General features: G+C 44.5%; 1 protein-coding gene across 3 annotated transcripts; it reads right to left on the bottom strand.

The window, feature by feature from the left end:
• Positions 1 to 65,837: 65,837 nt before the first annotated feature.
• NCK2 (NCK adaptor protein 2) lies at positions 65,838 to 203,126 on the bottom strand. 3 transcript variants are annotated; one of them, XM_087426315.1, is made up of 6 exons: positions 202,957 to 203,126; positions 134,735 to 134,915; positions 107,419 to 107,548; positions 105,515 to 105,756; positions 85,449 to 86,170; positions 65,838 to 67,207 (listed from the first exon to the last, which is right to left on the bottom strand). In XM_087426315.1, the coding sequence occupies exons 4-6, from the start codon at positions 105,738 to 105,740 to the stop codon at positions 67,013 to 67,015; spliced, it is 1,143 nt and encodes a 380-aa protein (XP_087282441.1). In that variant the 5' UTR covers positions 105,741 to 105,756; positions 107,419 to 107,548; positions 134,735 to 134,915; positions 202,957 to 203,126; the 3' UTR covers positions 65,838 to 67,012. The 3 variants fall into 3 exon arrangements, with proteins under 3 accessions (XP_087282441.1, XP_087282440.1, XP_087282439.1); XM_087426314.1 differs by lacking the exon at positions 107,419 to 107,548 and having other exon boundaries at positions 105,515 to 105,753; positions 202,957 to 203,125; XM_087426313.1 differs by lacking the exon at positions 107,419 to 107,548 and having other exon boundaries at positions 202,957 to 203,124.
• Positions 203,127 to 288,358: the final 85,232 nt, after the last annotated feature.

Below are 288,358 nucleotides of genomic sequence, written 5' to 3'. Positions count from 1 at the left end.
AGAGGGCCTGCTGTGCCCCGTCCTCAGTAGACCCATCAGACTCACTCAGCATTTCCATGTCTGGAGCTGTGGTTTCCAAGCAAGGGGGTGCACTCTGGGGAAAGTGCCAGACTGTGCACTGGGGCATGGGAAAGAACACCAGAACATTGAGTGATATTTATTTTTATCTCACTTTTTCATTTCTGTTTTTGTAGGGTATCCCAGTGTGCATAAGACATTTGTGTGTAAGTAAATGTATATACTTTCCAAATTAATATACATATAATATGGGGCTACATGCTCAGACATTCTTAATGATAAAAACTGTATTCAAATGAAAACGGAGACCACTATTTTAGAGATAGAGGAGGTAACAACATCTCTACTGGCAAAAATATGACATTTGGTTCCTTCTAATATACTGTAATGTATTCTCCTCTCGTTTATTTTTTGTGAGGAGGATCAGCCCTGAGCTAACATCCATGCCAATCCTCTTTTTGCTGAGGAAGACCGGCCCTGAGCCAACATCTATTGCCAATCCTCCTCCTTCCCCCCCCCCCCCAAAGCCCCAGTAGATAGCTGTATGTCATAGTTGCACATCCTTCTAGTTGCTGTATGTGGGATGCCGCCTCAGCATGGCCTGACAAGTGGTGCATCGGTGCGTGCCCAGGATCCGAACCCGGGCCGCCAGTAGTGGAGTGCGTGCACTTAACCGCTAAGCCACGGGGCCAGCCTCTGCATTCTCCTCTCTTGATAGAGATTTACCCAAATATACATTTTTGTTTTGTTTTGTTTTAATGAGGCCCTCAGATCTTTGGAATAGCATTACACTTTGCACTGATCTCTTAGTGTTTAATGATCATTTCTTAAATTAAAAAAAATATATATATATATCTATATATATATTTTTTTTCTCTCTCCACTCCACTGTAAAAGTTTCCACACTGGCAAATGCAAAACATTTAGTGTTGCCAGGAGGGAGGACCAAGATTGCTGATCTCTAGACCAGGGAGCTGCCTTCCTTTTTCTTGTCTTTCTCTTTTACTGGGAGCAGTGGGGGGTGGGAGGACAGTGGTCTGGGCCCCTGAGTGAGTCACACAGCTGTCTCAGGAAGCCAACAGGTGGTGCTGCAGTCCTGTACTCTACGGTGGGCTCCGTCCACGCAGACACAGAGTTGTTCCCAAAGGGAGGACAAAGAGTCGCCTCTTCTACCTGAACGTTTCAGATACAGATGCTCTGGCATCGCTGCACAATTGTGAAAATAGCGGCAATTTGCAATGACCGGCCTTGAAAGCTGGCGAAGGTTGAGAAAACACTTCCATTTTCCTCTCAAACACAATTTGACACTGGCTTTCATTTGGCTGGAATTCAGGGTCTGAAGTTAGCAACGTGACCAAGGATACAGGACACAGGCTGCCGTGGTGGGTGGTCCTGGCCCTGGCGGCAGTTTCACGGAACGGGCACCTGCTGTGACGTGTGGCAGGCACTAACCTTGTAAATGGGGTAATGAGGATACTGTGACCACTTCAGGGTTGTTGCGAAGTCAAGCGAGATCAAGAACAGATGAGGAAGAATTTGGAAACCCTTGGAACCTGCACACATGGGAGGGCCCATGGTGGTCCAGATGGCCACTAGGGTCCATATCCATCAGCAGCTTCCCTTCCCAGGCCATCCAGATGCGCCCACATGCCCAGAGACACTCTCTATGTGTGCTACCACCAGTAGAGTCTCTCCTTCCTCTATTCACGAGCCAAACTGTGCCTTTGCAGGCCCGTGTGTCTCTGGTAACTGCCACATTTGAGAAGCATTCCTGGTGAGGTCTAGGGAAGGCCAGGTGGAGATATTCAAGGGTAGAGAGTCACTTGGGTGCCCTTTAAACCATTGGTTTTCAACTCTGGCTGTACATTAGGATCACTTGAGAAGTTTTCAAAACTCCTGGTGTCACATGGGCACCCCTGTCCAGGACCACATTATGACGTTTGTGGGCCCCTTCCTCCGTAAAATTATATTGAAATTATATTTTATGACTGTGTAAGTATAAAAACAAATATGTTAATATAACATATTAAAACCTTTTCTTGGACCTAAAACTTCATTTTCTTCTGATTTTAAATGAAATTAAAACACTTTGTGGGCCCCTAGAAGTAGGGTGGGCCCCTAGGTCCTAGTGGGTGAGTCAGCCTTGCCGGGAAGGACTAAATCAGGCTTTCTCGGGTGGAACCCAGGCCGCAGCATTTTCTCAGGGTCCCAGTTCATTCCAGTGTAAAGCCAAGGCAGACTCCCACTTCCATCCATTCAGGAAGGAATGCCTACTTGGCTGGACTGGTGAAAAATAGACCAGAAAGACCACCTTGCTCCAGTCCTAATGGACCATGGCCAGCCAAGGTCAGCCTGAGCAGATGCAGCCCAGCCTGTCTCCAGACCCTGAAATTCTGGCTGGACAAAGCATCCCTAACTCCTTCATCATCACACCTCTGGGATTCTGACATCTACCTGCCTATAAGACACCCCTGATTCTTAGGGCTGAAGAAACGGAAAGACCTGTACACCCATCTCATTTCTAGATGCAGAAACAGCCCTGTCATTGAAGTGCTTGGCCCGGGGTCATGGAGATGGCTGAAGCCACTACGTGCCCTGAGTCCTGTCTCCACATCTCACTGTATGCTGCAACCCCTCAAGAGTGAACTCAAGGGCCTCAACGAGCAGAGCCAGGATGCTCTTCTGAGGGTATAATTTGCTAGGTCCTTCCCTCTGCCCATGAGCAGGCCCAATCTTGGCACCATGAGGGGCCATATCCTCTCTAGGATGGCATTACCCATAGCTTAGCTGAGAGTGAGGTCACCAGATGCTGTGCCAGCAGCCTCCTTGTTCCGGGGGCAGGCCCACTGTGTTGACACAGGGCTCAGAGGGAAAAGGATGCAAAGGTAAGTAACATCCACAAGGGAGCTGTAGGCATTCTGAAAGACAGGACATTGGATTAAGCTGCTTTCACACTCAATGACATCCCTGGGGCCATTTTCCTTCTCTCCCTCCCTCCTTCCTTCCTCCATCCCTCCCTCCCTCCCTTCCTTCCTTCTTTCCTTCCTTCCATCAACAAACACTTGATGAGAATCTACACCTAAATGTGTGGGATACTGCAAAACGTGTCTAACAAAGAACGGTCCCATACCCAACATCAAAGATTCACAGCCTGTGAGGGAGAAAAGCATGCCCACAGGTAAATTACAGAACATAATCAGCAGGTCAGACATACAGAAGTACGGAGCAGAGGGCGCGTCTGGAGGCTGGAGCCCTCCAGCCTGGAGGCTCACTGAAGCCAGTGTCTCAAAAAAGGTGCTGTTTGAGCTGAGTTTTAAAGACGGTTCTTTGGTTGTCATGGAGATGATGTCGGCAGGTGAGAGTGCACAAAGCATGGAATTGAAGGGGAGTCAAGTGTTCTCCAGTGTTATTTACTTAAGTGTTTCCCATTAGGAATCAGGGCATTAATTAACTGCAACCACCTTAGCCATTTTCTTGGTGTCCTTTCTGCAAATGCAGCCAAGAGCCAGAGCCGAGCACTTAGCTAGAGAAATTCTTTTTCCCTCATGTGTACAACCCTTGAAAGCAAATTACAATTATTGTCCAAAAAACCTGCGTTTTCACAGGTTCCTCATATCAAATTAAGAAATGGAAGCAAAGCTTAAAAGTTGATGAACAATCTATGTTTTCTTTAGGGTGGTCCTTCTCACCACTGCCATCGGCACAACTTACACGACCTTGCAGAACCCCGTACTGTTTGCTGGTTATTATGGTATCTCATCAAAGCTATGCCTCATGATGTACAGCATAGACCAAGGGCTTTTAACACAGATTTTTATTTTGCGTTACTCTTTTTAACCAAGCATAAAAGAAGATTGAAAAGAAATATACCAAACTTTAGCAGCGTTTGTGCTTCAGTGATGGGAATTTTTGTGGTTTCTTTTTCTTCTCTCTCTCATATTTTTTTAATTTTTAATTAACTACAGACTCACAGCAAGTTGGAAAAATAGTACAGAGAGATCCTTTGTATCCTTCATCCAGCTTCCCCCAGTGTTACATCTTACGTAACTATAGTACAATGATCAAAATCAGAAAGTGACATTGGTAAAATACTATGAGCTTCACCACAGACCTTATTCAGATGTCACCAGTTTTTACATGCACTCGTGTGTGTGTGTGCTATATATGCAAATTTATCACATATATAGATTTGTTCTCATATTTTTATTGTATAACAAGAATGTATTTGTCTTATCATAAAGAGGAAAGCTTTACTTGTAAATTCTTTTCTGGGACTTTCTCCCTGAAAAAAAAAATCTAAATATGTAAATTGCTAGGCACAAAAATATTTATTGTTAAATTACTTATAAAACAATTGAAATCACTCAAGCGTCCAACTAGAAGTAATTGAATTGAATTAACCAGAGTACATTTGCTTGGCGGACTACTGTGCAACTATATGAACTGTTTATGAAAAGGGAGGTGATAACATAGAAAGGTGCTTATGATGAGGTTAAGTGAAAACCAAGCTAGTAAACTGACTGATGTGGGCCGATGACTGTGTGTAAAAAAGGTTAGTGCATGGAAAACACAGGAGGCAAACATACCCAAACCATTCTTCTCTTTATTTTTCAAAATTTCCTTACTGAGAAGGACTTCTCCAATTTAACATGCATCACCTGGAGATCTAATTAAACTATAAATTCTGATTCAGTAGGTAGGGGCCCAAGAAGCAAGTAGGGGCCTAAGATTTCATATTTCTAACAAGCTTCCAGGTGATATTGATGCTGCTGTTCTGTAAGCCACACTATTTAAACAATGGATTATTAGAAAATGTGCCTTTAGAAATAAAAAAGGGCTTCTTAGGTTTAAAACCGGCCTCAAATGCCAAAGCACACCAAAAAAAAAAATAAATAAAAATAAAGTCCAATAAGATCCCCTTTCCTCACAGATGCCACTTGGATTTTTGAGGAACAGTGGAGACTTGGTCTTGTCCCGCCGTGGATGGTGAGATGACACCTTTGTTCCGAGTTATCTTGTTTACCAAGGGTGGGAGCATCCTTGTCGATGGATTGTTAGTATATTGGCCTTCAGTCTGAGGCTGTGTCTTGCTGACTCATTGCTTTCCTTGGGAGACCTCATTTTGTTCCCTAAAAACAGGCTTCGACCTGGACCACACAAAAGGCGGAAAAAGCACGGCTCATGGGTGCCCCTCAGACACACAGCCCTTGTGCTTAACACCTACCTGCTTGCTTAAGAGACGGAGCACGAGAACCTGGCCTCCCCTAACCTCCAAAACTGCCGGGCACTTTGTTTTCCTTTTAATCCTTCAGCAGGGCTGTTTCTGTGCCAACATCGCCAAATGAGACGACAGCACAAAACTGTCTATTCTTAAAACACCAAGAAATCTTTCCTGTGAGTCAGAGAAGCAATATGTAATACCGTTTATTTATTTTGTCATTTATAGATTTCAGTGCTCTTCTATAAATATTACTTGACCTTTATAACATATTTCTTATTAAAACTCATACATGTTCTGTGTAGGATATATAGACTTTTTAAAATGTCAAAATAAGAAAATAAACTCCAGAAGCTCACTACCCAAAATGGTGTTTTTTGTTGTTTGGTTTTGTTTTGTTTTTGCTTAGATATAATCCGCGTGTCTCTTTTATGGAGTTGTCATACTGTGTTAACAGTTTTGTAACATCTGCTTTATCCTACTTAATCCTCAGAGTAGCCCTGAGAGGAGGCAGGGCGGTATTATTGATTCCACGTCACTGGAACTGGCTCGCCCACGATAACAGTCCTGATGGTTCTCGTCAGCGCTGCAACTCTTTCTAGGTTGGCCCAGCACCTCTACAGGGACACTCCATGTGAAAGCAAATCACAGCCTAAACTGCACTGCAAATACATCTGGATGAAACAGACTGATGGAAGAGGAGAGACAAATTACTCCTAAACATTAGTTGGATGAACTAGAATTTATGGAGAGCCCCTATCTCTGAAGAGGTGGCTGCTGTTTCCACCCAGCCTAGAAAATGACACTTATAGACGTGTGTTAAAACCAAATCTCTAGTAAACAGACTGTGCTGTGTGAATACAGTGGAATCCTACAGTCTGATGAGAACAAACGCTCTATAAGTACTCGCAACAATATGAATGAATGCATTCATAAACATAGTGTTGAGTGAAAGAAGCTAGGCACAAAAGAATGCACATCACATGGTTACATTCACATAAAGGGCAAAAATAGGCAAAACAGGTCCATGGTGTCAGAGGTCAGGTTACCACTGGTGGGGGGGAGCTTGTTGACTGGAGGGCCCGAGGCAGGTCTCTGGAGGCACTGGTAACATTTGTGTTTTGATCTGGGTAAACACTGCTGTGTTTTGGAAACCCTCTGAACTGTACACTTACCATAAATGCACATTCCTGTATATTCTATGTCACCAAAGAGTTGCTAAAAGCCTATTGCTAGCAGAGAATTGACGGGATGGTGGAGTTGCCTCTGCCCTTGAGGCTCTCACCCACCCCAGCAGAGTGAAGCCCTATGACCTCCCAGAAACAGAGCCGCCGGATTACTCCCCAGGGACACAACAGAGACTTATGAACCCAGAGGAGCCCCATTCTTGAATCTCCAGGAAACCACTGGTCCTTAGGCTGCTCGGTCCTTGCTACCGCTTGGGGCTGAGAGTTGTACCTCCTCTCACCCTTGTCCTGAGTGACGGAGGACACTGCTTGGCCTGGTCTCAGAAGGGACAATGCCCGGTCATCTGCTGAGGTCCCACCTGTCATCATCTCAAGTCTGTCTGTACACAGAGGACAGAGAATCTGCCCGTTTGCTCAGTTCTGCTCAGTTTGTAGGGGCAGGGACCATTCTCCTTCCGTGTTTATTCTTTCAGGCCTTGGACATGTAGCCCAACAGGGCAGGGCTGGGCGTGCAGGCCTGGCTGCACAGCGGGAGAGCTCGTGTCCACAGCCCCCGTGCCCTCGTCTGGCCAGCATGAGGCCCGGGTGAGCTTGACTGCTCCCCTCTGATTGGAAGGAGCACTGTGGTGCTGGCTTCCGAGTTTTATCCAGAATCACACACGCTCCACCCGTCCTCATCAACATTTGCTCCTCGGAGAGGGTAACAGGCTGCGAGAAAAAGATTTGTTCTTATAGTTTTTGAGGACTGCCCCAGGATTTGGAACCAGTTGAGATAATGTGAAACTACCTCTCTGGGGGAGAGGCAATTAAAGAGCTTCTCTAAGTGAGGGCCTTGTCTTAAAGCTTCAGCTGTTTTTGAACAGTGAGGAAGTCTAAAACAATTGCAGTATTTCCACCAAAATTCTCTGTTCTCACTGGTGACAGTGGGTGTAGCAACCAGACAGACCCGGGACCAAACCCTGGCTCTGCCCCAAAACAGCTGGGTGACCAGAAACAAGTCACTTACCTCTGAGCCTCAGTTTTCACAACTCTAAAATGGGTCTAGGAAACCTTACTTTTTGGTGATTCAAGGAGCTAATTAATGTATATAAAAAGGGCCAGTATAGAGGTTGGCAAATAGTGAACAATTTATTAATTATCCTTAGAAGTAATGTTCCCCTGGGCTTTCATTCATTCAGCAAATACATATGAGCCAGGCAGTCTGCTGGCACTGGGGACGCAGGTGATGCCGTGATGAACCAGACAGGCCTTGTCCTGCCTCCTGGAGTTGACATTCTAGGGAGTGAGGGGGCGAGGGGTAGGCAGAAAACAAGCACATGAATACATCCACAACACACTACCAGAAGGCGGTGAGTGGCTGTGAAGGAAATAAATGAGGTGATGACATAGAGAAGATCGTGGTGCTCAGTCCATTTTAAGTAGTGGTGGGTCGGGGAGGCATCTCGGAGAAGTCGATATGGTGGAGACCCTAAGGATAAGGGTAGCTAGTCACATGAAGGACGGGGAATAGGGGAGGCAGAGGGAATGCAGGGCCACATCCAGAAATAGAAAAGCTTGGCATTTCAGAGGGGCGGAAAGGAGGTGAGTGTGGCTGGAGATTGGTGGGGGGAGCCGTGGGGTCAGGCAGGAGCCGAGACCTGGGATGGGCGGCCTTTGGAGGCTGTCATAAGGAGTTTGATTTTTATGCTAAGAGCAAAGGGATGCTACTGACGGCTTTCGGCTGAGCAGAATATGATTTGACTTACACTTTAGAAAGAGTACCTTGGCTACTGCATGGAGAATAGATTGAAGGACAAATGGGAGGGAAATTCACGAGGCGACTGTAACGGCCCAGGTAGAAGTGATGGCGACTTGGTCTAAGGGGGATAGTGGTAAAGGAGATTAAGAGAAGAGAGATTTGGATGTTGAAACCAACAGGAGGTGAGGAAAGGAGAAAGGAAAGATGGCTCCTAGTTATGGGGCCAACCAGGGGGATGGGAGGGTCATTGTCTGAAATATGAAAGATCAGCAGGTTTGGGATGATGGTGGAGGGGACAAGTGAGACGTCCAGCAGGAAGCTGGAAATCCAAGCCTGGAGCTCAGAGGAGAGAGGTCTGGAGTGGAGACATAAATTTGGGAATGATGAACATAGACGGGATGTAAAGCCTAGGATGTTGGATAAACTCGTGTAGGGAGAGCTGATAGAGGAAACCACAGGCCCGGAGGCTCTCCAACGTCTAGAGCTAAGCCAAGGAGAAGCCAGCAAAGGAGACTAAGACAGAATGCCCGATGCAGGAGAAAAACCAGGCCGTGAGCTCTCTTGAGAGCCCAAGGGGAGAGTTTACAGTGAGGGAGTGGTCAGTGCACTGAATGCAGCTGGGAGTCAGAGGAGAAGAGAGCAGTCCTGATGTCGTAGTGGGGAGTGGGCTGAACTTGACATGAGTGTTTCATGGATGGAGGGCATGGAATCCCAACTGAGGCTGATGAAGAATGAATTGGGGATGAGTCAGGATGCTAGAGTTATACTGCTGAATTAAAGTTATTTCAATTTTCAAATTAAGACAGTAAAGCTATAATATGGCCTGTTTGAAGCTGAGTTTTGCTATTGCTAAAGCATCTGGAACTTTCAGTTTTGCTTAGGGAAGATTGTGGCTGCTGTGGGGACCCCTTAATCCCTCCAGCAGGTGGGAGGCGCTCCCTGCTGCTTCCCTCCGTCTTCCCACCTTCCTCCCACTAGCCACCCAGCAGCTCAAGGGCACGGTCACATATGTGTGGGTTCTCGCAGGGGATGCTCTGAACTGCTGAGGCCTTGTAGCCAACTGCTCAAGCCAAATGTTCAGAAAACATTTCCCTTGCTGGGGAGTGGTGGTAGCAAAGACATTGATTCACACAAAACCGTAAATACAGGATGTGGGATGGTACCGCATGCTAGCTTTTCTCTGTTTTATTGCCAAAGGAAAAGTTTTCTGGAAGCCATCAACACTTTGGGTGGATCTGAAAGAAGGGAGGATGTGACTTAAGTCGTTCGGAGCAAATTTTTCCAGGTGATGTGAAAGTATATATTGGGGTTGGAAAGAAAAAGAGGGGAGAAGGGACAGAGCGACGGTGTGACAGGAAATGTCTGTAAACAGAGGTGGAGAGTGAAGTCAGTGGACTCGAAGGTGTCCTCCAACTCTAACAGCCCGTGTGTGTAGACTCTATTTCTAAATAAGGGGAAATACGATCAAAAGTTCCAAAGGACAATCGCTCGTTCACTTGTCTTTACTGAGGACCTTCAGTGTAGAGGGAAAATTAAAAGCGAATAAAGGAAGCCAAAATGTTTAAAGATATAGTTGAGAAATCTAAAACCTAATACGTTGCTGTAGAAGATGAGTTTAAACTAAGTAGGAGATGAGCGGCAGAGAAGCTGTACCTAGAGGATGCCTTTGAGCTGTGTGTAAGGAAGAGCCCTGAGTAAGTGCGGTCTGGGTACACCAGACACTGATCCTCTTACACCTAAAAGGGGTTGGGTGGAGGGGGTAGCCCCTCCAGGGCTGTTTTGGCGGCTCCCTGAATTTGTCCTGCCCAGGCCTGTCCCCATCCTCCTGGTCCAGGATGAAGCTTGATCTTGAGCCACTTTGGCTGAGGTCTAGGAAGAGAGGACTACGTGTTGGCTCCACTGTAAAGCCATTTCCTGGAAGTCCCACAGGCACTGTGATTGCATCTTATTAGCTAGAACATCTGTACATGGCCTCGTGTAGCTGCAAGGGGGTCTGGGAATGTCTGTTGGTTGGGCAATAATGGGGGCTTTGTTATTTGGAGAGAAGGGAAGAATGGCTATTTTCATCTGCCAGAGAGGATATTGTATAAACGCTGGAATATACAAAACAGCTAAGAGAAGCGATGATTCACTTTACAAATGATATTGTTTTACCTCCATAGCAAAAGCCATGCTCTTTGGCTCTGCATTTAAGGCCTTCCACGATAGTGCCTCAATCTACCTCTCCAAAATTATCTCCCTCATCACAGCCCAAACAGCCCTATACTTCTGCTAAACTAGCAGTCCCTTAGTTCTGAGTCTCTGCTGACTTTGTCCAAGTTTGAATTTCAATTCACACACCAGGGACTGTGTGAAAACACTGTGATAAACTGAGTGGGCAAAGAAAGAGCAATCCCCGGGGGGCAGGCACAGACACATGCACACTTGGGCGCACACACGTGTAAATGACTCTGCCAGAAAGGACAGTCCACTGCACACAGATTAGAGACGGGACAAAGAGCCAGTGGACTGGAGACACAGCAGGTGGACAAACGGGGCATTGTCCCAAAGGAGCTGTTGCCATAGCTCCTCCCAAGAGGTTCTCAAGGGCTTGCCCCAAGCTGGGGAAGAAGTGGCTCCAGAGAGAGCCTCACATACCAGCAGGGTAAGTCGTCTTCTAATTATCCCCAAAGAACATTTCCAATCTCACATCTTTATGTTTATCCAAAATGTTTCAAAGAAGATACATTTCTTTGACCATGGAAGGCTTGGCTGTTTGCAAGCACTTAAGAGGAACAACTGTCACTCTTTGTGTGGGGTGGGGGTGGTGGTGGGGCGCTCTTACTGGGTGACTTTCGGAAAGACCCTAGGTCACCGAAGGATGAAGGCTGGTTGCCAGCGGAGCCAGCCACGTGATTAGAAGGTTGGAACTTTCAGTCCCACCCCCTGAGCTCCTGGTAGGGGAGAGGGGCTGGAGATGGAGTTCAATTGCCAATGATTTAATCAATCATGCTTACGTAATGAAGCCTCCATAAAAATCCCAAAGGATGGGGTTTGGAGAGCTTCTGGGTTGGTGACCACGTGGAGATTCGGAGAGAGTGGTGTGCCTGGAGAGGGCATGGAAGCTCCTTTACCTTGCCCTATGCATCTCTTCCATCTGGCTTTTCCTGAGTTATATCCTTTTATAATAAACCAGTAATCTAGTAAGTAAAATGTTTCTCTGAGTTCTGTGAGCCGCTCTAGCAACTTAAAGAAACTCGAGGAGGGGGTTGTGGAAACCTTTGATCTATAGACGGTTGGTCAAAAGCACAGGTGACAACCTGGACTTGCGATTGGTGTCTAAATTTGGGAGGGCGGCAGCTTTGTGGGACTGAGCCCTTAACCTGTTGGATCTGACGCTATCTCCAGGTAGGTGGTGTCTGAATTGAGTTGAATTGTAAGACCCCCTGCCGGTGTCGCAGAGAATAGCTTGGTGTGGGAGAAAACCCACAGGTGGGAATTGGGTGCAGAATCATTAACTCTCAAAAGACTAAGAAGCATTACTTAGTTCATTTATCAGTGGTAGCAGAACCCTCCAGCTTGACGGTGATCCTAGGGAACTGAAGATTCATGTCTGCAAAAAGAAAGCTGGAAAAAGAGACCTGGCAGCAGCAGGTGCCAACAGGCTTGCTCAGAGTGTCCCCCATGGAACACAACCATCAGGGCTAGACTCTGGATATAGTGCAATGAGCCAGGGGCAGAGCCATGCCACCAGCCCGGCTCACAGTGTCAACAAGGAGACAGATGCACAGAATTCTGCACAGATAAGCGAGGGCGGTTTTTGAGGGTTTCCATTCTGCCCTTAGCTAAGCTCTGGCCTCTTAGCACAGAGCTGGTGGAGGAGGAGTAAAATAAGAACTTAACAAAACCTTTTGAACAGTCATCATTTAAAAACTCTCTTAATTTGTTTCCATTAAACTGGACCTTAGTATTTATGTGAGACCTGGATTTAAGTATATTGCTTTTTGTAAGCCTTTAACCATGTAAAATGATTCAAAGTCAGTTTAGAGTTGAATAAAAGCTAATATTCCAACCACCATTTAAGATTTTTGTTACATAAAAAATTTCAATAAAATCTGGTGGGAAGGAAAGCCTGGGACTGCATGCGATGACATTAAATACACTTTGACATTTACTGACACAGTATTCACATAAGCAGGGTGGCGTCATTGAACGCTATATGTTTTCAGACTGCACATGTGATCCAGGACTTTATTAAAATATGTTATGTTTAACTACATGATATAAAAAACCATTCTCATGTCAATGGGTCTGCTTCTTTCAAATTTCCACAGTCCAGTAAAGTGTCCAAGAGTTACACTGAATAGATCATAGGAATTAGAAATAAAAGCGATTTGTTTTCTTATAGGACATGAGTCATTCACTAAATATTTAGTGAACACCTTTCTCAAGAAAAATGATCTAAAACTTGGAAATAGGAGTAGGGGACAGCATATCCTTTCAAGTCACACTGTGGCATTAACAGGCCTGCCCAAGAGATTTTTACATCTCTAGGGGAAGAAACCTGTGTTTGACGTTGCTACTTACTGATTAGAGCCCAGACACTGTGAAGTTACTCGTAGATTTCTGTACACTAGACAAGCTATGGTTTCATAGCCCTGTAGAACATTAACCAACGTTCTTTCTAAACTAACAATCTTATCCTGGCCTTCTGTTTTTCAAAAGTCCTATAAATACCAATTCTTTCAATTGCTTTCTGAACGAGCATCATTATTATATGTGTTCTCTTATTAATGACTTAACAGATCTTTGACACGTATTTATTCCAGACTGGGATGGCATCATGTTTTTGACTTTTTGAAAGTTATACTCTGTGCTGTGAGAGGTACACGGAATATAAATGACAGCGCCTGCCCTCCGAGTCCATGAGAGGGCAGAGGAAGAACAGCAGGAAGTCAAAAGGGAATGACGACGTACAGCCGAGAACTTAGGGAAATCTTTAAGAAAGCAACGGGATGCTTTTGAAGAGCCTGGACAGTGAGGAGAGGCTGTGATATTCCTGTCCTCGTTCGGGGAAATTCAATTTCATCCCTCTCACTTTTATCTCTTCATCTTTCTTTACCTTCGTCTTTTTCAAATCCCAGATCCTCTTCTTCTCCTTACTCATCCCCTCCTTCCTCTTCTGCTGGCATTTATCTCCCCACTCCTTCCTTCTTGTCACCTCCTTTAGAAGAGAAGGACTTAGAGGCTTCAGGCAGAGGGGCCTCCCCACAGACAAGGAGCTGGGCAGAGAGCTCATGTCACTTTTCAGGGCAAATTGCCTCTTGTGCTGTGGGTTGGAGCTGATTTTAAAGGAAAAAGCTCTGAGGTATCAGAGAATGAGAAAAGAGGCCAGGGAGTCGGGCAATCTACATTTATTTAACATGGTTTCATGGAGTTGACTGTTTCCTTTAATAGGCAATTTAAAACAATATCAATATTTATGTGGCATTTATACATCTGGTACTAACACAGCCCACACCTTCATTCTGGGCAGCCAAGGGTCATAAAGATACTGGTCTGATCCTTCGGAGGAGGAGAGCAAATTTCTCCCTGGAGCTGAAATCACTCTTCCAGGGCACAGGGGACCATGTGGAGCCAAGACAGAGGAGCAGTACTCGATGGCCCTGACAGCCCTGCTAGGCTAATGCAGCTCCCCCGAGCAAGCTCGTCTTTCCGTCCTGCCAGTACATTTGGGCTCCTTCCCTCTCTAATCCAGCCAGATCTCTGACTGCGGCAGGGACCACGGGTCATTCTCCTCAGCCTAAAGATGGGCAAGTGAAGCTCGGGCTGTGGTAGGGCAGAACAAAGCCCCTGACTCTCGGTCTAAACGGAGGTTCAGCTGTGGTGCTCAGTACGCACTCAGTCACAGGAAGAGACGAGCTTGGTCTGCGCCCTCCAAGTGACACTTGGGACGCACCGTTTCATTCCTAGGCCATGTTTCAGAGAGAGTTCTGCTCAGGAAGTTAAGTGCTCTCTGGTCAGTAGCCCCAAAACAAAATTTCCTTTGATTTGCATCCTAGCCATGAACAGCAAGAGGTTTATTAAAGGCAGCAGAAGAGCGCTCATCCCTGTGGAAAGCTCTTCCCCAGCCTGGTCTCTGAAGACGTTTTCCTGATGGAAGGTGTCTCTTGCATTGCTCTCCTCTTCTCTTCCTTCCCCTGGATGTACAAATCAGACTTCCCAGGCAGTGTCAGGAAACACAAAAGCAGCAAATCACACGGCAGCTCTGTCCTCGAGGAGCGTCACCACCCGTCCATCACCATCACCACGTCAGTACCCCCTGGGCCAGCCCCTGCTTCCCTTTGTCTGAGAAGGTGGAGGCAGGAAGTGAGAGCAGTCCTCAACCAATGAGTGCTGGGGGCGCTCCGTAAGTACCCCAGCATCCCCCCCCCACAGTAGGAGATTCGCCCAGAATTCCCAGAGGGATTAAGTTCCAAGTCCACACTGCAGTAACTGGCTTCACAATCCTTTCCTGGCAGCCTTCTCCTCCCTCTCTCCCTTTGCCACCCCGTCACATACAAAATAAACTTGCACTCCAATTCTTGTCTCAGGGCCTGCTGGTGGGACAGCACGAAATGAATACATCCCAGGCCCTGAGGGAAACCCCTCCCCCAGGTCCAGGCAAAGCCACGCTCCCTTCTGCAGGCAGGCAGGCAGGAGGAAAAGGAAGGCAGAGAATATTCATATCTTCATTACTTTGATCCTCTCACATATCCTGTAGCATTAATCAAAGCCTGGGATTCCCTAAGACCACCTACTAGGGGAGGTGGATTGTGAGTTGAATTTTGACAAATAGTAGTAATAGTTAATATCTGGTAAGGACTTCCTAAGACGCCTGGCCGGGCTCACACTGGCAGCAACAGGAACCCCAGCTGCCTGAATCTCGAGCTGGCACTCTGCGCTGCCTCTCCCGGAGGAGAGGAGAGGTGTCGCCCGGCGAGGGAGAGGGGTGAGTGAGGGTGGGCGGGATGGTGCTGGGCCCGGGGGCTGTGGGGGCTGCGGACACAGCGGTTGATGGGCTGCCACTCTTGTGAATGAGGAAGAGCCTCAGCTTCTGCTCAAGAAGGAGTCCTGGAATTTTCTAGTCTCTGTTCCCTCAGAGGAAGTGAAATTCAGCATGTGCTTGTACAAAAGCATCCCCACCACCCTCCCTTTTATCACTGAAAACGAAGACAAAGTCTCAGAGCTCTGGCTGGATTCCTCATTCCCCACAGAGCTTTGCTGTGGAAATAGCCAGGAGGAGAATTCTTTCATGGTCTCTTAGCTTCTCCATTTGTCTGTCTGTCTATCGTCCGTCTCTCTCTTCCCCATCCCCACTGTTTCTGTCTCGTTCCCTTCCTCCTTTCCTTTTCTTTGTCTCTTCCAGTCATTCTCTTTTTTCTTTTCTTTTTTTCCTTCTTATTTCTTTTTTTTTACCTTTTAGAAATATTTCCTAGCTGCCCACTCCTCTTCGGGTACTCTGCTCCAATAAATGCACAGGCATCCAGCGAGCGGCTGTGGGCAATTCTGAGGGAAATGTGGTGAGTCCTCAGGGCCAAGGCCCGCTCCTCAGCCTATCACAAGTTCTGTCTCAGCTGACAAGGTTCTGGGGGAGCCAACTCCTGCAGTGGAAGCTTGCCTGAGCCCGGCTGATAAATCAGAGTTCCACCTTAATTCTTCATTTCTGTGAGTGATGTACCTGGCAGGATAATGGTATCCATCATTGGACTTGGAGGTCCCCTCTGGGAGGGAGGAGACCAAGGCAAAAGGCAGAAGGCTGCTTGGCACACAGTTAACCAGGGTAAAGGAATTCAGATATTCCTAAAATGATATCAACTATCTTAAAGAATCCAGATATTCCTTTTCAACCAGATTGCTCTTAATTCTAAGGCTTGTTTTGTTTAGAAAACCAGTAACAAATGTTAAGAATTGGGACAAGCCCCAGGCAGACCTGTTGAGCTCCCTGGAGCTGAGTGCCCCTCCCCCTGAAAGTCACACGGTCTTCAAGGCCCCATCATCACTCCCACCTTGGCCTTGTCACCACATTTACTACGTGTAGGCCAATATCTGAAACACTTGACCTCCACAGTGCAGCGGCCTAACACGATCAAGTTTTATTTCTCACTCGGGTCACAGTCCAATGCAGGCTGGTGGCAATGGGGACTGGGGCAGGGGGTCTTCCACTCCATGCAGTCATGCAGAAACCCAGGCTCCTACCGTCTGTGGCTCCTCCTCTTCCAGGGCCACGGAATCCTCCACTGGGTCCCCACATGTGGTCAGCAGACCGGAAGGGGACGTGTGGTGCTCCTCACTCCACCCTCATTTCCTGACCAGAATCCAGGCAGGGGCGTAAGAAACTGCCAGCAGGCAAGGAACACCAAGGAAGATGGGTGGGACTGGGCAAGCGCTGGGCTGGGTGACGATGACACCTCGGGCTTCCATAAATCCTGAGCTCTAAGGCCTGTAGAAGCTCATCCGTCCTTGCCTGGCCTGAGCTAGAAGGAGGGAAGAGAGACTACTCTTTTTGTTTCATAGAAACAAGTTGTCTTGCCTGTCTTAAGTATATCCAGAAATCACTGATGGCAAGGAGAACCAGAACGCCGGTCTCAACCCCAGCTCCCTGCTCTGCACACACGCGAACTCCTGGGATGACACTGCCCCCTCACACCAGGGACTGTGACACGGACTGTCAGACTCCACTGGCTAACTCACATATTGATCTGGCCAAAAGGCTTTCTCCAGACAAACCCCACTTTCCCAGGGAAGAAATGGCTGCACTTTCCCACCTGGAAACTCATTTTGTTAAACTTCCTTTTTACAGAGAGACGTAAAAGCCCTACTGCACCCAAAAATGGCTCAGCAGAGGCGGCTTGCGATATAAATGACATCTTCCTCTCAAACTGACAGAGGCTCATTATCTCGAAATTGCTTCAAGCGCCACCAAGATTAGCATTCTTTGGGAGCCTGAGTTGATTCAGAAAAACTTTGCCTCTGAAGTTACAGGGCACCCCATTGCTCCGAATCTGGAGGGTCTCTAGGAGCCTCTAACCAGCTGAACATCCGCTGCCTGACCTACTTGGAACTTGGACCAGTGAAAGCTGTGTGTAGTCTTGTAGAAATCGGGGCTGGATTATAGGATTGACAGCGCTGCTGGGGGGACTTTCACTGTAATTGACACCAGGGCAAGAGTTTCAGGATTTTGTCCAAGAACAATACTGCCAGGGAACGGAGGGTCAGGTCAAAGAGGAGTTTTGATGTTTGAAGACTCAAAATGAGGCTAATTGTAGAGAAAAAGCAGGGAAATAGAAAAGAGAGGGAGAGACTTCAGGACAGGAGGTCAGAGAGAAGAAAGGTGGGTCGAAAGCAGATCAGACATCAGAAGAGGGACCGACAGAGGCAAAGGCAGTGTTTCTCTGACAATTGAAAACCAGCTGCGTATCTGGCCTGAGATCATTTCTTCCTCGATAAAACTGAGACTATCGGAAGGATCAGTATCACAATGGTATCGTGGTTCTGTGCTCTCCCTTCAGAGCAGGATTATGCTCGCCCTCATCTCCCTGTTACAACCATCCCTGTGTTTCTAATGACAGCTGCTCACTGCTTTCTATACTTTCTAAAACCTGAGCAGCAGGGAATACATTCTCAATGCTTTGTCTAGCCTGGCTTTGGGTTCATCTAGGGGAACTGGCATACCGAGATGTGCATTAGTCAGGGTTCTCCAAAGAAACAGAACCAATAGGATATATACTATTGGATACATACACTAATAAATTATCTATCTATCTATCTGTAAACACAGATTCTCAGGCTCCACCCCAGACCTGCTGGAGACAGCCGGAAATCTGTGTTTTAATCATTCCTCAGGTGGCTGTGGTGCTCAAGACAGCTTGACAACGATTCGCCTGGAGACTAAGAGTCTGACTAGTTTCAGAGGGGCTTCTTGACTCTCGGAGTGTTATCTAATAGTACCACATACGTATTTGTATAGTTCTGTGCAGTTTATTTAGGGCTTCCATATAGATTTGATCCTCATAATGGTTCTGCAAAATAAAGTTGATCTTTGCAAATGAAGAAGTTGAAACTCAGAAAAATTAAAATGACCTGGCTATTCCCACCATTGTAATACCTCAGAGTCCAGCCATCCCCCTCCTTCCTTCTTTCCTCCCACCCCTGCTTCCCTCTTCCTTTCCTCCCTTCCCCTTTCTCTCTCCCTTCCTCCTTCCCTCCCTTCTCTTGGGGAGAAGCAGTGGTGTGAAGCCCAGATTCCCCTTCAGAAATGAAGGCCTTATTCTCCCAGCTGCCAGAAGACTGCCTTGAGCTGTCAGCCGTCTTTGAGGACTGCCTTGCCTGAAGACAGCCTCCTTGCCCAAGGTTACACCTCCTTCCCAAAGGTGGTCCAGTGACTGAGGACGTGAGGGTGTAACAGTCTCACCCGCCCCATCCTCCCAGTGAAGGGCCGTCCTGCTCAGAGCTCCCGGTGGCAGCTCGGCTTCCGTCCCCTCCCTGCCACAGGTGTTGACTCTCGTGTACTCCCCACAAGCGTCCTGCAGGATGGTCACCACCTCAGAGTGGGCCTCCCAGGGACCCCACGCTGGGACACTTCTTGTTGTGAGCTTGGGCACTGCTGACACTGATCGCTATTTGTAGTGAAAGACATTCGCGTTGTTACTGTCAGTGTGACACCCCCACTCGCAAACACGCATCACACACACACTCAAGATTCTCTAGAAATTCTGGCACTGCTCAGTAGAGATCGAGGCAACGCCGACTGAGCAGTATCTCTGAAGGCTCACTCCAAAACAAAAGTGGATTGCGCAAAGTCTCTCTCAGGCAGAGACACTTGACGTATCTGTCTTAAGATAGATCTATCTTGAAGCTGTTTTCAGGTTGCCCCTTGTGAATCCTCTGGCATTCAAAGCTTTGGTTTTCTCTTGAGAATCTTCCTTTGACCCTCTGAAGTGTTCTGTTTCTGGAGTGCCAGGAGCTTGCATCATTTCAGCATTTCACACAGAAGGCCTCGGGCACGACACAGCACGAACCTTTCTAGCTACCTGTTGTTCAGCTGTCCGTCTGGAAACTGAGGCTCTCCCTCCACCCCCTTGATAGCCCTTCCGTGGAGCACAGACCGTCCTAACAGAGCCACACAGAGGCTGCTGCCTGTGGCACAGAGAAGTCCGTTGTGTCTTCTCGTTCAGTATCAAATGTTCATGTCTTCTTTTCTCCCCGACAGGAAAGAAAGCCCAGAGATGCTTTCAGGCATGACACCCTTGGCGCCAAATCCAACAGGTATTTTTTCTTTCTTTTTTTCAAGAAAGTGATTTCTATACGAGCTATTGCCTCCATGAAGCAAGTGCTAATTACCATGGCTTTAGTGTTGACCTTCCTTTTCCAAAAACTTATCATTTATTGATAGAGGGGCAGGCATGTTGAGTCGAGGGGAAAGCAAGGAACAGCAGGCTAATTGTGAAGCCCAGAGCGGCGGCAGGAGAACAGAAGGAAACGGGTCTTGCTGTTCTTCATCCGCAAAGTGACTTCTTGCTGCAGGAAGGGAGCCCTGCTGCCTACGGGAGCCAGGCCTGGCGTTGACGTCGGCAGTAAAGCTTGGCTTTACCAGTGTTGGCAAAGGAAGGACCACAGCCAACCTAATTCATTGCCCAAAGAGGAGCAAAGTCCTTATTCTTGGGGCTGACCCCTCTCTTTACAGATGACGCCACCAAGGACCAGAGAGGTTAAGTGTCCCACCTAATATCACACAGAGCCTTTGTAACCCAGATTTCCATTTTTGTTATTTCCCTTCCTCCACAATTATTTTTAGCCAATTATGTCTATATTGCTTATTTGGCAATGTTTTCATGAATTTTAAATTTTTCGTCTCAGAGCTAACTGAATTGTTTGAAAGAAAATTGATTGAACATCAAGGTTTTCACCTATTACACAGGAAACTTTTAATTTCATTAATGGGTTATTTAAAAATATTTACAATTCATTTTAAAGTGTTTTTCTTATTTCTTAGTTATTTACCTTTAAAACTTTAGATATATTTTTAAAATTGCAGTAAGATATACATAACATGAAATTTACCATTTTAGCTATTTTATGTGTGCAGTCTGGGGTATTAAGTACATTGTTGTGCAACTATCACTACCACCCATCTCCAGAACTTTCTCATCTTCCCAAAATGAAATTCTGGACCATTCAATGACTTCCCATTCCTCCTCCTCCCATCCCCTGGCAACCACCATTCTACTTTCTATCTCTATAAATTTGACTACTCTAGGTTTCTCATATAAATGAAATCATATGATATTTTTCTTTCTATGTCTAGCTTATTTCACTTAGCGTAATGTGCTCAAGGTTCATCTATGTTGCAGCATGTGTCAGAATTCCCTTCCTTTTTAAGGTTGAATATTATTCCATTGCATGTTTACACCACATTTTGTTTATCCATTCGTCCATTGATGGACACTTGGGTTGCTTCCACCTCTTGGCTATTGAGAAGAATGCTTCTGTGAACATGGATGTGTAAATATATCTAAGATTTTAAATATAATTTTTAAAATGTAAATTTATTTTTAGAAAAAATAAAGTCATTTTCTACTGGTGAATCTTACTTCATACTTGAGCCAGGCTTCCCCCATTTTGTGGTCTGTTCCTATTGTATTTAGGTTGCTTGAGTGCCTTTACAAACGTAGGCTGCGGCTCTTCCTTTCATCTGATTAACCAATGTGCATAAAGATAAAGTGGACATCATGGGCTGAAAAGTGGTGAAACTCTTCTAGAACGTCCTCACCAGAATAGGGCTTGCTTTTGTTCCCCACTGCACTTCCAGTGCCTAACAGTGTGTGACAGAGGAGGCTCTCAAGTCATACTTGTTAGATGGATAAATGAAGGAACTATGTATTTTTCAACAACTTGTCATATTGATTTCCAGGCATATCTTCTTTTATTGTGCTTCACTTCATTGTGCCTCACAGATATTGGGTTTTTTTACAGTTGAAAGTTTGTGGCAACCCTGCATCTGGCAAGTCTGTTGGCGCCATTTTTCCAACAGCATTTTGCTCACTTCATGTCTCTGTGTCACATTTTGGTAATTCTTGCAATATTTCAAAACTTTTATTATTATAAGTGTTATGGTGGTCTGTAATTAGTTATTTTTGATGTTGCTACTCTAATTGTTTTTTTGTGTGTGTGAGGAAGATCAGCCCTGAGCTAACATCCATGCCAATCCTCCTCTTTTTGCTGAGGAAGACCGGCTCTGAGCTAACATCTACTGCCAATCCTCCTCCTTTTTTTTCCCCCCAAAGCCCCAGTAGATAGTTGTATGTCATAGTTGCACATCCTTCTAGCTGCTGTATGTGGGATGCCGCCTCAGCGTGGCTGGACAAACGGTGTGTCGGTGCACACCCAGGATCCGAACCCGGGCCACCAGTAGCAGAGCACACGCACCTAACTGCTAAGCCACGGGGCCAGCCCCTTTAATTGTTTTGGAGTGCCACAAACCACACTTATATAAGACAGTGAACTTAATCAACAATGTTGTGTGTCTTTTGACTGACACCGGCCATTTTTCCATCTTTATCCCTCTCCTCAGGCCTCCCTACTCCCTGAGACACAACAATATTGAAATTAGGCCAATTAATAACCCTACAATGGCCTCTAAGTGTTCAAGTGAAAGAAAGAGGGGCATGTCTCTCACTTTAAGTCAAAAGCTAGAAATGATTAAGCTTAGTGAGGAACGCATGTTGAAAGCTGAGACAGGGCAAAAGCAAGGCCTCTTGTGCCAAACAGTTAGCCAAGTTGTGAATGCAAAGGAAAGTTCTTGAGGGGGATTAAAAGTGCTACTCTAGTGAACAAATGAATGATAAGAAAGTGAAACAGCCTTATTGCTGATATGGAGAAAGTTTTGGTGGTCTGGATAGAAGATCAAACCAGCCACAACATTTCCTTAAGCCAAAGCCTAATCCAGAGCAAGGCCCTAACTCTCTTCAATTCTGTGAAGGCTGAGAGAGGTGAGGAAGCTGCAGAAGAGATGCTTGAAGTTAGCAGAGGTTGATTCGTGAGGTTTAAGGAAAGAAGCCATCTCCATAACATAAAAGTGCAAAGTGAAGCAGCAAGTGCTGATGGAGAAGCTGCAGCAAGTTCTCCAGAAGATCTGGCTAAAATAATTAATGAAGTTGACTACACTAAACAATAGATTTTTAATGTAGACAAAATGGCCTAATATTGGAAGAAGATGCCGTCTAGGACTTTCATAGCTAGACAGGAGAAGTCAATCCCTGGCTTCAAAGTTTCAAAGAACAGGCTGACTCTCTTGTTAGGGGCTAATGCAGCTGGTGACTTTAAGTTGAAGCCAGTGCTCATTTACCATTCCAAAAATCCTAGGGCCCTTAAGAATTATGCAAATCTACTGCCTGTGCTCTATAAATGGAACTACAAAGCCTGGATGACAGCATATCTGTTTCCAACATGGTTTGCTGAATAATTTAAGCCTATTATTGAGACCTACTGCTCAGAAAAAAGATTCCTTTCAAAATATTACTGCTCATTGACAGTAATGCTCATTGATACCTGGTCACCCAAGAGCTCTGATGGAGATGTACAGTGAGATTAATGTTGTTTTCATGCCTGCTAACATAATATCCAGTCTGCAGCCTGTGGATCAAGGAGTAATTTTGACTTTCAAGTCTTATTATTTAAGAAATGCATTTTGTAAAGCTATAGCTGTGATTGATAGTGATTCCTCTGATGGAGCTGGGCAAAGTAAATCGAAAACCTTCTGGAAAGAATTCACCATCTAGATGCCATTAAGAACATTCATGATTCACGGGAAGAGGTTAAAATATCAACATTAACAGAAGTTTGGAAGAAGTTGATTCCAACTCTATGGATGACTTTGAGGGGTTCAAGTCTTCAGTGGAGGAAGTAACTGCAGATGTGGTGGAAACAGCAAGAGAACTAGAATTAGAAGTGGAGCCTGAAGATGTGACTGAATTGCCGCCATCTGGTGATAAAACTTTAACAGATGATGAGTTGTTTCTTATGGATGAGCAAAGAAAGTGGTTTCTTGAGATGGAAACTATTCCTGGTGAAGATGCTGTGAAGATTGTAGAAATGACAACAAAGAATTTAGAATATTACATAAACTTAGTTGATAAAGCAGTGGCAGGTTTGAAAGTTCTACTGTGGGTAAAATGCTATCAAACAGCATCACATGCTACAGAGAAATCGTTCATGAAAGGAAGAGTCAATCAATGCAGCAAACTTTATTGTTGTCTTATTTTAAGAAATTGCCACAGTCACCCCAAGCTCCAGCAACCACCACCCTGATCAGTCAGCAGCCATCAACACGGAAGCAAGACTCTCCACCAGCAAAAAGATTACAACTCGCTGAAGGCTCAGATGATGGTTAGCAGTTTTTAGCAATAGAGTATTTTTCTAATTATGTATGTATTTTTTTTAGACATAGTGCTATTGCACACTCAATAGACTACAGTATAGGGTAAACATAACTTTTATATGCACTGGGAAACCAAAAAATGTATGTATCGCACTTTATTGCCATATTTGCTTTATTGTGGTGGTCTGGAACCAAACTCGCAAGATCTCCATGGGATGCTTGTATTCATTTCTTAACACATTTATTTTTAACCAAACTTTCCTTCAGTGTGCACCCAGCTACAGAGACTATTTTCTGTCATAACCATCACTGGATGGGATTGAGAAGAAATCCATCCAGAGCTGTGAGTTTGTGACTAAATAGATAAAAGCACTCCTTGAAAATAGAGAGAGAAGTCTCCTCCTCAGCAATGGTCTTTGGTTCTCTGAGGAACCTTTTTTTGCCCCAATAACTTAGATACCTTGTTGCTGTACTAGAGTTGTTTAAAAATGTAAACTCTTTCCTCTTAACCTCAACTCAAGTTTGCAATCCTCCAAAAGATTGTCAATCACATTGCCCTATGTATCAGATGACTATGACTGTGATAAGGTTGCGTAACAAACACAGGCAAATCTTGCAGCATATAATAGTAAGCACTTACTTAGCTCATGAATCTCGAGGTTAGCTGGGGCTTGGCTGATCTAGGCTGGGTTTGGCTGGGCCAGTTTGCCTCCAGCCCTGTGTCTAGCTGGTCAGGCCTTCTCAGTGAGGTTTGGGCTCTGATCTGCTCAATGTGTGCTGTTCTGAGATCCCAGCAAAGGGGGCAGCAGCTGTCTAAGGGAAGCTCTTCACGTGGCCAGGCAGAGCTGTAAGAGAGCAGGTAGAAACATCAAGGCCTCCTAAAGCCTGGGTTCAGAATCAGCACACCATCACTTCTGTTTCAATTTATTGGCCACAGCAAGTGACATGGGCAAAGTTAAGGGAGGGAATATGTTCTACCTCTTAGGGGAAAATCTGCAAAGTCACATGGCAAATATCTGGGTACAGAGAGGGCTGAAGAATTGGGGCCAAAAAAAGCAACCTTCCAAATCCAGCAGTGGAAAAATAGCCAAGAACAACTCAGCCTCTCCACAAGAAGCAATGGCACACGGGTGACCTAGCACCTCAGCATTTGCACGTACTCACAAAGCACGTGGAGTGAAGACTCCAGTGGGACCTGCTTGAACCTGGTGGTAGAATATACAAGTAAGAACTCTAACACCTGCTCCTCCAAACGTGCTCCTCTGAGTCATTAACAAGCCATACCTCACGGCCGCCATGGAGAGAATGAGGCTCCTCACGTCCCTACTCAGGGAGAAATTGTCACTTTGCCTCAGATTCTTTCTACAGAATCTAATCCTCAGAACGTTCATCCAATAGCAGAAACAGTGTTCTGACTACTGCTAATGTAAATCTTGCTCTTTCCTACAAGAGGAAAAAAGGCATACTTCCCACCGGCGTGTGCGACCCCTCCATGCAGGGGTAATCCGTGTCAGGTGCTCTTGTGACTTCATCCTCGCCCAGCAGCTGGAGGTGAGCACATGTGATTAGCTCAAAAGCAAACAGCAAGGTTCCCTCCGGCCACTGGCCCTGGAGAGCATGTATGGTGCCAGGTAATTAGAGCAACAGTCCTGTAGGCTCATCTAACCGTGGCAAGGCAGTTTCCATCAACAAGTGAGACACTGGAACAAAGTCTGAGGGAGGCTGCACTCCCTTCAGATGCCCCACGTTCTCAGGAGCATTCCTGACCACACTGTGGTCCGTGACAGGGGGCCCCGCAATGCGTGGACTGGGTGGCCCCAGTTCTACCTACTGTCCGGTTCTGGTCATAACAGGAAGTGTTAGAGACAGAGGAGGGAGGAGAAACTAGGGGCTCCCCGCAGAGCTGGTCTGTTTCTGAATGAGTCAGACGTGGGTATTTTTCCTTCATGAAAGCCCTCCCTAGAGTTCTTTCTCTTTCATAATGATCCAAGGAATCTCTTTTACCGAGAAGATGACTTAGGGAAGCTGGGCTCTGGGAAGCAGAGTTTATGTAAAAAAGATGATCAAGGTTGGTAGTGACATGACGAAAACGGACATCAGAAGAAGCAGGCAGAGAGACCTATCTGTGGATTGGTTTAGATATGGTTAGAGAGAAAATAAAATGTATTTAATGTACTCACATTGCTAGTCCAATGTGGAGGAGACTATAAACTTTTCCATTCTACAAAAATGCAGTATTGAAGACTGATAAATGTTGGCAAATCTGCTCACAAAAATTCTTAAAATACAAAACAGTAAGCTAGACTTGCAGCATTTCTGTTTGTACATGAATGTTCCTCCAAAGACTGGTACTCTTCTCTTTAATCACAATTGTCTTTTCTCTCTGAATCGACTCCAGATTTTCTGTCTTTCTTAACCAGCTAGTCTACGAGCGCAGGTATCTTCCTCGCCTCCTCTCTCACTGCATCACTCAGGCTCCTGAAACAAGCTGGGCACGTGGAGGGTGTCCAGTCAGTGTCTCGGAGTGAATGCGACATGGTGACACAACGGAGGAGAGAATGCCATGGACAGGGATTGCAGTTCCCATTGAGGGAGAGACTAAGATATCTCACCAGCCTCTCCCAGGTTTAGGGATGGAGGTGGCAGCAACAACAGGCCACCTTGACATAGGTGTCCTTTGTTTAGTGAAGAAGCTCTTGAATGACTCATCTTAGTTACACAAAATTTCCTGTGTTCAGGGTCCTGCTGACTGCAGCCTCCTGGTATCTTTTAACACGTTCCACTTTATTCTATGTTTCCAGTAACTGGTAGTTAGAGCTTAGGCTTCAGTAGGTTCAGACTCAATTCTTCTGGCAAGAATTCTTCATGGGTGGTGCTGTGTATTTCATGTTGCATCTCTTGAAGAGGTCACCCACTTCTGGTGATGTTAGTGTTGATCAATGGGCTCAGGTGTTGTCAGCCTGCTCCACCTAATATGAAGTTACGCGTTAATCCTTCACCTACGTGTTTTAGCATCTATTGGGGATTGTTACCTAGATGCATTATTTCACGAAAGATTATGCCTCTCTTCTAAACTGGCCTCAATCTGGGGCCATGAGCCCTGATTCCATCAAATTCTCCCCAGTGTATGGCTGCCTGTGGGTGGGGCTGGGGAGGGGAGAGAAACAACAGAGGACAACAGAACAGCAGGAGGCCTTGATGACTGAAGACACTCCTTTCCAGTTATCAATCACTCTGTCGCACAGAGGACTTTCTCACAGTCCAGGGGCTTTCATGACCAGCAAGTCCCAGTGTCCCTGCTGCCACTGCCAACGCATGAAGACACTTCAGTGTCTTCCTTGTATCCTCTATCCCACCTGGCTGCAGGTGCAGCTTCCAAAGTAGCCATCTCACATGGGACTTGGACTTGGCTTTATTAAACCATCACTGAGGCCAGTGCAATGGGAGGACGACAGAAGCGTAGCTGGTTTATTGCTGATTATTCGTGACCTGGACTCAGACAGCCAGTGTACACACCTCCTTAGGCTGGTCTGCTGTGTAATCTTCCCTGATGACTTTACTTGAGTCCCTGCTCCACGCCCCTAAGCTGGATATTCTCAGGAGAAAGGCAGTTCTGGACACATCATGCTGTAAAATGCAGAGTTTATTGTCCTGGCTGGAGCAGGTGGTCCCGGGTGAAAATGGTGAACTTTATCATTTGTTGCTCTTTTCACCTATCTTACCGATGTGTATTAGTCAGGTTGGGTTAGGTGATAATCTGGTGAAATGTGAGCCCCCACATCTGAGTGGCTTAACACAAGAAAAGTCTGCTTTTCACTTGCAGGTCATATCTGCAGTGGGTTTGTGGTGAGCCTTGGCCCATATGGTCACTCGGGGACCTAGGCTGACAGAGCCTGCACCATCTTAATCTGGCATCACTTGGAAGCTTGGTCTCCATGGCAAAGAGAATTCTGGAGGTGCTTGAACCAGAAACAAAATCTTTGGCCAGAAGCAACTTAAGTCACCTCTGCCCTCAGCCCTTTGGCGAAAACTCGTCACTGGTCCCACCTAACCATTTAATCCTGCTAGATGCCTGGAATGGGAAGAGAACCAGACATGAGTGGGTACTAGAAATCTCCACTACTAAACCTTAGAAATTTGTAGAATAAGGCCTGTAGTCATTTGAAATTTGTACGTCAAAGTTTGTCAGATGTAACAGCTTCTGGCGTTTAGCACACTGTTTTATTTATTTGTTTGAAAAAGTTTTGCTGAACTTTACTGCTTACCCTCACGTGGTCCAGGCACTGGTGACAGAGGAAGAAACAAATAAAACACGTCCCTGCCCTCCTGGTGCTCACGTTCTACAGGAGGAGAAAGACAATAGGTGACTACACAAATGGAGACCCTGCACAATCCCAGGCAGTGATAAGTGCGATGATAAAAGTAAAGCAGGAGACACACTGCAAAGGGAAGAAGGGGAGACTATTTCACAGGTTGTCGGAAGAGGCTTCTCTCGGGAGCGGATCTTTAAAAAGGGAGCAGTGTGGAGGCCGGTTGTGGCAGAAGAGACTGGGTATGGAGAGAGGCAAGCCCGCGGCCAGCTGTGGGAGTGAGTGAATGGGTTCAAGAACAGCAAGCCAGACGCTGTGGGCTGTGGTGGGAACGCAACGGAGGAGGGAGGAGTCACAGGCATGAGGTCAGAGGAAGTGGAGTCAAAGGGGACCTTTTGAGCCCAGTAAGAATTTTGGATTATATTTAAAGTGTGACAAGAAGCCATGGGAGGATTTTAAGCAGGGGAGTGATCTTATTTAATTTTTACTTCTGAAAGCTCCCTCTGCCTTTCTGGGAGAAAACACATTGTAAGGGGAGGGGGGAGTAGGCAGCAGGCTCTGGTGTGAGTCCAGGAGAAAGATGGCTATGGGGGCCTAGACCATGGGCGAAGTGGCTGGATCAGGACATGTTTTGAAGGTAGGGTTTGACGGGTCACGTGTCCCCGGAGGTCAATGGTAACTCTGGATTCAGTCTTTCTGCGGCAGTGTATTCAGGTGCTGGAGAGGCCGTGATATGAGAGAAAGTGCAGGAGCCCTAGAGCCAGGCTGGACCATGCATGCACTTCAGCTCCATCAACTGCCAGCTCCATTGTCTTTGGAGAAGTTGCTTAAACTCAAGAGCCTGCAAAATGGAGGTAAAGATGCCCACCTCACAGCGTCATCGTGAGGGTTAGAAGTGGAATATGAAAGTGCTTCCATGCTACTTATCATTTACTTCTAAATATTCCACTATGCTAGTTTTCACCTACTCCCAATAAGTATTTAAATAGCATTCTCGAAAGACCCTAATTAAAAGCCCACGCTCCAACAGGGGCTATAACCAGTGCTTCCATTTTCGCTATCCAAAGTGTGTACACTAGAGCTTATTTGAAAAACTAGCTTGAGAGATGTTAGAAATAATATTTCACTGTGAAATTAGTGGTGGCTAGAAATAGCAGAAGAACACGGTGAGCCCAGCAGCCTGGCACTCTTCGGAATGGTGCCCTAGACTCCTGTTGTTCCGGCTTCTGCCATTTAACGGAGGATTCTGTTGCCTGGTCTGATTTGAAGGTGAGATGGTCTTGCCCTGAAAGATCACCACCTCTGCCTTTAGGAAACCCCTCATGCAAGGGGCTGTCAGAGGGCCCAAAGGCCAGGAGCCTGGATTTCCTGAACTTGCACGAAGTGCACACGTGACTCCCCTGGGCCTGCTTACTAACGAAGACCATTTCAGAAGTCAGCCTGGTATTTGCTGTCGCTGCTGCCTTCCACCCAGCGGAAAGGATAGGATATATCCCTACTATAAGCTCCCACCTACCTCTGATCACCAGAGGCTGCCCATATCAACTAAAAACACTGGCAACAACAAAAAACACCCTCTGACCTTGTGAATAGCCAAACTGGTTCGGTCAGTTCTTACAAGAACGTAGCCCCATGCCTGGCCTACAGGAGGCACTCCACTCAATAACAGTGGTTGCTTTTATTTTATAGATGAGAAACCTGAGGCTCAGAGAGGCAAATAACTTGCCAAACTTACCAACCACTGAGTGGCAGAAGTGGGAAGAAGACTCAGCTCTGCTTGATCCAGAAAGTTCAGACTTACTTCACCCTACCACACTGCCTCAGTAGAGACATGTGCTGTTTTGTGGTGGCCTTGGAATGCCAGGCTAACCCAGAACGTTACTCTTATACTGCAGGTAACTGGGAGCCACTGATAGTTGGGTGAGAAGTAACAGGAGATGTGATGACTTAGGAAAGCTCTTCTGGCAGCACAGTGCAGGATAGAGTTCAGTGAACAGAAGCTGGAGGCATGGAGACCAGCTAAGATTCTGTTTACATAGGAAACTGGACTTGGATTAGGGTGATAGCAAAGGAAAAACTGGATGACCATGAGAGAGCTGGCAAAGGAAGAAGTAACAGAACATGGTGACCGGCCACGGCATAAGGGGAAGTGCAAGATGATGATGAGTTTCTATGCGGTCACTGGAAGATAACAGCAATACTGAGGAAGGGGACACTTGCTCCCAGAGTCTGAAATTCAGAACGCTGGGAGTCTACTTCTTCTCAGCTAAGCAACTCCTTTGTTGAGTCACCCAAGCTTGAAGACTTCCAGGCAGGTCTTATTCATAAGGATAACCCAACAAGAGGAAGAAGAGGATGAGATACTGGGAAGATGAGAGGTGGGGGCTGTAAGTAGAAAAGTGTGTGTGTGAGTGTGTGTACGAATATGGGTAACAGTAGATGAGTGTGTGTAAGTGTGTATGAGCGTGTATAAATGTGTGTTGGGTAGAGGTGTGTGAGTGTGTGCATGTGTGAGCATGTATTTTAGGTAGGGTGTCTGAACAGAAGACTTATTTAAGCAGCAGGTGCAGGATTGCACCCAGAAGCGAATATCACACGCCACCCCTTTCAGCCCTTTGGTAGGTGAACTTCCAAAGGTATCCAGTAGTTGGGCCCCTCTACTCCGAATATTCAACCTGCCTATCTACACAAAAAATAAAATCCTGGCATCTACTTGCTGTTGTAGGGATTTACCTTGCAAGTAGCCACAGCCGTTGCCCCAGTCAATTAATGATTTGAGGCGAGCAAGGATAATGGGGTTCGGTTCCTCCACCTTGACTTCCTGGTCTCCTCTTGGCCATGCAGTGAGGTGGGCTGATGCGGTTCATTTCAGACCAGAAACTGGCTGTCAAATTATCCACGAGGGTCCTCGATGGAGACAAGAAAAGTCTGGATGTCATTTTGAAAGGTTTGACAAATGCAAATTACTATATCTTCAAGAGCTTGGCTTTATGGTGGCGAAGGGAGAAATCTTTTCTTTTTTTTCAAATACGAGGAACTCTTTGGTTGAGAGGAGCAGATGCGTCACTAAGAGTTAACCCATTTAATTGTCATTTCCCGAAAACTTGTAAAACTTTGCTTTTTGGTTAGAGAGATGCAGCATATTGATCTCAGGAGGAAAATCTGATTCAGGCCAGATTCAATCTCAATTTATTCTAATAACTTATTGGGGCATTTTAAATGCCCATTTCAAATGATCCAGAGGCATTTTAAAATATCACATTGGCATCACTAACTACTTCCACAACTTTCTAACTGCTCTCTTATTTCTGAGCAGCCTTTCTAGCTTTTCACATTTTTAACCCAGCCTTATTCTAAGTAAAATATTGTTTTTAAGGTATTCTGTCCTTTCTCATCATCTTAAGAAGATCTTTATTCTCTCCAATGGAGTTTGGTGGGAAGATTTTTTTCCTCCCTGCTGATTTCATCTCTCTAAGGTCACCAAAGAAAACCCTCCTCTTTCTGAAAGCATGCCTTCCAATGCCGGCCCCGTGGCTGACGGTTCAGTCACAAGATGGACGACTGGCACTTGCTCTGCCTGCAGCAGTGTCTTGCCAGCTTGGCAAAGCACAGGCCTGGGTATCTGGAGAGCCAGACTTCAGTCACAGTTTCTCCACTAATGATCCCTGTGCCTGGGGAAGGTCTCCCTCCCTCGGGGTGTCTCTGCGCTCCTGTCTGTGTAAGGCAGATGACGGGCCTTCCACCATGTCCAGTTAACACCAACTCGGGTTCTTAGACCTGATGACACCACCCTCCCACCGCAACACCTTTGGTCTTCTTAATGGTGGACATCACCTTCCAGCAGAGGGTGCCGGGGAGGTGAGAGGCCTGACGGAGAGTCCTCTGTGGGGACATCGATTACTTTGCGTGATCAGCTGAAAATTTTTGAAATTTATCCTGGAGTCCCTAATTTTCCCTGAACTCCTCGTTACGGATGGATCATTCCTGAATTTATCCAGAATTCTTAAAGCAGGTGGGATCCATGAGCACATCCACCGGACCATTTCACTTTATAGATGAGGACCCCGTGGGTGTGGTGACCTAGAGGCAAAGGTACTGGCCCTTTGTCCTTTTCCTGCCCCCTGCTAGTCTCAGCATCTGGGCCAAAACCCAGGTGACCAGCCACAGACCGTGTCCTTTTCACAACTCGACGCTGTAATCCCTTTACGTCCTGTCGCTTCCACCTCTTGGAGTGAAGACTCGAATTCTCCTACTGGCTTCATGAAGTGCTGTTAAGCTCCTGTCCCCAGGCTGCCTCACTCGGGGCTCAGGAGCTGCACCCTTTACAGTTCCCAGGCTGGGGGGCAGACGTGTGTCCTGACCACTTCCCATCCTGGAACGTAAGCTTCAGAAGGAGAGGCTGGGGTCTGGGTGCTCCCAACACTGTATCCTGAGTCTCCACCACTTGGTCTGGCACGTGGTGGTCATTCAATAAATATTCCAGAATAATGAATGAATGAATGAATGAATGAATGAAGTGCGATCACTCCCCCATTACTTCCTCTTCTCAGGCATCTTTCCTCGTCTCCTTAGCTCATCTCCACGTGCAAGGAACGGCTTTTGTATTTTTGTTGCCACCAAGTAAACTTGTCTGTCCTTTCTGCTCCTTGTCTGTGCCACCTCCATCTTCAAAGTGAGGACAGGGCACCGCTGGCAGCTCTAGGACGTGAAGGCATCAGAGCCCCTCAAGCTGAGTGCAGTCAGAGCTGATGCCTCAAGGCTCCCGAATTTCCCTTTGAACAAATCAGTGTGGAAGAATCCTTCCTGGTTCTTCTGCAGCTTGCTGGGCCTGGCCCACTGGATCCCGGCCCAGGGGAGCTGGTCATCGGGAGCTGTCTTGTGCTGACTGCCCTGTGTATTTGCATTATCAGTCTTCCAAAATCCACAGCCTTGTTCCCGCAGCTCTCTTTTTAAGGGTGTGTGACCTTAGCATTTCTTTTCAGTGACATTCCCAGGAACTTGAGAGATCAGAAGCTTTTTAAAGCGCACACTCCCTTTGGTGACATCAGTGATGGCCTTGGTCTGTGGGAAGGTCAGTCACCACAGGCGGGCCCAGCGCCGGCCCAAGCGCAGCAGGAAGCAGGGCACGCGACCCGATGCAGCCACCGTGGGCACGCCGGCTTCGTTCTTTCTCCTCTTTTGGAGGGGGATAACCAAGACCCGCTTATTCCGGCCACATGCTCTTCAAGAATATAAATCGTGGGACAGAAGGGAGCTGTTCTGGGGTGAAGTCTAACAATGGACGCATCGTCCAGCCCTGTCATTTGGGGAAGTCACAAGGCTTTTCCCCTCCTTGCTCTTTGTCCAACGGCAAGGTCTCTGGGTCAGCGGCCCCCCTTCACCCAGCAAGTCTCTCCCCTGAGAGTCGAGGACCCGTGTCGGTCCTGGAGGTGAGACCACATCCGGGGGCCTGGGGAACTCTCTGCACCCCAGGTTCTGTCCCGGCTCCCCGTGGACTCAGGCCTGGATCTGGGGCAGCAGAAAGTCAGCGCCCGCTCCAGGGAAGCCAGCATTCCCAAACCCCACGGTTTCAGAAGAAAGGAAATCACAAAGTGCTGGATATTGTGTTTTTAAAAACTGGTTTTTCCACAGAAATAACTACCCTTCATATTGAAAGTACAAGTGTTTGATGAGAAGATAAAGCTCAACGGTTGAGGGCTGAGGGGCGGTGCCTCAGCTCCCACCTCCCCCTCGCCTGCCCCTCACACCAGTCACCAGCCCAGCTCCCCTCAAAGGTCGTGGTAGTTGCTCGTGCCCACATGAGCCCGAGTGCCCCCTTCCCGAGGTCCAGTCACGGTTTGCTTCATCTAAGACACTTCTGCTGAAGCGAATGTTTTCAGACATTAATTTTAGACTTCACTCAACAAACGTTTTAAGCCTGTTAGACTGTAGCAGCCTCACTGGGTTTCCCTGTCTCTCCCTTGCCCTGTCTTCCTTTTGGAAGTCTTGCTAAAAAACAAGACAACTAAGAGAGAGGTAGTAAAATGACCCCGAGGCAGGGGTTTGGACAGAGGAGGCAGGCCGAGGCTGGGCAGTCCCAGGGGCAGAGTCGGACCCAGGCTATTGAGGGTGGCGTGGGGGGCCATCGTGTGAGCTGTGAACATTCTCAGTGCTTTAAAGCCCCTGTACTGCTGTGGGCAGATCCCGCCTCCTCAACGGGGAAACCGAGATCGCACAGCAAGTCCACGCTAGGCCTACACGAGAGCTCAGAACTGTTGGCTCCTGGTGGGGCCTCTTCTGGCTGCTTGGTTGGCTTGCTTTGCCAAGGGAAAGCCTTTAAGTCTGTCTCATTGTACTTTTTTTCTAGAATCAGACAGCAGGAAGGGCTTGTTCGAGGTCTTCGGGCCAGGTCCTCCCCTTTCCGAGTCACACCCAAATACTCTCCCATCCCTACACTGCCAGGGAATCACTTCTTCCTGCGGTTAGCGTGTTTCTCTCCAAACCACCCTGGAAAGCTGGGGCAGGCATTCTCTGTCATGTTTCAAAAGAAAAACCAGAGTATAAATTGATCAGCAACTTGGTCGTGTAGGATTTGGCGGGGAGGGGCGTCTCAATAAAAATGGCAGGAAGTGTTGGGTGGGAAATGGGGAGCATGGCGGGGTGACCCCCGTGCCCTGAAGGCAGTGAGTGTCTGCCTCAAGCCCAGGGGACCAGACACACTTGGCCTTCTGCGGGCTAGTACTCCACTCCACACAGCCCAGAATGAGGGCAGAAACCCAGGACAGGAGGAAGGCCGGGCAAGGGGGTGAACCAGCTCTGCTCGGGTTGGCTGGGAGCCCATGCCTGGATCTGCTCTGAGCTGAGCCCACAAGCGGCTCCCGTGGGTCCTGTCTCCGACAGGGGGCAGTGATCGTGCGGAGTTCCAGGTGCTTCCACAGAGGGTGTGCGGGAAGGGCTGGGTCCCAGAGAGAATCGTGCTCCCCCTCACCAGGCCCCGTGAGGACACCACCACGGGCCGCTCTCCTCAGCCCTGAGTCGGGGCTCGGGACACGGAGGCCACTGAACAAATATCCGAGGCGTGAATGAGAGGAGCTTGTCGCGTTCAGACACACGCCTAACAGGACTTAAACCGGCCTGTCCACTTTCAGGGCGTGTTCTGTTTCCTCTGTCACACTGAAAAGAATTCAATTCCATTGCTTCAACAGAAAGTGATTCTCCTACTCCACGGAAGACAGATCCGGATTCACAGATCAAGGAGCCAAAGGGAATGGGGAGAGCAGCTCGGGCAGACAAATGACACCTGCAGTCAGAAGAGAGCGTGCTAACGGTGTACGTGCCACGAGGAAGCAGCGAGCGGGGCGGGGCGGTTGAGGAGGCGGATCACAAGACACTCCCTGAAGAGGAAAGAACAAACAAATGTATGGTGAACCGCATATTGATTGAATGCTGAGGCCCAGAGGATTCCATGATGAGTAAGAGTTCTCGCCCTTGAAATTTCCTGTTCCAGGGTCCTCCAGAGAAGCAGAAGCAGTAGCATGTATAGAGATCTACACAATGAGATTTATTATAAGAAGCGGTTCACGTGATTATGGAGGTTGGGAAGTCCCAACGATTTGCTGTCTGCAAGCTGCAGACCCAGGAAAGCCAGGGTTGTAATTCAGTCCAAGTCTGAAAGCCTGAGAACCAGGGGACCAGATGTCATAAGTGCTGGACCGAGTCAGAAGGCCTGAGAAGCGGGAGCGACAGGATCTGAGGGCAGGAGAAGATGGATGTCCCAGCTCAAGGAGAGAGCAAACTCGCCCTTCCTCTGCCTTTCTGTTCCTTCAGGCTGTCGGCAGAGTGGAGAGGCCCACCTGCATGTACTCAGTCCACTAACTCAAATGCTAGTCTCTGCCGGAAACACCCAGAAATAATAATAGTAAACTTACTAGCCAGCTACGCTTCCTTAGTGCAGTCAAGATGACACCAAATTAACCATCATGGAGGGGAAAATGGAATTGAACCCAGACATTTCCATACAGCAGGGTAAGCCTGAACCTCGCCTTCCTTTCTCGGGATGAGGCTGCAGTTTGCCAATCCAGAGCTGGGCTGTCCCACGTGGTAGCCACTGCCCCATGTGGCTACTGAGCACTTGACATGTGGCTGGTCTGAGCTGAGATGTGTTGTAACTATCAAACACATACTGAATTTCAAAGACCTACTTAAGGAAAAATATCTCATTAATAATGTTTTATATTGAGTACATGTTGAAATAAAAATATTTTGGTATATGGAGTTATAAAATACATTATTAAAATTAATTTCAATTATATGTGCTATTAAGAAATTTAAAATTACATTTGTGCCTTGCATTATTTTCTGTTGAAGCAACACTGATCTAGAAGGAGACTAAGATCCCCTTTCACACTTTTTCTTAATCTTAGACCCTAAGAAGGGCCCTGAGTAGCTTCCAGAATTGTCTTTTTTGGACTCGCACTCTGAACCTTCAGGCCTTCTTGGTTCTCCAGAGTCAGCGATCACCCAAACAGGCGCTACTATAGTCAAAATATGTCTCCTATTGTGACCCCTCCACAAAGGGCCTTGGAAATGGACTCCTAAAACGGCCTGGAGAGATTCTGCATCAGAGAGCTCCCCACCCCCAGATACCCTGAAGCCTGTCTCCCAGTTGGCTGTTTGTCAGTATGTTCTGTGGTGTAACATGCAAAACAGTGTCAGTAAGCTTGGTGCATGCTGGACTAATCCAGTTAGGTCTTCTTGTTGCAGGAATTCTCAGAGCCTTTATATATTAATAGGTTCTGTGACTCCCTGAGAGCCAAACATTTTATGTGATGTCTCCTAAATTTGTTGAGGACAGATCCCTCATGCCTCTTTTGAGCATCCACTGAGCATACATCAAGAAAGGCTGTGTGGGCTCTATAATGTCTGCACTTCTGCTAAAGGTCCTCCCCTTCCCTGCCCCACCTCCTCCAGGTCCTTTCCCTCCTCGGCCCCCTCCCACCCCGAGAGCCTCCCCTCCCCCACCCCCTCCACATCCACAGGTCCTCCCCCTCCCCCGCCTCATCCTCCCCGTCCCATCTCGTCCCATCTCCGGCTCCCCAGGTCCTCCCCCTTCCTGCCTCCACCTCCTCCAGGTCCTCTCCCTCCCAAGAAGAAACGACCAAACTTTTAAGGCACAGCACTGCTGGATCGGAGAGAAGACTTGGAGCTGCTTCTAGTTTCCAGTGTATTTTGTTCACTGGTGTTTGGCAAAATGGCACTTGATTTAGTAACAGAAGGAATTTGCTGATATTCAACCAGGTGAGAACATTTTTCTTTGCCTAGTTTTGACATTCTCTCCTCCAGACCTTGGAAGAACTTAATTGCCCTCTGATTTATGTGATCATAGGAGATCTCAAAAAATATATATAATTTATGTACCGGAAGTAAGAGAGAGCGCCTTGTATCAATGCCTAATTCATTTAACGTGGAGGAAAGAGTCAATTTCCAACAGACAGCTTTAAGATTTGCCGAGTGTTGGATTGAGGACCTTACTCAATAACCATTTATAACCTTTCATATCTGAGCTCTAACCCTTCCAGTGGGTGGGGGTAGCAGAGGAGAAAGCCTGTCTTTGGCCTGGTTGCAGGAAGCTGCCGGCAGGCTGGGCTGAGGTATGGCTGGAAGGGGGCCAAGAAGCTCATTTTCTTTAATCCATCTTGCTAACATTGGCTGCTATTACTTTCCATCGCAGGCCCTCTGCCCCTCCTCATCCCCTACAACTCTGAGATCCCTCCCAAATATTCAATTCAGATGACAGCTAGGCTTCCAGCGTCTATCATCACTTCCCACACCTGGCCCACTTTTTTAAGAAACAAATTTCCCCTATAGGTGAGTGTTGCCATCCCAGGCATTTTCTTACTCTTAGCTCAGTCTCCTCAGTTTCATCATCACTTAACAATCATTTATGAAACAGAACAGCCACACTGTGCCAGGCATGTGCACAGTGTGTGGGCCAGAAAGGCAAGCTCCTACCGGGTCTGCACATACAAACGAAATCAGTTGATTTGGGTTGGGAAAAAAAGAGCTGTGGGCTCAATTGGTTGAATTCATTATTCCTTTTTATTTTTTTATCTTCATGACAACTAGATTAAGTTTGATCCTGATTTGTGGTGGCCCACATCTGCCAGCTGCCTTGAGAAGCCCACTCTGTTCCTTCCGAATCGCCCTCATTGTCTGACACTGGCAGCACCTCTGCCCTTTGGAGGCCCTGCCTTGCGTTCTCTTCCAGACACTCTGGAACTCCCCGGTGTCCAGTCCAAGGGCGGGGCCGTTGCAGCCTGGGATCCTTCTCGGCCCGTGCACAGGGCTGTCGCCGTGCTAACGCAGCAAAGACCCAGTTTCAGCTGACAAGCTCATATCGCAGGTTAGGAAACAAAAGAGCAATTTGGTTCTTGTGAAAACTCGCCAGATTTCCATACGACGATTTTCCTTCTTGAAATCACTTTTTCGTGTTTTCATCATAGAAATGAATTCAGAGGAAAATGAGTAATTGCTGGTCTACTCAGAATCATTGGTCCCCCACAAGTAAGTGCATTCCTGCATGAATCTATTAATTTTCATTTCCAGGGTCTTCAGATGTAAAACAAATGTTTGAAGTAATATGCACCACTACTCTGTTATAATTAAACGACCTCTTACTGCCTAAATTGGTGGAGCACTTCATCGATCAGTATAAATTTGGACCTTAGGAGATTGCCTTTATGTTTGTTTGACACTTGGGAAAACGGCCACAAGCCTTTTGTAGGATTTCCTGGCTGCCGCTCCGCCGGCTTACAATAGTAGGAACTGCTGCTTCTTGGAGGCCCGCTGTAATTCTCACGCCCAGGGACGGCTCAACGCACATGTGCCTGACGGGGAGGAGTGGAGGAGAGTCTCCAATTATGAAAAAAACACATTCCATTCAGGGACCATTTCCTGAGTTCCTCTACCACACCATTTGCTAAGTACCCTGTATGCACTAGGAGCTAGTGCCCCAGAATTCTGAGTATGTCTTGTATCATCAGCTTTCCTCTTCTGCAAAGTGGGGAGTTTGGATTCTTGCCAGGCCTGATAAACTAGAATGTGCTATTCACACACAGCCAGTAGGAGGCCCTGCTTAATTCCTAGCCATAGCGTCCCTCCTTGCCCAATTGTTAGGACTACCGGGCTGCCACATCCAGGCCAGGCCTTGCCCAGACCCTAGGACTAAGCCAGACTCCGGGCAGGGCGGCTCCTCAGCTGTCATCTTCCATCCCCCCCGTGGTTAGGCCTCACTGCTCTCCTGCAGTTTGGATGCCTGAGAGATGGTCCCCACACTGCACCTGTATTCGTCAGGGTTCAGCTGCAGAGAACAGAATCTGCTCGAGCTAGTTGAAGCAGAAAGGGATTTATCTCAGGCTACTAAATGGCATACAGAGTGCTTGGGGAAGGTGAAGAACAGACCTAGAAGGAGCTCTCTGGAGCGAGCCTCAAGGCTATCTAGCAGAACCAGGCTGCCGTCTGGACAACCAGGAGGAGGCTGCAGAATGAGCGGGCAGCGCCCACACCTGCTGGCTTCAGAACCGCTCATCTCACACCAAGGAAGTGGACGTCTCAGTAGACGACTGCCTTTCTAGCCACTTGACTGGCTCCAAATGAAATCTCCCCCATTTGCAACAGGAGACGGACTCTAAGTGATGTCCAGAGTCCTAGTTGCCAGGACTCGGGGCAATGAGGCTTTCACCTGCCCACCTCTGCAGTACAGGAAGGCACAGCACACACCAGAAGTGGGTTGGAAGACGCTGAGCGAGCTGGCCCTCAGCTTTGTCAGTTTCCCAAGCAGTAACTTGACTCCCGTCTGTGTCCGTTTTTATCTCCGTTGTCTGCTTACTCCCCAGGGCTCAAGAAACCGCTTTCTATTGGCTGAGCACCAGCTGGGAGCCAGCTACCTGCTGACCAGTTCCCATGCCAGGACTTTTTTATATTGAACACTGCACAGTTCCTTATTTTCCGTGAAGTGCCTCTTTTCATGCCTCAACACGGTTACCATTTTATAACACGAATCTCCATCCCCTGTGGCCACCGTTTATTGTTCCAGGAATAAACACGCCCCAATCTCAGCCAATCAGCGATCTCCTCTTGAATCTATGGCTGGAAACCAAGAGGGGTGAGTAAAAGTCTCTCTTAGTGGCTGAACTTCTAAACAAAACTCTAGGGAGCTCTCAGAGGTCATGATTTCTGCCGAGAGGACAGAGCTAACCAAATGAGACCTCTCAGCAGCGTTTGACAACATGGATCATCTCCACCTCCCTGGAGCTTGCTTATTTGCGTTCAGGACCCCGAGTGAACTTGGCTTCCCTCTCCCTCACCGGTTGCCCCTGCCCGGTCTCCCCCGTTGGTTCTCCCTCACATCCCTGACGTCTTGGTATTTGTGCTGTTTCTTGGCCTCTGTGCTCTCATCTCCCTGCTTTACTTCTTATCTGCTCTTCTTTTGAGCGCAGGAGACCTGGCTCTGCTGGCTGTTTTCCTGGAAGCCCTACCAGCTGGCTTCTGCGGGACACAGCCAACCGGAGGCGCTGAGGGGAGATTGGGGGGGAGCCTTGGGCAGGGTCTCCAGAAGCAGCTGCCTTTCCTCGTGTCTCCACCTCCTGGAAGCCAGCTGAGTCCAGCTTCTGTCGGGTGAGCCCAGTCCCGGGTTCTGGTAACACCATCTCCTCTCTATTTCAGATGACAGGACTGTCTATGGAGAAAATCTGATGGAATCTAAAAAAAGCTATTAGGATTGCTGAGTTTAGCAAGGTTGCAGCATACAAAAATCAAGATACAAAAATCCATTATTTATCTATATACTAGCAACAATCAGAAGTTGAAATTAAAATCAGTATCACATCAAAAGTATTTAATACTTAGGGATAAATCTGACAAAAGATGTGAAAGACCTGTACGCCAAAAACTGCAAAACCTTGCTGAGAGAAATTAAAGGGGGTTTAAATTAATGGAGCTATATACCTTATTCATAATCTGGAAGACTCAGTCCTCCCACATGGATCTACAGATTCAAGACAGTCCCAATCAAAATCCAAGCAGATCTTTCTTTGTAGAAAGTAACAAACTGATGCTAAAATCTACATGGAAATGCAAAGGACTGAAAATAGCTGAGACAACTCTGAACAAAGTCAGAGGATTAACCCTACCTGATTTCAGTAATTATTATAAAGCTGCAGTACTCAGGACAGTGTGTTCCTGGCGTAAACACTGACAGAACAGAGTCCAGAAATAGAGCCACACATGCAGACCACTGAGTTCTGACAAAGATGCAAAGACAATCCAGTGGAGGAAGGACAGTCACTTAAACCACTGGTGCCAGAGCTATTAGATATTCACATATAAAAAACTAAATTTTGATTCACAACTTGTATTATATACAAAAATCAATCCAAAGTGGATCATAATCTTAAATGTACGGCAATAAAACTTCTAGAAGAAAGAAAAAAAGAAAATCCTTGTGACTTTGGGTTAGGCCAAGATTTCTCAGTTACAACACCAAAAAGAATGATCCATAAAAGAAAAAATTAATCTTTGCTCTTTAAATGACGCTGTTAATAGAATAAAAAGACAAGCCACAGTCTGGGAGAAAATATTTGCCAATGATATCAGAATAAAGGGCTTTATTAGAATAAAGGATTTGATAATTCAATAATAAGAAAACAACCCAGTTTTTTAAATGGGCAAAAGATTTGAACAGATTCTTTACCAAAGAAGATACTTGGATGGCAAATGAGCACATGAAAAGATGTTCATCTTTAGCTGAAGATTAGTCATTAGAGAAATGCAAATTAAAGCCACAGTGAGCTAACACTACACAAGTATTATGACGTCTACAGTTTAAAAGACTGGCCTTACCAAGTGCTCATGAGGGTGTCGGACAACTGGAACTCTCATGCCCTGATGGTGGGGTTGTAACATAGTACAACAACTTTGGAAAACAGTTTGGCTGATTCTTAAAAAGTTAAACATACAACTTACCATCTGACCCAGCCTTCCCATTCTAGGCAGAGAGCCACACAAAGACTTGTAAACACAGGTTTACAGTCACTTAATCTGTAATAGTCAACGACTGGAAGCAGCTCAAATGTCCACCAACAGGCAAGTGGATAAATGTTGGTATATCCACACAATGGAACACTACTCTGCAATGAAAAGGAATGAACTGTGGATACATGCAACAACGTGGATGGATTTCAAAATAAATATGGGCTGAAATAAGCCAGACGAAAAGCAGTACATACTGTATGATTTTAGAAACTGCAAATTCAAAGATGAGTGGTTTGGAGGAGGGGTTGGGGAGAAGGAGTACAAGAGGGCACTGTGGACCTGTTCATTATGCGGATTTGGTGATGGTTTCAAAATATGTCAAAATTTATCAAATGTACATTTAAATATGTGCAGTTTATGGTATATCAATTATACCTCAATAAAGCTGTTTAAAAAAGAAAAAGACTAGGTCAGACTATGTCTGCTATCTGCCCTGAACCCTACATTTCCATCAGAGTGAGAACCGAGATCCTCCACTGGCCCCCGGGCCCTGTCCTCGTCCTCGGGCGTGCTCCACCCTTGTCAGCTCTAGTGTCTGCTTTGCTCACTCAGCTCCAGATACATGGGTGTGTGTTCTTCATACAGTTGTTCAAAGGTATCAGGCATGTTTCCACCTGAGGGACGTTTTATTAGCTGTTCCATCCGTCTAGAACATTTGTTACCCAAATATCGACGTGGCAAGGCCCTTCCTTGAAGCCTTTGCTAAATAGCCACCTTCTCAATGAGACCCACCCTGACCACATTATTCGAAATTACACATCCAGTGGCACAACCACTCCCCACAATCCCCTTTCCCTATTCTGTTTTTTTCATAGCACTTACCACTTTCTAATAAAATAGGTAATTTACTAATTTGTGATATTTATGATGTATCGTTTGTCTGTTCCCCACCCTGCCCCCCAACACACACACTATAATATAAGCTCCATGAAGGCAGAGGATTTTCCTGTTTTCCTTTTGATGTATCCCAACACCCAGCACAGTGCCTAGCACACGGTGCACTCTCAATAAATATTTGTTCAATGAACGAACGAATGAATGAATGAATGAATCACTAATACACGGAAAGTACTCACCAAGAACAGAGATAACCTACATGAACACAGTTATCAAATCTAGCTCAGACTCTGACTGTCATGTCCAGAAACTGTTTCATAATTTTTCATGATTGTGTTTTGAGCAGTAGTATTTTCAACCAGTAATAATGCCAAAAACATTCAAATGCTCATTTAATATGGATGATTGCAAATACATCTTGCTAAACTCTCCTAAGCCAAATTTATAAATAAGGATTCCCCCTTAATGGCTTTTCCTATAATACACTGAGTTAGAAAAACAGCAATGACTGCTATGGCAAGAATGAATGAACTCATGTTTTGCCATGTGTTACCTTTGAGACAATGTGGTCAGCTTGAGAAATTGAGTGCAACAGGCCCTCTGGCTGCCTCAGTCGAATGTGGTTTAGCTCAGCTGAAATTTCATTTTCACACAGACGAGAGCACTGTTCCAGGCCCAACTAGATTTTAGGTAAGGAGTCTTTAAAGTAATTTTGTGACACAAAAATGTGTATGCTGTTCTTTTTGATTCGATGTTTCAAGTTCAGAACGCCTGCCAGTTTCTGCGCAAGAATTGTCTGCAGCTGTAGTTCTCAAAGTTTGATCCCTGTTAGAAATGCAATTTCCCGGACCCCACCCAGACCTACGAATCAGAAACTCTAGGGTGGGACCCAGGAGTCTTTATTTAACAAGTCTTCTAGGGGATTCTGATGCATGCTACAGCAGGACCAGGACCACTGTCTAAGAATCATGGGGTTTGGAAACAAATTCACTCATGGCATCACTCTTATTGTCTAAACTGAAATTAGTATCCTGAAATAAAATTGGCAAAATGTTGCCTACTTTTCACAATTTTGTTCTTTCTTCAGTTTTCTTTATTTTATTTTTGTAACCAGACAACTTTTTCAGTAGGCACATTAAAATTCAGATAATAAAAAAACACTATTCATTTCCAGTAATCAGCAAAGACTCATCAAGAATAGAGTGAATAAATGCATTTTTATATGTTAACACAATAGATTTACTATCCAGGAATAAAAATGAAGTAGACACACACACAAAGCATTTTTATTAATGTAATGTGGAGGGAAAGAAGTCAGATGCAAAGTAACACAGCATGATTTCATTCATATAATGTTTAAAAACATGCTAAACCAAATTATAGTGTTCAAGGATGCACACACAGGTGGTAAAACTCTCAAGAAAATCCAGAATAGGATGACTTTAAAGTCAGAAGAGTGGTGGCCTCTGGAGGGAGGGTGTTTGGACAGGAAGAGAGTTCTGGGACCAGCAATGCTCTATTTGCTGACCAGGGGAAGCAGCTATGTGGGCGTTTGCTCAATAAACATGTTCAACTGTGTATGTAAGTTTTTATGCATTTTGTATGGATATATTATATATCACAATTTGAAACTGTCCTAAAAAGAAAGAAAAGTAAAATAGAGTTGACACCGTTGCACCCACCTCAGCTTAAGAAAGGACAGGTTAAGGGCCTGTGAGCCCCTCCTTGATCACATCTTCTCCACTCACCCAAGGTGGTTGTTCTGAATGTGTTTTTTTTTTTAACCCCCCAAACATTTACCCCTCATTCCTTGTGCCTCAGCAAAGAGGTTTTTCTTTTTCTTTCTTTTTTTTTTTTGAGGAAGATTGGCCCTGAGCTAGCATCTGTTGCCAATCTTCCTCTTTTCCTTTTTTTCTCCCCAAGGTCCCAGTAGATAGTCATAGTTGTACATCCTTCCAGTTGCTCTGTGTGGGACGCCGCCTCAGAATGGCTTGATGAGCATTGTGTAGGTCCGAACCCAGGATCCGAACTGGCGAACCCCAGGCTGCTGAAGCAGAGCACACGATCTTAACCACTATGTCACCAGGCTGGCCCCCTAAATGTGTTTAAACATTCTGATTCATTCTATTTTTATTACATATGTATGTATGTATATATAATTTTAACTAATATATGTCACTGTTTTGCAAGTTTTTAACCTCTATATAAATAACCTTGTACTGCATATATTTTGCAATTTTCCACTCAAATTGCAAACTCACGTGGATTCTTATGACTTTAGTCATTCATTATTACAGCTGTATCGTGTTCTTTTGTATAACTGCACTACAATTTATTTGGCTAGTGTATGTCAGCGGACATTTGGTTGTTTACAGTTTTTGTTATTTATTATAAACAGTGCTGCTATGAACATTATTGTGTATCTTCTTGTGTGTGCAAACATATATATATATGCTATGCATATACCTGAAAATTCCATCTTTATGTATGGAAGGCAATATTTTTATGGAATTATATAAATTATGGAAATATGTGGGTATATATATCTCTATATGTATATCTCTCTCTCTGTATATGGGATTTCCTGGCATGTGTCCAGCAGTGGAGTTCCTCGGCCGTACAACTTGCTTACTTTCAATTTATTAGCTACTGCTGATCTGTTCCTGAGGAGGCCGTGTCAGTCTACACCCCCACGCAGCACACTGACAGCACACAGGCAGATTGTGACTGTCTGATGGATGTGAAACGAAACCGAAATTTGGTTCTAATCTGCATTTCCCTGTTCCCTGACCGGATGGCCACCCTTCGTATGGCTGTTTATGTTTCCTCCTCTGTGTATTGTCTGGACATACCTTTTTCCCTTTTTTATATTGACTATTTCTCCTTCTTTTTTTTAAGTTCTTATTGTCAAGGCTACGTTAAAATTTTTTCTCCCAATTCTTGATATGTTTTTATAGTCTCTATATTGTGTCTTTTGAGAAATGGAAATTCTCATTTATAATAGATTGCATTTGTCTATTTCCTTCAGGATTTATACTTTTTGTCTTATTTATAAATTATTTCCCATCTCAAATTCATAAAAATATTGTTTTATGACATCCTTTAAAAGCTTTGCTTTCCACGTTTGTGCCTTTAATTCAGCTGGGATGATTTTCCCTGTATGAACAGAGTGAGGGAGGCAGGATGGTGGGCTGAGGGGTCTGTCTCTTCCTTGCTGATTCGCAGTACCACTACTGTCTCTTTCTCTACAGACCATCACTTGGTATCTACTTCTGGACCAAACATCTAAGCAGTGCGTTATACTGCTCTGTCTCGCTTGTTCAGCTTTAGACATCGTCTGTCAACTTCCTTCCATGACGGACGAGGACTAGCTCCAGCCCTGCCCTTGCACCCCCTCCTCTATCTCCCCGTACTTCTGATAACGTTCTTCCTGCCATTTTCTCCCCTTTTCTAGGGGTAGAAATGCCTAATCGTTGATTGTTATTTCTTCTTGTATATTCTATAATTTTCTTTTCTTCCCTCCATTTTAGAAGATTTTCTTAAAATTATTGTCCAACCCCTCTAAGAAATCTATTAATAAGGCCATCTGATTTTTAATTTCCAAGAACTCTTTTCTGTTTTCTCACTGTTTCTGTTTTATATCATCCTACTCTTGTTACATGTACATTGTACTCTGAGAACAGGATACTGGGGCAATTAGAGGTACAGGTTGGAAAGAGACAAGGGGACTCAGCTGGGGGGATCTGAGGAGTCAGGCAAGTAAACAGCCCAGAGCAGAGCTGTCCCATAAAATGCAATGCGACCCAGTTATGTCATTTAAAATTTTCTAACAGACACATTTTAAAACGTGAAAAGAAAGAGGTTAAAATTAATTTTAATAACGTATTTTATTTAACCCAAGATATCCAATATGTTATCATTTCAACATGTTATTGACCTAAAAACCTATTAATGAGATAGTTCACATTTTTTTGGTATGTCTTCACAATTTAATATGTATTTTATACTTAAACATATCTTCATTTGGACTTGCCACATTTCAAGTGCTCCATAGCAACATGCAGCTAGTGGTGACAGTGTTGGATAGCCTGGGCCCACAGTGAGGTGGACCGAGCCTGCAGGCTCATTTCAAAGCTGTCCTGACTCCCTCAAGAACTCCCTCTCCAGCCCTCCACCCACTCCCCCCACCCCCAGGCCTCTCCAGCACCTGCCCTCTTCTGAAGTATTTCCCCTCTTGGGCATCATTTGTGTTACTGCATTTGCTCCTAGTTTCAACCCTTTGAAAGTGCTGGTTTGCCCAGGTCTCGCCCCCTGTCCTCGCCACCAGGTCTGCTTCTGTGACTGTCATCTTTGGGCTCCACTTAAAACCCTCAGCTTTGCTGCACCAGCCTTGATATCCTGGGCTGCTGCAGAGCCGACTGGCCTCTTAATCTGGCTAGAAACGCTGCGGCCTGAAGGTGTCACAGAAGGCTGGAAGGATCTCATCCTGACCTGGTGAGTACTGGATCTGGCAGGCAACCGGCTTACCTCCAACCTCAAACTCTGGGTGGGGCGTGGGCTCCCAGATATACAGCCTGTTCTGGTCACGACTGGCTCAAGAACTGGAGTGGGCTTGGGGCTGTGGTGCCTAGGGCCTGGGCTCTGGACCTTTGCATTGGTAGAGAAAAGGTGAATACAGGAGAAACACAGCAGGCGCCAGCAGGAGGCAGAAGAAATGCCCCAGTGCTCAGGAACAGAGGCCTGGAATGAGGCCCAGGGCATCCACCCTGAGGGATGGCCGGCAGGTGTGCCCGGTGACTCAGCCCTGGGCCCCTGCTATCCTCCGGATGACTTACAGCTCACACAATAGCCCCATTGTGTCACCGAGTTTAGCTGTGGCTTGGGTTGCAACCCAAGGACTCAGCCCAGGGCCCTCTAGGGACAGAGAGAAACAGCTCTGAGAGAGGTCTTTGTGTAAATTGGTCCTGCAGGAGGGAGGCCTGGGGTCACAGAGAGCGTGGCCGCGGCTGAGGAAAGACGACACCAGACTGGAGGCCTGATGGCCCGTGCATGTGGGAAAGTGACGAGAGGAAGCTTATCAAATCTGTGTGGAACTGCTGTGCATTTTAAGCAGGTTTTCAGACAAAGGACCTTGAAAGTCTGAAGTCCAAGAGAGGTTAGCGAGGTCTCAAGGTACTGCAACGATTTTTAACCAAGTGAATAATTTGAATGTATTTACCTTTTTCCTATTGTCATCACATGCAAAGATCTATTTGAGACTATTTGTAAACAAAAATTAAGGGTCGCTTAGGGCAGCCAAGAGTCTTGGCTTTCTTGGGGCCCACAGCTCAGTCTCTCCTGGAGACAAGTTTAAACCCATCTTTGCAGAAGGTGAAATTTCTGAACAGTTATTCCTTATACTACTCAATTATGAGTGTGCTGCCGCTGTTTACACACAGACACAAGGAGGCACCAGCTACTCCAGTGAAACGGGGAGTTAAAGTCACCCCCAGGCAGAGATGTGGGTGCGGAGACGAGTGGAGCCCCTGTGTTGTCTGAGGCACCAGACAGCCATGTCTCTTCCCAGGCACCAGCTTGCAAGGAGTGCTTTCTGGGCCTCAGGCTCTTGTCTTCCAGAGGAAGTGGGGAGGGGCAGGACTTGTAAACCCAGCACCGTGTGAAAACACTGACAGTATGGCATCTGTGGTCCCACTTTTCACCAACCTGTAGGCGGTACGTTGGGATTGTCCTGAGCATAACTCTGATACCTCTAACTTCACCCCGTTCATTAACTCATAACAGAGTCTCCCCCAATTCTCTCTGGAGACACTGGGTGAGTCTCCCCTGGCCCCTGAGCAGACTTCTCAGCTCCTGTGTGGACCCCTCACACTCTTCCAGTGAGGTCTTTCTTGTGGGTGTCCACTACCCCCGTCACTGCACCTATAGGGCCGCCTTTTCCTCAGCTCGCGTGGCCTCCAGTGGGCTTAGATGGAAGTCCCTGGTGTGCGAGTGGGGACACTCTCCTTTTCCTTGTCTCCCCCTCTCCCCCGCCCACACTGCTGCACATCCCCCATTCTCATTCTGTCAGGACCCCTCGTGCAAATTCATTTCTACCTCCCCTCCTGTCATATGTTCACAGAAAAGTCTGAACCTAGATGGTAACTTAAATACAGGTAACTCCTCTACTACTAGGGAGAACTAAACTCGGTGGAAAACCCTGTAACGTGCAAGAGGATGCAAAATGTAGACTCCTTGTATCTTCAAGTTCTGGCAGGTGTCCCAAAGGCTGAGAACAACACGTAGGTGCCCTCCTAAGACGGTACAATGGTGCCATATCCTAAGGCTCAGTGCACGGAGTCTGTGGAACCAGTTCTGCTAGAGTCACCCATCAACCCCTGGCAGCAGGTTTTGGTGGAAGAGGTTGAGGTGAGAAATATTTAGGGGAGGGCGTCCCCTCACCCCATGGGGGAGGAAGTGCTCCCCGCTCACCCCAAGCAATGTGACTTGAAGTTCAGGAGGACCACTTGGAGAGCTGGACTTCATGACCCTGGAGCTTGGGAAGAAGAGGGACTTTTGATTCCCACCTGTTAAGCTCTGTCCTGGGAGCAGAATGAGGAGAAGGCTGCACAGGGAGCATCTGCTCTTGCCTGGAAGACAACGCAGGTAGGTTCTGGAGAACAGCTGGGGACGCTGCAGAAAGGAGCCAGCCTGTGGTCATCTTAAGGGGGAGCCCCCTAAGAGGACTGCCTAGGAGGTGCAGAAGCCTCCACAGAGGAAGCTCAGAGACCTCAGGTAGAGTTGGAGGGAGCTGGTGGAGGGCAGACGTGGCCCATGTGTCTCAGCAGGGGGATTGCGAGCATTCACCAGGGCGCCCTGTGGGACTAAGAGTCAGCAGTCGTTCAGCCATCAACACCCTGATCACAACAGGACTTCCTGGTCCTACAGCTCCTTTCTGCCTCTCTCCGGCCCACTGCCTTTGGAAGGAGGTGGGGGAGGTGGAGTGAGGAACAGGGAGGAAGCCCCCGCACTGTCTTCCATTCCACAGGCTTCCCGCCAGCAGTGCGCCCAAGCTGCGGCAGCTCTCAGTTGGACAAAATTTCAGAATCCCATTGGATGGGAATTTTCAATTATTGAAATAAGACTGGTTTTGTGGACTGAAAGGGCCACAGTTGTTATGAGACCTGCTCAAGATTTCACGCACAGACAGGAAAGAAGGAGTCAGTTTAAGTAATGGGAGAATAGATAAAGTCATTTTCTGCTTACCCCAGTGGATCCAGCTACAGATGGCACAGTTACACACAGCTATTAACAGTGAATCTACATAGAGCAATTAAAAATAACAGTCTACGGAGCTTCTGCTAGTAGAGGCCAATTCAAGCTCTTTGAGAACTCCACTCACTCCCTCCTTCGCTCAACACACACACATTGAGGGCTGTGGGTGCTGCTTCATGTTTAGGACATCAGGTTTTATTAAAACCCTTATCTCTAAGCATCAGGGTCACACTCGGTGCGGTAAACCACGCGGGGTCTGGGACCAGGTACAAGAGCAGGCTTCCATTTCCCGTCTCGCACTTGCTTCCCGGCAAACTCTGTGCTCACCCCCGCAGGCTACATTGCCCGACTTGAAGCGTGGTTTCTCTCTCCTTCTCCTTCCTTCCCTACCTCTCTGTCTGCGTGCTTGAATTTATGTGGGTGGTAACATGTATGTATAATGCAACTCTTTAATTTCATATATTTTTATTTGTTCCTCTTACACAGATAATCCATCTTTTATTGTGAGAAGCATTAGAAAATGCAAATAAATACATAGGGAGCAAGCTCTCACAACCCCTACCTCCCATACTCCCACCCTTGGCTGATAGGTGCTCACTTATCTTTAATTGGCCTATACCACAATGTCTAGATATATCCGTTTTAGACATTACGAGATTCCTGCTAGATAGATGAGAATTCAGTTTGCTTACACCACATCGCGCCTCTTCCCATCCTTTCAGTACCTCACGTCACTCTTTGTTTCTCTGTAGGGTAACTTTGTGGCTTGAAGTAACTTGCACTTCTAACCATCGTCTGTCTACTGTTGGCAGAATCTCTTGTGTTTTCCTCTGCTCTCTTCCTCTTTTCACCTCACAACTTTGTCATCTGTACATTGTCAGGTTGACAACATTCCTGTGATGTCGATAGTCACTACATTTTCCAGGCTTTTTCGTTTTCATGACTGTAGCATTCTCTCAAATCTAAGAATATTAATTTTGCTCACTTTACTTGTTGAATTAGCTGTTTCTTCAGTTGTTAGTTCTATTTCTGGACTTCAGCCTTACTCTCCATGTTTCTTTTAGGTATTGCTAAGTACTGGTTGTTTGGTCACCTGCCTGTTGAATGCTAGTTTTGTTTACTGGAGCCTACTTCAGCCGATAGGTAGGATACCAGTACCTTATCATTCCAGAGTTGTGGATGCATCCACCAGGTACCCTGCATACACTCATGCATAAGCCACCACCCTATACTCTACACACGGTACTTTGGGCACCAATGGATAATCTACACAAAGCAGTGGACGCCTCTTGGCTGGGTCCTCTAGAATCAGGAACGTGCTGAGAATATGGCCTGGCTTGGACTAATCGTGAATGCAGGAGCTAGCAACCAAGACAGGCAGTTGGTGACACCCAGGAAAGAACTTGACTGTGTAAAAGTAGGCACAGATCGCCAGAGAGGAAGCGACCCATCTCAGAAAATATCACATCCTCTTCCAGCTCTGGTAGGACTCCATGCCATCAGACCACATGTCTGGAATTAGTCATTCATTAAATATCTACTGAGCATGTACTTTATGACAGACATTGTCTTAGCCCACTCAGGCTGTTATACTAAAATACCACGGACCGGGGGGCTTATAAACAACAGAAGTTCATTTCTCACAGTTCTGGAGGCTGGGAAGCTCCATGATCCAGATGCTGGCAGATTCGGTGTCTGGTGAGAGCCCACTTCCTGGTTCATAGACCACTGTCCTCTTGCTGTGTCCTCATGTGGTAGAAGGGGGGGAGGGAGCTCTCTGGGGTCTCCTTTATAAGGGCACTAATCTCATTCATGAGGACTCCATCTTCACGACCTGATCACCTCCCACAGGCCCCCCTCCTAATACATCACCTTGGGGGTTAGGTTTCAACATATGGATTTGGGGGAGACACAAACATTCAGTCCATAGCAGAAACTGTGCTAATCTCTGGGGTTACAAAGACAAATAAGACACACTCTTCGCACAAGAAGTTCACCATCTCCCGGGAGAGCAGGACAGGGACGGAGCACAGTGCAGTGTGGTAAGTGCTACAACAAAGATGAGCACAGGTCCCCGTGAGGTCACGCATGGGGCCGAAGGAGGACCAAGCCTCCTGAGTCGGTGATTCCAAAACTGAGCCTGGAAGACAATCCGGAGTTTGGTAAGAGAGGGTGGCACCTGGGGATGGAAAGATGAGTATTCCAGGCAGAGGGAAGAACAGGGACAAAGGCAAGGAGGCAAGAGAGAGCAAGGCAAGACCAGGTGTCCGAAAATAGTGCGTTATGACTGGAGGACTGGCTGCCGAGGAGGAGGGAGCTGAGTGTGAAGGGTCTTGAAACTGGGGACATGAAGCTGGGAAGCGATACGTTCCCAGTGCTCGGGTTATCCGTTGCTGCATAACAAACTACCCCAAACGGTGGCTTAAAACCATCACCAGCATTTCTTTTGCTCACAAATCTGCAGTGTGAGCAGAGCTCATCAGGGAAGGCTCGTCTCTGCTCCATGTGGGATCAGCTAGTTGGCTCAACTGAGGGCAGAAGGATCTGCTGCCAAGCACACAGGACGCACGTGGCTGCCAGTCAGGGCCAGGGGGCAGCTGGGAGGCTGGACAGCGCTGGAGGCCAGTGCTTGGCTCCTTTCCACAGGGGCCTCTCCATGGGCCCGGTCCCCCTCACAGTGCAGTGGTTGCATGCCCAGGGTGAGCACCCAAGATAAAAAGCCAGGTGGGAGCCGTACCGCCTGCTACGACCTTGCCTCCAGAATCATGTAGCATCATTTCTGCCTCACCCTATTGGTCGAGACGGTCACAAAGGCCACCCAGTTTCAAGGGGAGGGGACCTAGGCCCCATCTCTTGATGATTGAACAGGAAGGTTGCAAAAGAGCATGCGGGACTAGCTATGTTTAGAAATATAATCTGCCATGTGCAGCGACCGTGTAGAAGAGAGTGCAGGGGGTGGAGACTTCAGGAGACTTATTCAAGTGAGAAAAGAGCAGAGTGAGGAGACAAAGAGGTATTCCAGAGTCTCCTGGGCTCTGGGAGTCAGAAAGGGAGGCTCGGTAACTAGGGAGCCACAGTCGGCCACGATCCGCCTCACTGGTGGCTGGAGGCTCAGGCTGTGTGCTGGCACAGTGCCATGGCCTCAGTGCTGGGCTCTGCTGTGCAGAGTCGCCTGGCCTGGGGCTGGGAGTTGTTTGTGTGTGCTGTCTCCACATCAGTGGGGCCCGTGGTTTCTGTGGTCCTGAGGAAGCCTGGGGGTGCCACTTATGAAGGCCCACTGTTGGCACTGATTGACGGCGACACCAAGGTGGCTGCCAACACCGTGCTGCCCGCAGAAACAAGTCCTCCCCAGAGCCTGCTGCTGAGGGAAGATTTTGCCTGAGAGAATGAGAAGGTCTGGTCCACTTTCAAAACATGGCAACTCCTGATGCTGGCCTGTGGAGGAGGTAGAGGACCCTGACCTCTGAATGCCTGGCCACCCACTCAGTTGAGGACAAAGAACATTCGAGATCACATTCAAGAATGTTCAAGAATATTCAAGATGCTTCCTGAGAATGGGCTTGTTTTCAAATCCACAGACTTTCAATAGTCAGAAACTGAAGGGTGGAAAATAAGACTGCTAAGCTTGAGTGTGAAAAATGGGAATAATCATTGGGATGTGTACTGTCTCCTCCTTCCCCACAACGATCACATATCTGTCTCTTGCTCTTAAAGCGGGGCACACCTTCCTCTCCACCAACCTCAGAATACGCCTGTGAGCCTCCACCTACAGGGGGTACCTTCACCTCTCACTCCCACCAGCAGTGGGTGGGGAGCCCACTCCAGGCTCAGACGCGTGGCCTTGGCTTTGACCCCATTATCTTGGTGCTGAAACCAAGCTGGCCAGCCAGCAGAATTCCACCATCTCTGAGACCTTTGGAAGTGCATGAGGACCACTGGGACATGTTCACAAAAGGACATTCTCCCTGGCTCTGGTACTGAAGTTGGCAGACAAGGCTGCCACATGCCTTTTCCTGATGCCAGTAAGACTGAGACTTCAAAAAATCAAGATCCCTTGCCATGGCACATCGGCAAGACGGTCCAACCCAGGGATCTGTTTGAAGAGGACAATGGCTCTTTGACACTCTTTGCTGTTCGAACGCTCTTCCTATGTTGCTCCCACAATCTCTTAAAGCCTCGGTTTCATTGCTTGTAAAATAAGCATGTGGGCTCAGGTGATACCTAAGGTCCTTCGTAGCTCAGACATTCCATGAATGTGCTGCCACACTTTTCCAGGGAAAAGAAGCAGTGGGCTTGACCATCGGTGTGAGTGCAAATCTTTGAAACACATTTTTTTTGTTTTGTTTTGTGAAATCAGCCCTGAGCTAACAGCTGTTGCCAATCTTCCTCTTTTTGCTGAGGAAGATTGGCCCTGGGCTAACATCCGTGCCCATCTTCCTCTACTTTATATGGGATGCCTGCCACAGCATGGCTTGATAAGTGGTGCATAGGTCCGTGCCCGGGATTCAAACCTGTGAACCCTGGGCCACTGAAGTGGAGCATGAGAACTCAACCACTATGCCACCAGGCCAGCCCCTGAAACACATTTTTTTTAAAGAGCAAGAACTGGCCAAGATCGTCCAGATGAATCCAGTTTCTTGACTTTCTTGTCTTCAACTACATTTTTCTCCTCTTATTGATCACTGACTGCACCACCTCCAAATTTGCAACTCACAAGTCCTATTTTCCAGCCAAAATCAATTATCCTTCCAATCCATTTACTGCATCTGTCAATATCACCTAGACTCCCAATTCATTGATCCTCTTTTTTTCATCAATTCCTCTTTACTTTTCCCTTTGTCTAATGTAGATCCTATGGTTTATCTTTACAACTATAGTAGAGGGTATTTTATCCAATGTGATTTGGTCTGGTGATTGGTAATTTAAGTAAAAAACGTTTTTAAAAAGTTAAAAAATTAGGTTAAAGTTGAGAGTTCTAAAAAATGATACATATACCTTTGAACACGTTATTTCAGCTTTCAACACCTAAACAGGTATTAATTCACCCATCTTTTGAGTCAGGCCCGTGCTTTTCCTTTGAGAATGGGTCTGCTAGTTGGAATTCTGCACTCTTGTTCTTGCATAAGTCACTATTAAGCCTCCTCTACAATTTCCAGTTTGGTTTTCTTTAAAACGGCGTGAACACTGAATGACTCTTGAGAAGCCATCTGAGTGCAATCACAGTCTTACGACATGTAAGCCTGGAATAAACAGGTGTTAGAAAACCTGTGGGCCCCAAACAAACAACCCTGCCTCCTGTCACGTAGACGAGAAGAGTGGAGAGCTGAGCGCACGTGCCCATCACTAGTGCTCACCATCGGGTGGGTGTCCCAGCCCGTAAGGTCAACAGAACCCTGGTGCTCCTCGAAGGCTACTTCACTGCTTCCTCCCTCCTCAAACCCCCGACCCTGAGGCCTTCTCAGGCCATCCCTTTCAGCTGATGGCCTTGCCTTTGTCACTGGAATGACCTGAAAACTAGACGACGTCATGAGAGATTCAACTGGATGCTAGATATGTATTTAAGAGTTGTAGCCCCAGCCAGAGGACAATGTGAAAAAGGATCCCCAATAGAGTGGGCCAGGAGACAGATGAGGTGCATCTAGTACATGGGAAGTGATTGCAGACCCCCATGAGTAGTGAAACAGCAACAGGGTCCCTGGAATGCAAGGGCGTGGGCCGGGGGCACCTGCTGGATGGGACGACACACCAGAGAAGCAGCTCAGACTCCCAGGGAGCCACAGCGAGAACGGTCAGTGCGGGGCCCGGGCCTCTCCGACCATCAGAAATCCCCGGAGGAGAAGGCAAATCCAGAAACCGCTTAGGAAAGCTCTGTCAACATTTCAGGGGATGACAATGATTTTTTTTTTTAAATGTTATTAAATGTTTTTTTTTTTGTTTTAATGTTAGCCCTGGGCTAACATCCATGCCCATCTTTCTCCACTTTATATGGGTCCCACCACAGCATGGCTTGACAAGTGGTGCCTCGGTGCAGCCGGGATCTGAACCTGCGAACCCCCAGCCCCCAAAGCAGAGCGTGCGCACTTAACTGCTATGCCACCGGGCCAGCCCCAACCATCGTTTCTTTTGTAGATAAATATTTCTTAATCCCAAGAAGATTTCAAATTAAATATAGAAATGTTTAAGAGAATTAAAATATAGCATTAATATTTTTGAGGTAAGAAAATCTGTGTATATTGGTAGTTTATGTATTTGTCAAATTTAAGAGAATTTGGCCTGTTAATTTAAAATGTGTAATTGAATTTAAACTTGAATTTAGGTGGAAATCTTACTAAATGTATAAATAGCATTGGCGCATTGAAGAGACTTTAAGACTCACCATATTTTTAAGTTTAATTTATTAGATTTCCAACGATTACTTAAGTACTTGGAAAGGTTTGTTTGTTAATGAGATAACTTAAGTACTTAAAAAAGGAAATTGAATTAATAGACATATAAATACAATTTAAAATACTTAAAGGAGTTATTTAATTCCCTTTTAAAATGAAAATAGACATTAATCAAAGCAAGTAAAAGGAATTGCTCAATGCTGGGTTTATCAATAGAAGAAAAAGAGTGGTAAGCTAAATTGAAAAACTTAAGGGAAAACCAGGGTTTCATAACCGTATTTTTTTTGTAACTCAAGCAACTTCCTTTTGGATAATCTTCTATAGTCAAAAGCCATCCTTGAGGACACAAAAATCTCCCACTGACAGCCTCCTACTTCTTGGGGAGCCAGAAGCCATCAGACAGGCATCCCATCACCGTCTGGTTAGCAGATTGGCAAGCCAATTGTATCCACCGTTCCTTCCTCCTTCCTGGCAACGGCAGAGGCTTGCTCCTTCCATCCTTGTCCAGTCCTCCCCTCTCCCTCCGTCCCTCCCTCCTCTGGATGGCCCCTTACCCACACCATCAGCTTCACACCGGCATGTAAACCAGCAGCACAGGGACCAGCATGTAAACACGGGTTGAATGAAGAGTACATATACGCAGGAAGGAGCAGGGGGCCAGAGACAGATAAAACCCTTTGGAGTCAAACTCTCCCGGGTGGCTTGCATTGCCTGTCTCCATCTTAGGGGATCAAAGCCGTTAAAGTCACAGGCAGAAGGGAAGTGGTGACTGTTGGGACAAGATTACATTCTTTATTGCCTACCTTGGCTGGTTTTAAATGTTTATTATTTTCTAGAATCAATTTCCTTCTAAGATTAATCTCCAGTCTCATGATCAGTTGCTTTCAGATTTCATCGTTTTAAAATTAGGGTAAACTGTACTCTGTGCATTACATCTATGGATTAAGATACATAAAAAGTAACCTTTTGAGAGAGTATAATATAAGTTGAATATACTTGTTAATGCCAAGATGTGTGTGGGTTTGAGGATGTGCAGACACTTTAGTTCCCACATGCAGTTATGGACATGAGACTGAGTTCTAATCGTGTGGCATTTTCTCTAAGCTTTATAAAAATGTCACAATAGTCACACCCCTTAGGTTAGTTACTATAAAAACAGAAAATAACAAGTGTTGGCGAGGAGGTAGAGAAATAGGCAACTTGTGTACTGTTGACAGGAATATAAAACGGTGCAGCCCTTGTGGTAAACATTATGGTGGTTTCCCCACAAATTACCCTATAATCTAGCAGTTCCACTTATCAGTATATGCCCAAAAGAATTAAAAGCAGGGGCTTGAAGAGATATTGTACACCCACGTTCAGAGCGCCAGCCCTGGTGGTCTAGTGGTTAAGATTCAGCATTCTCACCTCTGTGGCCCAGGTTCGTTTCCGGTCAGGGAACCACACCACCCATCTGTCAGTTGTCACACTGTGGTGGCTGTGTGTTGCTGTGATGCTGAAAGTTCTGCCACCAGTATTTCAAATATCAGCAGGGTCACCCATGGTGGACAGGTTTCAGGGGAGCTTCTAGACTAAGACAGACTAGGAAGAAGGACCTGGCCACCTACTTCTGAAAAAACTGGCCATGAAAACCCTGTGACTAGCAGCAGAGCACTGTCTGATTGATATAGTGCTGGAAGGCGAGAGGATGGCACAGAAAGACTGGGCAGGGTTCTGCTCTGCTGTCCACAGGGTCACTAGGAGTCGGAATCCAGTCCATGGCACTAACAACAAATGTTTGTAGCAGCATTATTCACAATAGCCAAAAGGTGGAAGCCACCCAAATGTCCATTGACCAATAAGTGGATAAATAAAATATAGCATATACATACAATGGACTATTATTCAGTCTTAAAAAGGAAAGAAATTCTGACATATGCTACAACATGGATGGCACTTGAGGACATTACGCTAAGTAAGCCAGTTGCAAAAAGACAAATACAGTATGATTCCACTTATGCGAGGTACTAGAGTAGCAAAATTCATAGAAACAGAAAGTAGAATGGTGTTGCCAGAGGCTGGGGGAGGGGGGAATGGGGAGTTGTTGTTTAATGGGTACAGAGTTTCAGTTTTGTAAGATGACAAGAGTTCTGGAGATGGATGGTGGTGATAGTTGCACAACAATGTGAAGGTACTTAATGCCACTGAACTGTACAGTTAAAAATGATGAAGATGGCAAATTTTATGTGTATTTTACTACAATTTTTTTAAAAGTCACAATAGGTCACAGGCCACGTTTGTGTCCAATTTAAGGGATTTTCCAGAAATTCTGTGTAGATTAGACAGATAAGAAATAACAGCTCTACTGAATGAGACCCTGGCTCATTTTAAGATGACACACAATTTTAATCAGAGATGGAGACACAAGAGCCTGATGGTCTGTCCCTTCCATGGCTTGTGTGCAAACTCAGGGTACATCCAAGTACCACTGGGACCTAGAATGTACTCTTTATAGTCAACGTTTGATTATGTCAAGTCTTCCTTTCTAGTGTTTTAAAGTGGGTTTGGTTTAACTCTAAGCTAGAAAGAAGGCTGTTATCTTCTTATTTTACAGGTTCTTTTTCTGCTGTTAATCAATAAATATTTGTTAAATACCTACTACATACAGGGAGCACAGTATTAAGAAAATTGAGAAAAGTTTTTAGGTTAAACCATATGAAATTGCCAATATTTAACCATTTTTGTGCTGAAGGAAAAAAAGGCAACTTCATATTGTTCAGCCTAAACTAGAATTGTTGATAGTCTGATGGGAGAGAAAAGACACAGACAGACACCAGAGAGACTGGCCAGCAACAACCATGTACAGCCCTGCTGCCAGATAACTGTCCTAGGTCTTCCAGAGAGAGAAGGGGCAGCACAATGGAGGAGATGGGGAGGGAGCTGGGACGGCTTGATGGGCACAGGAAGTGCCTCCTATTACAAAAATGGCTGCAGAAGGGAGTGAGGAATGCCGGGAGCCGCCTGAATTGTGAGAAGACAGTTTGGATAAGGAGACGATGAGGAACTGAGGTTGGAAGGGGAGCTGGAGCACGTCAGCAGTCTAGACTTGGGATCTTTCGTCCCTGTTGGATAGGAGGGAGCTGATGAGCCTTCCTAGCAGTTAAGTGATGAGATAGAGGCAGAGGTTCAGGAAGGATGGATGGTTGAGGGAAGAAATCATGTGCAGGCAGCATGGTTAAAAGTTACTTTCCAGTATAGCAGAGTGCAGTAACAAAATACAGGAAATTCCTGGTGGTTGAGGATAGGAAATTACGGTCTGCAGATGGATAAGAACCTCATGAAGGAAGAAGGTGGTGCTGGGGTTGGAGAGAGGTGTGGGCAGTGCTAAATGAGAAAGGCAGGAACAAACGATGCAGGGGAAGAGGAGAGGCATGGTATTACGGAGAGAAGCAGAACTGGTTAGACTGAATGCCAAAAAGGTGATAGAGCTTCAGCTAGAATTTTTTTTTTTTTTTTTGTGAGGAAGATTGTCGCTGAGCTAACATCTGTGCCAATCTTCCTCTATTTTTTATATGTGGGACGCTGTGACAGCATGGCTCCATGAGTGGTGTGTAGGTCCATGCCTGGGATCCAAACCTGCAAACCCTGGGCCGCTGAAGTGGAGCACACAAACTTAACCACTATGCCATGGGGCTGGCCCCTCAGCTAGAATTTTGAAAGAAAAAAATGTGATGCATGAACCATATCCAGCCAAGCAAGCATTCTTTTTCAAAGGCAACATAAAGGTATTTTCAGATATGAAAGGACTCAAGGTACACTGTTCTTGCTCTCAGGTTGATTCATTCAGTGCTATTAGACAAACTTACTGGGTGTCTACTATATGCCCAACACGGTTCTATTTTGGTTACACCAGTTAACAAAACAGATATCTCTGCCCTTGTGGAACTTAATTCTACCTTAGTGAGGTATGTGTGTGTACAGATAGTAGAAAATAACCATAGTAAATAAGTGAATTATTCAGTATGTTCAAAATGGATAAATACTATGGGAAAAAAGATAAGAGCAGAATAAGAGGTCAGGAAGGCTTCATTGAGAAGGTTCTCAAGAAATTTTTCTAGATGACCTAGATTACAAATTCAGTATTCTGCAACATCCATTACGTTGTTAATTGACTTCATTACATTTTTATATTTGGCAACCATGTTTTTAACAGGCAGGTTTTTTTTTTTTTTTTTGTGAGGAAGATCCGCCCTGAGCTAACATCCATGCTAATCCTCCTCTTTTTGCTGAGGAAGACTGGCTCTGAGCTAACATCTATTGCCAATCCTCCTCTTTTTTTCCCCCAAAGCCCCAGTAGATAGTTGTACATCATAGTTGCACATCCTTCCAGTTGCTGTATGTGGGACGCGGCCTCAGCATGGCCGGAGAAGCGGTGCGTCGGTGCGCGCCCGGGATCCGAACCCGGGCCGCCAGTAGCGGAGCGCGCACACTTAACAGCTAAGCCACCGGGCCGGCCCTTAACAGGCAGTTTTGATGAAAATATTGACTAAAGATAAAATTATTTTCTAAGAGCACCAGGACAGTGAGCAAAGTCCACAGCAGAAATATTTCTCCTAAATATTTTTCTACAACCAGTACAACCAATTGAGCATTGATTTTAACCCAGCCAGTTTTGGTCCATACAGCTTAAAACACCGAGGAATTTTTTAAAATGTATTTTTCATTCAGATAATTCATATCCACCATAGAAAATCTGGGAAACATTAAAAAGTGTGAAGAAAATAAAACATCTCCAATTCCTCAAAATGATTTCTAGATAGTTTTGTAACCAATATCACCAATATCCCACTCCCCTTAAAAAAAGCAACCCTAGAGATCTACCACCAAGAATCAAAGGCTACACCATAGTGTGGGTGCACCTTTCTTGAAAAAGAGCTCCGAAAGCATTTTAGCAAAGACAGCACCCCTAAGCTAACACCTAACGCATCCACTGTGATGAACTAAGGCGACCAGGACGCTCTTCGGACACCTACATTCTGTTGGGCTAATATTTTAATTGGCTTCATTACTTCAAGGCCATGCCTTCCTTATTCTCTACTATTGACAACATTGGAAGAGAGCTCCTTGTCTCTGCAGAAATGAATACTTCCAGCATCTAATTCTGTCTGTGACTAGATAGAGTTCTAGGTTGAAATCATCAGAATACAGTGCCTGTGCTTCTATAAGCAGATGTGGTCTGGAGACTCAGATTACTACTGGCTTCATTTAGATAATTTAGCATATTAATCTATTTTTCCCTGTTCATTAAAATCATCTAACAAGCTGTACAAAGGTTCTGAGTATTTTACATTATGCAAAACAGTTCACCTTATCTACATGTACAATATGCCTAACAACTGTAACATCATCCTTAAATGGCTACGCAAAAAGAACAGCTCTGTGCCAGTGTCTCTGAGGCCATGAGGCCACAGAGGTTTCAGAACCCGGTGGAGGTCACGCCGCTGGAGAGGGGCAGCTCCCAGGCTTAGACCCCCATGGATGCCAAAGTCAAGGGGTTCAATGACCTTGAAGGCAGGACCGCTGCCTCTTCGGATTTGGGGTTTCCCAAGGCCATGACCTATTTTTGGAAGGCCACATGCCCTCACCCATCAGCGGGAGCTTGAGTATGAGGCTCTGGTCCCCCGGTTCCTGACTTTGGCTGCAGATCCTGGTCCCGGAGCTGAGGAGTTGGCCAAATGCCCACCCCCGGGGAGGAAGCCATGTGTTTTAAAAAGCTGTCAAAGTGAGCTTTTATATCAGCTGTCGGGCTCATCCATCTTCAGTAATAACTTATTGTCAAGTAACAGGATCCTCCAAGTTGGAACATAATGAGTCTTTCCAGTTAGCTTGTATGGCTAGGAGCTGTGATATGAGAAATCCAAATGGAGGTTAAGGCAAATAAGGACTGTTTAAAAAAAAAAAACAAAAAAAAAACCATTCTAGTCATTCAAGATCAGACATTTTTCTCTATATGATCCAAAGGACATGCTGCAGAAGGTGTCTATTGTCAGTAATGTGAGAGCATGCACAAGGGGTGGGAGCAGGGGATCCCCCAAAGGTTTCAAGTAGACTAGAATAGCACCCCAAGTGCAGGGGTACCCAAACTGCCTCCATCAAAATCTCCAGAGAGCACGTTACAAACTCAGATGCCTGCTCCTTGCCCCCTCCAAATCGGCTGAGAAACCACAAGATGGAGCATTTTCTAATGGCTGGAACTACAGCCTCTCTAGGTCTGAGGGAGCTGTATTTGGAACAGCAATGGCCAGCTTCCTCAGAGCAGTGCAAGTACCAGTTGTTGAGAAGAGGGCATTGTGGACTGAAGGTTGGCATCCCCCCAACATTTATATGGTGAAATCTAATCTCCAGGGTGATGGTATTTGGAGGTGCCTTTGGGGGTAGTTAGGTCACGAGGGTGGAGCCCTCCTGAATGGGATTAGTGCCCTTATAGGAAAAGGCCAGCAAGCTAGCTGGCCCTCTTCTTGCCATCTGAGGATACAACAAGCAGTGAGACGTCTACAACCTGCAACATGGCTCTCACCAGAAGCAGGCTGTGCTGGCACCCTGATCTCAGACTTCCAGCCTCCAGAACCGTGAAAAATCAACCTCTGTTGTTTGTAAACCACCAGTTTATGGTATTTTGTTACAGCAGCCAGAGCTAAGATGGGGGCAAAGGTTTTCTGGACATTGGTTGTTTTATTCAACTTTTGCCCAACGCTCAATGGCTATTGTGTTGTCAGCTCACGTTGAGAAATATAAGGACTTCCCCACATGAAAACTGGAGGGTGTTCCACCCCACCTCCCCTGCCAAGGAAAAAACAAAGATGTCTCCTCTCAAGAGAGGATTATTTTTAGGGATGTGAATTTGTCAACTAGCTGAGGTAAGAATGTAAGGAGAGAGCTGAGTATGGCCAAGTAGGGCTTTTGGGCCTGGGCTTCTAAGGAAACATGGGCCACATATTTAGAATGAGGAGTCTGTTGAAGCAACACCTCTTCAAATACTTGAAGAGTCTAAGTTTTCAAAAGCAGCAGTGGGCTGGCTCTAAGAACGCCAGGTAAGAACCACACTGAGGGTCCCAAGGGCCCAGAGTCCGGCAATGGGGTCTTTTGAGGAAGCCCACGGCTAATGAGGCACCAACGAGTTCCAACAAATGAGGAAAACGTCAAGCGGATTACATGACACACAGGGGCCTGACTGGCATCGATTATTGTTGGGTAGCGTGTCATAAAAAGCTCGTCAAGTGCTCTACCCCGCTAATCCTCACACCCCTCTGTGAGTTCCACAGATGGAGGGCAGTGCCATTTACTCGTGAGCAAACACATTCAGAGAAGCTGGATAATTTGCCTGAGGTCACGGGGCTAACAGGACAGCCTGGCACTCCCACCACACCGGGCTTCCAGCAGGGGCTCCAACATCCGGATGAGGGATGCTGCGTCACGGGATGGCAGACGGCACCCCAGCAAGGTGTTAGGACTGAAATGACTGTATTAATTAATCATACACTAACAACAAGTGAATAATACTGGCTTCTACTGAGAAAACAGCCAAAACTAGACCTATATCTAGTGAAAACTAGTATTTTAAAAGAATACGTTCAAGCTTTTCTATCCTTTCAGTTCTGAACTTTGGTCTGAAGAAATTATTTTAGCATTCTGGCATTAGGAAGTAGAAATGGTAGAAAAGTAAACTATAAACCAGTTAGCACAGAGAAACCAAGACAAAATTGTATTGGCACCAAAAATGCTTTGTTTGGAAATGTCTGAGTTTCAGTAGATATAAAGATTCTAATTATAATTTAAGACGTTAATTTGTGATGTACTTTGCGAGAAAAGATGCAGTCTTAGCTCCCCAGAAACAGGATTTAATGGCATTTGATGTGAGCCACACGCGAAGGGCTTGGTAGTTCTTTACGTAATTCAGCAAGGCTGTTGACGAACAATGAAGGCACATTTAATGCAAACACATGAGCAGAGTCACACAACTGAAAAACGACTGACCTTTATTGTCCTCTGCTGTCTGCGCAAAGTGGCAAGGGAGCAGTCAACAGGATCCGTCTAGGACATCTCTGGATACGCAGGAAGGTGGTGGCGGAAGTGCCACCTGGACAAAGCGTCACAGTCCACACTCCAAACCACACGGGGACCCTTGCCTTGACGTTCCCAGTCCACCACCAGGCTCATCCGGGGACTCTCAATCGCCCCCTACTGGTCCACCTGGTGCCAGGCTGCCCCAGTGCCGGGTCCTTCGTTATACTGACCCTGGTCTATCCCAGGCCACTGAGGATTCTCCCGCAGTGGCTTGGGACAAGACTGAAAATAACTGTCAATTATAACTATAAGCCTTAAAGAAGTTCCTGAGCCAAAATGTGATCTGTCTCGTATCCTTTCACTGTTTCTTCCTGAACTGCTATGTGTAAATCTGTCTTTCAGCTGTCCAGGCACTCACTCTATAGAGGGACTTGAGCATAATGTCAAGATGGAAGACACAACAGCGAGACCTGAAGGAGTGAGGCGGAACTGTTATATCCGTGAGGAGGGTAAGGAACAGATGTGTTTTGTCTAAGGTCATGATCTCCCTCACTCACCTGGATGTCTTTTCTTATATAACTGATGCCCCAACCTCAGGTACCAGACACCAAACTTCTAATTCTTCATCAATCTTCTAATTTATATCAAAGGCCACAAAAGGATACAATTAATTCACAGGAAACAGAAATGGTAAATTAAGTACAAACTCTCATGAAACATATTATTTCTCCTGGAAGCCTCCACAGGAAGGCCAGCGTTGGAAGAGCGTGGCCCTGAAGCCAGATCTCTGGGTTTGCAACGCTGCCCTACCATGTACCCTTGTGCATTTATTTTGTGCCTCATTTTCTCCATCTGTATAATGGGGATGATAGCAGGATCCACCTCACAGGGTCGTGATGAGGAATAAACCAGGACACCGTGTCTGGTATGGAGGGAGTGCTGAATATCCATTAGCTGGAATTAGCCCACGAGGAGACAAACCCTGTGTTGTGTGACTCTGTGTTCCTAGTTCTGCACACTGTGATGATTCAATAAACACTTACTGATTGAGTGAGGGAAAGGCAGCACGAGTGAAGGCAGGTGAGCTCGAGGTGAGACGTCCAGCTGACCAGTCTGGTAAATATTTTTTAACAAATAATGTCCAAAGAGTCAAGTTAAGACCAAGCTTGAGATTCTGGTTACCCTTGGAGTTTCACTAATTAAAATTTATTATTGCAATATACAAAAATGTGGTGGTAGAAAAAGAAAACACGCCAGTAATAAATTTGTTAACCTCCTCTCTAAAAATGTTTCCCTCTAGGCACTGAGTATTCCGTGAATGCTGTAGTAATTACTCTCCCATAATTAAGTCCGAGTTTCCCCAAAGATAAATACACACAGAGTCTTGTCATAATACTTTTTTTTATTACAATATCCAAAAAACTGAGTATGCAAGTTGAGGAGGTCTCAAGACCCCTTCTTCAGTTGTAGGAATGTGCCATCTCAAGACTGTATATTTAAACTATAAAGAAGTTCAAATGTAAAGAAAAAAGAAAATGCAATTTCTCCATAAACATTCTGTGTCTCTTACTACCAATCACATATTCTTTTGTAAACCCTGAAAAATTTCCCTGCAAAGCAAATAATATATATATATATATATATATATATATATATATATATATAGTGTGTGTGTGTGTTTGTGTGTGTGTAAAGTGTTGGTAGCTCCCCTTCCCCAAAGATCAGTTGTTTTCCTTAATCATCTGTATTAGTGTCAACAAATGGCTACAGATACATATTACTTTGAGAATTAAATATATAATTGTGAAATTTGAACAAGCCAAAGGGCAAGAGGAAAAAGCACTAGGCAGATGGCACATTTGGGGGTAAATTACTGAAACATCTGTCTTTCCAAGTCGCCGGTCCCTCTTTTGTAGACTGACTTTCACGGAAATTCTTTCTTTATTGCAAGCACAGCCCAAAGGCACTGGACAGACCCTCACGACCAGCTCCTGCTGGCTCCAGGATCGCTACCAGCAAACACGTTTACTCCGCGGAGAGTCCGGGAGCCACGAAAGGGCAAAGGACACGGGACAAGGGCTGCTACGACCGGGGACCTTCCCATGTGCTGCCCGGGGCGCAAGAGGGCCCACTTTTTGAGTGTGCTGGAGTTCACTTAATAACGGCAGCTTCGGTGCATTCAGACTGCGCCCAACGTCCTTTTGAGGAGGGTTCTCTTGGCATGAACAACTGGAACAGACTGAGGCTGTTTCCAGTGGAGAAGGAATAAAGTGAACAAACCCGCCCTCTTCCACCTCCCATTCTCTAACTGGCAGGGACAGGGGGGGCGTGACCGAGGGGGTGAGGACCTGGGATGGCCCAGGGGAGGCAGATGGAAACAAACCGACCTGGACAGAAGGATAAACCAGGCAAAGAAGCCAGGGAAGGATGACCCACCGACGGAGCGGGCCCCTCTGCAGGAGAGCCCGTGCCAGACGACTCCCGGGGTGGATCCGCTGGCTCTGGGGAGGTGAGGGTGGCACCGGAGGCCCGGAGGCGCAGGGCGCGGGGAGGGCCGTCACTGAAGCGCTCGGACAAGGTAGAGCTTCTCCCCGTGCTCGCTGGTGAAGATGGGCGCCTTTTTGTAGTGTTCCACCAGCTCGTCCATGGTGTGAAAGCGCCGCTGCCCGATGCAGTAGACATTGTCCACGAGCTGCACCTTGAAATGTTTGTTCTTCCCTGACGCTTTGAGAGACACGGAGAAGTCACTGGGCTGGGGACGAAACAGAACAGGAGTTACGACTGGGCGAGACAGGAGACTTGGGGAGACTCTGCCATCCAGGTCTGAGAAGACAAATACGGTCTCTGAATATCTAGAACGGCACCTGCTGTTCAGAATGCCTTAGAGGCAGCCCAAAATTCTGTTGTTCTGAATCAAAGAAACAGTAAATGTTGCTGAGTACAGTCTCAGTGCTAAACGTATTTCAGTTATCTGAAAATTGGAGACTCATTACAGAACGTACGACACACCGCCAGTGTTAACCTGGATGCTGAAGAAACTTGACTTTTTCATTTTCCAAGCCATTCTGGATAAACTGGCAATTTATAAAAAGTAGTTTGCATATAGGCAGAGGCTAGAAATTTCATTTCCTCTGACTTCTACCACTATTAGAAGTTAAGCCATCAAAAATTTTCTAATTCTAAGCTATTAAAAAATAAATACTTTAAGACCAGTGGAAAATTCTGGTTGCATTTTTAAGGGGGTATATACTATGGTTCAAGCACAGATTTTATTGAGAAATGTTTAAATTCTGTGCCTTACTTATATTTGAATATATTTTAGAAAGATATTATTTTTATTAAAATTGGTCTTCTATCTCATTTATTGGAAATTATGCATGGAAGATATTGAATGAGGAATGTCCTTTGGGGAAAAAAGTATTGATTAATTCAATAAACAACTATTATTTACTGACCACAGAGTACACGCCAGGCAGGCATGCCCTGGATACGTGTCCATGTGTATATGCATAGTACATATGCTGTATATTGGTTTCTGCTCTCACAGAAGCTACAATCCAGTGGGAGAAACAGATAAACAAGGAGGTGGATGTATAGTTGCAAAGCATGGTAAGTTCTATGGAGAAAGGAGAGTGTCCTGAGGAGGGTAGGCTAATTTAAGGGCGAGTGTGTGGTGGGGGCAGGAAGGGCCTCTGAAGAAACTGGCGCTGAGCCACCTGTGTGAGTGGTGGGGCTGGTGGGAGAGAGCTGGGAGCTGGGACATCTGTGAAGAAAGGGAGGGAATGTTCTGCCTCTTCTGAGGCACTAAGTGGCTGGAGGGGCGATGGGGGGATGCTAGCTTGCCTCAGAATAAAAGCCAGCTGCCCACCACGGCCCAGCAGGGCTGTGTCACCCAACCCCTGCCTACAGACCCAATCAACAAGACGAAAGTATGTCCTACCTCCAGAACCATTTTCACTCCCGTGTCCATCCTTTGTCCCCCATCCTGGTCAATCGTTCCTGCAAGGCTCAGCTCAAAGGTTCCCCGCCCTGAGGAAGCCTCTTCCATCCCCACAGGAGAAGCTCCTCCCCTGCACTGCCACTCTACAGCATCAAGTTAACAACCTTCGAGGGGCAGAACCACCGTATTCCAGGAACTGCTCTGTAATAACTTATTTACACATACGTCCTATCCCCCTCGCTGTGCATGAGGCCAGGCAGGGCCAGGTCTGATCTACCGTGACATTCCGCAGAGTGCCCCACAGACAGTGGGAGCTAATACAGTTAACTGGATTCCTGCACCAGGTTTCAGCCTTGCCCAAGATCCAGGAACTTACTGCTGCCGAGGATCCATCAGCCAGCCCCCGCTCTGCGTTCCTCCCACCAGGATAACCGTGCCCAGGCCATTGTCTTTCACACCGAGTTTACAAACATTTGAAAAAACGTGTGCAAAGCTTGCAAAACAAGAGATGACTCCGTATAAACCAATGACAACTCAGGGACATGGGTGTCTGAGAAAACTCAACTCAGGGAAGGGCTCCTGACTCACCCACCAGTCACAGCTGTGAGCATAAAAGAAGCAGAGAGACAAGTGTGTATTTATAGCTTGTATTAATGTATCCCTCTGCCCCAAACAGACCGAATGAAAGCAAACCTTTGAGGAAAAAACCCCATCTTATCTCCATGCTAAAACCTAGGGCATGATGCCTTGGAGGGGACCCAGGAAATGCTGGTGGGAGGACACTTAAGGAAGAGACAGGAAGGTTTATCTCAGATGAGGCCTCAGGAGATGTATTATTTTCAGGATCATGGCCACTAGAGGGGGGCGGGAGCAGCAGGGGGTGCGGAGCGAGACACAGAACTTGAAAATCTTGTCCCCAGCTAGATCTCTTAGAAATGAATCATCACGAATCCTGATGTCACAGATGATCCTGTCAACCAGCAGTAGCAATGCAATATTCTAAAACCACAAAACGGCATTCTAAGTAATCATGTGCACAGTTCTCAAATCAGAACTATTTTCACAGGACTGAACAACGAGATGGATGCGAGCTGGCCTCTGTATTCTCGGTCTTACCACCCAAGGTGGTCGCTGTGTATGGTTCTGAAAACAGACCTAAAACAGGTGCTCCTGACAGGCACTCCACACACAAGCAGGCCTGCAGCATCAGCACCACAGTCACTATCACTCTAGTTCTCAGTCCCAGCAGATAGGAGAACCTCACACCGCATTCGTGTACAGCAGTGTCTATCAGCTGTGAACTGCCTGACCCTCGCTGAAGGGCTTCAGGTTTTCCTTAAAGCCACTTTTAGTTTCAAGCTTCTATTAATTTTTATAAGTATATATATTGTGTGTCAAAAGTTTGTGCCTTTAAGTAAAGATAGAGGGCGACCTCCCCTTTACGGTTTAGCAAAGCCAGGCACTGTGCTATTTCTATAGGTAATCAATCAGCGATACAGTGGCGTCGCAGTGGAGTTAGTACGTGAGTGAGTCTCAGTACATATACCATATACCCAATTTTAATTAAGCCAAATGATCAACAGATGACTTTCTGAACAGGGAAATTTGCTTTTAAGCTCTTGAATGTAACATCGTGGTGCGTGCGTACACGTGTATATGTGTGCTACAGGAGTAAAACTGATGCAGCAGAGAAGATAATTTTTAATTTCATGGGCTCCTGAGCAGAAACCTTCAAGTCAAGGACAAAGAACGAACTAAGTTTATGTCAAGCAGCAGTGCTGAACATATGGGGGAATTCTCAATGCAACCTAAGATTTTCCAATCTGTGTACCAAAATGCACTGTTCCACGTTACCACTGCACAGCTCCAAATGAAGCCTGAAGATGAACTAGACCAGTGGTTCTGAGAGTGTGCTCCCCAGACCAGCAGTATTAGCATCACCTGGGAATTTGTCAGAAAAAGCAAATTCTCAGGCCCCACTCCAGACCTCCAGAATCAGAAAGGATGGGGTGGCGCCCAGCCATCTGTGTTTTAACCCCCAGCCATCTGTGTTATTTAATGAGCCCTCCAGGGGATCCTCACACAGTTTGAGAACAGAAATGAGGTTTGGGCCAACCACCAGCAGTGTTTTCAAATGTTCAGAGCCACGAGAAAAAGACGTGAATGTGATTTATAGGCTAAGTAGCCCCTCCAAGGAGGGAGCTCCATGGCCAACCTCACCCCAAGGCTGCAGATGCCTTCTGATTCTGTCCTAAGGAGTCTGGCCCTGTTGCAGACATTCCTCATGGGGAATTTCCTCAGTGGGATGGCTGGGACACTGCTGGGGAGAATGCTCTAAGATCTCTTCCCTTCAGATTGAGCCAGTCTGCTGGATCTGATGGAGATGGAGCTCCAGACTCAAAATAACTCTGCCCCCAGAGAGAGAGCTCAAGGCAAGGGATAACCCCCAAGAAGGCAGTGCCACCAGTCCTGTTCACATCTGCTGCGGTCCCTCCAGGCTTGGCTTTCTGAAACAGACTTAGGGAAGTCGGGTGAAAAAGGATCATGCCATACTCCCCTCACCAAGTAGTAATATATTGATATTATGGCTCAGTACTCTAAATTTAAGCTTGTCAAAGCACCTTAACACTTTTCTGTTTGAATATCTACACTGAGAAAGAGGACCAAAACACACACCAGCCCAGCATTCTCTTTCCACACAGGTTTTTGTTTTGGTGTGTTACTGATCTGAAGACACAGCCCATACGAGGTAGTTAACACGAGCTTTCTAAGCTGGGGCACACAGCTGAAGCCTGTTGAGTGTCACTTATGGGAGGGCCAACGTGCCCTAGTTGATTTCTGAGGTGGAAAGAGTGCTGGACTTGGTAACTCTTCACATTTGGTGGGAGTATAAGCCAGTGCTACTGCTTTGTTAAAGAATTTCTGCATGATTGAGAAGTTGAAGACAGGCATTCTCAAGAACTCAGCAATTTCACCCCAGGAATGTGCTCTCGAGAAGCGCATGCATGTGTGTACCAGGGTACGTGTTCAAGAATGTCTGAGCAGGACTCCTCACAGTGATCCCCAGGTGCAAACACTCCTCATGTCCACCAACAGAAGAATGGACAAATAGACGGGGAGTCTACTTCATCAGACAATGAAATGGATGCATCAACATGGACTGAAAAATCTCACAAAGAGTGTGGACCAAAAGAAGAAAACAAGACAACAAAAGCTGCAGTATGATGCACCTATAGAATTCAAAAGCAGGCAAAACTAAAACGTGCTATTTAGGGATACATACATAGGTTTAAAACAGTAAAGAAAACAATTACCCTATAATTAAAGGTAGCAGTTGTCTCTAGTGCGAGGTGTGGTGCAATCAGCAAGCAAATGTGGGTGTGGGGAGTTGCTTCTAGAGTGCCAGCAATGTCCTATTTCTTGATCTTGACCTGGGTTAAACAAGTACTTTTTAGATGAAATTTTCTGGGTGTTATAGGTCACAATAAAAACTGTTTTAAAGGTGCTAACCCTGAAACTAGAAGACCTGGCTCCGCTATTTACTAGTCATGCGACACTGACAGTTATCTCTTCCAATATTGCTTCCACCTTCCTGTCTACCTCAGCCTGCCACCCCATCTACTCTTTTGGGACACGAATTACAAGTATGTTAAACCTTTCACTTAGTCTTATAAATCTTACTTCAGGCTCCTATAACAGAATACCATAAACTGGGGGGTTTAAAAACAACAGAAATTTCTTTCTTTCCGTTCTGGAGGCTGGGAAGCCCAAGATCAAGTGTCTGCTGAGGACCTGCTTCCACACACAGCCATCTTCTCGCTATGTCCTCAAATGGCAGAAGGGGCAAGAGAGCTCGCCCGAGTCTCTTTTATGATGGCACTAATCCCATTCATGAGGGCTCCCTCCACCTAATACCACCACATTGGGGATTAGGCTTCAGCATATGAATTTTGGAGGTGGAGGGACACAAACATTCAGTCCATAGCAAACTCTCTCATGCTCTTTTCTGTATTTTCTATCCTTTTACTTTTTTGTGTATCCTAAAATCTCTTTTCCTCTATTTTCCCATTTACTAATCCTTTCTTCAGCTGTATTTAATCTGCTATAAATCCACTGAGTTCTTCATTTCAGTTACTGAATTTTTTTATCCTCTAATTCTCATTTAATTCTTTTTTATTACTTCTAATTCTCTGCTCAAATTCAACCTGCTTAATTTCTTGAGCTATCAATCCACATACCTTCAAGATGGCATTTAAAAACTTAAAATCTAGACTTCTGTAGGTCTGTTTGTATTTTTTCCCCTTTTGTTTTTGGTCATTTAGTCTTGTCTCCTGGTCACTTTTCTTTGAACACTACATATTGTGTATGAAAAATCAAAGAGATACTTTGAGGTTCTCAACAGCGTTACTGTCCTCCAGAGAGGGTTTGCTTTTGCTTCTGTACTCAGGGTGGGGCAGGGCACCTTAATCCAGTGAAGAATAGAACTGATCACAGCCTGGCTTATTTCTAGTTTGCCTTTGCTCCTAGTATATAGACTTTTGGGGGTCCCTACTAAAGGCCTGGATTTTTTTCCGGGGCCTCACCTCCGTGGTGGCCCTGACCTCCAATTTTTGCCCCCGCCCGCCCCCCCCCACTGCAGGCTGCTGAAGACCACTTCTTTGCTACTTTTTGTTTGTTTCAGTGTTTTGTGCAGCTTCTCTAGCTGTTTTCAGCAGAAGTGTTAAGTCTGTAAGAAATTAGTCCACCATCACCAGAAGTGGAGACTGGTCATGTGACGTCAGGCAAGTCATAACTTGCCCAGACCCCAGTTCTCTATCAGTTACACTGTGGAAAAGCAGGACAGTCTGGTGCGCTGGCCTCTGGAACCAGGCTGCCTGAGTTCATATTCTGGCTCCTTTCCTTACCAGCTTTGTGACTTTGGGCAAATTCCCCAATAGCTCTCTGCCTCCATTTTCACAACTGCAGAATACAGATAACTCCTGAAAGTGGGAAGAGACTAGGACAGTTTAATAAACTACAGTAATGTCAGAAGTGCAACATCTTTGGGGAGATAGTAAGCAAACTGTCATTCAGTGGCTCTTAAGTTCCTTTTATGAAACTTTATAAAGACAGCAATCAGCATCTTGTCAAGTTTTTAAAAGATTTCTTTCAATTAAAATCTCTAGAGAATAATTCCAAACTAACTAGAAGAGGTCTACATCCTATTGCAGAAGCACCACATTCTACTTCACTCATGATCCTGCTGTCATGGTTGCTTGTTTACGTTTGTCTCTTCTACTAGACCGCAACCTTCTTGAGGGAGAGGCTCATTTCTCTTTCATTTTTATATATTCAGGAGAGAAAAACTGGGCCTGATAGACAATAAGCACTCAACAGATGGTTGCTGAACTAACTGGCAAAGGAATGACTGAGAGGCTGTACATATTCTTTATGTCTGCCACCCCTATCTTTGAGGTCTCCTCCGGATTTTCTGCAGAGGGAAATGAACATTACCAACATGATGGCTACTTGCTCGCGTTCTCTTTAAGCAACAAATGATAAAGCAGGGTCTTTTGAACTTTAATTTTCACTTCCCATTGTCGTCTCTCTTATTTATTATTGTCCTGTTTTCTATTTGGGGTATTGTACTATTTGTCTATTGCTGTGTAACAAATTACCCCAAAACTCAGTGGTTTAAACGCAAACATGTATAACTGCAGTTTCTGTGGCTTGGGAATTTGGCAGTGCCTTTAAACCTTCAGCTAGCACCACCCAACTCCTACTGGCTTGCAGTCAAGACATTGGCTGAGGCCGTAGTCATCTGAAGGCTCCACTGGGGATGCAGGCTCGGCTTCCAAGGTGGTTGGCTCACATGAACCACTCAGGAGGCCTCTGTTCCTAGTCTATGGGCCTGTCCGTAGGATTGCTTACGTGTCTTCACAACATGGTAGCTGGCTCCCCGAGGTCAAGTGATCTGAGAGAGCAAAGCCATAACACCTTTTACAGTCCAGTCTTGGAAGCGGCCTATCAGCACTTCCACCACGTCCTCTTCACTAGAAGCGAGTCATTAAGCACAGCCCCTGCTGACGGGGAGGTGATCAGGCACCACTCTTTGAAGGGAGGGTATCAAAGAATTTGTGGACATCTTTTTAAGCCATCACAGGTACCACACTTGTTAAAACTTTCTCCGGCTGGACTGAAATCTAACTAGCCTCAGTCCTGTACCTTCTTTTCAACTTTGAAACATGTGCCTTCTCTTTCCCCCTTCAATTTCTACCTCTGTGCTTCCTCCCACTGTCTACCTTTTCCTGTCTTTCCCTCCTCCAAACACTATACGTATTCAGTATAATTTCTCTTTGCTGAATACTGTGCTAACTTTTCAAATTTTCTAACATCAGACTACTTCTTGTTATCTCCTTCTGACTATTCCTCAAAGGAATGATTTTCCTGTTCTCATAGTTTTTGAACCAGAGGTTCTACAGAATTATCAGTTAGCGTAAGCCATTCATTGCACCCTTCTCTTTAGGAAGTCACTTTCCAAGTGGAATGTGAGGACAATTAATAGATTGGTAGAAAACCAGCCTCTCCCAGGACTTTTATTATTACAGCATCATTACGTTTGTTTAGGTTTTAGGCCCCTTATTTGAATATAACCCCTCTAAGTACACAGCCCTGACGGAACTCCACATCTGCACACTGGGATCAGAGGAGGCGCTCAACAAAGGCACTGACTCACGAAATTTCCGATTGTGAGCACCTCTTCCACTATTCCTTCCTTTGCAATTTCTGCTCAGAAGTGAGTGCTTTCAGAAAAGAAAACCAAAGAATACTCTCTTTGATACTATTCCCACAGGTTCACCAACTTGATCCCTTATTTCAAATACTTGCTCAAAATCACCTTTGCATTTGTATAAAGCAGATGTCTGGTCAAATATTTCTCTCCTTTACTCAAGATTTAATCACTATTTTCTCAATGATGTGAAAAAACAGCTGCCGAGAACAATCTGTAATATCCTCTATTTCTTCCTCCATCCCTGATAGCTTAAGTATTAATATGATTTTCTTCTAAGCACAAGGCTGTGAAGAAATAACAGGGGAGGGAGAGACCATGCTCCCAGGCACTCCTGATTCTTTAATAACCTTAGGACTTCTACTCATCTTCGCGTGTTTCATGAAGCCTCCCAGGTGGACTCAGACTGATTTCTGGCCGAGCTGGTCTTCAGGGAATTGATGCACATACTTGACACTCTCTCTGCCCCCAAAGGGAGGTCATCTTGTTGGTTTCTTATCAAAAGGTGTATTTCCTTTTAGTTTGGTAAATGGATATTTTTCTCCCTTTTTTTTACTTTTTAGGAAGGTACTCTTTTGTCCAGAGAAGTAGTTCCTTTACCAAAAAGAATTTGAGAACCAATGGGTTAGAAGCAAATCAAAGTCCACTGATAACATTCTCTCTGTTCTTATCTCAGAGAAGCTGCCTTTCAGTTTTATCATTCTATTAGATCACCCTCCCTACTCGTCCAAGATAGCCTTCTTTTAATCAAAATTGACTTACTGTCTATATTTATGTCACCAGCTGTCAATTGATACTACTCTGTTCTTACATCAGATTATCTTTCCCTGGCATTTTCCATTCTCCTATAAATGTGTCTCTGAAATATTACCCCACGGGCCTAAAGCCGATCCATGTGTGACACGATCAAATATTATCGTTCTCATTAGCTCCTGATATAAACTTACTTACATAAATGAAGAAAAAGCGATCATCAACCACAGAACAGCCCTCACAGGCTCATTCACCTAATCTTTAAACGAAAGAGTGTTCGCTGTCCATTTTCAAGTTGGTATGTGTATACTTGTTCATCCCGCCCTCCTCTCAAATGTATTTCCTAAAGTTAAATGTAGACACCTCAGAGGATAGACTTTTAGAATATTGTCCTCGTCATTCTTTGTCTTTTCGCCATGTTATGCCTGGTGTGACTGGTCAATAATAAATGATATTCAGTAATTCAATTCAGAATTTTATCATATAACACAACGCTGTTCACAACGGCCTGAACCAATTTCATGTGCCACAATTCAGTGGTTCTCAAATCTGAGCATCAGAACCACTCGGAGGGCTTGTTCACACTGAGGGTGCAGGGTTCCACCCCAGAGATTCAGACTTAGCAGGTCTGGAGTGGGGCCTGATAAGCTACATTTCTAGCAAGTTCTCTGGTGATTCTGAGCCTGCTGGTCCAGGAACCACACTTTGAGAATTACTGCTATGGAGGCTGAAAGAAAATTTTACATGGTTGTTCTCCCATTTGTTTGCGGAACTACCTATGCTTGGTTCTGTTCTATTTCCAATGCCTACAATACAGTGGGAACTTTCAAAAAGGTGATCTAGAATGCAGGAAGGAAGAAGAGGTAAGCAGGCCAGTTAGCATACAATTCCACTATTAGCTACCACCCCCCGACCTAATTTATAATGAATGAACTGCTTTCTGTGTTATAAACACCATGGGGGTAACTGTTTTATTACTCGACACTGATCTTGCCATGCTAGTGAGGCTATGTTAAGGAACTGCTTAGTAATAGGGCCATGAGAAACACCCCCAAACAAGCAAAAAGTGAAGCAGAGATTAGAAGGTTATGAGCTGATGCAAAGCAAAACCACAATGAGATATCACTGTGCATCCATTAGGATGCTTTTTATGAGAAAAGAACAAAAAAATAGAAAACAACAACTGTTGGCATGGATGTGGAGAACCTGGAACCCTTGTGCACTGCTTGTGGGAATATAATACGGTGTAGCTCCTGTGGAAAACAGATGGTGGTTCCTCAAAAAATAAAACAAAAATTACCATTTGATCCAGCAATTCCAGTTCTGGGTATATACCTAAAAGAACTAAAGGCAGGGACTCAAAAGAGATATTTGTTCATAGTAGCATTATCAAAAATAGCCAAAAGGTGAAAGCAACCCAAGTGTCCATCAACAGACAAATGGATAAACAAAATGTGGTCTATACACACAATGGAATATCATTCAGACTTAAAAGGGAAGGACGTTCTCTGACACTTGCTACAACATGGATGAATCTTGAGGATGTTATGCTATGTAAAAGAAGCCAATCACAAAAAGACAAATACTGTACGATTTCACCCATATGAGGTACTTAGAATAGTCAAATTCACAGAGACAGAAAGTGGCAAGTTGCTAGGGGCTGGGAGAAGGGAGAATGGGGAGTTAGCGTTTAATGGGTACAGAGTTCCAATTACGGAAAATGAAAAAGTTCTGGAGATGGATGGTGGTGACGGTTGCATAACAATGTGAATGTATTTAATGCAACTGAACTTACACTTAAAAATGGTTAAAATGGTAAATTCTATGTTACATATATTTTGCCACAATAAAAAACATTTCTAAAAAAAGATTACATGTTAGCCTAAAAAGATTTGTGAAATTCCGGTGGAAACATAAGAATCTTGATAGAGGAAACCAAAGCATCAGGACGGGTGAGGACCTGCCCTGGAAGCTAACTTGCAGGAGCCAGGGCACTGCGGAGAGGCGGGGAGGCCACAAAGCTCCAACACAGCGCCTCCTAGTGAGGGCAGAGCGGTGATACAAAAGAACTCATCATTTCTTCAGATCACTGGCAATACCTCCTGACTCCAGTTAAGGGCTTTTCCTGGGGGGGTATGTGGCAGTTGGAGACACAGCAAAGACATAGCTCCTGAGTCAAAAAAGTGTGCTCCCCTCTGGCCTGGGGTCAGGCAACAATGATCCCTGAACTTTACATTCTTCTATGAACCACTTTTTTCTCGACCTTCCAGAAAGGCTACAACGATACTGACTGGCTCTGGCTGGCACACCCACTGGGCCTCTTAGAATATTTGAATATTGGTAGTATTAGTAAGATATCTTAGAAACTATCTCTGTTGGGCGATACTTTCCTTGCACACATCTTGAGACCAAAATGTAAACATTTCTTGGGGAATTCCTTCTATAAGTTGCAAAGGAATTGTTTTCAACAGGTAAAGATCCCTGGCGGGGGTACAGGGTCATCTGAGAAGGGATGTGAGCTAGCCTTCCAGGCGCCTGCCTGCATACAAGAAAGAAACATTTACCAAGTGTCAGCTGAGCCGAAATGAAACGTTCCTCCACCCGCCCAGGTTTCTCAACAATCTTGAAGGCTAGAGATGGCAACGGTGCTTCCCCTTCCCCAGCTGAGAAACCACATCCCCAGCAGAGAACGCCCTGCCGGACTGTCCAGGGTGAGCCCGCTGGGACTCACCCCCACTCTGGATCTGCCAGTGTGTGCACCTCTGCGTTGTTAAAAACAAAACAAGAGGTACTGTTTGAAGAACCCCTAACAATTGCCATCATTTTCCGTCACTGCTAATTTAGTGGAGTGATCATCAGATTACCGGGAGCTCTTCTGCAAACCAAAGGGAGGTCTCAATCAAAAGACAAACATTCAGTTATTTCTGCAGTCACAGCTAAAAAGAAACAGAGCAAAAAACCAGAAGACTTACACTGGTGCTACACGTATTAGCCACACAAGCCTTTCTAACACACTAAGTGCTAAAAACTTTTTGACCCAGTTTTTTAAAAATTTCCATTACAGCTTTAAATATTTGAGAGGAAAAAATATTTCTAACAGGTACCAGCAATTTACATGAGAGCAATATAAATATTTAGATAACGGGGGCTAATGATCTAAGGGATTTTTAGAAGATATTTCTGAATACTGCTATGGATGAATTATCTACTTTGACACGTTTTTCTTTTTTAGTTTGGAAAAGTTGTTCCTCAGTTGCCAGTGGTTACTGGATGACCATTTCTCTCCTCGCTATGCTTGCAGGCCTGAAGAGAGGGTGTCTGGACCCCCCTGTGGCAGCGATAATAAGCCAGGGGCCACCGACACGTGATCCAAGCTAACTGGCGCATTAGCACCACCCCGGAGAGAGGACCTGGGCACCCCCAGCACCCTGCTGTGGTCGGCTGCTGTCTCCCGCACGGAATCTCTGTGCACGTTCTGGATAATTAATTCATCAGGTAATGTGAAGAATATTTCTTGGAGTCCTACCGTGGTGCTAGGGATTCGATAGCCAACCAGATGACACAATATGCACTCTCCGTGCTGATGCGGCCTTTGATGGGGGAAACGCAGCCATGCTCAGAGGCGATTACACCCTAGCAGAAGGCCGCTGTGCGACCTAGGAGCACGGGGGAGCAAGCGGCCCAGGACTGCGGGTCAGGGAAGGCTTCCCAGAAGCAAGGGGGCCAGAATGAGACTTGAAAGATGTGTGTACATTACACTGGAGGGGGTGGGGTGGAGTGGGGGAGGGGAGCTGTAGTCTAGAGTCTTCCAGATGTGTGCGAAGGTGTGGAGGAAGAGAGAGCAGAGTCCAAGAGCCCGATGGAAGCGCGGTGCGCCAGGAACACAGGTGGAAGGAGGGAGAGGGCGGTGGAGCACTGGGCCCTGGAGAGACGCAAGGTGCAAACAACAGAGAAGCCACTGAGCTACCATCAGCGACGTGACTGGGACAGCTGGCCACCATCATCCGGTGACCGAGCGCGCTCCGCTAACTCGCACCTGCCTCCTTTATATGCTACAAGTTAAGTAAGTTTTAGGCAATAGACTGCTCTCTGTTCTACTTTCTACATTACCTCCTCCCCCAAAAAACCAAAAACCAAAAAATGGATTTAGTAGTATTTACTTTCTTTAACAGACAATACAGCAGAAATAAAACTCCACCCAAAGCCCTTCATAATGATGGTTTTGAGGCTGAAATTCCAAGATTCTCAAGTGCCTTCTGTATTACTGAAGGGGCAGTAACTCTTCGCCTGCTAGTTACAGGCAATGTTAACGACACTGTGCTAACTCGGGAGCTCCAAGGCAGAGCACTCGCTTAACCGGTACACCCCCGCCTTCTGGGAAGAACCGGGGCCACGCCTTTACGTGAGGCCCACGGCAGTTCAGAGGTCCTCGTTGGGTCTCAAAAGAAATTACTAATGACACACTGGGCAGGTTTGCTATCGATTATATTTTAAGAACTGGCTTTAAATAAGACTCTTATCTTCCTCACAGACTCCCAGGAAATGGTGTGGGTTTTTCTGTTTGTTCTAAGGGCAAGTATTGAAGAGCCAGCCGGGACCAGCGAGGCTGGGGTCTCTAAGGCTCGGCCCCTCTAAGAATCAGGTGGCTGAACCAGGTGATGAGGAGTGAACTCTTAGAAAAGGGCCCATACTAAATGAGCTTTTGGGCCCTTTCCGTTTTAAGAATTAAATATGTTTCGAGTTAGAAATATTGTAAAAATTTACGCTTAAAACTTTCATTAGGTACCGGGCAAAGAGCCTGACAATTAAAAATAACATTATTTTTACAATTGGAAAGATGTATACAGGCAGTGTTCACAGTAACCTATGCTTTTTCTTAACATTAACCCATTTATGAGGAAACATCTAGAGATCATGGTGCCAAACCATGGATTTAGAAAGCCTATAAACCAGTCTTTGCAGAGGAGCTCACACCATTGCTATTCACCCTCTGAGTGCCTAGCAAGCAGCTTCCACTCTGCTCTGACACCTGAGCTTTTCCCAGTCTATCAGAAACGTGAAGCAAACACAGCTAGTTGGTTACCAAACTCTAAACAGCTAAAAACAAACAGAAAAACACTTTGGGACATGAATCTCACTCAACAAAAGCTAACAGTTCTACATAAAATTAAACTTCATAGAGTTATAATTTTCACCTTTAAGCATGTTTATAATTCTTGGAAATGTAGTATTAAGCAGACGTGGGTGGAGTTTAAAGAACTGCTCTAAACAAGTATAAAACCATTAAGATGGCATACAAGGAACCAGGGTTTTCAGAAGGTAGTCCCTAGATCAGCAGCATCAACATCACCGAGGAATGTGCTAGCGATGCATGTTCACGGGCCCCAGACCTCCTGCGTCAGGAACTTTTCGGGTGGGACCCAGCAGACTCCACTTACCAAGCCCTCAAGGAGACTGTGATACACACTACAGCTTGAGCATCAGTGATCTAGAGAGATGCAGTCATGAAACTGCCTGAAAATGGAGTTTTTTGGGTAAAAATTATGATTTCCATAACAACTCTAATTTGAAAAATACAGCAAGGAACTAGGCTAATTTTTTTATTCTGCTCCTTCCTGGCCAAATAATTTTAAGAGATTTTAAAGAAAGAGCAAGGGGGGCCGGCCCGGTGGCACAGCGGTTAAGTTTGCATGCTCTGCTTCAGCGGCCTGGGGTTCGCAGGTTCGGATCCCGGGTGCGGATTGACGCACCGCTTGTCAAGCCATGCTGTGGCAGTGTCCCATGTAAAGTGGAGGAAGATGGGCATGGATGTTAGCCCAGGGCCAGTCTTTCTCAGCAGAAAGAGGAGGATTGGCATTGGATGTTAGCTCAGGGCTAATCTTCCTTGGCAAAAAAAAGAGCAAGGGAAGAAACACACATAGGCTACTAGTGTGGCCAATATGTGCATTAAACTATCTTTATCAAGTTTTTTCTGTCAGAAACAAAAGTCTTGGCGGACAAAAAATTAGTATCTAAATACTACTGTGGGGCATCGTAAATATGAGGAAACAGGCGATGTCTTTGGGATCCTTAAAGTCTTACACAGGAAAATGGCTTCCTAAACCAAAGGCTGATGCTTTACAGATCTCATCCTAGGCGTAACCTGTCACTTCCTGAATAACTTTTCAAGGATGTGGGGATGTAGCAATGGAAAAAGCAACATACTGAACATACTGACAACTTACACAGCTTAACAGAAATCCAGTTACTGGTTATTCTTAATTACAAGTACAACTTCTTAACCATGTAAGTGTGACAAATATATAAGAATTTATGATGAACAAACAGAGAGCAAGTAGGAATTTTGAATTTTCTAGATTTAATGAGCTATGGATTAACAGGTGGAGGTATGATAATTAAATATCAAGAATAAAGAATGATACTGTTTCATCTTTAGCTGCTAAGGATAAATGACAATTATAGATGAGAGAGGAGAGCAAGGGAGGAAGAGAGAGAAGATGTAAGAAAGAACTAACAGCAGGTACTGAGATTCAGAACAGGCAAGAGAGCCAAAACAGGATCATCTGGTTTATTCATTCATTCATTGATAAAACATAAGTCTAACAGACACCTCTGAAATTCCCAGCACTTCACTGACACTGGATATCACAGGATGTGGCAATGTTTTTCTGAAATATGCACATATCCCCACAAAAAGCACAGATTTCCTGGACTCAGAGTTGGGTATATTTTTACTTCTCAAAATAGAAAAATAGTAAAAATTTTTAAATGTAAAATATCATCAAGCAAGAGTCTAGCTTATTTATAGTGGAATCACTCAGGATATTTAAAAATGATACACATCTTGAAGACGCACTTTAAAAAAGTCGCTGTTCTTATTTAGAAATTAGGTGTCCTGTGGTAACCTCAAAGGAAAGTGCTGGGCCCAAGGACTGCAAGAAAAGAAAAGGAAATTAAATGAAGAAGGCTCTGAGTCCTGCAGGAATGCTGACCTATCAGAAACCTTTCCATCCTCTGCACGCTGCGACACACTAGGTCAGATGACGAACCTAAGGACCCATGTTGGCCTGGTTGTGAAAGCCAGGCTCTCATCTTAGAAATGCCAAAATGGACAGGAAAAAAAAAGACAAAGGAGGAGAGGCAAGGAGATGGGGAGACACTGGCAAGAGGCAGAGGCAGTGGCTAGCAGAAAAGGAATAAGCAACAGATTTGTCTATTTGTCCATCCAGACAGTTCCTCAACAGTTGCAGATGACAGCTGAGAACAGACCTGTTACGACCAAGAAAAGCAGCCAACCTGGCCTAGTTCTGCTGTCAGGAGAAAAGCAGCAACATGCCTTAAATTTCCTTGCAGCATCCCTTTGGCACAAGGCAGGCACATTAACAGCAGAAAACGCCACATGTCATGGCAAGATTCATCAGGACAAGCAGTCTTGCACACCATCAGGCCCCACGGCAGTCTTCAGACCAAGAGGGTGCCACTGCGGGTGCAGAGCTGACACAAGTCTCAGAGAACCCCTCCCCACCCCAAATCCCTAGAATCAATGGCCCCAGCAGGCTATTAGTGTGTTGTAGCTCGGTTTTCTATGTTAAGACAGAATGTAAAAAATCTAGAAAGGCTCCCAATAAAATGTAAACAATTACTGTTTCAATTATTCTGAAAAAGCTTATTCTCTAATAATGCCAGAGAAACAAGACACTGGCACTTATTCAAATTCTGAGATGGAACCCAGATAATGCGAGTATCCCTCCCTACCCAAAAGGATCTGGTCCTCAAGATCAGACAGTGACAACCATCTGTGTGTGTCTGTCCCAGAGAAAAGCAATAGGTCCTCCATAAGGCCAACAACCTGGAGGATGCTCTTCTCATCTACCCTCTTTCCAAGGACTTGCTTCCTCTCCCCAGGTCCTAGACAGAGGCACAATGAACAGGGCTAATGTGGCCACTCTGTAGCGTTGCTTTGGCTCCTCTCTCTCTTCTAAGCAGTCTTTTCAAATTCAGAATCTCTAAATCAAGATTATACTTGTGACTCTGAATTATACTTACCCCTTAAGCACTCTGGACCCATCACTTCATATTATAATTGGGTTTCCAGGGCTTCCTCTAAGTTTCTGCTCAGAAGAGTTAAAAGTGCTGCTGTACTTAATTCTCTTAAGCCTCAAACATGATCTAAAGGAAGTTACACACAGAGCTTATGTCACGTGAGAACAATTCAATGTGATGTCTTGCCAGAAATGATAAACTCTCGAGGCTGGATAAGAGAATCTCAGAGTTCAGATTTCAGATGTAGTTAATGTTCCAGCCGGGCGTGCTTGCTCAAGCACATCTAAGGCAGCCCCCCACTCCCCGAGCTGCTGACACCATAAAGGGGTCCGGTTTCCAACACCATGATGCTCCTCCTGTCTCAAAGAATAGATCACAGCTGCCTCTCTCTCTGAAGAGGAAAAACATTTTCTGTGGCCCTTGAATTCCTCTCACATCAGTCAACAGGAGTCCTGAACAAGTCCTTTTTCCAGAGGACAACAATTACAGTATATGGTACATACTTACTAGAAATATAGGTTACATCTAAAAAATTAAACCAAACCCTGCTAGAACCAATACAATGTAATCACATTGGACTCTAAGTTCAAAACTCTTGCTTGGGGAGGGGAGAGGGTGTCTCACTATATGGAAGGTCTATTTGCAAAGAGATCTATAAACCTGGTGTAGTATTTCTATAAGGACACACAAAAAGGCCTACCTTTTGTGATGCTGGCCCAGTTCTTCCAGACAGGCTCAGCCACATACCCGAAACACAAACCCCAAATTTGTCTACTGCTGGAAACGGATCTGCTGCAAGTCTAGGGGCCTCACACCTCCGATTCAGTTCACAAGCACAAAGTCATCTCTCTCAAGAATCATCTTTTTCTTTTCAATTCTGTTCATAAGTGCTTTAAAAGCTTTTCAGAGATGAACTCTGGTGCTGACTACAGCAGGGATGACTTTAGGATTACATGGTTTAGAAAGAAAAACAAATCAACCAACAAAGGGCCATGTCACAAACCAGGTGTCCATCTCGCTGAGAACAGTTGACCCACTTCATTCAGACCCAGAGAGGAAACAGAGTCAACCACCAGGGCCTAAGCAGGTCATTAACAGCCCAGGAGAGAATGATGATTAGGTCTGTAGAACAGAAAAGGGGTAACCTCAGTCAAGAGGGAAAACCACCTTCATGAATTAAAACCATTTAACTTACCCTCCCATCTGCAGAAATACCTCTCCAGGAGGATGAGTGGCAAGTGTGGACAGAGCAGATTCAAGTACAGAGCACGCAGCAACCTCACATAGGTCATACAGACGAATCATATCCATCTATCATAATATGAGCCCTGAATGTTCTTCTGCTATTTCAGGCGCATTCATGCAATCTGAACAGGGAATGTCCCACCAGAGCCATACTGTGCAACAGACGTGCACATACACACGTTTACGGTTTTCTCCTGGAACCTCCCGAGCGCCGGCAGACCGCAGAGACCCAAGGGCACTTACCGAGGACTCGCTGTCCCTAATGAGGAAGTCGCCCTCGACGCCCCGCTCGTTGAGCGCGCACTCGGCCTGGTGGCGCGTCACGTTCCCGTAGTACCACTCCCGGCCGGCGAAGCGCCCGGAGCACGCGGGCCCCGCGTAGCTGATCTGCGGGGCGTGCGCGGGGTGCAGGGCCGGCCCGTCGCTTAGGACCACCACGTAGTTTTTGGGGACAAGACCGACCTGCCCCCGGGCGTTTTTGCATTTCCACCACTCCGGGTCGTTTTCGGGCTTCTCGATCACCTCCATGGTCTCTCCCTTCTCGAAGTTGAGCTCCTCCTCGGTGACCGAGCTGAAGGGGTACAGCGTCTGCACCACGTGCAGCACCCGGGCGCCCTGGCCGTTGCTCATGGAGGCGCCCTTGCGCAGGCTCAGGAAGCTGGGGGACTCGGCGGCCGCCTCCTCCACCTCCTCCAGCACGTAGTTGGAGGGAAACCAGCCGATCTGCCCGTTGTAGCTGCCGCGCCACCAGCCGTCGCTGCACTTCTCCATGACGGTGACGCGCGACCCCTTCACCAGGGACAGCTCGTCCTCCCTCTCGGCCACGTAGGCGAACTTGACGAAGGCCGGGATGTTGAGGTCGTAGATGCGGTCGGCCCCGCTCCCGTTGGCCGGGTACTCGGCGTCCGTGCTGGGCGTCGGGGACGCGTCCCGCGCGCTCGTCTTCCTCTTGGTCTTGCCGAGGCCTGTGGAGACACAGCAAGGCTCAGTGCGCACCGGGCACGCGGCGAGACGCCACCGATCACTGGGCGACTTCCCAAGGGACAGATCCACCGTGATGACAAACCACAGTCACCATCAGAAAAGAAAATGCTGACAGCTGTGTTGTGCAGTCGTGAAGTGGCTAAAAGCTGGGAATTACTAAAACTGCTCTCTCTCCTTTACTCCTAAAAAAAGGCCAGAGTACCAGGAGCACAAAAGACAACAAACAGTGCAAAGTTAGTTTCCTTCTGAAAGGACCATACGTTGTTAGAGAATTCCTGTGCCTTTCAGAAAGAAAAATAAGGTATGAAGGCATAAACAAAACGTCTTCCGCATTCTTGTGTTGGGCCGGGAGTTGGACTAAATGAACTCCAAGACCCCTTCCAACTCTAAGATGGTTCAGGGCTAAGCAAGCAGGGCTGGCGCCCCCCTGCTGGCTCCCACCCGCCTCCCCTCCAGCCAGCACACTCCCCGGTTCCACTCCTGGGACACTCAGTGCCCTCCCAGGGCTGCATCGCAGCGGAGTGGCCCCACTGGGCAGAAACCAACACCCTCTCCTTTCTTCTCTTCCTGCAATCCTTCTTTTCTTTCAAAACAGCAGACTCATTTCCCACAACAGGTTGTGATGAGTGAATTAGAAAAAAATTCCCTGATATGTTAAATCTAACACAAAACTTTTCATACTGTGATTCAAAACCCCCCAGTGGATCATTAAATCAATAATGGGTTGTGACCTGCCTGTATGCATGTGCTGGAGGGTTTTCTTTAAGGGAATAAAACAGAAAATCTCCGAGTGACTCAAACATAGTTAGGATAAGTATTATTGCTTTAGTTATATATATATGTGCTGAGCTGTCAAGTTAAACCAATTTCCTTCTGTGCATGAGGAAAAAAGTTTGAAAAGCCCTAAAATAAAGTGCTTTCACCTGGTTAATATGAACGGAATTCTGGAACCTTCTCGAGAAGTGAGCCTAGGGGAGGAAGGCATGTCGGCCCAGAGAGCTGGGGCATGCCACTGGACTGGTGGGGCTGCCATGCTCCTCAGCCTTTCCTGATAGATGGCCGCTGGCCCACCCACCCTGCACAACCTCCTTATGTGGAGATTTTGATGGTACAGAAAAACTGTGGCCATTTGCAGATTTTAATTTTTTTCCAAAATGACACCAAAGCACTTTTATGAGTGGCTTGTACCTCTCTCTCCTTTTATTCCTTAAACTGGAGGAAAGACAGATTGGTCCTAAGAATTACCTTTGCTGTTTCTCCCTTGCCGAGGCAGGGGTCAGGAAGAATAACACGCTGCCTCATGATCATTCACTGCTATGGAGAGCGGCCTTCTAGAGCAGTCCACCCCAAACCAGTGGAGGAAGGACGCATGTGAGGTGACAGCAGGCTGATATGAAGGGGTCACTCACACAGGTTTTCAAGTGAACAAACCAATTCCTTAAGCTGATGGTTTCTGCTATTCCTTTTCATACCACAGCATTTTACGCAAGTGCATGGGAAATAGAAGAGTAAGCCAAGACATTAGACCAAGTTAACAATTTAAATTTCTATTAAGAGTTAACTTACTGTACATGAAAACATGATCCTCTAAGTCCTAGAACTAATCCTTTCACGTGATTTCAAACACAGGAGAGTTTAACTATGCAATCCGGGAGCGCTGTGATGATTCAGTAGCTTCATAAGCCAGAAGGCAGACAGTTCGGAAGTAAACTTCTGCCCAGTGTTACAGACCTCATGAAGCAGCTGACACGCCGAGGCAGCAATAACCAGGCAGAGTACAGTTTTTATTGGTAACAAAGATTTCCAGAATTAATGTTTAAAAATAACTTTTTAATAGACCTTTTCAAATGTGTGAGCAACGAAAGCTTGAGAAAATACTATGAAATACTTGAGAAAATACCTATGAAAGAGCAGGTTTTAGAATATTCATCAGGACATGAAGGCGTCACGATCAGCAGAAAAGACAACATTAGACCTTAGATCTCATAATACCTTGTTGAAGACACTTTATGGCTGATTTATGAATAGCTGCTTTGTTTGCTTTTTTCAAACACAAAATAGTTTAAATCAATGACTTCAGCCAGTGAGCTCCTCCCAGGCACCACCCAAGACTTTGGGGAGAGCAAGATAAACTCCCTGCCCTCATGGGGCTTATATTTCTCTATCAAGACTGGAACATTCTACATGGCAACCACCCCATGGAAAATCAATCTGTTTTGCTCTAACGTGATCTAAACAGTCTTTGAGGCAACTCTGGGCAAGATGGGATGGGGGTAGGTGGGTGCCACAATACAGCAGAGCGATTGAGAGCACAGCCTGGAGGGAATTAGCTGTGTGCTCTTGGTCTTACTTACTTAGTCTCAGTGTTTTAGTCTTCTTACCCATAAAACGTGGACAACAATGGTAGCTCAGGCTGCCATAACCAAGTACCATAGGCTAGGGGGCTTAAACAACAGAAATTTATTTTCTCATAGCTCTAGGGGCTAGAAGTCCAAGATCAAAGTGTCGGCAGGGGTGGTTCCTTCTGAGGCCTCTCGCCTTGACTTGCAGATGGCTGCCTTCTTGCTGTGTCTTCACATGGCCTTCCCTCTGTGTCCTCATCTCCCCCTCTTACAAGGACACCAGTCATACTGGATTAGAGCTCACCCTAAGAACCTCATTTTAACTTAATTACCTCATTAAACTAAGTCACACTCTGAGATACTAGGGGTTAGGATGTCAATATACAAATTTTGAGGGGACAGAATTCAGTCCATAACAGGTAACTAAATTCAGATTACATGGGTAAAGCATAGGAAGTGCTCTATGAATGATAAAAATTATTACTCTTATCAACTGAGTTGGGGCTTTGAATTTCTTTTTTCTCAGAATAATATTTTACCAGTAAAGTGACAAAGTCCTCTTTGAACACTCTTGGCCATGACCCTTCCTGTGCCAGGGCCACCAAAATAGAAAGCTTGCCTCTCAGACTGTTGGCACCTCCGAAACATTATTCCATGGGAGCAACGTAATACACAGCTGCTGGTGCAGTGAAATTCAAGAGGCAAGTGTCTAGGGATAGGGAAGAACCTGACCTCACAGACATCTACGTTATCTGACCCCTCACAACAGTCCTGTGACAAAGTGGGCATCCCCCCATTTCTGCACATGGGGAACTCGAGGCAGAAAGAGCTCAGGGAACAGGCCCAACACACACAGTCAGTGAAGTGGCACAGACAGACCTGGGCACCCAACAGAAGCCTATTTAATCCATAACAATGAAGCAGCACACTTCCGTCAGGGCTGGTGTGTAGCATGATTTCTCTGGCAAATGCATCATCATTTGTAGGATGATTTCAATGGGAAATGCATCCAGGACTCTGAATGGGGGTGTCGAGAATCTGTCCCCCCACTGGCCCTCCCAACAGTGATGAACTCTTCCTCTGCTTCTAGGGAATGAAGATGGCCCCTGGGTCTCCAGGTGGAAGTGGAGCTGAGGTTTAGGGAGTGAAGATTTGGGATGAGAAATGTATCATGAGTGACAGGCCCTGAGACAAGAGGGATTCAAGAGGCTGGGACAGTCCGGAGGGGGCACAGGGTGGGTGGGTGGGAAATGTGTCGCCAATGGGTCAAAGTCACTTGGGTTGCTGAGAGAGGGGTCTCCATTTCCCCTTCTTTCCCCCATTCTTCCCCTTACCCTGATTCTGCCCAATGGCCAGAGCCAGGGGCGAGTAGGACAGAAGGGCTGGCAGATCCTCAGGTGTTGGCAAAGCAAGGTTTCATCTGCCCCACCCTCCCCACTGCTGAGAGTAGGGGGGAGAACGGAAAAGCTGTGGGTAGGAGGGGAGCAGCAAGGTGGTTGGGCCTGGTGTCTGGGCGAGGACAGAGAGAGAGAGAAGGGGGAAACCCACTGACAGCAGAGGGGACCTTCCTGTGTGAGGACAGAAACCACAGCCCGAGAGTTGGGCAGCCTCAAATACAAGGACTTACGACAGAGCGGGCTCGGGGGGTCTTCGTGCCCCTCTCATTCTCCCCAAGCCTGGACATCACTCCAAGCCATGTGACCAGCGCCACGTGACAGCTATGAGATGCCAAAAGGAGGGCTCTGAGTGCAGAACAGGCAGCGTGGTTTGCGGGACCCTCACGGAGGAGGGCAGCGCTGCTGCGCACTGACCCACCCCAGCTGGAGAGGACAGAGACGCGCGTGCGAGCCCAGCCCCGACGGCCCGCCAGGTCCAGGCTGCAAGCCATGTCTCTAATTCAAAGGCAAATTCGTTACCTTGTGGGGAAAGGGCAGCATGGGACTCCACTGTTTCCCCACTTTCTTTGTGTGTCTGTTTTTTCTGTACTTCCTCTGCTGCGTTAGTTCTTTTTTCATTAAAGTCACGCCACTGACTTCTCCCAGTTGTAACAAAAACAACCTGAACTCCAACGGGTGTTTTGATTTTAACAAGGATAATGTGATTTTTTTCCTCTTACAATTTTACATATTCTCCCATCAGCGAAGACAAATCCTCACTCACACCTGTTTGGCAAAGTCTCAGGCCATCTTCACCTACCATAAGTAAACAGTAACTAATAAAACCCGGCGGACCAGAAGATCTCATTAACCAGTGATTCTCCTCACCCCCTCTCTGTGCCACATTTTGGGAGAACCCACTTTCTAGCACCTTCCCTTGAGCCTGCCTACCTTGGGCCCAATCACTAATCCCTTGTGCAGCCGGGGACAGGCAGAACCTCCCAAGAGCAGGCCCGTAGCCCGGCCTCCTCCCTCACCTGCACCCTCTCTCAGGTATGGGAGGCTGCACCGTGCAGGACACCAGGCAGCTCCAATCCCTGCCATGACTTACTTGTTTTCTGAGGTGTGTGTTTTATCAAGATTTGTGATGAGTTCAAATGACGTGCTTTTCTTTAGTTCTCAAGGTAATCATAAAATCTGACTGTACAGAATTTATTTGGTGTTTGAACATTTTGGTTGGAGGTTTGCTGCAGCACGCTTTGGTTAAACCATATTATGGATGAGAATAACCAGAATGTGACCATTAGAAAATCTTTCCAATGGCTGGCATACTGTATTAGGTGATGTTAAGTAACATTTTTTTTGGCAAAGTAATGACTTCCTCTGCAGCTTGTTCAATAAAGTACAAAGTGCAGCACCTTTGCAAGAAGAAAGAAGCACAAAGAAGGAATGGAAATCACTGTTAAAAAAAAAGCAAGATGCTGTTGCACGTGCTCAGGAGTGATCAGGATTTTAACTTCTACCATGAAGATTAGGCTCTGAGAACATCTGTTTCCTTAATTCTAGGTTCATAAAGTTGTGGTATTTAAAAGCTAGAAGAAATCTCAGAGATCGGCTTGCTCAGTTGTGTTCAGCCTGTTGCTGTGGGGAGTGGGCCCTATGCTGCCTAGGAGACCGGGTGGGGCAGAAGACCCCACACTCCCTTACCCCCTTCATGCCCCCCCTTTCCCACCCCCAGCAGCTCCAATGCTCTCATTCCTCTACCAGGGGTCCTGGGCAGGAGGCTGCTCGACAGTATGCTCCACAGACAAGACGGCCACAGTCTCGGATAGGTGGAGCCCTCACCCCAGGTGTCCAGGCCAGTCAGCAGCCAGGCTGGACAGCAAGGCTACAGACCCCTGAGCACAGAGCAGCCTGGGAGGGACTGGGTTTGCGGCCAAGGGAGGATGGGAACAAGCTCCGTGACAGAGCCACTTCCACAGCTGTCACATTAAAGAGCAGCCACAATATATGCAATGAGTTTTATCTCCATTTAATAATAATAATAAAAAATAACATGAGTACAATCAGGAATGGTATTTCTTACTCTATGGGCAGACAGCATAATTTTAAGTGGCTAAGAGCTGAGTCGGACTTAAAAGTAAGCTACACTTTTCAGCTTTTGTGACGATTTCCTAGTATCGAGCTATTGGATCTCTGATCCTGAGTTACATTTTCATTGACAATAATAAGCACATTTTAACTTTCTTGAATAAAATTACATACATTAGAGATTGAGTTCTAATAAAAGCTTGAATATGTCATACATTATTAATGTTAGTGATTTTAAAGTCAAAATCTTTTATATACTCCTTTTAAGATAAAGGGATGTTATAACAGATGACTTTAAAATATGCTCCACTGTCATGTTCCAGCTGGAGTTCTGGAGATTTAAGATAAAATGTCAAACAAATTTGGTAGTTCAGAAATATATTCAAGCCAATTCATTTAGACATAGCACACCCAAGTTTTAGGGGCTCTGTGGCAAAGCCATTTTATTTTTGTTACTAATCAGATCTATTACATAAACCATATTTAACTAGAAAGCTTCCTTATACTTAAAATGCCATTTATACTAAGTTAAGAATAGAGGTTATTAATTTGTGGAGATTTCCTGCATTAGGGCCTATTATTAAAGTTAACTAAAAATTATGAAAGGCTTTTATTATTAAACATTAAGGAGATCTGACAAGATTTGATTAGGTATAAAGTGGCCACATAACTTTTCATATAAGAGTTAGGACATATTTAGTGTTTGGCTTCTAACAGCTTTTCATGTTATTATACATGCATTTAATTTCTATCTAGTTTTTCAGATATCCTGGTAAGATTAGCTTCCACTATTCAGAGACTATTCAGTGCCAAAATTTATGATCAAAATATCTGAATATATAAAGGGAAAAAACTCAGATTTATTGAACTTAAGATTTTTTGAAAGGTGACCATTTAAGATTAATGCAGTGGTTTTCTGTTGTCGTTTTAATCTGCTCAGCACCCTTTACCCCTTCTCTTATTCAACAAAACTCTGCTCTGGTGGCTTCAGCAGGGCCCATCCCCACCTCCACTGGGCCATGGGGACGTCAGCCGTGTGCGTCAGAGCACCCCCCGGGCCCAGGGCTGCTGTCGTGGGGAGACCATCTCATCTGTAGGCGTCTATGTGAAGAATGAGGCGGCCGAGGTGAGCAGGAATGAGGCTCAGAGGGAGTCAGAACCCGATGACAGGAGTTGAGCCCCTGGATCCAACCAGGCTTCCCAATGACGTGAGCCCGCCAATTCCCTCTTTACATTTTCCTCTTCTTTTTTTTTTTTTTGCTTTATCTACTTTTGAGTTAACTTTGTGTCACTTCAGTTAAGAGCTCTGAAAAAAGTGAAACTACGCTTCCCCCACTCACACTCCTCTTCTCCCATCCCACCTCCTTAAATATGCCAAACTGTTGACTCCCACTTAAAAAAGTGGTTTTTTGGGTAGGTGGAAAAGAATATAGTAATCGTTTGGGAGCACCTAGGTTTGGGTGTGGGAGTGAGGGTGGGGTGATGAAGCGATGACGCCGCCGCCATGTCACGATTAACTGCGGGGCTGGTGCACGTGTTTCCTAACACCAGAGGATCTTGGGATCAAAATGTTTACTTGGAGAGCCATCATGAGAAATCTGTGATGCTGGGTCGCCACAGACATTAGGCCTAACCAACCAATGCAATCTAAGCGCGATTTTCCGGGGACTATCAGATTTGACTTAGAATGGGCACAGATGAACTCTCTGTGGCCAGTATCTTAGGTACGGGTTGTCAGAGAAACCCCAAGGGCAGCTTGAGAGAGTGGGACAGGCTCTTCAGCACAAACTGATTTCAGACAAGGCCAAATCTAAGTCAAAATAGACTCAGGCATGAATGCTCTCACTGAGCTGCTTCCATTAGCGTCCATTCCTTGTGTTATGCAGCGGCTGAAACATGTTACTAACTGGACACGACGAGCTCAGGAGAGGAAAAGTGTGTGTGGCAAAGACAGGCTGCACGGGGCTGTGGAGAGCAAGGGGGAGAGGAGAACGTGGGATGGGGCTGGACACAGGGCCACACTGGAGCAGAGACGTGTCCAGTTGAGGCTGGCACAGCTGTGTCAGACAAAGCAAAAAGTTTGTCAACCTAACTCTCTTCCCAGTGTCCCACTGGTAGAAAACACTCTTTACCTGGCACCATGGACTCACCAACAGGAACTGGATATGCTTAAAGAAGAACGACTAAATTGCTAACCACTCTGAGACAAGGGACTAAATGTAGCCCTTGACAGCCTTCTGGGTCTTCCATGTCTCTCTCTAGGCACCGATTTCATTTGCATAAAATCCCAGCCTTGCCGTTACTGCTGTCAGCACACAACAGCTCCACCCACGCTCTGCAGGGTCCTGGTAACAAGAGGGGAGAATGCAGTCTTTGGATAGCCAGGACGCGCTAGAAACAAAAGAGGTTGAGCATAAAGTTGGGCCTGGAACCTTCCTTCCTCTAGTAGTTTAAGTCAAGCTTTTAAAAATGAAAGCCAGTGTTTTTTCCAAAAGCGTAGTCCATCTGCATCCCCCTGACCAGCCCGCAGGCACTACGGCCCATGGGACAACATCACAGGCAGGACTAACTTGCTGAGGGCCTTCCCCGCAGTAAAACAAGGCCTGATCCCAAAGATCTGCTCAGCACTTAGATCTGTAAACAGCACTAAAATAATGCGATGTCACTCCCCACGAGAGACTCAGTGTTTCTCCCAACTACCCAGCACTATTTCAGCACCTGCCTCAGCGCACTGTGTTTATCTCCCAGGGAAAGCTCATGTTTAGTCATCTTGTAGCCTCAGGGCCTGGCACGGGGCAGGCATTCAATAAACGTTTGCTCAGTTAATAAACTCCACTTCCTATCTCACCACCATTATCTCACATGCACTCATCAGTCCTTCCAGACTGATCTCTCCAATGACACGCACCTGTGGTCCCAGGAGCGTTAACAGATTAGGTAGGAGCAGGCTGCTGTCACAATGAGCATACCTCCTGAGTACAGGCCATGCCAACCTTGCCCCACAACTATTCCTCCCTTCCACCCTCCAACAAAACTCTCAGACCTGACTATGTGCTGGGCACTCACACACCTGGAAGTCAGTGACCCAGTGGCCAGGGTGGGAAGGCCCTCCTCTAGCTGCCCTGTGTCTGAGGATCCGAGGTACACTAGTCCTGATTCACCCTCCTGTCTGCCCTCCCCCAAACTGGAATGAATCCAGATTTTACTTTTATTTTATTTTTCCTAGGCATATGCGCCTTAGGTGCCGACCCATCACCCTATAATGAAACGCTCTACTGCGTGTCATACAAAGCCCCCGAGTTCTGGGAGAGAGGTGGTCCAGGACTAGAGGGAGGAAGGAGACTCGTAAGATGGAAAGGAGCTGCCATCCCTGAGGCAAACCCGCACTGACCAGGTAGGGCTGCGGGTTGAGGGAGGGACAAAGACCTATTCATCACCTTTGTGCCCAGAAGGTACCTTTTCCAGTGGGCAGATTACCAGGAGCCAGCTCTGAGGGAGAGGTGCCAGGAGCAGAGGGCCTACCATCACACGGGTCCATGTGCCCAGAGCTCCGAACAGGAATTTCCGTCCCTGGCCATAAGGGAGCCTGTTCATTTGTGAGCAGACAGGCAAATAACACAACCAAATGTTTCAGCCTGAAAAAATATGGTTTAGAAGTATAGGATTTTCTATCAAATGTGAAAGTCAAATGGTAACACAGATGCCAAAGAAAAGAACTTTAAAAAATTATAATTTTTAATTCAAAATACATATTTAGTACCTCTCAACACATATACCCAAGCCATTAGCACAAGCATTTTTGAATATGCAAAAGGGCCTACGAGACGTGGCAAGGACGAGATAACAACATTCTGAAGCACTAAAGTGTCAACCCACTGGCAAAAGTTCAGCACGCATGCAACTTTTTAAGACCACACCTGCTAAGTAAAATGAACTATGATAAATAAATGAAAACGAGTCAAGGGACAGCACATTCACGGGGGACGTGCAGGTGGCAACTGGTTGGCAGAGACACCTGAACACACTGCAGACCAAGCTCCTGGCCCAGCGTCCACACCCACTAGCTTCTGGCCTTGGCAGTTCGGTAACATCCCTGCTCCTCGGTGTCCTCACCTGGGATATAAGGACATCAGCGGCACTCGTGGGCTCTTATGAGGGTCCAATGACTGAGGAACGACAGCGCAGGGTCTAGCTCACGGCGAGCGCACAAACGATGTCCATTATTGTGTTTACTGCTATTATTACATCATCTCCTTGCTTTCCCTTCTGGTTGAGGACAAGGGCAGGATCAAGTGGAGAAAGGGACAGGTGGTGCTTTCTCACTAGAGGTGTGCATGTATTGTTTCTTCCCTGAAACGCTCCCGGGGGGCAGGCCTCAGCTTGCTCCTGCTGTGTGTGTCAGGAACAGCTACGACAGGTGGGCCCCTATGAACAGTCACAAAGAGAACGCTCCATCAATGCAACGTGGGCCTTCACGCAGGAAGTGGAACAGAGCCCCACCTTCCAAGCGACGATGGACAGAAAGGCTCACGGGGTCACACGCAGCTTTGGAGAAGGCAAATTCTGGTCACGAAGACGCCAGGTCCCATGGAGGTCACAGGTTTGTTCTACCTGCCCCCGGTACAGAGGGCAGTGGTGAGCTGGGCAGGGGGCTCAGCGGGAGAAGAGGCACCTCTGCCAGCCTTACCGCCACCCAAGGGGCTTGGCAGTGTGCACCACAGCACGTGCTGGCAAATCAGTGCCCCTCTGCACACCGTGCCGGCCCCAGGGGACAGACACGAAGATGTAACAGAGAAAGAAACTCTGGGGACACATGGATAGGGTCTAAAAAAGAGAGCACGCCATATGGGGAAACGCAGTCAGAGACATGGTAAGAAGATTTTAGTTTAGTTCCGAAGCCTTTTTAGCTCATGGCTCCCTATTCTAAAACTGAAGGCTCCCACCTGAGTAACTCTTGAGTCAGGAAAGGGTGTTTTCTCCATGCTCTTGAGAAAACTGAAGAAAATACAATAATTTTAATAAGAAGCAACCAACACGCCAGTTTCTGGGAAATAAACTGGGAAACACTTTCCCTGACGTTCTTGTCATTCCTCAGGAAGCGAGGGGGCACCACTCAGCCCAGGGGACAGAGAGTGGTCTCACATACCCACCTGTACACCGTGTGGATAATGCACACCCGCTTCTCCTCGGCTTTCAAGGGCACAGACACCTTCTCGCTTCCCATCGTCTCTCCTGGCTTTCCTCCCATTAGCATCCTTTTTAACAAACTGTCTCTATTTTCTCTCTAATTATCCTCCCACTAATCTGTTGCGAGTTGTTTTACATTTTTGGTTCTCAATACTTGGAAGCTTATGGTATATAAAAATGAATCCAAGTTTACTTTGGGTGGCCGGCACGACAATCACTGTAGAAGTTTCCTTACCATGTGGGCAACACATTTGGAAGGTCATTTCTATCCCGAACAATCTCGTAAGACCGAATTCTAAAGAATTCTACATTATGATACACTGTATTTGATTCACGGTCAAGCAATGGTAGATTACACAACAGAGACTGAGATAAACTTGAAGAGCCCAATGCAGCTCTGAGAGCCCACAGAGGCCCTGTTTTAACACGGTGAAGAAGTGATAATGTTTTGGCGAAGTTGAAGGCTTAAAATTAAAGTGAGATATCTTAACCTTCTTTTCTGTGTTACATACAGACTTTCATGGTATGGTGTGGCTTGTACTTCTGTGAACTGAAGAACTGGTTGCTTAGAGAGTGACTCAGGTTAGGAAGCATGTATCAGTGACACGTAGAAAGATTAACAGTAATATTCTTATTCTTGAACAACATTCAACCCAGAAAAACAAACTGTTGCTAAGACAAACGCACCATAAAGAACCAGCTTCTCCTCTTACATGTTTGATAGAATATACAAAACACAGTGAGCCTCCCGACCACTGCCGACCAGGAAGTGTCCGCCAAACTCAGCTGGTCAATCTCCTCCCCAGCACGTGCTGGGATCAGCCCCCCTTGCAAAGAGCCTGATACGCGCCGGCCTACCTGCGCGGTGACAGCCAGTACCGATAACATCAAGGGCCGTCTATGTGCTGATTTTGATTATGTGTGTGTACAAATACTGAGAAAATACACACAAATGGTGTGTATTTAATAATAACAATAATAATTAAATAATAAAATTTAATAAAATTAAATAATCACAGACAGTGATTATTTCTAGGTGATGAGATCACAGGTGATTTACGTTTTTTTGTATTTTCCAAATATTTTTATAGTATGCCTGTCTTACATGAATAGTTTTATAAAACACAGGCATTCCAGAGATTACAATTCTGAGGAATACCTGTGTGCAGAAATCTGTGTCATACAAAGACACTGACTGGCCCAGATGGCTGAGATAGCATGCGTGCAGCAGCACAGGGCGTGCTCGCTGCTGACAAAACTGCTGCCAACGTAAAAATCAATTTACAAAAAAGGAGATCTGTTCCTGTGACAGTCGGCTTCTGAATCTCTGTAACAAACGGCTCCTGCTCCCTGCAATGTTAAGGAACCAGCAGAGTTATCAATAAGCAAATCCCTCGGGGTCGGGGAGAAAACAGTGCTCACTGAAGGAGCTGGCCCCTTGGCCCTTTAGGAGCAAGAGTGGTGGAAACCGAGACAGCTGTGAGGGTGGGGCCTGGAGTGACCGGATTCACCAACACCAATGCCAAGCAGGTCTCATCCTCCCACCCTCCAGTCCGAATCCCCAATTCTTGAGGCTGATCAACAACAACAGAGGTGGAAGTCGGGCAGACCTGGTTTGAATTTCAATCCCATCGCTCACTCTGTGTCCTTGGGCTTATCACTTATCTTCCAAGTCTCAATTTTTCTCACGTGAAAAATGAAGATATGATTACGTCCCTCTTAGGCTTATTGTGAAGATTAAACAAAGATGTATGCAGGCACCTGGCACAGTAGCTGGCACAAATCAGGCACTCAAAGAGAAACTACTACCGTCCACTCACTGGAGAAACGTATACAAAATCAGCCTTGGGGTCTTGGTTTGAAATTTTCTGCTTCATCAACTTGTTTGGCTTTGGGGTGTGGGGAGACACGTTTTTCTGCAGGGAATGGCGGTCGAGAGCACAGAGAATGCTGGCGGTGGAGCCTGCGGGCCCCTGGGCACCAGCTGTCACGGGGCCGCCTGTGGGTCTTCCTGCCAGGGGAGGGCTGTGGTGGCAAGAGGCCTGGGACCCAACCTCAAGACAACACAAAGACTGAAAGCTTGGCTGAGGTATGTGATGAGCTGCTTCAGAAATGTCAGGTCTCCACTGCAGACCCTAGATGGAACTATTTATATACAAGTCCAAAAACTAAAACTCACTTAAAAATAGGAAGGACGTTATACCAAAATCTGAATCTTGTGTCTCCTGAAGCATCCTACTGAACATTTCCGCTGCGTGTCCTGCCGTCATTAAAACTCCAACAGGTATCACCCTCACGGCCCAGTTTCTCCTCCTACTCCCCTAACTCCCTGAGTCGTTCTGCAGGTCACTCACTCAGGCTCAAAACTCGTGAGTCATCGTGTGACTAATTCTTCTTCCAGCAGCTCCACATCCAGCCAACACCGAGTCCTGGGGTGTTCCTTCAACACCCCTCTCCTGTCGCCCTCCATTCCCCCTGCTGAGCTCAGGACTGACAACGTCAGGGTCACCTGAGGCCCCACCCCACCTGCTGCTGACAGACTGGCCCTCTCCCTTCAGTCCCTCCCTGAAGACCAGGATCAGGACACCTCTGGACACCCAGATGGTCACCTCCTCTGTCCACTGTGTGGAAATCTTAGGGGTTCCCTTCTCAAATGGCATCAGGCCTAGTGATCAGGGCCTTCAGAATGAGGCACACCCCGGTCACTCAGGACTCCCCAGCGCTCTCCCTCACTCCAGTCCAGCTGACTCATTTAATGTCCTTCAAATCTTCACGTGTGCTCTCCCTCCCTCAGCTCAAGCCCCACCTCCTCCCATAAGTCTCAGCTGAGCCCGAAGCAGTCTTGACATGAACGACTTCACTGGATTCTCAACTATTTTACGAGACAAGTAATCACTCGCCCATTTTACAGAGGATGCAGCTGAGGCTTAGGGAGTTCAACAGCTTGCCTGAAGCCACTCAATGAGCTTGTGGCAAAGCCTGGATTTGAACGTGGTGGTCTAGGACTCAAGTCTCCCTCCTAACCACCAGGCTACACTGCCTCCTGAAGGATAGGACAGAGGCCTGAACTGCACAATCCAGGCCCAGTTTCCAAGGGGCCAGGCAGGGACCATGCCACTGTTCGAATGCAGACTGCTGGTTTGTGCCAGTGTTATTTCCCAGTTAGATCACAAGCTTCACAAGCTTTAGCTTCAGGGACTAAACCTTACCCTTTCTTCACGTCCCACCAGATGAAATAACGTCTGGCCAGGCTCCCACTTCCTATCTGAACATAACCCTGTCACCGTGCTGATCCCTGCAGAATGTGGGCATCCCTGTCTCAAAGCCTTTGGCTATTGTTCTCAAATGTCACTCAGCAGGGAAGGAAGGGGCTCAGAAGGGATTTCCAAGGGACAGAGCGAGGAAGGGACAACTCAAACTCAGACTCGGCTCCCACAGTCAGAGCCTGCGGCATTCATGACCCACGTTTCATTTATAGGGAACCACCTGCCCTGATTCAGACCTGCTGAGAACATTTATAATCACAGCAAACCTCCACAATCCGGCGGTGTCTAAACGCAAATTCCCTCCCGTCCCGCACAATCACAGAGGTGTGAGCCCAGGAGACCATTTCTGACCGTCACTCTCCCTATCTGTTATAACAAAAAAGCGTATACTGAACTGGCTCAAAACAGTCTGGGCTGATCCGGCAAGAAGCAGGATTTCCTCACTCTCACGCTGGAGATATGCAGAGAACCCGCTGGAACATTACAGAAAGTTCTGAATCAAGGACTGGGGGAAACCATTCTGAAGGATAATCAGTAGGACTCGTTCACACATGGCCTTACTCTCATGTTCTGGGTCCAATCTCAGCAGGTACGCGGTGACACCCTCTGATCTCTGAAAGGCTTATGCCAAATTTAAGACACTGTAACACCGTAAATGCCCAGACAACGCAGGTTACATCTCCTCTGCTCCGGCCCACTTTATAGCCTGGGGTGGTCTCTAAACCACTCTTATGTCTGTCCGTCGGTTTTAATGTACAGAAAAGTAACGAGAATAGCACAAAGAACATTATTTTCCCTGAGCCATTTGAGAGGAAGCTGCCAACGTGATGTTCCATTACCTGAATACGCTGTATTTCCACAAACAAGGACATTCCCCTCTGAAACCACATTACAACCATCAAAATCAGGAAATTAACATCTATAGAGTATTACCATCTAACTCTCAGACTCCACTCAGGTTTTGCCAGTAAGTTTTTCATCTCTAAAATAAAGACCCTGGTGTCACTGAACTCTCCTCTGATATTCTAACTGCTGTCTCTGTGACGAAGTCCTATCAAATGCCCACCTACCAAACTCTGATATTCAACACAGTGTAGTAAAAAAAGACCTCAAGTGTGAGCTGAAGTCCCGTCTCTTCCCATACCTGTGACTAGTAGTATGTTCTTGGGGACGTCAGCCATGCCCAAGTCAATCCTAGCAGGGGTATGCCTCTAAGAACCTCGTGAATGTCAGGAAGGAGCCACCCCACCCCGTCCAAAAGCCTGGACTCCAAGGAGGACAAGGCGGTTTTAGTGAGCATTCGGGAGGCCCTTTCAGGCCCTCTCCGCTCCAGTTCTGGCTTGGTGTCACAGAGCCGGGAGTCCTGGTGCTAGCCACTGTAGGTTTCTAACTGGCCTCACATATGGTCATGTATGGTCACATGGGACAAGTGCGAAAGCAGCAACCCTGGGGGACAGGTCACTCTGGCTCCAGACGACAGAGAGGCCATTAGCAACGGACATGTGGGCCTTGGAACAAACCCTCCGAGGAGGTTACTAATAGGCTAGAAATGGAACCGTATGGTTTTGGGTAACCCAAGTCAGCACCTACACCTAAGTTAACCACTGAGCAGAGGGTTACCCTGGGGGTTTTGGTGGTTTCCAGCTGCTATCGGGAAGTGGTAACAAAAACTGTTCTTCAGTAGCCTGAAGGAAAATCTCTGAAAAATACCTCCCCGGGCGCAGCTTCCCCATCTCAAAAGATCTAGCCCAGTGCTTGAAAACACCTAACCCGCATGACTTTATAAGTCAGGCTGCAATATCAAGATGAGACTGCAGCCCAGGAACGCTCCTCCCGCTGGGCGGGGAGCTGGGCAGTGCGAGCCCTTCAAACATCAGCTGGGCTCTGCCAGCAGAAACGGTTCTTCACAACTGCTCCTTGTCCTCTCTGGGGAAGTTCTCTTTCACTGTTCCTGATCATAAATTGAATATGACAGGAGATTCAGTTTTGCCCATGTGCAAATAAGAGCTCATATTGTTTTAATTCAATTATAAATTATTAAACAAAAAAATAGAACATCAATCCTTTTTAACAGAGAGACCTTTGTGTCAAAGGTACTGCTTTCTAGAAGTCCCTCTAACAAAGGATTACATATGAGTAAATTCAATTCACTACCAACCTCGACACAGCAAATGAGCATAAGAAAGCAGGAGAAGACTCTAGAGAGTTCCAGTTACCTGCAGTTAGAGATGTGAACACACGTTTATGACACTGGCTTTGCTGGGGACTCTGGCGCTATTTTATTTCAAACCAGGCATCTGCCAGGGAAATCTTACCACAGATTTAGAAACAAGGTGGGTTTCCACAGCAGTAAAAATTACAACTGTGGATGATGCCACGAGTGGCTCTCAGAAGGTCCACCGACGCAGAGTAGTTTTCCATGCTGTTTTCACTCCTTCCTATAGGCAGTAGAGATCATTTAAAGGTTGACCTACAATCCTGCTGTAACTCCGGCAGCACGCTGGTGACGGTAATCTAACAGGAAGCCATGTGCGCTTTGGCTCCAGTCTCCTCAGCAAGGGAGGGAGATGGGGTTGGGGGAAGCAGGCTGGGCTGCGACTGTCCTCTCACCTTCCTGCCTGGCAGTGCGGCCACGTCAAGTCTGGCTGTGGAGAAGCAAGAAGCCACTGCCCCGTGGTGATTTCTTGTCGGGGGGCCTCCCTGCCCTTTGATACTGCTCACGAGGGCAACGGAAACCCATGCCAAGATAATGAGCTCTCTCCTTGTCCAACAAAAGCAAGGCTTTGGGTAAACATGATAAACACATCAAAACAAAAAACAGACAAAAAGTGGGGGCATCTCTCCCTGGTGATAGCAATACGGACCTCCGAGAGACTGTGCACTACGAACACGAACTGCTACTGACAGATACGATGTTCAAAACACCACTGTATTTGTAGTTTTATAATATACAATGCTTAGTGCAGACGTTTCCAAGGACATGTGTGCCCGAGCTGAGACTGAAGCCTGGAGGACAGCGTCATTCCACAGGAGAGGAGACGCTTTAGCAGAGCAGCTCTCGAGGGCACGATGGGAGCCAAGGGGAGAAAGTTCAAGAAAAGCAAACTTGGATTCTATTTAAGGAAGAGCTTTCTAACAATCTGTGTTCTCCAAAAATGGAATTGGCTGGCTCTAGAGGGAGAAGAGTTCCAGCAGGCTGGTGGCCGTCTGTCAGGGGCGGGGGGAGGCCCGGCACCCAGCCCAGGGACGGCTGTTGAGTCTTCTCGCAGAGAGCCCAGGGTACACGGGCACGCTGAGCTGATCACAGCTCGTGAAAAACCAGTCACTGGGTGAGACGTGGTGAATAGTCTCAACAGGAGGCTTTGTCTTTTCTCCTTCTAAAAACTGAAGGAAAACAATGACAAGCTATTCAAGGGAATTTCTAGATAATTCAGAGTGCTCGTTTTGCCTTGTTTTACCTCCCAGCATTTCATTCAACTTCTGGGTATTTTATTCTTTACTAGAATCTTGAGAATGTATTTTTAAAAAACGGATAAGACGACAAAACAAGTCAAAATGTTTAGCATCTCCAAAAAAAAAAGGTACTTGGGTGGGTAAGAGGCTGAAATTGGAAAAAATAAATAAAATTAAGCTCAGGACACTCTTAAAATATTTATCTATTTCTGCTACCCACATTTCCTCACCACAGTTAATTACGAGTTATAAGCATAGGACAACAGTGTTTCCTTCAAGGGACTTGCTTGGAAAAAAAGATAAAGTGGTGTCAGTTTAGCGGAAAAAGAATCAGATTGGTCACGAAAAATGGAATTTCTACATCAGGCTCAGAATCTATGCTAGCTGGTGAGCTGGTGTGATTCCTACGTAGGCCTGAGTCCCCTTTCTCTCCCCAAATCATGGAAATAACCTAATCCATAACACAGAAATACTACTCAATCAATGAAGGCTTTAAATGGGTTTGAAGAGAGAGTCAGTAGGCTTTTCAAGAGTGCATAAAATGAAAGACAAATATTTTGCAACACCCATTACACTCAGTCTAGAATTTTCTCTTTCGGTTTCCCACCTCTTCCCCTCCCTCCAAAAATGAAAGAACTCCTCTTGTTAGAAATAAAAAGGAAAAACTCAAGTAAATGTAACATGGGTGATGATAACATTGACTTATTTCAATAGCAAATTCTTCAGTGATAACCAGCAGTCTCAGGTCCACCCACATTATCTTATAGAAGGAGGCAACAATAGCTTTTGTCAACGGCAGCTCAGTTCCGTCATTCTTCAGAGAAGAGAATTCCTGACCTTATTTTCTCACATAATCTGAAGCAGTAACTACTACAAGTGAGTCTGATATGCATACAACGGCAAGATTGGACACTCTTCATTTCAGGTGATTCAAGGTGGCCTTTCTCATGTCTGGATATCGGAGAAGAGAAAGGCATGTGGGAGGAAAGCCAGACGAGAAGCCGACTGAGCTGAGCTCCCAGCTGTCCCCACCCCAGCGACCCTAGACAGTCTCTGACGTCACACTAGTGCTCACCCAGTTGCCACCTTAGCTAACACTGTCCGGGACTGTGGTATGAAACGTCATCAATTTAAGGGAGGGAAGAAATTTACCTGGCTTCAAAGTGCTTTGTGCTGTCTTCTTCTCTATGCATAAAAGTCAGTGGACAGGATTTTGCAAGAGAGAAGAGATTTGATGGAATGACATAGGCAGAGCTGTTGACATTTTTGGAGGTGGTAATTCCATCTCAGGATCCTCTAGAATGTTGATGTCAGGAGACAGAAACACGTGCCGGGGTGCGACACACACAGAAGTGTCAACTTACATAAGACTCCAAACTCGAAAATCTCCCAGAAATGACAAACATGATATTTCTCCATCTTGATCTCTTAATTTTGAGATTTTAAAAAAAGACAACTAGAAAGATGTCAACATTTAAAACAGACTTTTTTTTTTTGACACAAACTAAAAAGATGAACACTCTCCTCTCAAAAAAGCACGAGGCTCCCTCGCCCTCCATTATGGGGAGCAGTGCAGCTATAACCTGGGTCCTGATGTTCCAAACACTCACCTAGCGTGTCCTTCAGGTTCTTCACAAGGGAGCCCTTCTTCAGGCTGTTCTTCCTCTCCACGTAGTTGGACGGCACGTAGCCCGTCCTGTTGGCCGCGTTCCTCACCCGCCACCACGTCTTGGAGTCGTCCAGCAGCCACAAGCGTTCGTTCTTCTTGATGTCCAGCTCCTGGTCCTGCTGGGCAGTGTAGTCCCACTTTGCTATAACAATAACTTCTTCTGTCATCTTTCATGGAGTCCTTCTGCCAGCAAAACATTTGGAGATGCTCATTAGAGAACCAACCAAACCCTTCATCCCTTGCAGCAACTTGAAAAATTATGCATTGAGAGCTTTTATTACAACTTAGCAACCGGTTTTCTCCTGGGTCTTGAAATACTCAACCTTAAAATCACGTTCTTTCAACAAGCTTTAGCGTTTTGTTGAGAAACGGCAATCTTATAAAACAAATCTCAATTTCATACATTGGGAATTCTGCATGCTCTGCCAAAAACAAACTTTCAAAAAATTCTAAATAACATTATCATAACTAAATGTGTTCATTTGATTAAGCAACACCAGCTCCTTATAGCTGATATGTTTATATTCATATTTTCAGGATATACTGAATTTTATGAACATATTTAATGAACACAACACACCCAAACTGTTCCCATAAATTAAAAATACAATAAATGTAGTACTAATGTAATGTGGTATCCTGGATTGGATCCTGAAATAGAAAAAGGAAATAAACGAAAACACTGGTGAAATCCGAATAAAGTCTAGTTAATAGTAATGTACCAATGTTAACCTTAGTTTTCACAAATGTAACATGGTTATGTAAGGTGTTAACATTGAGGAAACTGAGTAGAGAGTATATGGGAATGTTTTGTACTATCTCTGCAACTTTTCTGTAAACATAAAATTATCCTTGAAATCTGCACATGGATGTTTATAGCAGCTTCCTTCATAATTGGCAAAATTTGGAAGCAATCAAGATGTCTTTCAGCAGATGAATGGATAAACAAACTGTGGTACATCTAGACAATGGAATATTACTCAGCGATAAAAAGAAATGAGTTATAAAGCCATGAAAGACATGAAGAAACTTTAAATGCATATACCTAAGTGAAAAAAGCCAATCTAAAAAGGTTACACACTGTCTGATTTTCACAGACTCTCTCCTTGACCAAACTTTAGTCAGGCTCCTCTGAATCTTCTTCCCAAACTAGCCCTTGACTTTTGTACTTCCACGCCCATTGTTTCCATTGCCCAATTTTAGCAAGAATCCTGCCAAGCTGGTTTAGCCTGAGTCCTCCACCCTCATCAAGGAGATGCTTGATCACCTAGGCCTGCCTTCAGGAAGAATCCTGTTAGGTCAGTTTGGCCAGAATCCTCCCCGTACCTCTGATGCTTCCTCTTAGTAATTTTCCATTCATCTACCCCCTACCCTGCTCCGTGGTTGTCAGTTCCCACTTTTCCTTCTTGTATGTTGCAGTTGAGCCCAATCTCTCTCGCTCACTGCAAAACTCCCTTGTAGTAGTCCCCTGAATAAAGTCTGCCTTACTGTTCTTTAACACGTGTCATGAATAATTTTTTCTCTTACAATTCCACTATATGACATTCTGGAAAAGGGAAAACTATGGAGACAGTAAAAAGACCAATAGTTGCCAGGGGCGAGGGGGGAGGGAGGGATGAATAAGCAGAGCACAAAGGTTTTCAGGGCAGTGCAGCTATTTTGTATGACCCTGTAACAGTGGATACATGTCATTGTACCTCTGTCAAGACCCATAAAATGTGCAACACCAAGAGTGAACTGTAATGTAAAATTACTCCGAAATAAAGTTTATTAAAACAACAACCAATAGATGTATTATATAACTAGTTAAGTCAATTCTGGAAGTAATAAACAGCAAAGGTATACCTGAACGACCAAAATGAATACAGTTATCAACTATTTCAGCAGCTCCGTACTTCTTAGGTAGAAGATGGTCATTTTTTCAGCAGAAAAATTCAATACTCAGTCCTTCAGCTGACTAGAAGTTTCCTCAAAACTAGGAAGAAAGGAATAATGGAAAGACTCTTGACTAAAACTCCCTTCCTCTCCGACAGTGAAGAGTTCTCATTACTTTATAAGGTATGACTTCAGGATTACAAAGGGGACCTATGCACATTGACTCCACAGAAGCATGAATACTATTTTTAAATAACATGATTCTTTCTATGAGATGCTAAAGAAATTTATAAATAATACATGCTCCCTCCTTTCATGAATTAATTTCAAAATTTAGAGATAAAAAACCTTTTGGGAAGGAGGAAGTATTTAATAAAACTTATGCATAATGTATACAACATCGAAGACGATAGCATTTACACAAAGCTCATTTCCAAACCACAGACAATTCTGTTATCTACTTTCAGAAAATCTCAGGTCCGTACCATGTCTCTCTCTCTCTCTCCTGACCTTTCTGTCAGGTTAGACTTTTGAAAGTCATAAAGGCAGTTTTTCTTTTTGTAATAATAACGAGAGCAGTAATAGGAATGGGGATCAGAGAATATTCTATTTGAATATTGGGCTTGTTTCTTAATTACACAATTTTCAAGAGTTTTTAATAAGAACAGCCCATCACTTAAGACCAATCAAAGCAACTTATGAATTTTCTGCATGACTTGACTGCATGAAGAGCAGTTAAGTAAGGAGCTGGCTGGGCATGGTATGTTTCAATGCACATGGAACATCATGTGGGAGCTTAAAAAAATGCCAGTGCCTGGGCTCTGCCACAGATCAATGATATCAGAATCTCCAGGACTTCACAGCTCGCCCAGTGACTCTGACAGGCCTCAGCGAGGAACACCCATGAACGGGAAGCGAGTCACACACGCCTCCTCACAGATGCTCTCCCTGGAGCCCTAGACCTGTGCACCAGTGAAGATGTAAACGGTCAGCTGAGGAAGTAAACTCAGCGTAGGATGGGTACCTGACGTACATCAGTTCATTTCATCTCCAGAACACCCACCTTTCAGGGAAGTGTTATCCTTTAGGAGAATGAGGGTCCCAGAGATGAAGTGACTTGTTAAACGATGGTCAGGAGCCCGGGTCCGTCAGCTCCCAAATCTGTGCTCACTTGCTCACTTCCGGGGGTGGGTGGGTGAGGGCATAGTGTGTGGTCTGTATTTTGACAGGCTTATTCCAACCCAGGAAGTCTATGATTCCAGGGCAGGTGAAAATAAAAAGTTCCTATGCACCCAGGAAGCCAGCACTGGTGGTCTAGTGGTCAAGATTTGGCACTCTCACTACCGCGGCCTGGGTTTGTTTCCAGGAAACCATATCACACGTCTGTTGGTTGTCACACTGTGGTGGCTGCGTGTTGCTGTGATGCTGAAAGCTATGCCACTGATATTTCAAATACTAGCCAGGTCACCCATGGTGGACAGGTTAGAGTGGAGCTGACAGACTAGGAAGAAGGCCCTGGCTACCCACTTCCGAAAAAATTGGCCATGAAAACCCTGTGAATAGCAGCAGAGCACTGTCTGATACAGTGGCGGGAGGTGAGAGGATGGTGGGTAAAGACTGGGCAGGGTTCCGCTCTGCTGGACACAGGGCCGCCAGGAGTCGGAATCCACTCCACGGCACTAACGACAAGCAGCGCACCTAGGAAACAATAGGAAATGCACCTAGGAAACTTACTGTAATTGACTTATGACAGCTTGCCATCAATACGAAAGCTTCAAAAGGCCAGCCAATCAACAATCGCCTCAGTGAAGTCCGAGACCCGCCGTGGCGGGGAGCTGAGAGGACAGGTAACCGGGAGGTGGGGAAGGGGAAAAGGAGACTGAGCTCCTTGCAAGACTGAGTCTTGAAAGATGGGTAGGAAGGATCTGGAGGGGCGACGCAGTCAAGGAGGGCACTCCAGGCCAGACAGCTGTGAGCGAGAGCCACGCGGTGGGCAGAAGAACGAAGAATAAGTGACTCCAGAGAGTCATTTAAAATGAAAAGTCAACAGGATAGTATTTCAGTGTGAAGTAAGGTCCCCTTCCCCAACCCCACCCCATCACCCTGTATTCCTGCAGACGTCTGATCTGTCTTCTCTTTGCCAACACAGTTGGACAGGCCACCTGGAGGCCCATTCTGCAGGGATCTGTATGCTGGCCAAGAGTCCAGATTCCAGCCCTGATGCTTTGGGAAACCGTTTCTCAGGGGCCCAACAGCAGCACATGTTATTTTCAGTTAGAAGGAATCTGCTCTGGTGTGACTGGCATAGGACTGGAGTCCATGGGATGGACTGGAATAGGAAGAAACTGGCGATGCATCAAGATTATTCCACAATAAAATTACAAACAGACTCAAATTTCTTATACGGAAAAGCCCTAAAAGAAGAAAGTCTGAAAAAGTGCATTCTAACTGACTACTAAATTTTAAGTCAGAGATGGTATTCTGATTTAGTCTGAGATAGAATTATAGAGGTCAGGTACCAAGAACAACACACGTTTGTCACTCCAGCCTAGGCAGTTCAAGGAAATCTAATTTTTGCCTTCATAATTACAGCTAGTTATCACCCAGATCTAGCCAGCAGAAAGAAAAGCCACAGATCTGATATTATAGAGCAGATGATATCTTAGGTGTCATGTGACCACTCTAGACAGAGCTTAGCAAGAACCCCAAGTTATACTGAATAAGAGAACCTAACGAGCTAAGCTGCCTTTTCAAGTCTTAGGTGGGAGAAAATTAAAAAAAAAAACAAAAAACCAAACATACTAAAACAGCTATAAAAACTTTCTTGGCTGAACAGTTTTCACTAACTCCTAAAATAACACCAATCCTATTCTAGGACCCTATTTTCTTTCTAAAAAGGATCCTGTTAACTACATCTTGCTGGGTTACATACTCCTCATGATAGCCAGTGTTCCTACAACCCCCAAAATGGTCACAGATATTTCCAGAGGGGTGTCAGGGACCAAGCTGAACCAGTTGGTCAAGAGTCTGGGATTCTAAGCTTAACTGGACCATCTGCATGTCCACCGTGGACTTCAGCGTATTCTGTAAGATGGGAATAGCAGCACTCGCCAGCCTCACAGGACACTTCTGATGCTCAGGAGCACGACAACGCAGTGTTGAAGGGAGTGGGCTTCAGTGTCACACAGACCTGGGCTGGAGTACTGCTACACCACCTTGGCCCAGCTGCCTCTTCTGTAACATGGGTCATAACAGCACCTCACCTAGGAGCTTGTGAAGAAAGCCCAGAGCACACTGCCCGGCACAGAAGACACTCAAGAACGGAACTTGGGTCATAATTCAAACCCTGTGTACACTGCAGCACACTTTATAAGTGTATGGTGGGGCAGTGTTCCAGTGACCCCTTCCTTCCTTCAATCAAGATTTACTAAGCACTTACTACGCAGCATTCTTTCAAGGCACCAGGTTCTTTGGCGAGCAAGACAGACCAGGGTCTGCTCACTCGTGATTCAAGCCCCAGGCACAAAGAACACCTCCTCAGAGAGCACCCCTGACGTCCCCATCTAAGAGCACCGCCACGGCCTCTCCCCGCAGAGGTCGTTTAGTGTACAGCCTACTACTTTATTTCCTGAGTGGCACTTAGCACCAGCTGAGATTACCTGGTCACCTCTCTACTGTCTGGGAGGCCCTACTGTGTGCTGACAGGGGCTGTTTAGGCTTCAGCCACCTGGTTTAATGGGAAGCTCAAGGATGAGGCAGACTGAGAACTCAAGGATAATACACGTCTACCGCATTCACCCTTCTACTGACTAACCAATGTAGCCCACCACAGACTAGAGCACGCCATACAGCTTTAAAAAACTGCCAATCCTGCTTTGCAATATAAACCTTCTGTGGATGGAATATGATTTCTTGAAGTCAATTCAAAATATATAGACAGAAAGATAGGGAAACAGACAAAACAGGTGTAACACTTTACCTCTAGGATATTAACTTGGAATTTCAGAAAAATTCATATGTGCATATGTGGATATAGACATATCAAAATATATATGTCTATGAGCAAATAATTGGTTTAGAGAGTAACCAGGTAGGAAAAGAAATGAAGACTACAGACATAAAAAAAACTGCCATTCTTACCTTTATTTTCAACATATAGTCTGAATTACTCAAATAATGTAATCTACTTCACCATGGGTCTTAAGGACTTTTTTTCTTTGTAATATCTCATGCCTTCAATGCAGTTGACCAATTATTACGGAAACTCACTCAAATATAGGCTTTTAGTAGATGTGGTAGGAAGAATAACAGCCCTCCCAAGATGTCCACATCCTAGTACCTAGAACCTGTGAATATGTTCAATTACACGGCAAAGGGGAATTAACGTTGCCAATCAGCTCATTTTGAGAGGAAGAGATTACCCTGGATTATCTAGGTGGGCCCAGTGTATCACACAGGTCCTTCCTTATACACAAGAGAGGGAGGCAGAAGAGTCAGAGAGTGATCTGGAGATGCTATACTGCTGCATTTGAAGATGGAGGAAGAGGCTACAAGCCAAGGAAAGTAGGCAGCCTCTAGAAGTTGGAAAAGGCAAGGAACAGATTCTCCCCTAGAGCCTCCAGAAGGAATGCAGCCAACACCTTGATTTTCGTCCTGTGAGACCTGTGTGGGACTTCTGACCACCAGAACTCGAAGAGAATAAACCTGTGCCGTTTTAAACCCCAATCCTTGCGGTAAGTTGCTACAGCGGCCACAGGAGACTAAGACAGTGAGTAACTGTGCTAAGTCGCTCAAAAAAAAGAAATACTTTCTAGGTTTTCCCTCATTTAGTGCAATGTTTCCCTCCCTTGATGTATAATTGTAAACATTTTAAAATAGTACATTTGCATTAAGGAGACCTACTCAGAGAAACAGTCTCAGAAGCAACTAAAACACCTCGTAAGTTCTTTATTCAAGTTTCAAGTTGTGTTGTAGATTACACTTAGCAGATGCCAACTAATTTGACAAGAATTGGCAGGAACCTGTGGTCTCCTGTGGGGGAATAGAAAGGCCAGTTGGTGGCTTTTTACAAGCAGTATCACTAATTACAGCTAATACACTTCAACTTTAAGTAGGACACAATATGGAATCTAGTGGCTGTTCCAACTCTCAGTAAGCTAATTAAGCTGTGACAAAAGTCAAGGTCTTACTACTTCCCTGAGGCACAAAAATACATCCCACGTAAGAGAGAAAATAAACAACAGAGCGAGGCTCAACACACCTTCTTCCATAGAGAGAGAGAGGTGGCAGGACAGGCTGCCATCCACAAGGTGAGGGTGCACGGTTACAGTATGAGCAACCAACATTCCCCTCGTCCCCGCACCAGACTGTCTCCTGCGTGTGGGCTCATCCGATGCTTACAGCGGGCCTCTGAAGGAGAGAGGACCTACAGACCTATTTAATGAAGGATGAGACTGGGGCTTAGAGCTATTAAATAACGCGTCCAAATCCACAATGCTGCACGTGCCTGAGCTCAGCTTCAAACCCACCAGAACTATTATTACAAAGCCCGGGCTTTATCTCATATCCTCTACTACCTGGTAGTGCTCCCTGGTAGCAGAATTTTGCAGCATGGCTAAAAAAAGAAATCCCAAGGGTAAGGTAGATGCTGATAAACAAGAACTGAATTTCAATTTCATTTTGATAAATTGGTAAGTGAAAATACTAAGGAAGAAACAGGAGTAGCTCCAAAATTCCAAGTATGATCTGGGAAGGGCCTTGTTGGTTTTTTAGTATTTTATTCGAGGAGGGTAAAGGAAGGCTAGATTAGTTGGAGAGTGAAAGTCTCCCGATTCCAAAACACAGCGTTGAAGAGCTCGGTTCCTCTGGCCCCTCCGTCCAGGCTGTGTGGGGCAGGCTGTCTGTACTGCGCTCCTCCGGAGCACGGCCACCTCCTGCAGCCGCTCTGCTAGGCGGGGCTCAACAGTGCAAGGCAGAGGCTTCCGAGTCACTAAGACCGGCAACCTGTGCCCCATGGGTAATTCTGGACAGGGTCTTTTTATGACTTGTTTTCTAATATTATCAGATAATAGCCAAAGCCTGTGGCCTGTAAAGTCATCGTCTCGGAATTTGCGAAGGTTTCCTCTGTGGCCACCGATGTGACCCATTTCCATGAATGTCCCTCTCCAGTCGAGGAAAAGGCTGGGGTTTGAAATCCAGTCTCAGCACCAACCAGGCAGATGACTTGGGGGAAAATTACTTCAGCTCTCTGACCTCCATTTCTGTGTTTGTAAATGAGGTCAGAGCTTCCGTGAGGATGAAATGAGACAATCCACAAGATGTAGGCAATATCTGGTCCATGCTAGATAAATGTTAGACATTCTTGCTCTCCCTACATCCACGTAATGCCAAATCACAAGACTCACTGGACTTGAATGAAGGTAGCTTTTACTGGGATTCAAAAATGTATTTGCATTAGATTATGACAGTGTCATTTAAAAAGAGAGAGGAACCTTAAAATAACAAGATAACTAATGCTCAAAGGTAGTGCCATAAAACTGGGATCCCACGTACCGTGAATCCTATTTAGGAAGTTTTACAAACAGACCCCAGTGGGTCTTGGGTACATCCCAGCTCCCACTGTGGCCAATACTAATGATATCTGCTTGTATTCAGCCTAGAGAGGATATACTTTATAACAAATCCGGGGTCTCTGCTCAACCTCCACCCCATCTTTTTTTTTAAGTGAGTATCTACTATTAATTTATCCTTACTGCCAGGATCAGGCAGCCCCCAATATTAAACTACCTGAAAATGTGAGTTTATCAACCAGTTTTCAAGAGTTAATCACCAAGCAACTCATTTTACTATGTGAGATGCCTGTACACAACTAATATTCCATTAACTAGAGTTCATATTTTATTCAGATGTCCTTCACTTCTACCTCACATCCTTTTTCTATCCCAGGATCTCACCCAGAGACCACATTACATTTAGTTGTCATTCTCCCTAGGCTCCTCTTAGCTGTGACAGTTTCTCAGACTTCACTTGTTTTGATGACCTTTACAGCTTTGAGGAATACTTGTCAGGTATTTTGTACAACATTCCTCAGCTGGGACTTGTCTGATGGTTTTCTCCTCATTAGACTGGGGTTATGGGTTTTGGGGTGGAAGACCACAGAGGTAAAGGTTCACTGTCACTGCATCCTATCAAGGGTACAGAGCATCGACATGACTTAGCACTGCCGGTATTAACTTCCATCACCTGGCTGAGGCAGTGTCGGTCTGTTTCTCCACTGTAAAGTCATTCTTTTTCTCATTTTCCACACTGTGCCCTTTGGATGGAAGTCTCTAAGCACAGCCCACACTTAAAGAGTGAGGAGGTATGCTCCACCCCCTCAAAGAGGAATATCTACATAAATTATTTGGAATTTTGCATGGGAGATCTGTCTCTCCTCCCCCGTTTTTAAATTTATTCAACCACTTATTTACATCAGTATGAACTTCTGGACATTTATTTTACACTTTGAGCTACAATCCAACACTACTGGTTTATTTTGTTGCTCATAATTGTTCTAACTTCAGCTGTGGGAGCCCTGTCAGTTGGCTCCTGCGTCCCTTTGACATACACCGTCATGGTGAGTGTGTGTTTGTTGCAAGCACAACCTTACTTTCTGGCACCACAGGATACTCCAGGCTCATCTTGTCTATCCTCTGCCCCAGTCTTAAAATCAATTTGGCTAATTTTACAGTAACAAGCAATGTCTACATCCCACTTTCTGTACATTTTACGCTGAGAGTTCTCCTGTGCTGACCAGTCCAGCTCCTGGGTCATGGTGTTGTTGAAGAAAACAAAGAAGCCGTTTTGTGAGACTGATGGTATTTGATTTCAACAAGCCTTCTCTCCTGCTAAGCAATGCTTTTAAGTAACGCCTTTCGCTGGTTACCTAACATACTGCTCAGTGTCCGCCCTGCCGACTCCCTCCATAACCAAGTCACCATCTCCCACCACCTATTTCTCCTGCAGCCTATTTCTCGAGGCTCAGTCCCATCCTCTCCCCTCACTAACCGCCCCCCACCCAGCCAGGCCTCCCTGATTCCATCTACAGTCTTTGTGGTGCGTACCTCAGGCTCTCCAAGCATAATTATTTTTATCCTTGACTTAGGTGAGCCAAAACTTAGTAACACATGTCAGGAACGCTTGAAGAGATCTCAGTCGCTATAAATCAGGAGTCTGACATGGCACCAAAAGTACCAGGGGCGCACATAGCAAACTCTGGTAGCACCTACTCCACACCTGCCCTGGGACAGCCGACTGTGCAACAGCAGCACCCACAACCCGCGGGCCAGCCCCATTTTATATTTCTGATCGCCAGCTCACGCGAGCCCTTGGTGCTGCCTGGCAGCCCACTTCTGTGTCCTAAATGAACTTGCTCTCCTTCGGTGAGGGGGCTACTTCAGATCTCCTCCCCTTCCCACCGTCTCCGCTGATGAATGACCTTGCTTCTTATTTCACTCAGGAAAACAGAAGCGATCAGAAGGACATGTCTACCCGTGCCTGTGAACACGCGGCTGTCCCTTTTGCTCCTGGGGCGGGCGTCTGGGTGCCCCTTCTGAGGCGTGTCCTCCTCTGTGCACTGGATCTGCCCGTCCTGGCTCCTGTGGGACGCTGCTCCCACAGTTATTCCCCGCTCCACTGTGTCATGAACATCGCTCTCTCCTGTATCACCCTGCCTGCACATCGACAGCTGACACCGTCCACCAGCCATTTCTTGGACACAGCCTCCACTCGGCTCCCAGGCAGTCACACAGCCCCGCTTCCCACCCTTGCTCCCTGACTATTCCCCCTGGGTCTCCTTGCTGGCTCCTACTGGGGCTTCTGACCTAGAGATGCTGGAGTAGCAGGCTGTATGGGGCCTGGACTGCATTCGTCTACTTGCTCCCTGGATGAGTCAATCTACCCTCTTGGCTCTGTGTGCCATCCTATATGCACATTGCTCCCCAAAGCAGTCTCCACCCTTGCTCTCTCCTGAATGTCAGACTTCCACACTCAGCCGCCTATTGAACACCTCCATCTGGATGTCTCATGTGGCCTTCAGACTTCACAGGTCCACACAGCACTCTTCATTCTCTCCACCAAAAGAAAACCTCAAATCAACAACAAAAACCTCTGTGTCTCCCATAGTGCTCTCTTCTGCGTGAATGACATATAAGACTACCATTCACCCAGCTGCTCATTGGGCCAAAAATCTTAGAGTCATCCCACAGACTCCTGTCTCTCACTCCCCAACCATTCCATCAGCAAACCCTGTGGGCTCACCTTCAAAATACATCTGCTTCCAACCACTCCTCCCTGGCCCCCCACCCTGCCACCACCCTGCTCCAAGCCAGCAGCGCCTCTTGCCTGGACTATGCAACTTTCTCCTAACTGGGCATCTGCCTCCACCCCTCCACGCAACTCCTGGTCGGTTTCCCTAACGGCAGCCTTGTGATCCTTGTAAAGCAGACGGCGGTTTGTTTCACTCCTCTGTCCAAACCTCGCTACAGCTTCCCATCACACTAGAATAAAACCCAAGGCCTTTAACCAAAGCCTGAAATAACTTGACCCTGGGCTCCCTCTCCAAACTCATATCCTGCTCCTCACGCCTTGCCCTTCCTCAGAAAAACAAGGTGAGCTCCTGCCTTGAGGCCTCTGCACCTGCCGATGCTGCCTGAGACACTCTTCCTCCAGATATCTCTCTGCACAACCCGGCTCCCTCTCCCTCTGAACTTGGTTCAGGCCTGTATCCAATGTCACCTCCCTTGCTTCTCTCTCCCTCTCTCATAGCCCGACCCTGATGAAACCCAGCTCTCTGCCAAGCCCCAGCTGCCCCACCTTTTCTAGAAGAGCCGCTGTGTCCCTGCCATCCCCTGCCACCCGCTGTTCTGCTTCCTTCTTTTCGTGGCACTTCACCAGAACTTCACACATATTTTCACTATTGTCTATTTTCTCTCACTGAATGTAATTCTTGAGGACAAGGACTTTGTCTCCTCATAAACAGAGCACTTAGAAGGCCTGAGCCCGCGTATCACCCAGCGAGTACTGGAAGGAGTGAATGGGCGAAGGTCCTGTAGGTGGATGCTCTAATTTATCGGGAGCTGCTGGGGGCTCACGGCCGCCACAAGAATTCACTCGTGGATACAGGATGCTGACAGGCTACTGTGTCCCACACTGAAGTCCTGAATTGTAGCTGGATTCAAATTTAAGATGCCTCATCTAAAACAATCTCACCTTTTGATATAGTCATTGTTAGTCTACATAATAAGGGCTCTTAACTCATGATGGAAGCCATAGAAGAATTCCAATTAAAAATTTAAATTTTATACTATTCAGCTACTTTGAGCAAAAGGGTGAAAGTACACGGAACGTACATAAATATTCATGAAATGCAGATCAATAATGAAGAGTGAATCTTCCAACTCTTTCTAGCAACTGATTAGCACAGCAACAGATAATGGAAGATACAAGTTTAGCAAAGCTCATTAAACTACTGAGAAGGCACAGTCTAAGACTAGATCATATACTTGGCAAAAATAATTTGGGTATGGTAATAAAATTCCAGTATGTAACAACTTTGTATTTATCTTTTTCAACCTCAAAATTTAAAAACAGTCGTTGAACACCAAAACAACACAAAATGGATATGTCTCTCTCAGCAGAGCTGTAAGAATACCAGATTCCCTTTTACATGAAAGCATTAAAGTTTATAAATAGTGGTATACATTGTTGGCACAGTAGAAGACTCTGTTCCAGTTAAAAGAAAGTTCAGATTCTCAAGTACGAATTATCGATTTTCACAGATCAAAAAATGATGAAATATACTTGTAAAGAAACCGTTGTAAGCAGTACATATAATGACAAGGGACTGGTATCTAGAATATATAAAAACTCCTACAATTCAAGAAGAAAAAGACCAACACTCATTTGAAAAGTAAGTAAAAGACATGGTCATCGCACAGAAGGGCAGCACAAATGGCGAATAAACATAAAAAAAGCTCAACTGTGGGGCCGACCCCGTGGCTTAGCGGTTAAGTGCGCGCGCTCCGCTACTGGCAGCCCGGGTTCGGATCCCGGGCGCGCACCGACGCACCGCTTCTCCAGCCATGCTGAGGCCGCGTCCCACATACAGCAACTAGAGGGATGTGCAACTATGACATACAACCATCTACTGGGGCTTTGGGGAGACAAAGGAGGAGGATTGGCGATGGATGTTAGCTCAGAGCCAGTCTTCCTCAGCAAAAAAAAAGAGGAGGATTAGCACGGATGTTAGCTCAGGGCTGATCTTCCTCACAAAAAAAAAAACAAAAAAGCTCAACTGCATTCCTAATTTGAGATCACAGTAAGACACCATTCTACACGAGATGGAGAAAATGAAACAGGTTGATAATATAAGTGTTAGGAAGGCTACAAAGCAATGGGAACCCTCATATTCTGCTGGAGAGAGTAAAATGGAATAGTCACTTTGGAAGACAATTTGGAATTATCTCGTAAAGCTGAACACAGACACGCTGTCCCAGGCAGCAATTCCTCGCCCAGTCATAGGCATAGAGAAACTCGGGCACTTGTGTGTCAGGGGACCTGCACAGCAGTGCTCACAGCAGCAATGCTTACGACAGTTGAAGAGAAATCACCCACCAATCAACAGGAGAAGGGAGACGTGGGTGACATCACACAGCGCAGCATCACTCAGCAGCCTCCCCAAACCACGCAGACGCCTCTCAGAAACCATGCCGAGCAGAAAAAAGTCAAAGGACTACATCCTCCATGGTTCCATCTTCACAAAGCCCTAGGACAAGCAAACTGAACATGCTGTTTAGGCTTACATATGTATGCGGTGAAACCAATTTTAAAAAGCAAAGGAATGAATGAGGAAATAAATAAATAGTGGAGAAGAGACAAATTTCCCCAGAAGAACTATAAACAAGTCAAGGAGGCAGCGCATAACTCCCCACCCCTAAGTGCGGGCTGTGCCTGGACTTCCTTCCAGACAGGACGGCATGAGAAGGGACGAAACCTGATGACAGGGCCCCGAGCCAGGCAATCGAGGGCAGCACCACGCTGGTAAGTCAGGTGGACGGTCAGTACCCTGCGTACGACAATGATGAAAACGGCATTCTCCCTCCACGGTCTGCCTCCCCAAAGCCACGGCCCCAGTCTAACGACGAGAAAAACATCAGATAAATCCTAACGAGGGGCACCTGACAAGGCCTCCTCAAACTGTCAAGGCCATCACAAACAGGGAAAGTCTGAGGAACTGTCACAGCCTAAGTTCCCATGACGACCAAATGCAACGTGGGATCCCGGGTGGGATCCTCTGTCCCTGGGAATTTTCTTTACTCTGAAGTGGACTTTATCTGATATTAATATAGATACTCCTGCCTTCTTCTGATGATTCATGGTTGCATGGTATATCTTTTCCATCCTTTCAGTGTCAACACACATGCATACATATACACACACACACACAGATAAAGTGTCTCTAAGGGGGCCAGGACATGACAGGGGAAACAGAGAAGCTCGTCAGAGGAGAGGGTGGAGTTCTGTGTTGAAAAATTACTGTGGAGAGGGGTCAGAAACGGCCCAAACCCAGGGGCCCAGGACTGCACAAAGGAGTTCAGAACCCTTTAGGTAATTGAATCTGGCTCTAATTTGGGAATAAGAAATTTCCCGTTTATGAGTTAAATTTTTGCAGAAAAACTCCAAATGATCAGATCTTCTCTACACTAGCCTGATAAGCTTTCCATTCCCGAGACAGTCAACATGACAGGCCTCCCCACAAATGTCACCCACACAGCAGGCAGAATGCCTGAGGGGACAGAATTGGGCCTCCCGGGGTCAGCCTCCAAGGGACACGAAATATCTTAGCACCCAGCTCTAGAGTCGTAAGGGACACAACGCAATCACTGGTTAATCGGAAGATCTGTCAGGATCCCGCAGTGCTGGGAGCTCCAATCCTGATCATCAGGACGCCAAGATATAGGGACTTCGACCCTGAGGACCAGAGGGTCTGGTTGTGGAACAGAACACGTCGCAAACGTCTTCAGGATGTGACGTTAAGTGACAGAGCACGGCTGACTTTGTATATGCTGTCTTTTGTAAAGTAATAACTATTTCACGGCCCTTCTGTGCTCTGCAGGCGGCCCAGATATTGGCCCCACTGGGCAAAAGTAAGGGGTCTATAAAAACCCCTAAAAGAAGAGAAATTAGTTCCCTTCCACACAAAACAATATGGACTGCTATGTGATTTCTGCCCGACCCTGAGCCAAGCTTTCCAGGAACCCGCCATGCCCCCAGCTGGAATCTCCAAAGCAGAGAACACAAGGCACGGAGAGAAAGTATTAGTGCTCCTTTTCTGGTATGTTCTAAATCACCACGGTGCCCTGTGCTGCCTCCTGTTTCTTCATTATATTTTGTTAGATCTATGCCCAGTCTCCCTTAAGGGTTGGCTCACTGTAAGGAACAAAAATCAGTATTGCCAATAAATACTGTAATTAGTCATGGAATGGAACTTTTTCAAGTCTCACAAATTACCTAAAGTGTGAATATATGAAAATCCTCAAACGGAGGACCTCAGAGGAGGAGGGCCCTTTAAGGAAGATCGATGTAAACATACAGATGCCCAGGCCCCTTGAGCCCAATCCAGGTTAGTCTGGAGTGGGGCCTGAGCATCCTGGTGTCTCCTGAAGGAAAATGCACAGTTCAAAGTGGCCCAGAGCACAGAGGGGTGACCTTGCACCAATGCGAGCATGCATGTCTAGGAGACTGGAACACGCATGCTGACACTCACCTTCCCCTGTCTTCCTAGCTTTCCTATGCCCTCCATCCCAAACTAGCCTTTCTCTCTCCAGCTGGCAGGGAATATAAAATCCAGGGTCCATGTTCGCAGTTTCCAAATTGGCTGATTGGAATGAGTTGAGAAGCCTTAAAATAAAGCAAAAAGGTCCAGGCTTCCCAAAAATCTAATTCCTGGGGTTAGGATCTGGGCCTGGGGTCTGTGTTTTCAAAAGCCCCTCCACGATTCTGAAGAGCAACCAGTTTTGGGAACAGTTCTGACGAAAACATTGACACCCATGGTTCTCACTTGCGTCAGCACATGTGAACCCTGGGGCGCATTCAGCTCTAGAGGCCCAGGCCCATCCCCCACCCCAGGGCAGTAGCTCCCCCGGGAGCCAGCAGCACTGACTGACAGCTGCCTGGGACCTATGTGCTCGCTCTGGAAACAGAGGAGTGAAGCAGAGGCCCTAGTGCGTCTATCTCCACTCCATCCCAAGCACCTCATCAAGTTTCCAGCTCCCTCTATGCCTGGCCCCACTCAGGCAACAAAAAGCCAGCAGCATCAGCAGAAGGCAGCTCGGGGAAATCCCTGGTCCCCTTTCCTGGAGCTGAGACTCAGGTGGTAGATGAGCCCCTGAGTTCACTGCAACTGGGGGAGGAGGGGGTGACACTGGTGTCTCACACACCTTGAACACTGTTTTCCACAGAGCTCTGGTGGGTGTAGCAGCCAGGTTTGTGGTACAAAACTGTCCAGGCAGTACTGTCCCTAGAATTCCAAGGTCACAGACCCAGCACTCATCTCATCCCTCCATGTCACTGTCACAGACACTAAGGCCTAGAGGTCAACACACAGCCGTGAAAAGAACAAACAGATGTGCACACATCCTGCACCACACACTTGACACTTTCCCCAGAGACCTCTGCTCCAAGCACAAGTTGAAGAGGTCTGGGATCGAATCAATGGAAAAATATGACCAACATTTTACAAAACTGTCCTAAATATGAGTTTTTGGATTATAAGATGTAGCCATCTGAAGATGGCCTGTATTTAGCTTTGCCCACAAAAGACGCGTCTGTCAGATCCAGGCTACCGACAGGGAAGACTTTCCTGCCTCAGGCTCCTGGATCAACGGCTCTCTCCAGCTCTTCTGATCTCAGCGTGGAACGTCTCTCAGTCTTGGTAAGCACTGCAGAATCGACAACAAATCCTCTGGGTAAGATCAGAAGCTGCCAAGTCCACATACCCTCCAAACAAAGCAAGTCTGACTGGTGAGGGGTCTCAGGTCTGTTGCGTTTCCTACTCAATCCCCATGATGCTGTGGGGGGGCCCAAGCAGAAGCAGCATCTACGGAAACATCCCACTGGCAGACTGAGCACTCTGCTCCCCCTGTGGGCTCGGGTCTGGCCTGGAGTCCACATGGCCCGGGGCAGCTCCTGACCGCGGCCTGCCCATGCTGTGGCCTGGGTAGTCTGCATATGGGAAGGTCAGAGATTTAAAAATTAGGATCCCCTTTACTTCTTTCAGGGAGCAGCCAAGCTCAAATCCAACTAATTAACTTGTCAATGTTACTGTTGGTCAAGTTCGACTCTCTGAGAGGCTGAGAAGGCAAATAAATGTCATTTCACGGTGAGATGCAGGGTGGGCCCCCCAGTCGCAGACCTGGCACGTGGACACAGTTACCCCCACCTCGACAAGCAATGAGGAATACTGGTCTACGTTCAAAACTTGCTGTTGTTAATATCTTGCTTGTTAACATAGTACCAAAAATTGTTCCCCTTAAACTGTGATCTTTCATGGTCTAATTTATTCATAATGTTTTTATAACCATTTAACATCTTGAAGCTAATACTGTTTCCAAAGAAAACATTTACCACGTTATAATAAAAGTCAACAGGAAATTTGATTCTGATAGGGAGAAATCTAAAACTCAAGGTACTTTTTTGCCCTCTACACCGAGGCACAGCAGTGACACGAGAAGGTGGAGGCAAGGGGTCCCTGGGACCACCACCAACCCTCCCCGCAGTGTTCCAGGACCACCAGACATGTTCACTGCAGAAGACAGCTCTGCAGTTCTCCACATACATCCTTTGGATCTGCACACGCTGGTGGTAGGTCCATAAAGTAATTCTCATACTACCATAGCAATTTCTTTTTCAACTTTATTGAGGTATACTTAACATATAAAAAGTTACATATATTTTATGTGTACTTTTTTTTTATTTTTTTTGGCGAGGAGCACTAGCCCTGAGCTAACATCCGACGCCAATCCTCCCCTTTTATCTTGAGGAAGACTGGCTCTGAGCTGACATCTGTACCCATCTTCTTCTACTTTATATGGGACGCCGCCACAGCATGGCTTAACAAGCGTTGCGTTGGTGTGCGCCTGGGATCTGAACCTGCGAACCCCAGACCACCGCAGCGGAGCGCGCGCACTTAATCGCTGTGCCACCGGGCTGGCCCCTATGTGTACATTTTGATGAGTTTGGACATACAAACACCCTTGATATCATCATCACTAACAAGGTAATAAACATATCCATCACCTCCAAAAGATTTACCTGTTCAAGGTCTAGTTTGCTAAAAGCCTACATCTCCCTACCCTACAGGAATATACTTTTTGTTTTTCTGGAGAAGAGAGGCCAAGAAAAAACACTTTACCTTTCCTAATTTTGGACCCCCAAACACAGTAATGCTCTCATTTAAAGCTCTGTGTGGCCTGTTTCTTAGCATATTGTTCTGTCTCATCTATATCACCTACATGTCTGGTCCAGAGACTCTGGAAGTAAGACAGGGCACTACTAGGTCAGTGTATCCTTAATCTAGCCCACAGACGGGAGGCACAGGTCACTGGCCAATCTGTGCCATATCTGGCAAGTCAAGTAACCTCTCCCAGGTCATTTCCTTCTTTTATAAAATGGGGGTTGGGGGGTGGAGAATATCCACATCACCTGATTTTAAAGAGAATTTATGAAAATTCCTTTGTAAACTGTCAAGCATAATTCAGAGAACAGTGGAGAAATAACGGGAATGTTATGAATTCAGCTTCTACAATCTGTCAAAGAGAAAAGAAGGTGGGGGGGCAGGGACTTGCTTTTTTATATTTTCAATTTGTTTCTCCAGCTTTCTAGAAGCCACACTGCTAGGGCATGTTAGCTAAGGTAGAAAAGAAAAATGCTTGGCTGAACTTTGATCACCACCTCAAGTATCAGAAAATGACGATTTCATTGACTACATAAAGAAACATTAAATCACAATTTTATGAAGCTTCACTCTGCACAAAGGTGTTACAGGAAGGGTAACAGACCACAGGGATGACCCCACCATAAAGGAAGTGTATAAGGTCTCCTTGCCTCTACAAATAACTTTTCCTTCAGAAGTCTGTTTCAGAAGTTGGGAATCACCAACAAATACAAGGCAACTTTGAACACCATCCAGAAACAGCACAAGTAGAAGTTCAAGCCTATGACCTGGCATCAACTCGGCCCTGAGCTGCTGAGCTGACCCTGGGAACTTCAGGAGGTACTGAGAACCTCCGTGGGACTCAGGTTCCTGTCTCTTGCCCCTCTAACCCTTCCCAAAGCCTTCCTTCATGCTCCCTTCCCGAAGTTTCCAAAAGGGACGCACATCCAAACTGTACTCAGTTGCTGGAGACTTTGCTAGGGGAAAAAAATAAATAAATAAAATTCACGGTACAGTAAGAATAAAAGGCTTTGGGTCAGGAAGATGTGGGCTCACAGCCTGCTCTGCCCTTATGAGCCCTGGGCTTTGGCCAAGCTGTTTAATCTCTCAGAGCGTTGAGTGGTTCCTGCTTCAAGGTAAGCACTCAGATAACAAGTAGTTACTATGTCATTGCCATGGTATGTCAGAGACATGGGGAGCAGAAAGAACACACGCTTGTAAGCAGCAGACCTTGGTCAAAATTCTGTTGTGCAAGTTCAACATTACGACTAGGCAATCTCTCAACCTCTCCTGAGGCTTAGGTCTCTGTCTATGAAATGGGGGAGTCAGATCTGCATTTCAGATTAGAGATAATACTAGAGGTGGCAAATCCTGCGCCAGGTACCTGGCAAGTGCCTGGTAGGTTATAGCTGCTTCCACTGACTGCAGCACCAGGTTAACTGTGGTAGAATCAACACTGAAAAATTTTTTAGCAATTGTCAATACTTACTGGGTAATTATTTAATCAATTATCACAGATCTAGCCACTATAAAAACTAGAACATCAAAGAGTATGGCCATCCCTAGACACTCAGTATTCCTTAAGGAAGACCCAATTGGTCCAGCTGCAGAGGCTCTACCCCGCATTCCCCACGGGTCCTGGTGAAGAGGGGAGTGGTGAAAAAGGGGCTGGGATGGCTCCTTCTATCTTGGAAGAAACTCAACAAGTTACATCCAGGTATCTACACCTCCCAACAACAGCTATAGCCCTAAAAACTTAATGACTGAGAAATGCGTCTTGTACACAGAAGGTCTTTCTAAATAATCCCTGTGGGGGCAAAATGAGTTACCAGCAGTCTCTACAATATGAAAAAGCTGGGATATGGTAAAAGTGAGGAAAATTTAAGGCAACTTTACTAAGTATATAAACTCTGAGAAAATTATTATTATACAAATTAAGGCTAATATGAAGCCAAGTAATAAAAATTTCCTTTATTAAAAGAAATTATTGGATTGGATTGGATCCAAAAGAAAATATTGGATTCATGACATTTTTATGAATGTTAAGTGACAGACATGCTTAACTTTTCACTTTCTCCTTCTCAATGCACAATTAAACAACCCATTGCTGCTTCTACAGTAGAATGAAAAAATGATATGTACAGACTTAAGCTGTTATCAGCTTAAAATAGACCATTATAAGATGTTTTATGAAAGCCTCACAGAAACCACAAAGCAAAAACCTCCAATAGATACACTAAAGAGAAAGAGAAAGGAATCTAAGCATACCACTGCAGAAAATCATCAAATCACAAAGGAAGAGACAAAGAGAAGAAGAAAGGAATAAAAGAATTACAAAACAGCAAGAAAACAATTAACAAAATGACAATAGTAAGTCTGTACCTCTCAATAATTACTTTAAATGTAAATGAACTAAATTCTCAAATCAAAAGACAGAGTGGCTGAATGAACAAAAAAACAAGGCTCAACCCATATGCTTCCCACAAGAGACTCACTTTAAATGTAAGGACACACACAGACTAAAAGTGAAGGGATGGAAAGATATTCCATGCAAACGGAAATCAAAAGAAAGCAGGGGAAGCTATACTTATATCGGATAAAATAGATCTTAAGCCAAAGACTATAATAAGAGACAAAGAAGGTGATTACATAATGATAAAGGGGGTCAATCCAACAAGAAGACATAACATTTGTAAATATTTATGCACCCAACACAGGAGCATCTAAATATATAAAGCAAATATTAACAGACTTAACAGCAATACGATACAATTAACACCAATACAATAACAGTAGTAAACTTCAATACCCCACTTACAACAACCGATAGATCATCAAGACAAAAAAAAAAAAAAAAATCAATGAAGAAATCTGTATGTAAACTATAAGCTAGACCAGATGGACTTAACAGATATTTACAAAACATTCCATCCAACAGCAGCAGGATACATATTTTTCTCAAGCATACATAGAACATTCCCCAGGATCATATATTAGGCAACAAAAAAGTCTGAATAAATTTAATTAGACTGAAAACATATCAAGCATCTTTTCCGACCACAACAGTATGAAACTAGAAACCAATTAAAGAAAACTGAAAAATCCACAAACATGTGGAGATTAAACAACATGCTACTGAACAACCAATGGGTCAAAGAAGAAATCAAAAAATATCTTGAGACAAATGAAAATGGAAATACAATACACCAAAACTTATGGGATGCAGCAAAAACAGTTCTAAGAGGAAAGTTCAAACATTAAGGAAAAAACAAAGATTCCAAATAAATAACCTAACTTGACACCTCAAGGAACTAGAAAAAGAAGAAAAAACGAGCCCAAACTTAGTACAAGGAAGGAAATAACAAAGACCAAAATGGAAATAAATGAAATAGAGACTAAAAAGACAATAAAAAAGATCAATGAAACTAAGAGCTGATTTTTTGAAAAGATAGAGAAAATAAAAAGACTCATCCAGGCCGGCCCCGTGGCTTGGTGGTTAAGTGCGCGCGCTCCGATGCTGGTGGCCCGGGTTCGGATCCCGGGCGCGCACCGAGGCACCACTTCTCCATCCATCCTGAGGCCGAGTCCCACATGCAGCAACTAGAAGGATGTGCAGCTATGACATGCAACTGTCTACTGGGGCTTTGGGGGGAAAAAATAAATAAATAAAATCTTTAAAAAAAAAAAAGACTCATCCAGAAAAAAAGAGAGGACTCAAATAAAATTATAAATGAAAAAAGAGACACTACAGTTGATACCACAGAAATACAAAGGATAAGAGACTACCATGAACAATTACACACCAACAAATTGAATAACCTAGAAGAAAAAGGTAAATTCCTAGAAACATACAACCTACCAAGACTGATTCATGAAGAAATAGAAAATCTGAACAGATCCATTAGCAATAAGGACATTGAATCAACAACCCAAAACCTCCCAACAAACAAAGGTCCAGGATCAGATGGCTTAACTGGTGAATTGTATCATTTAAAGAATTTATACCAATCCTTCTCAAACTCTTCCAAAAAAGAGAAAAGGAGAGAGCACCTCTAAACACATTTTACAAGGCCAGCATCACCCTGATACCAAAACCAGAGAAAAATAGTACCAGAAAATAATAGCTCAATATTGCTGATGAACATATATGCAAAAACTCTCAACAAAATATGAGCAAACCAAACTCAACAATTCATTAGAAGAATCATACACCATGTGATCAAGTGGGATTTATTCCAGGGATGCAAGGACAGTTCAACATCCACAAATCAATCAACATGATACACCACATTAACAAAATCAAAGATAAAAATCATATGATCATCTCAATAGACGCAGAAAAAGCATTTGAAAAAATTCAACATCCATTTATGATAAAAACTCCCAAAAAAGCAGGTACAGAGGGAATTTTTCTCAACACAATAAAGGCCATATATGACAAGCCCACAACTAATATCATATTCCATGGTGAAAAGCTGACAGATTTTTCTCAAAGATCAGAAACAAGACAAGGATGCCCACTTTTGCTATTTTTATTCAACACAATATTGGAGGTCCTAGCCAGAGCAATTAGGCAAGAAAAAGAAATAAAAAGCATACAAATCAGAGAGGAAGAAGTAAAACTGTCACTATTTGCAGATGACATCATATTATATATAGAAAACCATAAATACTCCATCAAAAAACTGTTAGAACTAATAAATGAATTCAATAAAGTTACAGGATACAAAATCAACATATAAAAAGAAGTTTCTATACACTAACAACAACCTATGAGGAAGAGAAATTAAGAAAAGAATCCCATTTACAATCCCATCAAAAAGAATAAATATCTAGGAATAAATTTAACCAAGGAGGTGAAAGATCTGTACACTGAAAATTATAAGACACTGATGAGGGAAACTGAATAATTTCAAATATATGGAAAGAATGTCTGTGCTCATGCATTGGAAGAATTAATATTTTTAAAATGTCCTTACTACCCCAAACCATCAACATATTCAATGCAATCCCTACCAAAATTCCAAAAATGGCATTTTTATCAGAAATAGAACAAATAATCCTAAAATTTGTACGGAACCACAACAGACTCCGAATAGCCAAAGCAATCTTGAGAAAGAAGAACAAAGCTAGAGGCATCACATTTCCTGATTTCAAACTATATTAGAAAGCTATAGTAATTAAAACAGTTTGGTATTGGCATCAAAACAGACACACAGATCAATGGAACAGAATAGAGAGCCCAGAATTAAGCCCACACATATACGGCCAATTAATTTATGACAAAGGAGCCAAAAATATACAATGGGGAAAGGGTAGTCTCTTCGATAAATGGTGTTGTGAAACTGGACAGCAACACACAAAAGAATAAAACTGGACCACTATCTTACACTATACACAAAAATCAACTCAAAGTGGATTAAAGATTTGAATGTAAAACCTAAAACCATAACCTAGAAGAAAACATGGGGGTAAGCTCTTGGACGTCTGTCTTGGCAATGATTTTTTGGTTTTGACATCAAAAACAAAAATGAACAAGTGGGACTACATCAAACCAAAAAGCTTCTGCACAGCAAAGGAAACCATCAACGGAGTGAAAAGGTAACCTATGGAACGGGAGAAAATATTTGAAAATCATATATCTGATAAGGGGTTAATATCCAAAATACATAAAGAAATCATACAACTCAATTGCAAAAACACAATCTGATTAAGAAATGGGTAGAGGATCCGAATACATATTTTTCCAAAGACATACAGATGGCCAACAGGTTCATGAACAGGTGCTCAACATCATGAATCATAAGAGAAATGTAAATCAAATCACCATGAGATATCACCTCACACCTGTTAGAACGGCTATCGTCAAAAAGACGACATAACGAGTGTTGGCGAGGATGTGGAGAAAAAGGAACCTTTGTGCACTGTTGGTGGGAATGTAAATTGGTGCAGCCACTATGGAAAACAGTATGGAGGTTCCTCAAATAATTAAAAATAGAACTACCATATAATCCAGCTATCCTACTTCTGGGTATATATCCAAAGGAAATGAAAACAGGATATGGAAGAGATATCTGCACTCCCATGTTCATTGCAGCGTTCTTCACAATAGCCAAGACATGGAAACAACCTAAGTGTCCGTCAAGGGATGAATGGATTAAGAAGATGTGGTGTATATATATGTATACATATATATACACACATATATACACAATGGAATATTATTCAGCCATGAGAAAGAAGGAAATACTCACATTTGCTACAACATGGATGTACCTTGAGGGCATTATGCTAAGTGAAACAACGCAGACGGAGAAAGACAAATAATGCATGGTAGCACTTATATGTTGACTCTTAGGAAAAAAAAAAAGTCAAACTCATAGAAACAGAGTAGTAGTAAAGCAGGTGCCAGGGGCTGGGTGGTGGGAGACACGGGTCGAGGTTGGTAAAAAGGTACAAACTTTCAGCTATCAGATGAATAAGGTCTGAGGATCTAATGTATAACATGATGACTACAGTCAATAATACTGTATTATATAATTGAAATTTGCTGGGAGAATTTAAATGTTTTCACACACACACACACACAAAAAGAAATATGTGAGGTGACAGACGTGTTAATTAACTAGATGGTCGGAACTCTTTCACAATGTATATGGTATATCAAGTGACCTCGAAGTACACTTTAAACATATTACAATTTTATTTGTCAACTATATCTCAATAAAGCAGAAAAAGACAAAAAAGAAAAAAGGATCATTGCTAACTTTTACACTCTGGTAATTCACATCAGCATCTGACACAGTTGTGAAATCACGGTCTCCTTTACTTAGCCCATGAGTGTTGTCACCTAAACCGCTGTCTTTCCTCCCCTGTAACACCAACATCCTTCTGCCCATTAGGCTTTTCTCTTGAAAAAGTCTCCAAATAGCTTTTCAAAAGATAAAAAATCTTCAGCACAGCATACAAAGCCCCTTACATCGTCCAGCCCCAGTAAATATAAGCCAGCCTCCAATGACAGTGAATCACAATCAATTTTCAACTATATATGGGAAGAATTAAGTGCAGATTACACATCAGTTTTTTTTTTTTTTTGCAGTAACATTGGTTTATAACATTGTATAAATTTCAGGTGTACATCATTATACTTCTATTTCTGCATAGATTACATCATGTTCACCATCCAAATAGTAATTACAATCCATCACCACAAACATGTGCCTAATCACCCCTTTTGCTCTCTACAATCTGTTAAGTTAACAATTCCGGTGTTAATGGAAGGGTTTGCAAACATGCTCTCACCATGGTCTCCACTCCCCAAAGTAGGCAGGGTCAGGGCCAGGGAGTTCCAAGGCCTTGGCTCCTTAACTTCAAAGTGGGGGGAGGCTCCAGGGGAGACAAGAAGATGGGTCAGGGAAGTGCACCACCTGGAAACAGAGGCTCGGCGACCTCGCTCAGGCCCCTCTGAAATGCAGCTCAGACACCCTCCCCTCCTCAAACTGCTCCCCAGGTGTAGGCCTAAGCTGGGACAGTGCGAACTCTGAGCGCCCAATAACTGGGAAATGCATCGGAGGCTGACAGGCCACTCACCACTTTACCAGGCTAGCATTGCTTTCATTTCTTTCCAAGATACACCAAATGATCAAGCTGACCAAGCTATCACTTTCTCTGCTGGCACTTCAAAGACCACTGGCCAAAGAGCATGCGCCTGGTCCCCACCCATTATTGCTTCAACGGCTTGGAGACTCTGGGACCCAATACCTAGCCAATCCACTGAGCATGCCCTGTGCCAAGGCAACCCATTATGACTCTGCCCAGACATCCCTTCATTCTTTAAAACTCACTCCAAACATAGTATTCTCTGGCTTTTCCAGACTCCTCTCCGAAGGTCAGTTCACCAGGTAGTCGCTATAAGAACCTTGCTACAGGAGTTATCACAGCCCCAGAGCTGTCAGGGTCCTGCCCCATCCCACAAGGGTATGAGAAAGGGTGTCTGTAACTATTTTATCTATTTTTATAGCTGCTAAAACACAGTGCTAAAACAGTCACTGCAAGACAAATAGCCTAGAATCCAGTTGGTACTCACAATAAATATTTTTTTTTAAGAAGATGATCAGCCCTGAGCTAACATCTGCCAATCCTCCTCTTTTTGCTGAGGAAGACTGGCCCTGGGCTAACATCCATGCCCATCTTCCTCCACTTTATATGGGACGCCGCCACAGCATGGCTTGACAAGCGGTGCGGTGGTGCGCGCCCAGGATCCGAACCGGCGAACCCCGGGCCACCGCAGTGGAGCCCGCACACTTAACCGGTGGGCCACCAGGGCGGCCCCCACCATAAATATTTATTATATGAATGGATACATATAATGATTTTCCCACTGACCATTTACCTAAACCACAAAAGTCATTTGTAATAAGTAAACCAGGGTTTTGGCATGGATCTCATGAACTTATAAAAACAAAGGTAATTCTTTAAAATTATATGGGTATAAATATTTTTGTAAGTAGATTTTCATGATAATCTATGAATGGTTCTCTACCTAATCGTACCCAGGAATCAACTCATTTGCCTAACAGTAACAGACCCTTTCCAGGCGTTCATGCAGAATATGTTGCCGTGTGTGAGCATGTTACTTCCCCTGCCTCACGGCTTTCTGAAAGAGAAAGTTCAGAACAACTTAAACAATAACTTAAAGTCTGTTAATGTCATTCATGATTAAGAACATTCTAAAGAAATAGTGTCAGATTCTGTTACTGATGAATTACTAATGAATTCTGATGACTGGATTTGAGGATTTGCACTAATTTCTAGCTTATATTGCTATGAAGTATGTGACTGCATTTATAAATGACTAAGTCTTAAAAGGTTCCACTTCAACGACTATTTAAAAAATTGAGGGGGCTGGACCGGTGGCATAGTAGTTAAGTTCTCGTGCTCTGCTTCAGTGGCCCGGGGTTCGTAGGTTCGGATCCAGGGCACGGAACGATGCACTGCTTGTCAAGCCATGCTGTGGCAGGGTCCCATATAAAGTAGAGGAAGATGGCCATGGATGTTAGCCCAGGGCCAATCTTCCTCAGCAAAAAGAGGAGGATTGGCATTGGATGTTAGCTCAGGGCTAATCTTCCTCACACACACACACACACAAAATTGAGTCACCCTGGGTAAAAGTGTTTTTTAACGCAATGGAAATCTCCTAGGATTGAACCTGAAACACCCCAGTAGTGTTTTTTTCCCATAAGGTCTGGACTGCAACCCTGGGAGTGCCTTATCAATGCAGGAGGGGATGTAAAGCCAGCAGGAGCCAACACCGTCCTGGGGCAGGCAGGTCAAGATAAGGTAAAGTACAGGGGGAGGGAGAAAGGAGGAGGGTTGAGAATCAGGCTGCACAGCATGAGCTCCAAGCTCTCAATTCCAAACCAGGACCAAGACTTGCAAATCATAATGAACACCCTAAATGAATGGGACAATGTGTCAATTTCTCCAAAAGAAATCATAAAGGCTAATAAGGCAAAGACACTCAGACACTTACTCCTACCCTCATCGATTACTACATATTAATTCTACACCTTTCCAGTTACCACACATCAAAGGTGAACATAATTAAAATTAAGAAGGCTCCAAAAAAAACAAAGCGGTCAAGGAGAAAAAACTCATTTACAAAATTTTTAAGTATAGTTTTAGATCAGATGAAAGAAAATCCTAATTTATATTAAACTAATAAATTTACAGAAATCATACCAAAAGATTTTATAATTCAAAGTTATAGATTCAAGAATAGTTTAGGGCCGGCCCCGTGGCTTAGCGGTTAAGTGCGAGTGCTCCGCTGCTGGCGGCCCGGGTTCGGATCCCGGGCGGGCACCACTTCTCTGGCCATGCTGAGGCCGCGTCCCACATACAGCAACTGGAAGGATGTGCAGCTATGACATACAACTATCTACTGGGGCTTTGAGGGGAAAAAATAAATAAATAAAATCTTTAAAAAAAAAAAAAAAAGAATAGTTTAAAACAATTTGTGAATAATAGAAGCAAAATAAGGTTTTGAAGGAAAGCTGATGAATTGGGTACCATCCCTACAATTAGGAGACGACGCTCTGGAGATGAAACTGTACCTTCTCATAGACACTCCTTACCGCCCTGCTAGAGATGGAACAGCAGATTAACCAGACTACAAACAGCAACTCTTACATTCTAAACCAAATGTCCAAACCATCTGCTAGGGCTAAGTAATATTTCTGTTATACAGAGTCATGCTTTTGTCCAGCACCTGTCAGTATGGGACCGCTGGATCACAGAATCCACATGCTGGATTACAGCTACAATTTCAACACACACGAGCAGATTTCTCACACAAACAGTAAAACTTTCCTAGGAATCCTGTATCTATTTGCATGTTTTGATTAGACTTAACTTCCCAGCATCAGAGTTGGAAGGAACCTTTTCTAGACTGAAAGCACCCTGGAGGCAGTTCTCATTTACCGGAGTTCTCCCAACGCAGCAGACAGAAGCCCTGACTCCTACTCACTCAAGACCCCTGTTGGGCTGGAGAGGCAGGGCACGAGGGCTTTTCACAGGCTGGAGATGCCCACCATTCTGCCTCCTAGCCACCCAATGCCATCACATGCTGAAGCAGGAACTGCAATCTAGTTTTTGAACCAGGTCCCTTGAAAACCTAAATTTTTTGTGGCTCAACAAATCAGGGCTACATTTATTGTCATTTTACTGACGTAAAACCCGCTGTGCAAATCGAGCATTTATTTGAAGCAAAAGCAGCAACTTCTCCCACCTGTTTTAAGCAGAAAACTGCAGACTCACCTTTGGCACTCAGTTACGAGATGACTGGCAAAATGCAGAACTCCTCCAAAGGTGAATTCGCCAGCTGATTACTCCTCTGATTACAAAGCTGCAGGAATTCTCCAACTTCTCAAATTCAACTCAGATCTCAACAGAGAATTATGATCTGGGAAATCACTTGTATGAAAGGAACATATGAAATCTGAAAAGAAACAGAAAGAACCATATATCAGAATTGCTTGCTTGTCTGATTTTAAGTACCTGCTTGAGAACTGATTATTTGCCTGAAACCAATATTTTTTAATATACCCCAGAAAAAAGGTACTTTGTATCCACTGACCTCTACCCGAACAATACTGCTCTCATTCTTCCGCACCTTCCGCTCCCGAATCAGCTCTGAGGCAGAGGTCAGGGAGGCCAACCACATACTTTGTGGAGGGAAGAGACCGGGAGGGTGGGGACAGCCGGCTGCACCCAAGGGACCTAAGTTCACAGGTCTCTTCCAGCCCTCCTCCCCACAATACTTCTACCCACACCCTTCAAAGTCTGCCAAAAACAAAACGGAGGATGCCAGGTGGAAAGAAAGCAAGTCTGGGAGCCTCATTAGGGAGAAAGGTTGCAGAGAACAAGGATGTTATTTAGATCCTCATTTTTCTCTTCGAGGTCTCTGCACTGGCCATTTATTGAGAGAGGCCACCTACTGGACCCAGAGCCTTGTGCTAAAAACATCCCTGCAGGAAATCTGAGAATAACATCCCAACACTGCAAGGAAGTTGAGACAAGAGAAGCCCGACAGATGTGACCTGAGCCCTCTCCCCCCTGCTGGTGCCTTATGCCCACTACACTTGGGTAACTATTTTCAGTCCTTGCCCAACATTTTCGAGAGGGCCCTGCAGCTCTGAGGACCTCCAAGTGAGTTCACTGACATTTTTAATTACATTTCAAACCCAGAGGGGATCTGTCCTGATAGTTCACTCAGAGAAGATCTATTAATTCATCCCTAACATGATTATGACCCAAAATGTTAAATATGCCATAGAAAAATCGAATTCTATTTTAATCAAAAAGATAATTCAAGTAGGGCTATCATAAAAATGTTATAAGGCAAGTTCATACATTTTGATTAAAAAATTAATTCCTCTTTATTCATTCTCTAGCATTACTTTAAAGGCTGTATGATTTTTTTTTTAAATATAGGATTTAACACAAGGAAAAGGTAATGACCAAACACAATGGGAATGCTAGATTTGGGCAGAATGTTCAACGTGTAGCAGGACTGCCCTTCTCTCTGCTAAGTGTTCACAATGAAATGACAGGTTCTCTAGAAATGGAAGTCTCGGTATCTGGACTCAGGTCTTGACCAAGGATTCTCATTTCTCACTGCTGGCCTTATACATACTGCGTGCCACCAACTAACTGCAGTCATGCCCACAAATGCCACCTCCATATTAGTATTTTCAGGGGTTCTTCTAGATAAAAGCTGTATTTTTAAAATTTTAATTGAAAAGTGAATTTGCCTGGAGTAAGATCACCTCAGACTGCTAGCGGTGTTTGTGTGGCTATTTGGGTTGTCTGAACATGGGCCTCCCTCTGCATGCACCAGGCTCTCACCTGTGACGTTATTTAATCCTCGCAATAACCTTCCGGGAGAGATACCAGTACCCACTTTTACACATGAGCTAACTTTCTCAGGAAGGTTAAAGGTTCTCCTTAATAGGCTTTAGAATCAGGAAGGCTGGGCTTCAAACCTCTAAATCCACCACACCAACAGCAAAGCTAAAGCCAGAGCAACTCATTTACTAGTCCAAAGTAGAAGGACAATGGAGTGGCTCTGGAAGTCCAGTCCTTTGATACTCAGTGGGCTGGGCATGGCGGAAAAGCCAGAGAGAACAGAGCAGGATCTGAACGAATGGAGGAGCTTCAAAGCGACACCATGTTAAGTTAATTTAAAGGTGCCAGTGGCCATCCGGGATTCCACTGTGAAAAACGAAGGCTGCAGCGTTTTCCCTGAGAAAAGCATTTCACTGACAAACTGTCAGTGCACTAAGCATACACCTTACAGAGAAATAAACATCGACCAAAACCTCTCTCTGGGTTTAAATGAAGTCTGCCCACTGCCTATGTTTAACATGGGGTTATTAGCTTATTCAAAACCTCTGTTAAGGATGAGTATTTCAAATCAGGTCTTAATTACAACCTGTGATCTAAACCCATCAGGAAAGCATACACTTTTGTGCAAAAAAACCACTTCAGACTGCAAACACTATCAGGCCCAAGGTCACCTGGACGTAGAAGCCCCACCCAAGAACTCATTCAAGGATATTCTACGTAGCCCGCTTGGGCAGACGGGAATGTATGAAACAGGTGTGTGTGACCCTTTAGCAATAAAAGCGGATGAGGAAGGAGCAGAAAGGAATTAACACTAATACCAAACGTTATCTCTTTCTCCACATTAAATTGGACCCCTAATAATACAAAATTTTATCACTGCAAAATCCAACACATTATCTGAATTCTCTGTAACACTGAGGTTTTCTTTTTCTCAACTACGTTTTGAAACACCCAAGCCGCAACTGGGGCTTTCCCCAGCCTTTTGGGGGCGTTTAGCTGCAGCACCTACTTCAACCGTGGGGCACCTGGGTCTGCAAACCCAGCAGCGCCCGTCTGGGGGCCTGGCATCGAGACGCCCCGTGTGAGCTGTCCCGGTCCAGTCTAAGCCCCCAGAGCCCGCTGTGGCGCCAAGCACGGCATCTTCCGGGTGGTCCTGGGCAGTTCCCTTCGAACCTTAGTCCGAAGTGGAGGTCCAGAGTTGATGTCCATCACTAAGGTGCCTTACTCCAGTGGAGCCATTAAGGATTAATAAGAGGGTACATGCCCCATTCCGATGGCCCAAAGCCGCGTGACTTTCAGGCCCGATACTTACTGCTGGACACTACTGCTTTCCTGCTGTCGAGTCGGCTGATTTACCCAGATGACCTGAATCCCCAAAAGGCTCATTTCAGAGTGCTCAGTGAGACCACCTCTCCTTCTTCCCAGTTCACGGAAACAAAGTAACAGGCAGTGGGGAGAAAAGCTTGTACTGGTCCCAGGGGGACACCGCACTGTGGGCCACCTCCACTGTAGCCTCACCAACCTTCACAGCAACCCCGGGAGATAAATTTTCTCGTTCAGTTCAGGAACCAAACCGCAGGATGTCCCGCAGCCAGAATTTGACCCCACGCTTGTCTCATTTCAACGCCCAGCCATGCTCCTTCTCCTCGCCAAGATCACCACTAAAGGGCTAGAACCTTGAGACTCAGGCAAATGCTGTGTGTCGCTGCCACGTCAATGGAGCATCTGCTACGCTGGGAGGCGGCTTTGGCCTCTCAAATCAGGCAGGACAGTCTTATGCTGCGTCACAGCAGCAAGCCCACGAATGCACACACCACCTTAATTTTCAAAGGTCCTGTTTCTCTTAGATGTTAATGCAGCAAAAACAGAATTACTGAATAATACTATCTGACTGGGTTAAGCACTGCACACAATCTAAAGACTCGCAGCTTACATCAGGTTGCATGGTAACCAAATCTTATACATGCAAACACCAAGAGAACCGCCAGACCCCTAATCTGAGGACAGCTAAGGGCAACAGTGTTTTTCTTTTGTTTAAAAAGAAAAAAAACCGCACATGATTATTATAGGCCTCTGGGCTCACAAATGCTAAAAACCTCATCCTGTCCTTTCTTCTCCCCCCGCCCCCCACCCACCCCATGTGATCTTCAGACCAGGCAGGCACCACAGTGGCCCAAGTGGATGTCCAGTTCAGGATGAATATGGAGGGTCACTGCCTGGCCGGAACAGCGTGGGGCCAGGGCTGTCTTGCTGACTTCTGGCAGAACTAGCTACATTTCATTCCTGCTGAACTAATTGGTGGAAAACTTTATTCAAGTGGGAAAATGCTGGTTTCAGACACTGAACAAAGCTACACAAAAGTCTCCTTGAACGCTTTGGCTCAAGTTCAAGCCTGGTTTCTTCCCCTACGTGGACTGATACTGGGCAACTTAGAAATGCTTATCGACCTGACACTCAAAGGCTTCCAAGGAGATGAGGGCAGCCATCTTTCTCATCCTTTGCATCCCAGTCAGGGCTCAGGGTACTCACAGCCATAAGCTAGTTGCTAGATTTCAGCAAGTCCCACCGAAATTAGAATTTTTACTCAAGATAAAGCTGTCCAGCACAGGAAAAATAGCAAGTTTTTCTCCATTGGGCTGGAATTACATCAGTTCTAAATGATAACACTGGTTATCCGTTGATTGCATCTGTTGACTAGAAGTTGATTAATGAAAATGGAAAAAAGAAGTACTAATTTCTAACTCCAAACAGCCTCAAAGAGGCATCACATGTGGCTGAGGCAGGTGTTGGGGAAGGAGGGTAACTGGTCAAGTTTTAAGCTCTGAGGGATCTATGTTCTGAAATAATGAAGATTTCTGCCTTCAAATATTCCGGGACTGAGAAAAGAGCAAAACTGCAAGCAGTGGGTCAACCACACACAGTGAGACTGGAAACAGTGGCACGAGGCCGTGAGTCAGGAGAACAGGGTTCCAGGCCTGACTCAGCCACCAGACGCCCTGTATGGTTCTGTGCCTCAGTTTCCTCATTCATGATGAGGGCCCCTCAGCTCCAATTCTGTAGCTTTGAGGTACATGGGAATGGACTTGAGAATTATCAACAATTGATGATGTGGTACTGAAAATTTATTAAAGCTTATTTAAAATAACATGACAAAAAAGTCATAATGCAAATCTTATGAATTCAAATTTTATCATCTGCTGCCTAAAAATTCTAACAGATAGGAATTTGATTAGTAACACCATTTCCAATGGTGTGTCAAGACTTTTGTTTATATATTTAATGCTAGCTAGCCTCTTAAACACAACAGTGTCCATTCTCCAAAAGCTCTGATAAGGTGCTACTCTTAAGATCTTTTCACTAGTCCAAATGGTAGTTTGGGGAACCAGCATCAAAGCCTTGCTATACATCTCAATGCCATAACTAGACACTCCAATTACATATCACACTTTAAAAAGCTGCACCAGCATTCTTTACCAGGCATCTACAGGACTCAGTTGTTGTCCAGGTAATTACACCACCAATAAAAAGCATGCTGACAAAAATAAACCTTAAACACTAAATGCACTATTGAATAAAACAAACCCCTTTTTTTGAAAAAGAAAGAAAAGACAGAAAAAAGGAAAGAAAGGAAGAGACGTGCGCGCACATGCGCACACACAGATAGACAATGATTTCTTTTATCCAAGGTAATTCAGGCATACTAGGTGATCCAAGAGGTCTCCTCTAACTAGGAATATGTGGAAGCAGTATTTTGAGTATTTTGCTGAAGTTCATGTCCCTTACCTTTTGGGGATGAAGGACTGAAAGAATGAGAGAAACAGCAAGAAAGGCCGAGGTCAACAAATGGGGTAACAGGGTGAGCGAGTCCTGTCTTTCTGTCTCTTCTCTCTTACCTACCTCTCTTTCTCCCCCTCCACACCTCTTGCTCTCTCCCCACCCTCTCCCCCTCTCCCTCTCTCTATATCTATCACTCAGGTGCGCACACACACACACCTCTCTCTCCCCCTCCACACCTCTCTCCCCTCACCTTCTCCCCCCAATATATATATCACTCAAGTGCACACACACACATGCACCTCTCTCCCCTCCACACCTCTCTCCCTCACCTTCTCCCCAAATATATATATATATATATATCACTCAAGTGCACACACACACACACCTCTCTCGCCCCACCTTCTCCCCTAATATATATATATCACTCAAGTGCACACACATGCACCTCTCTCTCCCCTCCACACCTCTCTCCCTCACCTTCTCCCCAATATATATATATATATCACTCAGGTACACACACACACGCACCTCTCTCCCCCTCCACACCTCTCCCTCACCTTCTCCCCGATATATATATATATATCACTCAAGTGCGCACACACACACACCTCTCTCCCCTCACCTTCTCCCCCCTATATATATATATATATATATATATATCACTCAAGTGCACACACACACACACACACACCTCTCTCTCCCCCTCCACACCTCTCTCGCCCCACCTTCTCCCCCCAATATATATATATATCACTCAAGTGCACACACACACATTTTTTTAACAGAATCTTGAAAAGAAGGCCAGACACAGGCTGTTGTTAACAGTGGTTACCACTAATAAACTTGTGGGGTGGAATCAGGGGTGATAAGTATTACTTTACTTTTAACTGTTCTTTTCTGTAACGTTTTTACAACTATGCTTTACGTTGGTAATTAAGACAGAAAGCTGTTAGGTAAAACTCCATCCTCTTTTCCCCACTTTTGTTCCCTGCACCATCCTCTGACTGGGAAGCTGGGGCCTGGACACAGGGACGTGCTCTCGCTCCCTCCCTCTCACGCACGCCCCCCACCATCGCCACGCAAATCCTCAGCATCAGCCTTCCTCTCCACTCCCGCTGTCATCAGCTCAGATCTCCACTACTGCAACAGCTGCTCCCCGCCTGTCTGCAACGCCCTCTCTGTCTCCGCCTCATCTTTGGGGACGGCCTTCAAACACTCTCTCTACTCCCTGGCCCCCTCCCCCCCTCCTCCCCTGCCCCCCTCACTCCAGTGCTCAGTGGGTGGGGTGAAATCCTACCCTCTTTCAAGAGGCTGTTCAAGGCCCCTCTTCTGGGATGAGTTCCTGAATGCCTCCAGGGCAGTTAAACACCTTTCCTTCTAGGTTCCTTTAGCAACTTACCTCACTTATGACACCATGCAGTTTTGTGTATCCCATCTGAATTGTGTCCCCCAAAATTCACATGGCGAAGTCCAACCCTAGGTACTCCAGAATGTAACATGTCTAGAGACAGAATCTTTAAAGAGGTGATTAAGTGAAAAATGAGGCTGTTAGGGTGGGCCCTAATCCAGTATGACTGGTGTCCTTGTAAGAAGAGGAAGAGATACTAGGGCTGTTCAAGCATAGAGGGAAGACCATGTGAAGAGGCAGCAAGAGGCAAGCCAAGGAGAGAAGCCTCAGGAGAAACCAAACCTGCCTACCCTTGATCTTGGACTTCCAGCCTCCAGAACTGTGAGAAAAGAAACTTCTGTTGTTTAAGTCCCCGGTCTGTGGTATGTTATCACGGCAGACCTAGCAGACTAATACACGATCTCCTTCACCAGACTGTCAACCCATGAATTCTCACCACATACAACACATATTATAAGAACTTGAGAAACATTTCCTAAATGAATGCAAGAATGAATGAATGGAAGGAACCAGAAACAAACCCAGAAAACCCACATTGCATCTCCCAGCTTCCTTTCTCTTGGCACAAAAGGAACAGATGCTCCAGTTTTCGCAAACCTATTCTTTCTTCAAAACCCAGTTTAAATATTGCCATCTCTAGGAACAAACTCCTGATTCTCCTACACAGAAAGTCTTGCCTTCCCTCCTCTGTGCAAAGCCCTACTGTAGGGCTTCACATAATCACCATATTTTGCATTTCAATGCAGGTGTTAAACCATATACAAAAGTAGAGAGGACATATCTCCCCAGGTACCCTGACACTCAACCTCAACAATTATGGACCTACAGCCAACCCCAGACCCCCCACCCTCATTAGTTGACTTTAAAGCAAATCCCATACAATTATTTTATCCATAAACACTTCAGTATGTATCACCAACAGATAAGCACAACTCCATTATTCCACCAAAATAATTAATTTCTTAACATAAATCTCATATCTAGTTAGTGTTCCAATTTTCCTGATTATCTCATAAACGTCTTTTTATAGCTGATTTATTTGAATCAGGATCTAAATAATGTCCAAAAATTATAATTTCTTGTATGTCTCAAGTTACTTTCAACCTATTTTATTTTAATGACAACTTGTTGAAGAAACTGGGTCATTTGTACTACAGAATACCCAGCATTCTGTACAGTGTGGACTGCGTCTCCCTGATGTTGTTTACATGTCCCCCCAACCCTGGCATTTCCAATCGAAGGGCACTTAGCACTAGGGACTCGTTAGGTGGGAGATTCACTTTCTCAAGGACAGGGACCCAGCACTGACGACGTGCTTGATACTGCGAAGCAACCCAATTAATCCATGATTTAGTAAGCAACCAACACACTGGCGGTACTGACGTACTGGTGAGCCCAGCCCTCCTCACCCCTTTCCACTGCTCCCATTTTCAAGCAGAAGCCTCCCTGGGGTCGAGGGCACAGTGGTTGCCCTCCACTCCTGGGGCCCTGCCAAAAGAACAAGCCTCACTCTACTTTTCCAACTGCGAAAAGATATATCAAATTTAAGGCTAAAAGTTCTAAAATGACCTAAGGATTGAATGATGTCATGTTCTTCCACTTTTAAAACATTGGTTTAAACAAATAAGCATCTCAGGGGGCAGATGATGCTAAGCAGGGGACTCAGGGTGGCGTGGTTTCACAGATGGATGTTCTCACACACCACAGGGAGGTAGCATTTTATGTCCCCAAACTACCCTATTGAGAAACACAATGCCATTGGACACTCAAGTCAAATTATATACAGATATTAGTTGTATGGTTTTTTTTCTCAACAATTTTTTCCCTATATTTCTCCATACAAGAAAAGTTGTATTATTTTTTTCTACAAAGAACACTTCTATTGTTTTATATAAATCTAAGGCTTTTCCCATAGCCCAGAATTAATCAAATCAGAAACCTCAAAACCTTTACTTCCTCTGCCCTTCAAGTATGACACCTTGGGGTTGTTTCAGAGCCACACACTAATTTTAGAGAGAACACTAAGTCTGCTAAGCCTGTAGTTGACACACACATGCATCATAGGACGGAACCACCCAGAGGGAGCTGCTTGGGTCAGGGCCTGGGTTCTAGTTAAATCAGGATTAAGCTGCAGCATCCCCGAGTGAGCAGGCTGCACAGATGATATAGATTTTATTTATTTTTTTTGGGAGGAAGATCAGCCCTGAGCTAACATCCATGCTAATCCTCCTCTTTTTGCTGAGGAAGACCGGCTCTGAGCTAACATCTATTGCCAATCCTCCTCCTTTTCTTTTTTTTCCCCCCAAAGCCCCAGTAGATAGTTGTTATGTCATAGCTGCACATCCTTCTAGTTGCTGTATGTGGGACGCGGCCTCAGCATGGCCGGAGAAGTGGTGCGTTGGTGCATGCCGGGATCCGAACCCGGGCCGCCAGTAGCGGAGCGCGCGCACTTAACCGCTAAGCCACGGGGCCGGCCCCAGATGATCTAGATTTTAGTATTCCAGGGATTAAGTGCCACTCAGACGCCACCTTTGTTCTGGATCACATCACTGGCTTATTAAGAAATCAGAACAGGACTCGCAACATGAGAGCAGGGGATACAATTTTTACAGCAATTAGGTGAAAATAATGGGTTAAAAAAGACTAGAAATAGCCCAGGACGTTCAGCATTTGAGAAGTCCCTGGGAGTGCAAAGAACAAGCAAGCTCTGGAGAAAGGCTGAGAAAGATGTTGTGGGAAGGCTGGTTGTTTATTTTAATTTTGTAAATTACTGGTAACTGAGAAGCCTCCTACGGAATGGATTTGCTTCTAAGAAATGGTGAAAAATAATCCCACTGCATATTATCCTATTTCACTCTGAGGGGTACTGAATCAACTTGATTGGTTCCCCCCGTTTCTGAGCAAGGGTGATGCACATATAAATATTATAGCATCCCATCAATGTAGTCCATAAAGTTCCATAAAATTTCACATGAAAAGGGAGTTGAGTAAATCAAATTTTCGCATTTAAAAAAATCCAGTAGTTATAAAAATTTAACTTATAGAGAATGAATGATTATTCTAATTGAACAGAAATCTTAATATTATTGTGTTTTTAAAGCATATTCAGCTGCTTTTGAGTATTCCAAAAATGGTCAAAGTGTGTTCACCCACATTTTCCCCAAATGCCAGATTCTTTCACAATTCTATGCCTTTATGTCTACTATTTCTTGCCCCTACTAGGAATATCTTTACTCCTCTAGCTTCCCAATGCCATTGTCCCGCAAAATCCAACTCATTGTTCAGGAAAGAACACAAATGTCCCCTCTTCTGGGACAGCCTAGAGAAATATTCTCCACTCCTGTAGAAATCACTCTTTCATAATCATAAACTCTCCAATACATGGCTCTCTAGAAGAAGAGCCTCTGGGAAGGGATGTGCACACGCCAGTGTCCACATGGCTTGGCACACGGCAGGCTCTCAATAAAATGCCTCCTATCAGACAGTTAGCATCCAATCAACTTTCATTTCCTTAATTATATCTCTAAGATCTGTCGCAACTGTCCAATACCCTGCAGCATTCAGTGCCATAGGGCCCAGAATTCTCTTCTCCCAAATTTTAATCCAGGAGACCTCGAACCCCTTATACAACGGTGCCTGAGCCAGCCCACGAGTATCAACGTGGAGCCTTAAATACGGATGATAACGTAACTATGCTGAAACCAAATGACGGTTCCACTTACGAACCATATTTCTTAATTTCATTGCTATAAATTTATTTTTCTTGTATTTCATTTAAATACTTGAGTATTTCATTGCAAATAAATTAGCAATGAGCCAATGAGAGGGATGGAATCAAAGAGTACTTCTAAATTCTAAAGCTCAAAACCATATACATGACTTCCTATGGCAGCTGCCCAACTAATGCCATCCAGAAAGCCATTCAAATACTGTGTCTGGGCTGAGATCCAATTAAGTCATTTCTGTCGAAATACCCTCAAAGAGCCTCCTGCTGAGCTCGAAGTGGAAATAATCATAAATGCTGGATTAGCTGTGTAAGCAATTCCAAAGCCAAAACCAGACAAGAGCACGAAAATCCACATGCCCAGCCTTTTAACCGGGCACAAAAAACATTTCAATGACCATTTGGCAGAAAGTCAAACCCATTTCCTTGCCCAGCCCAGTCTTCTCAGATAATCCTCATCCAGTGTAAGCGTCAAAGAAATGCTTTGATCCATTCATTTACACACATTATGAAATGATAAACTTCAGCTCCACAACACAATTTTGTGCACAGAAGAAACAGAGTCAAAAGGAGATTTCAGGCTTTCTCTGAATTTACCATTTTACTCAACCAACCCCTTATGCAGTACACCTTGAAATTAGTAAATCCTGAAATTTATGACTGCCTCCATGCATATCATTTGTCCCATAAAAATGTGAAAGCAAAGCCAAAACCTCATTGAGGGGCTTGAAGGACAAAACAGACTCAGCTAATGAGTTAAATTTCTCCTTCACCTTGCAACCCATTACTCAGATTTACAACTTGGCAAAGTACAGAGTACCTTCGGGTTATACACAACAGCTGAAACCATGAGTGTTCTACCATGCATTCCAGAAATGGAAAGGGTCCTGGCCTGCCTATTTATTCCAAACAGATCCCACCTGAGACCAAGTGAATTAGAATACCTGTGGTTTGTAAAAGCTTGGAGGTGGTTATGATGCCAGCCCCAGGTAAGAACCACTACTGCAGAAAAAAGAAGACAAAACGAAGAAGGGTTGATTCAAGAAACCCTTATTCCCTAAACCTTTAATATTCAAATACAAGGGTTATCTGAAAGAAGACTAACCCAGGTAATGAAGTTGGCTGTGGCTCTGCATGTGATGTAAAGGACACAAGGACTTTATTTTAAACTGGATGCAAATCCCAGCTCGACATCTTACCAGCTATGTGATGTTGAGGCTGCTACTTAGCCTCAGAGACTAGCTTTTCTTGGAGATAATACCAGTCACCTTGTCGGTAGAATTAAATGAAAGTCACATTTATTCAATGAAAATGTGTTACATCTATTATGTGCAAACACTGTACACAAATAAGGCACAGCACAGATGCTGTCCTTCTTAAGGAACTCGGTGCAGTGTGGGGCCAAAGTCAAGCATGAGATGACACAGCAGCACTTCTTCATTTTATTTGCTACAAGAAAACTCGCCTATAAAAAAAAAAATCAGCTCAAATTTTCTAGGTAACTTCAGAAACAGATGTGTGCTACCCAAAATATCTGCTAATATCTGCCTTAGAATTAAAAAATTCTAAGGAGACAAGCGAAGAGTGTATATGTTAACATAATGTGTTTAGACAAAAATAATTTACGTTGGAATAGAAAGTAGGTCTCATCTCGCTTTCCCAAGGCTAACCTTCCAACATTCAAAGGAACCACAGTGTCTCTTCCGACCTCTTCGCAAGCAAAACCTTCCTTACTTGAACAATGACAAGGTCTCCTAAACCTCAGCATCTCAATACTGCTCTCTCTTCTAGACAGACTTCAAGTTAAGTCACCCAACAAGTATTTTTTGAACCCCTACTAGCAGTGTGGTTGGGTGCTAGAAACACAATAGACAAGACAGGTATACATTTCGCCCCCACAAAGCAGACAAAATAGACAACTGGATGTTAAGAGCCAAAACAGGGAAATTGAGGATGCTATGGATCATCATCCTTGCCTCTGCACATGACACATGGAGTCAGAGAGGGCTGTCCACTACAGAAGACGGACATGCTATGCACACTGCACAATAAGGATGACTGACGCTGCATCACCTTTCAGGTAGCATCACGTCTGCCCAGCCTCGCATACTACATGGGGGCAAGTGTTTTCTGAGCGGAAGCAGAGGACACGTACCCTTCGCTAATCCTCCCACTCACTTCACCACAACAGTTTCAGTCCATGCTTCCAGCTTCTCAGGAGTCCTCAATTCTGACTCAGTCATGGATGACTCCAACCATTCATCCTCTGCAGATCTCATATGCAGGTGCCAGGGTCTCATCCAAGCTGCTGTACAAATGGCCGAGGACAGCACGTGTCCAAGAACCTCCTCAAGGAGGATCAAAGCAGCAGACCACACTCTACGCGTACCGCTGTCCAACCAGCTACCAGTCCACCTAACAGTTCTAAACGCAGGGAGATGGACCTGTTCCCTGACTTAGTGAAGAAGCATTGGCTTTGGGATGAAATGCCAGCTCCATCCCTTATTGGTTCTGTCTTTCAGCAAGATGGTTTACTCTCTATAAAGCTGTTTTCTCATCCATAAAATGGAGGATCAAGAGAAAAGGATTACCTTGCAGATGTGCTGTATGCACCAAATACCATAAAAAGCACGCAGCAAAGTTCCAGATACATAGTAGGTGTGCAAAGAAAACACTATCTTGGTTCCCTCAACATAAAAAGGGAGTGAGCTGAGGGCCACCCTGCCCCCAAACACCCAACCCTTGAATTGGCCTGCCATGAAAGACCAAGAACATTTCCTGTGGCCACCGTCACAAAGCAGATAAGAAGCCAACTGCGAGATAAGAGGACAATGGGGTAGAGGTCAGAAATGTTCTTCCCTCCATTTGGCTCTGGCACTCACTATCTTCCCTCCGGGCCATGGGCCACTCTCTCTCACTCTACTCAGCTAGAGCCAGCACAAAGGTCTCTCACGTGCTCTATCCCTCACACCTTCTCCTTTTTCTTTCTGTTAATGCTGTACACTGTTTTTTGTATAAACAGACAACCAAAGTAAAAAAAAGAAAAAACTGTCCCCAAACTACATGTGCACAAGATGCTATTGGGGTGAAGGGAGACGAGTCAAGTGAGCTGGTCCATGGATAGGGTTGGGAGGCTCTCATACAGCACCATGAGGGCAGAGGACCACAGACTCATCCCCAGGCAAACAACGGCCCAGAAGGGTCAAAGAGTGAGCAGGGTCAGAATGGAGGGCCCAAGGCGAGAAGGTATATCAACACTATTGACTTGAGGGCTACATTCATAAGTGGGTCCCACCTCATCTAGTCACTAGCTGAAGTCAAGCCACACTGCATCAAGAATGCAGACAGGCTCCACGCTCCCAGATTTCACCTCCACTTGCTAATCTGTTTAATAGTCTTTCCTGATTCTGCTTTTTTCTCCATTTAGAAAATGAGAACATTTGCCAGTCTCCAATCTTTTGCCTCCTCTCCTCTCCTTCAAGGCTGCTCAGAGAATGCTAGCAGGGATTCTGCCATCCACCTGTGAGTGCATATAACTCACCTGACTACGAACTCCGAATGGAAAGCAACAAGGTGCTCTCCTACCAACTTTTCTCCATTTGGGCTTCAATTCCTTCTTAATGATATTTGTTCCATATGCTCTATTTTGAAGATTATTCTTTTTGACCAAAAAACAGCAACAAAAAAACCCAGACGTACATGACAGTTGATCAACCCTGCTCCTGCAACTGGTCTTATCTGACACCAAGCCCCAAGCCCACGCTCTTGGGCCATCTCTCTCAAACTGACCAAAAATAGAAAGAATATTTTTTTTTCTTAGACCTTAGAACATTGAGGCTAACCTCACCTCTTCCGGGCTTCAGCCTTCTATGCACTACTCACACACGTGCGTACATGCCACTTCTCTTAGTTAATCCTAAATTATATCCTATCTTCCTTCACCATCAGCATGCAAGTTCAGGAATCGTGTGCGTCAGACTGTCACACACTAAAGAGGAAAAGAAACAGACCAATGAAATGGCAGTCATTTACTCAGCATTTACCGGGTGCCACAGACTAGGCCAAGCATTTTTCATGCATTATCACGTTCAGTCCTAACACGAGGATGAAGCTTCATTATCCCCACTCACAGCAGAGAAGTTGGGAATGCGCACAGATGCACTGAGTACATAGGTGCGGCGAGAATTTGGAGCCCGCTGACCTGGGAGCCCTTGGCCCTGACCCTGTGCATGCTGCCCCTGGTGCCAGAGACCAAGGAAAGCCAGACTGCACAGTGCAGCCAGGCCCTTTCTTCCAAAGGAGAATGTACTTTGGGGGGAAATTGGTGGTGATCTCTGTCAAACACTGGTGAAAAGAGAGGCTTAACTATGACACACGAACACAGTGTTTCTAAATGACATAGATTTCCTAAAGACCAGAAGCTAAACTTACCAAAGAAAACTCTTCAGGGAATTCATACACACTCTCCAAAATGTGGGGGTTTTTTTTCCCCTCTTTTAAAAAAATGTCAACATTATTTTCTATTGAATTTCCCACCAGGCATCCTTAAACTGCCTTCCACATCCAAGAACACAGGTGACAAGACGGCAGAGGGACAGTCCAGGTCAGGACCAGCAAAATGACTTCATGCAATGGATATACTTTACCCACTTTTGACTCGTGACAGAGGGAACCACCTGTGTTCTACCATCATTTACTTCTATGTAAGCATAGTAATTAGCTTCCTATAGACTTTGATATAATGTTACTTTGTTTTATTTACTTTAATAGGAAGTGTTCAAAGAACTCATCTGTACAAGTTTGGTGTGGCATATAATGGGACAAACTAATGAAACATTAGGAAATAGGAACATAGACCCATATGCAGCTAGGAATTTAGTATACAATAAAGGGTTCTGGCTTAAGTCACTGGAGAAAAGAGAAGACTTCTCAGTAAACGGCGATGGGATACTTTGGTAACCATCTCAAAGGAAGCTGGAGCCACACTTTATGTCCTACAACAGGATAAATTCCAAATGCATCTAAGACTGACAGTGAAAAAATAAAAGTACAGAAGGACATACGGATGAAATCCTTTATAACCTTGAAGGAAGAATCTTTTTTAAATCCATGACTAAACACCCAGAAACCACAAAAGATGGATGAATTCAACTACTTAAATACAAAAACTTTTTTACATGGCAAAATATATGCCAGGCAAATTCAAAAGACAAATAAAAAACTAGGAAAAAAATACTTGCAATTCATGACACAGACAAAGGACTACCCTTGCTGGTACAGTGAGAGCTCCTTAAAAAACTGATTAGAAGACCAGCAAATCAGGAAAACAACGGGCAAAGGAAAGCAGGGAAAGAAAACACCTGACTTTCAGACATATGAGAAGGTGCTGGACCTCACTCCCAGTAAAATAAACGTCTACCAAAATTGCACTAAGACATTCCCTCCACCCATCAGATTGTCAGAGATCAGAACGTGTGATGATCACAGCATGGTATCAATGTTAACTTCCTAATTTGACAAGTGTAATGTGGTTATTGAAGATGCTAACTTTTGAGGTAGCTGGATGAAGGGTATCCAGGAATTCTTTGCACTATTTTTGCCACTTCTTGTAAGCCAAAATTTATTTCAAAAAATTAAAAAAAACAAAAATTTTCAGTGTGATAAAACAGCATCCTGGTGAGGCTGTGGGGAAACAGGCACTCTTATACACTCTTGCGATAAAACTGCACAACTCTATGATGAGCAATTGGGTAGGACCTATCAAAACGGAAACAGCCTAACCGTCCACCAATAGGTAAACAGTTCAATAAATTACATCTACATACTGTAGGACTATTCATTTGTAAAACAGGAAGAATGTCTCTAAGTCCTAAATACGAAAGATTTCAAAAATACATTGTTAACTCAGAAAAATAAGGTAAGAACATGTCAGATTATTTTCCCCAAATGTATTTATCTATGAAGAAACTACCACTTTGCTGCCTGGTTAAGCGGCCTCAGAGTATATACCTACAGTTTATCCTCATTATATTGAGATTCATTGCCCATACAAACTTAATTATCAGTAACCTTGGTGGGTCCACCACAGGCTTCTCCATCTCAATAATCCATAAAAATGTTTTTAATCCAAGCTACACAGATCTTTGGGGAACCTCACTAGTCATACCTTAACGATAAAAAGATGAAAACATTTCACCCTTCATCCTTCTCTCTAAATCAGTCCCCAATTCTAGGGTTACTTTTTATTGATATAATTCACATACCACAAAAATTACCAATTAAAGTGTACAATTCAGTGGTTTTACTTATTTTTTAAAATAAGTAACGGAGAGATTTCTTCATACTATAAGAAGAAAAAGGAAGAAAACAAAATGACTTGAGTAACCTAGTACTTAGATATTTCCAGAACATCCTGAACGTACACACAAGAAACCGTGCACCTTGCCTCTGGTGAGGCCATCTGGGTTTCTGGGACAGGAGGAAGGCTTCCCTTGATGTTTGGTTTCAGTTGCCTTTTTTTTTTTAAACTACATGTTACTCTTTCAAATAAAAAATTTTTCTCAACAAAATAATAATAGTAGATAGAAGAAAATAAATCTTACAACAAGCTAACCTTAACTCCTACTCCTTTCACAGAATATTAAATCCTGCAGATACTTATGTTCAAAAACATCTTCTGGAGGTAGGTGATAATTTAATATTGGCTCTGAAATAGATGGATCACAGCCGTAAATTAATGAGAATGTAGTTATAACTTTGTTCTCCTAGGAAATGATCCGAATCAGATTAACACAGCTAGTCATCTACAGTCAAACCTTACTCAGGATGATTAAACCGCGTACAGTTAGTGTGCTTTAAAAAGTTATGAATCCATAAATTAATGAGTCCACACCAAATTGCTGAAAGAGTTTTTCAGTGCCAAATTTACAAACTAGTTTTCTTTTCTAGAAGCATCCTGTTTCCACGGAATGGCAGAAGCTGATGGGATTCTGCGATTTAAGGCGCTTTGTTTTAACTGATTATAGTTACGGAAGACTTGGCATGTGCTCCCTAAACCTAATTATGGGAGAATCATAATGAATCTCATCTTGGTGGGGAGTCGCTGCAGATCCAATGACTTCTTACTTCACTGCTGTTTCATCCCTCTGCACGGGCCTGACAGGAACCCCAAAAAGAGGCAGACCCACCTACTCCCCTCAATCCCAAAGTCACTAAGACGCTGTCCTGAGTACGCTTTCCCTTGCACGTATGCATGAGTATTAAGAACGTCCGTCCACTTGCCCACGCAGACTGGCAGCTTGCCACTGGGGAATGCCGACTTTTCTTCCTTAGAAAGATGTGGAAACCATCTCTGCCCTCGCACTACACAGTGCAGGTAACCGCACTGCTGGTGGTCCCTCATGCCCCAGGGACCAAGAGTTCAAGACTCGCCACACCGAAATAGCACAATTTTATTGTGTTTTATTTCTGGTCAGAAAAAAAAAAATCAACCAAGGCTTTTCAGAATCCTGTCAATATATAACGGCTGCCCCAAAAAACTAGTATAAAGGCTGAAATAGGGGTGAGTACTTTCAAAGGTTCTGAATTAGGCAAGCGAAAAAGGCTTAAAAAATCAACATCAATTTTTTTCTGGGGGGGTGGGCAGAAGATGATGTTGAAAGAAAAGGGTTGATGGTACAAGATATGAGTCAAAGGCCTAAAAACAATAATAAATTTTTATGTCTTAGAGCCATAAAGTTAAAATCAAAAAGGGATTTTGATGAGTGAATCTATTTCTGAAAGACTACCCTGGTAACCATCAGAACACACTTTCACCCCCACTAGTGGCACCAAACCAACCACAAACAAGTGCTGAAGCTCACAAGTAAAATGTTCAGTCAAATTTACCCTATAAAACCAACTCCTACGAGGCTGACAAACCTGGGAACTGTCATTGCTAATGTCTGTAGCTATTTGAATTGTATCTATTTCCTTTCCATGGAATCAAATTTGTATTGCATTTACCTGTGTCAAGGAGACATGCTGATCAGTTTTTTCCCAATTCACTTAATTTTTCCTGATAGTAGTGTGGGGAAGTACAAAGGGGAAAAAAAAAAAAAAACAAAGAGCAGTGATGTTAGGAACTTCTGGAATAACACTAGACTCCTGGGTACCCTTCTTCACTACCAAAGAAAAGGAAAACTAGGATCTGAAGCCATCAAGCACCTGACATAAGACCAGGCATCCACCTTGAACATCTGCTTTCTATGCCCCACGCTCTCACTCCCAGGCCTCTCTCTGCAAATGATCAAGTGCAACGAACCACACTGCCAACAGCCCATCGGGTGCCCCCTGCATGAAGAAAAGGAGCATGCCCCCATTCATCCATATCACATTCAAACCACAATGAGACTGAATTAGTCAGTCTGGTTTTTAGTTGAAATTGACTATTTCAAAGGGAGGCAATGGCAAGTACAGAGATAAGAAAAATTTATACTACCCTCAGAGTTATCTTAGATGTCATCAATGACACAGTAACTTCATGTGAGCACCAAAGCTGCCAACCTGCCCACTGGTCACCTGCACTCATGAGCGCCTTTGAATGACCATCTTTCATAAGCGGATAGCATGTCAAGATCAACCTTGAAGCCACAGTGCCCATCGTGCCGCCAACACATCAGAGTTCCAACTTCAATCACTTTACACCATCCAGTTGGTGCTCCATGTGCACGCACCTAACAAGAAACCGTTTTCCTGGGACCAATAATATAGCAGAATTTGGTTGCCAAAAAACACTTGGTTGCACATATGATTCATACCAGAGTAAACTAAAATAGAGCTTTCAAGCGATGAATTATTTTCTCTTTATGCATGCCTGGTAAAGCACACACCATTGATGTTCTCATATCTTTTCATTTGAAATGATTTACATTTTCCTAAAGTCCCAGATGTAAATATCTAGTTTTACTGAAAAAGAAGAGAGAGAAAAGGAAGGGGGATGGGTGACCTATGCCCTCAGTGCCTGGCTGAAATGGAGCAGGTTCCTCACAGTGTTGTACTGACATTCAGGGCCGGACAATTGTCCACTGCGGGGCTGTCCCGTGCAGTGCAGAATGGATGGCAGCAACCCCGCCCTCCCTTGAGTTGTGGCAATCAGAAACGTCTCCAGACAACGCAGACACTGCACAACGTTCCTTGGGGGATGAAATCACTCCGGTTGAGAACCAAGGAACTAGAGAGAATACATGCAAATTAAAAAGACCAAGTTGTTTTGCTTTGTTTTTTAACAGCAAAAATAACACAGGAATATTCATGTATTTTCTAACTATTTTGGAATATGATAAAAATATTTAGGTGGTAGTTGCTATAATTACCCCTTTCAAAACAACTGAATAAATAGGCACATTCAGTTTAACTCAATGTCATGATTAACTAAGAACAATATGCCATATAATTAGAAGACAACCTTTAAACTCTAGTTTGGGAAAAGTGTGTAAAGTATGCTATTGTTTATTTAAGAAAATGAGAAATATTAAAAACAAATACATAACTATATGAATAAATGTATGTGCTTGCATTAAAAAGCAATAAATAAAAAGAGGAAGAAGAAAAATAATCCTTTTAAAAATAGTAATCGATAGGGGTAGGGACAGAAGAGGACAGAAACACAAAACGAGACTTCTAAGAACACTTCTTTTGGCTCCAGAACCATGTAAATGGTTTGCATAATTATAAACCAATATTAATTTTTTAAAGTCCTAAAAATCAAAAGCAGAATGGAAACAAATTAACCAAATTATACGTCGAGTTATTGCTATAAACTCAGAGAGGAATTATTCCAAAAGAGTTTGAAACACAATAATTTGACTGTATTTCCCTAGTAGGACAGACCCTAAGCAAAAAAATGTCTTCAGCTGTTTTCAGTACTCATACTGTTGGTAAAGATATTGGTAGAGTCATTCTAAACATTTATATATGTTGTGTATAAATAAAATAGGATAATCAAGCAATAAGTACTTTTGTTAATGTTCCTACAGATGAAAATTTTCAGCATAAAAGAAATGCAAACATAAAAACAAAGAAGTAAAATATCTTGTAATTCTAATTTTGAATTAGAAGTATCAGTGTGAATTTACAACAGATTGTTAGAAAACCAACCAACAAAACCACCTTTGTGCACTAAAAAGGCCCAGACACAATGACCAACCCAGGAGCGATGAGCATCCCTAACTCCCAAACTGTGGTCCCCAAGTTCCACTTCCTACTGAAGGGACCACAGCCTGAAGAAATGCAGACCCAGGCCTGGGGTGGGCACTACCGGAGGAGCCTGAGGCAGCGCACCCCCTGGCCTTCTGTGGTGATCTGTGCAAGAGATCGCGGGGGCAACCTCAGGCGGCTCGCACTGGCTGCTGGGGCCAAGGATAAAAATACTTCAGAAATATCTTAAATCATGAGCTCATAATTTCTCTAAAAACAAATAAACAAAAAACCTCACTGGTGGCTTGTGGAGGACGCTGCGTAACCAGAACTGTTTATTCTGACAAGTGCCAAATAAAGGGCAAGACTTTCCTGCATAAATGTACCTCGGGACAACAGCTGAGCCTTCTCCTCATCTGGCTAGTAAACGCAGAAGGAATGACAGGATCAAAATGTCACCATTTTGCAACCCTGATGAGTTACGGTTGGTGGCAGTGACCATCAGCCTGCTGGCTCACACGTCTTCCTAATGGAAGCACACACACCACCCAGGAGGGAGTCTTGCCAAAAAACCACACTGGCACTGGCTTCAGATGTGACCAGCAATTGACAGGATCCCAGGGACAGAAGACCCTGTTCAACGGGATGCAGTCAGCCAACTCCAGCTGTGGGAAACCCAAAAGACAGAAGACCTGGTTTCTCCAGCAAATCAATCTGCAATGAAAACAAAAATGAGAGGGTGGAGAAATCAGCAGACCATCCAACTGCAACGTATGGACCTTATTTGGATCCTGCTTTAATAGCCAGATTTTAAATACAATTTTTGAGACAGGTGGGGAAATCTGAACACTGGTTGCATACTTGGTAATGTTAAGGATGACTGTTACCGAAATATTTACTATAGTATTTACAGCTGAAATGAATTGACATCTGGGATTTGCTTCAAAAAGAAGTTGTTGGAGAGTGTAGGAGTTTAGATGAAACAAGATGGGCCATTAACTACACAGAAGATGATTTATCCTGTTAACTAACAAATCACATCTTACAGAGAGCAAGTTAAGAGCATCAAAATGCGACCGCTGCAGGGCCTTCAGAACCACTTCTACCCAGGAAGGCTTGTACAGCAGCCCCGGGCACAGAGCGAGCTAGTGGTGAGGCCACCACGGGAACTTCGTTTCCAAAATGTCACCCGTCTCTCCAATTATCAAGGCATGACTGGGCAGAGGGAGGGCACCGGGGAAGGACTCAAACGCATCTCCAGAGACTCCGACACATCACCAGGCTTGCTTTTCACAACCAACTGCTATGACATTAGGTTCTTCCTTTTGCTTCTGAATATATTTCCAAACAAAATTTCAAAGATTTTTTTCTAGTTTGAACCACCCCCCACACACACATGCAAAAGAATAATCAGTTCACTGGGTAAAATCTCAAGAATTTATTCAGATGTTAAATACACAATAGATATTAAAACATTTAGTGTCCTACCAAAACACAACTACAACAGCAGCCGTGTCATCTTTACACTGATCCAACCATGTACACTCCTCCAGCCCACAGGCTGCAGTGCGAATGCGTGGCACTGATTTGTCTGAATTACAAAATTATAAAAATTAAAACACGTATCGAGCACTTACTTAGAGGTCAGTGTGGTTAGTTCTATTATAAGGTGAAGGAATTAGAAATACTCGTTACTCTAGGGGAGTTTACCGCGTAAAAGAAAGGAACACATGCGAGGACTATGCAAACACGCAATAAACCACGTCGATATACAAGGAGAGAAGAAGGACATCCCAAGGTAAGCAAAGATAAAGCGCTGGGACACGCTGTCTGGTGAGGACTGGGAGGGGGAGAAAGAGAATTCACTAAATTGTTATTTTAAAGCAGCCATACCCCAGACACCCTCCTGCTCCTGCCGGGCCGAAATGCCCAGGGCCTACATTCATACCAGTTCATTATTCTTCTGGAGGGAGGAGAAGGAAAGGAAGGTACAAGAGGTTAAACGGGAGAGATGAAAAATGACCCATTTCTTATCAGTGTGGCTGTAATTTACATCACTTCCCCAGATGAAATTAACATTCTCTTACAAATTACTAGAATCTAAATTCTAAAGAGAAGGATTAAGGGATCTTCTCCTCTAAGCCCTTCATTTTTAACAAATGAGAAAATGAAGGTACAGAATGTTGAGCCCCAGGCCACAACGGTTTCAGGGTGGCTCCCATGTGTATCAAGCCTCTTTCAGGTGTTACCAGGGTATTTCCAGAGCCCCGTAGTTTCCTGAGCTGGAGGTGACAGCACCCAAGCGGTGTGGTCCAATTCTTGTCAAGTTCTAGTGACAAGAGAACTACCCTAGTGGTTTGTATCTATGTACTGGTGTAAAAGGGAGGATAGTGGGGTTCTGGATGATTCTTTATGAACCCCTGTGGGTGACAGCTTTCCTCAGCGGCCACTCGGGGCATGGGCTGACCACCCAGACCCAACTCAGAGGTCAAAGCCACAGGGCTGAATGCTCCACCCATGTCTTGCCTGTGCACATGAGCCGGTAGCAGGAGGCCCACCTGGACAATGACCTTAAAGAAAGAGAATGGGCACCCAAGACAAGCTCCACCTACTACACTTCTCCTGCAGGTGTGCTCAGAATGGAGGCAAAGGCCGGGGGCCCCAGCAGCCCACCCTGGTGCTCCTCACCTTTGCATGAGCGAGGACAGGAGGGGGCGGGGAGATAGCCCATGGGTGCCGAGACACCTCTTGCAGCACCACTCTGGCACTTCTCTGGGGAGCCTGGAGACGGGGCCTCCAGCCATGGCTCCTCTCAGGCAGGGGGAGCAGCAAGAAGGGGCTGGTGGAGGGGGGTGGGCCCCAGGCTGCCTACCCAGGGATCCACTTACCAGCACACCACCTCACACGGTGCCCTGGCATATAACCCTACCCGTCTTAAGAGCCTGGCCACCTGCCAGCCTGCGGTACCGAGAAGCACAGAGCTCAGCATCGGTTACCACTTTGAGTCAGCAACGCAAGGTCTACTAAAAATAGGTGGTAAGCAACTACGCAAGCCGCAGGAAGTGAAGAACCGAGAGAGTCTGTAATTGTAATCGGATCAACAAATTCTAATGACAAGAGCAGTGTTTCTTAATGGTTACTTCTATGCCTAAATGTGCAGGTCTATTTATGGGTGTTGATGAAGAAGAAATGGTCTACCGTATTTTTAGCTCACAAATCAACTTTTAATTCTTCCCATTCCACAACAGGAAATAACATTTCACATAACAAAAGCAATAAAAATTGAGATGTTCTGAAGACGAGCCAGTTCTGCTCCTTTGCGTCCACGTGCCACTAGACTCCAGTGTTAGGCTCGGATTGCCACACCGCTCCTCCGCGCAGCGAGTGGAGGCCCCGGTCAACAGCCACGTGGGGAAGCTCAGTCCACTGCTACTGTATCCAACCTGTTCTTCCTCATCTGGTGGCCAGGGCGGTGGTTGGCCACGTGTGCCCCGACCAGCAGCAGCAACACCTGGGCACTTCCTAGAAATGCAAATTATTGGGGCGCACCCCAGACTCCTGAGGCAGAAACTGGGAGTGGGTGGGGGCGGGAGTAGCAATCTGGGTCTTACAAAACCATCTGGTTAATCTGGAGCAAGCTCAAGTTTGAGATCGACGATCCACAGGGCTAGAGCCTCACAGGAGGTCACAAAAGGCAGTAAGTGCTTCACAACACGTTTCTCAGACACGTTATTGCCCATATTAGGAAAAAGAGAATCATTTTCATCAGAAAGACTCGGGGAGACATCTTTTCAACTGGAAAGAACACTCTTATTTGGACCAAAGAAATAAGTTAATTTTTTCTCACTGAAAACACTTATTAAACACCTGGGCTCAAGTGCATTCAGGACTGTAACCTCGCCTGGTCATCACCACATGGAGCCCAGAGTCCCAGTCAGTCAGCCGAGGAAGGTGGGGGGACACGTTCAGGCACTGGGGCAGCTGAGCACCAGAGACCAGGGGCAGAGGAGGGGGGACTGGTAGGAAACTGTGCATTAGATAGACCACGGTCATCACCCGTCTAGAATCCTGAAAAGATGAATGCAACTAGAATACATTTTTAAGAATCCAAACCAGTAAATAAGAGATCCACTGCCCTGACTACAGTCTTCCTCTGTCAAAAATACAGCAGAATTAATAGATGGCTTTTGTCTTAAAGCACAGAGAACTGAATTACAATGGTATATAATGGATTTAAGCTATTTAAGAATGAAGAAAAGGACTAGAGGGAAACTAGAAAAAAGTATGCATTTTACAGGTAAAGAACATTGAAAGAAAACAAAAAATAGAAAACCCTAGAAGGCACTTTCGGGAAGGTGACTAAATTCTGCATTGGCCACCTGGTGAGTCTTCTGTAACCTATATAATACTATAACATGTAGGACTGTTATATACATATACATATGAGTATTAAAAATATATATTACTTATATCATTTGCCCAGAGGAGACAAAGACAAGCAACAGTAGTTTCAGAATATCAGTCCCTGTTAATGAGAGAAGTTGGAGAGAGTTGACTACAAGTATAGAAATCAGAGGAGACAAGAAACCTAAGCACAGACCAAAGACAAAAGAGCCATAATCTAAATGGGGTTGACAGAAGTGGTGGCAAACAGAAGCATTTCCCTCTCCTTTTAACTTACTTTTAAGCAGTGGCTTTCTCCACAAACAGTATGTTATGGATGTAGGAGTTTCCAAGGCACAAAATCCTTTAAACCAATGACAGCAACAGTTTTGCTAACTTTTATCTCAAGTCACATAACTGATTAGAGACTCATTTTATTTAGAAATGGTCTCCTTCCTCCCAACCTCCCACTTCCAACTCCCCAAAATTAAATCCACAAAAGTGAAAAGGAAGTCTACACTTAGAAACACTTAGCAGGGCCAATGCCCTCATATCTGCCTCCTGGTACAAGCAGATCCCAGCGAGGAAGGGCTGCATCCCGAGGAGGATTTGATTCTGCCGGGAGTAAACGAAAGGCAGGAGTCGCAGGACCACCGGCAGGAGCCAGCACTCCTGACTCACAGCACCCCCGCCCTGGGCCCAGGCTGCCCACTGGCTGCTCCTGGCTGATGAAACAAGGGAGTGCTTAGAGCCAGGCCTGGCCCACGACAAGCACTCAGTTAACAACTGCTGATAGCACACAGACTCAGAAGAGGGGCTGTTTGTTTGGTACCAGAGCCATTTGTATACACATCTTTTTCTTCCCTATATTGGGTGCTGACACTGCAATTTACTGTCACGTCCACAACACTAATCATGCCCTCGACAGAATAGATGATCAATAAAAGGCTGGGTGAATGGATTAATTAACTGATAGAGAAACGTACAAAGGCAGGGACATGAGAATAAGGCAAATACGGCAGAAGGTAAATGAGAAAATCGACAGATGGGAAAGAGTGGACACGTACAGACAGACGAAAAGATGCAAAAAAAAACAAGACAAAAGATAGTGAGTGCAGGGAAAAGGACGGTCTGGCTTAAATAATTTGTGCCTCCCTGGAACGTCTTTCTGGACCAGAAGTATTTCACCACTATCTGCTTTAAGCATTATTTTCTTCAGCACATCAGATAAGAACAAATAAATAAACAGACATAGCCCCTACTGGGAATTAAGGATCCTAGGCCCAAGCTCCTGCTAACCCCGGGGGTGACATTTTGTATGTGACCAAGTTCTCCCACAAAGGCAAACATCACCATGCAGGGGCAGGCTAGCCCCCAGACTCACTGGCATTAGGCAAGAGGGCTGGTCAGATGAGCTCAGGTGGCTTCCACTCTCTGTGCTGTTTTAAATTGAACCTCTCCCTTATCTTCATGGCAGGAAACCTGAATGGGTGCATTCAGATTACAAGAACTAAACCAGGCAGCACGAAAAGACGGCTTTCTATTGGTTGTGTTTTGACTGAGTCACTTTTGACCCTGTTTTATCTTTTTGAATACAAGGAATTTCACTCCTATGTCCCTCTACATGACAACAGCATGACTGTTTTCTCCTAAGGCCACGGATGTCTCAGGAGAAGGGACCTTCCCACCAGCCTCCTTGGTGGGCAGGGGGAGACTGTCCTCTGATTCTTTTCCCACCCGTACACAAACACCATGGCCATCTCGGGCCCCTGGGGACACCACAAAGAACCAAGTGTCTGCTCCAGAAAGCATTCTGAATCGTGAGGCTGCCAACTGCATTCACTTCCTAACTTTACCCACGTATCCTATGCAATCAGTATTTTAGGGTGAAATACTCGTGTATATCGTAAGAACACTGAATTGGGAAACGTCAGAACACAGTGATCTGGGATTACTCACCCTGCCGACCCGGCAGGGCCTGGAACAGTGTCTGGACTCCAAGCCCAGAGCAGGGAGGCAGGGCTCTCTCCAGAGGCCAAACTCTTCCTGCCCTTTGTTCACAATTTTGATGGTCCTATAGCTTCCACTAGATTAAGTGAGAATCTCTTATGGCAAGCATTTATAATGGCCTGACCCATAGACGTGCTCAATTTAAATGTTATCGATTATTATTATCATGGGAATGATAATTGTACCTTTATGCTCACCTATGTTGCGAAAACCAAAAAATCTCTTTCCGTCGCATACCCCTCAACCCGTCCCCACTGGCATGTGGGAAGGCAAGAACGAAGTGTCATTCCTTTGTAGATTCCTGGCACGGTTTCTGGTACATAACAGAAATGCAATGTTTCTTGAATTTAACATGCCCCCTCACTTCAATAAAACCAGCACCAACACTTACTGACCTGAAAGGCTGTTTTAAACAGTCTGCTATGTAAGCAAACTAAGCCCCCCTCTCCCTTTCTCCCCAAGCTCAATCAGCAGGTGGAAATACTTCTCACTGGGTATGCCATTGGGCTGGGAACAGGGATGGCAAATCTCTATTAACAATAACATAGGAAATGCTTTCCTGAATAAAAATGGATTACATCACTGCCAAATACCATGTACTGAATTTCGGCATGCAGGGAACAAGCTACACAAGGGAACTGCCACTGAGCTGACGGGGGTCTAGATAATTATAAGGTGACCCCAAAACGCAATGATGTACTATCTTCTGCAGGGAAAGAGGGATTTCATTTTGTCCTGCAAATTCCAAATATATTCAAATTTCTGACTGTTACAAGGTGATAATGTAAAGAGAGAAGAGAAATGACTCCTTTCTGGAAAGAAAAATCCTTGTTACTAGCTCCAAATCGCCTCTGCGTGCAACCACATCATCAGCTCAGGGAACAGGCTACCTTGCTGTTTGACTCTTCAAAAGAGTTGAGGTTTTCAATTTTAATTTTTTGCTATAGAAAAATGTAATCTGAACCTATTTATGGAGGACTATTACTTGGAATATTTATTGGGTTTCTTCGGCCCACGTATTTTACAATCCTCACAGGAGCAAGGTGGAAAAAACACACCACTATTCTACACTAACGGTTGCCTCTCCGGTAATCTCAGCCACCGTGGGAACCACTACGAATTAACATTCACCACTTCGGTAAACAAAGTTTACAACCAGCAAGTAAGGCAGCTCAGACAGTCAACTCCGCATCAAGCCATTTTTACCCTAAATAAAAAGCATGTTACATGTGAGCTACATGGCAGAATCCGAGAATGCGGGCACCATTTCATCACTGGCCCTGCCTTTTACCTAAAATTGTATCAGAGGCAAGTCAAATCGACCTGTGGAACAGTTAGCATCTAAGTAACATCTAAGCAGAAACCAATTAATAGAGAGACTGCTAACCATGCCTCCATGCCTCCCATCTTCTAGGTTAGAATACCAGTCCTTTAAAACTTTTTTCTTCTCCCTCAGTCTACCTACCCTAATCCCTCACTACAGCTTATTAGTTCTTTCAAAATCTCTTTGGGTGATTTGCCCTTTTTCCTCCCTTCCTAGTATCAACCTCATTTACAAAAACTCACAGCAGCTGAGCCTGTGCCCCAAGATCAAGAATAGCAGCTGATGTTTCTCTGCTCACTGCAGGCCAGGTGCTGTTCCCAGTACCTTACGCATGAAACACTGCACTCATCCTCTCACTGACCCGTTTTCCTGGTGGGGAAGCCAATGTCTGAGCAGTGATAAGTGGAGAAGTGTGAGGAGGACGCAGGCGGGCAGTATGGGTCTAGCGCCCTCGCTCTAAAGCCACCTGAGTTCTCAGCCCCCACCCAGACCACCCACCAGGTGAAGCCTGGGGATGCCCATCAGCTCTCCCCCAAACGCTCTATGCTCCTCCCCTGCCCTCCCACTTCTGCTCCTATTCCCCACGCTGAGTCCTCCCCCAACGTCAGGCTCGGCTACGAGAATCTGCGGTGACACGGTGCACCCTCCCTTTACATTTTCTGAAGGGTTTCTCTCCTCGCAGCCAGGGTCCTACGGTACCTAGTGGTCCTGATGCTGGCAGCGTGGTGTCCCTGGCCAGACAAAGACATCAAAAAGAGAGAAATGGCATCCACACACCATGCACCAGGCCACAAAGATAAATGGAGAAAATATGTGCCGGACATGCTACGGGCTCAAAGGAAAACCTGCAGACACAGAGCGGGGCAGGGGGCTCCTCCCCAACCCTCTTTGGGAGACTCCCATGGGGCTGGTCATACTGCTGCCCAGGACTGTCTTCAACACCTACATCTCTTCCATTGTGTCTCCCAGGGAAGGAGCTGTCCCCACAGACATTCACGGTGGCTTTGCTCAGCCCACCGCCGTGCCCTCTCCACACCTCTCCCCCGTCAGGCCTGGTCCCAGCAGCACCTGTGAGGGAGGTGGCAGCAGCAGTGATGGGGACAGGCAAGCCTGCAACCCAAAGCTGGGAGAGACCAGGATCCACGCAGCACACACAGAGGCTGTCGGTTTAAACGCTCCTTAATAAAAACACTCAGAAAGGCCAACTCACATGTGTGAGGACACGGTGGCTTTGAAGAACAGAGGACTGTAGTAAGACAAACCAGTATTTCTCCATGTGTCACCTGTGTGTCACTGGCTAAGTGGCCTGATTTCTCAGAAGACCACCATGTGAACCGAAGGAGATAATACACATAAAGCACAGGTCAGCATCACCGTTATCATCATCACTAACACTGTGACCATAGGGTCCAGGTGATATAAGCAGATGAACTCCAGTACACATTATGGGCTCAGCCTCAAGAAACTGAAGGACTTGAGAGGAGGCACAGTTGTGCCCTGAGGCCTCAGTAAGCACATGCAGAGGCCGAACTGGCCGATCCCAGGCAAAGCCGGCAAACAACACACTGGCGCCAGGGCAGTGCACAGCCAGACCGCACATCAGAACTACCTGACAGGAGAAGAGGAGCCTGCACTATGAGCTGACAGCTGCATCGGGAGCATCTACAGACACGGGCTCACGAGTCCCTCTTCATCCCCACAGCACCTGCCGCACCTGCTGGGGACCACACGCGGCCCTGAGGGAGGGAGCAGCAGGGCCTCGGACCCCCACAGCATTGCCCCCCACTGTCCCCGGATCCATGTCACCTGCAGACCATGAAAGGATATCAGGGAGAGAGGACAGGGGTGTGAGTTAGGAGGCCAGGCAGGGTCAGGGACCAGAAGAGGCGAGAAGCAACCAGCAGTGGGATCTAGGAGTAAATGAAGCCACGCCACGTGGGACAGCACGAGGACTGAACAGCCACATCGTACACCCTGGTGACTGCAGGCAAGCAGGCCCTCAGACTGGGCCTGGATTACCTCTGCAATGAAAAGAAAAACCCTCACTAACTAAAAATGGGAAAACAACCAACCAACTAAATGACCACCAAGATTTCCCTTAGCTCATCAATACTCCTTTTAGCACCCTGTGATGGGCAAGGAAGTTGACATCACCTAGAGAAAAGATGTGAACTAAAAAAGCTGTGTTTTCCTAAGAGCTGAGTCTTACATTTTCAACATAAGCAATTATCAAAGTCCTAGTTCACATCTAAAATTGCTTTTTCAAGAAGAGTCTTCGGCTCTTTTCATGCATGCATGCTGGAAATTTGTGATAGACGAGGACAAACGTATATTTCTGTTACTTGCTAAAAGACCAAACATAGCTGATATGGTAGAATATGCAGGCTGTGAGTAACGGAGTTCTATGTAAACCTCTGTAACCAAGACAATGACCAGTTTAAGAGGACACACCATTAACGCCTGTGAGTAAAGGAACGTATGTCAACTTTTACACTTTGCATTTTACTTCAGGCAAGCACAACAAGCCAACACTGTTTTTTGCTAACTGATATTTTTATTTACAGGAAAGATATTTATCTAAAGCAACTTTGCAATAGATTCATGAATTGCTAAATGTTTTCTCTTCTAAGAGATATGAGGCTGGTCTTCCACATAGACACCACGTTTCCCCTGAAGTGGCTCAGTGCAGGATGGTCTCCTCTGAATTCATCTGTCACACAGCGGTTGTACTAGCCCATTCTAGGGATAAGCTAGCACCTAACAGGTGAGCCAATGCAAAGCCAAGACAGCCTCTGAGGAAGTTTTAATTAATGTTCTTTTTTTTAGCTCCCAACTCCACCCATCAGAGCAAGAGCAGAGTGGGTGAGCCCCTGATCCAACATGACTGGTGTCCTATAAGAAGACGGCCATGTGAAGAGACAGACACACAGGGGGCCACCATGTGATGACGAAGGCAGAGATCAGAGCTACGCAGCTGCGAGCCAAGGAATACCAAAGACTGTGGCAACCAGAAGCAGGGAAGAGGCAAGGCAAGATTCTCCCCGACAGGTTTCAGAGGGAGCATGGCCTGCCAACACCTTGATCTCAGACTTCTAGCCTCCAGAACTGTGAGACAATCAATTTCTGTTGCCTTAGGTCACCCCAGTTTGTGGTACTTTGTTCCAGCAGCTCTGAGAAACTAACACAGTTAGCTTCTGGGACTGCAGGGACTACCTCCAAGGCCAGCCCGTGGCCTTCCTTCCAAAAGACTCCAGCCTAAACTGTCAACACCCCACAGTCCAGCAGCTTCTGAGAGGCAGCAAGGAGCCAAACTTGGAATAAAGACCTAAATGATGTTCTCTTCAGCCTTAACTATTTGGGAGCTTTTAAAATGGCTGCAGTCACCCACAAAGCATGAAAAGGTCCCTTGCAGAGCACGATCAAAGACATTAAGACACTTGCGATCAGACAAGTGTTTTCACATCTCTGGGAAAGAGAGATATCGCAACACTCACTAGACTCTGCGACCACAAAACAAGGTTCTTTGGAACTTATAATGCTCTGAGGAAATACCAAAAGAAATGACTTAATCATCTACATAAAATTAAAAAGCTTAAATAGGGGAAAGTCAACGGAAAATCACCTCCAACGGACGTGCATTAAAATCCAAATTTCAACACTAGACAAGCAACAGTAACGTTATCAACGCCAACAATTACTAACGTACGTCATTTTATACCTACAGCAGACATAAAGCATACAGCAGATGGAGCACATCACAAACGGCCAAGCACTCTTCAGAAATGACGAGGGGTAAAGCCAAACTCAGTGCATTAATAGGTGCTAAGTGGTCATGGGAATGTCACAGTGAAGAGCAGCCAACCACAGCATCATGCGTGACGCTAGGTTCTGCCCATTCTCCATCCCGAGCCATCGCCATCCACCTGTGGGGAGAGGAGACCGCAGTGGGGAGGCAGATGTCCCAGGATGACGCCTATCTTTACTGTCTGCCCTCCACCCTCATCCTCGGTAGACAGACAAGTACCTAGCAAACGACTGGCTCATTAAATTGTAATAAGATGTCCCCGTAAAGTACAAACCCAGACTCTTAGTTTCGAAAGAATCTATGACAGTCCCCAGCAGGTTAACCCCCGAAGCAGCCATCAGCATTTCCAAGCGCATCTACATGGAGCAGGGGCTGAGCCAGAGCAGCCGAGAGTCTGAGGGAGGAGCTGTCCCTCCTCCTGGATTCGGGACAGCCTGGCCGTTCACGCACATGTGCGTAAGAAGGAAGTTCAGGTAAGCCTCTTCTCCGGTGACGAGCTACAAGGATCCCCACGGGAGGAGGGGCTGGGCACCAGCTGCTCAAGTGAGGTTACAAATGGACCTTGACACTTGTAAACAGCACTCAGAACATTCTCACTGCCATTACTTTTCATTTTTAAATTACTACATATCATTTTAAAGTAAACCCAAAGGTAAGGCTTGCTGCCACCTCTTCGGCACAAACTCAGCAACAACTAAGACAGGCTCACTCTGCTTCCCCGGCCGCTTCTGGAGAGGATGTTAAAACCACCTGTGAGAGCTCTGCCCTTCTGTAGCTCTTACCGGCCTACAAGCACCAAGAACACAGCTTCCCCATCTATCTCGTGCAGCTACTATACCCCAGGTACCCAAACCGCCTGGCGCCTAGGAGCAGCTGGCTGCCTATCCGTTCAATGAAGTAGTTAGTTACAGACCAAATCAGCTGCAGGGGGGGCTTCTTAGACACCTGAATTAAGGTGCCGCTTCACCCTCGCCTGGCAGGGAAGCACAGGCAGCAATAACTGCTCCCTATGCCCAGTGACAGCTGCCTCTCAATTAGGACTGTCCGAGATAAAAGACAAGCACAGATAACTTGAAGTCAGTTCTGGGAGGCGTCCGCTCTGTTGCCACCAGTGCTGAACAGAAGCGTAACTGGCCTTTCCAACCACTTCTACCTCCCCCACATCTCTCTACTCTCCAGACAGCTTCAGCCCTTTACGCCACGTGAGTTCAACAGGCAGGATCCTTGCACTCTAAGAATTATCAGGTTCCATCATTTGACATTATAGGAGTTGAGCTAAACTGGCCATGAAAAAGAATTCGTTCTAACAAAGTAAAAAGAAAGACAAGTACTAAAACCAGACACTACCTACTAGAATTCAGGAGCAGGATGATGGGAACATATGACATTACATGTAGCCAGCATTCCTCCAATAAGATTTTGTGTAGAATTTAAACTAACATTAATAGTTAAGAAAAGAGTGCTCAGTTCATAGAGTATTTTTTCTTAAGTCCTCAAAAGGCCTGCAACCCAGCCATCATCTGAGGGGGAGGCCGTGGAACTAGTTTTAAAGGGATATTGCGAACAGAGGGAGAGGACAGATGACTGGCCCCCCTCCAGTCTATGGGAGGCCATCAGGGGGATGTGCCTGGTAAACCCACCAGAAGAAGAGTCCACCATCAGTCCCCAGACCCGTCCACCCTGTCTGTCGATGGCCAGACCAGGAAGGTTCTCCTCCTATTCAAACTATAGGCATATGTCACTTAACAACAGGGATACATCCTGGGAAATGAATCATTAGGCAATTTTGTCATTGTGCAAGCATTGTAGTGTGTACTTACAAACCTAGATGGTGTAGCCTACTGCACGCCTAGGCTGTATGGGATTGATCTAACAGGACCACCACCGTATATGTGGTCCCTGGTTGACCGAAACGTTAATGCAGGCACATGACTGTACTATTCAAAACCGGGGATGAGATAGAGGGCAGAGAAAAAGACCATCTAGTGATACGCTCCCATTCCAGTGGAAACCCAAAAGCAACTTCTCCCCTCAGAGGCTAACCTTACAACCTATGATCTCTATGCTGGGTGTTTCTTTTCCTTATAAGCCAGTCGTGGTTACAGGTTAGCATGTGGTCATCCTTCCCTGGCTTTTCTCTTCCCTAGCAAGAACAGAGTGAAGAAGGGGCTGGAATTCAGCCCTAGGAAATCAGGTCTTCAACTCGGAGCCTCTCTCTCAGTTTGAGGGACCTCTTGGGCCTCATGCCCTCAGGTCACCAGACACTCATGGTGACACCAAAGAAACAGGCAGCTGTATGTATTTAATCTCAATTCAAAGTGTTTATAGTACAAAATAAACAGGGAATAGTAAATAGGGACACACACCAATTCATTCAGCAAATACCCAGTGAACCCGACTAGGCAGCCAGAGTCCTTTGACTCAGGGACTCAGATTCCAGCTGGAGAAACAGACACGGATACAAACAATTATACTACAGAGAGCAGACAGCTACTACTAGTCACAGACAACACTGACTGCTCGGTTATCACCTGCCAAGCCACAGGCTCTTTTCAGGCTCTTTATAAACCTAATAACTATCCTAGGAGATAAATAGCACTACTGTCCCCATTTTTAAGATGAGAAAACTGAGGCACAGAGAGCCTTACCAGCCCAAAGTCACACATTGCCAAGTGCAAGGCCATGATGCATGCCAGGGGACCAGGTCTTGACCACTCCCGGGATTAAGTGCATGAATACTTATTAAGAGACTGACTGTACATGAACTAGAAGGCCTAGGAGGGAGCCGCTAGTTCTAGCTAGGACAATCCAGAGGGCTTCAAAGAGATGCCACTTCAGCTCTGCAATGCGGCAAGGTGGCGAGCAGGGGTGGGGTGGGAGGCAGGCCAGGCATCAGGAGCAGCACGCAAAAAGGCACGGAGGTGAGAGAGTACACCGCCCAGCTGAGAAGAACCAGTGTGATCGGTCCACGAAATTTAAAAGAGCTCAACAGCGGAAGATGAAGCAAAGGTCCAATATTGAGGGCCCTTTAATAACTCTAAGGAGCCTAGACTTTCTCATGAAATGGGGCCCCAGAGGCTTATAAGGAAAGAAGTGAAACAATTAGACTACATATTAGAAAATCAACCCTGTAGCAATAAAAGAGGTTGACTAGGGTGGTGTGGGGGGGCAGTGAGGAGCAGGAAGGCAACAGGACTATGGCCCCTGAGAGACAAGATCTGATCTGGGCAGTGAGAGCAGAGAGGGCCACTTACCCAAGGCTCCAGTGACCATAAGCTACACTCCGGCCCAGGACTGTCCTCATTAATAGGACCCCCTTTCACACTAAAAGTGTCCTGGTGTAGATAAAATATGGTCACCTGACTCCATAGCCATCTGGACGTGATGCAGGCCATGAGGGAGAAGCAGGATTTGAGGATGAACATTAGAATTTTAACCCAGATACCAAATAAAAATAAGGTGTGTGTCCTTTACATAAATTTACATATATGAAAACCATATTATGGAAATATGGGGATAGCTATCTAAATATTTATGCCTCTCAGGCCCCAACTTAACCTAGACGCTGAGAAGCAAAGATTTTAATGCTAAAAATTTCACTTTAAAAACTGTTCCAATATTCTACAACAAATATTTATTATTCTTGATTTATCTTGCAATCAGAATTTTTTTCTATTAAAAAAATATGCCTCATTTCTAGTGCATCCAAAATATGCTTAGTTAAAATAATGCCACATCCTAAGGAAAAGGCAAAACCACATAAACAGCAGGAGTCGATGACAAGAGTAGAACTGAATCACATAATCGAGGAACAGCAAACACGTCAAGTCCCGAGAAGTCCCTCAGTCGTCAAGTACGTGGGTGCATAGCTGATGTTACCAAGAAAACCCGCGAAGGGGAGTCGGATGGCAACAGTTCACGTGGGCGGTGAATCGCCCTTTCTCTCACGTCAGTTCCTCCGCTCACACAGCTAAGACAATTAATCCCATCATACAGGGCATATGAGCTCCACAAAACAAACGTTCTGCTGGGGGTGCACGTGTTTACGTATGTGAGTGTGTGTTTTCAACCACGGGCTAATCACGAGGTCCGATTCAAAAGCTGCGTATTAGTGGAACAAAATTAGAGTTCTTGACTCCCTCCACCGGTGCCACTCCCAGTGGGTGGGGAACAAGCTCTCTCGCCCCTCCGTGCACCGTGAGGTCAGTCGTACAGAACACACGAGTGGGTCCCACAGCGTCTGGATTCAGGGACTGTTCTGTCCCAGGAAACCCAGCTGGCTGTAATGCTGCGACCTCTCACTTGGTAGGGGGTGGATGGACATGCTGCGATACTCTGACAGATAAAGGACTAAGAAATGATTAAATGGCAATCGACTTAAAGTATCCTCTTTAATTAAATTAATGCAAAAAGATTAAAAGCCCTGAGTGTTGGTCTTTTTTGTCCTCTTCAAGAGTGAGTCTAATAAACACATTTGACTAACCATTCCCAATAAAATTATTCTCAATAATTTCCCCATTTTAATATTTTAAGAAAGCCAAATTTCTGAGTTTAAAAGAATATATTCTTAGAGCATATTTGTAAGGCTCTTTTTAACATTAACTATTATCCCAATTTATACACGCAACCAGCAGAGTTACAAGGGCATGATTTCCTACAGTCCCAGGAGAAATGTGCAGGGACTCCACAGACCGGGCACTGCTAGCTGGTGTGGTGCCAGCACGGGCATTACCTGGGAAGCTTGCTCTGGAAAACCCCACCAGGGGGCTGCCCAGAACCAACAGCTTCCCTCTGCCCCTCAGCCGCCCTTCTTCCCATCCCCACACACATGGTTATAATGAGGGCAGGTGTGTTTCACAGGCACCACCCTCCTCCCCAATGGAGGATGGTGTGATGAGTGACTCAGAGTGGGCATCTGACCAAACTGGGTCAAAAAAAGCCCTTCCCAGAGAGACAGAATCCAGAACAGTGCCTCTGCTGGACAGACACCCTCACCCTCCGTGCTGTTGGTGGAGGCCACTTCCCGCCACACACGCCGCGAGAGGGACAGCCAGTCTGCAAAGTGCACAGAGAAGCAGAGCTGAGAGGCAGAGGGGTTTTCCAGGTCCCCCACACTCCCCCTAAGCCCTGGACCCAGTCCCATGGGCCTGCCCACATCCCTTCACAGACACCATGCCCTCTGGCAACTTCCTCTCTTGCTTGAGGAAGCCAAAGAGGCTTTCTGTTACCCACCACCCTGGCCGCTCCTCCAGGCGCGACTGGAGAAGACAGGGAGAAAAGACACAGATGCGAACAAGGAAGCTGGGGAGACGCACGAAGTCCAAGCCTGAAACAAGAAAGCTTCCTTTTGTTGGAAGAAGAGAAGCAGAGTCTGAGTGGGTAAGTGAAACCACTTTGCTGTTGCCTGAACCTTGTCAGCCATCACCCCAGTGCCAACCTTCCCTTCAACAGAGAGCTGTGACGGAGAGCTTAGCACCTTCAAACCCACGTGGTGGTTTCCTGCTTGTCAGTAGTGAACGGTCTGTACCAGGGCTTCAAAGAGTGGTTCTGTCCTTCCACCTACAACATTTTGTACTAGAGGGAACCGTGGTCCCCTCCCTGAGTCTTGACACAACAGCACCTTGATGTGAAACGTGCATACAAGCATCCACTACTACCTACAGCACAGCTGCAAGGGAGTCATTTATGTTCACTTCTGTTAGCCAAAGCCAGTCACGTTAACCTTGTTTTGTGTTTGCCATACCTAGCAGGTGAGTGTAGTCTTCATGATTAGCATCGATATCCATTTCTACTGGTCCATGCAGACAAGATGAGCAGTAGCTACCACGATTTGCCCACCATGTGCCAGGTGGCACTGGGCCATGTCCTTCCCCCCACATTCTCGAGGGTCCCTGTGGCAGGTGTGGTCTGCTGGTGTCAGAACCACAGCCACCCGGCCACGCTCTCCTCTGTGCCGCCAGGGCTGGAAACTCGAGAGCTACGTTTCCCAGGCCCTTGCCAGCTGGATTCCTGTTAGCTTCTGCCCAAGACAGGCCCTGGGGCGACACTAAAAGGCAGAGGAAGCGGGGAGCCTTGTCCACCCCTACCCGGCTTGTGGCCGTGGTGGCAGCAGCTCCAAACAGCAGCAGCAGATGCTGCTGCAGCAAGGGCTGAGGGCTCCAGCTGCGACCGCAGCAAGCTGGCAGGGCCCGCAGCTCGGTTTCTTGCATGGTGGCAGCAGCGCTGGGGAGCACCTGCTCACGGGCTCTGGGAAACTCCCGTGTCCTTGTTTTGCGCCTCCAGACCAAGGACAGGGCAGCTTTCTCAGTTGCTGATCTTTGGGTAACATGTCTTCCACTTGCGGCTCTTGGGCCTTCACACACTTCTGGCACCATTCCCTGTACTAGATCCTGCTGGTCTGAAACACCCAAGAGGTTTCCATTTTCCTAACAGAGAGGCCCCGAGGCGGGCACGAAGAACCCTCAGCTGGAGTAGCGCAGAGGTCATTTGAAAAATGAGGTCAGCAGCGCTATCTCCCAGTTGAGTCAAAATAGAGAGAAACTCAAGGGCTGTGTCACTCCTCACCTGTCACCTGTGGTCTGATTGCTCAAGATCCCTGGAGCCCGGGGAGAGCTGACATCACCCTGCTGGGGGGACTGAGCTAGAACCAGCCGGGCGGGCTGAGGAGGAACACAGCTAGCTAGACCCCATCAGCTGCTCAGCAACCAAACCTAGAAGAAAATTCACCAGTTCCTTTCTCTGGTTGTGTTTGAAATGTCACAAAGGTCCCCTGCTGTGCCAGGGGACAATCCAGGACGCTCACAGGGCAGCAGCCTTCCGTGGGCAGGGAGGCAAGGTGCAGGAAATAGCCCCGACCATAGCTGGTGACTGCAGATTCTGCACCAGCCAGCCAGATGGCCCATCTGTCATATGCCCAGTGACAGAGGGTCCTGAACCCCTCCCCCAAACTTTCTTTGGCTGCTTCCAGATGATGTTAAAATTTCAAGATATTTCAGATGCTTATGGAAATAAGGGATAAAAGGTAGGAAACTGAGTGTGTTACAGCAAATCCAAGATGTATGACTGATACAGCTGAAATGAAAGTTAGGGGGTCTCCCACCCGCCCAGGACACGAAAGAGAAGTGGGAGCTGCTGGTGACATGGGAGAGCACAGCAGACCTCCGGGATTCCCTGGGGAGAGTTCAACGGCCACACGTGGCCTCCTCCACACCCACTTCTCCCCAGAGGTGGCCTGCAGCAAGGGACACACAGGTGCCACCCCACAACAGGCCAAACCAAACTCCGGTGGGCACACTTTCTTCAAATTATTCCCTAGTGGAAGTCATTAACTCCCCAAGCACCTGATGGTCAACAATTATGCCTTATCCTAGGGTTTTTTTTCCTTTGTATAACCACAAAACCAAAAGGAAACTTTGACAACCAGCTTTTCCAACCCTCTCATTTACGGATGAGGAGATTATGGGCATAATTAGTGTACAAAGAAAAAATTCTCATTAAAAGAATCCAAGTGAATCAACGTAGCTCTTGAAGCTTAGACCCTGGGAGGTGTGGTGTTCAGTTATGCAGACCAGGCACTGAGGGCAAGACAGAAAAAAACAATTTTCCAAAGGGTATAATTAGCTGATTATTATTCACTTAAAGGTAGCGTGAGATAGACAGCTCCTTTGTCTATAGCGGAAGCTATTTAAGTTAAGCCATAAACTCGTAAATAATGTTTAAAACCCAAAGGAAACAAGAAAGCACATATAAAGGTGCTGTAATGACAAGTGAGAAAAATAAGCAAGTCGGAGGAAATAGTTAAGCTGAAACAAAACAATTTGAAGTTATTTTAAAAATTACATTCTGGTTAAAAAATAAGATGAAAAATGATATCTATCTGGAATTTGCTTTACTATAATCTAGTGGGGGCACAGAGGAGGGGAAGTGAATGGAGGCAGAGATGCAACACAACTGTCCCCGAGCTCCTGACTGCTGATGCCAGCGACGTGCATGCCCAGCTCTAAGGCTCTGCACTCCAAAACTCCCCATCACAAACTTAAAATCCATGGAAAAACAAGCCAGTTCTCATCAAACATGCACCCCTGCACCCCACACAGTGCACATTACTTAGTTTAGGACTGATTAACACCACTCCTCAATGAATACATTTTATATTGTTTTTTCACAAAATAAAGTTAAGCCAAACTCAGATTACAAAGGTATTCAGATGACGTGGCATGACTTATTTTCTTAGTGAACTAATCTGATAAGGATTTTAGAAAGCATTTTTTCAATTATACATCATGTAAAACTTCTTAAGCCATATTTCATTAAACATACAACTCAAAAGAAAGGCTGCTTTACAGATGATCTATTATGTATTAATCAGTGTCCCACAGATGCCTCATACAAGTAGATAAATAAATGTGAGTTAAAACTGGATCTGCTTGTAGACAGATTTTTGTGATGCCCAGGCCCCAGACAACTTGAGACCCACCCTCACCTCCCCCAGGGCGTGGGACAGGCCCTGCAGGCAGGTCTGTAATTGTGGGACTACTCCAGGCCACAGATGACCAGACCTGCAGTGGACACCTGGCCTAAGAGACCATCGAATTGGGCTCTGGAACCCAGATACACCACGCCAGGTACTCTACTCTGCACACCAAGACACAAAAGTTACCCTTATACGCTGCACAGGTAGGCCACCAAATTCTGACCAATACGGCAATTTTATTTTTGATCAAACAGAAAATACCGAGCGTTGCTCAGACCATCATCACACGGGGCAGAGTAAGGGCCTGTTGTGAGGGGCCAGGGCCCTCGAGCCACTGTACCAAGAGCTCAAGGGACACTGAGACACCTCTCCTATCAGGATTTCTAGATGCACATGTCATTAGGTGTCTCTGGTATTTTTCTTATGATCCAAATGGAGGCTTCTTTTTCTTTTAAACAAACTAAATCAGTTAAACAAATGATTATTGGACTACCCAAAGGAACAGATAAGAGCAAAAACAGAAGTCCATACCACCGCCCATTCTCCAGGAAGCCACTGGACACAAGCTCATAGGGCAGGGATTTGAGCCCACCTTGCAGGATCGCCAGGGCCTAAACCGGCACTTGGCACAGAGCAGGCCCTCAAATACTTGTTGAATGGGTGACTGAAGCTTGAAATCTTTCAAGGAAAGGCTATCCACACACTAAGAAGCTACAGCATTTATGTAAGGAACTGTGATGTGCTGAAGCGACACTGCTACGGTCTGAATGTGTGTCCCCCCATAATTCGTATGTTGAAATCCTACCTGCCAAGGTGATGGTATTAGGAGGTGGGGCTTTTGGGAGGTGATCAGGTCATGAGGGTGAAACCCTTATGAATGGTATTAGTGCCTTATAAAAGACCCCGGAGAGCTTCCTTCCCCCTTCCACCACGTGAGGATAGGAGAAGTCTTCGACCAGGAAGAGGCCCTCACCCAACAACACTGGCAGCCTGATCTAGGACTTCCAGCCTCCAGAACCGTGAGCAACAAATTTCTGTTGTTTATAAGCCATCTAGTCTGTGGGATTTTGTGACAGCAGCTTGAACAAACTAAAACAGACGCTATGGTACTGCGTGCTGTTATAGGACTTTGGGGGAGAGAGAGAAAGGATTTTAAGTAGGAAGTGGCACAGATCACAGACGCCATAGGAATCCTTCTACTGGACCTGACGTTACCTGCTCAGCAGGTGACACATGTACTGCAGATGGTCGTCACAAGCAGAGTGAGGGAGACCGCGGGTATCCCAGGGAAAAAGCAGCATGAGCAAGACAGGATGGATCCTGGCACGTTCACTGGACAGTGAGCAAGGTCTGCCTGGAGCCGGTGGTGGACACCGAGGGACACGGCGGCTAAGCCCGTGCTGGAGGACACGAGAAACGGCTGTGTCTGCTGGTGAGGGAAGGGACAGGATGAGAGCCGGTGTAAGAACACTGGCCTGGGCGGGATCTGGGAGGAGGGCAGAGGGGATCTGGTGGCTGTGAAGGCAGCTCGGCAGGACCAGGAGACCAGGTGCAGGGAGAGGCCAGGGAGGGATGCTGGCTCCAAGATGACGCTCAGCTGCATTCACTGTGAAAATGGGAGGGAGAGAAGAAGACAATTCCAGAACAAATTCAGGAAACAGAACTCCAGCAGGAAGTCAGAATGCCTCCGAGCTCACTGAAATCAGGGGCAGCAGAGTTTCACTGTTTCCCTTCTGTATGGTCTGCAGTGATGCACCGGTGCTAAGCTGACAGGGACACTCGAGCCCTGGCTCAGTGTAACTGTGTCCAACATGAGGCTGACCCCACGCTGGGGGACAGGGGTGGTCCAGGTCCAGAGATCCAGTCACTTTTGGAGAATCTGAGTGGACCAGCTATCTAAAAGACGGACAATAAAGGGGGAGGGACTCGAGTGAAAACCAGGACGATGCCCACATTCACCAAGAAGGCACGAACGTTTTCCTTTCTCAAGCACTTCCCCTCGCTGAGCACAGGCAGATGGTGGGATGTTTAGTTCTATTCATTACAGTGGGTTGGAAGGTTCTCTCTGGGGACTAAGTAAGCAAGCTGAGTGTTTGAGCTGGGCCTTGAGAAAGTTAAAATCAACAGTCTAAATCCAAGGTTCTCAAATCCAGGGCCAGAAAGGTCAAGAGTTCCCAAGAGGCTCAGAGAGGCTGTTAGGCAGATACTGATAAGAAATTGCTAAACCAGCCTCTCAATCTCCTCCACACACCTCCCCGCCGCGCCCCGCCAGACTGGCTGCCTCAGGTAAACCAGGACCCCCCACCCCACTCCCCACTCCTCAGCTGCTGGCAGTTTTGCAGACGGGCTAGCTTACATGCTATGGTTCCCAAAGACTTCCAGCTGCAGAGTTCCAACGCATTTCTACAATGCCTGGTTTCTGGAGGGTGGCAGGGAGGGAATGGAAAAACTCACACCACCCTGGGAGGAAGAAAGTCAGCCCGAGAAAGCTTCTGGGAACAGCTGCAGGGAAAAATATAGATTTGAGGGATGGGCAGGCCTGACAAAGGAAAGGCGGCTGTGACACCAAAGGGTTTTTATTTCAGACAGAAGAAAATAAGTTAGAAATAGCAGCAAGGAGTGTTAAACCAAGGTACATGGTTTTTCTAGAAAGGTTTATGAAGTCAAAGCAAGTCTCGATAGTTTCTGTTACCGATTGAATGTCTGTGTCCCCCCAAATTTCATATGTTGAAACCCTAACCCCCAGGGTGATAGTTCTTGGGGGTGGGGCCTTGGGAAGGTAATTATAGGTCTAGAAGAGGTCATGAGAGTGGAGCCCCCATGATGGGACAAATGCCCTCGTAAGAAGAGGAAGACACCAGAGTCCCTTCTCTCTCTGCCTTGTGAGGACACCACAAGAAGGCAGCTGTCTCCAACTCTGAAAGCCGGACCTCACTAGGAACTGCACCAGCTGACACCTTGATCTTGGACTTCCAGCCTCCAGAACTGTGAGAAATAAACGTCTGTTGTTTAAGCCCCCCAGTCCATGGTATTTTGTTATAGCAGCTCCAGCTAAGGCAGCCTCTATTTAAGAAACATTCGCTTAAAAAAAAATTATCCTTTAGTCACAAGAATGGAACATAGTTTTCACCTAAGCCATAGATAAGAAAGAATGGGAAACTAATCCTGAAATATTTGTCCAAAATATAACTTAGCTTCATGTTTCTTACTATAAAGTCAGAATGAAAAATATGAGAGGATAGAAATAGTGATATGAACATCAGGATTGTCAACACTGCAAATGAAAATTATAAGCAATCTAAAAAACTATTTAATGTAATACAGCTTACTTCCCCCAAAATGACTTTCCTGAATATCCAAAATATTAAAATGGTTAAAAATACTTTTTCAGAAATATTTTTCTGGACCTGTTAATATAAAGATGTCTGAATGTAAAATAATGAAAAACAATTCAGACTACTCAATATCAATGTTCACATCCCAGGCATACAGCTTTCTTTTGTTGTTTTTTTTGTGTGTGAGGAAGATCAGCCCTGAGCTAACATCCATGCTAATCCTCCTCTTTTTGCTGAGGAAGACCGGCTCTGAGCTAACATCTATTGCCAATCCTCCTCCTTTTTTTTCCCCAAAGCCCCAGTAGATAGTTGTCTGTCATAGCTGCACATCCTTCTAGCTGCTGTATGTGGGACGCGGCCCCAGCATGGCCGGAGAAGCGGTGCGTCAGTGCGCACCCAGGATCTGAACCCGGGCCGCCAGCAGCGGAGCACCCAAACTTAACCACTAAGCCACGGGGCCGGCCCCCATATAGCTTTCTATGACTTAACACAGGAATCAAACTCTAAATCATGACCTTATCATTTTACGGATCAATGGCCTATGTTTCTGGAACATACCCACACCCTTTAGAAATGATAAATATGCTGTAGCCTTCTACTCCTAAGGATATTATTTTAAATCTGGTCATTTGTGATCACACACATACCCTACAGTAAGTTTCAGTATTTCTCAGTTGTAGAAAAACACTGTATTTTATCACTGATGTATGTCTACCTCTCAGAAAGATGGAAGCCAGACACAAACACTATCCTTTAAAAAGATGTTTAACATTACACAGAGCTACTAACTCGGCTTCTAAGTCACCACTCCCTCTTCTTCTCGCCAATATACTTTTTCTTTAACATATTAGTGCTTTGCATTATGATTAAACAAATGCAAAAATACTTATATAATGTCATGCGCCATTCTCAATGTTTTTACTCATTTTAATCTGTACTTAACAATCCATCTTCCGGTGAAGGCACCCGAGGAACCAGGAGGTGAGGCAACCAGCCCAAGTCACAGTCCTAGTGACGGGCCAAGATCTGAACCCAGGTGCTCGGGTTCCAAAATCCAGGCTTTAAAATTGCAAGAAAAAGCTAAAAAGTAAACATTAAGAATACAGAAACATCATACAAGGAAGGGAGACCAAAACTACATGAGGAATAAAAATCCTGGTTTTTCTCTGGTTTTCCTCCTCAGCCAGTTTCATGGGCAATGCCTCGATGCATGCGTCCCACGCCACGGAGGCGCCTGGGTAGCCTGACTCCTCAGGGCTGGAGCTGCGTTGACCAACGGGGCCTTCTCTCCAGATCTAATTTACCCCCTGGTTCCACACAGCAGCAGCCGGTGTGGCAGCTTCACCCACACATCCCACTTCTTAGAAAACCTGCAGCCACACATGCCTATGTTCTACAGCTGAGTTATTCTCCTGTAAGTTATCATAAGTAGAGTCACAATTTTTGTGCTACATTTAAACAGTTTGTATCTCTAAGCTTCCCTAGAAATGTTACTATATTTTTCCTACATTTGCTTCCTGAGAACCACGAAGTGGGGGAGTTACCAGCACAGTGCGAGTCATGATTAGTCGACAGAGGGTAGAGAAGAATGTAAAATAAGAACGCATCAGCTGTTTTACAGAAGAGGAGTGTTCTTAAATAGGGCACAGCCCAGCTGGGGAGGAAGAAGGGCGGGGAACCAGCCTAGGGCTGCCCTGGTGGGTGCGGTACAATAAAAAATACATTTGGTCTTGGTCCCCAGTTCCTGGCACAGAGCTCCTAAAACCCTTGGAATTTTCTGACAGGAGCATCTTTTGTTATTCATAACCAGCCCCTTATGACCACTCCCAAGTTTATGCTAATAAAGTGACTCAAGGTTGGCCCTTGGAGAGCTTCAGGACTTGGGGAGGTGAGGAGGGGGTTGGGGGTCAGCTGGCCACAGAAAGACCAACCACGTGGTTAAGAGGATGGGAACTTTCAGCCCCACTCCCCAGTTACTGGGGGCGGGGGGGGGGGGTGAGGGGGTGGGTGGAGATTGGGTTATAAAAACTCTAGAACAAGATTCAGGGAGCTTCTGGGTTGGTGTGCTGGGAGGGTGGCATGCCCAGAGAGGGTATTGAGGCTCTGCACTCCCCCCAATACCTTGCCCTATGCATCTCTTCCATCTGGCTGTTCCTGAGTTGTACCCTTTCTAGCAAGCCCTTGATAGGAAAGTGCTTTCCTGATTCCGTGAGTCATTCCATATTATCCAGTCTGATGAGGGAACCCCCAGTGTATAGCCAGTCAGTCAGAAGTACGGGAGGGCCAGGACTTGCGACCAGCGTCTCAAGTGAGAGCCAGTCTTGTGGGACTGAGCCCCTCACCTGTGGAGTCTGAGCTGACTCCGAGGAGTTGATGTCAGAATTGAATTACAGGACGCCCGGCTGGTGTCAGAGAATGAGAGACCTGTCCCATTCAGTAGCCTCTAGCCACACACGGATGGCTACTGAGCACTCAAGATGCAGCAAACCCAGCTGTGTCCTGCTACAAGGGAAAACTACACACTGGATTCCAGAGACTTATGAAAAAAAGAAAAAAAAAGTTTTAATCAAATATCTCATTAGTCATTTTTTATATTGATTATAAGTTGAAATGATATTAGGCTAAATAAAATACATTACTAAAATTAATTTCATCTATTTCTTTCTACTTTTTTAATGTGATTACTAGGAAATTTAAAGTTACCCATTTAGCTCACATTTGTGGCTTACATTATAGTTCTACTCAAAGTGCTGTTTTAAATGCTTTCATTTCTGAAAACTTAGGGACTGAAAACTGCTTTTCATCTCAAATTTTCACACGCAGAAAGAAAGCAACAACCTGAGGATAGGAGCAAAGAACATGAGTAATAAAGGGGAGAAGAAATTAATATTTATTAAGTACATATTGATGTGCTGGAACACCCAGTACGTGGCATAATTTCACCCTAATAACCCACTCCATGATGAGCATCCTTCTCCCATCACAGAAAAAGGCACCGAGCCTCAAGCCAATGAAGTGACAGAGCAAAGACCTGAATGAAGCATCTTCCAACTTCACCTCCATTCTTTCCCACACACCAGGTCAGCAGACTTTCTCTGGCAAAAGGCCAAATAAACATTTTAGGCTTTGCAAGCCTGTTGCAATGACTCAACACTGCCATTGTATCATGAAGGCAACCACAGAACGTATGTAAATGAACAAGCCTGGCTGTGTTCTAACAAAACTCATTCACAAGAACAGCCTGGGAGCTGGGTCTGGCCCGCAGGCCATAGTTTGCCAACCCCTGCTCTACACTGTTAAAAACAAGACAACAGGCCCAAAGAGGAGTCGCCTATGCTAAGCCTCACGTCACCAAAGTGGGACTTAATTACAGTTTTGGCTCTCCCAGAAACGGAATCTTAAACCAGTCAGGCAGAAATCGCCTGGTCAGCACCAGTGAAGCCATCTGCCTGGTAGACCTGCCATCCCCTAAGGGACAGTGCCACACCAACCCTAGCGGAACTTCCTTGTTCCTGCTCCCATCTTTCATTTTGTAAGCTCCTCGGACCTCCTTTCTACCTGCTAGATTGGACGCTGTCCAATTCATGAACTGCTGAATAAAGCCAGTAAGATCTTTAAAATTTACCCAGTTTTGTTTTTTAACAACACCATGAAGAGAAATAGCTATTCCTAAATACATGATTCTATCTATCATCAGTGCACCAAAATATAACATTTATAAAGGATATCTTTCCAAACTGCAAATTTGGTTATTGTTGAAACAAGGTTGAACTGGGCAAGACCAATTCTGCCAGTTAACTCACTGTTAGGTGTCTAAGCTTTCGCTGGACATCACAAGTAGGCCATTTAGGTACTGTCACTAGAGGTATTAACAGTAAATTATATTTGGTTTGACAAGTATGATGTATGTAACAAAATTAAATTAAAAATATAAACCCAGGGAATACATAATATAATACATGAGATGCACCAGGAAGGGGTCCAGGCTTCCAGGGCAGAGCCAGCCCTCTTCTGCAGCAGGGAGGGTAAAGGCCAGGACCCTGGCATTAACATGTGTGTGGACGTGACGTGCTCACGCCACACACTTGGTGTCACACACTTGAGCTGGGAGGAGTTACACTCGAGTGAGTCAGGGTTCTCTTTGAGACCAACATCACCCCTTCTCCCGACTCCCAGTTGTGACCAACACTCTCCAGGCAGCAGGAAAATGAAGCAAGACGATTCTGGTCAGTTATTAAACTAATTTAAAAGCTTTTAAAAATATCAACTGATGAATCTAATTCACATTACTCACTACAGATGGAAACAGTTGGGGGGAAAACACCAGGTGGAGGGAAAGCCAAGTAAAGGAAAGGTTTGGGGATTTAACTGCAGTGCAGCTGGCCAAGCTGTTCACCGAAAGACACCCTGCTGCCTGGTTTTTCCTGCACAGACCACCCTGAAGGGTGCCTGGTGGACACACACACAAGGGAATACAGCACCAGAGAAAAGGCACATCTGAATGAGGTAAGAAGGGGAGAAAGAAATGCACCAAGTTCGTCCCCCCTTCCACTCGCCACCAGTACCATCCACCGCAGACATCCCCCAGTGGGGGGAGCGTCCACACTCCCTGTCTATCATGCTACAACCCCTGCTGCTTACCATGCTCACCTTTCCCCGCCTACGCCCCACCATCTCCCCTTCATTTTTTCACTTACTTTAAGTATCTTTTTAAAGGGTGTTATAAAGTGATTTCTACTGTATCTTGAGCCAATGAGGAGATGTCATCAAAATCTAATAAAGAAGTAGGCTTGCAGTTTCAGAGAGTCCCGCTCCGCAGCAAGCAAGGTCTGAACAGGCAGAGTAAGAACAAGTTAAGCTTGCACACTGTACTAGTTACCTACCACTGGGTATCAATCACCCAAACTTAGCAGCTTAAAACTGCACACGTTGATTATGTCAGTTTCTGCAGGTCTGGAGTTGGGGAGCAGCTGACCTGGGCTCTTAATTGTTAATCCACAACAGACAGCGAATACACTCACTAGATAGAGACTTACACACACACACCATTCTGAACAGTACCTCTGGGAGGTTATCTGCCTGTTCCAGGCATTGCAAATTTTAAATAAAAAATATTTAAATAAAAACTAAAAATATTGGCAACTCTTTCTGAAAATGTCTTTAGAGATCAATTACCAACTTAAAGACTAGTAGTCCCATTACCTCTGTCTTACTTGGCCAGTGACCAAAAACAGGATAATTCAGCTCTATTACCCACTTTATGCCCGGAACAAGACTCCAAAGAACAATCTATTGTTAACAAAATAAATTCACCCTCAAAGGGAAAAGACGTGCTGTGGCTGAGGATATTCCATAGGCTATCACAGAGTCCCTTCAAAGAACAGGCCACCAGCTAGAAAGTAAACTCCAAGAGCTGACAGCAGGGCCCGGCCTTGGGAACGACCCTGAGGGAGTTCTAAAACCAGTGAGCATGGGCAGAGTCCCTGAAATTCAAGGGCTGTTTAAAGTTAGCCTGTTTTAAAGGACGTGGTAGTCACGATGTATACAAATTCTAGTCAATTTATTTTTAAAACAGCAGTGACACTGTTTTATAATCACTCTGAGATAAGGTCCTCTAGAATACTTCAATTCAAAATGCCTTTATGGAGGGGCCATGTACACTCTTTCAAAAGCAGTGTAGTTTGGGTGAAATTGATGCTTACACACCACTGAAAATCGGTGAAACCCCTGAGAATGGCATTATGGCAACATATATCCAGAACCATAAAGACGTCCATACCAACTCTGCAACCCCTCTCTAAGGGATCTGTGTTAAGGAAACAACTCAGTAGAAGAAAAGCAATATGCTCAAAGATGTACACAGGCACCTTACTAGTGGAGCAAAACTTCATGACCAAGTCAGGAGACTTCTTATCCAACTGATGGAACTTTCAACATTCTATGGGATAGCATGCAACAAGAAAACATTATAAAGATTACTAATAAAGTGGAAAAAATGTTCATATTAAGAATATAAAGTTGTACAAATGGTTATAAATACTTACAAGGACTAATTACAAATATGAAAAGTTTCTCTTTTAGGATAAGATTATAGGAGGCATCTTCCGTTTTAAACACTACCTTTAAGAGTTTGTTACTATGTTGTCTTTATCATTAAAAGAAACCCCACCCAGAAAAAAAAAACAGTGCTAGAAAAGATAAGTCTCAGAAAGCCAGGTCTCAATATGGGGTGTGTGCTCGGTTTGCACCTGCAGATCTTTTCACCCGGCACCGCTGCAAACCCCACCTGGGAAGACCAGAGCAAGTGACGAGGAGCACTCTGCTTCCTACACCTGCCTTTCTCAATCAGCAGGCAGGGCCCCCGAGTTGGAGGCAGCTTTGTGGCTGCACCCTGAAGCAGAGCAGACTGCAGGCTCCTGCGGGCATGCGGTCCTTGGAGGGCTCAGACAGCCGCGCAGGAGGCGGTCTGCCCGCTCAACCCCCAGCAATGAAATCCAGAGGGACGTGGATGTCTGCTCGCACACTCGCATTAACCTGCACAGGGAAGATGCAAAGCCAGCCGACTCCAAGGGTCACTGCGCGTGTGTGCAAATAGAACACACCCAAAGAGAGGCTGCCACGACTGACACTCGGATAAACTACTCAGCTTCTCTAAATCGCTTACCTCATCCCTTAAACGGGGATAAGGGCAGCCTGTAGAGTTGTAGTGAAGATCAAATTAGACAACGAAACGTTAGTGCATGAAACGTTAGGTGCTCAATAAATATCAGCAATTATTATTCCATGTTAATACTCTAGGAACTTTGCTCTACACAGTCCATCATTTTAAGGGCATTTCCAGCAGCTGGGATTTATAGTTCCGTGTACGGGGAAGTGTAACGCAAGCGACGCATGCATCAATTCTTTTTCCAAATTATTTTTTATTTTATAACATATTTCTGTTAAATATGGGGCAAACACTCCAGGGACCACTTTGCCACAACACCCTGAGAACTAAAAAGTCAAACTCTTTTACACAAGAGACTTTTAAAAGTCATTGACATTTTCCTGATACTCGAAGTTATTATAAACCCTTAAGTACCAAGTCCACAAGCCAACTCAAAAACTATAACATTAAATAATCACAAATCCCAGAACACTATTTACATTGGTTTTTTTTTTAGCTAATAAGCTGAATATATATTTTCCCACTACAACAATTTACTTAAATTTATAAAAACAATGATTAGGCTTTTTACCTCATTTAAATATAATTCCTTTTACATGTTTCTTTTAGAGAATGGATTTTATTTTATACACTTGGGGGATGTTTTGTCATTACTGCATGACTGGAAAGAGTTCTGTTAGGGAGCAAATTTAAATTACTTTTCTGCAATGCTAGTGTAGAGCGTCTCTGGGCAGAGGCCTAGGTCCCAGCAGCTCCATCACCCACAGGACAGCACCCGGGCCTGCCCTCCTGTGTCACATCCCCCCATGTCAGACGGGTGAGGCCTAGGGACTGCTTCTCAGGATGCTCTGAAATGGTTTTCATTTTATGCAATTATAGTAAAACACAGTTATTAAAATATTGTTTAAAAGATAAATCTGAGATACAGTAATATGTTCTTCTTTATTAACACACTAAACAAGAGGACGCAGCAGCAGGTCTAAGAACTACCATAATTTCAAAATAACGATGAGTAGTTACAATTTGAACACACCTCCATCCGCTGTGATGTGGTATGAAAATACCAGTCACTTCTCTGATGACTGCACGTCCCGGCTGTGCTGCCTACATTCACAACGAAGGAAACGGTCATGAGTCGCATAACAACACTTCAGTCAATGACGGACCGCATACACACAGTGGTCCCAAAAGATGAGTACCATAGAGCCTAGGTGTGTAGTGGGCTATACCATCCAGGTTTGTGTAAGTACACTCTGTGATGTTCTTACAGCAACAAAATCGCCTAACAACGCGTTTCTCAGAATCCCCGTCGTTAAACAACCAATGACTGCCCTAAATTTCAGATAAAACCTAGTGAAAATAAAAACATTTGTTTTTCTCACCCCAAGTTCATGGACCCCCTGAAGTCCATTCCCTCAAAGCCACAGTCCTTGGGTTAAGGACTCCCACATTGGGGAATCACTCAGAGAACTTCATGTTAGGTCATGAACATGGGCACCAGATTCAACAAATCCCTCGATTCCAGACTTAGCGCAGCGGGGTGTAGGACGGACCTTTCAGGGCAGAGGGCTCTTTGTTGCTGTGAATAACAGGAACGCGTGTTGATGTGGAATCTGCCCCACAGTAGGAGGAGCCCGGGACTCGGACCCAGGCCCCCTGGTTTGATGCTCTGCCTACTACTTGCTACCCGTTTTCTTGGGCAAGCCCTCTTCCAACTTGAGAGCTGGAAGAAAGCTTACAAGATCACCTTGTTCAACCCCACTCTTACATATGGAAACTATGCTTCCAACAGACTTGCTATTAAAAAAAAAAACCAAGACCAGCCAATTCCAAAAATGCTGTCCTTAAGTCTTTTCCAGCAAAGTGGGAGTCATCATTTTCATGTCAAGTGATTATTCTACACATAGCCACCAAAACTCACATAAACAACCTTGAATTCATCAAAACAGAAATTTAGGAAAAGACAAGATTTTTTTAAAATTATCAGAAATCTGCAGGTCAAAATAGAAATCATAAATTATACTTGAACACAGAGGCATGGATTTAAAGGAAATAATGTTAAAAAAAAGCCACTGTAGATGTTTGTATTCAGTCAATTTTAATAAATAAAATGCACTAATACAAATCGTATTCATGTGAATGAATACAATTGAATCTCTCTAATCCATGCAGCCTTGGGGAAGGTGGAACAGTAAGGAGTCTCCCCACAGGGCCTTCCACTCCCACCCTCAAATCATACCATTACTGGGGGGCAGGGGAGGCATAAAGAGGAAAGTGAAATAGGCCTTAACTCTGACCCTTTCTGTACCCAAGAGAAAAGTCAATCATTCTCCCTCTTAAGAAGATTCTCTAGAACCTTCAGTCAGCCACTGGAAGAAAAGGGGCCTTTCCAAGCCCCTCCCCAAGCCCTGAGCCAACTCCCTCCCAGCCCAGACCTCCGCTCACTTGCACACCTGAAGCTACATCACAGCCCCTGGGCAGGCCATGAGGGCCACCAGTCGTGCTCAGGGCAGCAGTCTCTGGCCCTGTGTCCACAGATGGGGGTGCTCCCTCCCCAGGCTGAGACCATGCTGGAGTCCCAGCACCACTCAGCCCTCCCTCCAGCTGGAGAAACCATTTCAGGCCACGACCCTCCAGCTTCAAATAGGGGATCTGCCTGAGAGACAGATGGCCATTTCAAAGCAGGAGGCCTCAGGCACAGGTGAAAGCCAGAAGATTGGCTGGTGGTTTTTAATTTGCCCCAACTTGGAAAGAGTGTGAAGGACACGCTCACCGTCACATACTTACTCTCATTCATTCATACACACACATGACAAAACCATTTTCAGACAAGCCTGGCATTTGAGGGCCTCCCTATCCTGGCCCAGAATGACCTTTATATGCAGGGTTCACAGCTGTAACTCCATCATGTACCCTTCCCCTGGAACTCTGAGAGCACCACACCGAGGATGAGGTTCCCCAGAAAGCAAAGAATGACCTTAGGTTTACACAAAGTGAGCCACTGAGACAAGCATCCCGGAGGGGTTAAAACCATGGGGAGTGGTCAGGACAGAAGCCCTTTGCAGAGGAGCCACGGGACTAGATGCTACTGGCAGGGAAGAGGTGTGGACAGCAAGGAGGAGGGCGGGAGCCTGACTCTGGACACACGTACACATTCAGGAGGAAAAAGTTAGAAGGATTCAAATGGTAATACAGAGCAGTGGTTCTCAACCTTGAATAGGCATCAGGACCACCAGGGCAACTTGTTCAACAGGAAGAATTCCAAACCAAGCCCTCCCAGGAGACTGAGTTAGTAGGTCTAAAGCAGGCCCTGGGAATCTGTGTTCCTAATAAGTCCCCCAGGACCACATTCTAGAAACATTGTGCTGGAGCAGCTCCTAGCTTCCCTCCTCTGGAATAGTACCAAAGGGCAGTGCAACCATGCCTTCTACCACACTGAGAATCTCCCTCTCACCAGAAGAATACATCAACCTCCAAGGCAGAATTCCAAATAATGAATGTAGATACACCTCCCCTGAGGAGGTAGAACATAACTCCACCCTGTTCCACTCCTCCCCAAGACTGCAGCGCGGACAGAGGAAAAACCAGTTAACTTTACAGTGGAAAAGCCTGACAGACACCACTTCAGCCAGGCAGTCAAGGGCAACATCAACAGTGACTGTCACATCGATGGTGTGTCACCTGGATAAGATGCAATGAAAATGGCACTCACCTCTGGGCTCTTCCCACCAAAAACCCTTAACCCCAATCTAACCATGAGAAAAGCATCAGACAATTCCCAACTGAGGAAAGGTCCATAAAACACCTGACTAGTATTCCTCAAAAGTGTCAAGGTCATCAAAACAAGGAGAGTCTGAGAAACTGTCACAGCCAAGAGGAGCCTAAGGAGACACGACGACCAAATGTAATATGGTCTCCTGGATGGGAACCCGGGACAGAAAAAGGACATCAGGTAAAAATTAGGAAAATCCAAATACAGCATGGGCTTTAGTTAATAATAATGTACCAATACTGGCTCAACAGTTGTGACCTATGTACCATAGTGATGTAAGATGCTAATAACAGGGGCACTGGATGGTGGGTATGGGAACACTCTGTACTATCTTTGGAATTTTTCTATAAATCTAAAACTGTTATAAAATTAAAGGTTTACTTAAAAATATGTATGCACTATATATACTACACATAAGTACATATATGCAAAGCATAACATGGATGACTTTCAACAATTACAAACTGAACTTTGGAAAAGTAAAAACTATAGTCAACAAAAAGACATACACATATTGATTAACTTAACACAACAGAATAAGGTTATTACATGGTTGACACAGTACCATTTTGGTGTTCTTCAAAAAGAGAACACATTATGTGTACCTGAATATGTAAAATAATATACTGCATGAGTTTGTAAACAAACAAACAAAAAAAGCATCCTCCCTTGAATGAGACCCAAAACAAATGTATTTGACATACATTAAATGCTCTCCTACTACAGCCCCCAAGAGCCAGGAGTCAATGAATTCCAATCAATATTTAAAATTGCATCACAAAACTCATATCTCAAATTAAATTCTCATTATTCTCAAATTAAGTTCATTCCATCACTAAGCACTAATTACAGTGTATCACAAATTAATTACAGTATATCACAGAAACTATTTTACACTAATCCACGTCATCAGAAGTTAAAGGAAATGTAAACTGGTGCATGTGAAACGGAGGACAAATCACTAATTATTACTTTAATTGTTTTGAATGCTAGCCTTAAGTTATTTCCAGATGCTGAACAGAGCTGAAACAGCAACACTGAAACTGCTCCACTTTTGGAAAACAGTTTCATACCAACTTGCTGTCAAAACGGCACAATGATTTGGGTGCTAGATTAAGCAGAAGGCAACAATTTGAAACACTGCATTTAAAAAATATAAAAAAGAACATCTATAATGGAAAAAGAAAGTTCAAGTTTCAAAGGAAACAAACGAAAGGAAACACACTTCAAACGAGACCATGAGTAGGATAAAAACAAACCCGTAAAATGTCTGGACAGGACTGATTTACAACACTCATTACCAATCCAGGCAAAGTGGTAATCTGACTAAGGAAAGCTTTTCAACACTAAAATGTAATGGCGTAATGCATTTATGCCATTATCATTAAAAAAAGGGAATAAGGAAGTATTAGTGTGTGCTACCTAACACCAGCATTCCATTAAAAGCACCAACAAGTAGTTTTATTAATTTTTAAGATCTAAAGGTCTTAAGCAATAAATAATATGTAAGTAGAGTTTACATTGTCTGAAAATTACGGACTAGCTGACCCAAAACTCAAATGCTCATCCTAAGCAAACTGACAGCATGCCCCTCACCCAGACCCTGGAAGAACAATGGCAACCTCAGGAAGGGAAATTAGGGTGCTGGCCCCAGCTGTGGTGGAGACAGAGGTTTACAACTGGCACGTGGGGCCGTCTCTGCTCAGCCGGCATTCCACTGTCTCCAGGGCTGCCTGTACACTGAGGAGTTTCTAAGGAACTTGAAGAAACTATGAACCTTCCCTGGAATAAATGAAATGAATTCTACCTGGCCCTGGGGACATTCCATGCGTCTTCCCTTGTATCTCCTCCAGGACCCCACAGAGAGGTAACAGTCATTTTATAGACTTGTTAATTGGGATTAGAGTCGATCGTGAACCTGTAAAATCAATTCCGCATTGGTTTATAAGCTCCCTGAGGGCAGGTCTCTGTCTGGCCGGCCTCTGGATTTCCATAGACCTGGCAGGGTGCCTCGCACTCACATAGCTGCACTCAAAAGTATTAATTGTGTGACCATTCAGCTACAGCAAAACTGGGACGGCAGAGTCCAATCTGATGAATAATGCAACTTTTCTTACATCCCCACACACATGCTCTTTCCGTCCTCTAACTAGGTTCACAAAAAGCACCAGCAAAATAAATTTACCACATAAGTCCGTTCACTCCACTCTGCTCTGAAGAAACTTCTCTAATAAGAAACCGTACAATTCACATTTTTAAACAGGGCATGCTAGAGCTATAAAAGGTCTTAAAAAACACTGGAGTTAAGCCCTTGTTTCACAGACGACAAAACAGAGGTCAAGAGAGGTTAAAAATTAGCTGTGCAACTTGAGCCAAATTAGTAGCAGGTGAAAAGGAGACTCTATATCTCTACTCATACGAAGCGAGATTTCTGAAGTTCAAGTTTAAACTAGGTGTTACTCAAGTTCAGAACGATACTGTTTTAATCCAGCTCCTATTATAATTAAAAGGCAAGAAGTTACTGCTTAAAGGCAAACACTTTATTTTGAGGGAGGAGATTTCATTAACGTAAATACAAAGCCCTAACAAATTGGGGCATCTCACACACATCCCAGACCTGACGCGCTGCTGAGAGCGTGAGCCTGAGGTCTCCCCTAGGTCACTCACCAGCAAGACCCCTACGGGCCAGTCACAGTGCCCTGTGACCCACACTTTCCTCATCAACACAGCGGCTGAGTGACAGCACCTGCCTCCCGCCACCAACGCTGCAAGAATGCAATGATACACAATAACAATGAGATACATACATTGTTTATAGCACATAACTTCTGCACTATCACTTCTGTCCAAAGAGTTACTATTATTTTTCAGAGATCTTTCTCAGTCCACACGAGGAGGGGAGGATTAAGGAAAAGAAAAGACTGATTGTACTTTTAACTGTCTCTACCAAGAGAAGTTCAAAAATTTACGAAATGCTGATTTTGTGTCCTAGTAACAGCACAGGAAGAGAGGCGATAAGAAACAACAAGGTAAAAAGGAAGAGTAACACAACAGGAAATGATTTATACACAATAGATCTAGATAAAACCAAGGAGACTTCTAATTGACAGCCCTCTTAATTTCCAGGCTTATCCTACTTTATCAAGTAAGAGCTACTTATAAAGAAGAACGGACATCGACATCATACACCAGGCCAGCTAATAGGCAGCTCTGCCACTAACCTAGACGCTGGAAGTCAGAGACTAACAGCCAAATTATAATTTTCCCTTTCCTCTTCCCTGGATAAGGTCTAATTTGTGGTATTTTTGTTCTCTCTCCCCTGAAGGGTTTATGTTTTAGAACTATACAAAGAAGGAAATAAAACATTCGGAAGCTAACAGATGTGACCAGCTGAAAGATTATCAGGCTGAACCTAGAATCTTACAAACTCTGGTAACAACAAAAAATGTTTTTTCTATAGACAATAACCACCTGTAAAGATTCTGAGCTAAGTAAACAGATGTCTTTGATTACACCAAACTCTGAAAATCAATTATTTATTAAAAGCAATTGACAAGGGACCCCTATTACTTTCTTGTAAGTGGACATTATAAGGGGAATGTGTTTTTAATCACAGTTTAGCCAGATATCAAAATGCTTCCTACAAATCAACACTTTCTATTTATATGGTCCAAATATGTAGAAGAAAACTAAAAAAGCAATGTACACCAATACTTTACCACTAACATTACAGATAAACCATGGTTAAGTCAGTTATATTAAAGTAAGTTTCTCCTTTATATACTTAACTGCAGAGGTGTATGAACAGTGTTTAGCTCTCTAAATAGGTATTATTTTTCACGTTTATAAAAATGGAAGAAAAAAATGATCTCCAAAAGGGCAACTGTGTGAAAGAATACAGGTGCCATTAATTTAAAGGTTTAAGGAAAACAGAGCCCCACTCACTCACATCCAGGTGGCTGAAACACTGACAATTTGGGCTTGTTAATTCTCTGTTGTGGGGGCTGTCCAGTGCATTGTAGGGTGTTGAGCAGCCTCCCTGGCCTGTCCCACCAGATATCAGGAGCTCTCCCCAGTCATGACAATTAGAAAACGTCTCCAGATTTTGCCAAATGTTCATGTGGGTAAAACTGCCCCCAGTTGAGAACCACTAATCTATATACAGGAGTGGAGGTTCAAGTCTGAATTAACTTTTTAAAAATATTAACATTTAAAAGGTATTTTTGTGTTTGCAAAAGTGAATTGCTTTTATTTCTTAATCCAAACCTAACAGCTAGGGCCGGCCCCGTGGCTTAGTGGTTAAGTGACTTTGGCCACGCTGAGGCTGCATCCCACATATAGCAGCTAGAAGGATGTGCAGCTATGACATACAACTATCTACTGGGGCTTTGGGGGGAAAAAAAATAAATAAAAAATTAAAAAAAAAAAAAAACCAAACCTAACAGCTAGCAAGATCCAAAAATGGATGGGAATTTGCATCTATTTATGTGCAGTATGTTGACATATTTTGAACATATTTGTTGAAAATATTTTCTTCCTTTGACAAGTAACCATCACTGACCTGAGGCATTCAAGACAAGAGAATGTTTCCTGTCCAGGGCTGAGTACATCAGGTGCACGGCACAATTAGGTTGAAGCAGCAACATATTCAACACTTGAGCCTTAATATATGATAAATCAACTGAGCTTCAGTTACATCCAGGCTCGCTTCTAAATGAAAATTACGACAGCAGTGTCTGTCATGCCCTCTCCCCTTTTCCTAGAGGATAATGGCATCGTTTCTTTATAGCTGCCACTGGGTCTTATCTACTGAGCCATCTAAAACAGACCCACTAAGGAAACTACAAGAAGGGACCTGAAGCAAGACAGATGGCTTAATAAAGAGGAGAGAACTTCTAAATAGAAGCTGGGTAGGTCCAAAGAAGGCAATAACTGGAACATGTAAAGAGAAAACCATATGAGTGCAGGTAATGAAGGCAGATGGAAAACAGACGACTTTAAGATAAATGGCCGGGGGTGGGGAGTACATTCAGTGAGTCATATACAAATGTGAAACATACAGGGGAGAACCAAAAGAATGAAAAGAAAAATCTGTTTTTATATCTGTCTTGCCAGATTCTGCTCCTAAATATGTTTCTTAAAAAAAAAGTAGTTTGATGAAAATTCACTATTCACCTATATCAAATTTCCTGAAACTGTCTCTAAAATAACTCCCTGAATCCCTTGTTATTTCTTGATCTCTCAAAAATACTCAAGCAGCTTGCAGTTTTTATGTCAATGTCCCCAAGCTGGCTTCCATCACTCAGAGCAGTAAGAGAGCTGTTTATCACCAATTCAGACCTCTCCCCACACCCCCCACCCCCATACACACAGACTTGAAAACTGGGATACAAGCTTGCAAGGTGATGGTCCTTAAAAGGAACACAGCTGGCAAGAGGGAAAGACAGCAACTGCTCTGCTCTTCTGTAACCAGGCTCATAAGTGACATAATTAAAATATTTGTCGACTTACAGACATCCCTTAATACTCAGCCAAAATTCATGAGACATTAAACTGAGGCACATCCTTCAAGGCAAATCGATGGAGACATTGATGGGCTTTGTCCTACAAGATGGCCACTGGCACCTTCCGAGGCATTTCACTACGATCTTGTCTTCTTCTAACGTTTCTCACTAGCTGCCACCCCCACTGTTGCTGGGAGAATTATTAAGCTTGTTTAAGGAAATAAATCTTTGCGGCTACTCCTCCTGGAGCACGCTACATGTAGAGCTGGCCACATGAGAAGCGGCTGGACAGCAAATCTAAGCCTGTGAATCCAAAGCGGCTGCCCAAGTTGCAGCCCATCTGAAACCAGTGTGGCCCTGCATCTTGGGGCACACAGCAGCTTCCCACAACACAGAAAGCAGACTCTTGGTTGTATCTCAGTACCATCTGCTCTGGGGTAAGGCTGCCCAACGCTTTGACAGCCTCAAGGGTTTTCCAAAAACGGAAGAGTAGGTTTAGGACGGGCTGGTGCTACAAAACTCGCTTGAACGGCAGCCAGTGTCAAAGCTCCCATCAGAACCTTGTAACAGCAGTCTTCCAAATCCAGGCAGAGACTTGACCTGGCCTCTCTCATGACTTCAGAAGTAGATTTTCAAAGCCATTCCGCGATTCTTCAAGACTTGCACAGGCGTCGTAAGAGCGCAAAAGAACAGGACTTGACATGTTGGGCTCCAAGGTTTTCAGCAAGCATCTACCTAGCTACCTTCACTTTATTAATGGTGACTCATGAAGAAAAAATAGAAGCAGCTGAGAATGGCCTTCCAAAAGGTGTCCCAACAATACCAGGGCTCGGGGCCAAGCAGAAGAGTGAGAGAACACTCACTCCTGCCGCCTCAGTCCCCACGGTAGTGGAAATGGGGGGAGGGGGGCACCACAGAGCCGTCTATGAAGGGGCACAGTCACACAGACCTATCCAACAGTACCTACACGGCAGGCTTGCAGGTCATTCTCAAATTACAATGCTGTTACTATAAAACAGAAAAACCTCCTCACTCACCCAGTCATACTGCAAATCCCTCAGCAGTGGTTCTCAATGTGTGGTGCCCATCCCAACACAGATCACATGAGAACTCACCTGAAAAGCGAATTCTCAGGCCCCACTCCAGATCTCTGCATCAGACACTCTGGGGTGGGTCCTGCCACTTGAGTTTCAAGGAGCCCTCCACGGGATGCTCCATGCTGATGTCCATGTCGGAGCTGGAGTTTGCCCGTTTGAAGACCACTGGCCAGCGGTATACAGGAAGGAGGGGCTCGGGGAGAGGAGCAGCAAGGCCAACGGTGTTCAATAATGCTCCTCTGGGACCCTCCACAGCTACCCCTCCATGACCACTCAAGCAGCTATTAATTATTCCTAGGCCCTTCCAAACTTCAGGCTTCCTCCACAACTTGGCTGATAAGAGGTTCCCAGAATAAACCAATATCCAAGCTCTACTCCCTATCAATGATTTTCCATCAATGTTTCTCAAATCCTATACCATAATAAAAGTTTATGGTTCTGTTTATGTATTTTCAGATACATATCAATGAAGAGATGGTGGCCTAGTTTAGTGGTTAAGGGCAGAGACTCAGAAGTCAGACGCCTGAGTGTGAATCCCAGATCTGCCATTCACTAGCTTTGTGACCTTAGTATCCTTAGCTATCAAGATAAAAACAGAAAGCAACCACTTGCGATTTTTGAGAGGATTCAATGAGTTATGAGGATTCAATGAGTTATTGTTTTGTGTAAAGTGCTTAGAACAGTAATTTCAATGTGTGTGGGGGGGCGGTGTGGTAGGGGAGAAGCCAATGATCACTAAAGAAAATATGATTTTAGATTTTAGCTTCTGTACTTATAAATTAAGTACTTAACATACATCAGAAATACGTTGAATACTAATACCCAAAAGTGATGTTACATTGGTAACTTAACCTCTAGAAATCAAAACACGTTTTAAAATATTTGTAAAACGCACAAAGCATTTTGATTATATGTAACTGAATCTGATTTTAGCATTCTAAAATTGTTTGCATGCATGAAATATTACATCACTCCTTGTAACTATGTAGATTAAACTTTTCCCCCTAAGGAGTTGTTTCTACTATGTCTTTTTAGCTATCTCAACTTTAGAAAATACAGAGTAAATGAAGTTTAAATCATAAAGTGTATAGACCTGCACTCTCCAATATGGCAGCCACTAGCCGCACATGGCTACTGACCGCTCCAGACGTAAAGAGACGCACTGATGTATGCCGTAAATGTAGAACACACACTGGATTCCAAAGACTTCACACAAATAGAAGAATGTGAACTATCTCATTATAATGTTTTATATTGATTACATATAGAAATAAAAATATTTTAGATCTACTGGGCAAAATAAAATATATCATGAAAATTAATTTCACTTGTTTCTTTTTACATTTTTAATGTGGCTACTAGAACATTTAAAATGACATCTGTGGCTCACATGTGTGGCTCCATTATATTTCAGTGGGACAGCACTGCTCTTGATAAACCATCACCTCAAGGGGCATCTGCAGGGAAACACTCCACATTAAAACAGACACACACAGCATTTTCTGCACTCAGTCTCTCCTCCTCTTATAAGGGTCATACACAAATTTGAAGTGCAAAGCTGTAGTTGTGTAGAGATGCCATTATTACAAGGGGTAACACTGAATCAGCCCCAATGTACAGAAGTCTTCAAAAATAAACTGATTATAAACTTTGGTGTTCTGTTATCACAATTAGCAAAGTGCCATTCAGTCTGTAGCCACAGGCGACTGTAATGGCTCAGGGTAGGGGGTGTGGGACATAAGTAGAGGCAGGGAACCAGTGAGGCAGCCCAGTTGTGCAGACCATGCTTGCCACACTGAGGACTTGGGACACTGATCTGAAGGCAATGGGGAGCCACCAATGTGGACCATGGCCATACTTGGATATTAGAGTGCAGTGAGCAGGATGGATTGGCAAGAGTGGTTAGAAAGGTATTTTGACAGTCCAAGTGAAAGAGGAAATAAAAAGTACAGCAGGGCTCAGGCTTAAGAGATCTTTTGGAGGTAAAATCAATAATATTTGGGAAGCAAGGGATGATCGACTGAATCGATGATGGGGATATTAACTGAGAAGGCAAGCAAGTCAGGAGATGGTGAGTACAGCTTATGATATTCAGAGTTTTAGGTGGAAATGATGGGTAAGAAGTTGGATAATTCATGTGATGAATGAATGACTGAATGACTCACATACAGATCTGGAGCTGGAGAGCTGTCAGTCACACAGACACACCCCCTGCCTTGTGTAACCATCCTGAATACCTCAAACTGGCCTAGGTGAGAAACTGGCCTGCGGTGCTCAGGGTGTGCTTGACCAAACACTGTCATGCACACCCACTGAAGGGACACTGGTCACGTGGCGAAGACTGCAAGTCATAGCCACAGCAGGCCCAGGGTGGATGGCATCTCTGCCCTGGGCAGCTGTCAGCCCCACCCTCTCATTTTGTTCTCTTCATCCAGGGCCAGGAAACACTTTCATTTCCATACAAAATCCAACACTTTCCATTTATCTGGTATTTTATCACGATCCGGATCCAAAAGGACGCGCCTGCAGTTGAGCCTGCCCACATTGAGGGGAAGCATTCATAAACGGAATTAAGTTCAACACTGTTTTCTCTCTTAATCATTCTATGCAAACCTGCCCAGCATCTGGAAGCCCAGCACCAAGGCTTCTTCCCTGTTTCCAGGTCTGTGACTAACAATGAGCTGCCGTTCCTTCCTCACCTCTGACTGCTCTGTAACCATCCCTGGCAGGGGTCCTCAAATAAGCAAATTCCAGATCTGGCTGAAGGAAGCAACAGGACCTCCTATCCTAAAATAACCAGCCTTGTTTTTGAACACAGAGTCACACACTGTTATGAACTGAATTGTCTCCCCAATACTCACATGTTGAAGCCCTAACCCCCAACGTGATTTTATTTGGAGACAGAGCCTTTGGGGAGGTGATTAGGGATAAATGAAGTCCTAAGGGTGGGGCCCTAATCCAATAGGACTAGTGTCCTTATAAGAAGAGGAAAAGACACCAGAGACTCTCCACACGCAGAGAAGAAAGGGCACGCGAGGACACAGCCAGAGGGTGGCCAGGAAGAGAGACTCACCAAGGACCAAATCTGCCAGCACCTTGATCTTGGACTTTGCAGCCTCCAGAACTGTGAGAAATAAATGTCTGTTTGACACCCAGTCTGCGGTATTCTGTTATGACAGCCAGAGCAGACAAATGCACACATTAAACAGGAAGAAGCACCCTTCAACTCGTGGAGCCTTTCCAGGGTAATGCTGGCTCACAACAGTGAAGCTGCTCCTGTCCGTCTGCCCTGAAACAGCTCATCTCCAGAGTCAACTCACACCGAGATCTGCTCCCAACAATACCTGCTCACATCTGCCACACGGCAAAGGCACGCCCAAGGCCTGCAACCCTCCACTCTGCTCCATCAGTATTGCTAGAAGATCAGAAGTCTCATGAAACAACTGTCTCCAGCACCATCTGGACGTTCCTTATCCACTGCCTTCATAGCAGGGGTGCAGGGCTCCAAAGAGAAGGAGCCAAGTTCAAGCCTCGTCATCCTTCTCCATGAGCTCCAGTCTCCTCACACAGAATAAGGGCCAAGTCCATTTTACGTTATTTCAAATATTAAATATGATGGCGCACATGCAGAGCAATTTGTAAACTATAAATTACCACACAAGCATTAGCATCTATTATTCTCATCTGACTACGGCATCTTCATTAATCCCCGACCAAAAAAAACCATCCTACTTTCCAAAACTGTCTCAAAAGAGGAAATTACAATATTTAAATTGAGTGCACTTGAAACTTTTCTTAAAAACATTAAAAATACCAAAGGTAGAAAGAAGTACAGTGGCAACAAATAACTAACTTACCAGGCCAGGATAGCAAATGCTTTGCCCAAATTTCCAGTTCAGGTTGACATGGACAATCTCCTAAAAAATAAAATATTCAGCCAACCCACTTGGTGGTTATGCCGTTGGGTTTGGTTTTTGGTGTTTGTTTTTTGTTTGTTTAAGTTTAGCTTCAGGACTATAAATGATTCATTTGATAAAGAATTTACCAAATAAAGAGGCCACCAGACCAAATTCTCCCACTGCCTGGACAGCCTGGGGACAAAAACCTTCCACAATGTCACAGAGGTTCTGAGTCCAGTACAAGGTTTCTGGAGATCTCTTATTACTCCCATCTCAGTGGAACCTTGAGCCCTCATAACTCAACAGGCCCGGAGCTCAAGATTCATGTGTTCCATCAGTGTGCGCTGGCCATCCATGTGTATAGGACATGGACACAAAGAAACCACAGGGCACACTGTGACAAATGCCTGTGTATGTGCCGGGGGGAGGGTATAACTTGCTGATGTTGATTATACCTTCAGAAATATACATACTTTGGGATCCATTCAAAGTGAAATGCAGGAAAAGAAAAAAACAGTCTAATTTTTTAAACTGTGTTACTAAAATGGCCTAAAGAAATAAAAAACTATTTTTACTTTAGCTGCATACTTTTGATAACCCATTAAAAGGCTGTCTTGACCTCCTTCTAAGCTGCTTTAATTCAAGCATTTAACAACATACATGATATGATTTTTAGCTTAGGCCCTTTGAAATGCCATGAAAGGTTTCAACCATTCATTCTAAGAAAGAGAAACAATTTGGAAGCACCACTTGCAATCCCTCTAGATGGGAAAACTAATTTCCTAAGCCTCTTGGATGAGTTGTGGGGAGTTTCCAGTTCATTTGTGAAAAAAGTTAGCTTACTAGTTTTCCCAAACATCATCCACCGCCCTGCCCTGCAGTTCCAGCAAGCAATCTTCAGCTCTTCAGTCAATCGGCCTCATCTTTAATGCTGGAGCACCATGTCCACAAGCCCCCTGTCCCCCAGTGCACGCTGAAGCATGTGTGTCCCAGAGAGCAACATAGCCTCATGGCCAGGGCACATGAAGCTAATGCAAGTGATCAAGTAAAGGACTCCAGGTCACTCCGGGCAATCAGGGAGTCTTTAGGGTATTTTGAAAGGTTATCCAGTTTGTGCACATACAAGGAAGATTTCCGGTGTATTTAATATGGATGATAGTGCGTTTCCAAACACTGTGTACTTAAGACCTACTGTTTCTTGGAAAACTTCAATAATCCCCCAATGCAAATGACAGAAGCTGGGAATATGACAGGGTCAAACAGATCAGGGATGAAGAGAATTTAAGTATATAGCATGTAATAAAACAAAACACAAAGCCTGGATAACTGAGTACAGCTACTTTAAATGCCTCTTAAACAAGCCCCGCCCATTTTAAAAGGGCCAGTTTCTCCACAAGTGGGCAGAGGGGGTGAGGGAGCAGTCAATTCTCCAGCGGCAATTTGTTCCTCAATGTCATCCTGCGTTCCAGGATCAATCTTGTTAGTGTTTACGTAGCAGCTGAGAAGCTCACGGCCCAGGTGAGGCCTCCAGGAGAGGAAGCTGAGTTGGGCTGGGCACCTCCACAAGCTTACCACTGCTTACAGCTCTCAATTTCAGCCTCAAGGAGCTGCAGCCAGAAGACCGCTAAGATCCAGCCACTTTGTTCAATCAAAAATACATCTAACCAACCTCCAGGAGAGAAACACTAAGAGAGGATTTTCCCTGGTGGTCACTTCTTCACAAGCATGATTAACACTGGTTTCTCAGGAAAGCCCTGTTCCAAATACCTAAAAACCTGCATCTACAGCCCACTCTCCCGGTGAAGCCCACTTCTCCAGCTGCCCACTGACCACCATTCTCTCTATATAAACGCCACACATGCTCTAGTCCTGTTACTAATATACCCGTTTATCTACCGGTAAATGAACTAAGGGAGTGCTCAGTAGCAAAGTTTAGATGTTTTGATAAATTAAAGCAGCCCAGGTTAATTTCATTTTCAGTCACTTTAACACTTGAAAAGCACTGTTGCTAAGGATATCAAATGCAGTGCTATGAAACACACCCCAAATTACTCTCATTCCTACCAAAATCCCTTCCTTCCGAGAAGCCGGACTGGGCCTAGACCAGGAAGGGGCTCCCACACCTGTGGGTCCGCGGGAAGCCATGCCCACGGGCCTCTCGGGGTTCAGTGTTTTTGGGGGGAGTCAACCGAAGGAGTGGGCATGCGCGATGTTTTAGGCTCCCCAGGCCCAGCCCTTGGGCCTACTCATCCCATTATGCAGACGCAAACTTTGCAGATTCAGCCCTAAACCTGTTGGCAAAATAAACAAAGCCACATAAAGGAGAAATTGCCAACCTGAATTGTCCGAAGTGACAGAGGCCAACTACACACACGTTCCTGCTTTATCCCTGAAGCTGTTACAGGGCCAAAGTCAGGTGCCTGGGGTTCGTCAGCCAATGACCCCCAGCATCCCGCGTGGACCTTCCAAGGCGATCGTTACTGTTTACAAATGAAAGCGCTTTGCAAATTAAACCCCTCCACACGATGCCACGAAAACTGCGCTCACAAGGGAGTTACCGTCAATACCTTAAAAGTCACACACCAAATTCTTCCAGAACCACTTGGTAGTTAAATCACTCTGAATAAACCAAGAGGGCAGAGCGATTGTGAGAAACTTTCTTTCGGGTGGCTGTAAGAGAGCCATGGAAATCTGGGACAGGACGCAGAGCCTGAAGCCCGGCACAAAGCGCCCTTCGCCGAGGCGAGGACCTCCTTTATGCGATGTGACAGCAGCTTTGTGCGGGGTCATAAACAGTCCAATAAACACAGTAAGTTCTCCGGGCCGCGCTCGGCCTCCCGCGTCCCTGCGCTGGGGCCGGGCGATCCCCGGCCATTCTTCCCGGGGACTCTCGCCCAGGCGACCTCGGCCACCGCACGGCCCCACGCCGGCCCCCGGCTCCGCGCCCGCGGCCGGCCCGCAGGCCGGGCGCTCCCCGCGCGCCCCGGGGTCTCTGGTCCCGGAACCCCGCGCCCAGGCCCCTGCCTTGGCGGCGCCAGCGCCGACCCGGAGGGTGGGGGCTGGGAGGGCGGCGGGAAGGTGCGGAGCCGGGAGGTGCGGGCAGTCCTCTGCCACCGGGGCCAGGCCGCGGCGGGGCCGAGGGCACCAGCGGGGCGCGAGGGACCCGCTCCCGCAGCCTCCTCCCGGGCGCGCCCCGCCCCGCGAGCCCCGCCGCGCTCCAACTCTGCCGAGCGGCCCAAGTTGGCGGCCCCCGCCCCGGGCCGGCCGGCCGCGCTTACCTCGCCGAGGGCCGCCCGCCGAGGCCGGAGGGCAGCGGCGCGGGCCCCGGGGCGCCGGCCGCACCGCGCCCGCCCAGGCGCCGCTCTTTGTTTGCGCCGCTCCCTCCTCCCGCCGCGTGGCGGACGCTGCCGGCCGGGCGGACCCCGCCGGCCCGGGCGCCCGAGCCTCCCCGCCGCCGAGTCCTCCCCGCCGCCCGCCGCCCGCTCGGCCGCGCGGCTCCGGCCTGACGATCTCCGCGGCGGCGGCGGCGACCCCTCCCCCGGCGCGCAGCGCCCGCCCCTCCGCGCTCTTCCTCCTCCTCCCGCCGCTCCTCCCCGGCCGCCGTGACACCGCCCAGGGGCCGGCCCAGGCCCGTGCGCCGGCGGGGGCCCGAGACCCACCTGGGGGCGTGCAGGCAGCTCCCGGGCCCGCGCGGCGGCCGGGCTCGGGGACGGCGCCCGGAGGGGACCGGGCTCCGGATGCCCTGCCTGGGGGGCGCGCGGCCGCCCGGCCCCGGGGAGACCCGGGCGCCAGGGGGAGGAACGGGTCTCCGCTCCCAAAACTGCTTGCACGGGGAGTAGGCGTCGGGGAGGGGTGAGCGGACAAGAGACGAAATAAAGACAGCAACTTCCAGCCTGAAAGGACTGGTGGGTGATCTTTCCATCCTCTTTTTGTTTGATTTTCTTATCACGGCGCTCTAGTTGTTTGGCGACCGCCCCCCTCCCGGAAGCATTCCCACGGCACTCTGAGCAAAGCAGGCCTGTTGTCCATCAGAAAAGTGACTTACATAAAAATGTCACTTCCTCTCTGTAATTGCTTGTGAGCATTTTTATTTATTTGCCTTGTATCTATTTACTTTCCCAACCAGACACACTTACTCCATCTTTCCTGTTGGAAGCACTTCTTAAGACGAGAGGAACCCAACCTCAGCTGCCTCCCCTGCCTCGTGTCCAGCTCAGGCTCACCCACAGGGGCACAGTCCTGTAAGGAGCTGCGGGAACGTGGCCCCAGAAGGAGTGGTCACTAGTAGTGGGACTGGTCTGGTCACCTCGCCACACGTGGTGGCTTACCTGTGAACAAACTTGGAAGATTAAAACCCAATTGTAAGGGGAAAGACACAGTTTCCTTTTCACAGGCCCATGCATCCAGATGTCTCTTCTCCAACTTCCTTCCCATATGGCCTTCTCGAAAGGAAAGCCTGCTATCCAAATGATTCTGATTTCCTGGCGGAATAGCCTGGATCCATGTTAATGAGATTCTTTCTTAGGCTCTCGGCTTCTCATTATTATTAAGGCAATAACAGTTTATCCAAGGTGACAAGGCCCTGTCGTTTGAATGGCTCACCCCTGCCTTGTTCCCAAAAGGAAGTATTGAAGGAGGGTAACTAGAGCCAGTATAATTTTGAAGTCATAGTTGAGGGTGTGACTATCTGCTTCTTCAACTGTGGAACCTTGCACGGGTGTTTCTTAACCTCTCTAAAATCTAGCCAATGGAGAGAGAGTATTTACCTCACTCTGCTGTAAGTCCCTGGCACACTAGCTGGAAGGTCACTAGCTGGAAGGAGGTGCAGGGCACTGAGCAGGGGTGGGTCAGAGATCAGGGAATCAGGACAGCCTCCTTCTCTTTGACTTGGGAAAGAAGCTACCTCAGTTCATCCTTTCGTGAAGATTTTGTCTTACTAATAAGAAAAGCAGAATTATAGTAAATGGTCTGGTCCAATTTTAAATTAGTTTACTCAAAATAAGTGTAACAACATTGACCTGATTTTTAACTTGTCTGCTTTGTAAACTTTCATTGAATCATGGTTCTGGAACCCCTCTTCCGTCCCTGATTCTTTGTAAGGTCACCAAGGACGTTCTCTATCTGAAACCCAATGTCCCTTTCTCAACCTTTATCTTAACATTTCTGCTGTTTCCTGAAATGTGGTCATCTTTTCACTTATCTAACAGCTACCTTTCTGACCTGCCCATGGCTGTTCCTTGTAGGCCATGTTGTTCTCCCAGCCTCTAACGGTAATATCGCAAAGACTTTGGCCCTTTGTTTTTATTCTGATGTGCACCTTCTTTTTTTTTAAGAGAGTTGATCATTTTTTGTATGCTTCCCGTCTGGATATTCAGTGATTAACTCCCAGATCTGTAGCCTTAGGGAGCTCCCCAGCTTGTCTGCCATCCCTCTGAGCAGCTCAGCCTCTCTTCAATACCACCAGATTCAGAATGAAACTTGCCTGCTTCCTAAACCAGCTCCTCCTCCCACGGTCTTAGGCTTGGCCAGGAGTCTACCAGGCATCTCAGCTCTGAAAGAAAAAATCATTGCAATTTGATTTCTTCCCTTCCTCTCTCCAAGCTTTCCCCAAAGACAGGAGAGGACCCTAGATGAGCTTGGGATCCCTCTTATGATCTCATACATCCTCATGATTCTGAGTCCTGGTGATTCTGAAACATCTCTTGATGGTACCTTCATTTCCATTCCCAATGCCACCATCCAAATTTTTACCTTATTACTAATAATACTTGTGTACCTTTTTTGAATTCTTTACATATATCATCTGTAACTCACACATGATGGTATTATCCTCATTTTACAGATGAAAAAACTAAACTAGTAAGTGAAAGAGCTGGGTGAGAACTGCACACACTCACCTCCAAAACTCCCATTCTTTCCACTGCACCCGTTGCCTTCCAAGTGGCCTCCCGTTACTCACTTCCTCCCACTTCCAGATTCATACTGAATATCAGTGTCTTCCTAACCCTCGTAAAAATTGCTTCTATCTTGCCCCTCCCCTGTTCAAGAACTTCCCATGGCTCCCCATGGCTCACCACAGTTCCTCAAAAGTCCTCTGACAGCAAAGGACTTGAGCCTTTGCTCCTAGGAGGGCTGAAGAATTGAGCTCTAAGATGCCTATGTTCGCTTCCTGGGGCGGCCTTAATAAATTACTTCAAACTGGGTGGCTTGAAACAGAGAAGTTTACTCTCTCAGAGCTCTGGAGGCGAGTCTGAAATCTTGTTGTCAGCAGGACCATGCTCTCTCAGAAGGCTCTAGAGGAGAATCCTTCTTTGCCTCTTCCAGCTTCTGGTGGCTCCAGGTGTCCCTTGGCTTGTGGAAACATTACTCCAATCTCTGCCTCTGTCTTCACACGCCAGATCCCCTGTGTTCCTCTCCCCTTCTCTCTCATAGGGGCATTTATCATTGGATTTAGAGCCCACCCTAACCCAGGATGATCTCATCTTGAGATCCTTACCTTATAACTTCCACAAAGACCTTTTTTCTAAATTCGGTGACATTCACAGGTTCCAGGTGAACATGTCCTTTGGGGCTACCGTTCAACCCACTACAAGACCCAGCATGGGCGAGACATTTCCTTGAAGCTGATGGTTTATCTAAAAATGTAGAGGTTTCTGCATTCTACTCCATTAGTATATCTATGTTTGTTTTACTATTGAAATTTCTTCAGTAATGAAGTATTGAAAGTGCAAAACGTATAAACTTTTGCCCCCAAATCACATCGGCATTAAATCCTAAGATTTCCCTTCTAAAGTCCCTGGAACTTAGTCCTGCCCTAACAATCTTGTTGTTTACCCTGCCCTAATATAAGCTACTTGCTTCAGTCCCTCTGCTTTCCCCACTGTGTCCCACTTAGTCACACTAATCTCCACCTCCTATACTGGGGACACAGCAAGGGATTTCTCATCCCCCTCCTCTTCAGAGTTCCGTGTAAGCCTTCCTCAAACCCTCTCCTTGGAGTCACAGAGAACACAAGCTAAGGTTGAGGGCGCTGTCTGAGTCCGGCTTCAGAGGCCCACAGCCTGCCTGCAAGCCTGTGACTTGGGATCATCTAACCTCTCCGGGCCTCGGGTAGTAATAGTGCTCTTATAAAGAGTTGTGAAAGTTAAATGAGATCATGTAAACATCTCTCAACTATGGGTTTGGCACATGGTAAATACTCACATCAGCTTTTCCATGACCTTCTATCTTAACTGTCAGTACAGTTAAACATTTTTAGTATATTTCTATTTGTAATGCATTATAAGAGTCAATTCAGAAGAAACAAGGGTAAGTGGAGTTTTTAATCTCACAGGAAGGGCAAGACCAGTATGCAAATACGATAATATAAAGCTAAATATGCAAAGTACCAAGTGAAATATGTTCTGAGAATCAGAAGAGGCTGTAGGTTTTATGAAAGCTGGAGGCATTAGGAATGGACCTGGAGAGATGACACCTGGAAAGCTACTATAATTTGGCTGCCCTACATCCAGCCCCCTTACTGGTTTTAGGACGGCCCCTGTCTGACCTTGGTGGGAGGCAGAGTAGGCTCCTCCGTCTCTCCACTCCCAGAAGCCCTGTGAGAGTGAACAGCCTGGGACTGGCCAATAGAACCCTCCCACCCGGGACTTTGAACCTGGAGAGGGTGGCCAAAAGGAGGGAGGATGAGATTCAGTTTGCTTTTGCTGGAAGAATCCCAGAACTTCCCCATAGAGGTCATTAACCTGCTTGGTTCTCGCCCCTTCTCCTAGCTCCTCCAGCCCCACTGTGAGCTACTTATTATCCTTCGAAAAATTCCTATTCTGCTTAAGGTAGCCAGAGGCCCTTTCTTGCAACCAAAACCTCTGAATGATGCAAACTATAGGATTTTGAAAGTTGAAGACAGGGAGGAAATTCCCAGTAGAGGATGCTTAGAACCGTGACGACAGAGAGGGGGAATGTGGGAGAACTCCATGGGAACAGGGAATGCCCTCATTTGCCTGAATGCAGCAAAGGATGCCTGCAGAGGATCCTGAGGAGATAAGACCTGGAGATAGTAGTTACGTGTGGACATCATCCGGGCTTGGCGGCAGGGTAGCTCATTTGGCGCATGTCCCACGAACGCCTGGAGGTAGGAAGCACAGTTAGAAGTCTGCATTACTTAGAGTTTGGATGTGGGTTGCTGCAAAGATGTTGGTGCCGATATCAGAAAAGTTGGGTAAACTGGTTTGTGAGGGATAAACAGTTCTATCTTTTTACATTCAGGTAAATTTAATGAATATTTATTGCCAACTTACTACGTGGAGAGTGCTCTACAGGAGGTACGGAAATGAGCAAGTCATAGTTCCTGCCCTCAAGTGACTTTTTGCTAGAAAAGTAGCTATTAGTGCTCTAAATATTCCATTGGAGTAATGAGCCTTATTGCTCTTTAATTGTGTCATCCATCCTAGCTTAGATGTAAAGACCCTGAGGGCAGGGACCAGTCTGATTGTCCTCTGCAGCTCCAGCACCGTGTCTTGTATGCCCAGAACAGAGCAGATAGTTAGTAAATCTTTAATGACAGGTGGAAATTCCGCACCTTTATGAGTTGGCCAAAGGGAACAGAGGGCTGCGAGTGTGAGTGAAGAGACCAAAAAAGAGGCCTTTATGAACTCACAATAAGAATTTCAGAATGAATACTGGTGGACCTGCAGATTTCAGTAATTCATCTTATCTGTATTAGCACAGGGAGAAGGGACAAAATCATGAGTCTTAAGATGGCATGATGATTTCTTACCAAAACTTCTAAGTACTTTCTCATTACCTCTTCAAACTCAAGAGAGAATAGGCTAGAAATCCATGAAATCCACCTCTCAGTGACTGACAGGGTTAAGTTTTGAAAAATCACAAATGCAAAGAGTAACGTTCATACAAACCAGAAGGTAAGATGATTCTACATCTAATCAATGCAATTCTCCTGTTTCTAGCTCTGAACTACAATCTGGACTTCAGGAGACAGCCGTGCATTACCTAATTGTTTAAATAAAAGAAAAACAGATGAAGTGACGCTATAAAGTTGAGTGCAATTTAGGGTAAAAAGATAATAAGAGGAAATTAAGTGTGCTGAAGCACTGTTGGATCTTCAGGATGCATTTTATCGAGGAACACTCGCTGTGGTTGTAGGTGTACATGTCGTAACTGTGAACTTGAAGACTGCTTGCTCTGAAATATAAAAATTATCAAACTTCAAATTGTTTTTGATTATTAGCGGCAGGACAGACTTTAGATAGGAAAAATTTTAAGAGAGCTCCATAACTTTAGAAAAGCTAAGAGGATTTTACTCAAATTGCCATTTTGAAATCTACCTTTAGGTGAACATCACATATGAAACATTTCTGTTAGATACAATAAATGCTCAATTATCGGGACGCCTCAGGAAGGAGCTGTTCTGCTCATTTAAATTTTCATTTTAGGTAAGGATTAACCAGAAAGCCCCTTTAGCTGGAACATAAGTTGAAAAAATTTTTTTAAACATTGCAAGCTGATATCTCACCTTAAAAAATGCAGTGTAGTCAGTGAAATGAGTCTTTCTTGGTGTTGGGGTGTCCGTAATGCCTCCGAGTCCTCATTCCGGACATGCATGTTCATTGTACAGTGCTACGTGTGTGGAGGACTGGGCGGAATCTGCACTCAGTCAGAGCCATATACTGAAATTGCTTTTTAAAAAGTTAATAAAATTCATCAGCTTTCCTGAATTTGCTATTTTTTTTCCAAAAGTGGAGTACTGAGTAGGGAGGTTTCCAGTTAACGAGGGTTCCAATTACTTAGTGTCTAGTTGTTCAGTGTTTTACAGGCATATTGTAAGAGGGAAGACTTGTCAAATATAAAGCAACTCTCACCTACAGTGTTGGCGAATAGAACATTGCTTTTATTATTCACATTCTTCACTAAAGCACAAATAAGTTAATGGGGAAGTATGTCTTAGAAACACTGTGGTGTGGTACATTTTCACTTTGCTGTTTGTGGTGCACTACTTGGAACAGCTCTCTCTTCTGTGAATTTGTTGGAAAATTTTAAACCGAAAATTGGCTGTGTTTGAGGAGTAATCCTGTGCAGCATTATACCTGGTAGTCTGGGACACCTTCCCTTCCAAACAGCATCCTCTATTCAGTATTTAGTAAATCTTTCCTTGACTTCCTCTCACTCCCCACACCTCTGCTGGGACACTTAGCCAAAAATACCTTGATTTGTAGTAATTTATGTCCGTATGATATTTAAACATGACAAACTGATTGAGAGCAAGATAATTTCTTTGAATTCCCTAGAGTATCTTATACAAAGTTGGCAGTTAATAATGTTTTCCTGGGCTGGCCCTGTGGCTTGGCGGTTGGGTGCACGTGGTCCGCTGCTGGCGGCCCGGGTTCGGATCCCGGGCGCGCACGGACGCACCGCTTCTCCGGCCATGCTGGGGCCGCGTCCCACGTACAGCAACTAGAGGGATGTGCACCTATGGCATACAACTATCCACTGGGGCTTTGGGGGAAAAATAAATAAGTAAAAATTATTAAAAAAAATAATGTTTTCCTGAGCAATGCTATGGGATAAAAATCAACTATTTAGAAATATTATTTTTTAATGCAAATACATTTAGCTATGTATACCATAAGTTATTACTAATGCTGTAGTTATACATTCGTTGTGTTCTCACCACTTGCCAAGCACATTAACTGATCCTCACAATCCAGTGAGGGAGGCATGATGATCCCCATTTTATAGATGAGGCTTAAAAAGCTTCAAAAACCTGTCTAAGGTCCCAAAGCTAACAGGTAGTTGTGAAATTTTTTTCATAATCTCTCATACAAACATTGGTTCACAAGGTGTCTGAGAAATACAAGCAAGATGAATAAATTGCACTTATTTTAATTTCCCATTAAATCACTTTCATGTTGAATTCTTTGTTTCCCCCATGACTTATTTATTTTATAACTCAAGTTTGTACCTTTTGACTCCCGTCACCAATTTAACCCACCCCCCATCCCCGTCTCTGTCAACCACCATCTGTTTTCTGTATGTATGAGCTTGCTGGGGTTTTGTTTGTTTGTTTTTTTTAGATTCCACGTATAAGTGATATCATACAGTATTTGTCTTTCTCTGTCTGACTTATTTCATTTAGCATAATGCCCTCAAGCTCTATCCATGTTGCTGCAAATGGCAAGATTTCATTCATTTTTTATGGCTGAGCAATATTCTGTTATGTGTATATACCACAATTTCTTTATCCATTCACTCATCGATGGACGCTTAGGTTATTTCCATATTTTGGCTATTGTAAATAATGCTGCAATGAACTTGGGAGTGCATATATCTTGCTGAGTTACATTCTCATTTTCTTTGGATAAATACCCAGAAGTGGAACTGCTGGATCATATGGTAGTTTCAGTTTTAATTTTTTTGAGGAGCCTCCATACTGTTTTCCATAGTGGCTGCACCAATTTACATTCTCACCAACAGTGCACAAGGGTTCCCTTTTCTCCACACCCTCGCTAATGCTTATTATCTCTTGTCTTTTTGATAATAGGCATTCTAACAGATGTGAGGTGATATCTCATACCGGTTTTGATCTGCATTTCCATCATGATTAGTGATGTTGAGCATCTTTTCATGTACCTGTTGGCCATCTGCATGTCTTCATTGGAAAAATGTCTATTCAGGTCCTCTGCCCATTTTTTTTTGTGAGGAAGATCGGCCCTGAGCTAACATCTACCAATCCTCCTCTTTTTGCTGAGAAAGACTGGCCCTGGGCTAACATCCGTGCCCATCTTTCTCTACTTTATATGGGACGCTGCCACAGCATGGCTTGCCAAGCAGTGCGTCGGTGTGCACCTGGGATCCGAACCAGCAAACCCTGGGCCGCCACAGCGGAGCGCGCGCACTTTACTGCTTGCGCCACCGGGCCAGCCCCCTCTGCCCATTTTTTAGTTGGAATGTTTGTTTGCAATTGAGTTATATGAATTCTTTATGTATTTTGGGTATTAACCCCTTATCAGATATATAATTTGTAAATATTTTCTCCCATTCTATAGATTGCCTTTTTATTTTGTTGGTAGTTTCCTTTGCTATGCAGAAGCTTTTTAGTTTGATATAGTCCTACATTTTTTTCTGCTTGCGTTGCCTTGCTTTTGGTGTCAAATCCAAAAACTCATTGCCTAAACCTATGTCAAGGAGCTTACTGCCTATGTTTTCTTCTAGGAGTTTTATGGTTTTTAGGTCTTATGTTCAAATCTTTAATCCATTTTGAGCTGATTTTTGTGTATTGTGTATGATAGTGGTCCAGTTTCATTCTTTTGCACGTGGATCTCCAGTTGTCCTAGCACCATTTATTGAAGAGACTGTCCTGTCTCCATTGTATATTTTTGGCCCTTTTCTCATAAATTAATTGACCATATATGGATGGGTTTATTTCTGGGCTCTCTATTCTATTCCATTGATCTATGTATCTGTTTTTATGCCAATATCATACTGTTTTAATTGCTATAGCTTTGTAGTATAGTTCGAAGTCAGGAAGCGTGATGCCTCCAGTTTTGTTCTTCTTTCTCAAGATTGCTTTGGCTATTCAGAGTCGTTTGTTGTTCTGTATGAATTTTCAGATCGTTTGTCTATTTTTGTGAAAAATGACATTGGAATTTTGATAGGGATTTCAATGAATCTGTAGATGGCTTTGAGTAGTATGAACATTTTAACAATATTAATTCTTCCAATCCATGAGCACAGAATATCTTTCCATTTATTTGTGTTTTCTTCAATTTCTTTCATCAGTGTCTTATAATTTTCAGTGTATAGGTCTTTCACTTCCTCAATTAAATTTATTTCTAGGTATTTTATTCTTTGTGATGGGATTGTAAATGGAATTGTTTTCTTAATTTCTCTTTCTGATAGTTCAATTATAGTATAGAAACGTAAGAGATTTCTGTACGTTGATTTTGTATCCTGCAACTTTACTGGATTTGTTTATTGGTTCTAACAGTTTTTTGGTGTAGTCTTTAGGGTTTTCTATATATAATATCATGTCATCTGCAAACAGTGACAGTTTTACTTCTTCGTTTCCAATCTGGAAAATTTTATTTCTTTTTCTTGCCTAATTGCTCTGGCTAGGACTTCCAATACTACGTTGAATAAAAGTGGTGAGGGTGGGCATCCTTGTCTCGTCCCTGATCTTAGAGGACAAGCTTTCAGCTTTTCACTGTTGAGTATGGTGTTAGCTGTGGGCTTGTTATAAATGGCCTTTATTAGGTTGAGGTACGTTCCCTCTATACCCACTTTGTTGAGAGTTTTGTCATAAACGGATGTTGAATTTTGTCAAATGCTTATTCTGCATCTATTGAGATGATTATATGATTTTTATCCTTCATTTTGTTAATGTAATGTATCACCTTGATTGATTTACAGATATTGAACCATCCTTGCATCCCTAAAGTAAATCCCACTTGATCCTGGTGTATGATCCTCCTAATGTATTGTTGAATTTGGTTTGCTAATATTTTGTTAAGGAGTTTTACATCTATGTTCATCAGTGATATTGGCCTGTAATTTTCTTTCCTTGTGGCATCCTTGTCTGGTTTGGTATCAGGGTATTGCTGGCCTAGTAAAATGAGTTTGAAAGTGTTTTCTCCTCTTCTATTTTTTGGAAGAGTTTAAGAAGATTGGTATTAATTCCTCTTTGAATGTTTGGTAGAATTCACCAGTGAAGCCATCTGGTCCTGGACTTTTGTGTGTTGAGAGTTTTTGATTATTGACTCAATCTCCTTACAGGTAATCAGTCTACTCAAATTTTCTATTTCTTCATGATTCAGTCTAGGAAGGTTGTATGTTTCTAGGAATTTATCCATTTCTTCTAAGTTGTCCAATTTGTTGGCATATAATTGTCCATAGTAGTCTCTCATGACCGTTAGTATTTCTGTGGTGTCAGTTGTAACATCTCTTCTTTCATTTCTCATTTGATTTGAGTTCATGTTAAATTCTTAACAGAGTTCTTGATTCTCTCCTATTTCACTCTTTCATTCAACACTTCTGCGGTCTGGATTGGACCAGGGTCACAGGGCATATAGTGGTATAAGATGGCTTCTGCCACATGGACTTAGGCTAGAGGGAAGCAGAAGTTCACCAAGGTGGCCCTCAGAACCAAACTGGATGAGGTTTTAGTTTCCATATTCCACATTGCTGCTATAGCAAATTACTACAAAGTCAGGGGCTTAAACAACACATATTTATTATCCTAAAGTTGTGTACGTCAGAAATCCAACACAGGTCTCATTGGGCTAAAATAAAGGCATCAACAGGGCTGTGTTACCTTTTGTAGGCTATAGGAGAAAATCTGTTTTCTTGCTTTTCCATCTTCTAAAGCTGCCCACATCCCTTGGCTTGTGGCCTCTTCCTCCACCTTCAAAGCTACCTCAAAGCCCATATCTCTATATGTCAGGCCTCACCTAAGGCCAAGGCTGCCCCTTGAAACTTCTTTTCCAAGCTGCCCTTGAATACCATTTAAACCTGATTTCACCAATACACGCGTATTCCCAGTGTGACTTGCTTTAGACCCTGAAACCCCTAAATTCCTGTGTTATTCATAGGTTGATTCCCAAGGTAGAGTAGAAACAAGCATGTTGCACTCCAATAAACCACCTTTCCTATCCAGTTAGTATAAGTAAGGGGAAAAAATGTGATGTTATTGAAGAGACTGTTCTAAAACCTGTACAAATTTGATAAATGCCCAAGTAACCTAAAAGTAGATATTATTGTTTAATCCAAATTATTGTAGTAGATGCTGGCAGTGTCCCACTCCATGTCCTCCCTAAGGGCCGCCTATAGCTTTATCAGACAGATCCCTTTCTTCCCTACTTGCTAGTGGCTTCACTAGCAAGGAGTGGGCCTGGCCCTCATGTGGGGTCAGGGCAGAGTGCTAGGGAGTTAACAACCCCAAACAACCCAACCAACGGGAAGGTGCATCACTAGATGGATAGTCCAACTTCCTTAACGTTGGTGTGACAATTCTGAGGTGGTTCCACATGGTCTTTTGGCGCTCCCCATCAGGATTGAGCCCCACCTGCCCACAGCACTGACCCACCGGTTACTTCCTTCCCTCCCCATCTCACATCCCTATTCCCTCCCTGTGCTTCCTGGGAATACCTACTGTCTTAGTCTATTAGGGCTGCCATAACAAAATACCACACACTGGGTAGCTTAAATGACAGAAAACTTATTTTCTCACAGTTTAGGAGGCTAGCAGTCCAATATCAAGGTGCCCACAGGGATGGTTTCTCTTCAGGCTTCTCTCTTTGGCTTGCAGTTGGTCGCCTTCTTGCTGTGTCCTCACATGGCCTTTTCTCTGTGCATGCATCCCTGGTGTCTCTTCCTCTTCATGTAAGGACACCTACTGGATTAGGGCTCCACCCTTAGGACCTCATTTAACCTTAATTACCCCTTTAAAGGCCCTATTTCCAAATACAGTCACATTGGGGGTTAGGACTTTAACACATGAATTTGGGGGTCATGCAATTTAGTCCATAACACCTACCAAATAAATTACTTGCACTCAAATCCTTATCTCAGGTTATGAACCCAAATTAACACAGCCATACACCAATTTGCCTTAGCTCCTGAAAAAAATTGTTATAAAGAACACACACACACACACACACACACACACACACACACACACACCTGGTTTGACAAAACAGAGATTCTTGACATCAGAGAATGCCACTGAGTATCCCAAGCCAGATTCCTTGAAGGCTTGGATTGAATAATCTGAGAATAGAAGTTGGGGTTGGGACATTCTCCTTAAGAGAATACACCTAAGAATTCATAGGATTTTGCTTTTTCTGCACCTAGTTCCTTTCTGCCACACTGTTTACCATTGTTCTGCACAGAGGCACGTTGGGTGCACAACTAATCTGGACTGATGGGAGGAAAGTCAGGAGACAGATTTCCCAGGGGCGTTTCATCTTGGGAAGGCCTCGTGTGTTTTCCGGGCACATATCTAAAGCAGCTCCACGACAGATCATTCAGGGTCCTTCCATCATGAGCCCCTTTCAGATTGTGGCTCATCTTCACATGAGAGTCACTGTGGTGGGTCCCTGAACCAGTGTACTCTCCCAAACTATGGTGTGAGTAAACCTCACACCTTGCACATCTTGCAAGTGCATAAACTACTATTTTTCAAATATATGCAGATACTGTGGTGATGAAGAAAACAAAAATTCATTTTGCAGTGTTACTGAATTCATTGTAGCTTTTAATCTTGTGGTTTTCAAATCAAAGGATATTTAAACTACAACCACTAACATATGAAGATATTCAAATAAAATATATTTATGTAAAAAGGGATCATCCTACTCAAAATTTTGGAGTCGTTATTCTCATTTGTAACAAAGAGACATTTCCAACTCAGCTGAACCTCTGTGGACAGGGTGTAAGAAGAGAGTGCACAATCTGCCTCCTGTTCACAGACCCTTCATCACTTGAATAGTTTCCTTAACAGTCATTGCCCATGCCCGTGGTTCTTTTTTTCTAGCCATCCTTGTTCTCCACTTGCTCTTCTCTGTCTTGCTATCTTCTCATGCCAACATCTTTAATTCTATTCAGGCAGGCTTTCCCTCCTCACCTTGATCAATACTTTCTGTATTCTTCACTCCCTCCTTTTAATTACCGTTTCATTGAACAGCCATCTTAATCCCACCCACAAGTATCAGGTTTGAAGACCTGTACTCAAATGCGGAGACAGAGAATTAGACTAGAGAAGATTCACTCAAATATATATTAATTCTTCAAGGTCAGCTGCACCCAGTGCGGCAGACGTGGCTGATGCCCAGCCATAGCCCCTTAGAATGCGCCATTTCCCTGCCCATTGGCCTAACTTCCAGCTGCCAGCACCTTCAACGCTTTGCCTTTGGGCTCTCTCTAATAGTGTCTGTTCTACCCAAGTGCAGGGCAGGGCAGAAGTGCTAGGGCATTAACACCTCCCAGGGTCCCCTCAACCAATGACTGATGGGAATTGGTTGACAAATGCCCCAGCTCCCTCACCCCTCAGGTGGGATAACTGAGGTGTATGTTCTACACTGGCTCCCCGAGTTCTCCAGCATGATTAAGCTCCAGGAGTCCACAGGAGTAACTTGCTTCATAAAAAACTTTGTGTTGTCTTCCTTCCCTCCCTTGTCTCACTCCCCTACTCCCCTAACGATGTTTCCTGGGATCCCTTCCCAAATAACCTTGTACTGCAATCCTTGTCTCAGAGATTGCTTATGGGGAAATCCAAATTAAGGTGCCCTGGCAAGTTCTTTGCCCTTATACGTTTTTTTTTTTTTTGCCCTTATACATTTTAAATAATCTATTTCTGGATTAAAGAAAAGGATATTTTGGCTGTCTTCTAGTACTGCTTGGATTTGTAATTCCATTACCTGGAGTTGACACTTAAATAGCTGTGAGCTGGACAAGCCACTTAACCTCGTCATGCCTCAGTTTCCTTATTGTAGAATAAAGGTTTGGATTGGAGCAGTGATTTTCAAAGTATGGGATTCCTCTGAAGTACTTTAAAGATTCTCCAGACAAAAGTGAAATCTGAAAATGAAAACCCGCTCAAAGAATCGGTCAAATTAAATTACAAAATTGCAGAGGAAGGGGAAGAATACACTATTGGGTTGGGAGACAGTTTTCCTTGGGTCTCTCTGTTTCTGCTCATCTTGCAAACAGAGGCACTGACACTTTTATTCCAGACTATATTTTCAAAGATGTTATATAGCAAGGAGCCTTGGGAAATAGAGGTAGTGTCTCCCAACAGGCCAGTGGCAGGTTTGTTTACTGTTGAGTATCATAAAGATAATGTGTCCCTCCAGTGCAGTGATTGAGCAGCACTGTTTGCTTGTAGCCCGTTATAAGAAACTCAAGTTCCCTGAGGTTTCTCAGAGCTGATGTAAACCTGCTGCATGCACAGCATCTACTGGGCCAATCCGTGTTACCCCCGTGAGACTCCGGAGGCAAGGGGAACCTAAGCTGGCATGAAGCTCCTGCTACTTGCTTTCTGGGAGTACTAAAGCCCTTTGTCTCTGACCCAGGAATCTCGTGTCTTCTGCCAGCATTCATGAAACAATGGCAAGCTTTTAGCTCACAAATCAGGTAAATTTCAGACCCTTCACAGTACCTAACATTTGGAAAATGTTACTGAATCCTGTGCTATTGGTGTTACCAATGAAATGTAGGCTGATAAAGGGTTTGTACAATACTGTGATGACCATTGTCCAACAGCATAGTCTAAAATAGAATCTTAGAGTGCAGAGCCAAGGTTCTGAAATCATTGGCTTGAAGACTGAGATTAGTAAAATCTTTACATTTCAAATAGGCAAGTGTATGGATGTTGGTGATTTCTCCATTTTGGTTGTTTTGTATATGTTCTTTCAGACAAATAAAGGGTTATTGATCACTTATAAAACACTCACCACAGACATATTAGGAGAAGAAAATTTTATCTGCTTAGAACACAAATAACACACCACAAATAACCTTATAAAAATGTTAACAATGTTTGTATCATAAGTGATAGTAGTGGTGGAAAACTATTCACATAAAAATTATTGCCAACATGTGTGCAAGTAGTGTATTTGTGTAATAAGCCCCGGCTGTTATGAAAAAGGCAACTTCGTTTTTTAAGTGTTGAATAATGTCATACAAGTTGCCAACTTTATTAAGGGATAGTCTTCCCATTGCAAACTTTTCAGTTATTTACAATGATAAGTGTGGTGAATTCCAGAATTTACTTTTCATATTGAAGTTCACTGTTATACTGAGGTGAGGCATCAGTGTAAACGCTTCAAACGAGACAGAAATTACTATGGTATAATAAAAGCATCTTTAGCTAAAACTCTCAAATACAGCGTGGCTGTGCTGGTCTGCATATCTTGCTGATATTTTTATTAAAGAATTAAATTTGGCAATGTAAGGCCTCTATGTCACCATGCCTAAAATTACAGTTAAAATGTCAGCAATAAAACTGAAAGCTAAAGTTTGGACTTGAAATGCAAAACAAAGTAAATTAGACTGTTTAAAAACTTCAAATTACTATCTGACAGAGAACTGTATATTACTGTGTCTGATTTTTTAAAAAGTAATATGGTTGTATATTATTCAGGTTGTGTTTGAAAAGTATTTCCTGCCCAGTAATAATTAAAACTGGCTGCGGTATTTGATTGACTGCTCCAAACTGAACAAGTAGAAATTAAGAAATAATAGCACTTATATGATATTGTTAAATAAAAATTGCTTTACTATTTCTCTATCAAGTTTCTGAATTAGCTTAATTGATGTGTATCCTAGATTGCTACAAAGCTGTTTTTAAAACTTTTGCCATTTGGAACTACTTGTGTTTGTCAATTATAATGGCTTTAATTCTGTACAGCCACACTGAAGGGGGCATAAGATTGCACCTGACATCCGTTAAGTCCCAATTCCTAAACTGTGTATTAATGTTATTATTCTCAATGATTTATTTTATGAGTAAAGGTTATGGATTTCAATGTGTAAAATAAATTTATGCTAACAAAATGCCATATTTTCTTTTTTACAAGTTAGAGTGCTACCTAAGATTTTATTTTTGTCAGAATCTTTTGGAGGTAAAAAATTATTTTTAAAATCCCTAGACTAATTGATTTTTTTTTCATTTCTAAAGACTCTATTCCTCTAATTTGAACTTAAAACAAACTTCCATTTTTCAAAATTATTGAATCAGAAGACTGAAATATTATACAAATTGACATATATCCAAAAGATACACACACACACACACACACATACACATTCTTGTCTTATTGTCCAGCATTACCTTCTCTAACGCAATCCAATTGCATGCTTTAGTCACTACCTGAATCAGATGCACCAGCTTTTCTGATTATTCAGTTTGTAAGTCCTCATTTCTCTTCCCTCAAGCTAGTTGTTTTTGGTCTAGTTCACTGCTCATCTATACTTTTGGATGGATGACGTAATTTATGAATAACAATAACAAAAATGGAAAGCAGGTAATTTTGGTACTTTGTTAACTCTAATAAAAAGCTTTTAGTGGAGTAAATATTTGGAATTATTGGCTGGGATAATATTTTAGTCTTTCATGCTGCCATATGAAAATATCTGTAACATGAAGGATTCTGGGGAAATCTTGCATCACACAATTGAAATACTCTATATCTCTGATCACGGTGTTGTGCCCCGGGCTATGTATTAGTTATCTCTTGCTATGTAACAAATTACCCTAAAATTTAGCACTTAGAGCAACATACATGTATGAACTCACAGTTTCTGTTGGTCAGAATTCCTGGAGCAGTTTAGCTGGCCGTGTCTGAATCCAGGTCTCTCGTGAGGTTATAGTCATACTGTTGTCCAAGGCTGTGGTCTCATCGGAAGGCTCTACTGGGGGAGGAGGATCTGCTTCTATGCTGACCCATGTGGTTGTTGGCAGGATTCAGTTCCTTACAGGCTGTTGGATTGAAGCCCTGAATTCCTCACTGGCTATTGTCTGGAGGCCTCCTTCAATTCCTTTCCACATGGGCCTCTCCATAGGTCAGCTCACAACATGGCAGCTGACTTCCCTCAGCCCGAGCAAGAGAAAGAGCAAGAGAGGGTGCCCAAGACAGAAGCCACGGTCTTTTTGTAACCTAATCTTGAAGGTGACATCCTATCACATTTTCCATATTCTCTTTGTTAGGAGCAAGTGACTAGGTCCAGCCCATACTGGAGGGGAGGGCACAGGGGCATTAACACCAGGAGGTACGGATCATTGGAGGTCCACTCAGAGACTGCCGCCCACAGGGTGCTGTGCAGAAACCACATGCTTCTCCCACAGTCCCCACTCTCCCAGTAAATCCGGCTCCTACCTAGCAGATAGCAGCCTGAGTGAGCCCAGATCACATAGAAAGTAGGTCTCTGTGGCTGACATCACTCTGTTCCTGAAATGAAAAGGAAACAATGGCTTCCCTGTCCTTATCTTGTGAGCATTTTGTAGCCATGCAAGTCAGAACATGGGGATGGCAGTGACAGTTGATCGAGAACACAGCCACACCTGTCAGTGCAGATTCTGAGAGTCTTACAGTGTGCACCACCAGAGCTGGAAATGGCAAGCCAAACTCTGCTCCGTGGAAACCGCAGAGCACACCACAAGAGGCCCAAAGCGCCTCTCTTCCTCTGTAATCATACTTTGTCACTATCTGTCAGGTTGTTTCCATGTCTCACTGCATATAAAGCGACTTTTTATGGTTAAAAGAATTCTTTCCTCAAATTGGGGTTGATGTACAGCAGGTATACTGCAGCTGAGCCTTCGCTGCCCTGACTCCTGCCGCGGCAGCTTCTGGGACTTACTAATTGTGTGTGCCCAGGTTTCAGTACTGTGCTTGCTTCAGCTGCTACTGAAAGCAGCGACTGACAGTGCCCAGCTCTCTGCATGGCCCAAGTCCCTGCCTCACCCATTAGCAGCAGCTGCGTGGAGAGCCACCTGGGTGAAGGCCGATTACCTGCCAGCTGCCACTGCTAATAAAAATAGTATCTGCACGATGGGGTTAAATAAGGCACTGGATATATGCATGGAAAATGTGTATTTACATGGAAAAAGCTGTATGATGAGTTGACTCATATCCTGAAATGCAGAGTAGATAAGAGGGGATGATAGTCTCAATTTGGGGACAATGTGGAGCGTCACTCCTCATAAGAAACACCCAAAGAGGGTGACCTAGAACAATGGCCGAGGAAAGCTCCGGTTTTCATCGGTTAGCATTATAACTCAAAACATTCATAGTTTCGAGTGCAGACATTCCAAGTACAGGTTGTTTTTTGTGGAAAGGTAATTAGGGTTGCAGTCTTGACCAACCTTCATGAAACCTCACTGCGGAGTGTTCAGCGTGCTGTGGGAATGCTCGTGACTGCCAGGGCGGAGCGGTTTGGTTGGCTGAGATCCCATTGCCCCACCTCTCCTCACTGCAGATTGCAGGGGGAGAAAGGAGTGATGCCCCGAGCTATTTGAAGGCTGTGTACGTTAACTAAAGAGGCAGACATATTTTTAGCCCAAATTTATAAACTTTTACTACCTTAAGCCTAAGACTGAAGATGAGAGTAAGTTGGTGGGTCCTTCTCTTCCACCTTAAGCTTTCTTTTTAAGTTTTTAGAAATAGTTCTTGACCTGGAATGCGATGAATTCTGAAATATGGTAATTAACTGTTTATAATACAAACAATCGGCAGCATATCCTCAGTCAGGTCCTCAAGATGAAGCATCAGAGATATTAGAATTCTTTTCCAAGCAGCTCTTCAAACCTGCGTTAGTTTTGACTTCTAAACTTTGCCAGTGCACAGAAGGCACCAACTCTCCTCTTCCCGTGTCAGAAACTCAGGGGATTTATCTTCCACTTTGAGTGAAGACTGGCTGACACAAGCTCCAGGAAAAAGCTTAGAGGTAAAACTCAAGAGAAGATTAAAGGGCAGACCCATGACAAAGGGAGTCATGGCATTCAGAAGGTAGACACGGAGTTTGGTCTGGGTTGCTTCTTTTATGCCTAAACTGATTCCTAAGTGTCTCCATTTTCTATATCTACAGATTGCAAAATATTAATAATAAATGAATATCAAAAACAGAATCTTCTCACTTAATACTACTATACTCCTTTTTAAGTAAATATAAGTAAATACAATATTTACGTAAAAATATTTTTACGTAAATATAATATTTTAAGTAAATATAACTTCAAATTTTCAGGATTGACAAAATAAGAAATTAATTTTTTTAACCGACACCTCCAATTTGATAATTCTTATGGTATCATCTATTATGTGTCTACATCTATTGTACTCTTTCCCACTAAATGTCTTCCACTCAATATTTCCGAAGATCTGTCTTTCCATGGAAACACATCTCTGGCTTTATGACAAAGATCAGTGGATAAATAGTTTACAATTGATGGACATTTACTCTACAAGCTCCTGAGGTCAAATTCATCTGTTCCACTGAGTAAAAGGAGGCACGGATAAGCACATGCACACAACTGTTTATCACAAGTTAATATTGTGATGCACACACCAGGGCTCCCCCCCACCCCTTCCCCTATTTCCTTGTGCCACCCATTCTGTGAAGTTCATATGGTGGCTTTTGGTTCTCAGCAAAGAGAAGGAGTGTAAGAAGAGAGTGAGAGATGGAGAATCCTGTGTCATGCTTCTCCTGATCTTGGCCCAGGAGAAAGAAGAAAACCCCACAGAGGGTTGAGGATTCAGAGATTACAGAGGTCGTGAGCTCCCTTTCTTGGGTAGAACCCCAGGAGGCACCAAGATCCTCCATCTGGGGCCAATCGAATGGAGCTAGTTCTCTTCTCGATTATTCCTAGAGCCCAAAGGAGTACAGGGGCAGCAAATTAGCCCATGCAACAGAGGATGGCATGGATAGCACAACAGTTGGCCAGATCCAATGAGGCCCTGTGAAGCTCAAGGCAGGGTTCCACAGCAACCTGCCTCACTCAAGGAAGATGGACATCCCTGGAGTGCCAGTAGAGATAGATGGCATCACCCAGAGAGGTCCCCTGTCCCTTCCCCTGCCCTCCTGCACTGACACTACATATGCAGATCAACCTCAGGAAAAGTGTTGTATATGTGTATCTGAGGGGACACTGAAGTCACTAAGGCTAAGTTTCTACCACCTGGGGGACTGTACCCTCCAAGTTCAGTTCAGTATAGACTAATTAAGGCTCCTTTGGGTTTCTGGATGCTGTTCCTATAAACATCTATATGAAGTTATAATTACAAGTTTTCCAACTCTGAAGTAATACAAAACTGATTTCAGAAAGGTGTTTTTATATTTGCTCAGAGAATGTTTATCATGTAGTGTGAAATAGTTCTTTCTTTTTTAACAGCTTTATTGAAGTATAATTGATATTTTATAAATTTCACCTATTTAAATTGTGCAATTTGATAAGTTTTGAGACATTTATACACCCAAGAAACCAGCACCACCATCAAGAAAAATGAACATATCTATCACAAACAAAAGTCCTTAATTCTTCAACATCTACAATGGCTAGAAGAGATAGGCTGTGTAATGGCCCCAGAGACTATTACTTTATATGTAAAAAGGGTCTTTGCAGATGTGATTAAGTTAAGGTCTTTGAGATGGAGAGATTATGCTGGATTATTAGGGTGGGCCTTAAATGCAATCACATGTATCTTTACAAGAGGGAGGCAGATGGATATCTGACCACAGAGAGAAAAGAAGTCCAGGTGATGGAGACAGAGTCCGAGAGAGGATGCTGTGTGCTGGCTTGGAAGAGGGAGGAAGGGACCAGGAGCCAAGGAAAGCAGAGAATGAAGCTCTACATGCCGGAAAAGGCAAGGAAACAGATTCTCTCCTGGAGCCACCAGAGGGAACTGGACGCTGCTGACATCATGGGTTCAGCCTTGTAAAACTCATTTCAGACTGCCGGCTTCCGGAACTGTAAGAGAATATGTTTCTGTTCACGGTAATTATTGCAGCAGCCGTGGGAAACTAATACAAGTCTCTTTTGACTCACCTGAAATAACAGTTTTATAGCAGTTAGATTGGATCTGAAGATAGAATGGACCAAAGACATGGGCTTAGGGTCACTCAAGATGTCCAACCAGATGGTCCTTCTCAGCTCCAACGTGCTTTGATTATCTGAATAACCAGCACCTCCTTTTCCTGGGATTTCCACCTTTCAAGGAATCTACTATACAAGTCTGTTTTTAAAAATTAGATGGTTTAAAACCCTACACAAAAATTTTTGAAAATAAAGGAAAGTAATCTCACATCATCCTACGGCCATAGCCCGGCCATCATTATCTTTTCGGCATATTTCCTTCCAGGCTTTTTTTCAAATGTGTATTTTACTTTCATAGTTGGTTTTACTTTTTATTGTCCATATAAATTTACAGCTCGTTTCACTCAATAATATTTTCTCCATGTTGCATTATAATTTCTGCTTGCCATCTGTAATGCGCCACTAAGTGCACATACCAGAATCCAGCTGTTGGACTTTCTTCTGACTTTTTCATATAAACTCTTTAGTAACTGTCTTCTTATATATATGTTTTTCCATACTTGAGAATATTTTCTTAAAGTAGAGTTTTATAAGTGGGATTATTGGAACAAAGAAAATGAATATTTTTTCACTGTTTATACACATTTCCAAATTCTTTTTAAAAATATATAATATGGTAATAATGAATGTACAGATTTCACTAAGCTTTGATCAGAATTGGGTAATAACTATTTTTAAATTCAATTTAAAAAGTGACAAATGTGGCCACTGTTGTTTTCCTTTACCTAACTTCAATTACAAGTGAGAATCACTGTTTTTTCCTCCATATTTTGATCATTAATTCTATTTCTATCCCTGTCCATAAATTATCTGCTGTGTTCTTTTGCATTTGGCTATCAAGGTTTCAATGTTCTTATTTACTCATATGACCTCTTTGTCTAATAAATATATTCAGATTTTTCTATCTAATTTGTCCCAGTCTATAGTGTTCTTTCTTCTCTTTGGTTTTCCATAAAGTGCTAAATGTTTAAATGGTCAAATCTTTCTTTTATGACTTACTGTGTTAGTTCTGTGCTTAGGAAACTCTTCCTCCTTCAGGGTTTTGATAAACATTATATTCATTTTATTTAAGGTTCTCCTGTGCTTAGCTGTTTAAATTTTCTGAAATTTCAAATAAAATCTAAAGTAAATAAACACAATTACTCCTTCTTGGACTCCCACCCTGGTTCCCACCCTTGCCCCGTCTTGTTGGGACTCCACGCCCACACTGCTCTCCACTTCCTCTGCTTCTTTGAGCAGAAACTGGAACGGTTTTGTGGCAGGCAAAGAGAAGGGCGCATAGGTGCACATCCCTTCCTTTGGCCTTCTTGGTCCTCTCTTGAATAGAGAGCTGCTCACCTTGGCCTAGTTACACCAGATACCACCAGCACATTCTGGCACAGTCGTCCGTAGACCGTGTTGGATACCTTTCTAATTTAGGAAGGGAGAGATGAGGGAAGTTGCAGCAGCTGAGATGTGTCAGGCCTGGAAATTGCCTTCTGACGTGGCATTGTGAAAAAGTCTGCTGTCTGCTGTGGTGTCACCCTGCTCCCCCCACAGCTCTGGATTCGGGGGTGCTCCCTTCACTTGGGGGAAGGGGACAGTCGGAAAATCTTCCTGAGGCCATGCAGATGCCTCAGAACTTTCCCTGGAGCTGTCTCTTCTGCCTTTCTCTCTTTCCAGCTTCGTGGAACTTTATGCATTCTGGAGTGTGGAGACCTCCACCAGTTGATAAAATTCTCACAACTATTCTTTTCTGAAGAGCTTTAAAAAGAAAATAGATGGCCATATCTCTGAGAGAGTTTAATTATGATCCTGCCCTATGGCAGCATGATGAATTGGATGACATCTCAAAGTCTTTCTAAAGGAGTGATTTTGGGATATCTAAAGCCATTTGTCTAGTCTGGAAGCAAGGGGAGAAAAATTCTAATGGTCTTAATGTGGAGAAAGTCCACGAAGTTACATTTTTCAGAATTTTACTTAGTTCATCTCAGGAAATAGACAGTTACTTTCAAGCTCTGATAATGCTCAGTCTCAGCCCGCCAGCCACACCAGCCTGCATATGTATCAAGATTTTCTGAATTCCCAGCAAGAATGTGTCCCTCCCCAGTGCAAAGATGGCAAGGATTGGCAAGAATGAAGTTTTCCATGAGCTGTGGAAACCACTACCACAGAAACAGATGTGAGTCCTAGCAACTTAGGAGAAACACAACTTCATTTCCTATTAATTTTTTATCATCCCGTACCACCTTTGCTACAGAAATTTCAAATCTTATCAATCCTTCACCATTCATTCAGAACCATTTTCAGTGTAGAGGGAAATGACACCTTTATTCTTTCACATGATGAAAATTAATTTAGCCTGTTTATATCATATCTTTGTTTGTTTAGATTCCAATACATTAAGTTCTCTTTATTAAGACTTGAGTAATCTTATACCTTCCCTAAACGTGGTCCTGCACTTATTTCATTAATGATATTCTTTTGTTGGCAAGGCAGGTTTGGAATCTTAAAATGTCTTTTGAGCCTGTATTATCATCCACTGAGATTAAAATAATGCTTTATTTTTGTTAATGCATCTGTTTAAAAAGGTAAATGTTCTCTCCTTGAAGACTTAAATAATTTAATTTAGATGACTTTTAATAATAATATCCTTATGCACAATTTGATAAGTTGACAAACAATATATCCCTTTGATTGATAAATATTAACAAATAGTTACAGCAGTGTAATGAGGATACTACTCAAGGAAACAACACTTTTATTGGAATAAATATTATGTCAAGAGAGGGTCATCCCTAAACAACAGGGAAGAGTTGTGTCTTATTTAATAAATGGTGTCAGGATAAGTGTTTGGCGGTTTGGGGGAAAAATCTACTTAGATCTTATACCAAAGACTGGTAATTTTCCTCTGGGTCTGTTCTCCCCTTCCTCTTTAATAATAAGCCCTCTGACGGGCTGGCCGGGTGGTGTAGTGGTTAAGTTCGAGCTCTCTGCTTCAGCGGCCCGGGGTTCACAGGTTTGGATTCCAGGTGCGGACTTACGCACCACTCATCAAGCCATGCTGTGGTGGGGTCCCTGGCTGATCTTATGGAGCACAGCTTCCTATCCTGACATGCCCCCAGCCCTTGACAACCATTGGCCATCATATAAGAAAGTAATTATCAAATTGAATGAATAATAGAATATTAGAAATGGAAGCCAAGGACAAAAGATACAAGAAGTTCATAGGAACGGAAATATGGGTAGCTCTTGAACATGTGAAAGAATGTTCAATTTACTCCTAATAATAAAAAGTAAATTAAAATAGCATTTTTTAACAGTTTTTATTTATTTATTTATTTTTTTGTGAGGAAGATCAGCCCTGAGCTAACATCCATGCTAATCCTCCTCTTTTTTTGCTGAGGAAGACTGGCTCTGAGCTAACATCTATTGCCAATCCTCTTCCTTTTTTTTTTTCCCCAAAGCCCCAGTAGATAGTTGTATGTCATAGTTGCACATCCTTCTAGTTGCTGTATGTGGGACGCGGCCTCAGCATGGCCGGAGAAGTGGTGCGTCGGTGCCTGCCCGGGATCCGAACCTGGGCCGCTGGTAGTGGAGTGCGCGCACTTAACTGCTAAGCCATGGGGCCGGCCCTAAAATAGCATTTTTTAACCTCTCAGATTGGCAAATAATTAACATAAATTGATAAAACAAAAACAGTAAGCTTCAAGTGAATAAGCGAGGAAAGGATGCAAATAAAAATCATACAGAAAAAGAAATACGTATTGAAAACAACAAGCCAACATTTCCATATGTTAATTGGCAATGTTGCCAATATTATGGTGAAATGGGTACATTCCAACAATGTTGAGATGATGAAATTGAGTACAACCCTTATGGAGAACCATAAAATTGTTTTTTGCTAGCCTTTGTCAATCTATTTTAATGAAATGATTTAAAATACAGCAAAGGCTACATACATAAAGATATTCAAAGCAATATCATTGATAATAGTGAAAAATTAGAATCAAGATGCCCAACAAAAGGAAAATGGTTATTATGTAACCACTCAGTGGAATAGTGCAATCATTTAAAATGATACTGTTGAGGGGCTGGCCCCGTGGCTTAGCGGTTAAGTGCTCGAGCTCCACTACTGGCGGCCTGGGTTCAGATTCCGGGTGCGCACCTACACACTGCTTGTCCAGCCATGCTGAGGCGGCATCCCACATACAGCAACTAGCAGGATGTACAACTGTGACATACAACTATCTACTGGGGCTTTGGGGAGAAAAAGGGAAAAAAAAAGGAGGAGGATTGGCAATAGATGTTAGTTCAGGGCCGGTCTTCCTCAGCAAAAAGAGCAGGATTGGAATGGATGTTAGCTCAGGGCTGATCTTCCTCACACACACACACACAAAAATGATACTGATGAAACCGCAACAAATCACAAGAAGAAGATTGATATGTTTTTTAAGTGAAAAAAGCAAGATTCAAAACTATTCAATACGTTAATTTTGCTGTTACATTTTCTATACCTACATTGCCAGACTCTGGGTCTTCGGTCCCCATCTGTCTTTTCACCATAATCCTGCATTTCAGATGCGTATCTCCACCTGTGTGCTCCTTATCCTTCTCCAACAAGCCCTCCACACTTCTGCCAAACTAATCCATTCACTGTTTATTCAACAAATATTTATTGAGTGCTAATCACTAGCCACGAATAGTTCCAGAAGCCTGGGATACTCCACTGAACAAAACAAAGAAGTGTGATCTCACAAAGCTTATGTCCTAGTCAGGGGAGACAAACCATAAATATAAACCAACAAATTCTAATACAGTACTTTAGGAGACGGTTAGTGCTGGCGGGAAAAAAAGAAAATGGGCTGGAGGTAGGTGCAGTATTAAACAGAGCACTCAGAATATGAACTCAGCGGGAAAGGGAGACTTGAGCAAAGAATTAAGGAAAGGATGGAGTTAGCCAAGTGGATATTTGGGGCAAAAGCATTCCAAGCAGAGGGAACAGCCCAGCAAAAGCTCCGAGGTGGAATGGTGTGCACCACGTTGGAGGCCCATGGTGGCTGCTGTGTAGACTGGATTGGGTGAGGAAGGTGTGGTGAGAGATGGGGGGCCAGATCACCCAGGCTCTTTTAAGGCTGGTGGCTCTGATCTGAGTGAGGTGGGGCAGCATTGTGGTTCTGAGCAGGTGAGGGGTGTGCTCTGACCCGGGTCTTAGAACAGTTTCTCTTCCGGACTAAGAATGGAATGAGTGGCAACAGTAGAAATAGGGAGACCAATTAGGGGACCCTTCCAGTTGTCCAGATGAATGATGAGAGTGGCTCACACCGGGGGGTAAGAAGTGATCCGATTCCAAATACCTTTTGAAGGTAGAGCTACAGAATTTCCTGATGAGATATGTGAGAGAAAGAGAAAAAGCAAGGATGATGCCAGGCCTTTTGGCTTGAGCAACTGGGAGGATGTGATTGCCCTTGACTCACATCCAATGTGATGCCAAATTTGAGAAGTCATCTAGACATCCAAGTGGCAGTGTTGAACAGACGGGATTGTATGAGTCTGCAGCGTGGAAGATACAGCCAGACTGCATTTCGAACACAAGTTAATGTGGATACATCCCTGTGGGAAGATTGAGTTGAGTGCTGTTGACAAGTTTGCGTGATGTTATGTTACTCACTTCCGTTGCAGGTTTTCCCCTATTTCAGAGCTAATAATTTTCTTTTAGGTCTCAAGGGCCCTGCAGAGTCTGTAGGCCTTGGGTGCTGTGTCTGTGGCTCTGATGCATTACATGGGCTGGCAGAGTGGACGGTGCCCCTTCACCATGAGCCGTGAGCTACCTTTTCAGCTCAATTTTTGCCACTGTCCCCAGCATACCCTCTGCAGCTCATCCAGAAGCACCTCCCTGTATTTCTTCTAAACAGCCTCACGCTTTGTACCTTTGATTACACTGCTCAGGGTACCCCAAATACTGAGTCCTCCCTTTTCTTATTACGTGTTTGTTGATTTAAGTACTAAAGGCCAGAGAAGGGAAATACCCCCAAATGATAGGAGTTGTGTTATGGTGATGGGCTTCTGATAATTTTCCCTGCATTTTTTGAGAATTCTGTAGTTGAGCTGTACTGTTGGAACAACGTGTAAGTTTTAGAAGTCCATTATTTTTCTTTCCTTGAAAATTAACTGCAGAAAGATTGATGATAAAAATATCATACGGATGCTGGCTTTTTAGTTTACATGCAACAGCTAATGATGGTTTCTAATAAAAGGACCTCTGTGACTGTCTTCCTGCCTTTACTTAAATGCTTGTGATTTCACGTTCTTATTGCATTTGAAACGAGCCAGTTCACAAATTAATTCAAAACGATAGCAGTGCGTTTTCTGCAAAGCGAAAACTCTGCCTGAGCAGGGACACTTGGTTCTTAGACGAGAACCTCAGTTCCAAGCCAAGCTTAAGAGGTCATTGACGTATTCGTTTCTGGGCACATGGTGGAAAGAGAAGTTCTGAGCCCCAACTTCTTTACATATCAGGTGGCTGGGTGGGACCTGGGTCTGGGGGAAAGGTGCGTATGAGAACGTTTCAAGGTAATGTGACAGAACTTCAGGGTGTCTAGCATGAGGGGGCTGTGGCATAGAGTGGGGGAGCAGGTGTCCTGGCTTCAAATTCTCACCCTCTGTGACACCAGGCAAGTCTCTTACTATCTGACGTCTCTGTTTCCTGATTTATAACTAGAGATAATAAAAACTACGTCTCAGGGTTTAGTGTTTGTGTACGGACTTCGAAAGTTGGGGACACGTGTGCCAGAAGTGCCGTGCTCTCAGTAAATATCAATTTCCCTTCTTCTTTTTGCTGGGATATTATAACATTCGAGGTGTTATTGATCTAATAAATCCACATGCTGTGGTGGCTTATAAAGATTGTGTTGATATCAAAGATGCCTTAACACTTACCCTGGTTCTCAAATAATCAGACTGAATATTTATATAATAATGGCTGACGTTACAGAGTGCCAGCCAGGGGTCTAGGCATTGGATGTACATTTACACAACAGCCCTGTGTGGCAGGAACTGTGATTGTCACCCTGCTCTTACTGTGAGAAACAGGCTTTGTGGAGAGGGGAGGCAAACGCCCCTCACGGTCAGTAGCTGGGAGAGGCAGGTTTTGAACCCAGGCTGTCCAGGCCGTTAACCGTTGCACCACACTGCCTTTCTGCAAGTGTTTATCTCCTCAGCGCAGGGTGTGAACGCCCCTATCAAAGGGCTCTCGTATCCTAAATACACCAGTAGCTCCTGCTGAATCAGTCCTGTTGACGAGGCTCCCGAGAAGATCTTAATTCACTGTGACTCCAGCATGGCTATTTTCAACCTTCCTGTGTGATTATTATGCACACAATGACATTGGCAAACACATGACGTGGAATGAAACAAAGCATTCCTGGAAACTAGATTTGCTGCAGGACTGTCATTGTCTCCCGCTTCCTCCCCTCTCCACTAGGAAGCCCCCAGCCCTATGGAGGGACTCCAGAAAACGCTGTCCTTCCAGTTTTACCCCTTACACTCTCTGCCAGCCATCTCACCCACTCACGTCTTCCAGTTGGGCTCAATCAACAAAGGCAAGTCAATGCCTTGGATCCTTCAACAGAGGAGTGTCAGGACGTCAAAGTCAGCCACTATATGCTGGAAGGTGTTACCTTTCAGTGCATGCCTGTAAGGGCAACTGTCAGATCTTTAAGGCTTTGAAATGTCAAGGCCCATATTCATCTGTTTACCACTATTGACATCTGACTGACTGAAAATTCCCTTTGAATCTTGTTCACACATTTGAACTCCTCCATCTTATTGTTTCTGGTGCTCAAGAGGATGTCAACAAATAGCACAACTCCGATGGCTGTATTGTAAATTCCTGTGCATGCGTCATCTCCTTTGCTAGGAATCTGCCTTAAGCTCCACACACAGACAGACCTAAATCTTTGTCCAAAAATGCCAGAGTGTGTGAGCGCAGGAAAAGACTGCAGGGGGGTGTCTGCTGATGAAGTGGACATTCCTCAAAGATGGAAGGTACAATCTATTCAGTAAATGCCAGACGCCTGAGGGAATTCACGGCAGGAAGTGACAGCTGGGTCATGGAAGGAGGAGGAGGGTAACTGGCTGAATTAAGATTTAGATCAGAGTTAACACTCTTACACTTATGAAACTTACAATGCAATGTTAAATGAGTTAAACTTGGGGATCAAAATAGTGTCTGACCTGTGTTTGAATTTCACACCCTGTTTCCAGTCCTTGCCATTTCCGTGCACTCTGTGTTCTGTTAGCTGGATGAAGTGAAATAACAGATAATCCACTACCCCCTCAGCAGAGAATCATCTGTCCAGGGGCTCTCACACTTGAGCGGACATTGGAATCCCCTGAGCTTATTAAAGCACAGATTACTCTGCCCAGCCCCAGAGTGTATGAATGAAAACTCGAGGGTGGGCCTGAGAATTTACATTTCTAACACGTCCCAGGTGACACTGATGCTGCTGGCCCACAGACCACACTTTGAGAACCACTGGTCCATGTAACATGGACGATGAATTTTTCCTGGTTTCTATAAATCCAATAAAGCTGGATTAAGGGTGAGAAAGGAATTGGTTTTAGATTTAAACAAACCTGGGCTAGGGTCCCAGCTCTGCCAATTACCAGCTGTGTGAACTTGGAGAAATTAAACTCCTGGAGCTTCAGTTTCCTTACGTGCAAGATGTGGATAATAAAATACCTGGCAGGGTTGTTGCAAGGATACAGAGGCTGTATAGATTCCACAAATATTAGCTAATAGGATCTCTGCTACCCCAGACCTTAGTCTCTACATGAACCTTGATTGCATATAATAGAGTCTTCCAAAACACTCACTTTCTAAGCATTAATCCATACCCCAATAAACAGGAATCTATTTCTGGGACATTTGGGCTTCTTATTTATATTAATATTACCTTTTTGGTTTGGTTACTATTTGATCAAACCACAACATGGAAGGCTATAGTTCTATATTGATCTTGTCTTTTAAAAGAGAATACCAACCCAAGCCACAATGGTAAATGGCCTAGGATCACAGTGTAGACACCCCTAGAATTTCATATCAAATATGTCACCTGTTAGAATTTTGATCTGAAAGTTCTCAGTATCTCCGGGGTGGCCAGTGTGACCATACCTCTACAATTTGTGTCCAGTTGGTTCTGGTATTTGCTAGTGTTGCGCAAAGCTGTGTGAGAGTCTCACGACCACACCTGTGATTAAGCCTCCTCCAGATAATTCCCTCCTATGATAATTTCCAAGGGAAAAGTGGACCAGGCCAGTGATGAGTCAACTGCAGTGACTAAGAACAGAGGCTCAGAAACGTGGCTGAATCCCTTCCAGTGGTCCCATGAGCTTAGTCAGTTCCACGTCCCGGTGGGTTAAACACCAGTCACTCAAATAAATTTTTTAAATGTCATCAAATTCTTACCTATCTTCACTCAAAATTTAGGGGACATATTCACAGCAACATTATTCACTATAGCCAAGAGGTGGAAGCAACCCAAGTGTCTATCAATGAATGAATGGATAAACAAAATGTGGTATATACACAACAATAGTATATTATTCAACCCTAAAAAGGGAGGAAATTCTGACACATGCTACAACGTGGACAAACCTTGAGGACATTATGCTGAGTGAAAGAAGCCAGTCACAGAAAGACAAATACTGTATGATTGCACTTGTACGAGGTACCTAGAGTAGCCAAACTCACAGAGACGGAAAGTAGAATGGTGGTTGCCGGGGACTGGGGGAGGGACATAGAGAGTTAGTGTTTAATGGGTACAGAGTTTCAGTTTAGGAAGATAAACTGGTTCTGGAGATAGATGGTGGTGATGGTTGCACAACAATGTGAATGTTCTTAATACACTGAACTGTACTCTTAAAAATGGTTAAAATGGTAAATTTCATGTTATGTATATTTTACCACAATAAGAAAATTAAACAACAACAAAAAAACCAGTGAGTTCACCTCAGGGCTGGGCCTGTCACTAGATCAATTCTGAGAATGAATGGAGGCTGGATCCACTGGCTTCTAAGTTACTTTCTAACATGAAGGTTAATCCATCATGGTGTCAGGAGGCTGCCTAGACCCCCCACCCCCTTTAAATCCACACCACAAGCAAATAGCAGAAAGAAATAACTTAAACGAGGGAAGGACACTGTTCTGATGAAACCAATAGGCTTATAATGTACGTATGACAAATAAGAGCCCTAGAATTTTCTCCAGTGTGACTGAAACAGAAGGAAGCTGTTGAGAGGTGGTGGGAATTAAATCATTTATTTTCCCCTATGCATCTCAGGCAACACTTCTCTTACATTCACCAGCAGATTCTATTCTATTCAATATAATTGAATCTATGGGGAGTCTTTGGACATTCTGTAAAATGACTTTTACTGACAAATTCATTTTGCAAAAGCGGTAGAGGGGTCTGCTCTGGACTTGCCCCTGAGCTCCTTTAGGCAGAATGAGCTCTGGGGCAGAGACAGTGGGAAGGCAGAATCCCTCCACGCTTCTCAGCTGTGGTTCTTCTTGGGCATAGCCCCGTCTGCACAGGCTTTCCATCTCCCATACGTGCTCTTTCCAGCTTACACGGATCCAGGCACAAGGGAAAGCACACGGAAATGCTCAGCCCCGCAGCCAGTGATGGGACGCTCAGCACTTGGAGAACTGCAGAGGTGTGCAGACGCACAGGCGGGGGGAGCACGGGCGAGTGCATACGGGCCAGGTGCTGTCCTCAGGTTGTCCTCGTGTACTCCTCACAACGTTCCTGTATTGCTGTTGCCCTTATTTTATAACTGAGTAAACGAAGTCTCAGAAAAGTGAAAAAAAATAATGTAAATAAGATCCCACAGCTGGTAAGAGGAAGAAGCAGAATTTGAACCAGGTCCTTTGCATTTCTTGTTACCACTCGTGGAAAAAGACACTGATCTTCTGTTTGCGTTTATCATCTCTGATCGGGTTTCAATATCTGAGCTGTTGAAAAGGACAGATTGGGCAGCACAGAAGGTGCTTCAGTGTTTGTTTTCAAATGTCACGAGGCAAGTAAGAAAGGTGGAAAGGGTTTGTTGCATAACTCTGTACTTCTCAGAGGAATGGGCACATGTGAAATGACAAAAGGGACCCAAGGTATGGTTGGCTTACTTGCTGATGACTGAATGGTACAAAAGTAGAGATAGTAACAAATGGTGAAATATTAGGAGGGATAGTGTAGGAAAGTGATATAAAGATCAAGAAACACTATGTGGATAAAAAATTTTAAGAACACAGAATGACATCCAGTTTTAAGATGATGTTGAAGATATATATCTCTGCCCCATTTTCCTCTTGGAAATCCCCCCAAAACAAAAGCACAAAAACAGATACAAAGGAAGTAGAAAGCATTAGCGAATCCCACTTAAACTTGATGGTCAAGGGCTGCAAAATGCATCAAAGAAGAGCCGGGGGTGGGATAAGACAGAGGCTTGATGCCTGGCATTGTGCCCTCAGGCGAAGTCAGCAGAACGGAATTCTCCAAAGAGGTGTACACAGGGCAGGGGACTGACAATGTTCTGCTTGAGTGACATTTGTCCCAGACGGAGGTAGTGACAGAGAAGGCCCATAAGCACTCCATCTTTGTAGGAAGCAGTCTGACAGTGAGGCTGGATAAAGAAGAGAGTTTGAATTTTGACTAGCTTTATAACTGCTGATTTCTGTTGGCTGAGAAAGTAAAGGTTAAAACAATTCCTCCGTCTCTCTGTCTCTCTCACACACACACACAATTGTGCCTATAAGGACTCTCATTTTGATGAAGATACAATTTTCTCCCATATGAATCTTCTGTAAATAATTCATAAAATACAATAAAGAAAAAAAGAGAGAAAGGAAATGTATTAGTCTGCTCACACTGCCATAACAGAATACCACAGACTGGGTGGCTTAAACAACAGAAATTTATTTTCTCACAGTTCTGGAGGCTAAAAGTCCAAGAGCAAGACATAGTCAGGTTGATATCTCATGAGACCTCTCTTCCTAGCTTGTAGACGACCACGTCCTTGCTGTGTTCTCACATGGCTTTCTCTCTGTGTGTGCACATTCCTGGTGTTTCTTCCTCTTCTTATATGGGCACCAGTTCCATTGGATTAGGGCCCCACCCTTTTGATCTCATTTAACCTTATAGGCTAATCCAATACAGTCCAATACTGTCTCCAATACAGTCACATTGGGGGTTAGGGCTTCAACATATAAATTTGGGGGGAGAGGGCACAATTTAGTCCATAACAGACAATAAAAATATAAAATCACAAAAGCTAACTCAAGAAGAAATAGAAAACTGGAATGGTCTTATTTGAGAAACTGAATCAGTGGTTAAAAATGTTCTCACAAAATAAACACTAATCCCATATGGTTTTACAGGTAGGTTCTACCTGTTCATGGAATTCTGATCTCATGTAAACTTTTACCGAAAATTGAAAAAAAGAACACCCCCTAACTCATTCTTGAGGTTAGCATAAAATTGATTCTAAAATTTGATAAGGACAGTAAAAGAAAGGAGAATTATAAGCCAAACTCATTTATTAACATAGATGTTGTTATTTTACTACATTAACGGATTAAGAAGAAAAACAAAGTGATTGTTTTAATCCATGAATACAAAAGCATACATTATAACTCAACATCTATTTATTATATAAAGTTTTAGCAAAAGTGATAGTGTAGCTATCAAAAACCTATAGCAAACATCATAGTAAGTGGTGAAATGATATAAATAATGCTTTAAAATCAGGAAGAAGCAAGAATATTCACTATCAGTTTTTAAATCCACATTGTTCTAGAAGTCCAAGCCAGTGCAGTAAGAAAAAGAAATAACAAGTTTAAGGATTTGAAGGTAAAAAAAATATATCATTTTCATACCTAAGAGTCTACATGAGAAAGAGGGTACACCAAAGTTACCAAATAAAAGATTCATATTTTAAAAACCTTTCATTGTTATATAACAGCAACAGAGAATATAATTTAGGGAGGATACTATTTACAATAGCAAAAACATTAACATACCTAGGAATGAGTTCAACAAAAGATGTGCAAGAACACTACAAAAAAAATCAATATTTTATTGAAACACTTTATGGAAGACCTAAATAAAATGAATAAATACACCATGTTCACGGGTAGGAAGAATTAATCTTGTAAAAATATGAATTATCCCCAAATTATTCAATAAATTCCATAGAATTCCAATAAAAATCCCAACAAATGTTTTCATAGATCTTGACAAGCTAATATATATCTAATCTATACTGTCCTTCCTCAAAAGTGTCTCAGTGCCCTTGACATATAGATTTATCAAAGCCACTGAGACACTTCTGAAGACCGACAATGTGGACAAGGATATGCCCTACCAGACATCAATATTTATAAAAATGCTAAAGTAAGTGACCAAATGTGGTATTAATACAAATATAGATAATTAGATCAACTAAACAGAATAGAAAGATCAGAAACAGACTTAAAAATAGTGGGATACTTGATATACAACAGATATGGCATTATAGGTTATTGAGGGAAAGAATGGATGATTCCAGAGGTTGGCAAACTTTTCTGTAAAACGACAGAATAGTAAATATTTTTGGATTTGTGGGCCATGTGGTCTCTGTCACAACTATTCAACTCTGCCATCATAGTACAAAAGCAGCCATAGATAATACATAAAGGAATGAGTGTGCTTGTGTTTCAATAAAACTTTATTTACAAAAACAGGCAGTGGGCTGGATTTGACCTGCGGGCCATTGTTTGCCAAGCCCTGGACTGTATAATAAATGGTGGTTGTTAACTGGTTGTCAATTTGGAGTTAACATTGAGTCGGTTTTTCACATTCTGCACAGAAATCACTTGCAGGTAGATTAAAGGCCCAAATGTGAATAGAAATACTTTAATACTGTTAGAAAAAAGTATGAGAAAATATAGGAAAATATTTCCTAACCAAGACCAAAAAGCTCAAACATAAAGGAAAATACTACATTTGAGGTCTTTTAGAGTTTTCCCAGAAAAGTATGAAGGTCAATTACCTTGGTCTATTGAGTTCTAGGACACTTGAGATCTAGCAATTGTTGAGAGAAAAAAGGTTCTGGCCCTCAAGGAGCTCGTAATCAAGTGTCACTGCAAAGGAAATCCAGTGAGTCAGACAGCTACTCAATGAATACAAAGCTAACAAAAATTCAACATTGAAAGGATACACAAGCTATCATAACAATCCTCGTGTTGTTAAAAAACAAAATTCAACTGAGTAAACTTTAAAGATCTCATTGGTTTCATTCAAGGATTCGTGAGTCAGGCAGCATCCCATCCAGCAGACAGAAAGGAGCCCTGAGGGGCTTTAGAAAATAAAACCTTTCACAGGCAGACGGCAGCAGGAACAAGGAAGTCATACTGGCAGAAAGCGGGCTGGTTGTGGCAAGGTCGCTGTCCTTTAGGGGATGGCAGGTCTATAAGGCCCGTTTCCTCACTGGTGCTCACCAGCTGATTCCTGACTCACTGGTTTAAGATTCCAGTTCTGGGAGAGCCGAAACTGTAATTAAGTCTCAGTTTGGTGACGTGGAGCTTAGCATAAGCAACTTCACTTTGGGCCTGTTGTCTTGTTTTTAACAGTATCAACCATCTATTTTGTCAAATATATATCATAAATTAACTTCACAATGCCCCTGGAAATTAGACGTTTTCACCACATTTTATATATGAGAAAACTAAGACTTGGCAAAGTTACCCTTACCAGACCTCAAAGGAAATAACAGGTCTAAAGGCCCCTTGGCCTAGGTGTCATGGGGTATCCACTCCATGGTGGTGGAGGGTGTGTGGGCTCATGCCCCCCACCGCTCCCCAGTGCTGGCTGGTCTCTCAGCCACGTGCCTACCCAGGCTAGTTCCCTCCTCCCCCTCAAGGTCACTCCCTAGTCCACATGTCCCCCCAGGTGACCCTTATCTGGTCTTCCATTTTTCCATCCAGTTTATTGAGGCAATCCCAAGGCCTTATGCTTCCTGGGCCTTCTCTTTTGATATTCAAGAATATTTTCTTAGATAAAAGCCAGTATTTGCAAATCAAAAGTCCTGGCTTTCAAAACAATTGCTTTTGATGTCAGTTTCCAGAACTGTTTTAGAGATCAGAAAACTACATTGGTGGTTTCTTTCTCTTTCCATTCCTGCTCCGTTCGTCTTCAATTCTAATTTTCCTCTTGGCAATTTGGATACCTCTAAATGACTCAGGGAGGTGTTCACATAAAGAACTTTGAGAAAGAAAAACACGAAGATTAATATTTCAAAGTATTATCTTGCTACACACATAGCAAGATATTTTTTCTCCCCCAAAATGAATCATGTTCAAGTTTACCTTCCCTGTGCCTACACTGCTCTAGGCACAGGACTACACCAGGGTGAAAAACAGACCCAGCTTCTGCCTGTCCTCCTAGAGCTTATGTTCTAGTGGGAGACACAGACCAAAAACCAATTAATGAGGTAATTATTTAACGACAATTAAGAAACATGCCTCAAAGAAGACTTTGGGAATGTAGCAAGCATGTGAAATAGGCCGCTTTCCTGGATTTTCTGGATTTTTTTCTGGATTTTCAGGGAATGAGATCAGATCTCAAAGAAAAGTAGGAATTAGGATGGGAGAGAGGAGGAAGGAAAGAGCATACCAGTTGGTGCAAACAGTCTGTGTAAAGGTCCTGAGGCAGAGGGGCATGCCACACTTACAGACTTGTCCACTGCCTTTTTTTCAATTAATAAATTATAACATTTTTCCTGTCAACAAATGTAGCATGATTTTCTGTGGCTTTCTGCAGCGTGATTTTAAGTGACTGAATAGTGTTTCTATATAATTTATTGAATCAATTTCTCATTATTGCATACTTAAATCCCCTTTTTCCTACTACTGTTTGAAGGTATGCACATCTCTCAGTACGAATGTATTTATTTTATTTATTTTCTCAGGATAAATTTCTAGAAGAGGCACTGTTTTGTCAGAGGGAATAAAAGGTTAAGACGCCTGATACATGTTGTTAAAATACGCTCCAGAAAGTTTGTACAATTTACGTCCCCCTCAGCAGGGCATGGGAAATCTGTTTCCCCATGCCCAACACTAACTATTATTATCTCTAAAAATCTTGCCAGTTTTATAATGGACACGGTGTATACTTATTTTATACTGTGCATTTTATTTCTGGCGAATGTTAACGTATATTAACATGCTTAGCAGTTATCTAAATTTCTTCTTTAACTAATTGAATACTTATATTCTTTGCCCATTTTTATAATATGGTGTTGTTTTCTTGATTAAGTTTTAAGAGCTCTCATACATTAAGATATTAATCCTTTTCACCACATTATAGTTAGCCTTTTAATTTTCTTTCCGGTGTTTTGTTCACATACACGAGTATGTGTAAATTATTAGTAGGTGTGTGTACATACACATATTTGTGCAAGTGTGCCAGTATATCTGTAACATAAATTCCTGCAAATGGAATTACTGGATTAAAGAGTAGTGCATTTAAAATGTTGATGGCTGTTAACTAATTACCTCTCATTTAATGCTCACGACAACCCTCTGAGATAGCTGTTATTGTTGCCATTGCAAGAATCAGGGAGCAGGCTCCAAAGGCAACTTGCTCAGTGGTGCACAGCAAGTACTTGGAAGAGCTCAGAATGGAAGCCACATCTCTGACTCTTAGCCACTTGTATACTGTCTCTGGTGTTTTCTACAAGGAAAAAAAAAGACTTCATTTTCAAGTTCTCAAACTTTTCCTCTACCAGAAATTAGGATTGTAGAGACCAAATTAAACAGTTTATTTTAAACATCAAAAGAGAACATGACCTCAGTTAGGAAAGGGAAATCTAAATTTGCTGCCAAGTGATGGTCTCAGCTGAAGCCTGCTCCAGTGTCTAATGCATCATGTTGCTTAGAATACGCAGCAAGTTCTATTTTTACAGGGGATGGCCCCTCTGCGTCAAGTCACAGAGAACACATTCCTATGTCCTCAGTATTTTTTTCTAATGTCTCTGAGTATTTTAGAACTGGTGGGAAATCTTACAAGAAAAAAATTGCAGGCATTGAAAAAAACAGATTTTCTATTACATTCTGCACAGTAAAAAAGTTTAGATGAAAATAATTGAACCTAAAAAATGATTTCAGCTTGTGGGTAACATGAGAATATATGCAATATTATTTATTACTCTTTTTCAATTGAGAAACAATGTGGCATTTCAATATGGTATAATGTAATGAACTATTCTGGCACAGCAAATAACTTTCGCTACTGTCATTGAAGTGAGTATTTCAGAAAAGCCTCCCAGAAGAACTGATAGAGGATACTGATGAACTTGACTATTTCAAAGGCAACATCTTCTAATTCCTTGACTATGCTATAAGTATACTGGTAAAAGCTTCTTGTGCCAATAAAAAACTCACCTCTTAAAGAATGGAAATGCCTCTTTGGATGCAAAGTCACCTAATAAGATCTGATAGATATAAGAGGAGGGAGAAAGTGACAGTCATAATTGAGGATCACTGATCTGGTATGGAGAGTTCACTCTGGACAATCACGGGATATGGAAATGGGATCAACATGCAGCTCACAGGCAGGAAGCAATGACGGCCTGGAACGACATATCTCATAGATTCTAGGGCACACGTCTTTTTATATATCAACACCTCTGACATTGGGATGTGGCACAATCAATGGCATCTTACAATTGACGGCTTGCCACAGTTTGTTTATCACAGATGTTTTCTTCCTTAGTAGTACGGAAAATAATGGTGCATCTTCCAACCACTGGTGTCCTAAGTTCGACGAAATAGGAATACTTATGCACAAATGAGCAAGGCATGGAGAACATTATGGAAGAGCTGGTGGCCGTCATTCACACCCATCGTTATCGGTTAATTGTAATTACCATACCAGGGGCTAGCATACGAGACTTCAAAGCAAGGTTCAAGGGATATGAAGTGTTTGGGGAGGAGAAGGAGAGTGAAAAAGGATGATGGGGCTGCTTACTCACCATTAAACTGAGTAAGACTACAGCCTGAGCCCAGGACGGGAAATGGCCACATGACTTCATTCCCCAGAAGCAAAGCCACAGTTTATTTTTAAAGCATGCATTCCATGTATTAGCATTCAAGCCTGAAATCCAAGTAAATCAGAGTTTTTATAGAAAATATCGGATTGTTTTGACCACAGTGTTTGTATCTATTGATTGTGATTTGTAACAATTAATACTCAGACGTAACGTCTAAATGAAACACTTCTGTTCTACAACAAGATTACAGAATTGATTTCCCACAAAACATTTTAAAGTGATGTGGAGTTATGCAGCTAGGAAGGTGTAACGAGAGAGGTTTAGAATTTGAACTGGAATCAATTCCAGCGTTTTTAATTCAGAAAAGTGATAACAGGACACCACGCTGTGATGCTGGAGACCCCAGACCCAATATTGCCGGAGCCTGTGCTCCCACACTGAGTGGGAAGTTGGGCCAGATGACTGTGAAGTCCTCTCCTCTCACGTGGTCACTGTGGAGCAAGGCCACCCGGCCTAACTCCTGTCATTTAAGGCCCAAGAGGAGGAATGCTGCACGCAGGGAATCAATGCTGTGAGTGTTCAAAGCACTGAGATGTCAGCCCTGGCTGGAGTGAAGGTGGGGAAAGGCCTTGTGGAAAAGCCCACTAGAGATGGGCTTTGAAGGTGGGGTTTCATGATGTGATGGGAAGGAGACAGAAGGGGCGTATTCCACAGAGAAGGGAAAGCATTTGCTCAGGCAAAGTGGCAGGAAGCACGATGTTCAGGACAGTGGCTCTCAGTCCTGGCTGCATATCCGAATCACCTGAAAAGCCTTCAGCAAGCAATGCCTGGGCCAGGGCTGGCCCTGCCCGCCAGATGCTTCCCATCTGCATCCACTCTGCCTGGTGCACGGCCACGCAGGTCTTCCCTACCCCGGTCAACGGGAGCAGAATCTCTGAGGGTGGGGCCCAGACAGTGATGCTTTAAATCATTCTTTTCAAGTAATTCTGATGTGCACTCAGAGTTGAAGACCTCTGATTTTTGGTACAGCAAGTAGAAGAGTTTTCCTGAGGTTCAGGTGAGAGAGAAGAGTGGAGAAGTAGGGGGGGATCTTTTCCAGAGGGCATTTGTATCAGTTATAGACCTGGCAGGACACGGAAGCCAAGTCAGCCAGGTCCAGAGGCTGTGGCAGTGGTAAGGGACTCAACAAGAGACATGAAGGCATCCAGACAGTGTTAACAGAGAGCAGCCCATCACCCCCAGATCTGGAGAAGGAGCAACCCAGCGAAAGTTGGACCCTGGAGGAGGGCCCAGTCAGCAAGTCAGCAAGGAGCTCGAGTCATGGAGGGCGGCAGCCACCGCACAGAAGCATGGCCCTAAGTGGGGAGTGGGGAGGGGAAACACGACCTCTCTCTCCTCCCATCCTTCGATCTCTTGTTGCTTCTTCCCATTCTCCAAACTCAACCAGAAGCCACTGGCCAAGGAGCCCAGGCGATGCTGTCTGAAGGGCTCAGCTTCCCAGAGCACAGAGCTGGGCATGGGATGAGGGGTGAAGAGGGAAAAGGCAGGTGGAATATAATCAGCACAGCAGTAAAGGCATTTTTAGAAGTTTTGCCTGAATTTAGTAGGCAATGGTGAGCCACTGGAGGCTGTTGATCAAGAAAGTCATGATTAGGAGCATGCCTTCAAAACATGTAAACTGCCATGACATTAAAAATTAATGTGAGTGGGGAAAATATTGCTCTGTAGGTTGATTAGGCTGGAAGGAAACGGAAGATTTCCCGCACGCCGGCCTTGGGGCTGCCCTGCCGGGTCAGAGGCTCGCGCTGGGGCTGGGGATGATTGCCAAGAGCGGCGGGGTCTGCCGGCAGCTGCCCTGACCCTGGCCTGCCCGTACAGTTTTTGCTTGCTGCAAGTATTCTATTCTGAAGAACAAAGGCCTGTCTGTTCATAAACCAAATTTATGGGATTGATTCATCCCGTGTCAACACTAAAGAACTATGAAAATGTTGGTGAACACATAGGAGCATGTAGATTCTGAATTCCTGCGTGGGACTTGGGAATGGACGGTTCCTTGGTGGACGTGTCAGAGGGAGGGGTGTGATTTCCAGCTGCAGCCACCCTGGGAATCTAGAATGGTGAGAGGAGAACCTTGGCCCAATAACTCAGCTCTCCACTTTTGCGGGAGTAAAGGACCTCTCCAGGGTTTTCCCCAGCAGCAGTTCTGATTTGGGAATGAGGTTATCAGAGTTGAGCGCTCTCAGCTGGGGTCCAATCAAGTCATCTCCTTTTGCCGGCTCTGGGTCAGCAGTCAAGTTGAGTCTGTCTGTAAATGGAGAGCTAACCTGCGGCACAGGGAGTGTACCCCTTCTCCCTTGCTATTCCTGCAACAAGAAGGGCAAATGAGAACATCAAGGGATGATGTTTTAGTTAGCATGTGCAAAAATTCTAACACTCAAAGTCGACCGACAAAGGAATGGGCTGCCTTGTGAAGTGGTGAACTCTCCATCCTCACAAGTACCAAGCAGGTGCCTGGTGGGTACATTTATGACTGATATTTTGAAAGACATTCCTCAAAGGGACCAGAACAAAGGTTGGATGAGGTGTCCCTCTTTTATGGGTTGAATTGTGTCCTCCCTCGACATTCATATGTTGCAGTCCTAATCCCCATATCTCAAATGTGACTGTATTTGGAGATAAGATCTTTAAAGAGGTAATTAAGTTAAAATGAGGTCTTTAGGGTGGGTCCTAATCCAATATGACTGGTGTCCTTATAAGAAGAGGAAATTTGGACACAGACATGCCACATGAGGACACAGTGAGAAGGTGACCATCTGCAAGCCAAGGAGAGAGGCCTCAGGAGAGACCAAACCTGACAACGCCTTGATCTTAAACTTCTAGCCTCCAGGACTGTGAGAAAATAAATTTCTGTTGTTTAAGCCGTCCAATCTGTGGTACTTTGTTATGGCAGCCGTAGCAAATTAATACACCTTTAATCTTTCTAAGATTCTATTTGATTTGGAAAATTAAAAAAAAAAAATTATTCACTGGCATTCAGAATAACACTCAGGATAACAAGCCTTGGCATTTAATAAAACAGCGGGAGCCTCGAGCTGCAGTTGCATACTATTTAGCTTAAATAATTGAAAAAGGAGGGTGTCACGGAGAGGGGCTCGCACGCAGGATGTACTCGTTCATTAATGAGCGTCTGTCGAGGGCCTTCTGTGTGCCAAGAATGGCCAGTCAGAGCTGTAAGCGATCAGCTGGCCCACTGCAGAGGGCAGGGCCACCGCATCCAGGTAGGTAGACACTGGGTACCTGTGTAGGGGAAGAGAGAGAATCCCCCTCTGCCCTTTCCCTTAAGGTTCTTCTGGCTGGCCAAATAATTACAAAGACAGGTTAGTAGGAGAAAATAATACCAAGTTTAATAACACGTATACATGGGAGAAACCAGGGAAACTGAGTTTCTCGACACAATAGCAGAGATTCTCGTCTTAAATACCATCTTCAGCCAAAGACAAAGGAGGATGTTGGGGGTGCGGAGAGTCAGTTACGGGAGATTACCACTAAAGCACAGTAAACAAGAGTAAGGTTATTACGCAGATTTAAGGCCTCACCTTTCACACTGATAAGTTTTTAGAGATGTGGTCATCCCCCCCTCCTCTCAGCACAGAGAGGGAGATACCTTTACAAATGGAAATTTCCCTTATAAATGTAAATGTTTGTCTGGCAACTCGCAGCAGGGCCATCCAGAGAATGTGTCCTGGAAGAGACAGAATTTTGATAAGAGGGGTTTGGTGCCTTTCCCATTGTAACATCTATTTTACATTATATTACAGCCATCACGATAGTAACTCCTTCCTGAAACAGATCTTTTATAAGTTCTTTAGGCAGTTTGGGAGGGGAAACTCAAATGTTCTTCCTGAGTTTTCTGAGTCTTTATTGTCTTCAGCTCGAAAAAATCCGCATACCAGAGTGGTGCGTCTTGGGGTAGCCTGCCCTGAGCTCCATCACCTGCGTATTGGAAGGTAGGAGCAAATGGCTCTTGTGTGGAAGAGAGAATTGACTTTCTCTGCACTCCTATAAGAGCAAAGGGCAGAAGTCTCCGAGAAGTAGATTGTAGTGCAATGTTAGGAGACCTATCAAACTCTCAAGTCCCACAAAGCTGAAATAGGTGCGGAGTAAAGAGGGATATGAGCATTGGCTTTACGATCCCTTGTAGGGATGTTCTAGCAGGGTTCAAACACCCCAAGTGACATAAACTAGGACATCGTGAGGAGCTTTCCAACCTTGACCTTCCACCACGTTTCAGGACAATTAATTTCATGGCGGTATGACATAAAGAAGTGGGAAAGCCTGTTCTGAAGCCACTGAAATCATTCAGTGCTGAGAGGCTGTAGATCTTCGTGAAGTTATGATGTCAGGGAGGTGGGAAGGAAGGGCTAGATGTAGCGAAGGCAAGTATGCCAGAAAACTTCCAATTGCTTCCCTGGTTCCATCTCCACAGTTACTCTGCTGTCTTCCCCAGCATCGTTTGGATTGCATCAGTGGACTTCCCTGCCCTCTGGAGTCTGGTTGGGTTTAGCCAATGTGGTGCCCAGCTGGAGATTGGAGGGAGGGAGGGAGAAAGAGAGGGAGCACAGTATTTATTCCCTGGTTCCTCCTTCCATCTTGGCAGAAAGTCACTGGTTCTCTCAAAGTGGCCTGCTCTACACGACTCTCTCTCCTTCCAGGGTCTGATAACCTCTCCCTTCCCTCCTCCCTCCAGGCCTAGGAATGGTGGCTGTTCCCTGCTATTGGTCTGAATTCCTGAATTCTCCCTTATGGTTCCCCTACACTCTTTCACAGATTTGTAAATAAAACCTCCTCGAATTATCCTAATTTGAGTGTGCATCTATTTTCTTTCTTCTTTTCCCTGACCCACACAAATTGCATAACTGGAGTTGGTCAATGATGAATTTCCTGTAAATCACTGTATTTCCAAAAGCACTTTAAGGGTGGGGGAAGTGTTTTGTGTGTGGCCAACCAGAGCAGCTCCATTTACCTCTTGGGCCTCCCCCTAAAATTTCATTTGTGTAAAGGATTTCACAGTGAAAACTCAGTTTGAAAACCTCTGGGGAAGAGAAAATGATGCCCTAGTTTTAAGCATGGACTGAGAATCGAAGTTCTCATCCATTCCCCCCACAGACCTCAAGAAACCCAGGATCTGGACCGTTTCTCGGGCAGTGACTTTGCAGGACAACATCAAATGGAGTCTTGGCATTTTTCCATTTAATTTGATAAATGTGCACTACTAGCAAGGTGGAGTGGCTTAGTGTCTAAAAAAATCCACTTGGCAGCCTAAATTATTCAGGTAACCTGTCTATGTTAATCAAATCAGTTGGATAATTGCCAAATCTGCACTTCCTTTGGTATTACTTAGAGCCAAGACGCGATGACAAAGTGGGGCGAGGAGGGCAGGGGCAGTCAGCTCTCCCTGCAACTTCAGAGAGCTGCTGTGAGACGGTCTCCTTAGACGTGTCTAACAAGCCCGTCAGAGCCTGGTGGCGAATACTTGTTTTTAAGATGGCTCTAAAATGCAGACATCAAGACAAGCTGTGCCTCCTTAGGAATAGACACTTTGGTAAGAACGCACTCTAGATGTCTGTGAGGGACCAAGTTGTCAGGACCAAAAAACATCTTCCTCCCAAGGCGGGCACCCTGTCAAGCATGATGTTAGACAGCACCTGTCGTGTGAGCACCTGCTCTCAATGAAGAAGCCAGAACAGGAGTGACATCTTGTTGGAAAGGCAGGCTTCGAGAGTGTGGGTGAAATGAAAGTACTCTGACAGCAATCATTTCAGGACAATGTGAACGGTCTTAGAGTATTTGGAACTGTTGGGTTCAAAATAAGATTTCTGATTTCTAGAAAAGAGAAATGTTTCTGCTTTACAAGGTACAAGACTGGTGAAACATGGAGGTCAAAGGAGCGAGCACGCCATCAAGAAGCAGCAGGCACAATCATCCTCTTTGAGTTCTCAGGCAGTTTCCAGGATGGGGAGCCCAGAGTGGCTCTTTAGACAGAAGGCCTTCAATTGTTGAAGGTCTGCTTATTCCAGGTTTCCATGTCTGTTTGCTATTTTTCCCCAACAGAGTGGCATTTTAGGAAGAGCGTTGGTGTAGACCTCAGAAGAGCTGAGTGAAAGTCCCACCAGGCACCACGAACCAGGAGTAAGAGGATAATGGCACAATCACTCTGGCAGAGCCTGTGAGAGGGGAAGACAGTGGCCCATGGGGAGGAGTCTTTGATCTGCAGGGAGCTTAGCTGGCAAGCAAATTTGAGCATGGAGGCAGGGCGAGGCCTCTTCACAAGTCCTGACCCCCTTTGGATGAATTCCAGGCTGGATTTGAGAGTGGAAGGATGGAGGGGTCCACAGAGGAGGGGCCTTGGGATGGAGAACCAGCTGTGCCTCACTGGGCTCCGGTCCGCACTGGAGAGGAGGGCCGGGGCTAAATGAGTTTGTTGTCTCTCGCATTCCTAACACTCAATCATTTTATAGCTACTCATCCATGAAGCACCAATTCTTCTCTCTGCACTAATGGCCCAGAAAGAATTAATTGAGTTCTTAACATACTAAGTTGTCTTTCCTTTTCTTTCATTTAAAAAAGTAGAAAATTGAGACATAGGTGACGGGTTTTCACATACGACCACTCTCAATTTAAAAACGTTTTTTCTAAGCAAACTATATGTGTAGCTTCGAGTTGCTTTTTATATAGAAAACAGTTTTTTAATGGGTGGTATTTTAGCCCAGATAAGCTAGAAGGATTACCTTCTATGTTTTAGCAGTTCCACAGACAAGGGAAAAGTCCCAACTCTGTGTTGGGCTGATTTGATCTAAAAATTTGAAGGTCAAAATTCACAGAATCCTTAAGTCTGGACATCCTCTCTGAAGGTTAAAAAGAGAAAAACACCAGGTGGGATTGTCAAAAAGATAAAGACCGTGTCACCCTTTCTCACAGAATCTTTCCAAGATTAGTCTGACCAGTGTCAACCCAGGAGCTGCATGCTGACCTGTAAACGGACATTTTCTGTTTCCTAAAAACCTTCAGAAGCCCAAAGGTGAGAGGGACAATTTGACATGGTAAAGAGGCACGAAACTCTTGATATTAGAATTTCAGTATCTAAATTAGAGGCCAAGTCAGGAAATTCAGAAATTTCTCCTAAGACAGCTGTCAAAATACTAAGCAGATTCTTAAGTAGTGGAAAGTCCATAGAATTTGGGCTCAGAGAATTTGAAATAAGTGTAAAAATTTCCCCCCAAATCTGCAGCATCTGGTTAAAAAAAAAATTCCTCGAAATTTAGATCTTCCCAGGCCCCGTTTCTCCTGATCACGTAAAGATAAATGTCCCACAGGCAGCAGTGGTGTTTTGTCAGCCTAGTAGAGCAATTTTAAGGACATCAGAAACTTGGAAAACTGACGAGCGGGGACACGCTGACCCATGCGACATTAATGATGTAAAGTGAGTGTGCAGGTTTCCCAAGTCCAACAGAGTGGCCCGTCCCATTACTTCAAATGGACAGCCAAGACCAAGGCTGTGTCAAGTCACTAAAAGATGATTAAATTGTTTTTAGAGGATGGTTTATTGTAATAATACGAAATAATTGCAAGTAACTCTTTTTCTCATGGAGCAGGGCCAACTCCTACAGCATAGTTAGGGAGATGACTTGTATAAGAACAAGTAGTGATTGAAATGCCCTGCATCCACGTCTAGAATCCCGAAGGACAAGTAAAATGTGCCCCAGAAAGCCATGCATTTATTTAGAAGCTGAGCCAGCAAATGAAGTAGGTGTTTGTTTCACCTGTCAGTTGCTCACGCCGAGGCGCATGTTGTCTCGGTAGGTAGACAACATATGAAAAAGGAGCTGAGGCCGATCCTAAGACGTCGCGCCTCCAGGCACAGGTTCTGCTGTAACACACGTGCTTGTTCTCGTGGGAGAAGCTGCATGTCTTTGCCAAGGTGAGCTGGTCCTCAGAGCGGCTGGCCCTGCCCTGAGCTGCTCAGCCACAGAAGGGGTCCTATACCTTGGGCTGCAGGTCCTTCTGTTTTCTCCCCAAAGGGAAGAAGTGACACAGAAGGTCGTCCCTATGGCCTCCCGTCTAAGCAGCCGGCAGTGTAAACTGCACACTAACCACCACCCTGAATCCAGACTTCCGCCTGCTAGAGCAGAGGCGGGGACAGAATGTGGCTGGTCTGACCAAAGGCTGACATCTCTCCCCCAAAGGAGGCCAGGGTCATCACTCCACGCTCTGACTACCACCTCCTGTTCTTTCCAACTTTCTCCTCTAGTCCCTCAAAAATTCCAGAAACTCTCTGATGCCACCAGGAGCTGTGATCCACTGATTCTAACACCTGCTCACTGTCCCCTGACCCGCGCTGTTCTCCCCTCCGTTGTAGGGCTTTTTCGCTGGCTGTTCCCTCTGCCTGGATCATCCTTCCCTTGGAAGTCCACATGGCTCACCTCATTCAGACCTGCTCAAACGTCACCTTGAAGCCTATCCTAACCCTTTCTAAGTAATTACAAAACACATCTCTCCTCTCCGACCCACTCTTTAAAAATGTTCTCCTAACACTTAAGTTCTGAAATAATGCCTCAAATCTATTTTTTTTTTTTTTGTGAGGAAGGTCAGCCCTGAGCTAACATCCGATGCCAATCCTCCTCTTTTTTTGCTGAGGAAGACTGGCCTTGAGCTAATAGTCATGCCCATCTTCCTCTGCTTTATATGGGACACCGCCACAGCACGGCCTGACAAGTGGTGCGTTGGTGCACGCCCAGGATCAAACCCGCGAACCCTGGGCCGCCAAAGCAGCGAGGGCGCACCCAACTGCATGCGCCACCGGGCCAGCCCGGCCTCAGCTGTGTTTTTTATTTCTTATGTTTACGATTGTTGTTTGTCGTCCCTCTCCAGCCAAGAGGAAAGCTCTATGAATGACAGGGAATTTATGTCTGCTCTGCCATCTCCCAAACACTGAGGACAGTCCCAGACCCTCAGCAGTGCTTGTTAAAATGGTTGTTGTGGGCTGGCCCCGTGGCTTAGCGGTTAAGTGCGCGCGCTCCGCTGCTGGCGGCCCGGGTTCGGATCCCGGGCGTGCACCGACGCACTGCTTCTCCGGCCATGCTGAGGCCGCGTCCCACATACAGCAACTAGAAGGTTGTGCAGCTATGACATATAACTATCTGCTGGGGCTTTGGGGGGAAAAAATAAATAAATAAAATCTTTAAAAAAAAAAAATGATTGTTGTGATGGAATCCTGTAGAGATACACTAAGTCTGCAGCTTTTCTTTCAGAATAGAAGGACACTTGGTTCTTTCTATACCAAATCTGGTCTGGAAAACCAGTGGGAATTTATTGACTTCTTAGTGAACATATTTGATTTCCCTATGTCAGAACACCAGTTCATCATTTTTTAAAATTCAATTTATTTAAACTAAAAAAAAAAAAACAATAAAAAGAGTCCACCCATTTCTCCTATACCCCACCTGCCTCTGTCAACTGCCAATCTGTTCTCTGTCTATACGAGCTTTTCTTTTCTGTTTGTTTCTCTTTTATGTTTCACATACAAGTAAGATCATACGGTATTTGTCTTGCTCTGTCTGACTTATTTCACTTGGCATAAAGCCCTCGAGGTCCATCCATGTTGTTGCAAATGGCAAGATTTCATTCTTTTTTATGGCTGAATAATATTCCATTGTGGATATATATATACCACAATTTCTTTATCCATTCATTCACTGATGGACACTTAGTTTATTTCCATATCTTGGCTATTGCAAATAGTGCTGCAGTGAACTTGGGAGTGGATATATCATTTCAAATTAGTGTTTTTGTTTTCTTTGGATAAATACCCAGAAGTAGAATTGCTGGATCATATGTAGTCCTATTTTTAATTTTTTGAGGAATCTCCATTCTGTTTTCCATAGGGGCTGCACCAATTTACATTCCCACCAACAGTGCATAAGTGTTCCCTTTTCTCCACATCCTCGCCAACACTTGCTGTTTTTAGTCGTTTCGATAATAGCCATTCTAAAAGGTGTGAGGTGATATCACATGGTGGTTTTGATTTGCATTTCCCTGATGATTAATGATATACAGCATCTTTTCATGTACCTGTTGGCCATCTGTATGTCTTCTTTGGAAAAAATGTTTATTCAGATCTTCTGCCCATTTTTAACCAGATTGTTTATTTTTTGCTATTGAGGTCTATGAGTTCTGTATATTTTTGGATATTAGCCCCTTATCAGATATATGATTTGCAAATATTTCTCCCATTTTGTAGGTTGCCTTTCATTTTGTTGATGGTTTCCTTTGTTGTGTAGAAGCTTTTTAGTTTGGTGTAATCCCACTTGTTTATTTTTGCTTTTGGTGTCAGATTCGAAAACTCACTGCCAAAAACCATGTCAAGGAGCTTACTGCCTATGTTTTCTTATAGGAATTTTATAGTTTCAGGTCTTACGTTCAAGTCTTTAATCCATTTCAAGTAATTTTTGTGTACGGTGTAAGATGGTGGTCCAGTTTCGTTCTTTTGCATGTGGCTGTCCAATTTTCCCAGCACCATTTATTGAAGAAACTGTCCTTTCTCCGTGTATATTCTTGGCTCCTTTGTCATAAATTAATTGACCATATATGTATGGGTTTATTTCTGGACTCTCTATTCTATTCCATGATCTATGTGTCTGTTTTTATGCTGATACAATATTGTTTTAATTACTACAGCTTTGTAATATAGTTTACAATGAGGGAGCATGATGCCTCCAGTTTTGTTCTTTTTTCTGAAGATTGCTTTGGCTATTTGGGATCTTTTATGGTTCCATACAAATTTTAGGATTGTTTGTTCCATTTCCATGAAAAATGCCTTGGTATTTTGATAGGGATAGCATTGAATCTGAAGATTGCTTTGGGTAGTGTGGAAATTTTAACAATATTAATTCTTTCAATCCATGAGCATGGAATATCTTTCCATTTATTTGTGTCTTTTTCAATTTCTTTCATTAATGTCTTATAGTTTTCAATATACAGGTCTTTCACTTCTTTAGTTAAACTTATTCCTAGGCATTTTATTCTTTTTGATGCAATAGAATAGATGCAATAGAATTGTTAATGGGATAGTTTTCTTAATTTCTCTTTCTGATAGTTTGTTATTAGTGTGTATAAATGCAGGGGATTTCTGTATATTGATTTTGTATCCTGCAAATTTACTATGTTTATTGGTTCTAACAATTTTGGGTGTAGTCTTCAGGGTTTTCTATATATAATATCATGTCATCAGCAAACAGTGACAGTTTTACTGTTCCTTTCTTGTTTGTATGTCTTTTATTTCTTTTTCTTGCCTAATTGCTCTGGCTAGGACTTCCAATACTATGCTGAATAAAAACGGCGAATGGGCATCCTTGTCTTGCTCCTGATCTTAGAGGAAGATCTTTCAGCTTTTTCCCATTGAGTATGATTCTAGATTCAACAAAGAGATGGAAAATATAAGAAAGTACCAACTTAACTGAAAAATACACTAGAGGGGTTCAACAGCAGCCTAGATGAAGCAGAAGAAAGGATCAGTCAACTTGAAGACAGAGCAGTGGAACTCACCCAATCAGAGCAGTAAAAAGACAAAAAGTGAAAATAGCTTAAATAACTTATGAGACAACATCAAACGGACTAACATTTGCATCATTGGGCTCCCAGAACAAGAAAAGAGAGAGGAAGGGGCAGAAATCTCATTTGAAGAAATAATGGCTGAAAATTCCTTAACCTGGGGAAGGAAACAGACATCCAGATCCTGGAATCCCAGAGAGTTCCAAACAAGAGGAACCCAAAGAGACCCACACCAAGACGCATTGTAATTATAATGCCAAAAGTTAAAGACAAGAAGAGAACATTAAAAGCAGCAAGAGAAAAAGAACTTGTTATGCATAAGGGAATCCCCATAAGACTAACAGCAGACTTTTCAACAGAAACTTTGCAGGCCAGAAGGGAGTGGCACAATATATTCAAAGTACTGAAAGAAAAAAGCTTGAAACCAAGAATACTCTGCCCAGCAAAGTTATTTTTCAGAAGTGACAGAGAGATAAAGAGTTTTCCAGACAAGCAAAAGTTAAAGTTCATCACCACTAAACTGGCTTTACAAGGAATGTTAAAGGAACTCCTTTAAGGTGAAAAGAAAGGGCACTAATAAGTAACAAGAAACCATATGAAAGAATAAATCTCACTGGAAAGGTAAATATATAGTAGAGATAGTGGATTAAAAGACAAAAGTAGTAAAAATAACTATGATTACAATAATTAGTTAAGATATACAGAAGATAAAGAGATGTAAAATGTGACATCAAAAACATAAAACATTGGGGAGGAGTGTAATAATGTTGAACTTTACAATGGGATCAAACTTAAGCTATTATCAACTTAAAATAGACTGTGATAGATATAAATTGTTACATGTAAGCCTCCTGGTAACCACAAAGCAAAAACCTTTAGTAAATACACCAAAGATAAAGAGAAAAGATTATAAGCATACCACTAATGAAAGTCATCAAACCACAAAGGAAGAGAGCAAGAGAAGAATCGAGAAACATAGAGGAACTACAAAAACAACTAGAAAACAATTAAAAAAATGATAATAAGCACATGCCTATCAATAATTACTTTAAGTGTAAATGGACTAAATTCTCCAATCAAAAGACACAGAGTGGCTGAATGGATAAAAAAACAAGACCCTTCTATATACTACCTATAAGGACTCACTTTAGACTTAAGGACACACAGAGAATGAAAGTGAAGGGATGGAAAAAAATATTCCATGAAAATGGAAACCAAAAGAAAGCTGGAGTAGCTATACTTACATCAGACAAAATAGACTTTAAAACAAAGACTGTAATAAGAGATGAAGAAGGATGTTACATAATGATAAAGGAGTCAATCAAACAAGAAGATATAACGTTTGTAAATATTTTTGCACTTAACATAGGAGCACATAAATAAATAAAGCAAATATTAACAGACCTAAAGGGAGAAATAGACAGCAATACAATAATAGTAGGGGAATTTAATACCCTACTTACATCAATGGACAGATCATCCAGACAGAAAATCAATAAGGAAATATCAGCCTGAAACAACACATTAGACCAAATGGACTTAACAGATATCTAAATAACATTCTATCTAAAAGCAACAGAACACACATTCTTCTCAAGTGCACATGGAACATTGTCCAAGATAGGTCATATATTAGGCCACAAAGCAAGTCTTAATAAATTTAAGAGGATTGAAATCATATCAAGCATGTTTTCTGACCACTATGGTATGAAACTAGAAATTAATTACATGAAGAAAACTGGAATATTCACAAATATGTGAAGATCAAACAATATGCTACTGAACAACAAATGGGTCAAAAAAGAAGTCAAAAGAGAAATCAAAATTTACCTCGAGACAAATGAAATGGCAACAAAACATATCAAAATTTATGGGATGCAGCAAAGGCAGTCTTAAGAGGGAAGTTCATAGTAACAAATGCTTACCTCAAGAAAAAAGAAAAGTCTAAAATAACCTAACGTTACACCTCAAGGAATTAGAAAAAGAAGAACTAATGAAGCCCAAAGTTAGTAGAAGGAAGGAAATAACAAAAATTAGAGCAGAAATAAATGAAATAGAGACTAAAAAGACACTAGAAAAGATCAACGAAACTAAGAGCTGGTTCTTTGAAAAGATAAACAAAATTGACAAACATTGAGCTACACTCACCAAGAGAAAAAGAGAGAGGACTCAAATAAATAAAATCAGAAATGAAAGAGGAGATATTACAACTGACATCACAGAAATACAAAGGATCATAAGAAACTACTATGAAAAATTATACACCACCAAATTGGACAACCTAGAAAAAATGGATAAATTTCTAGAAACATGCAACCTACCAAGACTGAATCATGATGAAATAGAAAATCTGAACAAATCAATTACTAGTAATAAGATTGAATCAGTAATCAAAAACCTCCCCAAAAAACAAACAGGACCAGACAGCTTCACTGGTGAATTCTACCAAACGTTCAAAGATGAGTTCATACCAACACTTCTCAAACTCTTCTAAAAAAAAGAAGAGGAGGGAACACTCCCAAATTCATTTTACAAGGCTACTATTACCCTGATACCAAAACCAGACCAGGATGCCACAAGAAAAAAAAATTATAAGCCAATATCTCTGATGAACATAGATGTAAAAATCCTCAGCAAAATATTAGCAAACCAAATTCAACAATACATTAAAAGGATCATACGCCATGATCAAGACGGATCTATTCCAGGGGTGCAAGGATGGTCCAACATCCGCAAATCAGTCAATGTGATACACCACATTAATAAAATGAAGGATAAAAATTATATGATTACCTTGACAGGTGCAGAATAAGCATTTGACAAAATTCAACACCCATTGATGATAAAAACTCTCAACAAAGGAGGTATACAGGGAACGTACCTCAACACAATAAAGACCATATATGCCAATCACATATTTTTTTGTTGTTGTTGTGAGGAAGATTAGCCCTGAGCTAATATCTGTTGCCAATCCTCCTCTTTTTGCTGAGGAAGATTGGCCCTGGGCTAACATCTGTGCCCATTGTCCTCTACTTTATATGTGGGATGCCTGCCACAGCATGGCTTGATAAGCTGTGCATTGGTCCCCACTTGGGATCCAAACCTGTGAACCCCGGGTCGCCAAAGCAGAGTGTGCAAACTTAACCACTATGCCACCGGGCCAGCCCCCAACCAATCACAACATTTTAAATCTATTTTGCTACAGGCAAAATTGAATCCAGAGTGTGACCCAAGGGTTAGTCATTTCCCCCTTTTTTCATTGAAGTCATAAATGTCTTAGCATGTAAATCTCTATCAGGTATTATACAACGTGTGCACAATTTCCACTAAGAAAGTTTCTTACTTGATATGTGTCCTTTATGTTAGATAGTTTTGGGAGATGTGAGACAAATTACATATGCAATTGATGATTTTATATGTCTGTATATGTCTAAAGTCCCCTTGAATAGGCCAACTTACCCTGGCAGGTCTTGTCCTATTATCTTAGTCTTGTATTGAAATGAAGAAAAGACATCTTTAAGGAAATCCATGCTCATTTTTCTCTTAAGCACAGATGTGGGTACTGCTCGCAATAGCAGCACTGCTGATGGCCCTGGTCATGAGGATCGCAGGGGGTACACCCCAGGCTTCAAGCTCCAGGGACACACAGAAGCAACTGAGTCTATGCCAACGGTTCATGATCACTGAAGTGATGATTAGGCATCATCTAGACAGGCACATGTTGTTAGGCCTATGGCTGAGAAATGTGGATCTGAGAAGAATGGACCTCAAGCCACGTGGTGAAAGACAAGTGTAGAAAACATGAGGGTTTAGGGAAAAACATGCAAAATCTCATTTACTGCACAGCAGTGTATTCATTCTGCTATATTATTTAAAAATTCTTAAAAATGAAGATAACTGGCTCTTTTTTACTTGTTTACATCAGATACCTATTGAAGTGAAAGTCATCACTTTCATTGTTCTATAAAATAGTCTTGAATGAGCAGTGCTGAATACCTAAGTACTGAGATGATATTAAAATTTATTTACTCCATAAAGACTGATTTAAAAATAAATATATTAGGCAGGGACAAAGCAGATAGTATCTACTTACAAAGGTACATACAGAATTCATTCCTTCATCCATGCATTCATTCACTGGTGAGTAGGTATTGGGTGCTGTCCGTGGAGCAGGGAGCGTGCAGTGGAGAATAAAAGGGACCGTTCTTGTCCTCTTGGAGCAACCGGGGGGACTACATTCAACAAACTGACTTATACATAAAGACACAATTAGCAGTTTTGGTAAAGAGAGTGAAGGTGTTTCAAGGGGATGTGAGCTACCTGGTGTCAGAGTTAGAAACTAGGGCTTAGAGCTGAAAGCTGAATAGGAGGCAGAACACCCCAATTCCCCTATACACACACACCCTCTCACACATACACTCACACTCACACACATACACACTCATACAGCATACACACACACTCATACATACACTCACAGTCACACAACATACACACACGCGCACACACTCACACAGATACACACTCACACAACACACACATACTCTCACACCACATACACACACTCATACATAGTCACACAACATACACACACAACGTGCACACACACACATACTCTCACACTACATACAGACACTCATAGTCACACAACATGCACACACAACACACACACACTAGGGCCTTTTGGAAGTGCTGAGCTTGTCGTGAGACACTTGTCCCTTGTCTCCCTGTTGGGTGGGCTTCCAGAAGATCTCAGGTAAAGACTGGAAGGTGCATTCCCAGGGCGGCCTGGGCACCTTGTTCTCCACATGGGGTGTTTACAGACCCGCTGAGCCTGAGGGCCCAGGAGTTGCTATGGGAGCCCGCCAGGACAGCCCCTCTCGGGACAGCCTGTTGTGTGTCCCCTGGAGTCGTGGTGTGCCTGGGAAGAGTGTAGGCAACCACATCACACAACTCGAGGTGTCACTAACCATGTGGTTCCGTAGCCAACCCGCCCTGGGTTGGAGGAGGTGGAAGAGGACCCAGAAGTTCCACAGCTCCATATGAAGGAACACGGGGGTCACAGATGAGTAGGAGCGCAGGGGCTGCCCGCGGAGCCAAGAGGGGGCGCCCCGCCCAGGCAGCGTTTAGATGGGGGAGGCCTGGCCGAGCTGTCCTGTGAGGGGTTCCCACGGGCAGAGAGCACCCGAGAAGCTGAAAACCACTCCCAAAGGAAATGTCCCGCACCGGCGGTCTCTGACTTCTACGTTTGTTCTTATTTGTTCCTCCTCCCTGTTTTTCATCAAGTTGAATAGTTGCAAAGGATGCAATTTCTAGCATTTGTAAATATTGGCTTTTAAAATAAACTGTTGCATCCTTTTCTTAAATGTAGCTGATGGAATTTAAACGCACTGTGATTTTATACCTATATTCATTCATTCGTTACAAAAGCACATGGATAAGCTCTTAATTAATATGCAGACGTTTAATGCCTCTCTCTTTTATCCTCACATTTCCATCCCACTTTCCTCAGAGAATTTTATCACCATGTAGTATATTTTATGCTTGAAAGTCTTTTTTTTTTTGAGGACGATTGGCCCTGAGCTAACATCTGTTGCCAATCTTCCTCCTTTTTTCTCCCCAAAGCCCCAGTAGAGTTGTACATCCCCCTAGTTGCTCTATGTGGGACACCGCCTCAGCATGGCTTGATGAGCGGTACATAGGTCCACCCTGGGCCACTGAAGCAGAGCGAGCGGACCTCAACGCTATGGCACCGGGCCAGCCCCAGTGCTTCAAAGTCTTTTATTGGTTTCTCTATCATGCTTCTCTGCAAAAACAATGTATGTAAATTGAATGTTTGATTTCATCTCAGTGTTCAAAAGTTCCTTCTGGATTGTGTTGTTGGCATGGTGTTTGTTAGTACACAATTGTTTGCAATAGTAAAAATTTTTATAAATTTCGTGTACATTTTATATTAAATGGAAACAGTAATATTTTATTAGATATGCATCTAAGTGAAGTGTTTACACCCCAGGAAGTGGACATTCCACAAGATGCGAGTTATCAAAGAGACAGTGTAGACTGCTAAGTGAGAGTGGGAGGGAAACTGACCTAGATGGGATGGGGGCCCAGACAGCCCCTCAGGGGCCGGGACGGGTAAGCTGACACGGGCCGGGGAGGTGTGCGGTGTGGGGAAAGGCAGGAGGCCGCAGCGTCTGAGGACCGGGAGAAGCCAAGGCCAGGCCAGCTTGTGCTGGGCTCCTGTGGGCCCAGTTAAGGGGCTTAGCTCTGCTCATTGCCCAGTGGGAAGTCTGGAGGTTTGAGGCAGCGGGGTGATGTGACCAGAGGTGGGGGGCAAGAGTGGCTCACCAGATGGATTAGAGGTGAGAGTGACGAGAGGAAACCTCAAGGAGGATGCTCCACTTCTATCGTTGATTATATACTTGGGTGGCTTCTATATTGTCACAAATCAAATTGTTTTTTGTGTGTGGGCTTCAAATGACTTAAGATAAACCGGAAACGTTAACATTGTTCCGGTCAACCCACTATAGTAATAGTCAAGTTCCACTTTAATGGAATCCAACAAATATGTTCTATCAGGCAATAGGCGTTTAATTTTTCCAGTTTTTATAGAGTTAATTTAGTAGTAACATACCCGTGTATCTTCTAAAACTCCACCATACTCCATCTGATGTTGGCCTCAAGTTAAGGCTGATTAGAAAGAGATACGAGTGACCACACAAATTCAAAACCTACTGTCACTGCTGTGACCAATGTTTCTGGGGAAAAAAATCTAAACCATTTTCCACAGATGAAAACAGATTAGGTGTTTTGTGACTTCATCCAGATTCGGTGTGAGTTATTCAGTAAGGCAGTTAAGACATGTTTTATCAAAATATATCATAAAATATTTATTCCAATTATACAGTTGTATCTTTGAGTCATCATGGCCTATATGAAGGTTAGGATTTTTTCATTAAGTAAAAACTCAATATAGTACATGGTTTCAAAATAAACTAGAATAAGGAGGTTATAACAAAAGGTAATATTTTCCTGCCCCACTTTTTCCAAAAGAAGTTTTAAGACCTTTATAGATTTTAGGTACAATGATTTTTGAATTCCTAACATATATAAAAAATATTAAAGAAACAATCCTGGGGATGTAATGTACAGCATGGTGACTATAGTTAATAATACTGTATTATATATGTTTGAAAGTTGCTAAGAGAGTAGATCTTAAAAGTCCTCATCACAAGAAAAAAAATTTATAGCGGTATGTGGTGATGGATGTTAACTAGACTTATTGTGGGGATCATTTTGCAATATGTACAAATATGGAATGATTATGTTGTACACCTGAAACTAATATAATGTAATGTTAATTAAATCTCAATAAAAAATTTTTTAAATATTAGAATGCATCCATATTCATATTAAATGTAATTTTTTGGCTTTAAAAATTAAAATAATTTTTATCATTCTACTTTTGAAATTGTTTATCTTCAAGTGATTCAGCAATCACGGTACCTGCTAGGGGATTTTTGTAAAGTGAAAAATCTATGAATTGTTTTCAAGTGTATTAAAATTCTCATGCATAGTGAATTTAATAATGAATGAAGTTGACATAATGATATGTTTTGTAGACATTTAATGAATCATTTATGAGTATTAATTTGGCTTCTTTCTTCTTGATTTTTGTTTTGTTTTGGTTGAAAGCATAGCGTAGGGCCCAAGAGCTGTGGAGTTGGGCAGCCCGGACTCCAATCCCATTCCTGCTCTCACTGCAGTCGTGACCTTGGGCGCTCTATATCCCCTCTCTGTACCTCCATTTCATAATTTGTAAAATGGGGATCCTTTAATCCTTCATCTGAGATTTTGAAATACAAGGAGTTTGAAAACAGAGTTTTCAGGCAAAATCTGGCCTGACTCAGCGGGAGGCTGTTTATCCTCTGTGTTTATCCCGGTGAATGTAAATACCATTTGCTTTTGTCCTCATATGTCACGTTTGATTGAGGTGTTGCCCCAGGCTCTGCTGGGGGTTTTGGGTAACACATGATATTCACCCTGTTTCTGTTCTAAAATCAGAAAAATTCTGAGTTCTAAAACATATCTTGCCCCGAAGATTTTCCAGTGAGAGTAGTGGCCCTGTAGCCCTCCCTTGTGGGGTTGGTGAAGGATGGAGTCATTGAGCACGGGAACAGGGCTTACGCAGTGCCTGGCACACAGTAAGCACTCACAGACAGTTGGCATGGTTATCCCTGTTAGTTCCCTCCAGGTCTCAGAGCTCTGCGTAGGATCCTAGAAGCCCAGAGCCCAGCTCTCCTTCACCTCCAGCCCCACTCCCCACTTCAACCCTTCTAGTTTTGGTTATTCATGTGGCCACCAACACACTTCTAAACCATGGGCTTTGACTAAGATTTCTTTATTTACTCACTTTAGACTTAGCTATTGATGACTAGCTATAATCAATAAGGATTTCGCTCCCTTACACCACAACCTGTCCCCTCACCTCTCTCCCCCTAGGAGGGATCTGTCTCTATTTCCTTTCCTCTGTTGGTATATTTCTGGTTCCATCCACCACAGACACTATCTCCTGTCTCCCACATCGTCAGATGTGGAATTGGTGCTGTGTTCCCTTCATCTCTTCTCCAGTTCTCTACCTTACCTAAAGGTGGGGTCTTCAAAAGCTACATGTGGACTTTGCATGACTAGCTGATGTTTTATCTCTCAACAAAGCAGTATAAGTTTAATTTTAACTACCTGTGTCAGAAGGAGGCCAAGACACCAGTGTGTGTACTAGATGTGGAAGAACTGGGGAACATGGAGAAGGGCTGCAGGGGCAGTGGGGTTCTGCCACCATAGGTAATCCCAGTAGCAGTGACAAAATCAGAAGGTGTGTTTTACTTAAGAGTGAAGCTACTAATGAGAAAGAACCACATGGTTTTTGAAGTGGAAGTGACCACTCTCATCTTGTAGATGAGAAAACTGAGATTCAAAGTAATAAATTGATTTGGCCCAAATCATGTAACCTAAAATCTTTGGTAAGAGCTTGCCTGGGCCTGGATGCCAAGTCTCCTAAAGGCCAGTTGTAATAAACCCTAGGCCCATACTTCCCCGCCCTTCTAGTAAGAATAATGTTTGTTTAGCTGGTAAGTGTATAGTGCATACTGTGATGCATTTTCTGATGCAATTGTCCTTCAAAATGTAACCACGATAGGACCACTTTTTATGACCTTTCCACCCTGGTGCAAGCCACCTTCTTTGTCTTGCAGGGAATTATTACGATGGCTTCCTAAGTGGTCTCTTTGCTCCCTAAGGTAGATTTTATTTAAATGGAGCTTGTTCCTTTAAATCGGGCATGAGAGCATGTCCCTGCTCTGCTCAAAGTCCTGCAATGACTCCTCTTCACCCAGACTACAAAGCCAGAGTCCTTTCTGTGCCCTACAAGACTCTACTCATCTGGTCTCCCAGTTCTACCTGGCCTCATTTCCTATGACTCTCGTCCTTGCTCACAGCACCTTGCTCTCATCTGCACTGATGCCTTTGCTTTCCCAGAACTCCCCAGGCTTACACTAACACGTACAAGGGCAAGTGCAGCAGACACCACGGTTGGCCTGCCCCATCCCCTGGGCCTTGTAGTGAGACCCTTTGACAACCAACTTCAACACCTGCATCTCTCAACCTAAGGACTTTCTCTGAATCTAGAGCCCCAGCAAGCAGAAAGGTGCCCCACCACCCAGCAACCTTCAACCACTGACCCCAGCTCCCTCCCTCCCATGTGAAGCACACCTTCCAGAAAGTCTCTCAGAGGTCCCTAGATGGATCAAGCACCAGTGGTAACTTGCTTAATAACAACATACTATCTTAGTTTGCTCCAGCTGCTGTAACAAAATACCATACACTGGGTGGCTTAAACAACAGACATTTATTTCTCACGGTTCTAGAGGCTGGGAAATTCAAGATCAAGGTGCTGGCCAATTTGGGTCATCCTGGTGAGAGCTTTCTTTCTAGCTTGTAGATGGATGCCTTCTTGCTGTATCTCCACATGGCAGAGACCAGCTCTCTCATGTTTCTTCTTATAAGAGGACTAGTCCGATTATGTGGGCTCCGCCCTCATCACCTAAGCACCTCCCAAAGGCCCTGCCTCCAGACACCATCATGCTGGGGGTTAGAGCTTCCACATATGAATTAGGGGGGACACAAACATTCAGTCCATGGCACACACCCTTTGCTGTCTGCTTCTCTTCCCTGCCCCATTTCCCTGGTCCTCTCCTGGGACTGCCTTGCAAATAAACTACTTGTCCTAGACTCCTTCTCTGAGAGTCCACCCTGGGAAACCCCAAAAAGACAGGGTAGCAAGGATGACTTCCAGGGTTCCATTAAGGATCCTAGAAAATGTTCAAATATAAAAAGCCATGTTTTAGCTAGATGCTTTTCTCTTCAATAGTGACATAGCAAGATTTCAAAACAATGAATGGCATGAGGCCCATTGCCTATGAATTAATAAAGTTTGCAGGATAGTTAGTGGAGAATATTTTCAAAGGAAAGTGCTTAAGAGTTGTTTGAATTACCTGTTCAAGGAGAAGACAGCACAGGGGAGCTGAAGTCACCGGGTTGCAAAGCTGTGTGGCAGAGCCGGTACGCCGTGAGGTGCGGAGGGTTCCTTCCATCTGCAGCAGCTGTGTGCCCCCACTAACAGCTCGGGAGGCAAATCATGGGCTCAGAAAATGCTTCTGGTGTTAGTGCTGAGAATCCTGAGTCAGTTTTCCCGATTTTTGAAGCAAGAGACTACTGGACCCTGTTTTCAGAGCTTCCAGGACCTGCCCTGTTCAGAGTGATCCCAACACAATGGAAACATCTACAGAATATATCCCCTGTCCTTACTCACATTTCCTTCATATGAAACCAAAGACTATTTCTATCGAGACAGACATTTTCCCACCGTCGGGGAAATCGGCATGCTGTATTTTGGTTTATAACAAACAGAAGAAGCAACCGGGCTGAAACATTGCTGCATGTTTATTCCTCAATTGTTGGGGATAGGGTGGAAGACTGTCCTGACTAGAGCATGTAAGTACAATCTCTAAAGGACAAAGTTCCTAATAAAAAGAGAAGAGAGGGGAAAAGTCAGCATCTGCGCACACAGACAAAGCGTTATTCCCTCCAGGGGACGACAAGTCAGCAGCTGGCAAGGGCAGGGGTTTCACTGCCGGAGCCCAGGGCTCATGGTGGGTGGTGGGATCTGCTCACATGGATATTACTCTGCAAGTGAGAGACTGAAGATGAAACCAAAGGACGGCAGATAATCCAAGAGTGGTAATGTCCCCCAGCGCTCCCCAGGAGGCCCCTCTGGCAGCACTCAGAGTTGACTGTCTCCTTACAGCCTCTGAAAGGAAAAGCGGGCAGAACACAAACAGTTAGCTGTGGTTCTAAATTTACTGATGTTGGTGGCAAGGAATGTGACTTATTTACACTCCTCTCCCTGGCATTTAGAAAATGATTAGTTGAATATTCAAGACTGAGCTCAAGTTAAATGGAAATGTGTTTTTTAAAATGCCTCAGAGGAATGAGGAGAAAAATCCTAGGACTTAACAGACTATTACCATTTATTCCTATTCTAGAATAAAAGATTTAAAAACATCTCTCTTCTTACATGCAGGAACAAGAATCATTTGGCTCCAGATGCTTCTGTGGTTAAAGCAGTGTCTGGATGATCTGAGAGAACACCCCGCAGTCCGTGCTGGGAGCCAGCATGGAATGCAGGGGTGCCGTCAGCACCCAAGGAGATCCTGTTCCGGAAACACAGCGGTGACGGTCTGGAGAGCTCAAGAGCAGACCTGGTTGGGAGGCCTGTTGCTCCACATTTATGCTATAAAATACCAAGTGGCAAGTTCAACATGACAGAAACTGAATGATCACGCACACTTTCCTGCAAACCCTGGGGGGCCGTCATTGACAAAGCGCAGGGAAACTTGCGAGAGGTCACCGGAGTCAGCGTCAAGGGCGGCTGGCAGGGGCATGATGCGGTGTCCTGGTCGCCATGGAATCAGCGTTAAATAAACGGAGTGAGGGAGCTGCAGGGGCAAGAAAGTGTGAGTTGCTCAATACCAACAGGCCCTGGGAGGCTGTGGCATTAAGGGAGATATGAAATTAGACAGGAGTGGCACACGTGACAACAAAGAAAGTGAAGAGAAGGACTCTACACACACACACAATTTGCCTGGGGTCCCTCACACCCTGGTTACACAGGTCATCCAAACTCAAAGTGTCAAAAAATGGATTTCATTATCTTCTCTCCAGCATAAAATTTACTTCCCCTCTGGTTACTTAGAGATGATACTATTCTTCCAGTCACAGCATTAGAAACCAGGGAAACGAGTTAAAATTCTTGCCCCCCTCCCTCTCCCCCACACATGCACACACAGGCCTGCTGGCTCCCCTGAGACCCTCTTTCCTCATTTCCATCATCACTTGCACCTCCGGGATCAGGGCCTGGTTATTTCTTGCCTGGAAAGAACCAACTGGATGGTCCCCTGGCCTCCGGAAATGATTTCCTGCTACCTCCTCATGTTTATTTCCTAGTCACAAGGAACTATTTGCAGCTGTAGGATGAAGACCATTTCTTTTTTTTTTTTTAACAGTTTTATTTATTTATTTATTTATTTATTTATTTATTTGTGAGGAAGATCAGCCCTGAGCTAACATCCGTGCTAATCCTCTTCTTTTTGCTGAGGAAGACCAGCTCTGAGCTAACATCTATTGCCAATTTTCCTCCTTTTTTTTCCCCCAAAGCCCCAGTAGATAGTTGTATGTCATAGCCGCACATCCTTCTAGTTGCTGTACGTGGGACGAGGCCTCAGCATGGCTAGAGAAGCGGTGCGTCAGTGCGCGCCCAGGATCCGAACCTGGGCAGCCAGTAGCAAAGCGCGCACACTTAACCGCTAAGCCATGGGTCCGGCCTGAAGACCATTTCTTATGCCTTAATGCCTTTGCACCTCCTGCTCCATCTGTAGAATCAGGATGTCTTCCTCACCTGGCCCCCCACTGGTCCCCCTGCTCACCCTGCAAGACTAAATGTCATCCATGTGTCTTCCTACAATACCCCAGGCAAAGGAGGCATGGAATCCTCCCTGTCCCCAGCTACTTCCTGGGCTTAGAGTGGTATTTATCACAAATTACAGTAACTCTTTCTTCACCCATCTACCTCCACCACCTGCCAGAGGAACGCGTCTGGAGACAGTGCTTTATATTGAAAATACAATTTTCGAGACAGATGAACTTGGGCTCTAATTTTGTTTTTTCCTTATAAGGATAAATATTATTGTGTAAATAAAGGTAGACGGTGCATGATTTAAAGTGAGTGAAGTTTTGAGGACAGTGCCTAGCCCACATTGGATGCACAATAGATAGTCAAGGTTATTCTTATCTTTCCATTCTCAGTACCCGGCCCAATGCCCGACACAAGTATTCACTTGGTAAAGTGAAGTGGGAAGCGGGTGGCTGTTTGGTCAGACTCTGCCAGTTGGTCATCTGACATGTGTTTCTCCTTCTTTGCCAACAGAGCTCCATTTCTGTTTAGAGCTCTGAAAACACTCCCTTCCCCAGCATTGCTGCGGTGGGGTTGGCAAGGACACGAAGTTCTGATGACATAGAAGACCACAGGGGTGCTTCAGGGGAAGCCATGGTTTTTTCCGATACAAATGAATAGACTCTGCTGGCATGTGCCTTTTGCCTTCGCCATCCCTCTGGTTCCCCTTGCTCTGTGATTGTGATGTAGATGTTGAGCAGCCGTTCTGTGACCAGGAGAACAGAACAGTGCAGCAAGGGGCCGTCCAGAACAGCAGTCCTAGACTTCTGACATTTGGAAAAAATAACCCCCTCACTTGTTTAAGCTGCCATTTGCAGGGTTCTTTTATGTTTCACTCACTTGCCCTAAATGAGGGGGAGCAATTTTGCCCTCTAGGGGCCGTTTGCCCAGCATCTCAGACTCACTATGGCTCAAGCTGATTTCACCATGTTTATCACCAACCCCCTCTCTTCCACCTACTTTCTGTGGTCATTCCATGGTTTCACGGTGCTCCCTTTCCTGTCTGGAATTCCCTCCATCTCCATGAAGTCGTCCCTCTCTAGCCCACAATGAGCTTTTCCACTGCGAATTCCCATGGCACTTCAAATCATCTTGTCCACACTTAATTATGTAAACTTCATATTATTATTTTCATATATGGACAGCTTGGTTTTAAGTATACATTCTATATTTGTAAGACAAAGACGATGTCAAAATCTTCTGTACCCCTGAGGTGAAAGGTTCACCCAAGAAAGGCATGGAGTGGGTACTTTGTAAAATTCTCTGCTGATTCTGTAGTCTTCTCAATTAACAAGTTGCCACGGCAGTCTGGGTCCAGGCTTCCTCACCACCGCTGATCAGCAACAGGATCAGAATTGAAGCCAAAGCCAGGCAGTATTAGTCTCAAGCAACACGCCCTCTGTTTCCTGAAATCCTTGCCTCTTTTTACCAGTGTCTCTCCGTCATAACCTTCCGCTACAGCAAATGTGGCCCCTCAGGGCTCCTTACCACCTAGCATGCTGCAGACACTCCAATTGCGCAAAACAATAGTGCTCCACGGGGCTGAAGTCATTACGCCCCCAGGTAACCTGCCACGAAAAGTACAGGTGCGTGCAGCCTGAGACGAGAGCAGCAATAATTCAGGGCAACTCCAGGCCAACGATTTCAATAGGGGGTGAAAGGAGCAAGTTAACTGCAAGATAAAAAGCTGTAATTTAAAAGACGAACTTCTGTGAGTGTCAGCAAGAGGGAAAAAACGTGAAATGCCGATAAGAGGCAAGCACACTCACTTTTCAGGATGACATATTTGGAAAGGCTTTCTTGCAAGACGTTTCCTCTCAGAGCCACCCATTTCTAGAATCGCCCCCCCGGTGACATGCGGAGCTGACGCAGCACAGCCTGGAAGGGTCGATGTGACCACGGGGACAGGAGCCGCCACAAACCAAGTGGCGCTTGCTTCAGTTGGCCCAAAGATACAGAGAAGTCTCAAGTTGCAGGGTGAAAATACATTAAATAACCTCTATTTTCAAAATGAAAAATGAGCAAAGCAGTTGGGATAGCTGTTATAACCCTGCTGGCCATGTGTCAGAATATGTGATCCTTGAAGTGGGTTTTGATTTTCTCTCCGAAGTTTTGAAGAATTGTGGTTGCTGGACATCTGCTTTATAAATACTGAGGGTGTTGAAGCCCACATTTCTGGGCCCACCCCACCCTCCTCTATGGGATCTCTGTGGGGGACGCCCAGGAACACACATTTCAAACACACCCCTCGGGGAGGCTCACAACACATTCCAGTTGGAGAAACACTTCTCTGGGTGCGTCCTGTGTACTTCGTGGATTTTGAGTTCATTTAGGGGGATAAAATAGAGTCCGTCAGGAGGCTCCGATGGACAGGAGAGGTGGTGGGCGTGGGAGAAGCTGGCAAATGAGGAAAACTGAAAAAAGAAAGATCAAGTTCCCCACAGCCTTCCTTTTGAACAGAATGTTTTTTCTATTAAACAGACCCTTTGAACGTGCACCGTTTCCCCTGGCCGTCGGCAGACGCATAGCTCCTGCGGATGTTCCGGGAGGTTCTGGCCATGGCACAGATGGGCTTGTACAGGACACTGGCCCGAGGTTTGCTTCCTGCCTGCCCTCCCCCTTGCCAGTGAGATGCGCACACTGGGAGCGCTGGCTCTGAACAGGGCACGCAGGCTTCCTGCTGCCCCTCCCTGGCACCCTGGGGGCTACTGCCAGCACGGAAGGAGGGAAGCTCCACACGCACTACTAAGTGCATCATTAAGTTTTCAAAAGTTGTAGTAGTTGTATGCTTATGGGAAAAACATCAGTACAGAGTGATATTGCTACATTACCTGCCGTTCTTTCTTCTCTGCTGTCCATGCAGAGACACAGCACAATGTGCATAGCCTTCCGTCCCTTTCTATGTGTATGGAAATCTACGTGTGCACAGCCAGCTGACACGCAGGTTAAGGTGACAGCAGAGTTGTGATGCTGTAAGAGGATGCTTCCCCTCTTCCTTGCACACATTCTCCTGGAGACAGTCACAGTAGCTGTCAGTCTAAGCTGCCCTCTTGGCTACCATGACGGTTCCGTTATCAAATGCCCCTCAGCTCCAAGCCTAGCCTTTGCTCTGTGATGCTGGGGCTGGGACTCGACAAACTGCATTCTCCAGACTCCCTTTCCATGGGCTTGCAGATTGTTTGTGCCAATGGAATGCTCTAGAGCAAGCTAGCTGGTGGGAGGAGGGAGAAGGGACTTCTGTTTGTGGCATCGGCCTTGCCCGGCAGCAGCAGACAGGGGCTCCAGCCTTGGGCTGCTCTCAGCTCTGCCAGCACCAGCCTTGCAGGGCCCTCTCAGGGCTGCCAAGACAGCTGTGCCACGTTCCCTCAGTCTCGGGTCACGTCCCTTCCTCAGAGTCCTGAGTCCAAGCTGCCTAGACCTGCCCCGCCCAGAGCCCTGGGCCACAGTGTCTGCTGCCACCACCTCTGCCCACCTCCCTCGGTCTCGGGTGGGGGCTGCTCCCCGAGGGTTTGACTCTCCAGTGGCCTCAGTGTCTCCTTTTGCTTTTTCAGCCTTCCAACAACCAGGTAACCAATTCCCTGTCTTACATTTACATTCCCCGGGTTTGAAATCGCTAGTGTTGTTTCTGTTTTCCTGAGTGGTTCTGACTGATGCTGATAAGCAGATTTTTTGAAGTCAAAACAAGTAAGATGGTTTGATTTTGCATGAGCCAGGCTTTGTTCTGAGAAATAAGCCTTTGGGCATAAAGAGTAAGGCTGTGAAAGACTAAATATACAAACGGACCATGGCCAGACCGTATATAAATTAGAACTCTGATCCACAACCTGCAGCAACCAGCCCAGGAAGCCAGACCACTGTCTCTAGTAACCAGTCCCGGAAGCCGAACAAATGCCTGTAACAGTTGGCCCCGAATGGCCAAGACTTGACAATAACTGACAGCTGCCTTAATTTTTGCCCCTGCTTCCAACTTAGGAGCAGCCAGAGAAAGCCAAATGAGCTCCCTCAGCAATCACACAGGAGGCCCCACTCCTAGTGAGCCGCCTCCAGCTCCCTGCCCCCAGCCTCCAGTCAGGGTGCACCTGGGCCTCCCCCTTTCCCACTAGAAAGCCGCCCCGCTCCTCTGGCCTTTGAGTCGCTGCCAAAACCAAGTGCTGGAGGCCAACTCCCTTGCTATCGCCAGCTCTGGATGAATGGTGCTTGTTCTCATTTAGGTGGTTTCATTTCTTTCCACAGCTGAACCCATGATGTTTATGGCCAAAGCCATGGAACAGAGAAGAATATGCACGGGGTAAGAGCATTTTCTCTCTGAAAAGAAGAGGAGTTTTCCAGGGCCGCAGGAAGAACAGGATTGGGGCAACATGCTGAGGTAGCGAGCAGGGGGGCACCTGAGAGGAGCCTCCACACCTTGTTCTCCTGAGGCGACACCCATCAGGAGAGTGTGATGGAAATTCTAGATACGTTTGAGGGGACTGATATCTGGTTTCCCGGGGTGAAACCCGGGAGGCTGCAAGTTTCAGAGGAACGTCCCGTATCCAATATCACACTTGCTAGGGCTTCGTCTGAACAGAACTTTCAGCCTCGCAGACTCTTTCCTCCGTGAGGGCAATGGAGGCGCTGAGGGTGCCAGTCCTGAGGGCCTGAGGAGGCCTGCATTGGGAAAGCTGTGGGTGCCGGTGTGGGACGATGCCACAGCCAGGAGTGGGGGACTAGAGCCCTAAAGGCGGCCAGGGCAGAGCAGCACCATGACCCCGCCTCAGATGCCCAGGCCACACACAATGCCCCAGGAACTTTGTCTACCCCAGGGAGAAGCAAGGAGAAAACAAGGGGGAAAGAGAATTTAAATCTTGAATTTCCCATGTTTAAAACTGACAGGTTTGTCTTCTGCCATTAGCAGAAATAAGGGTTTGTGAGTTAAATTGGGCCCAGTCGTGGAGAAGTACTCAAGGATATAGTTCTGGCCTCAGTTTTGCTGAGGAAGATTCACCCTAGGCTAACATCCATTGCCAATCTTCCTCTTTTGTTGCTTGAGAAAGATTGTCCCTGAGCTAACATCTGTGCCAGTCTTCCTCTATTTTGTATGTGGGTCACCACCACGTGTGGCTTGATGAGTGGTGTTGGTCTGGGCCCAGGATCTGAACCTGTGAACCCCGGCCACTGAAGCAGAGTGCACAGAACTTTAACCACTTGGCCACGGGGCTGGCCCCTCAGATAGTTTGATAAGGAAACCCAAACTAATTTTTAAATGCTAAGATGTACACCTAAATTTTGGGAATGTAATTGTTTTAGAAAAGGATATGTAAACTGATTTTCTGTAAATTGCATGACATTTTGTTTTGTGAGGATTTTTGGTGTGTACATTTGCATGATGGCATGCTGTAAAAAGTCAGCAATCTGATAAATGGTAGAGTAGCCCATATTGGACTAATGTTCCTGCAGTTAACAATGATAAACTCTGAACAAAATATTAAAGGAAACAATTATTTGAAGGCACTAGAGTGCAACCAGTAACAAGGAGAAATTGGAGGGGATTTGAGGTTTGAAAGAACTGGGTGAGAGCCATGTTTATAAAGTTCTTTCCAAGGGCATTCCCAGTCCACGAGCTGGGAGTGGCAGGAACTCACAGCCTTGGATACATATTAGCCTGATGTAACAGGATGCCAGAGTTGGTAGAATTGAAGGAAGAACCCTGGAAAGGAAGGGGCCACAGATGGGTGAGCCCTAAATTCTGCACATAAACTCCTCTCAATTGCTTGGCTGACCACAGAACTTTCCATGTCTGTGGGCATCTCCAAACAGTCCAGTAGAAAGCTGGAAGGCTGAAAGAACTGCCCAGAGGTTGTAGCTTAGAAGACACAGAATTTGAGGTTTGAATCCTGACAAGCTAGAGAGGTTTGAGAAACATCTTGAGCTTTCCATTGAAACCCCAGGGAGGCCAGGCCTTAGGAGTAAATTCTATGCCCCAGGACTGAAGGGTTTCCCCTAGTACTAAGGGAAAAACCATAATAGATCTGCCCCAACAGAGCATGAAACCGAGTCTCAACAAATGTGATCAACCACTAATTTAATTACTTGTTAGAACAAAACCAACACTCTTTAGAGCAAGAGCAAAGAATGCAGACTCTTTACATGTATCTTCTATAATGTTCAGTATAAAATTCTTAAAAAATTACTCACATATGAAGAAACAGAAAAATGTGAACCATGGTCAAGAACAAAAGCAGTCAACAGAAAAAGAACCTGAGATGGCTCAGACATTGGAGTTAGCGGTGAAGGACTTGAAGGCTGTTAATCCAAAGATGCTCAAGGAACTCAAAGGAGAGGATGGTCTTAAGGAGTGAACAGATGGAGAATCTCAGCAGGAAAATGCAAATTAAAAAAGATAAAATGAACCAAATTCTAGAACCAAAAACCATAATACCTAAGATGAAAAATTCAATGGATGCTATTAGCAGCAGATTATAGACAGATAAATGACACTTACCCAGTCTAAACAACAGAAATATGAGAGACTGAAAAAAATGAATAGAATCTTGGTAATCTATGGGACATAATCAAACAATCTAACATGGATGTAATTGGACCCTCAAAAGGAGAGGAGAGGGGCTGGCCCGCTGGCACAGCCGTTAAGTGCGCACACTCCGCTGCCGCGGCCCGGGGTTCTCAGGTTCGGATGGCGGATGCACACCGACACGCCGCTTGCTAAGCCCTGCTGTGGCAGCGTCCCATATAAGGTAGAGGAGGATGGGCATGGATATTAGCCCAGGGCCAATCTTCCTCAAGAAAAAGGGGAGGATTGGCATCGGATGTTAGCTCAGGGCTAGTCCCCCTCACGAAAGAAAAAAAAAAAGGAGAGGAGAAAGAAAACTGAGCAGGAAAAATATCTGAAGAAATAATGGCTGAAAATATCTCAAATTTGATGAAAAACATCAACTTAGAGTTCCAAGAATCTCACTGAAACCTAAGCAGGATAAATACACAAAAAACCACGTGTAGGCATATCATAGTCAAACTGCTGAAAACTGAAGAAAAAGAGAAAATCTTGGAAGCAGCTAGCTAAAAGGATTTATTACATGCAGATGACTTTTCATCAGAAGCAGTAAAGACAACAAGACAATGAAACAGCATTTTTTAAATGCCGAAAGAAAAAGAGGTAACTGTGAACTCAATATTCTATATCTAGAAAAAATTTCTTTTACAAATTAGAATGAAATAAATACCATTTCCAGATAAATGAAAGCTGAGAGAATTTGTTGCCAGGAGACTTGTACTACAAGAAATGCCAAAGAAGTCCTTCAGGCTAGTGGAAATGATGCCAGATGGAACTCAGATCCATAGGAAAGAATGAGGAACATGGGAAATGGCAGATGTGTCGATAAATTAAAGAAAAAGGCTATCTCTTTTTCCCTCTTAATTTCTTTAAAAAAAAAATAAATAAAACCTGTTTAAAACAAAAATTACAACACAGAATTGTGAAGTTTTAATTTTATATAGCTGTAGAATATATGACAACAATAGCACAAAAGAATAGGGGCCAGTGGAATTATATTCAAAATTTCTCACAATTTATGACAAGTGGTACAATATTAGCTCTATAAAGACTATGATAAGCTAAGGATATATATTGTATTCTCTAGAGTGACTACTAAAAAGGTAATAGAAGATGATATAATTAAAAAGCCAATAGAAGAATTAAAATTGAATATGAAAAATATTCAATTAACCCAAAAGAAGGCAGAAAAGAAGAAACAGAGAAACAAACACCAGATGGAACAAATAGAAAATAAATAGCAAAATGGTAAACTTAAATCCTACCATATAACTAATTGCACTTAATATAATTGAACTAAGCACTCTAATTAAAAAGAAGAGATTGTCAGAATGGTAAAAAAGCAGGATATAACTATATGCTATCGACTGGAAATGCAATTCAACTAAAAGGCAGAGATTGTCAGACGTAATAAAGCAAGATACAACTATAACGTATCTACTAGATATGCACTAAAGATCGTAATAGGCTGAAAGTAAAAGGATGGAAGAAGATACACCATGCCAAGCATACGGAAGCTGTGTGGCTATATGAATAGCAGATAAAATAGGCTTTAATATAGGATTATCACCAGAGTTAGAGGTTACATTTCATAAATGTGGAAGCATCTAATAAAATAGCGCCAAGATATGTGGTAGAACTAAAGAGAGAAATGGAAAATACATGATCATATTTGGAGATTTTAACACCACTCTGTCACAAACTAATAGAACAACGAAGCAAGGAATTAATATAGCTATAACAGATTTGAACAACAATACCAACCAACTTGACTTAAATTGACAACAACTGCATAGTACATAATCTTTTCAAGTGCATGCAGGATGTTTATGAAGCTAGTCCATATGCTAGGCTATAAAATAAGGCTCAGAAATTTTCAAAAGACTAAAATTATTTTTTCTAAATATAACAGAATTAAATTAGAAATCAACAAAAATGAGATATCTAGAAAAATCCCCAATACTTGGAAGTTCAATGACATTCTTCTATATAACCCATGTGTCAAAGAGGAAACCACAGGGAAATTAGAAAATACTTTGCACTGAATAATGATTAAAATATATCAAATTTGGGGGAAGCAGCTAAAGCAAGGCTTAGAGGGAAATGTACAGTGTTAAATGTTTATATAAGAAAAGGAGAAAGGCCTTAAATTGACAATCTAGGCTTCTACTTTAGGAAGCCATAAAAAGAAAAGCAAATTAAAGCCCAGTCAACAGAAGAAAGGAAATACTAAAGACAAAAGAGTAAGTCAATGAAATTGATAACATAAAAACAATAATGAAAATAAACAAAGCCACTATTACTTCTTTAAAAAGCTTTATAAGCCCCCAGCAAGAATAATCATGAGGAAGTCATACAGAACACAAATTATCAACATCAGGAATGCTGTCATTACAGATCCTGCAGGCATTTGAAGGATAAGAAGGGAATATTATAAACAGATCTATGCCAATAAATTTGATAACATGGATGAAATAGTCAAAGTTCTTGAAAACACAACTTAACTGATATATGAAGAAATAGAAAAATCTGAATAATGCTATAACTATTAACTCAAGAATTCAGCAATTTGAATTCATAACAAAAATATTGCCCACAAAAAAATTCCTGGCTCAGATAATTTCACTGATGAATTCTGTCAGACAGTTAATTAAAAATAATGCCAATCTTATACAAAGTTTCTGAACACAGGAGAGAAAGAAATTTCCCAACTCTGTATGGCCAGTATAACCCTGATACCAAAACTTGGCACATAGACTATATGAAAAGAAAATTATAGACCACTATCCCATATGAATTAAGATGCAAAACTCATTAACAAAACTCTAGTGAATCAAATTCAGCAAAATATAAAAAGAAAATTTATTGTGATTAAGTGGGGTTTGTTCCATCAGGGTTTAGCATCAGCAAATCAGTCCGTGTAATGTATCATATTACCAGACTAGAGGAAAATAAGAAGATGATCATCCCAATATGAGCAGAAAAGACGCCGAACATAATCTAATACCATTCACGATAAAAATTCTCAGCAAACTAGGAGTAGAAGTGAACCTCCTTAAACTCAAAGGACATCTACAAAAATCCTATAGCTGTCATACTTACTGGTGAAAATTGAGTGCGTGGGAACAAGTCAACATTGTGCCGTAAGTCGTAGCCAGTGTGAGAATGCAAGAAAAAGGAACAAGACCAAGATTGAAAGGGAAATATGAAACTGACTAATCACAGATGATGGGACTGTTTATTTAGAAAAATCCTATGGGATCTACAAAATACTATTAGACTTAATAAATGAATTTAGTAATGTCACAACATACAAGGTTAATATACAAAAATAATTTTTATTACTTTATACAATTTCACTTACCATATAGATTCCATTTTATTTCTATATTAAGCTCCATCAAAAAAGCATAAAGTACTTAGACTAGATTTAATAAGAGACATATAAGACCTCTACACTGAAAGTAGCAATATATTGCTAAAAGAAATTCAAGAGGACCTAAATAATGGAGAGAGATATCGTGCTTATGGATTGGAAAACTCACCGTTGATAGGATGGCCATTCTTTCCGTATTGATCTATAAATTCAACTCAGTCTCAATCAAAATCCCATAGACTTTATTCTAGAGTTTGACAAACTGATTCTAGGCATAAGGATGAGAGCAGCCAAATTCTTGGGGGGGAAAAAAACAACAATGTTGGAAGGACTCACACTGTTTGAATTCAAGACTTCTTATAAAGTTACATGTGATATTGGCATAATGATAGACATATTATAGATCAGTGGGACAGAGCAGAAAGTTCAGAATTGGACTCACACTTAGGTAGTCAATTGATTTTTGACAAATGTGCCTAAACAATTTAATGGAGAAACAACAGCCTTTTCAAAAAAATGATGTTGGAACAACTGAATAAATGTGTGTCGGTGAGGGCCTTGACCCCTAGTTCATACCATACGTAAAAGTTAATCTGAGCGGAAGAATAGATCCGGACCTGAAATCTAAAATTCTAAAGCTTCTAGAAGAAAACATATGAAAATACTTTATAACCTTGGTATAGGCAAACATTTCTAAGAAAGTGCACTAAAAACGCTAACCATAAAGGAGAGAAAAATGATAAATTGAACTTCATATAAATTAAAGACCTGCTCTTTACAGGATCATTAAGAAAAAAAAATGGAAGCCACAGACTTGGAGAAAATACTCACCATACTTATATTTGACAAAGGATTTTTATCTAGACTATATAAAGAACTCCTTCAAATTAATAATAAAAAAGACTAACAATTCAAAAAAAGAGCCAAAAATTTGAACAGATGCCTCATAAAAGAAGATATACGAATGGACCACAAGCTCATGAAAAGGTGCTAACACTGAGGAAATGCAGATTAAAACCACCATTTCACGCCCATTTGTGTGGCTGGAACTGAGAGACGGACCCCCCTCAGCGAGGCTGTGGAGCAACTGTGACTCTCGTGCTTTGTTGGAGGCAGTGTAAAATGGGGCAACCACTTGGGAAAAGTTTTTGTCAGTTCCTGATAAAGTGAAACATACGTCTACACCATGACTCAGTAATTCTATTCCAAGGAATGAAAACACATTTCCACAAAAAGACTTGTACAAAGTGTTTACAGCAGATTTATTCACAATAGCTAAAAACTGGTAACAATTCAAATATCCATCGACAGATGAATGGATAAGTAAACTGTGGTGTATTCAAACTCCGCAATATTAAAGAACCAATTACTGATTCATGCAACAGCAAGAATGAATCTCAAAATAACTATGTTGAGGAAAAGAAACTAGACATGAAAGTGTATATACTGTGTATTTCCATTTATATGAAGTTCAAGAACAGACAAAACTAATTTATGAACTGGCAACCACTGATCTGCTTTCTGTTGTCATAGTTTAGGATTTACAGGTAGGGGATACAGTAAGTTATAAAAATTCTACTGAACATATAATTTCACTGAATTACAGAATGTCTTAGCTAGTAGTTTGGCTATTGGGAAGTGCAACCCCCAGAAACAGGGAAGAACAAAAGGCATGGAACTGTCTTTAGGAAACATTCTCTCCACCTCACTCCTGCTTTCCTCTCCCTCTCAGTCCTTCATGATGCTCTGAACCCTCCACTGCCCCCAACCCAAGCCCACCATAGACCCCAAACTATTCCACACCTCAATGTTCCCTTGGTCCCACTGTTTCTGGTCAGTATTTCCCACACTGCAATAATTTCTGCTCATTTGTGATATTTGCAGAACCAAAATATCAGTGGAGTTATGTGACTGATAGGTTAATCATATTTTTCCAATGTTGTTAAATATTAAAATTAAAACGTACCTTCCAAAATTTTTTTGCGTTCCGCCCATGGCAAGGACCACACTCTTAGGGAGCTGACTACACTTAGCTTGGGGTATGGAGGAAAGATGTCTGATTGAATGAAATCATACTAATGTGTGAATGGCTGCAAACCAACACTTACCCAGCTATCTGATCCTGTATGACTTAATTCTGCATTTGTGGTCTCTGAAATATGCCCCTCTTCCTTCCTCCTCTCCGGCAACTCCCAGTTGCCCTCCTCTGTTTTCTAGGTGTAGGATAAGTCTAAATCTTTAGAAGAGAATATATTCTTGAAGTCTTGACTTCAAGAGATCAGGTAATAGCATCCAGACAACACTGCTGCTCATTCTGCTCTGCCTTTGGACTTCAGTCCAACATCTGGGCTTTGTGACCAATCCCAATCACAGGTTTCCTTACCTATTTCCCATGATTGTGCTGTACTGGCCTTCACATCATGGGCACTGAGTCGCACTTCACAGGCCGCCCTTTGGACTTTGCCCACCAGCCACGGCCTCCTGTATGCTGCAGGCCTCCCTTCCTCTAATGACTCCAGTTCTCTGCACAGATACCTCATATTATCGGCTTCTAGACTCTAGAACCCCCATAAGTTCCCCTAAGCCATTTCTATTTCCCTCACTTTGAATTCCAAAGATTCCCTAAAAATTCATGACACACACACAGACACTTAACTTTCTTTCTCAAAAATTTCCTTGACAGCCTGGGGAGTCTGCTGGTGGAAGTGGGTTGGGAGGAGTAGTAGGGAGCTTATATAGGAACCGAATTTTTGATAAGTAGGAGGTTTAAAATCAGACACAATCCCTCTTGAGACACTGATCTAGATTCGCTAGTGATACGAGACATTTTCTGGACAGCTGCCTCGCCAGGCTCTCTCGTTGAGGCTGCCGGGGTATCGGGGATGCTCATTTTCCCCTCACTGGGGTTGGATGCCTGCCATCTTTGGTGCTGTTACTGCAACCTTGAGAGCCCACATGACAGGGACCGTGGGTGGGAGCACCTTGCCTGAGACGGACACCCCCAATTCATAATGAAATGCTGGCCTTTGAGATAAACATCACTTGGGGCCCCTGAGGACCCTTGGTTTAGCACACTGTTGCATACCAATTTTTCACCATAACGAGCATTCAATTTCTTTGGGAAGAAGATGGACTTCAAGCTTTCTCCACTGCATCCATTTATTTAGTGACTTTGGGAATAAACACTGGCTTTAGGCAGAACGGCTAAGGAGCCATGTCTTGGTGATTCCTACTTAGCTGTTTATCAGGCTTTCTTCCTTGCCTTTTAGGGTGACATTATGGAAGGTTTACTCTGAGCTAAGCTGTGTGCTAAGTGCTTTATATGACATTTTTCAATTTTTCCCCAAACAACTCTACGGGGGAGATACTATCGTCCTCCATCTTATAATGGGACAGGGTGTTGAAGTTGGAAGTGCCCGTGCCCAAGATGGTGAGCATCTGGCTTTGCCCCCTAGTCCCCCGTAACCACTGCTGCACCCTGCCTCCACTTCCCACAGGACCTCACTCTCATCTAATTATTGGGATTTAGCAAGTATTTATTGAGCACCTACTCTGTACAAGCTACTGTGTTGCCCACAAAATGAATAACACACAGCTCCCCCACGTAAGGAGTTCAAAGTCCCGGACCAGCAGCTGCGACATTACCTGGGAACCTGTTAGAAATGCAGAATCTCAGCCCCAACCCAGACCTGCTGAATCAGAAACCAAGGCAGGGAGGGCAGGGAGGGATGCACTCTGAGTTTTCACAAGCCCCCTTGTGATTCCAATGCGCACTAAAGCCTGAGAACCACCGCACCAGACTATACGGCCGCCCACTCTGGGATGCTGAACCCTCCAGGATCATTCATCGGTTTAATGAATCTGTACTGTGTTCAATGCGTTTACTCTTCCCATTTCACTACAATAAACGTGGAGGTTTGAGAGACTTCACCACATGCTAGTAGAAGGTCGTGAGGGTGGTGAGGCCCAATCTGGGGCAGATCCCGGAAGCCCTCACTCTAAGTAATTCTTTCTAATCATAAGGTACCATTTCCTCTCTTGCTGGCCCTGGGCCAGACATGAAGATAAACAGCTAAGGCCCTGGAATAAATGAAAGCCACACTCCTTCCAAAGAGACCAGTACTGTAATGTTCTCCACCCTAGCACAGACCGTCTCATTAGCTTGGGAGTGGGTCACTGCTCAGTCAGGCTGCTTTCGTTCCAGTCCCATCCAAGTCTCCTTCTGAGCCTTGGATCTGGGCATCCACCTTGATGTCCACCTCCAGCTCCTCTGGACTGGGTGTTCAGACTCTTTCCTCAGGCATTTGGTTCTCCTTTTTCATCTGGGTACCTGGCACTCCGGCTCCTGTCTTCTCCCAGCTGCCTCTATAAGATCTCCCATCCCAAGCTCCATCAGCCAGAACCCAATCCTCACAGCCCACCCACGAAAAACACACAGGAAAAAGTTCTAGTGAATTGTTTAGTGAAAAAAGCGGCATTTACATTGTAGGTATCTTATGATTATAACTCTAAAGTTACATGCATATGATGAAAAAAACTGGGAGGGAATATACAAAAAATAAAATCTAGGTGACTGATTCTTCGAGTTTAAAAATCTGGTATATATACAATACATGTTTAAAGTTACATTTTTATAAATTGTGGTAAAATACGCATAATGTAAAATTTACCGTCCTACTTATTTTTCGAGTGTACAGTTCAGTAGCTGTTAACATTAAATACATTCACGTTGTTGTGAAACCAATCTTCAGAACTCTTTTCATCTTACAAAACTGAAACTCTGTACCCAATAAACACTAACTCATTTCCCTCTCCCCCAGCCCCTGGCAACCACCATTCTACTTTCTGTCTCCATGAATTTGACTACCCTAAGTACCTCACATAAGTGGACTCCTACAGTGTTTGTCTTTTTGTGGCTGGCTTATTTCATGTAGCATGATGGTTCATCCATGTTGTAGTATGTGTCAGAATTTCCTTCCTTTTTAAGGCTGAATAATATTCCATTGTGTATATACACCACATTTTGTTTATCCACTCATCTGTCTATGGACACGTGGGTTATTTCCACCTTTTGACTATTACAAATAATGCTGCTATGAGCATGATTATGCAGATATCTCTTTGAGACCCTGCTTTCAATTCTTTTGTGTATATATCCAGAAGTAAAATTGCTTAATCATATAGTAATTCTATTTTTAATTTTTTGAGGAGCCTTCGTACTGTATCATATTTTCCATAGTGGCTGCACCATTTTACATTCCCACCAACAGTTCCAATTTCTCCATATCCTCAACACTTGTCATTTGCTGTTTTTTTTTTTTTTTTGATAGTAGTGATCCTGATTGGTGTAAAGTAGTATCTTATTGTGGTTTTGATTTGCATTTCCTTAATGATTAATGATGCTGAACATCTTATCATATGCTTGTTGGTCATTTGTTTATATTCTTTGGAGATATGTCTATTCATGACCTTTGCTCTTTTTTTTTTTTGTAAGGAAGATCGGCCCTGAGCTAACATCTGCCAATCCTCCTCTTTTTGCTGAGGAAGACCAGCCCTGGGCTAACATCCATGCCCATCTTCCTCCACTTTATATGGGACGCCGCCACAGCATGGCTTGCCAACCGGTGCGTCGGGGCACGCCCGGGATCCAAACCGGCAAACCCTGGGCCGCTGCAGCAGAGCGCGTGCACTTAACTGCTTGCACCACCGGGCCAACCCCTTTGCTCATTTTTTAACTGAGTTGTTTGGAGGTTTTTTGGTTGAGTTATAGGAATTCTTTGTATATTCTGGATATTAACCCCTTATCAGCTGTGGGATTTTCTTTTATGGCTTTTATTTTGTTGAAGTAGTTTCTTTCTAGTCCTAGTTTGTTGAGAGGTTTTTATCATGAAAGTATATTAAATTTTGTCAAATGCTTTTTCTGCATCAACTGAAATGATCAAGTAGATTTTTTCCTTCATTCTGTTAATAGGGTATACTTTGTTGATTGATTTTTGTATATTAAACCATATTTGCATTCCAGGAATAAATCCCACTTGGTCATAGCATATAATTCTTTTAAAGTTACATTTTTTAAAGAGATAAATTCTTTGTTGAAGACAATGGTTCTGAGAAAACACACTCTTGAAACAATAAGAAAAAAATTTACTTCCCTTCTAGCTAAAAGGCTGCAATGACTGGTACAATGAAAACATACATTTATCCCAAAACATGGGGTGCAGTGTCCCTGATCCTAACATCTGGGGTGCGTTACTGACTCTCTTAGCTTTTTTGTACAACTTATGCCTCCTTTCATTAATTCCTGGCCTCCCAACTTTCAGCTCAGGTTAGGAAAGTTAACATCTAACAAGTTTAACATAGATATAAATTAATGGCTTAGAACTTACTGTCCAGTCAGAGATTGGTCTGCAACTAGATGTGTGCTATTTGTTACATAATTTCAGATTTTGGTTATTTTAAAGCAGAATAGAATTTTACCGCTGGAAGGATCCTCAGGGACCGTCTAGCTCTATCACCTCATTTTACAGATTAAAAAACCAAGATTCCCAGGGAGTTAAGTTCTTGCCCAAAATTACTTGGATAATTAAATGCTGGAAAAGGGACTAGAAACCAGGTCTGCTGACTCCTCCTACTGCACTACCGCCTCCAGCTGGCCACTTTCCATATGCAGAGTCAGGGCAGGCTCACCTTCTGCAATAAAAGAAGAAGCTGGCTAAGACCTCAACAGATTTGCAGAGACTTGGGCTTCTGGTAAAACCAGCTCCACCAGAAGCTACTGCCTGCACTGCATTGGCTGGGGCTGGTGGCAGCAAAGCACACAGGGTCTACAGACATCTGCACAGCCCAGACCACAGCAATGGCACACGCAGGCAGCGCCTCGTTGATTGTGTGTTCCATTAGCTCATTAGAGAAAACTTCCAGGTCCATTTCTGGAGATGGAGCGATTGGGGATGACGCCGTCTGATGCCACCCTACGTGAGATAATTTTCCAACCTTTTTGAAAAGACAACAGTCTCTCCAAAAGTAACTCCAGAGGATGTGAACTTGGGTTTTCTCTCCTTTCACAACCCAACAAACACACTAATGCTCACCGTCCAACTGTACTCGTATGATACTATGGAAAAATGTGAAATTATAATACTGTCTTAGTCCGTTCAGGCTGCTAAAAAAAAACATGATAGATTGGGTGGCTTATAAACCACAGAAATTTCTTTCTTATGGTGCTGGAGGCTGGAAGTCTAAGATCAAAGTGCCGGCAGATTCAGTGTCTGGTGAGAGCCTGCTTCCTGGTTCATAGACGCTGTCTTCCCCTGTGTCCTCACATGGTGGAAGGGACCAAGGAGCTCTCTGGGGTCTCTTTTATAAGGGCACTTACCTCATTCATGAGGACTCCACCTTGATGACCTAATCACCTCCCCAAAGCCCTGCCTCCAAACACCGTCACATTGGGGATTAGGATTTGAACATATGAATTTTAGGGGGACACAAACATTCGTTCCATTGCAAATACAATTTTCATGCAATTCATTGAGGGGTTCAATTTTTTTTGTCCTTAAAAACGTTAGTCATTCTTTCTGTGGCAATAATTTTCTGTAATTATATGATTTTTGCTTCCTAGGAGTTTTAATTACAATGGTAAAGTAAATATTTTTTTTAAATGAGAAGGAAAAAGGCCTGGACCGTCCATGTCATTATGATATTTTACTAGCATAAAATTCATGTAAAGTAGCTTTGAGAAGTTGCTTTTAAAAAACACATTATTACGGATCTCAGAGATTTATTTTATTAAAATGCCTTCTACATTTATTCCCTTATTGAATTAAAACATGGCATTCATTTTTAAGAGCCCTTCAAGGAAAATGTGGCAGAAAATTTATGAAGACAATTATATTGCTTATTTTTATGAGTTACACATATTTCCAAATATTTAATTATATGCTTATACAAAAAACATATTTAATTGATTTTTTAATGCATATGCTAAAGTTTTCAGAAAATAAATGGGACATGCTATAGAAAACATTATCAAATACTTAGTCAAAATGCTATACAACTTTAGAACAAAGGTTACGTTTTTTAAGTCAGAGAAGACAGAAGTCAGACTAGGATGAGTTTCTCCCCTCGCACAGGACCATGCTAAAGGGCGAGAGAAATTTTTATGTCAAAATTCCCATAGCGGTAATAAAAGGAAAAAGACTCTCTTCATTGATCATATAATCACAGAGACTTTCTCTAAATATTAAGATTTCCACAAAGGATACATCTTAAAACTTCAGTTTGCAGCCCTGGTCATAAGGTCACATGACCGTCTCATACTCCAGTTAGGTCTGTGCGAAGAAGCCGGGTTTTCTCTGAGTCTTCCTCCGGGCTGGTCCTGTCACTCCCCAACTAGCAGATGAGTTTCAGCTGATATCAGTCACTCAAAATAGATTTGGCATTTGTAGACCTTCCATTTGGAAATCAAGAGGAATCTCTACAAATGGACGTTACAAAAAGAAAAAAAAGTGAACAGTCACAAACAAAATACCCTCTCCCCCATCATGAGACTTCTTATCACTGCGTGGTGATTCTTGCAATTTAACTGTGGAGTCTTGTTTCTGATAACATTATATTTTTTGAATGATGAAAGTACCGCCTAAAACTTGAATTAAAAAAAAATAAGGTTCTGACATTTTACCATTGCCTTGGCAGGGGGGTTGCGAACTCAGGACGTTGCCTTTTTTGTTTAAGCTCACTGACTTTGCTCCTCTGCAGCTGATCTCCTGGAGGTCATCTTGTCAGGGTCTGGTTTCGTTTCTCCACAGCAACCATATCTACTTCCATGCGACTGGCTACCCCAAGAGCACGTTCAACTGGACACCATCTCTTTCTAGGCCTCAGGCCACTGCAACGTTCTGGCAGACAAAAGTCTCAGGTTCCAGGAGGGAACTGCTCTCAGTTACACTCCCCGGGAGGCTGCGACACCAGTCTCATGTCCCTCACAGACTTAGCCACTCCCCAACCACCCGCACCACACACACTCACGTGCACACACTCTGTGAACTATGTAACACACACATATACACACTGTACACATACGTGCACACACTGTGAACTACATAAGACACACGTACACACATTGTACGTACATGCACACACACTCTATAAACTAACACACACACTGTACACACACATGCGTACACTCTGTGAACTATATAAGGCACACATACGCACACTGTAGACACATGTGCACACACTCTGTGAACTACATAATGCACACGCACACTGTACACACACGTACACACACTCTATAAACTAACACACACTGTACACACACGTGCACATACTCTGAACTATATAACACACACATACACACACTGTGCACATATGTATACACACTCTATAAACCATATAACACACACACTGTACACATTGGTACACACACTTTATAAACTATATAACACACATACACCCACACATACAGATGTATATAATCTATATAACACATACACTGTACACACACACATACACACACTATATAACACACACATACACACTCTACACTCACGTATACACACTCTATAAACTATATAACACACATACACACACTATACACACACATACGCACCCTATATAACACATGCATACACACATTATACACACATACACACTATAAAAACTATATAACACACTATACACATATGCACATTATACACGCATACGCACATTATATAACACACAAATACACACACTATACACACATATGCACAGTATATAACACACACATACACATACTATATAACACACACATACACACGCTGTACACACATGAACACACACTCTATAAAACCAAGACCCATTTGCAGAGCATGCTTCCTAAATGTGACAATCACAACAGTAGTCCTCAAGTCACCCTTGGAATGTAATTTGGAATCTCCCCCACACACCCTCCCAGCCTTTCCAATTAAAAAAGTGTTTAAAGGTAACTCAGAGTACATATGAGTCACGAACTTATGGTGCCTTATCTCACGGGTCCCAAGGCTTCCTACAATGTTTAGTCCTAGGATGTGCAACTCCAAAAAGTTGAGACCTGTAGAAAAAAGTGAAGGAATCACTGGGACAGCAGGAGGTGGGAGACCCCAGGGTACACCCATAGTGACAAAAGGGTGGTAGTCATCCAGTGGCAAACATTTGGTGACAAAGAAACAGGGACATGGGTAGTAGGGGCCTTGTAAGAATTTGTACTTTTGGAGAGATAGAGAGATTCAAACTGAGATAGGGCTGGTGGGGCTCCTAGCCTTGAGATGTTGGGGAAGGGGCCAGAGGAGGAACGAGAGGAGCTGGGACTCCAGCCCAAATCAAGTCCCTCAAGGGGGTGAGCAGCCTCTTCCAGCCGCTTCTAAGGGAGAGTTCAGCCTCCCTGAGGGGAGCAGAAAAATCCTTTAGATTCATCTATGACCAAATCACTCCTGGGAATTAGGGGTCCTGAACAGCCCACCCCATCCAGGCAACACCCGTCTCTGCTTCTTAGCCGAGACTTTAATCCAAAGAGGCCACTGTCCTCCTGTGGCTCTGGGGGCGCAGCAGCCTTAGCCCACACCCTCGCCGGCCAGCTCACTCCTGCTGCTTTCTTTCTCATATGAAGAAGAGATTTTCAATCAAGTGAATGCCACTTTTTAGGACACGTCAGATATTTCGTGCTGACACTTTATGGGAGCTCCCCCACCCCACCTCCAAGTAGAATAAACTCCCTTCTCCTTGGGTTTGTGGTGGAGACGAAGACCAGGAGCAACATCTGGACAGCCAGCCAAGGCCTCTCCCACTGCTCAGTTTCATTTGCCTGTGAGGAACGTGGCCTCCCTCTGGGAGCTGCCCCGGCAGTTGGTGAGGCCTCGTTTCTCAGGGCTAAGGAGTCTGAAATGTCCACCTCAAGCCAGGCAGCTGGCAGCAGGAACCTGAGACAGGGTGGGGAAGGGCAGCCCCCAGCAGCACAGAGAGGCTGCCCAGGTGTAGTCCCAGGGCTGAGAATCTAGACTCACGTGGTAGAGGAGGCGTGGTGGGACAGCTTCCGAGGATAATTTGAGGGAAAGAGCTTAGACAGGGAGTTCGAATCCCTGGGTTCTAAACGTGTCTTTGTCCCCTACCGTGTGAGCTCATGCAAGTCAGAAAGCCTCGCTGGGCCCTGTGTCTCCTCTGAGAAGTGAGAAGCTCAGACAGACAAGCCTCGAGGTCCCTTCCATCCTGGGCATGCACGGGCCAATCTGCCGCGTGTGAACATCACTCAACACCCCTGGTCACGCCCTTCTCTGGCCTGGGGCCTGGCTAAAGGCCCTCATTCCAGTGAAACAGAAAGATGGTCAACTTTACTGACTACATTTTAATAACTAAGAAAACTGGGAAAGAACTTTCCAGAACAACTCAAGAGAAAATCCAAGAGCCAA

The sequence above is a fragment of the Ceratotherium simum genome, chromosome 40 (genome assembly GCF_057802395.1).
Source record: "Ceratotherium simum simum isolate JZ-2026a chromosome 40, ASM5780239v1, whole genome shotgun sequence".
NCBI classification, from domain to species: Eukaryota; Metazoa; Chordata; class Mammalia; order Perissodactyla; family Rhinocerotidae; genus Ceratotherium; species Ceratotherium simum.
This window is presented reverse-complemented; position numbering and strand designations above follow the sequence as displayed.

Bases quoted from the DNA above. Each gene is read 5' to 3' on its own strand.
- NCK2 (XM_087426315.1), bottom strand. From the start codon at position 105,740: ATGACAGAAGAAGTTATTGTTATAGCAAAGTGGGACTACACTGCCCAG. The intron at 86,171-105,514 runs GTGAGTGTTTGG...GTGTCTCCACAG, and splicing joins GAACCTGAAGGACACGCTAG to GCCTCGGCAAGACCAAGAGG. The intron at 67,208-85,448 runs GTAAGTGCCCTT...TTTCGTCCCCAG, and splicing joins TTAGGGACAGCGAGTCCTCG to CCCAGTGACTTCTCCGTGTC.